General features: G+C 39.0%; 2 protein-coding genes and 2 pseudogenes across 5 annotated transcripts; 1 reads left to right on the top strand and 3 right to left on the bottom strand.

Annotated features, from left to right (window-relative positions):
* Positions 1–18549: 18549 nt before the first annotated feature.
* Positions 18550–19371, top strand: LOC105716282 (prohibitin 1-like; annotated as a pseudogene).
* A 5933-nt stretch (positions 19372–25304) lies between these two features.
* Positions 25305–32834, bottom strand: LOC135270551 (tigger transposable element-derived protein 1-like; annotated as a pseudogene).
* Positions 32835–120432: 87598 nt separating this feature from the next.
* SNCAIP (synuclein alpha interacting protein) lies at positions 120433–269398 on the bottom strand. Of its 4 annotated transcripts, none has more exons than XM_021664922.2 (12): positions 269304–269398; positions 194945–195047; positions 181897–181969; positions 160076–160947; positions 158277–158456; positions 152231–152344; positions 143517–143642; positions 139582–139751; positions 134730–134822; positions 133064–134135; positions 131688–131758; positions 120433–120997 (listed from the first exon to the last, which is right to left on the bottom strand). In XM_021664922.2, exons 2-12 carry the CDS (start codon positions 194999–195001, stop codon positions 120913–120915), a joined length of 2913 nt encoding a protein of 970 aa, XP_021520597.2. In that variant the 5' UTR covers positions 195002–195047; positions 269304–269398; the 3' UTR covers positions 120433–120912. The 4 variants fall into 4 exon arrangements, with proteins under 4 accessions (XP_021520597.2, XP_021520599.2, XP_021520598.2 ...); XM_064366220.1 differs by lacking the exon at positions 131688–131758 and adding an exon at positions 131940–132026 and having other exon boundaries at positions 120942–120997; XM_021664924.2 differs by lacking the exon at positions 131688–131758.
* On the bottom strand, positions 205249–206220 carry LOC135270556 (uncharacterized). Its single transcript, XM_064366111.1, has one exon. The coding sequence runs from the start codon at positions 206218–206220 to the stop codon at positions 205249–205251; it is 972 nt and encodes a 323-aa protein (XP_064222181.1).
* Positions 269399–288358: the final 18960 nt, after the last annotated feature.

Genomic DNA, 288358 nt, shown 5'->3' with positions numbered 1-288358 from the left:
AACAAGGGGGATTTGCAGTTTTTGCCTCTATCCTCCAGACCTAAGCCCTTCATAATAGAGAATATTATTAAAAAGCCTTTCTCTCATGGCATCCTACTTTTCAAAGAGCCAGAGATTTTATTTATGTAATTGCATGCATGTCTAATTAACTGAAGCAGGAGAGGCAGGTGTACAAAGAGGAATTAAGGCTCACTTGCCAAGGTCAGGTGTCAGTAGCACAATTTTCTCTAAATTTTCTGACTTCCAAATTGGTCCCTTTCTGTTATGCATTAAAAAAGAAAAGACAAATAGTTTTCTTAAATCTTATAAAGCTTTAAATGGCACAAATAAGATTAAAAACTTCAGTTTGTCTTCAGCCTCCGGAGACTCAATGCATGTACCCTTCTGTCTGTGAACTCCTTTCCTTTCCTTTTTCTTTCCCTTTCCCTTTCCTTTCCTTCCTGTCTTAGAAAGTCTTGCTCTGTTGCTCATGCTGGAGTGCAGTGGTATGATCTTAGCTCACTGCAACCTCCGCCTCCTGGGTTCAAGTGATTCTTGTGTCTCAGCCTCCCAAGAAGCTGGGATTACAGGCATGCACCACCAATCCCAGATTATTTTTGTATTTTTAGTAGAGATGGGGTTTCGCCATGTTGCCCAGGCTGATCTTGAACTCCTGGCTTCAAGTGATCCATCCACCTTGACCTCCTAAAGTGTTGGGATTACATTGACCTCCTAAAGTGCTGGGATTACAGGCATGAGGCACTGTCTTCTTTCAAGCAGATTGTCAAGACGCAAAAAAAAAAAAAAAAATCACAGCAAAAAGCTGTGAATTTCCTTACATAATATAAGAAGATCGAAATGAAAGGCTTGGTTCCTTGAACGTCTGATGAGAATGGAAGGCAAGCTTCTTTTGGAAACTGATATTGTTTTTTGTTTTTTGTTTTTTTTTTTCTTTGGAAGTAAAGCCTGCATTAGCTACAGAGGAAAGAAACATTGTATAATTTTATTATTAGATTGTAATAGCTTCGTTTGAACTTTATACCATCTTTAAGTATAAGGCCATGCCTCTTTTTCAAACAAGTTCATAAACGAAGCAAATCATAACTCCACCAACTCTCCTTATTCATTGTTTTAATAAATCTTTACTGTCACTTGATAATTATTTACAGTAAAGCACAGCAAAAGTGAAACAGATGTTTGAAATCTACAGATGACCTCTACCTCCAATTCAGGTGATCCTTTCCAATTCATCTTTCCCCCGAACTATTAACTGGCAGTGAAATTACTTTGTTTCAGTATCATCCACTGTTTCTCTTGTGGGGATCAGTGCAGGCAGAAGGCAGGAGATTGAAGAGGTTTTTATTTATCTTTTCCTTTTCTTAATCCTCTGTTAAAAATTTCTCTGTGTCTGATTTCTTCTTACCGTCTTTAGCTGAGTTCTTTGGCGGCTGACCATGTTTTTGCCAAGTGGGAGCACAAAGGCCAATTCTTTTTCTTTTTTTAGGCTGCCAGGAATAATCTCATGTTTCTGGGCAACTTTCATATTTTCAAATACATTATTTCCAAAACTCTTATTCTTATATCTACTTTAAGAAATTCCACTCTTGGCCATGAGAGTGATCTGTCAGCGGACTGGTCAGGGTGCCTTTTCACTGCTACGGTTTCATCCTGGCATAATGAAATAAAGAAGACAGTTTTTGGGCACCGTGGTAGGAAAGGAAAATGGGAGTTTTATTATTCCCTACCCACAACTAAAACTCGTTCAACAATTATGTTTGACATTAGAATGTTAACTCTGTAAAGAACATGATATGCGTTGCATAGAAAGGTACAGTTTTAGGTCATTTTCTTCTTTTCCGACAAAAAATTAGTCCTTCCTCAGTCCTGCAGGTGATGAGAACACTGTATGGGACACACATATCAACAGCTGGTCGACGACGCAGGACTCCAGAGTGGATGTGGCATTCTGCCTTCATATTATTCTCAGTGTATGTGTGATTTATTTCATAGACTATACACACTGAAATAAGAAATGAGCAAGGTTTGAAAGTAGAATTTCGGGTCTACAGTACTCTCCAGATGTACAGTGACATGCCACATGTGTTATCCATGTCTCCACGCTCACCTGCTCTGCCACCTTGCATTCTTTGATACAGAAAGAACTATATTCTTTGAAAAGGAATTAAGATTTTTCTATTGAGATAAAGTAGGTTTCCTCAGCCTGAGCATCACTGACATTTTAAGCCAGATAATTTCTTAATTCTTTGTGGTGATGGGCTGTCCCATGCATTGTAAGGCATTTAGCAGCATATCTGACAGCTACTCTCTAGATGCCAGCAGTACCCCTCCCCCAAACCTCCCCCAGCCACCCCCCTGCCAGAGGTGACAATTGTAAATGTGAAGACATTGCCAAATATCACCTGGGGGCAAAATTGACTTCTGATTTTTGATTGAGAACCAATGAGGTAAAGTAATACATAACTTTCACTTTAAGTTTCTCTCTTTACAGCAGACTGGTGTTTGAGTCACTTACAAAGAAGTTCGGAAGCCACTGTCCCTGCCACAGAGGTGCCCCGCTCAGCTCTCCCTCCAGGCAGAAGCTGCTGGGAGGAGCTCCAGCTACTGGAGCTAACGCTGAGGCCATGCCTTCCCCAGGCTGCTTCCAGCCTGTGACTCAGCACAGCGGGGGGCCTGGAACTGGGATATTTTGCCAACATGGGACCCATGGAATGGCGCTCCTCTTTGGCTTGGCTAAAACATTCTCAGAACTGCACTGTCCTCTGAAGCTCTTTGTACCCATTCCTCCTTCCTAAGCCCTCTTTTTTTCCCCAGGTGTCAGACTTGCATCATGGTCTGGGGATCTCACAGCCTTCGCCTGCTTGGTCTCCTCTCTATGTTTCACAGACATTTCCCCAATAAATCTCATAAATCTCTTGCATTTCTAATTTTGTCTTGGATCGGCTTCCTGGATTACCTGACCTGCTGCAGTTGCCATTGTGCTATTTTCTCTCCTTCTCCCCAGCCTCAATTCCGTAATGTACAGTTTCATAAAAAGAAATAGCCTATGCTGGGCATGAGATGTGGGTTAAGGGTGGCAAGTGAAGAGGTTCCTGGCTCTGTCTTCAAGGCTTTCACTTAGTCTTGTGTGGATGATGCAGAACTTGCAGGACTCAGAGGTGCCCCGCTGTTTGTGATCATCAGCAAGGGAGGGAAGGAAAGTGGAGAAGATCTCACAGTAAAACGTACAAAATGGTCAGGTGAGGATCTCTTTGATGTGATACACTTATAATATTTAGTTTTGTATTATCTAGGTTTTGTCAAATTGGCACATGGATTAAGGCAAAAATTTCTCTACATAATTTCCTGCATTCTAATGTTCAGTTTTCTACCTGGAAAAGCAACTTTACCTCTCAAGAGGACACTCTAAGCCAAATGATTTTTTTCCCATTGAAAGATCAAAGGAAGGATTAAATTAAAGGAGGATTAGGAAAGCAGAAGAGAAGGAGGAAGAGAAAAGAGGGAAGGTCAAACTCTTTGGTTCCTTTTCCCCAAGGTGTGAATTATTCCCCCCAGATCCCATATTAGAGAAGAAGGAGGATTTTAGATATGATAACTAGAAAACCTATTTATGCAATAATCAGTCAATCAATCAATCATTCCTTCTTCACTGCCTCAATTCTATAATGTATCAGAGAAACAGGATGATTGCAGATATAATAACTGGAAAGCCTATTTATGTAACCATCAATCTTTTTTTTTTGGAAAAAGAATGAACTATTTTGTGTGGGCATTACGTTCTTAGTCTAAATATTTAACAAACATTTGAGAGCCATCTATGTGCAAAATTCTGCTAACTGTTGGTGATAGATGGAAACAAATGGGGTGTGCCCTTATGGAACTTGAAGTCTAATGGGAAATAAAAACAAATAAAAAGAAAACTATAATTCAGTTTGATACTCGATCTTAAAGGAAGCTATGTGGAAACAGAGGAGGTACTAACTGTAGACAGGTGGGATCCAGGAAACACGTCCTTAGAGGTCTTGGATCTGAAGAATGGATAGTTGCAGGGGTGGAGCAGTAGAAGGAAGAGATTTTCAAGCAGAGGAAACATCATGTACAAACGCCCACAGGTGGGAGTTCACATTCATGAAAGTGCAAATAATTATCGTGGCTGGAGTATGCATGGTGGAGTAAGATGTTCACGGGAAAGACCTGGAAAAGCTGTATTAAAATTTGTACTGGTCTGTAATTGAAGCACTTTGGGAGGCCAAGGTGAGAGAGTTGCTTGAGCCCAGGAGTTGGAGACCAGCTTGGGCAGCATAATGAGACCCCGTCTCTACAAAAAATAAAGAATAAAAAATATAGCTGGGAGTGGTGGCCCATGCCAGCTACTCGGAAGGCTGAGGTGGAAGGATTGCTCGAGTGGGGGAGGTTGGGCTGCACTGAGTTGTGATTGTGCCACAGCACTCCAGCCCCGGCAACAGAGTGAGACCCCGCCTTAAAAACAAGCAAAACAAAAAACCGATTGTACTTTATTCTGAGGGCAATGAAGAACTAAGGAAGCCTCTGGGTTTCAAAAAACCACTGTATTTGTGAAGAGGGAAAAAACTGAATAGGGCAATCATGGAGACAGAATGGTCTGGTGTGGACTGTTGCCGTGATCCAGGTAAGAGAGGATGGTCAGATATGTCTGTAACTGGGGATACAAGTTTCAGTACTGAGTGGTAGTGTTGACAATTTTGGTTATAAGAGACTAAGAGAAGAGGGAATATGAGTTTCAGGTTTGGCAAATGAGACGGAAAACACAAGAAGAGGCACAATTTTGGGAAAATATAGTGAGCTCAGTTTGTGATTGGTTGGGATTTAGGGGCTTATGGGACAATTGAGCAAATCTGGAGCCCAGTAGAGAGATATAGCAGATTTAAATTTGTGAGACATCAAAATGTAGTTGGAGATGGAAGGTGTGTGTGGTGTGTGTGGTGTGTGTGCGTGTGTGTTGGGTGGTGCAGAGTGTGGAGATAAGCGACTCTGGGACAGTGTGTAGAACATAGAAGGATCAGGCAGAAGTGGACCTTACCCAAGAGACCAAAGCGAGAAGCCAGAGGAGTGTGAGGAAGTCACAAGGATTCTGGAGGGAGGTCAGGTAAGAAGGGGTGAAGAGGCGCAGTTAACTAAGCAGCTGCAGCACCCAGAGGCTTCCATGACAACTGGGTGGATGGCAAGCATGGGATTCCGAGGGCAGTGGCTGAGGAGGTGGGAAGACAGTAAGGGAGGCTGTGCAAGAAAAAGGAAAGAGAGAGCCTGGCAGAGGAGAGGATGATGTCAGGGAAGTGTTTGCTTACGAGGTGGGAGTGAACTGAGTATAGTTAGAGATGGAAATGAGTCAGGACAGAGAGGTTGAAGGCATGGGGAGAGAAAGCACTTTGAAGTGAGTGATCTTCTGAAAATCCAAATCAAATCGTGTCACTTTTCAAAGTAAAACAAAACAAAACAAAACAAAACAAAACATCCTCCAATAGCTTTCATTTGCATGTAATATGAATCCAGACTCCTTTCCCTAGCTTGTAAGACCTGTCCCCTGCCTGCCCCTCTCCTCTCATTTCCTACCACACTCTCTCCCTTGCTCATAGTGATTTTGCAAACCCTGGCTTTCATGCTGTTCCGCAAACACTCTGAAATACTATCCACAGTAGTGCCTTTGCAAGGAGTGGTTTCTACTTTGTGAGGTGGGCTTTTCACAGCTCTGCATAGCTGGCTCTGTCCTTCAGGTCTCAGATTACCTGTTACGTCCTGAGTGAAGTCTTTGCTGACACACGACCTAAAAGAGCCTCTCGTCAGTGCCCATTACATCATCCAGTTTGATTTTCATCATAGCATGTTTTGTCGATTTTTTGAGTGGATCTGTTTCCCTCCTTCAGAATAAGCTTCTGATGTGTAGGGACCAATGTCTTGTTGAACATTGCATTGCCACTGTCAACAACAGTGCCTGAAAAAAATGGGTGGAAATTGGACTCCCAGCCTCTGGGAGCCAGAGCTGACAAGGAAACAGCAGAAATGCCAGGCAGTCTAAGACCTGGTTAGGAGTGGAAACATTAGAAATAAAGAGAAACCATTCTTTGTTGCTGTGTGATTTTCACCTGTCTGGTCAGTGGCCTGAGGAGGTACCAACAAAGCTGTTCTTAAGTAGATACAATGTCTGTGGTTTTCTAGAACAAGGAATAGGACAAAAATAGGGTTAGGGGGTTGATGCTATCACCAAGAGTGTTGGTGATATAATCCCAGCACTTTGGGAGGTAGAGGAAGGTGGATCACTTGAGGTCAGGAGTTTGAGACCAGGCTGGACCAACATGGTGAAACCTTGTCTCTATTAAAAATACAAAAATAGCTGGGTGTGGTGGCAGGCACCTGTAATCCCAGCTATCAGGAGACTAAGGCAGGAGAATTGCTTGAACCCAGGAGGCAGAGGTTACAGTGAGCCGAGATTGGCCCACTGCACTCCAGCTTGGGTGACAGAGTGAGACTATCTCAAAAAAAAAAAAAAAAAAAGCAGAAGTTCAGTAGGCTAGAGTTGAAGAATGGGTGGTGTAGGAGCAACGGATGAGAGAACTGGTAGAAAAGGAGATTGGGATCAGAAATAAGTGTGTGAATGTTTGATTTCAGAGGTGGAGATGTTCTGAGTGATGATACATTCTAGGTTGTGGTTAGGGAAGCAGATGGCAGAACACACTGGCCCACATGGGAAGTAAGGTCATTGGAGATGAGGAAGTGAAGTAGCCCCAAAGCCAAGAGGTAGGATGGTCTTTCTTCATGGATACTAACGTTACCTAGAGTGGTGGCTGAGCTTGGACTGGGGAGAGAGAGGCTAAGCCAGACACCAAAATCTACAGCACATGAGACAAGTGACTGATAGGTTAGTATGGAACAGCAGTTAGAAGGGAGGTATAACCACATTGCAATGTCAAAGATGCAGGGGTTTTATACAGAGAGGAAATAATCCTGAGAAATGAGGAGGATGCTCTCCCACCTCCTGACCCTGAGATGCACGGAATGAGGAAATACGTGTCCTTTCCTTGGAGCCATGAGTTTAGAAGAAAGCCAGGCTTTTTCTCAGATCAGCCAGGAACAGGACAGTGAGGGAAGTGACTGAAGGTATAGGAGCTCTTTGTTAACCATGGGATGGAGATTTCTAGGCTCATTAGAAAAACTGGATCAGTGAACGTGGGAAGGTCAAAAGAAAAGCAGCGTGGAGCAGCAGTGGGGTGAGGGTATAGAAAATAACCGGAGCAATCTATGTCTTGGGTAGTAACAAAGATACTAGAGATGTGCAGCACTGTGGCTTATCTGAGCATGCTGATTTATCTGGGAAAATAGAAGTCAGTTGAAACCCAGAAGTCAGTTGAAATCTGGTTGCATTGCCTTTCTGTAGGAGCATTTCTTTTGTGCTCAGGAAAACTCTCATCTTTCTGGAAAAAGCATATTTTGGCTGGATTAATGATATGAGCTCTGGAAAAAGACTCCTTACCCCAGACTCTTGGAGCCAAGTTCCTGTGTCCCAAGGCTGGCTCAGCCAGAAAGCCCCGTGATCAGAGGGCTGGTCTCTGGGAGATCAGAGTTGGACTAGCCTACTCTTGTTTTACAAGTCCATCTGGAGCCAATCCCCTCCTGGGGTGAGGCCCCCTGGTGTCTTATTGGGTGATGTGCAGCTTTGACCAGCAGGGTGATATGAGGTGATTCTTATGAGAATTAGCCCTTTCTTCTACAAAATTTGTCGTGCAATATTGACTTCCAACTAGCTGGTCTTCCCTGGCTTGGAGGAGATTTCTACTCTGTTTCTTTACCAAAAATTTATGTTTGGTTGTAAATGAATCACATAGTTTTTGGTAATTCAAACTATTTCACAGAATTGGACAAAGCAATATATAAAACACATTTTCTGCCAGAACATACACAGAAATTACGCAGCAAAACCTCAAAGAAACAGCAAGAAGGCAATTTTAGCCATGGTGCTGGAAAGAGGGACAATGGAGAGGGATGTTTGAAGGACGAAGAGGAAGTACGCATCAAGTAAAGAATGGATTGCTGCTGAGGAGACAGCTTCTGGGAAGCTCCCAGCCGAGAAATATTTTTTTCTTTGTTACAAGACAGGGTATGGCCTACAAACCTTTGCTTCCAGCTGGTGAGGAAATCAGATAAGTGGATGGTTTTTGCATGTGCAGGGAACTGGGGCAGGCATAGGTACTGAACCTGAGAGGAACCATGCTTCTGTTTTCTTTTGTTTTTGCATCAGCACAGATTTTTATGGCAGTAGTGAGAAGCTGTCATAGCTAATTAGTTGAAGAACTCATGACAGAGACTACACTTTGATTAATTATAAACAGAAAGATGTAAAATTCCCAGCCATTACAAGGAAGTGACCGCTTTGATGTGGCTTGATATAAATCTGCATGTCATGGACTAGCCTGAACCGTAAAAATAGATGGTAAATTTTATGACTCAAGAGGCATTTAAAAAGAAGATGGTAGATGATCTGGACAAAGATTAGTGACAGAAGGGGGCACAGCCTTTCCCTCAACTGTATGTAGGGGAAGTTTGGAATTGATGTAACTACTCTGTTGGTATGTCTATTTATTGTTCATGTCCATTTTGTGTACGTATGTGTGTATGTACACGGCCAATAGAATGTTATAAAGTGACATGTCTAACTTTAGTCTAGGCCTCAAGAGGCCTTGTTCCCTCAGCACCCCTGCTTCCACCATGTGAACAAGCCCAGCAGCCCTGATAGAGGCTGAGAGCCCACAGGAACCAGAGTCCAGTCAGCCAGTTGTCCCAAGCAAGAACACAGAGATGCAAGAGAGCCCAGCCAACATCACTGTCTGTTTTCCTAACCCACAGCTGACTCTTATGAATCCAGCTGATACCAACCAAATCTGGTGCAGATCAGCAGAATCACACACCTGACCTGTAGACTTGTGCAATGTTAAATGGTGGTTATTTAAGCTATCATTTTTTTTAAAATGCAGCAATAGATAATTAAGCACTATTCGTGTGTGCTCCTTGTTAACCTCACAGTTATGGTAGATCATATGAACACACAAAAATATAATTCTGACCAGAAAGAAGAAAACAATTAGAGGGGGCTGGTGTAGTAAAAGGATACACAAAGGAGAGAAGGCTTTGGGGTGGGTCTGAATGGCCATGCAGACTCTAACTAACTTGGGTCTGGATCGGGACTCCTTTTCTGTAACATAACTAGGCGGGAGGTTGTGTGGGAGTGTGGAAGCCATTCCAGGCAGAGGAATAATACCTATAAATGTGCAGAAGGAAATGAGAGCACAGTGAGGGAGTGGACGGTGACAAGATAGGATTCCCTGGAATGGGTGACTAGGAGAATACCCTAGTGGCATGCAAGGTACGGGGTGTGTGTGTGTGTGTGTGTGTGTGTGTGAAGTGGCACAGCCTTGCCTAATCATATATAAAATAATGTGACTTCTTGCCAAAAGTATCAATAGATGTAATCTCTGTTGACAGTGTTTTCTGAGAATTGCATCTCCTGAAATGTTTTATCAAGAGCACTTGTGAATGGTCAGTTCTGTATTTCCCAGTTGGCTGTATTTTCCTAGTGTTGTATCAGAGCCCAGGCCCAAAGCAGCATCTCTTATTCTTCAAAATAGCCATTGCTCTGTGTGCCAGAAGCATCTCTACCAGGAAGACTATTCATGCTCATTTTTTTTCCAGGAACTAATTGTAAGTCACAGATGACATTCATAATTTTCCATTTTGATTTCCCCTAAGAATTCAAAGACGGAGGTGGGCAAAGAACTGCTGGTGCTAACAAGCAGCTTCTCTACAAGGTTTTGAGACTTCCTACTACATCTGTTCTGCCTCTCTGTCACTGCTGTTGCCATGGCCAAGGTGCCAGCAATCAGTTATGGCCAAGGATTGTTCCTCTGTTAACGGATCTTCTCTAGTAGCATCTTGGTAGCAAGGATCCTGGAAAAGTGTAACTCCTTACATTACTTTCAAACACAAAAAGTGTTTTGCTGTCTAATGGTATTAAGAACACAATCCAAGATGGCTCTTTATCACTGCCATATCATTCCATCACTCTGACAGATTTCTTCATTGTCTAACCTGGATCTTTTTTTGAATCAACATTAATGTAAGGAGTCAACATTTTCCAATAGTAAGGATTCAATTTGCTCTAAATGTTAGGGTGAGTTGATAGAATTGCAATCTAGGATTCTTCTAGCCAGAAACGGCCTACACCATTCCTTTCTCCCTGTTTTTCTTGCTCTGCCTCTTTTGTTGTTGTTTTTTTAAATAAATTTTTTTGAGACAGGGTCTCACTCTGTTGCCCAGGCTGGAGTGCAGTGGGGTGGTCACAACCCACTGCAGCCTCAACCTCTTGTGTTCCAGTGATCCTCCTGCCTAAGCCTCCAGAGTAGCTGGAACTATAGACGTATGCCACCATGACTGGCTAATTTTTATTTTTTGTAGATATGGGAGTCCCACTATCTTGCCCCAGCTGCCCTCAAAGTCCTGGGCTCAAGTGATCCTCCCACCTTGGCCTCCCAAAGTGCTGGAATTATGGGCATGAGCCACTGATCTCAGCCCTTGATCTGCCTCTTGCTATAGCAAGTGTTTTTTAAGGAACCAGTGGGAAAGGCAGCTTCCAGACTTTTTCCATTATTTTAATAACCTATTACCACTACTCTGAAATCTCAAAAACAAAAATAGCAAAGGGTTAATAAGGATGTGAGTTTTGTGGAGGACGACAAGATACCTATATGGTGTCTGTATTGTAAAACTATCTGTCCCAGTTTGGTCTAACCTCTGTCTACTCCACCTGTAGCTCAGCTCTTATCACACTCCCAGTTACTGTTTGTGTTTCAACCACCTTGCTTATTTGAATTCCTGGAACTGCAGTAGTCCCTCTTGCATATGTGTATGACTGGAATATTCTCCCTTCTTTCTCCATGCTTCCTACATTTCACATGTAAGTAACTCTTCTTTTTTTTTTTTTTCCAGGTCTTAGCTTAGTTATTACTTCTTTAGTTAAGCCTCCCTTGAATGCTCAGTTAGGGGTAAAATTTCCCAATGATTAGCTCTTATGGTAGCAGTTACCTCTCATTTGGAACACTTACCCTATTTTCAACTTTTAATCTATTTGGGTTTATGATCTGATTAATGCCTCTCTTTCATATTAGACTGAATGAAGTCTTTTTTTTTTGTTGTTGTTCCTTGTTACATCCACAGTGCCTGGCACAGAGCAGGTGGTCAATAAATAGATGTTGAATGAATGAATGAGTGAATCCTAGGATTTTTCTTTGAGAAAGGACATGAAATACCCACTGTGGGTGGGTCTTCAGAGATTTCTCCTGTAAACAGTACTTTTCATGACTGTCTACTGATGCCTACAAAATTAAAAGGGTATCTGGATTTATGGAAATTTGTAGATTCCATTTTTTTTGCTCAGCAGGTTTTGTGGAAATTCCTATGTGATGAGGTTTATCAAATGCTTTCTTGAAATATTTATGGAACAAAATTACAGTTTGGGCTTTTATCTTCCTTAAACTGTGCACTTAACTACTGATTTTTCTCTTGAAGATCTGGATAATGGAAATTTTCCTTTCATTTTTTTTCTAGCCCTCCCCCTAAATTTCATAATAATAAATGACGCACCTCAAAATCTAAATGCCAAACAATAGAAATTACAGAAAGTACTTGATATTAGAAAGAGAAAGAATGAAACTCCATAAACAAACATTGTTTTAGTTAGAAGAGTTTTTCTAGTGTGATTGAAAACACATTTGCACTGCGAATTTACGATGTTAAGTTCAGATATTGCAAAGTGATTTAAGCACCAGAGATGATCCAAGAAAGACTACAGTTGATTTTGCATGACTCCAGGTAACTCAAATGAACCACAGATTATATTTTGGCAACCTTCAGGAAGACTTCTGCAGACAAAAATGGACTCTTTACTCTGTCTCCTCTCATTTTAAGTATTCAAGGTCTTCTTTGAATAGATCTACAGTGAATAGTCAAAGTCATTTCAGCCCTGGCACTGTCTTGTTAAGCCATGTGGCCTACTGTAACGCATCATTGCCACTGTCACTGACTCTGAAAAATGAGCATCCTAAAACCTATAGCTCCCTTAGCCTGAATAATTTGGCAGTTCTAGTCCCAGGGTGCTCCAAGGCCGGTAGGTTTTCCTCAGTTTTCTGCTTCGGCAATTAAATACTTAGGACTTTATGAGAACTCTTAGAATCATTTGTTGCTGTCAGTAAATGATTAAAAAACGGGGACAGAACCTCCTCAAGGACCACAGTTCAAGGAGAGTCAATGTTAAGTTCAAAGTCAGGAGCTTGTCTTTGACTAATGGCCCATCCCCAGCACTGCCTTGGCACCCTGGCACAGAAAACCTAATCTCTTCCTCCATCAGGTGCAGAGTGCAGGTAACCTGCCTCCTTCTTTCCTCTCCTTTTGTTCTATCTGGGTTGCTGGTCTCTCCTTGCACAAACAAGTGCTCATGCTAATAGCAAGATATAGCCCAACCTTAAAAAGGGTGTAGTGATCAGTATCCATCATCTTTCCAAGTGCCTTGTCACTACATCAATTAATACAATTGAGCAAAAAATGTCACGGGCCGGTGGAAAAACCTTTTCGCAGCCTTTCAGGGGGAAGTTTACTTCCAGCTTTTTCCCTTGCATTAGCTCCCGTCATCTACAAAACAACAGAACCCAGGGGTGTCAATTATATTTGATTGACTGAGTAAAGCACACACACAAATAAGCGAAAACAATGGACACAAAAATCTATATATGACTCCCCTTGTCAGAGAGAATGCTTGTCTTCTCCATTTTCATGCGGCACGGTGTCCTGCTGCTCCTGGCTTAAATGTTTCCTTCAGCCCCCAAACTATCACCAATTAAGTTAGCAGGGTCTTCAAAGGTGTCAAACGACTCCCTAGGCAATCGGCTCTAACTGCTGTTCAATAAATGAGGTCTAATTTATCAGTTTAACTTCACTTCTAAAAACCTAACGCTTCACAGTGCTGGGCTCCATTTACCTACGGTGTGAGGTGCTGCGGCAGACAGCATGGAGGCTGAAAGTTATGGCGCATCTCCTAACAGCACACTTTGTTGGGTGCATTTCCCCCCACCCCGATTTCAACGTGCACTTGCCAGTTTTGTACTTACCTTGTACGCGTATGTACTCAACATCCCCATGGACCAACGGAAAGCTCAGTCAGGACTCCCCTTGGGCCCACAGTTTTAACCACAGTCTGGGAGAAGCACAACCCTTCTCTCTTTGTCATGTTGTGCCTTTGTATTGTCACTGTGTGGAGATTCACATTTTAAAAAACTGGGAGGCTAACATTGGCAGCAGAACAGGAGTTAATATGTGCTCAGATTCCTAACGTAGACATGAATGTATAGGCTCTTATTTCTAAATAGATTAAACAGGTACTGATTTGGCAAAAGGATCAGTTAAGTAGAAAGTCTTACAAATAAATGGACCAGAAATTTTAATGGGCAGTTTATGAGCGAAAGTTATTCAAATCCATCAATGAGACATAAAAAGCTATTTTAAAGCTCAAACTTGCTAACCACATTATAATTGCTCATAATTAATACATCTTAATATTAAATAAAGACAATGAGTAAGATAGATAAAATATTTTTGATAAATTTAGACAGAGTTAGATGGAGACTTAATGAGAAACAAAAACCAAACCAAAAAAAAAAATCATCAAACAAAAAGCCATTGTAAGAATATTGGTTTATATGCAGAATAAGACTGTATGTGAAATTGAGGCTAAGGTGACTGGGCAGTGTTATGTCTTAAGTAAGATAGCTGCAGGGTGCCTGAGTGTATTGTGACTGTGGAGATGTTTTCATAGTAACGCGAAGACATGCCATTTGCAAATATTTCTAAATTTTCTCTCTATTTCAGCCAAGGGGTAACTAGAATTTGAATAAAAATCACATTTGTAAGTAACTTTATGTCATTCATTCTGGAGTCTCCACATTTTTCCATAGCCTTGAAATATTTCTTAGAGATACCCACACATAATATATATTGAGGATAATATTTTATTGTTAATTTGCTTTCCCTGTTGTTTCTGTGAGCACATTAACTTTGCCCTAATTCACCTGAGGAATCCATCTGCCTAGAGAAAAATTAGGATTTGGTTACAGAAAGAATGCTAGTAGAAACTATTCTTCAGCTCCTGACATGCACAATAGAATTTTACAGCAGGAAGAATAATCAAATAAACAAGACTTGGGATGGTATTTTACAGATTCTGTTGTTTCCCCTTCAGCATATCAACAATCAGGAGAATCGGCTCACGAAGTTCTCTCATGTTTAGAGAAAATCTACCTCCCATGATAGCTAGAAATGTTCTCTGGTCATATTCTCCTCATAGGCGAAGACAAGGAAACACTCTTCTTTGTCTTTCTGTCTCTCATTAGAGAAACTGTTGGAAAAAGGGAAAATTTGAAAAGAGAGTAGAGTTTCACTTTCCATGCTTTGGCCAGGAGAGGGGGAGGCTCGTGAGATAAGAGAGTATAATGGTGAGGGAAGATGGAGCAAATATGCAAATTCAACTGGGAGGGGCAGGATGGTCAACTGGAGGATTTAGCTGACTTGACATTTAGCTTCATTGAGCTGTTCTCACTTTCCAACTTCCGTCCCACACCTGCCGTTTAAACCTTCCTGGTTGTTCCAAATTGTACAGAGTCCCACCACCACCCACCACCTCCATCTCCTCTTTCTCCCATAGTCAATGTGGATAGTGTGGTGCTTGGCTACTTTCCGTTAGTTTTTTCAGTGATAGTCCTGAATCTCCAGTGGTTTGCAATTTATTGACTTCAGGGATCATATTTTATACTTTCATGTGAAAGCACAGACTATAGAGTCAAACATATATCTCTTTGACTCCATACTCCGCTACTTGTTAGTTGTGAAACGTTCAACTGATTACCTCATCTGAAAATTGGGATAATAGTTATCCTATGGATTTTTTGAGATTCAAGTGAATTAATTTATGTAATGGCTTTAATCCAGGAACTAAACTTTTCCTTTTAAAAAAATTTGATGATTTCCCATTCACTCATGGAAAAGAAATCCAAAAATATTATGTTTAATCTAGCTCCTGCCTACCTTTCCAGTGCCATCTGCCTCTCCTCACAAAATGAAACCCTAAGCATGCTAAACTTCCACAGATCTGTGAATTTGACATGCTGTTTCATGCCTCCATTCTTTTCTGGTTATTCTTCCTCTGCATGGAAAAACCTGTAAGTATCACCTCTATGCAGCTGCAGCCTTCCTAAGACAGAACCGATCCTCCTCCTTGGGAGCATTCCTGTAGCCTATGTCCTTTTTATTTGCATATCTCGCTCTTCCAGGTTGCAAACTCTTTGAGGGCACAGGCAATGTCTTACCCATCTTTGTATATTGAGTACACAATATCTAGCACATAGGAGGTTTTCACCAAACACTGAGTGAAAAATGGGGATGGCTCTAGCACCCAGAATATAGTAAATTCTCAGTTAATATTTGATTGACAGGCAGATAATACTTTTTGTTAAACTTGGAACTGAGCTAACAGTGTAATCACAGAAACGTACAACTGATAACTTTTAACATGCCAAGTTTCAATTTCTTTATATTTGAAAAAATATAAAGAAAACTTTTAAATTTTGAAAAAATATAAAGAAACTCTCTGCCAGTATTCCAAGTATTTCAAGGATCTGTGCTCACTTTTTCATAGATTATTAGGTCATATTATTTGAGTAATTTCTCACAGAAACCTGCTGATAAATCAAACATGTTATTCATTTGGAATTTTGATTTAGTGTCAACATTAATAATTTTTGATACTACATTTCTCTGTGTCCTATCTCTATGGGTAGACTGGCTATTGGTTAACATTGGATGATAAGCTGTGAAGGACAATAATAAAGTTGTCAATTTTCATGCTTTTCTTGAATGACTTGAGATCATGTCTTCCATTTCATAAAGGGGAGAATAGCTAACAATTTTAGAGAAATTGCTGTTCTCAGAAATCTTCTGCAAATATAATAATAGCATGTTCCTGCTGCAAGGCCAACAAAACCCAACTGGAAATTATCTCATTGGAGACAAAATTTGGAGGAGGCCCATGTTGGTATTAAAGATTTTTGTAGGCATGAAGCAGGATCCAACAGCTCAGCTTTAGGGCCAAGCCTTCACTCTTTCTCTGGTGGAAGAATTGGGTAGGACCTGATGCTGGAAAGATTCAGGAACTGGACAGATTTTCAGGCCAAGACTATCTGGCACAGAGGAACATGGCTAGGATTGACTTGTAAACATCAAATTGGAGGCTGTTAAAGATGGTGAGATGGAGCAGAGCTCTTCAGACTTTAATGTGCATACAAATATTGTGGGAATCTTGTTAAAATGCAGATTCTGATTCAGTAGAAGGTAGGGCCCAAGATTTTCTATTCCTAACAAGCTACCAGTGATGCTGGTGATGTCAGGGCTCTTTTGAGGAGCAAGAAGTTAGAGAACACTGAGGACTCACAGTAATCCTTCTCTGACCTTCTAGTACTCACTTTGGATTGTGAATTGAATAAAATGGGTTTCCCCAACCTGCAGCATGGATTCTACCTTCTTGCCTTTTTTTTTTTTTTTTTTTTTTTTTTTTTTTGAGATGGAGTCTTGCTTTCTCACCAGGCTGGAGTGCAATGGCACCATCTCTTTCGCTGCAACCTCCATCTCCCTGGTTCAAGAGATTCTCCTGCCCCAGCCTCCCAAGTAGCTAGGATTACAGGCACATGCCACTACCTCCAGCTAATTTTTGTATTTTTAGTACAGATGGGGTTTCACCATGTTAGTCAGGCTGGTCTCGAACTCCTTAACTCAAGTAATCCACCTGTCTCTACCTCTCAAAGTGCTGGGATTACAGATGTGAGCCACCATGCCTGGCCCTTCTTGCCTTTTTTTGATTTAGAGAGTAGGGGTCAGTGGAAGAGAGAACTTGTTGCAGGTTTGTTTTGTTTTTCTGTATTTTGCTGGCAAGGTGAACTATATGTGGAGTTTTCACAAGTATATATTTTCCTAGACAAAGATCAGAATCAGCAGGGATTAATACTAATATTTATATAATTGAATGAGGACATTTGAATGAGGACAGTTGGAGGTGATACTGTACCAGAAAAGAAGTGTGGAGGCAAGAAAGTGAGGAGGAGCTTGGTGTTTTAGTGTTTATTTTGTAACTTTATGCCTACTGCCATTTAATGTTTGCAAAACAATTATTGTAAAATGTGGATTTGACTGGGTTTTAAGAGTGAATTTTGCTTATCTTAGTTTCCTTTAGCCCTTATATGGTGTGTGTGCACACCATAACCTCACTTATGTCTCATTTCCAGTCCTAGCAAAAAGATACTGGAAGCCTCTGATTTATAACTTAAGTGAACATTCTGAAAATTTAAAACTTACCTCACCAAAACTCTTTAAAGAAGACATAAGTGATTTAGAGAAGCCCAAGGCAAAAGCATGATGTGTCTTGTTTGTTTATTACCTGCTACTTGCTCCCATTTAGTCTGGAGACTGATTTCTTGGAACATAATTGAGGCCTAATTGAATAAAAATAAGCCCTTTACTCTGTGGGAGAAGGTTATGTGCACTGAAGATAAGTTGGAATCCAGGAGTTGTTTTCTCAGGACTTCTTATGAAGCTATTACTCAATTTTTCACATTAAAAGACATCCCCTAGACAGAATCAGCAGAGACAGGAAAAGACAAAGAAAAATGACACCATAGTTCTTGAAGAAAACAAAACCCAATTCTAAATGCTGCCCATCAGCTCAAGCCATTCATCGTCTCTGTACTTTCATGTCATCTTATTTTATTCCTATCAAAAATCCACCAGGCGGGGATATGCCTTCTGAGGGATCTGGGTAGCACCATGGATCCAACTGCTGATCAGTAATTCTAAGTACTGAGAATCTTAATAAAACTGAAGAAAAGAGAAGATCCGAAGAACGACTAGAATTAGGAGATTTGTCACCAGATGATTATCGGAGAAAATAGAAGCAGGAGTCAGGGCAAGAAGAAGTAGCTAGAAGTTACTTTACTTTTTGAATTGTTAGATGGGCAGGATATTTATTTATTTGAGATGGAGTCTTGCTCTGTCGCCCAGGTTGGAATGCAGTGGCGTGATTTTGACTCACTGCAACCACTGCTTCCAAGATTCAAGCAATTCTCCTGCCTCAGCCTCCCGAGTAGCTGGGACTACAGGCATGTGGCACCATGCCTGGCTAATTTTTGTATTTTTAGTAGAGATGGGGTTTCACCATGTTGGCCAGGCTGGTTTCAAATTCCTGATAGATGGTCAGGATATTTATATTTTTATTCAAAGATGTGATGTGTTTCAGATATTAAATTTTAGTTCTTCAGTTGGAATTCAGGTGAAAACTACTGAGAAAACACTGGATTTGTAAAATCGATATTTGCCAAACAAATCAATCGAAGAAAACCTTGCTGTTTTATCTCATTTTAAAAATGAGAACTCCAGAGTGGAAGCAGGTGTGAGAGGGTCCAGCAGAAGAAAACATGGCTGCCAAAGTGTTTGGGTCCATTGGCAAGTTTGGCCTGGCCTTAGCTGTTGCAGGACGTGTGGTGAACTCTGCCTTACATAATGTGGTTGCTGGGCACAGAGCTGTCATCTTTGACTGATTCTGACTCACTTTCTCATCCCATGGATACAGAAACCAATTATCTTTGACTGCCATTCTCGGCCACGTAATGTGCCGGTCATCACTGGTAGCAAAGATTTACAGAATGTCAACATCACACTGCGCATCCTCTTCCCACCTGTCGCTAGCCAGCGTCCTGGAATCTTCACCAGCATCAAAGAGGACTATGATGAGTGTGTGCTGCCGCCCATCACGACTGGGATCTGAAGTCAGTGGTGCCTTGCTTTGATGCTGGAGAACTAATCACTCAGAGAGAGCTGGTCTCCAGGCAGGTGAGCGATGACCTTACAGAGCGATCAGCCACCTTTGGGCTCATCCTGGACAACGTGTCCTTGACACATCTGACCTTTGGGAAGGAGTTCACAGAAGAGGTGGAAGCCAAACAGGTGGCTCAGCAGGAAGCAGAGAGGGCCAGATTTGTGGTGGAACAGGCTGAGCAGCAGAAACAGCCCACTATCATCTCTGCTGAGGGCGACTCCAAGGCAGCTGAGCTGATTGCCAACTCACTGGCCACGGCAGGGGACGGCCTGACTGAGCTGGGCAAGCTGAAAGCCGTGGAGGACATCGCATACCAGCTCTCAGCCTCTCAGAACATCACCTACCTGCCGGTGGCGCTGTCCCTTCTCCTCCAGCTGCCCCAGTGAGGGCGCCCCCTGCCTGCACCTCTGCAGGCTCACTGGGCCACAGCCCGGATGATTCTTGACACCGCCTTCCTTCTGCCCCCACCCCAGAAATCACTGTGAAATTTCATGATTGGCTTAAAGTGAAGGAAATAAAGCTAATATCACTCAGATCTCTAAAAAAAAGTAAAAAAAAGAGAACTCCAAGGATATCAATGGTAGTTTTAATGATAAAACCAGAATGGTTCCTGGCTCATAGTAGGTACTTGGTAATTGTTAGCTATGATCAGAGCTATTTAGAAAAATTACTTCAACACACAAAAATAGCAAAATATTAAGTTAAATTGTGAAATTTCTCAGTAATGAACGTATTGCTATTTAAAAATATTCTTTCATTGTTAGGAGGTAGGGAACTAAATTGTAAATTTATTGTTGTAAATTCATACTTCATTCAGCTCATAATTTGAGTACATGTTATTTCATGTAGTTCCTGCTCAAAAGTTTATTGTGTTCACCTCATATAATGCCCTAGAAGTGAGACAGGTTAGTAAACTAAGACTAAATATATTGTGGGATAAAAGCAAAGATTGAGGTGTGTGTAACAAGATATGGCACTAGCGAGACGGGACATCTTACTGAAATATTTCTTGGAGGAGATAAAGTTTAAACCCAGTAAAGTCTTGACAGGAAGAAAACTTACAGGTTGAAGAATCAGCATGTGGAAAACCTAGAAGCAAGAAATTCACGATGCATTCCAGGAAGCTGAGTAATTGAGCACGTGAAGGAAAGGCTGCACGTTGGGGTGAAACTGGAGAAAGAGGGAGCAGCGTGATCTTCAAGCAGTGGGATTCCTGACCCGGGCTAACGGGCTTGACATCTTTAAATTACAAAACTGACACATTCAGATTTGCATTTTGGTAACTTCCCCTTGGCGGAGGTTGGGTTGGTGATGTTGATCTCTGGTACAGAAACGAACAATTATATAGCTATGAGTTGCTGTACATTTGCATGGTGGCTCAATATAATATAATCAGAGTGAATGTTTCCAAGTTCATTCTACACCAATGTGCCTGAAGACATCCAGATAATCTGTCTGAATTCAGCTGTAAGGCAAGCACATAGTGTTTGGGTGAGAGTTTGAATAAATTCTTACCTAATGCCTCTATTTTCTGAGATGTAGTTGGCAAAGTCATTTATTAAGAGTGAGGCAGTGGAGTTTGTGCTTTTATTTAAGGGTTTTAAAATATGACTAGGTCACTGAACTAGTCACACCAGGAAAGTGTTTTGTCATTCATGGTAGCAGAATTATTGAGGACTTCAGTGACCATTATGTCAGGGTTATCCTTGGATCCTCTGAGGACAGCCTGACCCCTAAAGCCTTTAGGAGCACCCCAGGGGTTCCCGAAACACAAAGTATTTACTGTGAAACTACAAAAATGCAAACTGCCCAAGGAACCTATTTGTTACTTCAATATTGAGTCATGTGAATGCCAATTTTGACAGATTTTTAACTTCAAAGATGGCAATTTTCTATGATTCAACCTAACTCCATTTTATGTATATTGACAGCCTCACATATTTTGAAGAATGAATTTGAAGGCAAATTCATACTGAGAGATAGCTACAGACAATCTCCTCAGCTGGAGGAGGCAGGGATTTTCATGTTTCCAGTGTTTCTGCATTCTGAGACGGCAAAGGATGGTTCTGCTAGCCATGGAGAAAGGCAAACCGGCCTGACCAAGAGCTGTGGCAGATTCCACGTCCTCCCTCTGGTGAGAATCACATGGCTTCTAATTAATTGTTTCCTACTGTTAACTAATTACCCTTCTCACTGTGGCACTTAAAACCAGCCTGGGTTAATATGCCTCTCTCTTGCCCCTAGCTGGACACTCTCAGGCCTAAAAATGTTCCCCATAGCATGAGGACCTAATCCATTCCGCTTCGGATCCTTATTCCCACAGCTGACTGCAAGCCTCTCATGTCATCTGTCATTTCCCAAGTTCTCATCCCCTCTCATCCCTGCCCTTCCTCTCCATCAGTCCATACCCCCTTCTCCCATCTCTTCTAACCCCTTCCACGGTGCTCTTGGGAACCCCCTCTCAGATCAGCCTCCTTTGCAGGTGGTTGAGCAAGTCAGTTCAAATCAGAGTGTATAGCGTTTGAAGCAACCTCACTGTGGCTGTAGATCCAGGCCTCGTTTCCCAATCCAGCTTTATCAGAAATTTTTCTGATGTTTGAGGTCTATTTCTGAGTCTGGTACCCCTGTGAGACTCCAACAAAAACAGCCAGTCTGTTGACATCCCTCTCCCCTCCTGCCATGTTCCTGCTATCCTAAAACCCCTTCAGACTTTCCTTCCCTTCTGGTTCTACTTGAAGACCACGGTATATCATTATATTCCTTGCATGAAAATACTCTTAAAAATACCATGACCCTTGCATTAAAAATATAACTTGATTGAAATGATAAATCTGTTATTATCCAGCTAAGGAAAGATTAAATCTAGGGATCCAGTTTCTCCCTCATTTTGAGAAAAAGAGAAATAGGCACACAAACAATTGGAGACACAGATGGTAGCTGAAGAGTAACTCATTCTTTCAGTCTAGTATTTTTAGATAATATTCTCCATCTTTACACCATCTACCAAATGACGGGTGGTTTCACAATTTCCTGAAGTATTGCCTTTCAGTTAAATACCAAGCCCAGCAGCCAAGCCTTACTTTCTCCTTTCCCAGTGGTTTCTCTACTTTCAAAGTAGTTTGCGGCTAAGTCAGGGATCACCTTCCAGAATGATGAAAAAAGTAAGAGTACAACTTACATTGGTTTTGGGCCCAAAGGCCCCAGTGTCTAGAGTTCCTAAAACTCTCTGTGGTTGCAAATCTTGCTCACTACAAATCATTGCCAAGGTGTATAAGGGTTTTCAAATAGAACATTCTAGGAAGCAGATGTTTTCAGGGTACTGTATAGGTTACAGGGAATGGATCTGTCATATTCTGGCCAAAGATTTTTCTCCAGTGCTATCACCATGCCAGTATGCCTTCAACTGATCCCTTCTACTAATTAGAAGCATTAGACATAAAGGATAGGCTACTGAAAAGTAACTCTTGGCCCCTTGTTCATACTTTGTCAGCTTTGTGAGGAACTGGGGACATTGCTGAGCATCAGGCAGGGCAGGGTACCTGCAAATGGCAGGTGGGCCAATTCATAGCCGTTTTTCCTTCTGTCTGACTTCTACTCTGCTGCTGGTCCTGGTGTAGAATCTATATGACCAGAAATCTTATCTGTAGCAGAGAATGCAAACTTAATCAGAATTCACACTTTCTTTTCTTTTCTTTTCAGCTAGAACCTCTTTCCAAGATTTGTTTGGAGTTGGGTGTGGCTGAGTTTGCGTTCCAGCCAGCCACATTGGAGGGCACGCTGAGCTGTTTCTCATGGCTTAAGAAGAACCTATCCTCCTCCAGTCTTTCTCTCTTCTCACTGGATGAGACCAATGGTAAGTCCCGAGAGGAAGGCAGAATCACTGCATGCAGGGAAACCCCCACCAACCAGGAGAATCTGCTTACCTTCTTCCATGAGCAAGAAAGAAACTTCTACTATGTTTGTCCTTACACATTTTTGTTTCTTTGGCCTGTTTACCCTGAGTCACTCACTACATTGACAGATTCACTTAACTCCTTATAAAAGTTTTACCAGATTTTTTGTATTTACTTAAGAATCTTGTGTCCAGTTGAATAAAACACTGGCCCATCTGTGTGGGAGGACTTTTTAAGACTCCATTTCTTGCCATTTCAGTATTGCTATTCGCAGCACTGAACTTCGCTTCTGCACAACTGTGCTCACTTTAGAAGCTCAGATTACATGCTCAACCTTTGCTTCCTCATTTTGAATTTTTTCAGTGGTTTCAGTTGCTGAACCTGTTTAGGTTTGTGGTAATTCAGTCCTAAAAGGATAGACATTAATGTAACCATGGTGCATATTATCTTTTCTGGATATGGCCTCCTTAGCCAAACCCAGAGAGTGTCTATAGCCCTGATTCTTGTCACTTGCCTAATTATCATCGTTTACTTGATATGGTGAATTCTGAGGCATAAGAAAGGATAAACCTGAGAGTACAAACCTCAAATCAGAATCCCCTTTATTCAGTTGCAAAGGGTGTGGAAACTTCTTGTCATAACTTCATGATAGATGTAGACTTCCCTTTGCTTAGAACATGGGCTAGGCTAATGAAAGTTGCTAACAACAACTAAATTGGCAAAGCCCTTTATAGCTTATATGATTTTATTTTATCTTCAAAACAACCCTAGGAGACAGTGAGAAAGGTATTTTGATTCCAGGATTCTATTTGAAGAAACCGAGGTTTGGGGAAAATAAGAGGTGCTTAAGAAACTGGCGCTATGACATGGGTGGCCTGAGTCCAAATCCAGTGTTTTTTGCAATTAATGTTTATGCAGCACAGCGATTCTCACCTCCAAGTATACTGTTCACTTTTATGTCCTCTGGCATTATATTCCTCTAAGATGGGAGATCTGTATGAGCTGATTTCCAAGGTTCCTTCAATTTACATGCTTTATGACTATGTTCTGCTATCTGCTTTCATATTTAAACGTTTCTAGGCTTCCATGGTGCTGAAGAACTGGAAATTTTGTTTTCTGCTAATTCTGTCTTCACAATGAGGAAAATGATTCAAATTTTATTTACTGAGGTTCCCTTCTTTTTTCTTTACTCAGCATCGATTCCATGCTCTTAAATACATTATGTTTGAAGCTGTGATTTTTTTTTCCCCCTGGAATCAAGCCAGGAATGAAGTTAATCTCAGCCCATTACACTGCTAATGCTTATCTTCACCTCGGGATGCTTTCCAAAGTACTTAGAAGTCATTATCCCTTCTAGGACCTAGCACTTTACTGAGTTTCCACTTTGTTTAAAATTAGCATGACCACATAATACATTATTTTAATCAGGATATGTTTCATAGGAAAGGAGCCTCTATTAATAATTACGCTGGAACAACTGGCGTTAACTGGGACTGTCCCAATAAAACAAGCACATGTGTTCCTCTAGTTAAACGGCATCTTTTGTTGGGGAGCAGGGTGTGCTGTGGCTTTGCAGTCTAACACTGGTACTCCCCTGGTTATTTTTTTTCTACTTTAGCATCCAAGTATTCGTTCTCATGTTTATTATCCCAATGTAGAAGAAAACATTTACTTACAGACTTTTACTTTTAAAAAAATCTGGGCCGGGCGCGGTGGCTCTCACCTATAATCCCAGCAGTTTGGGAGGCCGAGGCGGGTGGATCACGAGGTCAAGAGATCAAGACCATCCTGGTCAACAAGGTGAAACCCCGTCTCTACTAAAAATACAAAAATTAGCTGGGCATGGTGGCGCACACCTGTAGTCCCAGCTACTCGGGAGGCTGAGGCAGGAGAATTGCCTGAACCCAGGAGGCGGAGGTTGCGGTGAGCCGAGATTGCGCCATAACACTCCAGCCTGGGTAACAAGAGCGAAACTCCGTCTCAAAAAAAAAAAAAAAAAAAAAAAAAAAAAAAAAAAAAAAATCTGTGTCCCTAACTAGAGTTTATTTCATGAAGCAGGATCAGTACAGACCTAGTACAGCATTTAACACAGGAGATGCTCAGTAAGTGACTGTTAGTTTAAGGGATAATAAACAAATCTGCTACCCAAAGGCATCTGGTCGATTATTTAACAACATCTCAAAATACATACAGTTTTTGCAAAAAAAATGAAAATGCCAGAGATTGTGCTACTTTGGTGAGTTTCAGGCCTACACATGCCCATTTTGTATTTTTGCTATCTGAAGTAAGTCCCACAATTTCCATCATCATAGCAGTAGATTTGGTGCTGAGAAACATTCAGTTGTAATGGTGTGATAAAATGTACTTAGTGAATCTAATAGTGAATGCAAAAGGTGTTACAAAGTTGTTTTTTTTTTTTTTTTCCTTCAAATGGAGTGGGGCCCAAGGTTGTTTGCTGGCTGCTCCTGGAACCCCACATAGAGCAGGGCTTTGGGTGCAGCATAAAGCTTCCAGGGCTGTTCATCACAATCAGCAAGAAAATTCTACCGAATTGCCAAATCAGAGAGGTTTAGACAGTAGACCCAAACAAAGCAAACTCAGAAGAGGCTAATTAGTGGACTGGAGTGCCACCTTTGTAATTTATACATAAACTTATGCTTATCATGCCAGAAGGCTCATGTCTATTGGTCAGCACAATCTCTCCTGTTGAGAAATGTGAACTAGTGCCAAAAGGCTGCTTAGGAATATAGACTGCAGGTACATAGTTATATGATCTTAATACTGTTAGAAGAAAGTTTTGAGAGTGTGGAGCATTCAGGTCTTCTACGGACGTAAATCACATCAGGTGCTTGGAAATTCACCTCACAGAAGTACTCATGTTTGCTCTTCAAAAACTCTTTTCCTCTGTACCGTGCTAGATAAGCAAAGATGTTTATACTTTTAATGAGTGATTTAAAATTATTTGTAATAATACATATAATAAACTGTGATGAGATATTGAAAAATTTAATTGAAAAACTGGGCTCCAAGAAGAAAAAAGGGGAACACAATTTGATGTTTGCATAGAAAATACAGGTCTGTGAGATCCTGTCTGTTTGACAGAGGTGGGTCATAAATTTGAGTCTGAGCTTTCTGGTAGCTGAGATGGAAAGAGAAACTGATCAATTTTTCTTCTCCAGTTCCCATTCATCATCTCCTCATGCCTGACATGTTACCAAATAACTGGGTAATTAAGTTATAACCTGGTTTCAGAGATTACATTGTATTGGAAAACAACCTAATTTTTCCACTAAAGATCTACATGTCATTTCCCAGGAATGGCACTTCTATATACGAATGAGTTAATCTTTACTTCAATTCAGAGTGTTTATTTCTTAGGATAACTTCCAAACTCTGTAAGGTGTGCCCTCCTTGGAAACTGTAGAGCCCTATGTACTGACTCCAAAAAATCACTTAATAATAATTACAAAGACATAGTGTATTCTTAGGTTTAGTACAATCAACTAAGCTTTCTAATATGCAAACCACAGGGTTTTTTTTTAAGGAAATTTTTTTTTTTCTGCCGTATATATTATTTTTCAATCCTAATTGAAGAAATATCCTGAATCATTTTCTTTTTTCTTTTTCTTTCTTTTTTTTGGCATAGTGATAGAGTGAATTTCTATCCATTATTAGCAAATACCTGAAGTTTCTTCTTAAAACTTACAGACTGCAGGAAAGTATCATTTTGCTACAAAGTAGTGATTCTCAACCACGATACCTCTTCTATTCTCTGTTTTCTTCTAGCCAGATGACAATTGCTGTTGTGATGATGAGCATATATCAAACCCCTCAGGTGTGTTGAGTTGCATTGAAAATCACTGCCATAAAGAATACTATTTAGGTACAGATTAAAAATTTTAATAATGAAATCACTTTAACTCAGCCATTGGCTGGAACTTGGTAATGTTTTAGTGAGTTCTTGGAACCATACTTATTTTATTGTGATCTAAACTATGTTTGAAAAGAGAATTACCAAAAATTAACATTTATTCAAACTTTAAAATATGGAGTTTTATAGCTGTATATTGAATATACAGACAGAGAACACAAGGAAAGTCCGCAGCAAGACAAAGAAAACTCTATGGCATAAGCAGATTTTTAAAACTTACTAATGTCATATAGGTGACATAATTGCTAACTTTTCCAGCCAAGGATGGATGACAATCTTAATAATGTTCAGGGATTGCATTCAATTAAGCATTTGATAATTTCTTCCCTCATTAGAGATAATCAGTGTCTAGAAACTAGATTGATAGATTTTTCTAAAATTTTGGCTAGAATTGTATAGAATAAATTATACTGGAATTGTAGAAAAATCATGAAGAAATTATTTAGTAAACACAACCAGCTTACAAGTAAAACGACCTCTTTTTTCTTCACTCTAGGATTAGGTCTTATTTATGAGGATTTTTTTTTTCTTTTTACTCCAAAAAATACTCTTACTGGGGGCAAAATGTAAACACTCTTATTTATAAAAAATGTAACCAACTCACAGGCCCAAAGAGTTTTCTATAAATTTAGTACCCTGATTTAGCAAGCGATAATATTAAAACTCGTCAAGGACAGAGCTTGAAATTTGAACCTCCAAAGCCCAAGCTCTGAGCTGTTTTGTTACATGACTGTGGTTAAGTACAGGAATGCACGTACGTGTGTGTGTGTGTGTGTGTGTGTGTGTGTGTATGTTTTCCTCGGTCTAGGGTTCTTGGCTTCCATCAGATTATCACAAGTGTTTGTAATTTTTGAAAGATTAGGTAAGATGTATTGTTTTACTGGCCAATTTAGAAATTTGTACATAGCCACAGGGTTGATGAGATAAGAATAAGACAAATATAATTAAAATTCACAGGCTTAGCTTAGAGGAAGATGTTTATTGTACAAAGAAGGAAGCACAGCACAGACCTAGAAAATAGAACTGAAAAGGAAGTCCTTGGTAACAATTTTGTTAAGCCAAAACATGAAATTAATGAGTGAGAATTAGTTGCAGAAATTTCAAGATTCAGAGTAAAGTATTGGAGAGATTAGTTGGTGATGGTGACTACAAATTGGCCACATACCAGGGTTTCTCATAGTTTGTTAAGTTCCAGTTCATGGCAATGTTTAGCATTACTCTTGTTTATATCAGAATTTGCATGCATCCTTATTGCATCTGGGTAGATGATATGGTTTGGCTCTGTGTCCCCATCCAAATCTCATCTTGAATTGTAATTCCCACAATTCCCATGTGTTGTGGGAGGAACCCTGTGGGAGGTGACTGAATTATGGGGCAGGTCTTTCCTGTGCTGTTCTTGTGATAGTGAATGAGTCTCGCAAGATCTGATGGCTATTTTAAAGGGGAGTTTTTCTGCATAAGCTCTCTTCTCTTGTCTGCCTCCATGTGAGATGTGCCTTTCACCATCCACCATGACTGTGAGGTGTTCCCAGCCACATGGAACTGTAAGTCCAATAAATCTCTATTTTGTGAATTGCCCAGTCTCAAGTATGTCTTTATTAGCAGCATGAAAATGGATTAATACAGTAGATATTAGGAAAATTAAGACTGAGAAACCTACCAAATTATTGTCTGTTTCAGAGTCTCATTTGAAATCATTTGGAACTCAAAAATCCTAAAGCTTACATTGGTCTGTAATTGATGTACCACATCCTAGGACTAATGTTTTCTCTAAGCAAAGAATCACTGTGTTTATATTGTTCTGCATTTGCAGCACTTTTTTTGCTGTTGGAATAAGAAATTTCCATGCTGTAAAAATTAGGCCTAGAATATGGATCAACTATGTCTTTGATCAACAGACTCAGATCCCCAACCTATGTTGATCTTAGATGTAGGAAGATTAATTAGATAGGAATAAGTGTGACTTGGGCAGTAAGTTTTGGTGATCTAATTACACCATAGGACAGAGAGAGAGTTGAAACCACAGTTCCACATCTTGGTCATTATACTGGTTACTCAAACTTGTGGTACCCATGTTCGTGCTCATGAGGGGTTCTAATGAGATTGATGCATTGCAGTTTGCAACAAAGAAAGGGAGAATGATGTGGTCATCTGATGGCTAATGATGTGGGGTCAATAGCCCCACAGCAATTTGTAGGGCATTTTGACACTATTAATTCAGCATCAAACCAGCTTTCCCAACCAAGATTTCTATTTCTAACTCATAGGAATCTCAAGTGTCCCACCTTGCCTTGCTTTATAGGGCTTCCTTTCTTAGGGAATGAAAAGTAGACCTTCTAGTAAAATGAAGAAGGGCTGAGACCTATCATGGAAAATGAGACTTAGAGAAAAGAAAGGGAAAAAAAATGTGTGTGTGTGTGTGTGTGTGTGTGTGTGTGTGTGTATGTAAATTGTATAGCTATGAAAATTATAAGTACAATAGATGAATTTATAACTTTCTAAATGATCATCTTTCATTAAAATTAAAGCCAATCTTTTGATTCTAGTTTTTACTGAAGATGTTTTCATTTTATCGTTTTAATCCTAGCATTTATGAGGTATTTGTTCATTATTTACCACAAAGATAAGGTTGAAACATGGTATTTAGCCAGACATTTGCTTCATTTATCAAGCTCATCTGACATATTTTTAACAAGCATATTCAGGAGCTATAGATGCTAAAGAAATGCAGAGCAATAAGCAAACTGATTTTTTTAATTTTTAAAATTTTAAACAAACAGTAGTAAAGAAAATAGCCAGGCATGGTGGCGTGTACCTGTAGTCCCAGCCACTTGGTAGGCTGAGGTGGGAGGATGGCTTGAGCACAGGAGTTTGAGGCTGCAGTGCACTGTGATCACACTTGTGCATAGTCACTCCACTCCAGCATGGGTGACAGAGCAAGATTCTGTCCCTAAACAAAACAAAAACAGAAGAAAAGAAAACCCTTTTCTCTTCAGCCTAATGTAATGTTGATGATACATTTGCTTCTGGCTTTAGTTATTCCTATTTATCCCTGGTAAGAGTTGGCCTGGTTTTTATTTCACAGAACTACACAGCAGGCTTTCAATATTTACATGTGAATAAAGAAGGTGCTGAGTATTGTTAAAGAAACAGGTTTTGTGCTATGTTTCAAAAATGGATTTATTTGAATCATGATATTTTGTGTGGTTTTTTAAGGAACTGTAATAAAAGATAAAGATAAAATGAATTTGTCCTGTTTACAGGCATACCTTGGGAATACTGCAGGTTCAGTTCCAGATCACTGAAATAAAGTAAATCACACAAATTTTTTGGTTTTCTGGTATATATAAACACTATGTTATAGTCTATTAAGTGTGCAATAGCATTATGTCTAAAAAATGTATATACTTTAATTTAAAAAATACTTTATTTCTAAAAAACACAATCATCTGGGATTTTAATGAGTTGTAATCATTTTGCTGATGAAGTGTCTTCTTTGATGTGGATGGATATCAACTGTTCAGGGTGGTGGTTGCTAAAGATTGGGGTGGCTGTGGTAATTTCTTAAAATAAAACAACAATAAAGTTTGCTGCATAGATGGACTCTTTTGTGAAAGATTTCTCCTTAGCATGCAATGCTCTTTGATAGCATTTTACCCATAGTAGAACTTCTTTCAAAATTGGAGTCAGTCTTTCCAAACCCTGCTGCTCCTTTATTAACTAAGTTTATATAATATTCTAAATCCTTTGTTGTCATTTCAGCAGTGTTCACAGCATCTTCACCGGGTCACTAGGAGTAGATTCCATCTTAAGAAGCCAGTTTCTTTGCTCATCCATAAGAAGTAACTCCTCATCTGTTAAAGTTTTAGTATGAGATTGCAGCAATTCAGTCACATGTTCAGGCTCCACTTCTAATTCTAGTTCTTTTGCTATTTCTATTACATCTGCAGTAACTTCCTCCACTGACGTCTCGAACCTCTTGAAGTCATCCATGAGGGTTGGAATCAACTTATCCAAACTCTTGTTAATGTTGATATTTTGACCTCCTCCCAGGAATCACTCGTGTTCTTAGTGGCATATAGAATGGTGAATCCTTCCCAGGTTTTCAATTTACTTTGCCAGATTCATCAGAAGAATCACTATCTATGGCAGCCTTAGAATGTATTTCTTAAGACATATATGAGGCCAAAAAACATATGAAAAAATGCTCATCATCACTGGTCATTAGAGAAATGCAAATCAAAAATACGTTGAGATAGCATCTTATGCCAGTTAGAATGGCGATCATTAAAAAATCTGGAGACAACAGATGCTGGAGAGGATGTGGAGAAATAGGAACACTTTTACACTGTTGGTGGGAGTGTAAATTAGTTCAATCATTGTGGAAGACAGTGTGACAATTCCTCAAAGATCTAGAAATAGAAATTCCATTTGACCCAGCAATCCCATTACTGGGTATATATCCAAAGGATTATAAATCGTTCTATTATAGATGCACACATGCACAAGAATGTTCATTGTAGCACTGTTTACAATATCAAAGACTTGGAACCAACCCAAATGCCCATCGATGATAGACTGGACAGGGAAAATGCGGCACATATACACCATGGAATACTATGCAGCCATAAAAAACGATGAGTTCGTGTCCTTTGTAGGGACATGGATGAACCTGGAAACCATCATTGTCAGCAAACTGACACAAGAACAGAAAACCAAACACCGCATATTCTCACTCGTAGGCATGTATTAAGCAATGAGAACACATAGACACAGGGAGGGGAGCATCACACACTGGGATCTGGCGGGGGGAGAACTAGGGGAGGGGCAGCAGGGGTGGGGAGTTGGGGAGTGATAACATGGGGAGAAATGCCAGATATAGGTGATGGGGAGGAAGGCAGCAAACCACATTGCCATGTATGTACTTATGCAACAATCTTGCATGTTCTTCACATGTACCCCAAAACCTAAAATGCAATAAAATATATATATATATGTATATATATATAAAGAATGTATCTTAAATAATAATACTTGAAAGTGGTAATTACTCCTTGATCCATAGGCCACAGCATTGATACTGTGTTAGCAGGTATGAAAAAAATTAATCTCCTTGTAGATCTCCATTAGAGCTCTTGGGTAAACCAGGTGCATTGTCAATGGGCAGTAATATTTTAAAAGGAATCTTTTTTGCTGAGTAGTAGGTCTCAATACTGGGCTTAAAATAGTCAGTGAATCATGCTGTAAACAGATATGCTGTTATCCAGGCTTTGTTTTTTCACTGATAGAACACAGGCTGAGTAGATTTAGCATAATTTTTAAGGGCCCTAGGATTTTCAGAATGGTAAATGAGCATTGGTTTCAACTGAAAGTCACTAGCTACATTAGCCCCTAACAAGAGAGTCAGCATATTCTTTTAAGCTTTTGAAGCCAGTTGTTGACTTCTCTATAGCTATGAAAGTTCTAGATGGTGTCTTCTTCCAATAGACCACCTTCATCAATGATCTTAGCTAGATCTTTTGAATAACTTGCTGCAACTTCTACATCAGTCAGCACTTGCTGCTTCATCTTTTACTTTTAGATTATGGAAACAGCTTCTTTCCTTAATCATAATAAACCAACCTCTGCCAGCTTCCAACTTTTCTGCAGCTTCCTTACCTCTTTCAGCCTTTAAAGAATTGAATAGAGTTATGGCCTTGCTCTGGATTAGGCTTCAGCTTAAGGAAATTTTGTGATTTGTTTCATCTTTTATGCAAACCTCTAAAACTTTCTCCATATCAGCAATAAGGATACTATTTTACCTTCTTACCTATCATTCATGTGTTCACTAGACTGGTACTTTAAATGTTCTCCAAGAACTTATCCTTTGTAGTCACAAGTTGACTAACTAGTGCAAGAGGCCTAGTTTTCAGCCTATCTGGGAGTTTGACATGCCTCTCTAACTAAACTTAATCATTTCTACTTTTTGATTAAGTAAGAGCATATGTGTGCTGCTCTTCCTTTCACTTGAGCATTTAGAGGTCATTGTAGGGTTATTAGTTGGCCTAATTTCAATATTGTTGTATCTCAGGGAATATCAAGGCCTGAGGAGAGGGAGAGATATGGGAGAACAGCTCATCAGTGGAGCAGTCAGAGCACACAACATGTCGATCCATTCACAGTCTTGAATGGTGCAGTTTGTGGTGCCTCAAAACAATTACAATAGTAACATCAAAAATCCTTGGTAAGAGGCTGGGTGCAGTGGCTCATGCCTGTAATCCCATCACTTTAGGAGGCTGAGGCAGACAGATCACTTGAGGCCAGGAGTTTGAGATGGGCCTGGTCAATATGGTGAAAACCCATCTCTAAGAAAAATACAAAAATAAGCTAGGCATGATGGTGTGTGCCATGCATGCCTGTAATCCCAGCTACTTTGTAGGCTGAGACATGAGAATTACTTCAACCCAGGAGGCAGAGATTGCAATGAGCTGAGATGGCACCACTGCACTCCAGCCTGGGTGTGACAGCAAGACTCTGTCTCAAAAAAAAAAAAAAAGAAAGAAAAGAAAAGAAAAGAAAATCATTGATAAGAGATCACAAATTATATAACAAATATAATAATAATGAAAATATTTGGAATGAGATCCAGATGAGATCCAAGATGGCTGAATAGAAACAGCACTGGAGTGCAGTTCCCAGCAAGAACAATGTAGAGGGTGAGTGATCATTGCATTTCCAAACAAGTTATTACTGCCCACAGATTAGGAGATTCCCAGGCTGAAAAGTGCCATGAGTTTCCAGCACGGCTGTTTCAGCTAGCGGAGCAGGTGTCTGCACAAAAACTCACACAAATCTGGGTGGCTGTTTCAACTGGTACCTGGAACGCCTAGGAGACAGAGTGACCCATTTAACCAAAAACAATGGGGCTGAAACAGGGAGCCAGGTGATCTGGCTAGTCGGGTCCTACCCCTACAAGGACCAGCAAGCACAGCTGGACCTGGGACGGTCCAGCTCTGTTGGGGGAAGGGTGTCCACCATTAGTGAGGCAGTCTGCCATTACTGAGGCAACCTGCCATTACTGAGGCAGACTGCCATTACCAAGGCAGTTCTAACTTTATCTCTATAAACAAAACTGCAAGGAAGTTCACACAGCAGCTGGGCAGAGCCCATGGCAGCTCAGCAATGCCTCTGCTGGCAGACTAGGCTACCTCCTTGCTGGGCAGGGCATCTCTGAAAAAAGGCAGCAGCATGTCAGGAACTTATAAATAAAGCCCTACCTTCCCAGGACAGAGCACCTGGGAAAAAAGGCAGTTATGAGTTCCACTGCAGCAGACTTAAACATACCTGCCAAGCAGTTCCGAACAGAACAACAGAGCTCACAGCTCAGCACTTGAGCTCCTATAAGGGACAGACCGTCTCCTCAAGCAACTCCCTGACCCTCATATATCCAAAGAATCACCTGATAAAGGAGAGCTCAGGCTGACATCTGGGGGGTATCCTTCTGGGACAAAGATAATGGAAGAAGAAACTGACAGCAACCCTTACTGTTCTGCAGCCACCACACATGATCCCCAGGCAAGCAGGGTCTGGAGTGGACCTGGAGCAGTCCTACAGCAGAGGGGCCTAACTGTTATAAAGAAAACTAAAAAACAGAAAGAAATAAATTCATCATCAATAAAAAGGATGTCCACTAAGAGACCCCATCCAAAGTCACCAACTACAAAGACCACAGGTAGATAAATCCACAATGATGGGAAGAAACCAGCACAAAAAGGATGAAAATACCCAAAACAGGAATGCCTCTCCTCCTCCAAGGGATCACAACTCATCATCAGCAAAGGAACAAAGCTGGGAGGAGAATGAGTCTGATGAATTGACAGAAACAGGTTGCAGAAGGTGGGTAATAACAAACTTCTCTGAGCTAAAAGAACATGTTCTAACCCAATGCAAAGAAACTAAGAACCTTGAAAAAAGATTTGATGAAATGCTAATGAGGATAAACAGTTTAGAGAAGAATATAAATGACTTAATGGAGCTGAAAAACACAACACGAGAACTTCACGAAGCATACACAAGTTTCAACAGCTGAATCAACCAAGCAGAAGAAAGGATATCAGAGATTGAAGATGAACTCAATGAAATAAAACAAGAAGGCAAGATTAGAGAAAAAAGAGTGAAAAGAAATGAACAAAGCCTCCAAGAAATATGGGATTATGTGAAATGACCTAATCCATATTTGATAGGTGTACCTGAATGTGATGGAGAGAATGAATCCAAGCTGGAAAAGACTCTTCAGGATATTATCCAGGAGAACTTCCTCAACCTAGAAAGGCAGGCCAACATTCAAGTCGAGGAAATACAGAAAACACCACAAATATGTTCCTCAAGAAGAGCACCCCCAAGGCACATAATTGTCAGATTCACCAGGGTTGAAATGAAGGAAAAAATGCTAAGGGCAGCCAGAGAGAAAGGTCAGGTTACCCACAAAGAGAAGCCCATCAGATCTCTCTGCAGAAACCCTATAAGCCAGAAGACAGTTGGGGCCAATATTTAACATCCTTAAAGAAAAAAACTTTCAACCTAGAATTTTATATCCAGCCAAACTAAGCCTCATAAGCAAAGGAGAAATAAAATCCTTTACAAACAAGCAATTGCTCAGAGATTTCATCACCACTAGGTCTGCCTTACAAGAGCTCCTGAAAGAAGCACTAAACATAGAAAGGAACAACCAGTATCAGCCACTCCAAAATTGTACCAAATGGTAAAAAGCATCAACACAATGAAGAAACTGCATCAACTAATGGACAAAACAACCAGCTAGCATCAAAATGGCAATATCAAATTCACACATAACAATATTAACCTTAAATGTAAATGGGCTAAATGCCCCAATCAAAAGACACAGACCAGCAAATTGGATAAAAAGTCAACACCCATTGGTGTGCTGTATCCAGGAAATCCATCTCACATGCAAGAATACACATAAGCTCAAAATAAAGGGATAGAGGAAGATTTACCAAGCAAATGGAGAGAAAAAAAAAAGGAAGCAGGAGTTGCAATTCTAGTCTCTGATAAAATAGACTTTAAACCAACAAAGATCGAAAGAGACAAAGAAGGGCATTACATAATGATAAAATGATCTATGCAACAAGAAGAGCTAACAATCCTAAATATATATGCACCCAATATGAGAGCACCCAGAGACATAAAGCAAGTTCTTAACAACCTCCAAAGAGACTTAGACTCCCACACAATAATAGTGGGAGACTTTAACACTCCACTGTCAGTATTACACAGATCAACGAGACAGAAAATTAACAAGGAGATACAGGACTAGAACTCAGATCTGGACCAAGCAAACCTAATAGACATCTACAGAACTCTCCACCCCAAATCCACAGAATATACATTCTTCTCAGCACCACATCACACCTATTCTAAAATTGACCATATAATTGGAAGTAAATCACTCCTCAGCAAATGCAAATGAACAGAAATCATAACAAACAGTCTCTCAGACCACAGTGCAATCAAATTAGAACTCAGGATTAAGAAACTAACTCAGAACCACACAACTTCATGGAAATCGAACAACTGGCTCTTGAATGTTGACTGTATAAATAATGAAATGAAGGCAGAAATAAAGATGTTCTTCAAAACCAATGAGAATGAAGACACAATGTACCAGAATCTCTGGGACACATTTAAAGCAGTGTCTAGAGGAGAATTTATAGCAATAAATGCCCACATGAGAAGCAAGGAAAGATCTAAAATTGACACCCTGTCATCAAAATTGAAAGAGCTAGAGGAGCAAGATTAAAAAAAACTCAAAAGCTAACAGAAACCAAGACACAACTAAATCAGAGCAGAACTGAAGGAGATAGAGACACAAAAAAACCCTTCAAAAAATCAATAAATCTAGGAGCTGGTTTTTTGAAAATATCAACAAAATAGAGAGACCACTGGCCAGACTAATAGAAAAGAGGGAAGAATTAAATAGATGCAATAAAAAATGATAAAGGAGATATCAACACCAATTCCACAGAAATACAAACTACCATCAGAGATTACTACAAACAACTCTATGCACACAAACCAGTAAACCTGAAAGAACTGGATAAATTCCTGGACACTTGCACCCTCCCAAGCCTAAACCAGAAGTCAAAACCCTGAATAGACCAATAACAAGGGCTGAAGTTGAGGCAGAAGTTAATAGCCTACCAACCAAAAAAAGACCTGGTCCAGATGGGTTCACAGCTGAATTCTACCAGACATACAAAGAGGAGCAGGTACCACTCCTTCTGAAACTATTCCAAACAATCCAAAAAGATGAATCCTTCCCAAATCATTTTATGGACCAACATCATCCTGATACTAAAACCCGGCAGAGACTTGACAAAAAAAGAAAACTTCAGGCCAATATCCATGATGAACATAGATGCAAAAGTCTTCAATAAAATACTGGCAGACCGATTGCAACAGCACATCAAAAAGCTTATCCATCATGATCAAGTAGGCTTCATCCTGGGGATGCAAGGCTGCTTCAACATACGGAAGTTTATAAACCTAATCCACCACATAAACAGAACCAAAGACAAAAACCACATGAGTATCTCAATAGATGCAGAGAAGGCCTTCGACAAAATTCAACAGCCTTTTATGCTAAAAACTCTCAATAAACTAGGTATTGATGGAACGTATCTCAAAATAATAAAAGCTATTTATGACAAAACCACAGCCAATATTATACCAAATGGGCAAAAACTGGAAGCATTGCCTTTGAAATCTGGCACTAGACAAGGACGCCCTCTCTCACCACTCCTATTCAATATAGTATTGGAAGTTCTAGCCAGAGAAATCAGGCAAGAAAAAGAAATAAAGGGTATTCGATTAGGAAAGGAGGAAGTCAAATTGTGTCTATTTGCAGATGACATGGTTGTATATTTAGAAGACCCCATCGTCTCAGCCCCAAATCTCCTTAAACTGATAAGCAACTTCAGCAAAATCTCAGGATACAAATCGGTGTATACAAATGCAGAAATCACAAGCATTTGTATACACCGATAACAGACTTAAAGAGAGCCAAATCAAGAATGAATTGCCATTTACAATTGCTGCAAAGAGAATGAAATACCTAGGAATACAACTAACAAAGGATGTAAAGGACCTCTTCAAGGAGAACTACAAACCACTGCTGAAGGAAATAAGAGAGGACACAAACAGATGGAAAAACATTCCATGCTTGTGGTTAGGAAGAATCAATATTGTGAAAATGGCCATACTGCCCAAAGTAATTTATAGATTCAATGCTATTCCCATCAAGTTACCTATGACCATCTTCACAGAATTGGAAAAAACCACCTTAAACTTCATATGGAATCAAAAGAGAGCCCACATAGCCAAGACAATTCTAAGCAAAAAGAGCAAAGCTAGAGGTATCATGCTACCTGACTTCAAACTATACTACAAGGCTACGGTAATCAAAACAGCATGGTACTGGTACCAAAACAGAGATATAGACCAATAGAACAGAACAGAGGCTTCATAGGCAATGCCACACATCTACAACCATCTGATCTTTGACAAACCTGACAAAAACAAGCAATGGGGAAAGGATTCCCTGTTTAATAAATGGTGTTGGGAAAACAGGGTAGCCATGGGCAGGAAGCAGAAACTGAATCCCTTTCTGACAACTTACACTAAAATTAACTCCAGATGGATTAAAGACTTAAACATAAGGCCTAACATCATAAAAACCCTAGAAGAAAACCTAGGCAAAACCATTCAGGACATAGGCATAGGCAAGGACTTCATGACCAAAACACCAAAAGCATTGGCAACAAAAGCCAAAATAGACAAATGGGATCTAATTAAACTCCAGAGCTTCTGTACAGCAAAAGAAACCATCATTAGAGCGAACTGGCAACCAACAGAATGGGAAAAATTTTTGCAATCTACCCATCTGACAAAGGGCTAATATCCAGAATCTACAAAGAACTAAAACAGATTTACAATAAAAAAACCAAACAAACCCATTCAAAAGTGGGCAAAGGACATGAACAGACACTTTTCAAAAGAAGACATATATAGGGCCAATAAACATATGAAGATATGCTCATCATCACTGGTCATTAGAGAAACACAAATCCAAGCCATATTGAGATAACATCTCACGCCAGTTAGAATGGCAATTATTAAAAAATCTGGAGACAACAGATGCTGGAGAGGATGTGGAGAAATAGGAACACTGTTACACTGTTGGTGGGAGTGTAAATTAGTTCAACCATTGTGGAAGACAGTGTGGCAAGTCCTCAAAGACCTAGAAATAGAAATTCCATTTGACCCAGCAATCCCATTACTGGGTATATATCCAAAGGATTATAAATTGTTCTATTAAAAAGACACATGCACATGAATGTTCATTGTGGCACTGTTTGCAATAGCAAAGACCTGGAACCAATCCAAATGCCCATCAAGGATAGACTGGACAAGGAAAATGTGGCACATATACACAATGGAATACTATGCAGCCACAAAAAGTGATGAGTTCGTGTCCTTTGTAGGGACATGGATGAATCTGGAAACTATAATTCTGAGAAAACTGACACAAGAACAGAGAAACAAACACCACATATTCTCGCTCATAGGTGGGTGTTGAACAATGAGAACACATGGACACAGGGAGGGGAGCATGACACACTGGGGTCTGTTGTCGGGGAATAGGGGAGGGACAGTAGAGGGTAGGAAGGTTGGGGAGGGATAACAGGGAGAAATGCCAGATATAGGTGACGGGGGGATGGAGGCAGCAAACCACATTGCCATATATGTACCTATGCAACAATCCTGCATGTTTTGCACATGTACCCCAGAACCTAAAGTGCAATTAAAAAAAATATATATATATACACATACATATATAAATATGAATGAGATCTGTCATTTGCAAAAACATGGATGGAACTGGAGGACATTATGTTAGGTGAAATAAGCCAGGCACAGAAGAAAAAAAAAGAAAATAAAATGTTTGAAATATTTTGAGAATTATCAAAATTATTAAACAAAGGCAAAAAGGAAGCACATGGTATTGGAAAAATTGTGCTGAAGCCTTGCGTCATGCAGATTAGATGCCACAGATCTTCAGTTTGTAAAAAACAAAACAAAACAAAACAAAAAACAACACTTTATCTGAAACAAACAATAAAGTGAAGCACAATAAAACAAGATGTGCCTGATTACAATAGTAGATTTATAGAAATAAAATTAGTAATAATTAGTGAAATACCAATCATGGTGGCTAATGGGTCTATTATAGATCAGATAACTAAACTCAATTGCCTATTAGAAGCATGTTAAAACGAATACAGTTTTCTACAAATCAAGTTGTACATAAATACAATTTCATGCCTCACAGGATAAAATAAGGTCAGAGTTTAATAATAGTTTTCATAGGAGACTAACTCTTTTTATTTTAAAAGGCAGAAAATACAAGATAGCTTGTCACCCTTTTCAGCAAACTAGTTAATTTAAGACGAAATTTGAGGTTCATTTGGTGATAAAATATAAAATATGTTTAGATCTAACCAGAAACAGAATCTTCTTTCCATCTGGCTAATGTTCTTTAATCTTTATGCTTTTAAATGATCACCAATATTTGATCTTATATTTGCAAAAAGGTTAATAACCAGCCCAGTGCTTTGACATAAAGTATGTAGCTCTCTCAAAGCTGTTCATTAAATACTGGGGTGGTTTGGGAATGTGGTTTTACACACAATTTTAACCCAGGTTGACTCAAAATATTTGGGGTTTATACTTCTTTTTTCATTTCTACCTATAGTTACCTCACAGACTGGGGATAAACAGTTAGGCGATACTAGCATTTTTAGTACAAAATCTATCATGGTAAGCCTGGTTAATTAGAAGTTCAAAGGTGCTCAGTAGGGATGAAGGAGTTCTATTCATTTTTTATTGCTATGGCAACAGATTACCATAAAATTGGTGGCTTAAAACAACACAATTTTATTATTTTACAATTCTGGAAGGCAGAGGTCCAAAATGGGGCTCACTTGGCCAACATTAAAGTGCAGGCAGGGTTGTTGTTCCCTCAGGATGCTTTAGGGTAAAATCTTGTTTCCTTGCCTTCCCCACCTTCTAGAAGACTCCTGGTTTCTTGGCTTGTGGCCCCTTCCTCCATCTTCAAAGACAGCAGCACAGCATCTTCACTTTTTTGACTCTGGTTCTCTTGCCTTCCTCTTTCACTTTTAAAGGTCCATGTGATTGCACTGAGCTCAGCTGGAAAATCCAGGGTACTCACTCCATCTCATTGTTCTTAATTTAATCACATCTACAAAGTCCCTTTTGCCAGGGTAGGTAACATTCATGGTTCCAGGAATTAGGACATGCACAGTTTTGGGGGCCATTATTCTGCCTACCACAGGAACGCTGACATTTTGTTATTTTTTAAATTCAAATAAATGTATCTTTAACTGTATAAGTAATATATAAATACATTCACTTACATAAAAGACTACACATAAATCTATTGTCCCTCTTTCACCCTCTCTCCCTTCCAGATTCCCAGAAGTAACTATTGTTGCTCATTTAGTTTATGACCTTTATGATTTTTTAATGTGCCTGTATATATTTATACATAGCTAAAGAGGTATAGTTTCCCTTCCCTCACTCCCTTCCTTCCTCCTTCCCTCTCTTTCTTTCTTTTTCCTTTCTTCTCTTCCTTCCTTTCTTTCTTTCCTTCTTTCTTTCCTTTCTGTCTCTCTCTTTCTCTTTGTTTTACAAATACTTTGATATTTTGATGTGATTACTTTGTTGGTTAAAGATGAGTTCCTTAGTGACATTAATACCTTTACAATAGTTAATCTGCCTATTCTGGAACATGGTTTTTGTTTTTACTTGACAAGTAAAAATTGTGTACAACATGATGTTTTGAAATATGAATACATTATGGAATGGCTTAACTGAGCTAATTAACATACACATTACTTTACATACTTACCATTTGTTCTGTGGTGAGAACATTTAAAATTTTACTCTCAGCTATTTTCAAAATACAATACTTTTTTTTTTTGTTTATTTTTTGAGATGAAGTCTCGCTCTGTCACCCAGGCTGGATTGCAATGGCATGATCTCAGCATGCTGCAAACTGCCTCCTGGATTCAAGTGATTCTCCCACTTCAGCCTCCCTAGTAGCTGGGACTACAAGTGCCCGCCACCATGCAAAATACAGTACACCGTTATTAACTATTGTCCTCATGTTGTAAAATAGATCTTTGGAACTTACTTCTCCAATCCAACTGAAACTTTATATCTTTTGACCAACATCACTCAAATTTACCTTCCCACCTTCTCTAGCTGTGGAATTACAATTCTCCTCTCTATTTCTGAGTTCCATACTTTTAGATTACATATATAAATGAGATTATGTGGTATTTGTCTTTCTGTGCCTGGCTTATTTCATTTAACATAACATCCTTAAATTATGGTTTATTATTCCATTTTTTAAGTCTTATTTTAAGGACTTCAGTGAAGTTTACTAGGTTTTTTGAGTTTTTTATGGATTTGCTATTAGGTATTTTATTTTTTGTTGTTGATATGGTGAGTGTAATTTCTTTTCTATTGAATTATCTAATGGATTATTACTGAGTTACAGGAAATTTTAAAAATATTATTCCTATATCTAGCCATCTTGATAAACTCTGTGGGTTCTAATTTTTATCAGTTTATTTTCTTAGGTGTTATACAAGTTAATAAATGTATTTGACAATGAGAGTTTTATCATTAATCATCTTCTACCAGTACTATATTCTTTAATTAATGCATTTAAGGCTATAAATTTACCACTGAGTGCTATATTAGCTGCATCTCACAGTTTTTTATATGTAGTACTTGATTATTGTTCAATTCTAATATTGCAATCTACTTTTAAAAAATTGTGGTAAGAACAAATAACATGAGATCTGTCTTTTTTGCTCTTTATTTATTTAAAAATTTTTGGGCCGGGCACGGTGGCTCATGCCTGTAATCCCAGCACTTTGGGAGGCCGAGACAGGCAGATCACGAGGTCAAGAGATCCAGCCCATCCTGGCCAACATGGTGAAATCCCGTCTCTACTAAAAAAATACAAAAATTAGCCGGGTGTGGTGGCACGTGCCAGTAGTCCCAGCTACTTGGGAGGCTGAGGCAGGAGAATCGCTTGAACCTGAGAGGCGGAGGTTGCAGTGAACCGAGATCGCGTCATTGCACTCCAGCCTGACGCCTGGTGACAGAGCAAGACTCTGTCTCAAAAAAAAAAAAAAAAAGGCCGGGCGCGGTGGCTCAAGCCTGTAATCCCAGCACTTTGGGAGGCCGAGGTGGGTGGATCATGAGGTCAAGAGATCCAGACCATCCTGGTCAACATGGTGAAACCCTGTCTCTACTAAAAATACAAAAAATTAGCTGGGCATGGTGGTGCGTGCCTGTAATCCCAGCTACTCAGGAGGCTGAGGCAGGAGAATTGCCTGAACCCAGGAGGCGGAGGTTGCAGTGCACTGAGATCACGCCATTGCACTCCAGCCTGGTTAACAAGAGCAAAACTCCGTCTCCAAAAAAAAAAAAAAAAAAAATTTATATTATTATTTTTTGTTTGTTTTTTTTGAGATCTACCTTCTTAAAATTTAAAGTGTATAGTATGGTATTATTATCTATAAACACAATTTTGTGCATTTTAATTCTATGAGTTTGACCATTTTGCATAATTCATATAACTCATATAGGTGGAATCATGTAGTATATGTACTTTTGTGATTGACTTATTTCACTTAGCATAATGTTCTCAAGGTTTTAATCCACATTGTCTCATAGGCAGCATTTCCTTTTTTATGGCTGCATAATATTCCATTGTATGTATATACCACATTTTCTTTATTCATTCATCTGTTAACAAACACCTAGGTTGTTTCCATATTTTGTCTATCGCGAATAATGCTGCAATGAACATGAGAATGCATGTATCTCTTCAAGATCTTGGTTTCATTTCTTTTGGATGAATACTCAGAAGTAGGATTGCTGGATCATATGGTAATTCCATTTTTTATTTTGTGAGAATCATCTATACTGTTTTCCATTTTGCATTCCTACCAACAATGTACAAGGATTCCAATTTTTCCACATCCTCTCCAACAGTCGTTACTTTATTTCATTTGAATAATAGTCATCTTAACAGATGTAAGAGGATACCTCATTGTGGTTTTGATTTGCACATTCCTGATGATTTGTGATATTGAGCATCCATTAATATACCTGTTGTCCATTTGTATGTCTTCTTTGCAGAAACATATATTCAAGTCCTTTGCTCATTTAAAAAATTGGGTTATTTGTTTTTTGCTATTGAATTGTTTGAGTTCTTTATATATCACTCCCTCCTCAAATGTATGGTCTAAAAATATTTTCCCCAATTCTGTAGGTTGCCTTTTCACTTTGTTGATTATTTCCTTTGCAGAGCAGAAGCTTTTTAGTTTGATATAGTCCCACTTGCCTATTTTTGCTTTTGTTGTAGTCTACTTTTGAATGGTATCTCTCTCTCTTTCCCTGTTAAATATTCCTCCCTATACTCATTAGATTTATGTTTGCTTATTCCTGGCTTTTTGGAGTTTAGAAATACATAGTATTTCAGGATTTCTTTTCTGTGGTAACATTGAAACTGTCAAAGATGTTGCCACTCATCCAGCAATTCCTGTTCCTTGGACTAGGTCTTCGTCATCCTGCCTTCATAATTACAGCTCCAGATGGGACATTTCAGTCCATTACCTCTTCAGGGAATCCCCATTATAACCCCTGATTTTAAGGGGGTAAACCAAGTGTTAATTACATGGAAAACCTTTAGTTCCTGGTGCCTCATAGAAGCTGTACTCTTAGCCATCTCTGTTTGATTTTAAATTTGGCTATCAGCAGACCTGCAATGTCAGTCCTGCTAAATGCTGTATTTCTGATCCATGGAGTTACTAATATTGTTTTTGAATCTAGCAGTGTGCTTATTTTTTTCTCTTTATGTTTATCTGTTCTTTGGAGCAGAGAGGTTACATTAAGGTAAAACCTTCCCCTCTGCTTTTCTAGGTCAGAGACTGCTCCTTCCAAATGCTGTAGTGGCTTTCCTGCTCTTTATGTCATCATTATTTTCTACCTTCAGAGGTCCTTGTTTTTTATTTTTTATTTTATTTTCAGAGGAAGAAGAGCTTTTACTTTGTAAGGCTTACTTTCTTCAGTTACTTCTAAATCTAGTTCTTCCTGTTGTTCTGGGATTTTGCTCTATCAATTATTCCTCCCACCCCATTTTTGAGTTTTCCTTTTCTGCTGCTTTCTATTCTGAATGAAGATATGCTAAAGACTCCATTCCGTAAGAGAAAACAAACACAGAGTCCTTTCCTTAACACTGCTACTCTCTTAAACGTTAACGGGTCGTTATTTCTCTTTAGTGTTAAACGTTTTGAAGAATATTGCATAGTAGGTAAATCTAATCTTTTCATCCCATCTCTTCATGCCGCTTGCAATCTGGCTTCTGTTCTCATTATTACAAGCAAACTTCCCCCTCAGAAATCATTAATAAATCCTTATAGACCAAATACGATGGTTATTTTTAGTTTTCATCCTCCTTATCTTCTTTGTAGTACACCAAGGTATTGGCTGGCCGTCCCTTCTTGCTTATGACTCATCCCTATTTTAATATGTCTTCCCCCAAGTTTTTTTTTACTTAACCTTTGGTGATTCTTCTCCTCCCTCTTCTCCTTCTCCTTCTCCTTTTCTCCTTCTCCTTTCTCCTTTCTTCTTCTCCTTTTTTTTGAGATAGAGTATCCCTCTGTTGTGCAGGCTGGAGTTCAGTGTTGCGATCTCAGCTCACTGTAACCTCCACTTCCCAGGTTCAAGCGATTCTTGTGCCTCAGCCACCTGAGTAGCAGGGATTAAAGACGTGCGGCACTACACCCAGCTAATTTTTGTATTTTTAGTAGAGACAAGGTTTTACCATCGTGACCAGGTTGGTCTTGAACTCCTAACTTTGAGTGATCTGCCCGCCTCAGCTTCCCAATGAGCTGGGATTACAGGCATGAGCCACCTCACCCAGCTGACATTTGGCAATTCTTTGCCTATACTTTCCCCTTAACATCTTCCTCGGATTCCATTTTCACTGTTTAATAGATGATCTAAAAAAATTTCTTTCTGTGCAACGATTTCATACCTTTCCAGAGGTAGCAAGTTGTCTTAGAAAGAGTTTGGATCCAGACAGACCCAGCATGTGCCATTGGGTAATTCTTTCACTATAAAATGTGGCCAATAATCAGTTGGTGGGTGGTTATTACAATTAAATAACATATGCAAAGTGTTCAGCAGGATGTAGGCACTGAATTGGAGCTTACAATATTCATTTCTTATTCTCTTTCTCTTTAAAGGAAGAAGTAGAACTTAAATAAACACAATAATTCAGTAACACAGATTCAATTCAGTGAACACACAAATGTCCAGCCTTATAGTTTATACACCGTCTTTCTATACAGTATTTGTTACTCTTAGCTGGACTACTTCTTACTCTCTGCTGATACTCTAATAACGCCTAAGTTCAATGTTCCAAAGTAAATTTATTATCCTCCCCTCAATTTTTCTGTTTATCTGAAGCTGTGTTTCTAGTAATTATGGCAGCATTCTTTTTATGTGTAATTTGGTCCTAATGAGATACTTACATGTGTCTTGCATTCATCTTCTATTATACTTTCTATAATTAGCATCCCAGTTTAGAACTTTATTTCCTTTTTCCAAGGCTACTGCAAATATATACCATCTACATTAATTTCAGGCCCAGTTGCTAAGAAGAATCTTCTTAAAGCACAGTTTGAAACTGTCACTTCTTCATTTAAAAATCTTCTGTTGCTTCCTGTGCTCTCCTAAATAAAGTTCAGAACTCCTTTTTAGGTTGGTATTCAAGGCTTTTAACAAGTGAAATTCAGCAGTGTTTTCAGAGTTAATATTCTCTAATATCTCACTCAGTGGTTAGCAAATGTGTGTGTGTGTGTGTGTGTGTTTGTGTGTGTGTGCGCGCCTGTGTTTTGTTTTTAAGCAGTGGTCCTACTTTTTCCAAGCTAAATATTATGGGGACACCTCTTACCCAAATATATAAAAGAATAAAAAGTAAATTTGAACGGGTTAGACTAGGGTTGGAATCCTCATCTAATCCCCACCAATCCTACTCTCATGCTCTTGGTAACTCCCAAGAGAGACAAATCCTTTGAGCCCTGACATAGTCAATGCCCCCTTCACTTCCCGGAAGTGTCTCAAACTTCTTACTCTCTGTGCCTTTACTTTTGTTGTTGCTTTTGCATTGAAAGAGCTGTTAGCACCTGTTGAAACCATACTCATTCTTTGAGACTCACCTTGGCTGCCAGTTCATGGGTAGTACCCTGTCTCCAGTTGCCTGTTAATAACTACCCCAAGGACACTTTAGATTCTGCCTTATACAGTCTGCTGTATATATAGTCATCTATTTATACCTCTTTTAATCCTATGTTATAATTTACCTTAGTACAGGAAGTTTTAAATTTTAAAACTGACTTGGCTGTTCCCTTTACACAAAGGGCTTTAAGGAGAGGATGCCCAATAAAACATTTTGTATAATACATTTTTGTGTATCACTTATAGCTTTGAGATCCCTTGAAAGACTAAAGAAAATTGTGATAATCATACTTCTAATAATTATTTTAATTTCATATTTATTATGTCTGGAAATATGTGTGTGTGTGTGTGACCTTCATATATTAATAAGTGGCTCCTTTTTGTTCAAGTAGCCAATTGGGCCATATATCCAAGGGCCTACTGATGGTTCTGCTGCTTTGGTAAGTCAGCAATGTTGCATTCTATATTCCAAGGGCATAGTTGCAGTCCTAATTTTCAAGGGTGTTGATGTTCCATAAAGAACTCTCAGACAATTTATGGCGTTCTGATTCTCTCTGGTCACCGAGGTTTCTTCAGAGAAGAAACTTAAAGCTTATTAACTACCACGTGAAAAATCACTTTCAGCAGTAGATTTGATTACATCTCTACCTTAGGAATTAAGTTTTGCTTTTTTTGAAAAAAAAAAATGCGATCGATGTTGAGTTGCTTTTAATGCACAACCCATAGTTATTTTAGCATAGTGCAATAAAAATAACTTGGCTTGCCACCAAAAATATTGTTTTTGAAGAACCCGAGGTACTTATCTTTAATTCTCGTTTCTTTTTTTTCCCAATATATAAATAAAAATAAGTTCAAAGTGGCTGCCTAAATCCCCAAAGTCTCTCAGAAAAAAAGAAATCTTCTTTTCCCAGACCACAGTGTAGTGAAATAAATTAGTATAATGATTTATGTTTACTCTTTTAGTCAATTCTGATAGAGATTATAGAGACAAAATGACAAACTGCCTTAGTGGTAAACTTAAATCATGTCAGCCAATCTTTAGTTTTTCCTTACCCTAATTGCTCCTCCTGTTCATTTATCTTCTCAGGCAATCTTTGGAAGAAATACTAGTTCAATCAGTGCATGTGCAAACCACCCGAGATAAAAAAGTTTAGTCTAATTTGTCTCACTAAATTGTAATGCCTCTAGTAAACAAATCTTGGTTTGAAAGGAGACTAAAGCGATCCGAATAATTATTTGTATAAAATGCTCTCTTTTTGCATTTCTAAAGATACCATTTATATTCAGGTTTCTTCTCTCTCCACTCTTACCTCTATATTTCTTTTCCTTATTGTCTTTGAAGATGTGTCCTATTTTCAAGTCAGCGCTCAGAATTGCATGAAATATTTTTATTCACACAGTTCAGGACCTGTTCAATACACAAGTGAATGATAAAGACTTTTTAAAGGAAAAAACCGAGCAGTGTTGTATACTGAAAAAGGGTATGTTGACAAATGGCTTTTATAAGGCTAATAGGAGTTAGTATTTTAAAATGGAAATAAAACCCCTAGCCACATACAGAAGACTTTGAAGCACACAAGCTTTTAGGTGATGAGAACAATGTTAAGAATGTGTTTTTTGACTCTACATCTAAACTTTTTAATGGGACTACTGTGTGCCAAAAACCGTGCTGAGTTCTGGGTATGTTGTTACTTTTCATTTAGGAGAGAGCAGGGAATTTAGGAAAGTTGGCTTTTATTAAGTTTCTTTGTGTTTTTATTGAAAAATCATAGAATATAATTTCCATGTTAGAAAATGTATTAAACCAAAGTGATTATAATTCATTAAAGTCTTTTTATTTTATTTTTTTGAGATGGAGTCTTGCTCTGTCACCCAGGCTGGAGTGCAGTGGGACAATCTGGGCTCACTGCAACCTCCACTTGCTGCAATCTCCGCCTTCCAGGTTTAAGAGATTCTCCTGCCTCAGCCTCCTGAGTAGTTGGGATTACAGGCATACACCACAACACCTGGCTTTTTTTTTTTTTATTTTCAGTAGAGACGGGGTTTCACCATGTTGGCCAGACTAGTCTCAAACTTCTGACCTCAAGTGATCCGCCCGCCTCAGCCTCCCAAAGTGCTGGGATTATAGGTGTGAGCCATCGCGCCCTACCATTAAAGTTTTTTAATTGTTTTCTTTCTCCAAACACAGAACAAGTTTGCTTTCTCTATGATTTCTCTCTGCAGCTACAGAGAGAAGATTCTGAATCTGAGCTATTATGTGATGCCAGAGACAAGCTGGGTGGCCTTGTCAACAACAGTGGGGTGAAAATTAGTAGATGCACAGCCTTTCTTACTCTTGCTTGCTTAAGAAGGGCCCTTGGCGGTCTGTGGAAATCACAGTCTTCACCGGCTGCCCACCACAGAAGTGTCTGATGTAATTTTCCAGGAGTTTCAGGTAAGGGCTCCTTCTCAAGCCAAGCTTAGCGACGTCCCTCAAAGGCATAAGACAGATTTTCATGCTTGTCAAAAAATGTTAGAATGAAGGGATCTTAGAAACCATCTCTAAAATATGAAACTTGGCTATAACAGAGACACCGTGTTTAGAAAGGATAAAGGATTTCTTAAGGCCATATGAGAAATGAGAACTGGAATGAAGGCTTGGGTTCTACAACTGTCTCTAGACTCTAGACCTACGTATACAAGGGAATAAAAATGACACAAACCAGAGAAACACATTCAAATAAAGAGAAAACTTAAAATGTTTTAGCAAATTTTATAGTTGGAAAAGTCACTTCTGTTCTTGGACTTGGGCACATAACACACTTGCTTTGAGTCTTCTCTTTTAGAGGAGTACTCAAGCAATTAATTAATCACTGTATACAAATCACTGTGATAGGAGCTTTGGGGGAACACAGAGATCTCGGCAGGACCTCTAGGAGCTTACAGTCTAGTGGCTGAGGTGGATGTGTGAATGACCAGTCACAGCGTCAAGTCAAATAAAACAGGGAATAACCCCATGGGGTCTAGGTAGAGTTAAAGAAATATTTGTGAGATAGATTATTTGGACATAAAATTTATCTTCATTAATGGATCTTAACTGTGAAGGCAAAAAAATTAACATATAAATATTGGGGAGTAACACATCTAGGCTGAGGTAATGCAATTCAAGTGACACAGTTAGTTGAGTTATATAAGTGTTTGCCTTTATTTTTCTAACTCGAAAGGAAAAAATGTGTAATTTGTACAGATGAGAAACAAATAGACTCATTGTTTTCTTATATGTTACAACATAAGCGGTCAACTTAATATACACATCATACCCTTAATATTTCTCCTTTGTGGGAATTTGTTGCAAGAAGATATATCTGCTAATACAGTGTTTATGCAGGGGGAAGAGGAATCTAACATTGATCAAATACTACTTATGTGCTAAGCATTGTCATGGATGTTTTTATTACAGGAAAGGGGTCCCGATCCAGACCCCAAGACAGGGTTCTTGGATCTCGAACAAGAAAGAATTCAGCGCAAGTCCATAGAATAAAGTGAAAGCAAATTTATTAGAAAAGTAAAGGAATAAAGAATGGCTTCTCCATAGACAGAGCAGCTCTGAGGGCTGCTGGTTGCCCATTTTTATGATTGTTTCTTGATGATATGCTAAACAAGGGGTGGATTATTCATGCCTCCCCTTTTTAGACTATATAGGGTAACTTCCTGACATCGTCACGGCATTTGTAAACTGTCATGACGCTGGTGTGAGTGTAGCAGTGAGGAAGACCAGAGGACACTCTCAACACCATCTTGGTTTTGGTGGGTTTTAGCTGGCTTCTTAATGCAACCTGTTTTATCAGCAAGGTCTTTATGACCTGTATCTTGTGCCGACCTCCTATCTCACTCTGTGACTTAGAATGCCTTAATCGTCTGGGAATGCAGCCCATTAGGTCTCAGCCTCGTTTACCCAGCTCCTATTCAAGATGGAGTTGCTCTGGTTCACATGCTTCTGATACTTTGATGAATTTTATCTGATGCAACCAGCATGGCAGTCCTCTAAAGAGTTTTTACTATCCTAATTTTACAGATGGTAGAATAGGACTTTAGAGAATAGGACCTCCACCTTCTGGGTCTAAGCAAGTCTCCTGCCTCAGCCGAAGGAGAATATGCCGAAGATCATATAGCTAATAAGTGACACATCCAGAATTTTAACTGGATCTGAAGACCCCAGTGTCCATAATCTCTATCATCCAACTGCTAGAGCATGATGCTACAGAGAACAGAGAAGGAAATGATTAATTTCAACCAAAAAGAAGGGACAACCTTTCATAAAAGAGAAGAAAGTATAAGTCAGCAGTCAGAAGAAGAAAGGAAGGAGGGAATGATGTATCACTCAGAGGCACTACGCTCCTATCTCTCATCATTCTCTGCTAAGGCCCCTTTGCCAGAGAAGCATTTGCTGTGAATAATGGTGAGTGAAGGTGGATTTGAACCCTTTCCTTTTGCAAGCTGGAGCAGGAGGCAAGGAGTCTGAGGGGTAGGTTTGTGTTAGAATCCACATTTGCATGCAAGCTGAGGACTTTGGCAGTGAGGCCAGAGGCAATGAACATTTTATGTGATAGGGCTGGGTTACAGGGAGAGGGAAGGGAGAAGCCTGGAATCTCTACATATGCAAAGTATATTACTGATGCTCAAGTTAGATGACAATTTTTGCTTGTTTTTGCTATTTCAGTAACAAAGTATTTCTATTAAAGGAAAACAACTTCAATATTTAATAAGGAATGTTATATTTTATTAAAAATGCTATCAACAAAAACAAAATGAACAAAATAACCAAAAAATCGTGAAAAAGAAAAAGCTCTTAGATCTTAGAGCAAGATATTTTGGTCTCAGGCAATAGTCACAAAATGTTTTGTGAACTCTCTCAATATAGGCAGAATTTTTTTTTTGTAATTAAGAAATTAAAGACTAAAGATAAGAGACTCTTCCCTTCTGTATGTGTGAAGACATAACTCATGCCAAACTCCTGAATTCTTATCACTTTCCCATTATACTCATTTATCATGGGAATCTATCTGCTTATCAGGCCTGTGCGAGGTAAAACATCAAAAAGCACAAGCAATCTTGAGCCCATAAAGAGACATGAATTTGGGCATGACCCTTCAAAACGCATCTTCATCAAACAGAAGCTATGTCAACTCGACTCTCTCATGTGACAAGGGGTTATAATGCCAAAGATTAGAGACTTTTACATTACAGAGGAAACAGAGTCTACATTAAAAAAAGAGAGAAATTTTCATTTTTTCACCATGCTCTTTTCATTGTTGTTGTCTGCAACCCATTTTATACAGAATTGTTTGGCAGCAGTTTTATGAAGAAAAAGCACTTAAGGGAAAAATATGTTGTTGAAAGTTTAAAGGATTATTTATCTGTGTTATGTTATCTGAGATCTCATAGCCTATCTGCCTAGCCACAACATTGAACTTCAAAAATACTAGAGTGACAAGGGGTTGGGGAATTGGTTAGAAGGAAAGGTGTGGACATAGGATTCAACACAGTATGACTGGACCCATCATAATATTTCAAAGCCTCAAACCAACCCAGCGTCAGTGCGTCTCACAAAGCCAATAAGATATTAGGTGCCATTCTCAGCTATACTTATAGAAAAGTACTTATAGAAAGTTATCTGTGTGCAATCCAGATGAACAGAGAGTAATTCAGCAGCCACATTTGAGCTCTTGCTACCAAGACAATGTTTTGCAGCATTATGCAGGAAGTGCAATGGTGTCACAGATCTGTCCCTAGCAAAGTTATAAATCTCTCTTCACCCTGGCCTGTGGAGGAAATGATACAGTGAGAGGTGGTGGGCACAGCCTTGCAGATGGGAAGGCTGGAGGCTGGCAGCAGCACAACTCAGCCACATTGGCAGTGCACGTTGGAAGGAATCTAGCCTTCTGTGTATAATCCGCGGAGGAGCTGAGATGATGTCTTAACTAAGCACACAGCAAGATGACGAGTAAGAGACAGAAAATAGGGAGACCAAACTTTGGAGGACCTATAGGAGAGATACAGGATGAACCAGACTAATCCAGAACTATCCACTTCATCACATTAGGTAAAAGTTAATCTGCAGGTTCTTTAGTGGGGAGAGATGGGAATCTGACAGCAGCACTTCTGTGTCTTTTTTAGAGCATGGGGTCCACCCTTGAGACTTGTGAACCATGGGATTTCTTGGATGACCTCAGGAGGACCAGGAATCTTTTGAAACTGTTTTAAAATTTCTTGGTGTTATTGTGTAAATGTGAATTTTTATGGGGAAAGGATTCTCAAGTGTGTCCAGAACCCCAAGAGAAGGTTGACTATTCCAACAGTCAATACATGCATAATACTTATGCACATATAGCTAAGTACATTGCTCTTATGCAGAATGGGTTAGTCAACGCAATAAGTCAATCTCAGCATATATTTTATCATCTGAACTTTCATAAAGTCTTGAGTTCAAAGATTCTTTTATGTTTTGCCATGTTGATACGTGAAATGAGGCAGATGCTGCCTTGTGATGGGCACCAACAGTTCGATTCTGTGTGTAGACAAAGCCAGGTAAGCCATCCTTTTCCTGAACCGACCTTATGAGGTTTGGTCCCATTTGGATATGCAGTAGATTGCAGCCAAAGGTTGTAAACTCACATGCCTATGGCGGCAAGGCAGATTACAGAAGTGAGTGAACAGATCAAATCATAACATGATAAAGTACAAATCAACACTCTTCTCTTTGGGGAGACTGAGGAACAGTGGAGCACCTCGCAGGGAGCAGCCATCACTTGGATCCAGTGGACAGTTGCCATGATGGAATACATATCCAGCATTGCCAGATCTTTTAGAGGATCTAGAGAAGCGAGAGATCTGAATTTCTACACAAAAATATGTCTTATGTTCAGAATATCCAGAAAAAGTACTACAAGATGTATGGATCTTTATCTACTTGAGGCATGACTGAGCCATAAATCTTTGTTTGAAATGACACGGACTAAATGCTTTTAAAAGTCTTCTAAAACTTAAGGTTTATAAAACTCTAAAATTATTTTAATTAAATGACATTATGTAAGAATACATAGGCAGTTAGAAACTCACTGTTCTTTGAAAATAGAGTTGGTTGTTTATCGCAGAACATAGAACGCCGCTAGGAAGGTACCCAAGGAGAGCATTCCTTCAGGTATTTGGGGAGATGGGAACTTTATCCATATTGTCTACATGGACAGGGAGAACCCGTGATATTACTAAACCTAGAGAGTAGCCGATATTTTTAGAAAGGAAATCTTACTGTCTGGGAAATGACACTATATAGAGCTTAAGTTGCAGGTCTGTTCCTTCCCTGAGATGGAAAGGGTAGGGAATGAACTATCAGAACCACGGCAGACAGAGGGCTGGCCACCTGGTGAGGAGGAAGGCATCAGATTCTCCTTTTGGCAGTAGAGGCATCTCTAGCAAACGTGACAGTTAGGTTTCCAGCTTGCCTGGGGACATATACCAAGCCTAGAGACTCAGATACTCCGAACCTGACCCAGCCACACCCAAGAGACACTTACACTCCCAAGCCCAGTAGCTAACGGGCGGTGGTGGACGAGAGGCCCAAGGGGTCATGGGGGTGTTGTACTGGGTTCTTACAGTAAGTCACTGCTTACAGAGGGGCTGTTTCACAGTGGCCCAACTTGTAGTCCCTTTGCCTTAGTTCTAACCAGAAGAGTCAATGAGTATTTAGTGTGTTCTGAAAGCTTATTTTTGTGGCAGGAATTATGGCATTATCTTACATTTATTAGGCCTCTGCTCCTAGGGCTGAGGATACCACCATGGTGTCTGTGGTGAGGGCCACACCTAACAGACAAATTTTTTTTTTTTTTTTTGAGATGGAGTCTAGCTTTTGTCACCCAGCCTGGAGTGCAGTGGGACGATCTTGGTTCACTGCAACCTCTGCCTCCTGGGTTCAAGCGATTCTCCTGCCTCAGCCTCCCAAGTAGCTGTGATTACAGGTGCCTGCTCCCACACGTGGCTAATTTTTGTATTTTTAGTACAGAAGGGGTTTTACCATGCTGGCCAGGCTGGTTCCGAACTCCTGACCTCGTGATCTGCCTGCCTCTGCCTCCCAAAGTGCTAGGATTACAGGCATGAGCCATCGCACATGGCCCAAAAGGATATTCTTTAAGACTACTGTGGACCACTGTGAAAACTGGTTACTTACTTTAAAAGCATGCCTTTTAAGATAAATATCTGTAAACAAAAGGTTAATCTTTAGTGATATCAGATTGCAATGTACTATAATTTAGATACGGAGTTACAGATTACACAATATTTAATATGTCTTTAATAAGACAGCATTTAATTCAAAATATGTTTATTTTTCTTATACTTGTTTTCAGAGATTCAAAATTGCTCCTTAATTAAGAGTCAAATTTTTAAACCACTACTAATTAAACCAATGTTGTTATTGAGAAAGATTGCAAATCCCGATGCATTGATTCACACAAAGTAATAGCCATTATTACACTGAATTCAAACCTTTTGGGAAAGCAGAACACAAGCCCTGAACTTAAATAAGATTCAGAGTTGTTCTAAAAATGGAATAAGTCAATATTTAATCAATCAGAACAAATCTGTTTTTGTATAAAAATTTAAACACATGAAATGTACACCTTGAGACACTTTTGGAATATATAAAGCAAAGAATTTCCAAATAAACATGGTCTTCGCTTGTGAGTAAAGTCCTCCGTTGTTGTGGGCTGCAGAATGGCAGTGTAGTATAGACAGAGCATGATAGGGCCATAGATCACAGTAATAACATTTGCAATAAACAATAACAGAACAAAGCAGACATCTATAAGAATCCCACGAGGAATTTATGTTATCCATAATTTTTCTTTACATTTGAGAAACTATGGCAGGAAAGACCATTACATTCAATGGCACCAATTAATTTCTGCAACTTTTAATGACATCTTTCTGAGTAAAAACCTCACATAATGCACTAAGCGTGTGATTGATGGCAGCTTATGTTTGATTTGTACTGGATTCCTGATTTTTTTCAGTATTTTTAAAGAGTCCCTCTGCAGCCAATCAAGCAATCAACGTGAAATACTCAGATTCGCTCTTGAAAAGTACAAGAAAACAGAAAAGACAATGTGGTTTCCTTTCCTGGCCAACAGACGACTGGTGATGCTATTTAAGTAGTTTTCTGGCTGATGGATTACGGAGATTTTTATTCCAAGAGAAAATGACAGTCAAGGAAAACCACTTAATTTTTCTTCTACTCAAGATATCAGAGTATAACGCTCCCTTAAATATGGATGTGTAATACACAATTTCCCTTATTGACTTTCCTAGACTTTAGCAAAAACTATTTCCTAGACTTTAGCAAAAAGCATATCCTAGAAAATGTCCTGAGTTTATAATATCAAATAAAGGATTTCGATTGAACAAGTAGGACCACACAAGAACTCACATGCGTTTTTAGTGGGCATGACCATGGGAAATGAATCCTTGATTAGCGTGGTGTTTGGTAGGAGCTTCTCTTTTATTTAACTGTAAAAGCTTCAGTCAAAAGTTGATTCAGTACTTTACAAAATAATTCTGCAAACTAAAATAGTGAGTATATTTAGTAGTATGCTGGTAAGCAAAAAATTCCTATCCTTAAGGTATTTACTATTAAGTAGGGTCTCCTGAATGGAAAACCAAGCAGCTTAGAAAAAAGCTGTATAACATTTGTGCAAGTGACACCCTGCAGAGCAAAAAATAACCCAGTGGGGACCAAATACTGCCCAGAATCATTTATCAGTGGTGACTATAAGGAGAATATGGTGTCTAGGAGAAACAAAACATTCATTCGTTCCATCAATATTTGTTGAGTATAATAGAATAGTCCAGATATTTTACTAAATTCTTGTTTCTGTGGAATTATAAACGAGAAGGGAACAAGCTTAGAAAGGCTAAATGGCTCTCCCAAGGGCACAAGCAGAAAGTAGAGTTGGGATAATTCAATTGACTCTGAAATTTCTAGTTAGTAAACAATATGTTTCAGGGTATCATGAAAACAACACAAACAAAAGGAGGCTGGTTTTTATGAGCTAGTGAATTAAGATGAAAATTGGTGAAATTTATCCTATTAATTGGTGGCTTAGATATTTGTGAACTGTTTAAACCTTAGATTTTAATCATATCAGAGGATATTAGTTCTTGTCTAAGGAGGCTTTTTTTAACTAATAGCAGTCTCATGTTCGGTTAAAGAAGAATCAGTGCCTAGATACTTGAGAAATTAAATAAACCCCTTCTTATAAATTCTCATAACTTTCCTATAATTACCCAGGGTTCCTGATATATTAATCAAGAATTCCAGATTACTCACCACTCACTCAAACCCCACAATGTCTGCTGACAAATAAGGTTTTGGATGACAGCGAGCTAGATTACAGATGATAAAATTCAGATTTTTCTGTGTCTGTCAATATTGTCACAAAATTGTCATGTGGTTTTATATGAGAGCAAGTCATAGGCTGTGTTCTGATGTGTTCAGTTTATGTGATCTCTCAATCCACATAACACTAAATGAAATGGAATAATTTTTTTGAGTGAACTCATCTATTTTTCCTCACTGCTTTTACTTACAAGATTGTTACCCAATTCTTCGCTTCTAAAGTGTTGTCCTTCTAGATAACTCCTGAAGATTATTGTATATTAAAGGGGATCCCAGAACTGGAGGTGCCCTCAGAGATAAAAACTCTAATGTTCTTACTGTAAAAATCCAGAAATTGAAGATTTGAATGTTAAATGACTTGCCAAGACCACTGAGAAACCATGTGATAATAGAACCTTAGTGATCCGACTCTTGGTAAAATGGTGATGGTCCCTGATCATTCTGTCTATAACCCCAAAATTAGGGCAAACAAGAAATAGGGCATTGTACTGGCTTCCTTAAAACATTCTGTGAGCCCTGCTGAAGACTGGAGTATTCTTTTTGCTTTCTCCTCTTAAGGAGACACAAATCAAACCTCGCCCAGAAAGATCAAGATCAAATCTAAAACTACTCCTGCAAGTATTATTCTGAACAATCAATGTTGGTCATTCTAATTTCCCTTAGCAGAGGCTGAGAGTCTTATTAACTGCTGTCTACTTTTTTTCCTCATAAAAGAAAATATACCCATTGTATTTAAAAGCTTGTTTCCTTATTTAACTAAAGCAAGCCAAAGAAATGGGAAAAGAGTGTTGAGAAGACCAAAGACCACTTTACACCCACTTTTGATAATGGCTGTTATTAAAAAAAGATAACAAGTACTGGCAAGGATGTGGAGAAATTGAAATTTTTTTGCACTGTTGGTGGGAATCGAAAATGATGCAGCCACTGCAGAAAACTGTATGGTGATTCTTCAAACAATTAAACATAGAATTACCTGATTATGTAGCAATTTCACTTCTGGGTATACACCAAAAGGAGATGAAATCAGGAACCAAACAAATATTTATACATCCATGATCATCGGAGCATTATTCACAAAGGCTGGAAGGTGGAGGCAACCCAAGTGTTCATTGGCAGAAGAATGAATGAACAAAATGTGACACATACATACAATGAAACGTTACTAAGTCATAAAAAGGAAGAAAATGCTGACACAAGCTCGTGTATGAATAAACCTTGAAGACATGATGCTAAGTGAAACAAACCAATGACAAAAAAGACACTATATTATTCCACACACTTATATAAGGAACCATAGAGTACTGCTTAGAGTAGACAGAAAGTGGAATTATACAGTAAAACTTTAGAGTAGACAGAAAGTAAAACGTGGGTTGCTAGAACTGAGGGGAGAAGAACTAAGATGTGTCTGCTTAGCGGGGACAGAGTTTCGAATGAGAAAGATAAATCTGGAGATGGATGGTGCTGACGGCTGCACAACAAAGTGAATGTACATATTGCCACATAACTGCACACTTAAAAATGGTTAAAATGGTAAATTTTATGTTATGTACATTTTACCACAATTAAAAGAAAAGAGTTCTGGGGGAAAGTTAGGAAATGCAAATGACCCTTATACTTTAGGATCTACTAAAACAAACAAACAACTCTCTGAAGTAATATTTATTATTCTTAGTAAGGATAATTATTTTAGTTTCCAAAACAAGCAAGCATTTTTCAAAAACAAGTGACTTACAGGTGATCCACTTTCTTTCCCCACTGCTAGTACTTAGTAGCTGGTAAACTAGTGCACGCTTACTAGCTTCAAAAGGCTATCAAGGATTTGAGAATTATACACTCTATGGAGTCAGGAGATCGTTTTCTTTGCACGGTACAATGTTTGCTTTGATTATTTCTATTTGAAAATAAATAGACATGTCTTTATTTTTGCAATACTCTTTCTGATCGATCCAAAGGCAGCAGGAATGAAATATTTGTTCTTTCTACTCCTTTACAGTTAGTTTTTCTTTAATTACAGGAAACTCTCATTATAAATATGCTCTGTGTTATCAGGAAGCATCAGCTATTGGATACTTAGCCTGGCTGCCAAGTTTATTTTAGTCTTTACAGCTTTTACCTTGCAAGGACATTCCAATTTCTCTGATATCATTTAGAGACTGGTTAATGTCCAAACTGCAAAGAATCATTATGTATTAAATGATAGACTATCTTCCCATGAGCATAGATGATATGAAGCAACTAATTTAAGATATTTAAAGTAATGCTTATTTTTATTGGTGAAATATACAGTATCTTGAGAGGATTTTTAGTCTGAATTTTAGTTTGCTTAGTTACCACTATGAGAGTATCATATAATTATTACTCTCAGAGATTTTAGGAAGCTGCTACTGTGTGCTAAATCATAAACTACACTGCTGTTACAAAGGGCCAACTAACATGATGCTGGCCCCAGAGGATCTTACTATTCTTAAAGGCCCTACATGGATAGATCTTGGCTAACTTGTTTTGCAGAATTTTGTGATTAGAATGGTTCAGGAGCACTTCTGCTCTTAATATTGCCAGAAAAATGTGTCTTTTTAATGTATCTCCATCTCTTGTGGTTTGAGAACCAAAGTCGTTTTTTTCCTACCACAGCTTGTTGTCTATATTAACAAGATGCTACTATTCCATCGCTTTCAATAGCATAACTTTACTATTTCAAGAGTCTCTTGTCCAGGTCAATAACTTGATTGTTTATGACATGAATTTCCATCAACTTTCAATAGAAAACATCAATAGGTAGTTCATATCCAAGATTCCTTGACTATGCCTCAAAATGCTTGCTGTTTCTACCAGTCTCAAACTATTATGTCATGATCCTTACCCAGTCCTACTCAAGTCTCCACTTTGAAAGACCAACCTTAAACCCAGACTTCACAATTTCAATATCCAGACCTTGCCCTTCCCTCAAGCATGTGTTATTTATAATGGCCAAAAGGTGAAAACAAACAGACAAACCTAAAAGCCCAAATAAACAAAATGTGGTTATCCATATAATGAAACACTATTCAGCCATAACAAAGGAACCAAATACTGATACATGTTATAAAATGGATAAACCTCAAAAACATGCTAAGTGAAAGAAACCAGCTATAACATGTCATACATTGTATAATTCCATGTATATGAAATATCCAGAGTAGGTAAAGCTATAGACAAAGAAAGCAGATTAGTGGTGGCCAGAGGTTTGGGTGGTGGTGATAGGAAAATTGGGAATGACTGCTTAATAGTTATGGGATTTCCTTTGGGGATGATGAAAATGCTTTGGAACTAGAATAGTGGTGATAGTCATATAAGATTATAAATGTACTAACTGCTGCTGAATTTTATACTTTAAAATAGTTTGATGTTACATGAGTCTCACCTCTATTTAGAAAAAAATTTTGAAAGTCTGTAGCCAGGCATGATGACTCATGCCTATGATCCTAACTACTCTGGAGGTTGAGGTGGAAGGATCACTTGAGGCCAGCAGTTCGACACCAGCCTGGGAAACATAGCAAGACCCTGTCTACTAAAAATAAAAATAAATTAGCCAAGCATGGTGGCAGCATCTGTTGTCCCAGATGCTTAGGAGGATGACACAGGAGGATTGCTTGAGCTGGGAGTTCGAGGCTACAGTGAGCTATAATCACACCAGTGCCCTCAAGCCTGGGTGACAGAGCAAGAACCTATCCCTAAAAAATAGTAATAATAACAATAAAGTCTGTGAAATTGATGTCCTCTTTTGATAAGCAATAAGCTCAGTTTTGTGACAGAGCAAGAACCCATCTCTAAAAAATTGTAATAATAACAATAAAGTCTGTGAAGTTGATGTTCTCTTTTGATAAGCAATAAGCTCAGTTTTGTTTTATTAACAGATTATTCTAGTTGTATTTGGGTAGCTAACATTCAACAAGTATAATTTAAGCCAGAGACTATAGTCTTATGAGTTTTAAAAATAGATCACAATCCCCTAGGTTGTGACTCTGGATGGCTTCCAAGACCAGACTTTAGTTTCTTGTTTTCTCCCACTGTGGGTAACTGATCCCCTTCTCCCCACCCTGTTCTATCCTCACACGTTTCATCGTCTTACACGTCGGCTGTAAGCTGATCTTTAAGCTGTTGTTGGTTTCGAGGCACTTATTCATACCTTTTAACCTCTCTTTGGCCAGCTCTGCATTTCTAGCTCATAGTCAGCTCTCTCACTGTGATGCAATGGTCCTTAAAAATATGGTAGTATTAAGCTATATCCAGATTTTGCTTTGTTGTTGCTTGTTTGCGACATTTTCTTTTTAAAGTTAGGTTCTTATATTGAAAGTACAGAGACCCTCTCAAGCCACCTTGAACAAAGAGCTCTATTGTGAGGACCTTTGTTCAGAGGAGCTGGAACAGTGCTGGGATGATGCTGGGCTGGGGCTAGTATCGCTGTTTTCCTAAGTGCAGGTATAAGAGGTCCGAGCAGGTCAAAATATAATTCCCTATTTCTGTTTAATTTATGCAAGCATCTTGTTTCTACTCAGATATCTTGTTCTGACTGACTCTTATTCCAATTTTTTCATGATATCTTCTCAATTTTATTAAAGCATAATATAGCCAGAAATGAGTTATTGGATCACGTATAGCGTGAAGATGCCCTGCACTTTGCCATTCTATGACCCATTCCTCCCCATGTTGCAAAATATACTCAGATCTAACAGTGTTCTAAGTCGTGGGTAATTGGTATAAGTATGTGTCTGCTTTGTTCAGAGACAACTATTTCATCCTAAAGCCCAATTCAGTAGATTTATCTTCAACAATTACGGAGCTTTGATCACCCTAGAATAGGTGGTGTCATGTGGTATGTAGCTGTCCTTTTCCAATGCACTTCCCTTATCAGGATACATGTCTGTTGATTTGTGGGAAGCTGGCTGTTTTTCGTTCCTGACAAACTCCAGTGATTAAAATGTAGTGGCTTGCTCTTGTTCCCCTGATAAAGGTGACAGCTGCAGAGTTTCCAGTGGTGGTGGATATCGTCCATGCAGATTGCTTTTTAATGAAAGCAATATATTATCTTACCTAGAGACCCTGAAGCCTTACCTTGTTAATGTATTCTAGCTTGGCACCACATTTATCTATAAATTAGTTGTATTAAACACACTCCTTACTATTTATCCAGCCTTTAAAGAGTTTTTCTAGTAAGAGGATTTTGCCCTCTTTCTTCACCTTAAATATTATTATAGTCAATGACAACTCCACCAATATTTTAAAGTATAGCTTTGTATAAAACATTCCTAGGCTGGAAGAATATTACTACAACTGGCTCTCTACTTAATAACTTGATAATCCTTTGCCACATGTAGACATTAAAATGAGAGCAAAAAGATGGAACTGATTAGGGCACTAGCCTTTCGTTGAGCCTCCTAAAAGTTTGCAATAATTCTGAAAGGAAACTTACTAAATACTGTGGTTAAATAAACAAAAAAGAAGAAATCAATTTAAAATTTAGGCTGTAAGGGTTTGAAATTTGCGATTATAGGAAATTTCCTATTCATATGCAGGAAAATAAAGAATAAAATCTGTCATTGTTTCAGACTCAAATATTTCCCCAACATGCAACTTTTTTCTATCTTCCTATGTTACATAGGATGTGTATAATAGTGTGAGGTCGACTGTGAGTGGCCACAATTCTGGGAGTGAATAACATGTATTGTATTCTTAAAGGAAAACTCCACAGTGAGGTGCAAACTTCATGCTGTGGCTCTGGAAATAACTACAACACAAGGCCTTGTAATGATCCATGAACTAAAATTGGAAACAAACAACTATTTTGCTGAATGTGTCCTCTCTGACCTAAACCCAATATTAAACTTTTTACAGAACTATAAATCAAATCCATTAAAAACAAAAAACCCAGTGAACCAGTCTGAACTAAATCCAAACCTACATATTTTCTAAAACAACTGAACTGTAACAAAACTAAAACATCAAAATATTCTCCAACCTGAATCGATATTTCATTTGGTTCAAGTCTCTGAACCGTATTTTCTATTTCAAGATAGGATTATTGTTAAGTGTTAACCAACACTTTAAAGAGGAAATATAGAAAGAAAGTTAATGCCATATTTAGTACTGAGTATAAATAAGAAAAGAAGCTAGTAAACTGTGTGAAACTATCCACTTTACAAATAATTTAAGTAAACATATAGTCATTCAAAGAAAAGCTAGAAAAAATTGTCAAAAAGAAGTAAATGCAATTATCAAATTTGTGAACAATTGAGAAGGCACAGGGGAACATGTTTCATGGTAGAGAAAACATGCAAGTGAATATATGTTAAACACTGTTAACAGCAGCTTACATTTTAGATTCCAGGGAATTGTATTTATCCTTGTTAGAAATTGCCTTTTTTTGCTGGTTATTTTTTGTTGATTATGAATGGTAGAGAATACATACAGAATAGAACGTAAGTTCAGGATGACTTTTGGTATGTATGAATAAGAAACTACAAATTCAAAAGTATGATATTTGAATTTTTAAGTAATTATAGGCAGATTAAATTTTTAAGTAATTTTTCAGAGAAATTTATATTTAAGGAAATGATTCTCTTACACCTAAAATTTTGTAGAAATGTGAATATATCTCTACAAATTACTGGCATGTATTTACACATTATATGCAACCATGCTCTGGTACATACACGTTTACTAAAAAAGTCTAGTGTCTCATCAATGTTGTATTATCAAGAAAATGATCACAGGGCATAAAGTCTGCCAATTCATGATTTTTTCCTACAGATTCAAGTAAACTAGGACTCCTGATAAGAATCCAAACATATTCAATCTATCTCTTAAGGTTGTGATGAGAAGTTAGAAATCTGATATATGTTCAACATGTTTGTAAAATTATTCTTCATTTCTGGAAATTTCTCTTAAAGATATAATCACGAATATGGGACGATTTACCTGCAAGGATTATGTACAACCAATATGTAGCAGAAATGGTTAGCTAACCAGCAAGCCTGTTTCCTCATCTTCCAGGACACACAGCTAACATATATGTCATAGCCTTCCTTGCAGTTAGAGATGGCCATCTGATTAAGCTCTATCCAGTGGAATGTGAGCAGAAGTGATATGTGACATTTGCCACTTGCAGTGTTATTGAGGAGTGTTTATACTCTTCCCTTTTCCATGGTGACCTTGGAAGCCACGAGTTAAAAATGGCGGAACCATGATATGAAAGGATCCTGCATCCCTGGATCATCATTTGGAAGACAGTGACCTGATGCTCAGAAACACTGGTTGGCATGGTAGACGGCCAATAGATAAAGTTCTAAAATTCTACTGTGCTAACCTGTTGAGATTTAAGAGGTTTATCTGTTACAGTGCAATTTTTTTGGTTGTTGTTTGTTTTTTGAGACAGGGTCTTGCTCTGTTGTCTGGGCTGGAGTGCAGTGGTGTGATCATGGCTCACTGCAGCTTTGAACTCCTGGGCATAAGCAATCCTCCCATCTGAGCCTTCTGAGTAGCTGGGACTACAGGTGTGCACTACCACACCTAGCTAGTTTTGTTTTTTTATTCTTTGTAGAGACAGAGTCTTGCTATGCTGCCTAGGTTGCTTTTGAACTCCTGGCCTCAAGTAATCCCCCTATCTTGACCTCCCAAAGTGGAATTACAGGTGTGAGCCACTGCACCTGGCCTACAGTTCTATCCTAATATACAAGTTTAAAAAAGATAATAGCAAAAAAAATTGGAAACAACCTAAACACCCAGTAAAGTTGTAGTGACTATTCTGTAACGGTGAAGATCATTGATAATTTCCTTCCTTGTATTGTTCTGGATAGTCCTCATTTTCTACCACACATACCTATAACATTTGTAATTAATACAGAAAAATGAATAATTCTGATTTTATAAAAATTAAATTGAACATATATAATTTGATGGCATACAGTGTTGATGGCATCCAGAAATGAATACTTTTTTTTTCTTTCTTTTTTTTTTGAGACAGAGTTTCGCTCGTTACCCAGGCTGGAGTGCAGTGGCGCGATCTCGGCTCACCGCAACCTCTGCCTCCTGGGTTCAGGCAATTCTCCTGCCTCAGCCTCCTGAGCAGCTGGGATTACAGGCATGCACCACCATGCCCAGCTAATTTTTTGTATTAGTAGAGACAGGGTTTCACCATGTTGACCAGGATGGTCTCGATCTCTTGACCTCATGATCCACCCGCCTCGGCCTCCCAAAGTGCTGGGATCACAGGCTTGAGCCACCGTGCCCGGCCCAGAAATGAATACTTGAAATAGGAGAAAAATATTATGCTCATAACATGTACTAAGTAGTTGAATAGAAGAAACTATGCCTTTTCATTTTCCTCACGGTTTAATTTGATTATATCCAATGGAAAACAGATGATTTTATGTGGAAGGAATGTTACAGGGTGACTCTTGCTTATATTCTCTTAAAAGTCTTTATTTTTGTTTGTGCATTGTGACATCTAATAGGAATCAAATTTAGACTTGACCAAGCAAATTACTATGGCATGGTGGGATTGTTAACACTCCTAAAAATCCTATTAAAGGTTGCCTAATTGTTCTGGAAAATACTAAGAATCAACCATTTTTAGGGAACTAATCTAAGGATAGAAGAACATATCTAATTTTCTTCTATATTCATAAATTTTTATTTTGGGACCAACTATATGGTTATTACCTCTTTTCATGATGGTCATTATTTATATGATATATCAGCTTCAACTCATTCACTTTTATTAACATGAGATAGGTATTGCCCTCTATTTTTATAGTATCTGCTGTCTAAACTGATTGTACATATTCGTATTAATCAGCGTAAACCTGCTTTGACTATTACGGCACTGCAAGCAGCAAGGGCATCAGCATATTTGCATCAGTTTCTGTTGCTTCTAAGTCTCACCAGGGCAATGCTATGGGCACCATGGATGCTCCAAATGCATTTAGTTTATCTTGCAGATGAGTAACATTGTACCTAGGGAATTTTTCTCTTTTATAGCAAGCAGTAAGCAAGTCTACCCTTTGTCTGGCAGACATTATCTCCTCTCTCGAAGTTGCTGCATGAACAACTCTGAGAAATGGCCTGAATGAAAGAGCAGTGAGGGGTTTGCAGTCTTGGCACAACATGTTGTTTTAAAAAGTTGCCCCAAATTGCAACATAAAGTATGAAAGATGGCAAAATATCTCATACAAATCTAGATGGATCTTGCATTAAGATTACATCACAAGTTCTCAAAGTTCTCACTGTGTTTTAAAGAAATTGGAAATAGAAATGACAGATGATGCATTCTGGGTCTGGGGTGTGAAAGTCAACAAAGAATTGCAATTAGTACATACACAGTGCAAATGAATAGTGTTAAATGAAAAAATGCACAAATGCATATATCTACGTCATAAGTTAAACAATATTTAAAGAACATATGTATAAGTGTTTTTCACTCAGTGCTTTAACTCACTTTTTCAATTAATTGTAGTTTCAAAAATTCTACTTTTCTTCCTTTTCAAGATCTGCTTATCACTAAGTGGCAATATTGAGGCTACTGATAGACTTACTAGTGGTATAGAACTAGATTCTCTGTGTATTTTCCATAGCATGCTTCAGCAAAGAGTTACATAGGTATATGATGTCCAGAGTCACCTACCTCACTATTTAAAGAATTTCCTTTCATAGACCATTTTTCCTTTCTCTCAGATAAAAAACACCTTTTCAAGTAGTTGCAGGTGTTAACAAACCTAGCTACCTTAAAAGCTAGTTTCCAGGTTACGAATCACTCATGAGAAGACTTTTATTGTTAACATGACAATTTCCAGATAGAAAGTCCACTACAAATTTAAAAGAGTCTTGGTAGCTATAGAATGTATCATAATGCAGTTATTTATGGGACGTTTTCCCAGACTTTTTCATGAAGCACCAGCAATAGGCTGCTGCTTTTTCTTTGGACAGTTGATATTGACGTTCGCATTTATGCTTGAGTGTAGCATGAAGCCTAGAATTGGTGAAAGGGGATATGGATGGCCTGATGTGAAGAGTTCCAAACCACAGCCACCCGTACTAATGCATTTATGAGCACCTCAACTGTGGCAAAGCATACTTTCATTTTATAAGCCTAGAGGTTCTCATAACAGGGCTGTAAGCTCATAAACACAGTGACACATTTACTTGAATCAAAGATTTAAAAACGTATCTAACATACCACATGGATGCAACTTAGAAATAGCTTGTTCTCAATTCCTATTGAAAACAAATTGTGTTAAATATGCTGCAACCCAATCCAAGCTTGGCAAACTAGTGCTTTGACCTGAATTAATATTTTATTAAGAAATATTAGGAAATCAAAGGACTTTGAGAGAAAAAAATAAATTTGGTCATGAATTTTCCACAATTACAGAGTTCCACAGAACACATGCAAACAAACCCCAGAAAGCCCTGACCAGCACATTTATCCTGTGCCTCTACACCAGTTCTGCTTTGTAAACTCCTAACCTGCTGGGACTCTCCTTTCTGCACCTTGTTTTTTTTTTCAGGCTCAGTTCCTGGTGCATCCAGATAATTTGATTGACAAAAATGACCTCTCAAGGGCAAAAAAAGTGAATGTTTCCAGGTTTAGATTACCCTGGAAAAGAAGAAGATTATCAAAGATCTAAATAATGCAACCAATAGCAAAACATCCTAGTAAATCATACTAACCCAGCTAAATTAGATAGCACTGTCCATACACAATTATACTGTTTGGCTCCCATGACAGCCTTTAAATGTGACATGTTATTTGACATGTTTGCAATTAGGGCTTAGAAAAAAATCAATTTTTTTCTATTCCACTTAAAATAAAAAATGTACTGTTCTCCAATGAAATGCACCTTTTTTAAAATTCAAGACAGACAAAAAAGTAATACCAGAACAAATATATCACAGCTGCATTATGAATATAGACATTTAAAGTGCAATTTTCTTAGATTTTATGAAAGGACAGATTTTAGAAGTAATTACCAGCATGTTGTATTTACTTTCACATCATTATCCTTATTCACTTTGCCCCCAGACTTTGAACATTCAGTGAGGTAGGTAGGAATTTGGAGAGTGTGGGTGAGCTTTTGAAGAAAGTCTGTGGGAATTACATCTGTCCCTCATCACACAGAGGGCGGGTTCCTCTCTCCATCAGCTTGAGACCCACTAGTGGACTAGAAAAAGACAGTGTTAATCTCTCTGTCCTCTGCTTTGCTTCAGCACTGGTTACAAACTGCTCTGAACAATCCATGTACACTGGATATGGATAAATACTCCAAAGTAGTAAGATTATTAACTGAATAAAATGCCTCCAACTTATTGCCATTCTTCCTTTCTCACAGGTCCTATTGCTTCTTGTACCCTTCCTAAATTTGGTAGTAAACATTTGATTTTTTTTCTCTTTCAGGAAGACATTTGGACTTTTACCATACTTTGCCCCATTATGTATAAGAGATATATAATTGTAATAACAGTAATAGCCATGATAATAATAATGATCAACTAGCATTATTTGTATAGTTTCTATGTGTCAGACACTGTTCTTAGTGATTTCTATTAATTGCCTCAGCTATCTTTACATGACCCTATAGTTGCCATAGATTAAGGAATCTCAACAATAATTCCCAAGTAAATCATTTTAATTCTTGTTAGTTATTTTAATGCAAATAGAGGGTTTATGATATATAAATAAACTGTGAAATGAATTTTGGATTAAATAAATCAAGTATTGTGGTAAACAGAATAATGACCCTTCCAAAGAAGTCCCCCAAACTGTCAGTATGTTACCTTACATGGCACAAAGGACTTTGCAGATGTGGTTCAGCTAAGAATCTTGAGAAGATTATCCTGGATTATCTGGATGGTCCCAGTGTAATAACAGGGGTCCTTATAAGTGGGCAGCAGGAGTGTCAGAATGGGAGGAAGATTTGAATGTATTGTGCTGCTGGCTTTGAATTATGGAAGAAGGGGCCACAAGCCAAAATATGCAGGCAACCTCTAGAAGCTGGAAAAGGCAAAGGGCAGATTCTCTATAGCTTCTAGAAGGAGCACAGCCCTACTCACACCTTGATTTTAGCCCAGTAAAACCCATTCTAGAATTCTGACCTGCAGAACTGTAATATAATAAACGTGTGCTGCTTTAAGCCACTAAGTGTGATGATAGGAAACTAATATAAGTATAAATCCTGAAATAAGTGTTATATGGTATGAAAATGTGTGGGTCCCAGAGGAGGGGCCTGGAAAAGTCAGGAGAGTCTCTTTAGGGGAGGCCACACTGTGAGAGTTGCACTGTGAAGTTGGAGGGAGCACAGTCTACACAAGGCTCCCTCACTTCTGACTCAAATTGCAAGTTCAGGGGGTCTTCAAAACCACTTTTAGGTTTGATAATTCCCTAGAAGGTCACAGAATTTATTGAAAGCTGCTACACTCACAGTTACAGTTTATTACAGAGAAAGGATACAGATTGAAATCAGGCAGGGAAAAAATTAGTACATAGAGTAGAGCCTGGGAAAGTACAGAACACAGAGATTCCATTGTCCTCTTCCTGCTCAGTCACAGACAGCCTCACTTTCTGGGCACTGATGTGTGACAACATCGATGCGTGCCATGAAGTATTGCCAACTAGGGAGCCTCAGTAGAGTTTTTATTGGGGCTCCATCACCACATAGGCATAATTAATTGATTGCCCATATAGTTGATCTCAGTTTCCAAGTCAACTGATACCATGTGGCTCAAAGCCTCCACCCTACCTTATATTGTTGGTCTTTGGTCAGTCCCCACTCTAAATATTATTTGGTATGGCCAGCCTATACACTAAACTCACACTGTCAGATGATTCTGCTTAACCCAAGGCCCAAGGCAAACAAAGATACTACTCCTACCAGGCATGACACACCAGGGTCCCAGAGGGCAAGGTTAAATTCCTTAACACACACACACACACCCCTAAATTTAAGAGATGAGTGGGATTTTTCTAACTGAAGCAAGTGAAAGGAAGAGCATGGCATCACAGACATAGACAATATTATGAAACAAAGCATACACTTTCATAGTATTTCTAAAGAAAAAGCTAGTATTTGGGTGCAATTTGAATATGAGGTACTGAGCACTGAGGGATGGGAGTAGCTGGAGATCATCCTGATTTTAAAGACCCTAATGCTATAGGAAGGAGTTCTGTATCAAAAGAAATGGGCATTTGGAAGATTTTTCAGAAAGGAGTGATTTGGACAAAGGATCCTTTTGAAATGTGAACAGTCGTATTCCACTTTATTTTTTATGAGTCCATGTTTTTGTCTATTGAGTTTATTTTTTAACAGGGTAATTTGTATTTATAAGGAAGGAGGAAATTCTCTTTCTCTACAAGGATGCTGACGACAGAGTCATACAATCTGCTCAGACCAGATCAGGCCAAGTCCCAGACAGAATCTCTGGTAGGGGTGCCCTACCAGGGTTGTGTCCCCCTACTTTTTCACATCCTCTGGATAATGCAGTGTAACTGGTAGATGCCTAGTGTTGGGTAGAAGTGGCCAGATTTTTGTACCACCTGGTTGCTCAGTCTTCTCCCAACTCCCACCCAAAGTAGCTTGGCCAGCCACTATGCCAAAAAAAAAAAAAAAAAAAAAAAAAATCTACATTAAAAAGTCATTGCTGGCTGGGTGTGATCGCTCATGCCTGTAATCCTAGTACTTTGGGAGGCTGAGGTGGGCAGACGGCTTGAGCTCAGGAGTTTCAGACCAGCCTGGGCAACACAGTGAAATCCTATCTCTATCAAAAATACGAAATAATTAGCTGGGTGTGGTGGCATGTACCTGTGGTCCCAGCTACTCAGAAGGCTGAGTTGGGAGAATTGCTTGAGTCTGAGAGGTGGAGGTTGGAGTGATCCGAGATTGTGCTATTACAATCTAGCCTGTGTGACAGAATAATACACTGTCTCGGGAAAAAAAAAAGCCGTTGCTGCCCATCTACATTTGACCAAACAGAGAATTGGTTAAATTCACTCTATTTTTGCATTGGCATATGGTTCAATTAAAATAATTTATTAAAAATTATTTTAAAATGGGTTAAAATTTGGGGTATAAAACAATATATAGAATATGAGGCTGGGCACAGTGGCTCACTCCTGTAATGTCAACACTTTGGGAGGCCGAGGCAGGTGGAGGTTGCAGTGAGCCGAGATTGAGGACTGCACTCTAGCCTGAGCGACTAGCGAAACTCCGTCTCAAAAAAAAAAAAAAAAAAAAAAATATATATATATGTATATATATAAATGAGCTTATTTTCTTAATACACATATTTTAGTCCATGTTTATATATACACAGCATACAAAACACATACACAAAGTGAAGGGAGGGAGAGAGAGAGAAACCATGGGATATCCACTGGAACATTAACAATATTTATCTCTGGGTGATGTGATTATTGGAGATTTTTTTCTATTGGTGTTAAACAATATTTTTAAAATTTTGTGAATTTAAATGGGTGAATGAGTGAATGAGTATTATATTTTTGAATTACCCAGTGTAAGTTATTATGATTTTTAAAAAGCCACTGTAATACTTTTTGGCCTTTACTTCCATTCTCATAAGATTTAAATATTTTTCTACATGTAGTATTTAAGCATAGCTGGAACTCGCTATAGGAAAAGTTGCCACTTTTTACTTCATTCTACTGGAGAGAGTGATCTAAGCAGTTTCCCGGGATTCTCTCTTTTAGAACACTATACATCATTATAGTGACAGCAGGCAAACCTGATAAATGCTGGTGGTCACAATAGAGATGATGTTGCCTTTTTCCTTTTCTAAAGAAGGTAGAAGAAGGAAGGAAATGAAGTGTCCTTGTTACTACCTTCTCTTTTCTATTTTTTTAACACTTAATCTCTTTTTCATTCTGGGAAACAAAAAGATCACTTTACTATTTCAACACGTTACCTTTGTCAAGAGAATTCTTAGATTAAAGAGCTAAATGTGGAATCTAAAAGTTGGTAAATGTTTTATTTGTTAGGAATGTGAATGGCTAGTTTATAAAATACGAAAACATCTACATTTAGTTTGAAGATGTGCTGTGGTTTTCTTGGTCCATATAAAACTCTGCCTTCAGTAACATTATAAGAAGGAATTAAATACTCTTGAGAAAGTAAGAGAGAAAACAAGATCTTACTTGGTTTGGATTTTTGGAGTAACTTTCTTATTACCGTAAATCCCGTGATTTTGTTTTCTAATTTTAGGAAGAAGGCTTAAAATTAGAAAAAATTAGGTGGATCTAAAAAGACTTGAGTTGTACATGAATGATGTCTTCACTGGAGAAATCAGTAAAAGGAAACTGAAGACCTTTTAAAAATGAGAAATCTCATTTTCAAAACGAGGTTCCTGTATCCCTGGGAGCGAGTACTATGTCTTCACAGGGGCCCAAAGGGAAAGTTCTCAACCTGCCTCCTTCTGATTAGGCAACTCAAACCAAGTTGACAATCACGTTATGGCTTCCAAAACCATAAGCTCTGAACTCTGCTATGAAATTTTGGACATCTATTCAATTAAACAACATACTGCACACCAGGCACTGAGATACTAAGGATACAGACTGTGAGATGCTTTCTTTAGAGGAGGAGTAAGGGTTAAGAGAGTCTGGTTATATGATTGCTGAGGTTCCTTTCAGCTTCTAAATTCTTTATAACATGACACCATCAGAGCAATCAGAATTGGAAGGTAGCCAAAATCAAAGAATGCTAATGGTTTAGCCAAATACGAAGAAAAAGTAAGCAAAGAATAAAGAGATACTATGAACATTTCCTGGGAGAGGAAATTACCTAGTTGAGTTCTTGCAGGACAAAGAGAAGACAGACAGAAAAAAGAGAGTGGAGAGAGCTCCATACAGAAGGGTTTTGCAGTAGTGTAAGGGTCCTCGGTGAGTCTGGGGGAATCCACAAATAGCTCCATATGGTTGGAGAGTAAGTGTGACTCTGTCAGAGAGTTCAGCGTGAGAATGGAGGTAGAGCAGGAGCTGATGTAGATGTCTTGCCATAGCAAATTAGGAAACTTGGGGAGCATTGACTGGTTTTCAGTAGAAAAGTTCACTTGATCATATTTGAATTTTTAAAAATGACTGACAGCGGCTCATGCAATGGGTTAGAGGCTGGAGGTTGGTGGAGAAGGGGAAGCTGGAAACAAGGACAAAGACGGTGCTGAATTTGATGGCCTGAACTAAAGCAACAGGGATAAAAGGAGGGGATGATGCTATGGATTGAGTGTGTTCCCAAAAAACCATGCATTGGACACTTAGTTCCCAACGCAACAGTGTTGAGAGGCAAGGGCTAATCAGTGGTGATTATGCCATGAAGGCAGAGTGAATGGATTGATGCCATTAGGGCATTATAAAAGGGGGAGTTCCACCCGCTTCAACTCTGACTCTCTCTTTCGCCCTCTCTTGTCCTTTTGCCATCTGCCATGGGATGATGCATCAAGAAGGCCCTTACCAGATGCCACTCTTGGACTTCCCAGCCTCCATAACTGTGAGAAATAAATTTTTGTTTGTTATAGCAGGACACAACAGGCTAAGACATATGGGTTTCAGATATATTTAGAAGGCAACATTAGAAGAACTGGGTAATAAATTAAGTGAGCTTGGAGGGGGTTTTGATGTGACTGGGTAGGGTGGAATTCTGTAATGACTCTAAGTTTCTGACTCAAGCGACTGAGGGATAATGGCATTATCTCTAATAATAAAAAAGACGAACATCTAAATAATAATGAGCATTATTCATTAAGGCAAAAAATAAGGAGAGGGCATACTGAGGAGGAAGGAAAGTTAACATTTTTTATTTTGAACACACTGCATTTCAGAAGTGTGGTGAATTGTATTTTCCAGAGATGGTTCAAATATTGTTTTGTATTCCACATGCTCTTCTTACAATGTGACTTTGACGTGTCCACCATGAGAGATGGGGTTCTACAGTCCTTTCTATTGAGCCTGTGTGGGCCTTTATGACTGTCTTGAACAATAGAATATGGTGGAATCAATGCTATGTGAGCTCCAAGGCAAGAGCATAAAAACTCTATGTACTTCCACCTTGTTCTTTTGGGAAGCTTACTCTCAGGACACAGCTGCCATATTGTTAGGAAGTCCAAACTAGCCCAGGGGGAGAGATTGCATGGAGGGGCCCTGTGCAGGTCTTCCAGCCAATATCCCAGCAGAAGTCCCAGCTAACAGGAACATCAACTCACCAGACATGCAAGAGAAGGTATATTCAGATGAGTTCCAGGTCTAAATTGACAAATTTGAACATTAAAATTTCTCAGCTGAGTTTCCAGGCATGGTGCATTACAGACCAGGCATCTCTGTTGTGTCCTCTTTGAAATCCTGACACACAGAATCTGTGAGCATAATAAAATGGTTATTTTTCATCGCTAAGCTTTGGGGGTAGTTTGCTGCATAGCAATAGTAGTTGGGACAGGATACACATAAGACAGTCATGTGAACATGTCCAGTCTAGATTTAGCTGTCTGAATTTAGAGTTCACAATAGAGGTTTGGGCTGGAAATCTTAAACTGGGAATTATCAGCACATGGATGATAACTGAAGCCACGGATATGAGATATCCCAAATGTCTTAAGTAAGAAGACAAGAAGGGTGGACCAGGGATCCAGCAGAAACTGATAGCTAAAGAGCATTCACAAGAAAAGAAACATGCAGAAGAGGTTAAGGACAATACTGGTCAATGTTCAGAAAGAAACTGGAAACAACTTGAAGGATTTCAAGCTGAGATTTAGGTGCTTACAAAATTATTGGAAAGGCTAGGCATCTGCTATCAGTTTTCAGGATCACTGCCATAGTTGTGGTACAGAGTCAGAGAGGTGCTGACTCTGAGGATACCAGAGGAACTGGATCTACAGAAAACTGGTCCCAAATTCACAGAACCTCTTCAGCATTGAGATGAGGAAGAGATCAGGAAGAGAGCAGCCCATGCCTCTGTGCAGCCCAAGCCTCTGTGCCAAGGCTGGGAGGAGGAGAATAGCTTCTACTTGCAAGTTGAATGAAATGCACCTCATTGCATCCAGAATGCAAATTTGATCCAGAACCCTGGAGCAAGGGATTATAAGGAAAAGTATTCCAGGCTTCTTTCAGGAGAAAGCATAAAAAAGGGGTGAGAATGAATGCTGGTTACAAAAACTCAGTCCAGTGATTTTCCAAAGAAATGGGGTTACTTAAGTCCACTTCTGAGGCCAAGCCATGAACTGAAATGGAGGGGTGGAAAGGCAGTGGGTTTTGGAGGCCAATAATCTTTATTGCAAATCCTTAATTCAGTTACTTACTTACAGGGCTCACCAAGCTTCTTTTTCCTCAACTGCCAACCAGGAATGACAGTACAAACATTGCGGGGCTGCTGAGAGAGTTGAAAACGATACATGTTGGGTGCTAAGTACGGTGATGGGAACGTGGAGGCACACATAAATGGTGGCTTTCATCCTTTCCAAGGTGGAGGTGGGAAGTAAGGTGTGACTCAATCCAGCAGTGGCATGTCCCCCCACCACTTGGGAGCTCCCATGCACCTCACTGGATGAAGAGCAAGAGTCTCAAATGCATTGGTGAAGCAGAGACTTTCTGAATGGAATTTTCAGACTTTATTCAACAGCCTTTGACTTAACTCTGCTCCTTTAGAGATCTTTAGATAAAAGGTGACTGATTATATCCACTTAGGGAATTAATTCAACAAATACTTTGAGGGGTGAACAAAAGTGAGCCAAAACAAGAAAAGGCTGCTGAGAGCTTGGTTTACAGCATTTTATTTCAAACTGCAAGTTTTAAAGCTGACTCTACTTACAGCTTGCTCTGACCCTAGTGATGTTTGCTTAGCTTAGAACATCTCATGAATGCCAATCTGTCTCCCCTTCCAACAGGATTATTTCCATTGCTAAATTATAGTCCAAAAAGATGGAACAGTTAAAACACAGTGTGTTGTATCTTTAAGAATGGTTACATGGAATACTATTCAGCCTTAAAAAGGAAGGAAATTCTGTCATTTGTGACAACATAGATAAACCTGCAGGACATTATGCTATGTGAGATAACCCAGGCATAGAAAGATAAATACCACATGATCTCACCTATATGTAGAATCTGAAACAGTCAAATTTATAGAAGTAGAGAGTGGCATGGTGGTTATCAGAGGCTAGGGGATGGGGTGAATGTGGGTGAATGGGGAGAGGGGAGATGTTGATCAATTGGCACTAAGCTTCCATTAGACAGGAGAAAGAAGCTTTAATGATCTAAAGTGCAGAATGATGACTTTAATAAAGAAAAATGCATTGCATATTTCAATAGTTTGAAAAAAGAATGTTTGGAAAGATTGCATCTGGATTGAAATCCAGATTATACTACTTTTGAGCTGGATCACCGTAAGTAAATTCTGAACCTCCCTGAGGTTCAGAATTTATACAACAGGAAAAGTGTACTAATTACCTTGCAAGATTGTTGTGAAGATGCAATGGTACTAGTAAATGACGATAGTTGCCAATATTGACATGTGTGTGCCAGCCGCTCTGCTGAGTGCTTTTACTTAGTTTAATCCTCAGAAGAATCCTGTGCAGATCTATTATGGCTAATCTGTAGGTAAGGAAACTGAGGTTTAAAAGATTAGTAACTTGCCCCCAAATCACATGGATGCTAAATGTGCTGCAGAGGTCGAATTTGAACTCCTGCTGCTGGAAGGACCTAGCACAAAGTTGGTATACGGGAAGTATTCAGGAAATGGAATGCCATTTTTTTACTAGGCCGGCCCTCCTCTGCCCCATTCAATACATTTAATAGACCCTAAAGTGATTCACCAAGAGTGACTTGCAAAGCTATGGAGCTGGGGTTAAAACCTAATCTCCTTACTCTGCGTGTAGTGCTTTCGACCTTGCCTTAAACTGTCTTCCCTGTATCAAATCCTTGCCTAGGATGACTGTAACTTGAGCTCAGACAGGCTGGAAGCAAATGAGCACATGTGCATGACAACACCGCTCTCTGCTGGCTTCTAAGAAAAGTGAGAGGGGCCATCTGGTTGTTGGCTCATTACTGAAGGTTTATTTACTATGACTTTCCTATTTCAGCAGCTTTTGATCCTAACCTACCTGCCCCCACCCCCTTTTAAATGGGAACTGTTGTGTTCTTAAGTCTTTTATCTGTATTTTACTAAAAAGCGATCCTTGTCCTTTGAAAATGCTGTGACTGCCCAGAGGGTGTTGGATTTCTCCTTTCCTCTAAGATTCTAGTATGCTTGTTCTCACCCCACCCTTATCAAGAGTCAATACCTCCATAAGTACTGTAGCGGATGCCTTTGGGTGTGCTGGTGAGTGAAAAGGAGGGTAAAAGGAGCTCAGTCGTACAGAGATTGCTGCATGGTAGAAGCCCCTGTTGTCTCTATGCTGCTGAAGTCACATGGGAGAAGCAATATGAGCATGCAACACTACATCTGACTCCAAAGTAGGCTTTGTGCTTGTGCATACACCAGTTAACTGGCAAAGCACATGCTCTTTCAGATGGAGTTGGAGTCACTATCCTCAGCTATGTGGCAGCAAAAACCCAAATTTAAATCCAAGTGCTCAAAACACAGTTTTAGAAAAGATTTTTAAAGGATTAGTTAAATCCTCATGAACAGTTTCAAAAAAACCTCACTATCCCTACACAGAAAAGTTTAAAGGAGTTTGTTCAAAATATATCCATGGGTAGAAAAATGTTTAACAATACATACTGTAGGGAAGAAACCCAGAATATCTTGGCATCTGATTCCAGAAGTCAAGCAGACTGATGTACAATGACCACTGCACATTCAGTTGCTAATATTTTGAGCAAACATTGGTGTTTCTAGATGGTGAATTGCATTGATACTTCAAATCCTTGCTCTTATTGAGGATAGGAGACAATGCCTGTAATGTGTGTTGCATGATGCCTGGCACACAGAAAATGATTAATAAAGAATTGCTAGAACAAAACAAAACAAAGCCTCTCCATTCCCAGGACCAGCACAAGCCCCCTAATCTTCTAAATTCCTTCTGCACCTTGGGCATTGGCGGGCTTTTGGAATGAGGATCTGCTTGCTGGGCATTCCATTCCCAGCACCAATCACCTGACCTGGCTAATGCTGGAACACGGTTCAGCCTTCTCCTGGCATGGGAAACTGACTTGTTATTTTAGGTATCCTCCTCTTCCATCTTCCTGTAATTACAAAGATAGTTTGTTTTTCTGCCTTTTATTTTCAAATTAGAGAACATTCTCCGAAAGTTTTCCTTGATAGCTCACTTCCTGAACAAGAGAGATGGCAGGACTCAGAGGAGGGAAGGAATTCAATTATAGCACTGACAGAATCTGCCAATACCAACTTGGAGGTGGTTTTCTATCTTATTTAGGTGGCATTTTCACCAGTAGGAGCTGGGCAGAGTCCCTGTGATGTATACAATTCGACAGAAATTTCCATTACTACCTCAAGGTTGACTGTATTTGTATGATCATTTAATTTAAGGAGGTTAATTGTTTAAGAGCTCAGAATAAGTCCTGGGCTCAAGATCCGTATCAGTTACTTACTCTCTAGGCAGTCTTGGATGATTTGTTAACTTCTTTGAGGTCTTCAGCCCTAAAATGGAGATAATGATAACAGGATCTTGCCTGGCAGCTCTTATGATGGTTGTAGAGCACAATGTGTGGAAATCACTGGCAACTGTACCTGGCACAGAGTAAGCATTTAACTCATTGATTTATTCAACAAAAATTGGTTGAGTACTTACTATGTGCAGGTACTGATGCATGTTCCGGGGATTCAGCATTGAATAAAAGAGCTGACTTCTCGGCTCTGAAAGCCTATAATCTAACTAAGGGAGGCTAATGATAAGCTTGTGAAATATAATATATCTGAAGCTATGTGCTATGAAGAAAAATAAAGCAGAGTATGGGATGGACAGTGACAGTAGTGCTATTTTTGACAGAGTGAAAACTTAAAAATTTTTTTTTTTTTTTTTTTGGTCAGAAAAGACTTCTCAAGGAAAATGGCATTTGGGAAAAGACCTGAGTGAGGTACAGGAGACAAGCCATGGGGCTATCTGCGGAAGGAGTGTTCCAGACAGAAAGATGAATAATGCCAGGCTCTGATGAGTGAAAGCCGGGTGCATGCTGGGACTTTGGAGCAGTGGCAGTAGGTTAACATGGCTGCAGTGAGGGGGTGAGACCCAGAAGTCAGAGATGCAGCTGAGAGCCAGCTTGTGTGCCTGGACCCCAGAGGCCGTGGGAAGGATCGTCAACGCGTGGTGAAGATGTGTAGGCCAAAGAACCATACAAAGCCACAGTAGCACTCCCTTTCCTTGGCTCCTTCTCATTTTCCCTCCTTTGCGCCTGGGGTAGTCATGGGCAGATGTCTGTATCCACTGTTAACCTTGGAAATTGTTCCATTTTACGATCATCTTTAAACCACTCTTTGATTCTGAGAGAACTTAAGGATTCATGAGAATTGGAACTTGGGACACCCAGTTGAGAGACGGCATGTGAATCAACCCCATCCCAGCACTCGCTTGCTCTGCCTTCTTGATTCAGTACTATTTCAAATATTATTGTTATTACTATGAAGTGCTTCTTAACAACAGACTGACTTTCTTTACTGCCCAGGAAGGTTTTATATTTGTACGTTTGGGAAACACCCTGATAAGCCTTCTGAAAACGAACCCAGGTTGCTTGCTTATTCAGCAAATATGAAGGTCACATTTACCTTTTCCAGGAACAAAAACTAAAGTTATTGATTGCCTGTTTCCTTCAGGACACAGAAGTAAATGGTTTATTTCCAAACTCCAGAAATGTCACAAAGTAGAAAATCTACTTGAAAATGTAAGCCTGTCTATCAAGAATGTGTTTGATTACATATAAAAGACTGATAAAACTACAAGAACCATCTTCTATTGTCAGAGGCAGAATCTTGTTTAGGAGCATGCTAAGCCGTGCCTGGATTCCTGACCCATGGGATCTGTGAGATAAGGTTTGTTGTTTTAAGTGACTAAACTTTGGAGATAATTCGTCATTCAGTAACTGAGACCTAATACATATACCAAAGATGAAATTTTTTCTTTTAGCCTTTCTTCAATGTCCTGGTACAAAGAAATACTTTATAAATATAATGTTTACTAAAGCACAAGGTCTACACTATAAGATCACATCAGAAAGGTAAGCTCAAAGACTGAAGATCTAGGTTCTCTTACTATAGAAATTGAAAAGCAAGTAAATAGTGGACATATATTGAACTAAGAGAATGAAATGAATGCTTTAGAATTCTTTCTGCTGTTATTCTCTGCTCTGATATATATTAAAATATACATTCCATCATGTACATATTGGTGTGTACACCATGTGCCAGCCATGGGGCTAGGTGCAGAGGGTGTGAGGTGATATCACATGGCCCTGCCTTCAGTAGCTTGCAGTCAGCTCACAGTTGTCACAACCACCTGTTTCTGTAGTGCTCACACCACCATCTCACAGGCCTGGCAAAGTTCCTGATTCCCTGTAGGAAGGTTCCTTCAGTTTGAAGAAAAACTTCATCTATTCTGATATTGGCATTTGCTCTTATAAAAATCGAGATTAAGCGGGATGATAGACCGTAAGTTGGGTCTGGAATATGGATATGAGATAAAACAAGGACTGATAGCTCATCCCTTCCATTTTCCTGAAAAATTCCCGCAGTTGCAAAGGAATTATAAATGTTGTTTAAGACTCCAGAGCTAAATAATTACATAGGACTATAGAGAATGGTTTCCTTGCCTGCTAATAAACAGCTTGAGGTAAAACAAAAAATATTCCCCTGAAACACTGAAATAGCAGCAAAGCAAATAACCCTGCTTATGGAGGGAAGATGGCCTCAGATAAACATATAAATGAACCAAAAATAACTGACATAATCATGCACACTTTTCACTTAAAGAGAACTGGGTTTCTGCAAACTATATTCGCTTAGCTAAAAGTGACTGCAATATAGCTAAGGCTTATCTGAATAGTCAGGAAGGAAATGAGAGTAGAATTAAACAGATACATAGGCTAGGATGGCTCTAAAACTTGCTCTCAGACTCATAAAAATCATTTGGAAACCAACGCTCATAATAAATATTTCTTTCTCTCTACTTTCAGCTCCTGTTCTGAGATATATGTGCACATGCGCTGTGTGTCGTCACAGCATTGTTCCTTAGGGGACCTCCACCACTGTCCTGAGCATTCACTACTCCACTTACGTCTTCCTTATTCTCTAAACTGCGAATGGCCCGAGAGCAGTTTAATTCATTTGTTGAATCCCCAACTACTACACTTCCTGGCACTAGGTAGATGATCAAAAACTGCTAATTGAATGAATAAATGATAAAGTGAGGGAGCTGGAAGGAGATCTTATGTGAAGCCCCAATGCCACAATCCTTCACCTAAGGTTGGTATCACTGGACCTTTACCACCCCTCAGAGACCCACCATTCTCGCTCTCTCTCTCTTTTTTTTTTTTTTTTTGAGACAGAGTCTTTCTCTGTCCCCAGGTGCCAGGCTGGAGTGCAGTGGTGTGATCTTGGCTCACTGCAACCTCCACCTCCTGGGTTCAAGCAATTCTCCTGCCTCAGCTTCCCAAGTAGCTGGGACTACTGGTGCATGCCACCATGCCCAGCTAATTTTTGTATTTTTAATAGAGACGGGGTTTCACCATGTTGGCCAGGATGGCCTCGATCTCTTGACCTTGTGATCCGCCCACCTTGGCCTCCCACAGTGTTGGGATTACAGGCGTGAGCCACCGCGCCCAGCCGAGACCCACCATTCTCAATGTGAACTGAGAAGTTCTTCCTTGCATGGGAACCCTTGCCCTCTGAATCCTATGAATAGACAAAAACATTATCATCATGAAGTCTTTAATAATAAACGCTAGGCTCTTGACTTAGAGAATATATGCAGAAATTATAAAAGACCAAAATTAAGAAATAAACATAAGAATCAACAAGTAATTTTTGAAATAATTGAAAAATATAGTTAAAGCTCTAGCAGTTTTATGAGAGAGAGCTTATCAAACATGTATTTTTAAAGTATTCCAGAGCAAAAAAAAAAAAAAAAAGAAAGAAAGAAAAGGAAACATTTCCACCTTATTTCCTGAAGCTAGAAAATTCCTGATACAGAACTAGAGAAGAGAGCAAAACAAATAAGCAAAAACAACAAAAGTAAAACCAACAGCGGAGTTCCTACAACTTTCATCCTCCACATTCCCGAGCACTCGGTTTGGCACTTCAGAGCACAGGGCAGTCGTAGACCTCACCACTGGAATGAGCCTGCTTTGGGATTTGGTGATCCATTTAGTGGGGCACCAGTGATGAAAGGGAAGGGGGATCAGAGCTCACCTGGCATCCCTGACCATCCTAGAAAATGTGTTATTTTAGTGGGGAAAGTTACCTCTGCCAGAAAAAGAATTCAGTTGCTGATAGACCGACCCTCCTCTCCCCAAAAAGAATTAGCTCAAGAGACAAGGTAAGTGTTTTATATTAGCAAGAAAACAGAGCTGCATTTACTTATATGAGGACATCTTCAGGCTAAAGAAGGCCTTGCCATTTTAGCAAGCTGACAACCAGAATATCGTATTAGCTTTGTGAATCAGAAGCAAGAAATGGAACCAGGAGGAGTCAGAAGGGTCAGTTCTGACTATATCCTAATTACATCTCTTACCAGCCTGCACAGCCTTGGGAAATCTTCTAACATCTGGGATCCTGTCTCTTCTTCTGTAAACAGGAGATGAGGTTACCTAAAGGCTAACCTCATGGGGTGTTGAAAATCAAATAGGACAACAGGAAAGGACTTTAAATTTGTAATATTATATTAAAGAGGACTGTTTATGTAGGGGAACCTTCAGAAGATGTTGATAAAACACACTCTAATTCTGTTATTTGTTAAACCACTCACTAACTTGTAACCTTGGGGATATTACTTAGCCTCTCTGGGCCTTAGCTTCCTTATCTGCTAAGTGGGGATAATATTACTACACATCTGATAGGGCTGTTGTGATGATTAAATTAGTGTTTTAAAAATGCTTACATGTGTAAATGTTTAAGTAAAATAAAATATTTATTAAATAAAACAAAAATCTTATGAAAAGCTGTTTTTCATAAGATTATGGCTTATTGGGTCAGAAATAAAAACAATGAAACAAGATTTTATGCAAATTATAGCTAGTCATTTTTTGATGATTGTGAGGCTACTTTGTTGCAGGCATTTTAATCTGTGGTAGTGCCCTACCTTTGAACTCAGCAATGAAAGACTTGCAAATGCCTATCTTAAAATAAATGAAATGTGGGCATAGATAACACACCACTGGGATAAGATCTGAGCCATCTGATGAATTTGGGCATAAATTAAGATGAATGAAAGCAGAAATTTGGCCCTTATTCTATTCCTGAATTTTTACCTGAGTCAAATATTTAGTAATCTAGGTCACTGTCATTGGATTTGTATGCATTTATGTTCACCAAATTAGGTGACAATGTTTTAGGACTCCTATGTGTTATCATTCTTTGGAGTTAATCATGGCATTTGTGCACAACCATGTAGAAGAAGTTTGAAGTGTGGAATCCCTTCAGCATCAGCCAAATACTGTCGCTTTGGACCTGAAGCCATCTTGTTGAACCACTGTCGAAGCTCCAATCTGTTTGGCTTCAACTATGCCTTTACCTTTAACCTCACGTAGCTTCTAATTATTGCTTTCTCACTCAGGACTCCCCATCACTCCAGAAGAAATGCACACGTTCTTAAATTGCAATTACATGATCACATATTCTGAATGCTGCAGAAATGAAATATGCACAAAAGATATATAGTCTCAGGTAACTTGAAACACGCCTCAAGATATTGTCAAGCATGTCCATATGCAATTATTTTCCCATGACAAAATTAATATCAACTAAACCACCTGTTGACAGGAAAGAAGTGTTGAGCTAGTTTTATAATTTTAAATACAGGGACTAAAATTACAGACACTTATAACTATTGAATCCCTTTCCTCAATGTTTTAATCTTATTCTATCAAGATTAATGAGATCAGAGTGAACCGTGGTACCCTTTAGGCCCATCACCCAGCAGCGTCTACCAAGGAGAGAGTCATTTACACAGGTGGCTGTCCCTAAGGGATAGGGCGGGCCTGTTAAGTGAATAATAGGGAAGTGACCTCAGTCCTCTGGCCACAGTTGTTTAGACTAGAAGTTAACACTTGACCCAACCTGGGCCAGGTTCTGAGTTTGAGGGAAAGGATTTGATACACAGTGACAGTGAGGACCTTGAGTTCAAAGGACAGGTAGGACTGCTTAGGACAGCCACTTTCTCCAACACAGACAGTGAGGCAGAGAGAGCTGATCTGCAGAGACGGAGAAGCAGATGTGGGGCAAGTGGGGAAGATAGGCTATTTGTCAAGGGGATGAGAGATGGCAGATGAAATTCACTTAACTCAGGAGTTTGAGCTCAGAAGTTTGAGACCAGCCTGGCCAGCATGGTGAAACCCCATCTCTACTAAAAATATATAAATTAGCCATTTGGTGGTGCAGGCCTGTAGTCTCAGGTACTCAGGAGGCTGAAGTATGAAAATCGCTTGAACCCAGGAAGCAGAGGTTGCAATGAACCACACACCACTGCACTCCAGGGTGGGTGATGGAGTGAGACTCCATCTCAAAAAGAAAAAAAAAATCAATAGAATTAACACAAAATTTGCTCTTGAGTCACAGATCTGATTTAAGAAGAGGTTTAGGCTACTAATACTGAGCTCCTTGAGAGAAAGAACTTGATTTTATTAACTTAGACATCTCTGAAGGCTCTCAGAGCATGTTATAGCATTAGTAAGATGCTCACTAAATATTTCTCAGATTGATTAATGAATGACAGATTTGTGATTACCTGGTTTCCTCAACACAAAACCCATGGCTACAAAGAAAGGCCAGTTCTTGTCGAACCAGCAGGTAGCCCACCGAAGAAGACAGGTGTGCAAGAGCAGGACCCAATCAAACACACTACCACAAAGAATCACAGTAGTAATTGGCCCATTAGTTCTTCCCCTCACTATTTTATGCCTAACAACTTGTCCTGGGCAGGAATTATTCCTTTAATAACAACAAAAGCCTACCCAACCTAGACTAAAGGGGAGGGCAGAGATGACGCTGGAAGGACTCAAGGATCTTGCATGGAATCAAGGGCTGGAAACATTATCCACCTTCTAGAGACGACCTGGGAGGAAGGACAGAAACACAGTAAGGAAGTTGAGCAACCTCGATCTGCCCCCTACCTCTCATCCCCTTGACAAATGCCCTGTCCGTTCCCCTCCCCCACATCTGCTTCTCCCTCTCTGCAGATCAGCTCTTTCTGCCTCACTGTCTGTGTTGGAGAAAGTGGCTGTCCTAAGCAGTCCTACCTGTCCTTTGAACTCAAGGTCCTCACTGTCACTGTGTACCAAATCCTTTCCCTCCAACTCAGAACCTGGCCCAGGTTGGGTCGAGTGATAACTTCTAGTCTAAACAGCTGTGGCCAGAGGACTGAGGTCACTTCCCTATTACTCACTGAGTAGGCCCACCCTATCCCTTAGGGACAGCCACCTGTGTAAATGACTCTCTCCTTGGTAGACGCTGGTGGGTGATGGGCCTAAAGGGTACCACGGTTCATTCCTTATCTGCCGGTCTTGGCCTCCCAAAGTGCTGGGATTACAGGCATGAGCCATCATGCTAGCCTAATTCTATTGATTTTTTTTTCTTTAACTTTTAAGTTCCAGAGTACAGGTATAGAATATGCTGGTTTGTTAGATAAGTAAATGGGTGCCATGGTGGTTTGCTGCACAGATCTACCCATTACCTAGGTATTAAGCCCAGCGTCCATTAGCCACTCCTCCTAGTGCTCTCCCTCCTACTTCTGCCCCCTCCTTTCTATCCCTCCCACCACAGGCCCCAATGTGTATTGTTCCCTCATTCCCCTGTGTCCATGTATTCTTATCGTTCAGCTCCCACTTGTAAGTGAGAATATGCAATGTTTGGTTTTCTGTTTTTCCATTCTTTCCCATTGTGTGGCAACTATTCTAATGAGAAGCTGTAAGAAAGTTAAAATCCAGAAACTGGATAATAAGTTCTTTAAAAATAGATGTCTGATTGCATTGAGTATAATTTCACATATACGTATAATTTTTGAATCTATTTCACATGTCCATTATTTATGTGGAACATTTTGATGTATAAAAATCCAACTGGAAATTCCATGGCAAAAATCATACAGATCAATTTCACATCAAATCCTCCTTTGCCTTGGCAATGTTCAATTTCTTTCCTTAACAAAAAATATAATCTAGTATTGCGTCTGTGTTTCTGCCAAGAACCCTGGGATCCAACACAGAAGTTCTGGGAACTCTGTTCATGAGTGTACTTTAACTCAGAAAGCAATGTGTTTTCCCAGACTTCAGGCTCTTCAAATTTACCTCGGAGTTTCTCCTTTGGATTGCACTCTCTGCTAAAACAGCTGCCGATGACTTAGAAACGGACATAGAAAAAGGAGTGGGGAAAAGGCAGTAGAGAAGAGGAAGAAGGAGAAAAGGAAGACAGAGGAGGAGAGGAATGAAAAGAGCAGTAGAAGAAATTACACCGAAACAAAGGATTCTGTCTGCAGTTGTTTTCCTCCAGGCTCTGTGTTTTGCCGAATCAGATACTGAAAAAGGAGGACCCGTGATGTCTCAAGCTCTGTCTCCCTCTGGTGACCAGTCTTACTATCACTAGACCGCGGCACAGGCTGTGGTCATCCCTGTTTTTCTTCTGAGCAGCAGAGGCAACACTGATTAAAACAAACAAAAATTTCTCAGTCTTTCCCTTTGAGGACGCTAAGGTTAACCTCAGCTGGGGTGGCAGAATATAACCCCACTCACAGCACATGTTCTGAATCCAACTGCCTGGGTTTGAGCGTCAGCTCCACTGTTTACTCTGAGGCATCCAGTTCATGATAGAAACTGTGCGTCTATTTCCTGATCTGTAAAATGAGGAGGAGAGTGCAAGTTCCTCAGAGGTTATTGTGAGGGATAAACAAGATACCCCATGTTGGCAGTTTGCACTGCGCCTGGCAGAGAGAAGGCACATTGCTGTCATATTGATTTGGGTCTTCCCAGGATTCAGCTCTGGAAGCAGAATCCATGAAGACACTTTTAAGCATTAGGGAGCACAGCTTTTCCAACAAGGCCAAAGCATCTGGAAATGAGGCATTAGCCGGGAAAGGAGGGGTGTGTCTGTTAGGAGTCAGTAGCCACATAAGAATTCATAGCTAATTTTTTCAAATCAGATCCTAGAAGGTAAAAACATAAGAAAAACGTACCATCTTTTTCAGACCCTAGTCACCAGAAGAATTCAGGAGTTTCTGTCTCAGGAAGATTCTAGAGTCTGACTCTTCAGGCCAAATTCTGATTCTACTACTTTTCAACTGTTTGACTTTGGGCAAATTACTTGGCTTTTTCTGAGCCTTAGTTTCTTTCTCTGTAAAATGGGAATCAGACTTGCTCCTCCCCTCACACAATGTTCCTAAGATGATAAACAAGACCATCTGCATGAAACACCTAGCAAATACTTGCTCAGAGGAAGCCCTCCATATATATGTTATGTATCAACTCCAATCCAAGCTGATCTTCTCACTCTCAGAGTAAATTTGAATCCAGTATCAAGGGAGAAAACTCGCTAACTGTAATTACTGAAGCAATGGGATTAGAAGGAATTCCATGTCCCTTTACAAAAGAGATTTTCAGAATTGCTGCAAATTGGAATTGCCTGGAGAGCTTTAAAAAATGTCAAAGCTGGGGCCCCACCCTCCAAGGGTCTGATGTAATTGATCTGGGGTGTGTCCTGGCATGGAGATTTATGGAAGTTCTCCAGATGATGATGATGTACAGCCAAGGTTGAGAACTACTGCCTTAAGAATACCTTTCTACACACTTGCATGCTGTTAGATATTTAGATTCCGCCCCCGCTTCACTTTCATGCAAAATTTGCTAAGCTATACAAGCTAAAAAGCAACGTTTAAGTACAGAGTAGACTTGGAATCGGGGCAGTTTGACTGGCTTTCAAGGATCAGAAAAACAATAGGTAAGGACATGCAAGCCGCAACAAGTATTTTTGCAAATGGTCATCCTCTTCAGAACTGTAAACCTGACCCCATTGTCTTTGAAATCCCTTTCATTTACACAGGGGGCTGAAGTCCTCTGCCATCCATCAGAAATCCCAAACCTAGGTCATCATACACACACATATACACATGATCTGAAGTCAACAGTCAACACTAAGGAAAGCCTTAAAAGGATTGTCTTTGTGAAAAGAGGTGAAGGCACTCATAGGAAAGGGCTGGGCTGGGCTGGGCTGGGGTCAGTGGGAAGAATCTGCCTCTACATCAATGGCAAGGGACTTAGAAGGAAGCCACCAGTGTTCTATTTGTCCAGGGTCCAGAGCCTTTCTGGGAATAACTTAAGGGTCAGGCAGTGGCTATGACTCAGCCCAAGAACTCAGTGACATTCTCGGGTGAGTGGGGATCTGAGGGGGGTGCTGGGGAAGTACAGTGAGTAAGGGCTCCCTTTCCAGCCAAGGAGGTAGGTGCAGGAAGAAGTCACCTTGAGGGGAGAGAGGTAGGGCATATCTAGTGAGTCTGGCGATCACATTAGCAATTAGAGGAGCGCTTTCAAGGACAGTCCTGCAGTGTCACTGCCTCATTTTCCCTCTGGAGTCAGACTACCTGGGTTTGAATCCCAGCTATGCCATAGTGTGACCCGGGCATGTCACTCAACCTCTCAATGCCTGGGTTTTCCCACTCGTAAAATGGGGATGGTAATAGCACTCACCTAACAGAGTTGTTGATGAAAGACTTAAACGTCAATTAATGCAATTAAATGTAATTAATGTCAAGTGCTTTAAATAGTGCTTAGGACATACTAAGGACCATGTTCAGTGTTAATAATTATTTCTGATCTAGTGCTGAAGAAATATGTTTAGTTCTTAAAGAAATGAAATCATGTTTTAAAACCTAAGTGTCTGCAACAAACGGGGCTGTACCAAAAACCAAAAACAAACAAATAAAAAAACCACGACAACCACAACAAAACCAACCAAACAAAAAAACAACTAAGAGCAAAATCCTTGGCTTGGGAGGATTCTCACACTTGTGCAGTAAGAACCTTTCCTTTAAGTTCAGCAGTGGAGGTGTCGGAAGGAGGCAATGGCTGAGATCAAGCCAGGAAAAGAATGCCAATGTCAGGCCAAAGCCAGCTGGTGTCCTCCAAAGGGACAGCAGGCGATGCTGCAGGAACAAATGCAGGCCGAGCTGTAGCCCTTCTGCCTCACAGGAAGATGTTATGTGCTTCACAGAGAATGCCGCTGCCCTGCATTTCTGGGATAGGATTTTGTTGTTAGCAATTTTATAATAGGGATGATTAAAACTAGTTCTCTCTGTTGCCAGGTCTTATTGCCTTTTGTTGTTGTTGTTGTGGACTCAGTTATGGAGCAGCTATCAAACCTGGAGGCAGGGTGCTCCCATCTTTGAGGGCAATTCTGCTCAAATTTTCAAGAGCAACTACAAGGGTCTTGGAAGCTTTTGGAATGTGAGATAAGGTGAAGCCCCTAAGGGGAGGCTGAGGCTCTCATCACTTCCTGTGACAAACTCACAGACTCTGTGACTTGTCTGACATTGCTCTGGGGAAAGCAGGGCTGGGACACTGTTGGTTCCCAGCCTCGGACAGGAGAGTTAGGGTGTTAGAGTAATCGATTCTAGGTCCAGCAAAACCATGATTTTGCCCATGAAATGTAAGCATTAGTAAATACCCAAAATAACTTCAGTCCTGAGAAGATTCCAGAAATGGTAAGAGTTAGATTCAAAGTGTAGCAGGATAAAAGGAAAAGCTATTTCAGGGTCTCTGCTAATGAGGACATCAAAGTTTTTCCAGAAAAGGCTTTTCAAATGGCTTCAAAGTTTTAAAAATTAATTAACATTTTACATTTAGCATCCCACGAATTTCACATCTGCCACTGATTTTCTTACTAATTAGAAATGCTGTTGGTGGAGGAATTGTTAGGAGATGTTTGCACAGCACAAATTAGGGCATAATTAGAAGGCAGAGTGTATGCTAATGAGCAGCAAGGCTGATCCATCAGTATTTACACCAGCAGAAGGCTCTTCCTCCTCATGGTTCTTTGAGCTAATTTCTATTAGAATCCTAGGTGAGTGTAGATATAAATCCTCTTTGATAGTTTGTTGGGAGTTGTTTGAAACTATACAATCTTCAAAGAGATGACTCACCTTCAGAAGTCTTTTAGCCTCAACATCCAATGGAGAATATTAGAGCCACCTAATACCTGTTCTCAGGTATAATCAGGTGAGATCTTGTACCACTTTCATAACTATCTGACAGATTTTAGAATGCCATAAGTAAACATCTGAAAGCATCTCTTCTCTTTGTGAAATCCCCAGCGAAACAGGTAGGTAGCCCCAGCTATCATGGAGAACAAAGCAGGGCCCCAGCTTATTATTCCAGCTTATTATACCAAACACACAGTAATTTGTCATAGACAGTAACAGTGAAATGCAAGGTGTTTCACCTGCCCACAAGAAAGTAACGATCTTATTGAAGAAATAAAATATACACTGAAAGCCAATGCCAGGCAGGCTATGAATAGTTGTTAAAATGAGGAAACTGTGAAGGTTTCTGACACCAGAGACCCGCCCCAGCCTCAGAAGATAGCCATGACATTGATAAAAATCTGTAGCCCTTGAAACAATGTAGACACAGTGAGATCCCTGTTGTCATGTGGTTCTGATTGCTTTGAATGCTTTCTGGAAGGAACGCCCCATGACATAGGTCATGTCAGAGGTCATGACTTACGGTTCCCAGATGAAACCAGTATGTAGTTAATACAAAAATTGCCATTGCCCACACTTGGCAAATCCCTGTCCACTGTCATCCAGATCATCCTGCAGCTGTCTGCAACCTCCGCAGACACTTCCTGATTACCCAAGCCTCTGAGTCTTCCCTTGGGCTTTGTGGGTTTGGCTAACTCATGACAAGTTTCTTTAGTCCAGGGTGTCAGGAAGTTCTCAACAATTTCAGCCTGCTTACCCCCATCAGGTATGCACCAATATTGTATATACCTGATCATTCCTTAGGCCAGGGGTTGTAAATCAAAGCTCACAAAGGCCAGGGAAGTGACAAATAATTGCAAAAATGCTGGCAAGCTAGAGGGCACAAGCTCCTTCTACAGAAATCAGCCATCACTTGGTTCTAGCCACATGGGATCATGGACCTAGCATTGCCAGATCTTTCTGATTTTTCAAGAGAAACCCAAACACTAGATCTGTACAGAATATTTACCAAGTTTGAAAATGTTAACAACAAATTCAAAACTTAAAAAATATGCAAGTCAAATAAAATGACACACATACACACACACACACATGCAAAACTCATGCCACATTTATTTTACATGTGGTCTAGATTGCTGCTGCTGTAGGTTGATGGTCCCAGTCTCAAGAGATGTAAATCGAAAATACCAACAGGATGTAGAGATGGGTGATTTTGGGCTCACGTGAGAGTCATAGGAGACTGAAAGAAGAAGCACCATGACAGCTGGGTGCGGTGGCTCATGCCTGTAATCCCAGCACTATGGGAGGCTGAGGTAGGCGGATCACCTGAAGTCAGGAGTTCAAGACCAGCCGGGCCAACATGGTGAAACCTCTTCACTAAAAATACAAAAAAATTAGCTGAGCGTGGTGCCAGGCACCTGTAATCCCAGCTACTTGAGAGGCTGAGGCAGGAGAATCACTTGAACCTGGGAGATGGTGGTTGTAGTGAGCTGAGATTTTGCCATTGCACTCCAGCCTGGGCCACAGAACAAGAGTCCATCTCAAAAAAAAAAAAAAAAAAAAAAGCACCATGACAATGTTTCTGCTTTGTATCAGACATGATATCTAGTGCCCTCTTTATTATTCATTTTTACTATTCAAAAATAGGAGGTTTAAAAGAATTATAAAATCCTTTCATGAATATATGAATATATTCTATTAATATAGTCCCATAGTAAGTCTTCATGTCTCTAGAAAGCTATTCCTGGCTAGTCCTGCATACATATGCAGGAAAAATGATGTAACATGTTGGGATAAATGTAAATAAATCCCTCAGGCAAAACAATTTTTAAAACTCAGGAATTCTAACACATATTTTTTTAAATCTAATAGAGTAATATTCTGCTAAAAGAACATTTACTCTCTGAAGACATATCTGCAGCAGAATGATGCCTTTAGGAACTAGAAGTGCCTCATTTTTTAACCAAGAGCTTGTATATAAAGTAAAATTACACTGGAATTCCAGAGATAGTTATTAAATGTTCCTTTTGGTACGATAGTGAGGAGATGTTTCTAAAATAAAATACATCATTTTGAAAAAACATTTTTAAGGGAGAAGGTTGCTTTTAAATTTTATAGTAATCACAATTATACCTCAGAAAAAAGGGATTTATTTTTTCTATTTTTTTTTGAGATGGAGTCTTGCTCTGTTACCCAGGCTGGAGTGCAGTGGTGCAATCTCAGCTCACTGCAACCTCTGCCTCCTGGGTTCAAGTGAGTCTCCCGCCTCAGGCTCCTGAGTAGCTGAGACTACAGGCACGTGCCACCACACCTGGCTAATTTTTGTATTTTTAATAGAGGTGGGGTTTCACCATATTGTTCAGGCTGGTCTTGAACTCCTGACCTCATGATCCTTCTGCCTCGGCCTCCCAAAGTGCTGGGATTACAGGCTTGAGCCACCATGCCTGGCCTTCTGGTAATTTAAAAATACTCTTTCACATTAAAAAAAAAATAAGCTAATTTATATACAGCAAAAGTTCACCCTGTTTAGTGTACAGTTTTGTGAGTTTTGATAAAACACATACCGTTGTATAACCTCTGGTGCCCTGTGTTGACATTGGAAGTAAAATATAAAGACAGTCTCAAACCTAGATTCATCAATTACTTCAGTTTATTCTTTTCACTTATTCAGCCATTTCATGTCCTATTAAGATACTAGGCATTGGTCCTAAACTCCTGGCCTCAAGCGATCCTCCCACCTCAGCCTCCCAAAGTGATGGGATTACAGGTGTGAGTCACCATGCCTGACCTATTAATGTTCTAGGAATTGGGAATGCAAAGGAACAGAAACATAACCCTGACAACAACGAGCTCTCTGTTTTGGAGATGAGCCAGACACCTACAAGTGAGAATGCCGTAAGATAACTCCTACAAGGGATTTCTGTACCGATATCACGCCCACTTATTTAACTTATCGAATCGAACCCATCCGTCAGTACTGGGCCTACTTTACATGTTGAGAGTGCAGCTGTGGACAAGAGAGCTCCTCAAACTCACAGCCTTGCTGCAGTGCCCTCTTTATTTGCAGAAACAAACAGGCGAACAACTAGAAACAGCACAGAGCATTCTCTGTTGGGGAAGGGCAGAGATTTGTGGAGTCACAAGGAAGGAGCACTCAACATCCACTCAGGGTGGGGGCCTGTGCAAAGCTGCATCTTCAGCTGAGAGTGGAGGGTAAGGCATGCTGAGAGAGGCATGAAGGCTCTTGTTGATTTCCCTTTGTGACTCCTCCAGCATAGCCCAATCCTGGAAGGGGTTGAGGAAAACTGCACAGGGTGGTAAAAGGGTTGCTTAGCAGATTGATTTATGACTAGTTAATGATGGAGAAAATGCGTGAGAGAGCATTTACACAAAACTACAATCCGAGGGAGCTTCTGTTTTTCATGCTCCAATCAGGCATAGAAAAATGGCTGTCTTGCCGACAGGGAGTCTGTGCTGCCACTGATCCGTGTGGTGGCAGCTCCAGGAAAGTCATTTATTAGTAGGGGGAGGACAGAGAGCAGGCCTGGGTGTCTGGTACCAGCCGCCCCACCCGGGCCCCACTGGCCCAGCTCCAGGTGCTGACAGCCAGAGGCTGAGCTTGTGATGAAGGAGACATTGGCGGGCCGGTTCCCAGCCAGCCCAGCCATGGGGTGCTGAGATAAGCTGGTCTAATGTGCTGCCTGGTTACCCGATCAATCTCCAGGCAGGCAGGCAGGCAATGGTCAGAAGGCAGCCAGAGCAAAAGGCCCCTGGACTGGAATGCTTGGTTTTGTCCAGCTCCATTGGCCTGGTCTGTATCCTTGATCATGCTGGCTGGTGTTCATGGGCTAACAAGGGGGAGGGTTAATATAAAGGATCGGAAATTTATTGGCTCGAAGGTTTATTCCCTGCTCCCTCCCACCCCGCTATTACAAATTAATGGAACTCTCCACCTCAAGCCAATGACTTGCCTTCAGTCCTCCTTTACCCCTGGCCACACCTTCACAGCCTCATCTGTTTTCCTGTACATCTAGATGCTGGAGGCTTTGTATGAAATCAGCCTTGGAATCAAATAGACCAGGGGCTCTCAGCCTCAGTGGCTCTATTGACATCTTGGCTTACAGAATTTCGTGTTGTGGCAACTGTTCTGTGAATTATAGGGTGTTTAGGAGCATTCTTAACCTCTACCCACTAGATGCCACTAGCACCCACTCTAGTTGTAGCAACCAAAAGTGTCAGGCCTTACAAATGTCCCCTAGGGGGCAAAAATGCATCTTGTAGAAATACTGTGCTAGACCTGGATGCTAATTCTGCTTCTGCCACTTGTCAAGTTACTTAGCCTCTCTGAGACCCAATTTCCTTGTCCATAATATATCTTCTATATTTGTTATAAAAATTAGAAAAATGAAAGTTGGTTAATTCCTGGCATATGGTATGCCTTCCAAGTGCAGCTGTTGGTACCATTTTAGTACTCTGAATTTTCCTAGATAATTTATTTGTGATTCCAGATTTTTAGTGACCGAAGAGTTCAAGGAGGATTGAAGAACTGAGAGAAATTTCTTGGCTCTGTAGCCTGCCACGTGAGGAAGCTTGGCTTGGGTTGCATCACCTAAGAGTATAGTTTAGGGTCTTTGCCTAGGAAAGCTGCTATTTTCAACATTCCTGCAAAATGGGATCCACGGTATCCTGGGCATAAAGAGACTTCTTTCTGGCCACTGCTGGCTCTGGACTTTGAACTGCCTCCTTCACTTCCCATGATGAGCATGTAGGTCACTGGTGGTTTCTGAAGCCGAGATTCGAATTTCCCAGCTATTGAGATTCAGGACTTGAATCCAACCAGATTTAGTAGTAGAGTATTAAATGGTTTGAAAGGAGAAAACGATTTCTTGGAATAAGTTGTAATTTTGGAAAAAAAATGTCCTTTTAGGGTTGCTGAGCACCATTCGAGGAATGTCTTGCCTCTACCTCCACCACCGCAATACATACATGCTTCTCTTTCTTATTCTGAAAATATGCACAATTTTGCATAAGCACGTTGAAAGTGTTCTTCAAGAAACCAATGTTCTTTTGGCTGGTTTGTAAGAAAATAAAAGCAGCAGCATAGAAGGGGAGACATACTTTACAGCTGATCAAAAGTATGAGGTGGCCAGGGGCAGTGGTTCACACCTGTAATCCCAGCACTTTGGGAGGCCAAGGCAGATGGATCACCTGAGGTCAGGAGTTTGAGACCAGCCTAGCCAACATGGTGAAACCTTCGTCTCTACTAGAAACACAAAAATTAGTTAGGTGTGGTGGCAGGTGCCGGTAATCCCAGCTACTTGGGTGGCTGAGGCAGGAGAATCGCTTGAACCCAAGGGGCGGAGGTTGCAGTAGTGAGCTGAGATCATGCTACTGCACTCCAGCCTGGGAGACAAAGCAAGACCGAGTCTCAAAAAAAGCACAAAAAACAAACAAACAAAAAAACAAATGAGGTGACAAGTCGCTCCTTCTTCTTCCTACCATCCTCTCTCTCATTTTTTCCCTTTAATTTATTTCTCTTTCCTTCCTTCCTTCCCTCCCTCCCTCCCTTCCTTCCTTCCTTCCTCCCTCCCTTCCTCCCTCTCTGTCTCTTTTCTTTCTTTGAAAATCCTCTGTTCTAGGACCTGCCATGCATGATGATAGTTGCAGAGCTAGGCCATAATAACTAAACTGAATAAGAATGGTACGATTAATTTTTCCATTATGCTGGAGTGAGCCACATGTGAAACACAAGTGTACACTTTAGTTGTGTACAAATTTTGGTGAAAGTTTTACTCTTTTGGAAGAATAAGCATGTCAGGTACCTAGGATCCAAAGAGGAGTAAGGTGGTCTTTACACCCAAGAAGTAGAAAATCTAACAGGAAGAGATCGGATCATAGATTTGTGAAGATTAAGTTAGAAAATTGACTGAAAAGAGACTACAATAGTGCTCCTACAGAGTCATCAACACATTTTAGGAGAAAGAGAAGAGGAAGCAGAAGAGAGGAAGGAAGGAGGAGAAAGGAAGAGAGAAAGGAAAGGGGGAGGAAAGAAGCAAGGAAGGAAGAAAGAAGTTAGAACCCTGTAGGATGGTATACATCAAATGAAAAATAAAGGGAACAGGCAATTCTTTAGGAATTCAGAGAAGGTTCCAGGGCATGGGTTAGTCAGAGAAAACTTCTTGAGGTAAACAGGGAGAGATGCGTGAAGTATCAAATAGTTGGGGAGAAACAGAGGCCTCACTTTAGCCAGTAACTTAAATATTTCTAAGAGATAAACATTCTATTAAACACAAATTTTTTTCAAATGGCTAGAATTCTCCTCTGAGTTCCTCAAAATATCAAGATGATGCAGGAAAAGAAAAACCATTGTCTCTTAGTGTCTTAAGCCACATTTTTTATAGAACGTGTGAGTGTGAGATTTGCCTATGTAGTAGATATCTCGTGTATCTGAGGGAGACCAAGTCACATCTAGGAAGGAGCACAGCTTCTTCCCCAGAGGAAACCAGAAAAAGCCAGAGATGTGTCCTTATTTACCTACTCTGAGCTGGTGGTCATGAATTTCTATCAATGTGGAGTTGTACGTTCTGCTATGTAAGTAGTGATTTCTTATATTATTCCTAAGTTTGCCTCTTTTGGACTCCTACATTTATATCTGAATCCCTAAAATATCATATTTCCTATATGAGGAAAAACATATTCAACTCCATGTCTTTCATTTACCTGTTGGCTAGCACTGTTGGTTCTTTCTCAGATATGAACTTAGGACCAACTGGGATCAAATCTTCATTTCCATTTAGGGCAAGAGCTTCCTGGATCTTGGCACATTTGAGAAAGTGAGATGACAATAGGACTGGACCCAGAAATATGAGGCTCCATGCAAGGTGAACAACTTGGTACCTCTTCAAACTGATAAATTATTTGTGTATTTGTTTAACATTTATTTAGCAGGGTCAAGGAGATACTGATTTTTTATTAATCAAGGTTGTACACTTTTCAATCCTCAAAGTTAAGGCATTATTACATGGAAAGTATGAATTCGCTTTTTCTTTTTCTTTTGTTGTAATTGTCTTGGAATTTCCATTTTATGGACTAATTAGTTGAACAACATGTTCAGGTATCCAAACATTAGATAATAAAATAATTCCATTTTCAGTAGATAGTGTTGTCCCATGCATTAATTAATTAATTAATCTATTTTTGAGACAAAGTCTTGCTCTGTTGCCCAGGCTAGAGTGCAGTGGCATGATCTTGGCTCACTGTACCATTTGCCTCCTGTCTCCTGGATTCAAGTAATTCTTGTGCCTCAGCCTCCCGAATAGCTGGGATTACAGGTATGTGCCACCATGACAGGCTAATTGTTATGTTTTTAGTTAAGACGGGGTTTCATTATGTTGGCCAGACTGGTCCCAAACTCCTGACCTCAAGTGATCTGCCCACCTCGGCCTCCCAAAGTGCTGGGATTACAGGCATGAACCACCGGGCCCAGCCCAATATTTTGATTTTAGAAAAATATTAACTAGCTGACTTCAAGATTTGCACTGGGAAGACAGCTTTTTTGGAGGAATGGTTTTTATAATTCCACTTGAGATATCTACTTTGTTGAAAGCAGTACCCATGTATTTTAGCAGTGTGATCTACAGTCTGGATAGTTACCCAAGTTGACAGATGTTTCTAATCCACTCTGCCCAGCTGGCCTGCCAATGGATCCTGCTCTGGATGGCAGACCTGGGCACTGGCTCTGCATATCCCAGTGCCTGTTACTTGAGGACTCTTCTCTGGCCATCCCTTGAGGACTCACTGTATGGGAATTGTTCATGAAAGATCAAGCTTCCAGAGGCTTCTCTTTACAGATCTGTAAATATCAAAGTGACTATACATTTATTGGAAATGCATATTTAGGAACAGGATAAAGGCAATTCCATTCGGATCCTATCACATTTTCCATGGTTTATAATTTCAGTTAAATCTCCCAATGTGTAGCTTTTTTTCCCCTCAAATTTTATTACTCATCTCATTCCTTTTGGGGTTTACTCATCCTTCTCTCATTCTGCTGTTACTCTATGGTCTACTTTATAACGGATGATAACTGGGACTATAAGATATAGGGACAGACTTTGACTTCAGAAACTTAAGGCGACCTTAGTTTCTAGGTTACTTTTAAAATCCTCTGAGGAGTATAGGGGAAGTGGGACAAATTATACCTCTGACCATAGAAAATTACTCAAAAATTTCCCTACAGTTCCTTTAGATTCTGAGATCCCCACATGATTTCTCCCCTGCTTGTTGCTGACCTCACCTTCTATCACTTGGCCTCATTCACTCCAATATTAACCATAGTAGATTTCTTGCTATTCCTGAAATATGACAAACTCATGCCCACCTCATGGTTTCTGCAATACTGTTTCCAGATCTCTACCTGATTTATTCTCTCACTTCATTTAGATATTGATTAAGGTATTATTTCCTCAGAAAGGCCTTTTTTGACCATTCATTTAAATAAGCCACCAGTCTCTAGCCCCTTACTTAACTTTTACTTTATTTCTTATCACTATCTGGTTTAGATATTTATCTTTGTCAATTATTTTATTCACTAGAATATAAGCTTACCTAGCCTAATTTTTACCTGTTTCATATACTACTAATATACTCTAATCTCTGCAGTCCAAAAGAGGTAAGTGTAGAAACAATATGAAGAGATACTGCTTACATAGTAGGTAGTGGCTTAAACAACTTACAACTCCACATTGAGAGAAATTTATGGCCACCAGCTTAGCATAGATAAACAAGGGATATTGTAATACTTGAGGGTAAATCTCTAGGTCTTTCTGATTCCTGTCTCAGAGGAGGGACTTAATAATACGTAGTTTTATATAAATGGTTAAATGCTTCAAAGTAAGAGTTGGGAATAGACAACTAGGGAAATTCTGTCAATATCACTGGCAAGAGAGAATATTTAGGTGAGTAATTGGCTTGTCTCTATCTTTTTCTTTTCAGTGGAGAGACATGAAAACAAATCAGAATTTTTACTAGTGGAAATTGTACCGAATCATGGCAGATGTACTTTACTCTGTTGGCAAAAATGTAGAGAAGTTTGAGTTAACAGCTGTCACCAGAGCCCCAGGCAAAGTTGCAGAGAAGGTCAAGCCTACATTCTGCATTCCACCACCCTCTTGTACTACATTTATTGTACTCCAGCTATTGAATTTTCTCATGCTGCCATCTGCTTTCTAAACCCTTTCATCTCTGACTGCTCTACTGATCTGCACAGACATTTATTTTGTTTCTTCTTCACTGAGCTGGAGATCCAATCCCCTAAATTCTCATCAATAGCCTGTATCCCAATTGATTAAAACATTTATATGAAAGGGTGAATGAGGCCTAAAGAAAATTCACAGTTTGAAATATGGTCCATTGTTTCATCTATTCTTCCAGGACCTGAGAGTCCAAAAATTAGGATTGCTGTCTCACACATATGCACTTCCAAGATTTTTTGGTGAAGTTAGCCAGGTAAGCTAGGGAGAGGTTAAAAAAAAAAAAAAAAAAGCCTTACTTAGGTGGACATCATAAGTGAATGATCATGGACCTCTACATGCTAAGAGTCTCATGTGCATCTGATATTCATGTACAATCTTTGATAGTTTTCAATCAGACCAAACAAGCAAAAAATGATTTTAAATAAAGGGATTTCCTAACCACCATAATTTTCACGTCTTATGGCATAGACTATAAAAAACAATCCTCTCTGTGATTTAACAAAACAGTTAAATCGTAGCAATTACTAGAAGTCACCTTGACCTGGAAGCAGAGCAGAGATGCTCCTCATTTTGCTATTTAAGGATTTTATCCATAATCTTGGATTTCAGGAGAAAGTCTGGGTTCCCACTTCCCTGACAAGCAGTGGTGATGAGTAGGACTGATTCCTGCATGTGTGTAACCTTCCCCGGAGGTTCCTGGGATTGCTAAGGGAAGAGAACCCTAGAAAAAGAATGGGCTTTCTGTTCATTTGCTCAGAGTCCTCATAATTTGGTGTATAAATGATAAGAGTGACATCATTTGTCTCCTGAGGCACTTAAATTTGAAAAAGGCAGTTCTTTAAACAGTGGGGTAAGTGTCCAATGGCAACCTCAGACACAAGGGAGAATTGAGTTTCAGCAAAGAGCCTTGCAGCATCGACTTTAAATATAGTGCAGTTGGATGTGAGCAATGAGCATAGGACATTGTGCCCTTTGCCTTGGATTTAAAGCAGACCTAGGCCGAGCACAGTGGCTCACACCTGTAATCCCAGCACCCTGGAAGGCCAACGTGGGTGGATCTCCTGAGGTCAGGAATTTGAAACTAGCCTGGCCAATATGATGAAACCTGCCTCTACCAAAAAATATAAAAATTAGCTGGGTGTGGTGGCACACACCTGTAGTCCCAGCTACTCGGGAGACTGAGGCATGAGAATTGCTTGAACATGGGAAGTGGAGGTTGCGGTGAGCCAAAATTGCACTGCTGCACTCCAGCCTGGGCAACAGAGCAAGACTCTGTCTCAAAAAATAAAATTAAAAATAAATAAATAAATGAAGTAGACCTAAGATCAAAATTTCTAGGGATAGGACCCAGGAATCTGTATTTTTAATGAACACCCCAGATGATTGTGATATGCAGTCAGATCTGAGATCACTGCCTGGAAGTTCTTCTCCTGGTGGAGCACATGGGCTGGGAGATGTGTGTGCTAATCCTCAGAATCAGACACGCTCTGCATGAGCTTTCATGTGGGGCTTACAGCATGCAGGAGGTCTTGCACAGTGTGAAGCAGCAGTGGGACAGTCTTTAGAAAATGTTTTAAAAAATCAACTTCATTAAGGTATAATTTATAAATCATCAATTTTACTGTACAGTTTGATGAGTTTTGAAAGTATGTACGTCTGTGTAACAATCATCCCAATCATGATACAGAATGTTTCCAACACATAAATGTTGTTGCATAGTACTTTGCAGTCAATCCTCCTACCACCCTGACCCACACACTAGACAACTACTATTCTTTTTTCTTTCAGTATAGATTAGTTTTACTTTTTTCTTGAAATTTATATAATGGAATCACAGTGTATATTCTTTTGTATCAGTCTCCTTTTGCTGAGTATGATGTTTTTGAGGATAATCTATGTTGCATGTATCAGAGACAGACAGAGAGAAAGAGAGAGAGAGAGAAATTGATTTATTTTAAGGAATTGGCTCACACAGTAAAATGGCTTGGTGAGTCATAAATCTGATGTGGTAGTCTGGCAGGCTAGAGAATCAGGGAAGAGTTGCAATTCAAGTCCAAAGGCAATCTACTAGTAGAATTTCTTCTTGCTCAGGGGAAGTCAACCTTTGTTCTATTAACTATTTATACTGATTAGATGAGGTCCACCCATATTATATAGGGCAATCTGCATTACTCAAAGTTCACCATTTTATGCTGGGATATCTGGCTAACCATGTGAAGAAGATTGAAACTGGACCTCTTTCTAACACCATATACAAAAATCAACTCAAGATGGATCAAAGATTTAAATGTAAAACCCAAAATGATAAAAACCCTGGAAGATAACCCAGGCAATACCATTCTAGACATAAGAACTGGCAATGATTTCATGACAAAGACGCCAAAAGCAATTGCAACAAAAGCAAAAATTGACAAATGGTATCTAAGTAAACTAAAGAGCTGAGCTTCTTCACAGTCAAAGAAACTATCAACAGTGTAAACAGACAACCTACGGAATGGGAGAAAAGATTTGCAAACTATGCATTTGACAAAGGTCTAATATTCAGCATCTATAAGAAGCTTAAATTCATAAGAAACAAACAACTCCATTAAAAGGTGGGCAAAGGACATGAACAAACACTTTTCAAAAGAAGACATACATGCGGCCAATAAGCATATGAAAAAAGCCCAGTATTACTGATCATTAGAGAAATGCAAATCAAAACCACAATGAGATACCATCTCACACCAATCGGAATGGCTATTACTAAAAAGTCAAAAAATAGCAAGTGCTGATGAGGTTGTGGAGAAAAGAAAACATACACTGTTGGTGGGAGTGTAAATTAGTTCAACCATTGTGGACAGCAGTGTGGTAATGCCTTAAATAGCTAAAAATAGAAATACCATTTGACCCTGCAGTCTCAATTCTGGGTAGGTACCCAAAGGAATATAAATAATTCTATCATAAAGACATGCATGTGTATGTTTATTGCAGCACTATTCACAATAACAAAGACATGGAATCAACCTAAATGCCTATCAGCAGTAGACTGGATAAAGAAAATGTGGTACATATACACTAAGGAATACCACACAGCCATAAAAAAGGAGATCATGTCCTTTGCAGGGACATGGATAGAGCTAAAGGCCATTATCCTTATCAAACATACCCAGGAACAGAAAACCAAATACCACATGTACTCACTTATAGGTGGGAGCTAAATGATGAGAACACATGGACACAAAGAGGGGAAAAATAGACAATAGGGCCTATCAAAGGGTGGAGAACGGGAGGAGTGAGAGGAGCAGAAAAAATAACTATTGGGTACCAGGCTTAGTACTTGGGTGATGAAATAATCTGCAATCAAACCCTCATCCACAAGTTTATCTATGTAACAAACCTGCACTTGTACCTCTGAACCTAAAATAAAAGTTAAAAAAAACCTAAGTTCCCCATTTTAAATGTTAATCTCATTCACTAACACCCTCACAGAAACATCTAGAATAATGACCAAATAACTGTGTACTTTGGCTCAGCCAAATTGACACATACAATTAATTATTATGCACACACATATGTCCAGTTGTTCTAGGGCCCCTTGTTAAAAAGGCTACACTCTCTTGCCCATTTGGAAAAATGTATTACCTTGGGTCCTTTGTCAAAAATCAATTTACCATATATGTCTGGGTAAATTTTTGCACTGTCTATTTCATTGATGTATATCTCTTTCCATATATCCATACAACTGCCTGATTTCTCTAGTTTTGCAGCAAATCTTAAGGGATGTAAATCTAACTTTGTTCTTTTCCAAAATTATTTTGGCTTTTTTCTGTCCTTTGCATTTCTATGCACATTTTAGAATTAGCATGCTGATTTCTCAAAAAATAAAATCCTGCCAAGCATTTGACTGGTATGTATTGAAGTTACAGATGAATTTAGGGACAATTTACATCATAACTATATTGAATTTTTCAATTCATATACATAGTTTATTTCTCTACTTTTCAGGTCATCTTCAACTGTTCTTAGTAATATTTCATAGTTTTCAGTGTATAAGTCTTACACATGTTTTGTTAAATTTGCTTCTAGATTGTTTGGCTTTTTAATGCAATTATAAAATTTTTCTAAAATTTTACTTTGTAATTATTTATTGCTAATATATAGAAAAGCAGTCTATTTTTACTAACCTTGTATACTGAGACCTTGCAAAATTTACAATTTGTTCTACTAGCTCATTTTGTAGATTCCTTAGGATTTTCTGTGTACACAATCATGCCATTTGTGAGTAAAGACAATTTTAATCTTATCAAAGGCAGTAATTCTTTTACTATTATATAGAATGTTAACTATAGGCTTTTCTTAGCTGCATTCTGTTATGTTAAGAATGTTACTTTTATTCCTAGTTGGCTGGAAGTTTTCATTCATAAATGCGTATTAAGTTTTATTGAATGCTTTTACATTATCTATTAATATATGACTTTCTCTTTTATTGACTCATTATGATTCAGTACATTGATTGTTTTACCAAATCAACCTTTTATTCCTGGAATAAACCCCACATGGCCATGATGTATTATAATCTATATGTATTGCTAGCTTTAGTTTGCTAGAATTTTATTAAAGACTTTTTTGCTTCTACTTTCACAAGGAATACTTATCTGTAATTTTCTTTTCTTTCAATGTATTTGGTTTTAATATCAAGGTAATTAGACAAAAAATATTCCTTGCTGTTCTATTTTCTGAGTTTGTGTGGGACCACCATTATTGGTATTATTTCTTCCTTAAATTTTTGACAGAGGGCATCCTTGTCTAGGGCCAGATTTCAAAGGTAATGCTTCCAGTTTTTGCCCATTCAGTATCATATTGGCTGTTGGTTTGTCATAAATAGCTTTTATTATTTTGAGATATGTTCCGTCAATACCTAGTTTATTGAGGGTTTTTAGCATAAAGCACTGTTGAATTTTGTCAAAGGCCTTCTCTGCATCAATTGAGATAATCATGTGGTTTTTGTCTTTGGTTCTGTTTATGTGGTGAATTACGTTTATAGACTTGCGTATGTTGAACCAGCCTTGCACACCTGTTTAATAAATGGTGTTGGGAAAACGGGCTAGCCATGTGCAGAAAGCAGAAACTGGACCCCTTCCTGACATCTTACACTAAAATTAACTCCAGATAGATTAAAGACTTAAACATAAGACCTAACACCATAAAAACCCTAGAAGAAAATCTAGGCAAAACCATTCAGGACATAGGCGTAGGCAAGGACTTCATGACCAAAACACCAAAAGCACTGGCAACAAAAGCCAAAATAGACAAATGGGACCTAATCAAACTCCACAGCTTCTGCACAGCAAAAGAAAAAGTCATTAGAGTGAATCGGCAACCAACAGAATGGGAAAAAATTTACCCAATTTACCCATCTGACAAGGGCTGATATCCAGAATTTACAAAGAACTAAAACAGATTTACAAGAAAAAACAAACAAGCCCATTCAAAAGTGGGCAAAGGATATGAATAGACACTTTACAAAAGAAGACATACACGAGGCCAACAAACATTTGAAAAAATGCTCATCATCACTGGTCATTAGAGAAATGCAAATCAAAACTACATTGAGATACCATCTCATACCAGTTAGAATGGTGATCATTAAAAAATCTGGAGACAACAGATGCTGGAGAGGATGTGGAGAAATAGGAACACTTTCACACTGTTGGTGGGAGTGTAAATTAGTTCAACCATTGTGGAAGACAGTGTGGCAATTCCTCAAGGACCTAGAAATAGAAATTCCATTTGACCCAGCAATCCCATTACTGGGTATATATCCAAAGGAGTATAAATCGTTCTACTATAAGGACACATGCACACGAATGTCCATTGCAGCACAGTTTACAATAGCAAAGACCTGGAACCAACCCAAATGCCCATTGATGATAGACTGGACAGGGAAAATGTGGCACATATACACCATGGAATATTATGCAGCCATCAGAAATGATGAGTTCATGTCCTTTATAGGGACATGGATGAACCTGGAAACCATCATTCTCAGCAAACTGACACAAGAACAGAAAATCAAACACTGCATGTTCTCACTAATAGGCGAGTGTTGAACAATGAGAACACACAGACACAGGGAGGGGAGGACTACACACTGGGGTCTGTTGGGGGGAAATAAGGGAGGGACAGCGGGGGGTGGGGAGGTGGGGAGAGATAGCATGGGGAGAAATGCCAGATATAGGTTAAGGGGAGGAAGGCAGTAAATCAAACTGCCACGTGTGTACCTATGCAACAATTTTGCGTGTTCTTCACATGTACCCCAAAACCTAAAATACAATAAAAAAATTTTAAAAAAATAAAACAAAAAAATAAAAAGGCACATATCTGTATTTCTTCAAAAAAATTTTTTTTGACAGAGTTCACCAATAAAGCCATCTTGACTGGAGATTTTCTTCAAAGCTTTTTTTTTCCTAAATCACACATCTATTTATGATGTAGTGCTGCTCTGCTATATATAGGATTTTTTTAAGATTTTTATTTCTTCTTGTGTCAATTTCAGTAATTTATGTTTTTATGCAATTTGTCTATTTCTTCTACATTGTCAAACTTATTATCATAGAATTGTTCATAATATTCTTATTATCTGTTAAAGTGGCCATAGAATTTACAGTAATATGACAATTTCATTCCTGATGTTGGTGTTTTATGGTCTTTCTTTTTCCTTTTTCATGGTCATCCTGGGGTTTACCAACTTTATAGAGCTTTTCAAATAACAAACTTTTGTTTTCATAAATTTTCTCTATTGTTGGTTTTATTTTTCATTAATTTCTGCTCCTATTTTTTACTACGTTTTTTATTCTACTTTGAGTTTAATTTGCTTTTCTTTTTATATAGCTTCTTAATGTGGAATATAATTATTTAAAATGCTTCTTCTTTTCTAGTGTAAGCATTAAAATATAAAAATTTACTACTTAGCACTGCTTTAGCTGCATCCCACAAGTTTTGTTACTTTGTTTTCACTGTCATTTATTCAAACTATTTTAAAATTTCCTTTGTAATTCCTCCTTTAACCCAGATATGTACACGAAGATATGAAGATGAAATCATATATTCTTTATATTTATAACCTGTATTTTTACTTAATAGTATCAAGAACATCTTTCCATTAAATAATTTTCTGCAGCATCATTTTTAATGAGTGTATAGTTTTACACATTATAGGTATATCATATGAAATTTATTTAATCCAAGCCCCTATTAACTTGGTAGTTTCTAATTTTTTAGTTACAAATTGTTGCAATAAATATCTTTATATATTAATCTTTATGCAATTAAATTTTTTGTGTGATTTTTAATAAGCAGAATTGTTGGGTAAGAGTATCCTTTTTCAAGATAGTTTCCTGTTTCATTCTGGTTTTTTCTTAGCTTGAGCTTACATTTTTTTACATGGCTAATTGAATTCATTTATGTGGTAAAGTTGTCACTTGTTTGATTTCTTCTAAGTCTTTTTAGTTGTTGGTGAATGATTTTTGCTGAAAATTCTTTCTATTGAGTATTCATATTGAATCAAATAAAAAGATTAAATATTTATATATTATATTTATTGCTTCTTGAAAGTCGATTATTGGCTAGGGGTGATGGCTCATGCCTGTAAGCACTTTGGGAGGCTGAGGCGGGCGGATCACCTGAGGTCGGGAGTCCAAGACCAGCTTGACTAACATGGAGAAGCACCATCTCTGCTAATACAAAAATTAGCCGAGTGTGGTGGCACATACCTGTAATCCCAGTTACTCAGAAGGCTGAGGCAGGAGAATTTCTTGAACCCGGGAGGCGGAGGTTGTGGTGAGTTGAGATTATGCCACTGCACTCCAGCCTGGGCAACAAAAGCGAAACTCTGACTCAAAAAAAAAAAAAGATAGTGATTGAAAAAATATATTAAACTGCCAATGTCTAAAATTTGAGGACTATCACACATAAAGCATTTGGATTTTCAGGCTATCTTGGAACATTGAGAATCTGGCAATAATAAGTCAGCACTTCTACATAAGAATTAGTAGGAATGGACAAATTACTCCTGCTTAGATAGGGCATGTTCTCTTATTTGGCATTGTTCTCAGTCAGTGTCACTCAATTAGGACACAGCCTGACTCTTCTAAGCATTTGGATTCACAATCTCCAATTTTGCAGGATAGAACTTATTAGAAGATGAATGCTAGTCATGCAGAGGCAATCCCTGATTTACCATTCCAAACTATGAGACAATGGTCCCTACATGCAGGCATGAACATTTCCCAGTGTCCATGACTGGCATTCTGTTATGGCTCCTGCCTCTTCATTCTTCAAGAAATTCTAGACCTCCATTTGTCACCTATTAGATTTATATTTCCAAAACAAAACTTGACTCTTTTGAGGTATAGAACAGAGATGTCCTTCTCTGTGCTTTAATAAACATGAATTCTTCTAGTCAAACATTCATTATCTCTAGAACTATGCAAGCAGTATGCATCCATGTAATGCCTCTCAGATATTTTAGGTCTCAGTTTTAGGGTACACTAAAGTTATAGCTCTTACCCTTCAGTAGTCTTTAATTCGTGATACAGTTAAATATATAAGTTGAGATCATATTCAAAATGTGGGTTGATTTCCATCTATTCCCCTACCCTACCGAGCCAAAGGGAATTCTCTAATTACCAGATCAATTTCCAGATTCTTTTTCTTCCTATAAGTAAGGATTCTTTTCTGCTAGGAGAGAGGTAAGGTCAGTCCCCATAATAAAGTGATATAGAAACGAGAGAGTGAAGACAGACAGAAAATAGAATAATGTGTTGAGATAAGTTATGGGATGTTGTGAATTTTAATGAGCTGGATTGGCAGGAAGTTTGCAGGGGAAGGGTAGAAAAATGAAGGGGTTTTAATAAATACTGCTATGGTCTTTGAGTGTGGATCCCCTTTATGATTCTTAAGAAACATCAGTGAAGGGTTTCAGTTGTTTTGAAATTACTTTTGGCTGTGGGAAACTTTCTTGACTTCAGACTTGCTCTGAGACTGAGCTGTGTCTGTCCCAGGTTTATACAAGTTACACAGACTTATGAATAGGTTTTCCTTGTTCATATCCTTCTTATTTTGTGCTATAATTATATTCATTTGCTGTTGATGATATTAAGTACTGGGCACCTGTTTAAACAGATTTAAAATTGCTTCTTCTGGCCTAGGGTTTTGGTGCGTATCCTCTTTAAAAAAATTAAAGATCTAGACAATTGAGATATACAATTCTGTTCTACTTTTCTGTTTATATTTCTCATTGTATGGCTTTTCTGAAGTGGGGAGTCCACATTAAAGGTTATACTGCTTCTGGCTCTAAGATTTGATTCCTTTAACACATCCCAGGTCAACTAGAGTGCTAGAGTTTATTACTTTTCAAAAACCAAACCCCTGCCAAGTGAAAGGAGAGAAGGGCATATTTAGATGAAAGTGCATGATGTTCAAATTCTGCAGTTTGTTGACATTTTATTGCTCAATGCAATTTCTCCTACCCTTCGGGGCATTTTGCTTAATGATTTCCCAAGAACAGTATGATGAGGCTTCAAAGCAAGCGGCAAGTTTTAGCAACAATGCTGTTATTCCAGTTTATATGAGTCACATGTCAAAAATCTTGTATAAATCTGAAGTTTTTCCCATAAACACTTATGCCCAGAAAATATGGTGAGCTATGTTAACAAGCCATATTAGATACCAAACATTAATATGGAACTAAACCAGGTAACTCCTGTGTAATTGATCTTTGTGGGGACTTGGAGGAGGGGGTGAACCTAAACTAGGTTTAGTGTGTGCAAAACTAAATTCATTCAAAGATATCTGTCACTTGAGATCTGATAGTGCTGGTTTTTAGATATGAATTTGTCATTAAGAACTGCCTATTTTAGTGTGATGCCTTAAACATTGACTTATTGCAAAGGTACCAGAAAGATAATGCATAACCCCAAGAAGTTTGTCCTTCATGGATATTTATTCCACAGGTCAAGGAGAATATGAACTCTTTATTAGCTTTAAAGTGGTTTCTACCTTATTGAACCACGTACATACCAATAAAACATGGCTTTATGAGGGATATATTTTAGTTCTTTTATGTTTAAAATATGAAGTGCCAATTCTTACACTAAAAGAGCTGTTCAGTCCCTCTCTTATAATTCTCTGCTTTTAGAATTGACTCTTTGCCCTTCTTTCTGTATTTGTACTGGATTGGGTGCTTGTCTTAGTCAAGTGACTGAGTTCAAATTGGAACATTTTTGTGCAGGTAGGCCCATAGAAATGGTCATGGCTGGAGAAAGACTGTTTGCATTAATGGTTGCACCAACTTAAAAATGTCATTAGGGATAGTGGAATCTCATTGTCTGCAGATTTAGTAAACAAGGTGCATCTAGAATCATGTGTATGTGCTACTTCTAGAAACACCTGGGAGGCAGCTGACCTCTCAGGTCTCTGCCCAGCATACCATACTTTCCCCTCATGTGTTTATTACTGAAAAGCAGAAGAGAAAACCCTCTTGACCATATAATAAAATAAGAGGCTATAATAGCAAGTAGCCACTTTACTGCTGATGGTTTCTAAGAGTGTACTCTTCCAGAAACGAATGTCAGCCAAACCTGCAACATGTAGGAGACTGGGGAACTCTGAACTTGTGTTTAGGAAAATGCTAATACTTATTTGAAACTTCATCTGAGAGTTCTCATTCTGCATTACTCATTGCACAATGGAGGAAATTTTCAGCCCTGGTTTTACATTTTCTTCTCTTTTGCGGGCTTGGGGACGGACCTCAATGTTATTTTAACTTAGTTTCCTCCAGGCAAGGAGATTTACTTAATTGGGTAGCCAATCAAGAAACACTGTTACTGCACATTTTGTATAGCACAGGCCGTGTGCTCCTTTGGTTTGTAGCATGTCTGGAAAACAAAATGAGCACAGGAGAAAGAGGAAGCTCAGCCTGTGAAACGTGTCTAGAAGGAGGCTGAAGGATATTTAAATAAAGTAATTATTTTCAAGTGTCCATTGGGCCTACGTAAGTCCCAGCGAAATGGCCCTAAAATTCAAGGTGTGATTTTTCTTGGTTGTTGGAGTTTAAGTCTGAAAAGCAACAATATCTAGGCATTCACTTGGAATGCAGCTATTGTACATACAAGCAGAAAGAAGGATTTTCCATTCTCTTCTTATTCCTCTAAAGCTTAATGATAAATTGCTTCCTGCTGGAGACAGTACAATCCAGCAGTTGTTGGGAATGTGACATCCTAGAGTTTTCTTGCAGATGTTTGTGCGAGTCCAGAGAGACGTGGAGGTCTGCAGCCAGGATGCCAGTAACCCAGTCAGACAAGCCAGATATAGGTGATGGTGAGGAAGGCAGCAAACCACACTGCCATGAATATACCTGTGCAACAATCTTGCATGTTCTTCACATGTACCCCAAAACCTAAAATACAATTGTATATATATAAAGAATGGTTCCCTTCTTGACGTCTCTACAGGTTTTGGAAATTGGCTATGACAATTAGTCCTGTATGTATGCTGAAAAGGCAACCACCAATATATTGACTAGTAATTTCTCAATCTAACTTAGTATTTACTCCCTCTACCTACTATTTGCTGTCTGTAACCAGTTTATTAAAATTTTAAGTATATTTATTTTTTAAAGTACATCTCTTTCCACATATATGAATATAAGAAAATCAATGCTATCAACAATGATAGAGAATAACTTCACTAATCTGCTGACTTGTTCCTTGTGCTAAGTTAATGTAAATATGGAGAATAATTATGTGAGAGAGAAACTTAAGGGGAGAGATGAGAAGTATGAGTTATTTGCCTGCAAACAGCAAAAATTTTTAAAGTAAGAGACAAGAAATGTGATAAGAAAAAATTTGCGGGGAGCTGAATGTAAAGTAGAAGTTCTCTTCTACCTCTTGTTAACCTTTTATTTATTGTTTTGAATGCAGATAACATATTTTAACTGTGCTGTAGGGTGAGTCTTCCTCAATCACATATCACCTGCCCCCACTTCACTAGCCACGCTCTTCCTCCCACCAAGCCAAAACTTGGTCCTTGAACCTGGAACTTAAGGGCATAAGCGAACAGAGGATGGCTCTTTGTAATATAACTCAAGCTGAGAAAGGAAATAGACTCTTAGCATAAATTACAGGAGACATAGCTATCAGCACTAAGTTAATATTTGTGGAGAGGCGAGAAGGCCTGCGCCGCTGCCCCCTCCACTTATAGGATCCTAAGTTCCATCCCACCCGACCTACCTCCCTACCCAGCAGGGGAGGGAGAGAGAGTGGCGAGAAAGGACAACCCAAGGTGAGTGCTTAACCCAGGAGGAGGCTGACCCTTGGAAGAGTAGAAGGATGACCCTGAGGAGGTGAGAAGGAGGGTCAGGGGAGTGTGTCAGTTCAGGTGATCTAAGAAGCAGCCCTCCAAATGGGACTACATGTGCAAGAGACTTATTAGGGACCTTGCCTCTTTAATAGGATTGAAGGATAATCCCATTAGATTGTCTCTGAAGGATAAAGGAGGAGGGCACGGGTATCGGCAGCAACATCCTTCTGATACTGTGAGAGTGGCTCGGAAGGAGGACTGGGTAGGTAGGAAGAGTCCTAGACTGTAACGCATTCAGAAAAACATTTAGGCAGGTCAAGGGGAGTCCCAGACCGCAGTTCGCCTTTGGAAGTGTCTCAGGGTGAGAGGATATACCCTGGCTCTCATCCCTTTGCTGTGCTCAGTCACTGGCCTTGGGGTGAGCACACAGCAGAACTGAAGGTGTCCCCACAACAGGCTGTCTTGAAGAGAGCTCTTAGCAGGGTAATTAAGGGCCCCCAGGAGGAGGGGTACATTGCGCTGACGCGGGGTGGTCCTAAGAGGGACTCTAAGGATCTAGGACTAAGGCCCTGAATCTGGGTCAGAGCAAGGAGACGAATTAAGCAGAGAACTCTCTTTTGAATCCCTGCCCACCTGTCTGTAGGTTGGAAAATATTAAGAGCTGTTTGACCCTTTTCCAAGATTCTCTGAGTTTGACAAGCTACCAGTAAGGCCATTTGGCTGTGAACATGTAGTACTATGTTCCTATCTGTGATTCTCATTTTGACACTTAATCACATTACATGCGGACATGGGCAGTCAATCACTGCATCTGAGTATGTATTTGTCAGCCTCTATTAAAAGCAAACCTCATAGGGCACCTGCCTGGCCTCAGCCAAACCCAAAGTGATTTCTCCCTCCTCTCAGCTGTACCGAGTCCCTCCACACATACTGCTTTTTGTCTTGCACTTTACACATGTGTGCATGTGATTTCTCGCAGCCTCCATAGACAGTATGCAACTTGAAGATAACAATTGTCTTACACTTTGAATCAGCATTGCCTTGCACACGCAATCGGTGTGGGCTTCGACTTCGGTTATTAGGTTGATGCAAACGTAATTGAAGTTTTTGCCATTAAAGGTAATGGCAATTATGTTTGCACAACCTAATAAATAAAAGAAATGGGCAGGATTGGGCAGGTAGAAAAACATGATGGAAACATTTTTTTCATCCTATTTATTCTCAGAAGGTCTGGGGTGGCTTAAAATAGAAAACATAGATGTGTTACAGCCATTGGAAAGCACAGAATGTAAGAACGAAGGAAGAGGGTGGAGTTGGAGAAAGATTGGTATACTAGAAGAAACTAGGCTAAGGATTGCTACTGAGATTAAATGCAAACTTTGCTTTTGACCTTTTCCTGGCAAGCAAGACAAAAAGGGAAAACACGAGTTATATAAGGTTCTTATTAGCTAATAAAAAGAAACATGCCAGTTTTTCCTATAGAAGCATTTTTTTTTTCTCTAGTACTAACTCTAAGAGGAATTTATTTTATGGCCCCTTATAGAGCCATTGAATTTTTAAATATATGATGGTTTCAATAAGAGTTTTATAAAAAATATACAGAAACTTTTTTTCTATGACCATTTCTTCTATTGATTTTTGATAAATGCCATAGTTTATAGATGACATTTCTATGGAGACTTAGGATGTAGTTTAACCATCAGCAGTGAAATGAATTTGAGCCCATAGCTTTTGGAAGGACCCTGGAAATGGTACATTTCAATAATAATGACCACAAAATTGTATCCAAATAGAATATAACTTTGGCTGCATTTCTTTGAAATTTGGCTAAATAGTTCTGTTCCGGCATATACGTTTTGCTTTAACATTGGGCTTTCATGATAGTTAGAATGTCTAAATTCCACATATGTGTAATGACCTAAAATTGATTCCAGCACATCCTAAACTAATATTAATAGAAATCACTCTGGGGGATGTGAAAAGTATTCTAAAAGACCCCTGGTTTATAAATCAGTTTAAGCACCAAACCCAATTAAACAAGTTTCTTTTGTACTCTGGGACTTCTTCAAGATATGAACATGCTAATATATCATCACAGATTGGATTCCCTGGTAAGTAGACTCTGACCTCGAGATTAATGTGCAGGAAGTTTATTACAGATGGCTCTTGGGATCAACATCTATGTTAAGGAAGAGAAAGAAGCTGTATCAGGCAGAGGAAGAAGTTGGGACAAACCCATGGGGGATGTCTGAAGCTGGGATGGCTTTCTGGAGTTGTCCCAAGTTATATTAGGGGCTGGGCCTATATACAACCACAATGACACCACTACTGGATATAGGCTGCCCAGGGAATGTTTGTACTCTTGGGCAAGGAGTCTCTTCAGCAAAGGGCAATTCCCAGGGAAGGTTAACACCTGAGAGCTCTGGGCCAGCAGTACCACCAGCAGCTTGAGGACTGTGCCCTTTGTTTCTGAAGGTGAGGCTTCACAGTGTATGTCAGGACTTTGTATGCACTGTTTACCAAACCAATTAGCAAAACATACATTAATCCTGGAGCACAGTCAAACATCCCCTAGTCCCAGTGATAAATAGAATATGATTTGTGAAATGCCGCTTTATTTCAGTGACCTGTGTGTATATATTCTTTATTCTGTCAACTGAGTACCTCGGTGAGGTTGTATATTTGGCTGCTCCTACCAGAAGACAGATATCAGTGATTTAGTCAATTAGGAGAGTTTTCTTACTCAATAAGCAATATGTACAATTCAGGGCTCATCTGCACAAGGAACTCAGTTCCTTCTCTTTCCTTTTTTCTTTTTCTTTTCTTTTCTTTTTTTTTTTTTAAGAATCTGACTTTTGTCCTTATAGCTAAAGAAGCAGTACTGTACTTCAAGGGCAAAAGATGAGTGCCAGGTAAGCTTTGTCCACTACAAGATTTTCTAAAGCCCCACTCTATGAATTCCACTTCCTTCTCATTGGCCAGACTGAGTCACATGGCCATTCCCAGTTTCAAGGGCATCTGGGAAGGTAATTTTACCTGGAAACGTTTAACTGTGTTCTCTTAATCAGAAAGAAAGGGAGAAAGGATACTGAGGAGATAACTAGCATTTTCTTTCACAAATAATAGAATCTAAATTCTTCCACCATTGTTCCTAATTGGCTGAACAATGGCAACAACAAATTCCACAGGAAAAATATACAGTTATAAAATATATATATGAGTATAACATCACAACAGAGCACTGTACTTCTCAGATTTATTCTGTTTAATTAAGACATTCCACATTTCATCAAAAATATTTCTTATAAATTTATTGCTAATTTACTTCCACCACTTGGGGCAGAGCTGTGTACGTGGTAGGCATTTAATGTGTGCGTGTGTGTGTGTGTTGTGTACAAAATAATATAGTTGACATATAACAGTGTCCTATGTCTTGCTGGCTTATCATTAAGAGCCCTCCAGTAGCAGCTGGGAAACGGTACTCAGAGATGGGGTTTGGTCTTTGCTTTGAGTGTGCTTTGTCTGGGTTATGCTACTGCATAATGAATAGTTTTCTGGTGATTTGACTTCTATAAACATGGATTTTAGGAAATTTAGAGAAATATTTCATAACAAGTGAAAACCTAGCTACATTATGATTAAACATAAAAGTGTAATGACCCTATCCTGGGTTGAAAAATTATTGTTCTGTCTTCTACCTCTCCCCTCCAGAAAAGAAGCTTCACTTTCTATAATTATAGGATTTACAAAAAATTTCTTACATGTGATTTACAACAAGGAACATTATTTTCAAATTGTATGCACATTACCCCCACTCCCTTAAAACACAAAATAGGTTCTCCACACTCTACCCCAGGTTTAGGAATATGCTACTCTTCCTTTCTCTTTGAGGGCAGGGTCCTTTTTTGCCCATTCTTCTCAAATATTTTCTCAATAGACAGTTCACACCATCATAAAATTAAAAGTGGAAGCCATGGTGAATGCCGGAGGATTCTGCATTTCTAACATGCTCCCAGCTGATGTCAATGCTGACGGGTTTTGACATTTTGAGTTAGCAAGGTGCTGGTTTTAAAACTTGGTTGCACAAAGAAGTGATAAATATTTGAGGTGATAGATATACTAAGTACCATGACCTGATCTCTTGTACATTATATGTTTCCAAACATCACTATGAACCCCATGAATATGTACAATTATTATTTGTTAACTTAAATTTGGTTGCATATGGAAATCCTAGTATTTTTTCTTCTCCTTCCTTCCTTACTCCTCCTCCTCTTGTTTTTTCTTCTTTTTCTTCTTCTTCATCTTCTTCCTTAAAAGTACTGACACCTGGATTCCACCACAGAAAGGAAATTTACTTGTTGAGGGTTTAGCTTGGGCATCCAATATTTAAAAGCTCCCCTAGGTGATATAATGTACAGCAAAATTTGGGAATCACTGCTATAAACCGGTTGGAATAGTTTTTTTTTGTCCACAAGTCTCTCCAAATGCGCAATTTGGTAGACTTCTCTATCTTGTTGCTCCTATGGCTGATACTAACTTCCAGGTCTTTTTTGTTCAGATGAAATGCTTAGCACAGGGTCTCATTTTTTGGCATGGGTTCACTCACAGTGTGTTGAGTATGTCAGTCTATGGGATGCTTGTTCCACTCACATGCTCTGGCAAGAAGGGAGAAGCAACTTGCTTTTCACTGTAGACCTGGTCCAGCACATGTCTACTTACTGCAATTTGTTTGCCAGGTTTCTTCCAAGGAAGATCCTATATATATAGGATTTAGTGATCTTGTAAACAGAAGGCAGAGAAGAGAGAGAGAAAAAAGGAGGGAAGATGACAGCAAAGAGGGAGGGGAGAGAGTGAGGGAGAGAAGGAAGGAGGAAGAAAGAGCAAAAAGGAGGACGAGGAGAGAATAGAAGACTGGGGAAGAAATGAAAAGAAAAACAGCTATAAGTTGTTAGTGGATACTAACCACCATCTTTGAGAGGTGATACCAAGATTCTGCTGAGATTAACAAATTTATGGTCTCATTAGGAGACAGGAATCAAGTGCTTGAAAAGTTATATAAAACTATGCAATAAAGAATAAGGGGAAATAATACTGAGACAACATGACATAATAACAACAGACCTATCAACCAATGACAGTTATGGTCTGTAGACAGCGTGAACTCCATTTTTTTTTTATGAGGGGCAATGGTACCAATGCTGTTGCAATAATTCCTTATGCTTACTTAGCTCTATTAACTTAATTCAACATTAAGCATATAGGTGGCTTCTGAAGAGAAAAACATTTAATTTGGTTTGTATCAGGGAGTCTTTCAGGGAGTTAAATATTTATAGTTATTTCCTCTAGCATCTACCATAATTTTGCTTATGATTATTCATTTTGAGAAAAATGATTCTCAAAGTCTTACTCGAAGATATCTTTTGAAAGCTTCATCCCACTCCCAACTCTGTGATGCATGTCTAAAACTTTCTTATTTGGTTTGAAGTCTCGATACTGTTTTACAAGAATAAATAATGGGAATTCAATCCATTGAAAGTGGTGACAGTTTGGTATCTTGTTATTTTTCTAAGAAACATTCTTAATTTACTGTGTTGAACTTTGGCAATAAAAGTCCCTTTAGTGACATTAAAGAAGCCCGTATTTAAAAGATGCTGACAGATGTGATTGTGTTTTACAATGGAGCTGAGTTTCCTACTCTGCTGCATGTAATTAGCATGCAGATAGAGTTCTACTCATTTTACTAGCCCAATGGGCTGCAGTTGGGACAGAGGCCTCAAAGCTCTGCTCACTAAAAGGAAACACACTTTCGCTTTGTTTAACCTGTTAATATGTCTCAACTTCTAGAAAAATATAAACGAGTTTTGTTTTCATTTAAAAAATGCTGCACAAAACTAAGTCTGTGGTAAAGAAAACAGCATTTGTACTAATTTCAAGTAACCATAATGTATCAATTTCATAAGGAACGTAGACAGCAAAGATAGATACATGTAAAATTTAAGGGCCATTATTTTTAGTATCCTAGCAACATCATTGAACAAAACACATTATCTTGTAGTCTGGCTGATCTGAATCTGCTCAACTTCCCAATGTTACCTCTTTTTATTCTTTGCTCTTCTGTACTCATACTGTGGAAGCTAAAATGTTAGTGTCACTGAACAACTGAATTGCCAGTGTTTTCTAAGTCAAAGTAACATCTCTTTCTTTCAAAGTCTTGAAATTTTCTTTGCTATATTTAATTGGGAACTCTATATGGCTTATGAAATCTCTGCAGAATGCCTAGCCCCTTCATCTTTCACATTTAAAAACATAGTTTTAAGAACAAAACTGGAACCTCTGGGAGACAGAGAGAGCACTTGCTGGGTCCTCTTTCTTTGAGGCTTCATTTTGGCCAAATCCCAAAGGTTGTCTGTGTGACCTCACCATCACCTCCTTTGCACCAAGCAGAAAGAAAACACAGGAATCTACATTTCACATGTGCTTGCCATAAATTCTCTATTAGAATCTCAAGCAATAGGACAAAGTAGTGAAATATGAGGAAGCAATCAAAGTGGGAGGATAAGGCCAAGGAGCCATAAATCAGAGCAAGGGCATCTCATTTGAGGAAAAGACCATGTGATAAATGAAGGTTCACACATGGCAGCAGGCTCTAACAGTAGCAACTCACAGGACCCAGACAAGGACACAGCACATGAACTGAAATTCATAGCTGTGTTGCTCTGTAAATTTGAAAGAAAACTTATTCTCCTCGATTTGCACATAGGCCCATCTTGCCCTTTCCAGATTTCTTGGGCAGGGCAATGTGCCTTGCCTGAGATCAAAGCATTGTTAGAAGAAGAGCCGACACTAGAACTCATGCTTCCTGTGTGCGAGTCCAGCAGTCAGTGCGCTAGAGAGACAGAACAGTGTAGGATCACTAGTGTAGTGGGGATAACAGGCAAATATGTACCAAAGCCTAGTTATGGGATTTATAGTAGTGCAACCCGGGACACAGGACTTAAGACATTCCAAACTTTTGTTTTCTAATCTACAAAATTTAAGTAGTAATATCACTGTATAATAGTGTCTGGTACATGAAAGGCACTCAGATATTATAAGCTCCTTCTATACCTAATTGCATCTCATCGAGGCCAAGTTTTTCAGATGACCTACATATGCAAGATTACCTCTTAATTCTGTAATTTTATGTGCTTTGTGCATCAGGATACAGGAATGGTTCACATTTGACTGATTTGGCTGCAGTAACACTGCTAGCAACTGTAATAGCATACAGTATTCCCTCCTACTGGTAAGAATACGTTCTGCTTTTAAACTAAAACTTGACAGGCCTCTTATAGGCCATGCCAACACTTTGAAAATAAAACGCTTGAAGTTTCAACAGAAATATATTTTTACATGATAGGAGGAAGCCTTCTGGAACTTACTGCTTACATGGAGTGAAAGTGCTGCATCAACAATGGGGCTGTTATGAACTCGGGCTCCACACTGTCTCCTACAGGGATTAGACAGGTCTCATAATGTGTCAGGGGAAGAAAAAAGTGACCCAAGAAGGGGCTAAATCCTTAGTTCTCCTTAGTATTTTCCCATGTCAACACTGAGATTTGAGAAGGCAGAAGGAACTGACTTACTTTATATACTTGTCTGATCCTTTAGTACTTAATGAAATATAGAATGTTTTATTTGACCCCTATGGGAAAACTGCTAAACTGAGCAGTTTGTTCCTGAAATCAAATATCAGCAATCAAAATACTTGCAATGTCCCTTAGAAATCAGAACATCACAGATTTGTTAGAAAGTAGGTGCCCCAAGCTTATAGGTGGCTGTTAACATTGTTTTATTTCCTTTATACAAAAAGTAGAAATGACAGAAAAAACACTCTTGACAGAAAACAATACCACCGACCTGATCTCATGAAGGAGCTGAGCCAAATCTGCCCACGTTATGGGGAAAAGGACATTCAACGAACATTAGCAAATACTCATGCAATTGATGAAATATGAAATGGCATCAGTGGCTTGGTGAATGTCCTGTGGCTAGGGTGAATCAATCTAATATTAAAAAAACATACATTTTCCCAATCATGCTTTTAAACAGCATCTCTTTAAAAAACAAGTTATATATACAGACATCACCCCAAAATGAATCTTTTACAGTCCACTACTATAAATTTAAGGCATCCTGATATTCTGTTCTTCTGCTGGTGAGGCATTGTTCTCATGGTTCTCTTTCCATTGAGGACAGTCCAGAAATTTCCAATAGTGTCCAAAGGGCATCAGTGAGGGAATTAAAAAAGTGATTTACAAAAACAGTTCTTTTGACTCTGGCTCAGCAATGTGCTTTATGCTGTAGGATTTCTTCATTTTTCTATTGATGTCATTATGCCTAAGCAGAAGAGAAACCACAGGCCAAAATTAGATAAAACTATGGTCAAGTTACAAGACAATACCACCAAACAGCTCACCAAAAATGGAAATTATCCTCACACAAACCACACTGAGGAACACTTCATTCCAATATGCAAATTATTCTTTTCATGTAAACTAGTCATTAAACAATGAAAGCAACAGTCATGTAATACACACTTACTAAACACTTTTTAACTCAGCTATGGAAATAATTTCTCAACCATACTTATTGAAATACAGGTATTTTACAATCAAGGGAATTTTATCAGAGTTAAACAAGATAGGAAGTATAGTACTGTTGGTTGAGTATAAATAAAATATTTTATTTAGATAGATTCACTGGTGACACTTTTATTTCCCAATAAGCTTGAGCCTTAAAAGTTTAAAGAAGAATGCTTTCTCTTTGGGTGTGTGATTACTGAGTAGTAGCATGTTGCAAGATCATAAGTAGATAAATCTATGGGAAAATGAAAAAGCTAAAGAACAATACGCTGCTTTCCCTTAACACTTGATACCTAGTCAGTCTGTGGAAAAAGAGTACAAACTCAAGCCATGGAACAGCTTTGCTTTTCAAATAAATTTTCCCCTGGGTAGGTGCAATCATTTTCATGAGGTATTAGTCCCATTCTGGGTATAAAATCTTTAGAGAGGAGCTATGTTCTAAGGGTGGACAAGGCCACATATTACTAAATTACTTCTTGTTGCTATACCAGACAAAAACACTTTCTGGTAATGATACTAGCTATTATGGGACCACATTTGGATGTAGTAGAACCCTAAGAGTGGCTCTATAGTCTCAAAATTGTGCTTGCCCACAAAGACCATGAAGCCTATTCTCAGTGTGCTAGAATATATTTGATCATCATCATCATTTGAAAGTTGTGATTTTTATTTTTAGTTTTCCTCTAACTGGAACTTTAGAGACCTGTCCATGCGCAAGACAGGAAAAGGGAAGAAGGTGAAAGAAAAATCTAATTGGCGAAAAGATGTGCTAGAAATTCCAATTAAAGATGGTATATTGAATACACACATTTGTCGTCCGCATCCTGCAAAACAAAACTGAAATAAAAGAAATAAGAAAGGTATAAATTTAGATGAATAAGTGAAATGGGAGAGGATACAACAGACAAATGTCAATGGCACTCCAGAAACAGAAAGATGGATGAACATTTAGAATTGATTTAGCAGAGCAGAAAAAGCAAAAATGCAAGCTTACAGTCAGGGAATCCAACTAACTGATTTGCACTGCCAGATGCAGGAATTAGAAGCACTGTGTAGATGATAGTAACTATGAAGATGATAGCAACTATGTTAAAGAATGAAGACGCTCTCTATATACTAACACATAAAGACCTCCAACATGTAAGGTGAAAAAGAGGAAGAAACAAAACTGTGTGCACAGTACACCTTTATTGTAAAAAGGAAGATAAAGATATACATTTGTGCTGGGCATGGTGGCTCACGCCTGTAATCCCAGCACTTTGGGAGTCGAGGTGGGCGGATCATGAGGTCAAGAGATCGAGACCATCCTGGCCAGCATGGGGAAACCCCGTCTCTACCAAAAATACAAAAATTAGCCGGGCATGGTGGCACTCACCTGTAGTCCCAGCTACTTGGGAGGCTGAGGCGGAAGGATCATTTGAACCGAGGAGGCGGAGGTTGCAGTGAGCCAAGACTGCACTACTGTGCTCCAGCCTGGTGACGGAGCAAGACTACGTCTCAAAAAAAAAAAAAAGATATACATTTGTATTTGACTGCAAAAATTTAAATAATTTTTGCACATAAAATGCTATAAAAGCCGGATGTGGTGGCTCATGCCTGTAATCCCAGCACTTTGGGAGGCCGAGGCAGACAGATCACTTGGGGTCAGCAGTTTGAGACAAGCCTGGCCAACATGTTGAAACCCCATCTCTACTAAAAATAAAAAAAATTAGCCAGGTGTGGTAGCGCATGCCTGTAGTCCCAGCTACAGAGGCTGAGGCATGAGAATCACTTGAACCCGGGAGGTGGAGGTTGCAGTGACTCACTGCACTCCAGCCTAAGCAACAGAGCAAGACTCTGTCTCAAAAAAAAAAAAAAGTTACAAAAAAGGAACCAAGAGAAAACCAGTAAAGTGATATTGGAAATTAACATTATTATAGCAGAAATAAAAAAATTCAATAGCAAAATTGAAAGGCAAATTTCAGTAATATGCTAGAGATTCAAACTAAAATAATTAAAGTATGGATAAATAGGGAAAAGTAATTCAAAAATCTGAGGATCAGTCCAGTATGTCTGACATTAGAATAAGAGGATTTTCAAAAGAGGGAACAGAGAAATTGGAGAAGAAAAAATTTTCGAAGAAACTGTACAAAACATTTCCCCGAACTGAGGTACTGAGAATTTCAGACTGAAAAAGATTGCTGAGTGCCCACAGCCCAAGAATGAAAACAGACCCATGTCATGGCAAAGCAGCAAAAACTCAAAATATCAGAGATAAAGAAGAAATCATAAAATCTTTCAAGGCATCAGCAGAGAACAATGGGGCTTCTCAACTGATGCATTAGAAGCAAAAGAAAATGAAATGATGTGTTCAAGATTCTGAAAGAAAATAATTTCCCACCTAGAATCCTATACTTAGCCAAACACTCAATCTGATAAATTGAAGATATTTTCAGACCGGCAAGGTCTCAAAAAAATTAGCACCTATTTACCTTCCTTGGGTGGGAAGATATATGACTGAAGCACAAGAATAAAACTAAAAAGAAAAGACAGGTTCAGGAAACAGAGTCTAAACAGGAGAGAAGCAAAAGGAATTCCCAGGATGACGTGCGTGGGAGACACTGGGATGATAGCTGTGTGGCAGTGCCAGGTGGCAGCAGTGGAGATGCGGGCAGGAGGAGGGGTCTCCATGAACAGAGAGAAACTGACAAGCACCTGAGCTGTCTGAAGGTGCCAAAAGATGATTTGGTCTTCAGCAGAGTGTTTAGAAATACATTGTAAACTAAGAAATCAAAATTATTTCCATGAAAAACATAAAATTGTATGAGAGAAAATGTAACACAGGACAACACATTGACTTGCTGTGATTAATATTTAAATAACCGCAATGATAATTAACACTGAATACTGATTTAACTCTTTAGGGCGATACAACTATATTCGTAGGGGTGGGAGGAAGAGGAAGTAGGGATGTGTGCACGTGTGTAGGTGTGTGTGTGAGAGAGAGAAGAGAGAAAGAGACAGGAAGAGAGACAGCAGGCATGGTGTTGGATGCTAAAGCAGAGCAAGACACATTTGGCTCATTGTTAAATATATGGATTTAGGAGCCACACTGACTGAGTTCAAATCCTGGCTCCACAATTTATTGCCATCATTACTATGTAACCTTGGGCAAGATAAGTAATCATTCTATGTCTCAGTTTCCAATATGCAAAATGAGAATAATAATAGTATCTTCTTGGCTGGGTGTGGTGGCACATGCTTGTAGTCCTAGCTGCTCAGGAAGCTGAAAAGGGAGGACCTCTTGAGCCCAGGAGTTAGAGGATGCTGTGAGCCAAGAACACACCACTGAGCTGCAGCCTGGGTGACCGAGAAAGATCCTGGCTCTTAAAAAATATATATATATCTGCCACATAGTATTATTGTGAAGATTAAAATAGTAAATATGTATAATGTACCTGAAATATTCTCTGGGATACTGTAAGTGCTTTATAAGTGTTTATAAGTGCATCATTTTATTTTCTTTAGTGGAATGCCAGTAGATTACAGGGATAATATTTGAAACTGAAAATCTCTAAGAGCATGTTACTTAGAAATAGAGAGTATTAGAGAAAACACTGAAGGAAAAGCTCATGGTTGATTCAAAAGAGTGACGCTAGGGAAGCGGGTGGGTTTGGCACAGGGCACATCTAGTCTTTATTATAATACTAGTATTACTCTTAAAAGCATCCATATCACTTTAACAATAAATTAAAATACAAAATTTAAAAGAAGTTTTTGGTCATAGTCTAAGGATAATATAGTTTAGATTTTCATGGGCATTTCTGCTTTAATATAGAAGGTGGTGTGGTCAAAAACACTAAAATGAGCACTGCTTCTGCAGGACAAAACCCCATATGATTAGAGCTGAGTCTATACCAAGTAAAATATTAACTTGAGGCATTTATCTGAAAAATATCAGGATAATTCAATCCTCCCTGAACCCTTCAATTATCTAGTCCCAAATTAACAGTATTCAAAGAACAAAAGTGTTTGGGTAATTCTGGCATGAATTATTCAGATAATTTGCTGCTCCTCTATTTCATTTTTGGATATGAAATTGCATTCTGAGTGACCAAAATTGGAAAGAAAAAGGCTTAAATTTAAATAACTGTTTTTCAAGTAATGTAATTTGCTGACTCATCTAGGCATGGATTGCATATTTCCACAGTCCATGATGATCAGACAGCAACTTACAGCATCAGCGTAGAAAGGTCCATGGCATCCACTACATTTCCACTGATAACCAAAACAGGAAAACCTTGCTATTTTCTGTGATCTCCCTCGGAGTTTAACTGAGAGCACATCTATAAATCTCATTTATTAAGAAATGGGATTCTGGTTCAAGGTATGAAAACTTGTATTTGAAGTCCTGAAATTGAAACTCACTGTGGGTAGGTGGTTTTGTGACCAGAAGGCCAACATTGATAAAGAACACACCATTTTCCCCACTGTAGGAAGACAGGCTCAGTCCTTTTTTTATTTATATATTTCTCTCTTCTTCCTCTTTTCCTCTCTCTAGCTTCACCTCTTTCCAAATATTTATGAAGTCTCTACCATGCACCAGGCACCAAAGGAGACATAGGGAGTACACGTGGGGTACAAAGGTGCTATTGGGGGTCACTATTTTCATGAAGCTCTTAGGCCTTTCACAGAACTTGCCACGTTTTACTTGAATCCTATTTTAATTCTCTCTTGATTATAATCTCCCTGAGTAAAGGAACCATGCCTTATCCTGGAAGAGCAAAATGTGTAGCTTAGAGCTGAAAATGGTGTTGCAAAGAGTGGCCTGGCCATCCAGGGATGTGGCATTAGGAAGGTTGTCCATCTGCACTGTCCTCAGCATGGGAATGAAGAGCACCGGTGACTGGCGGAGGAGGTATATTTGGTGAAGGCACTGGAAAGTGGCTGCGTAAAGTCTCTGTTTGGTATTTTTAAACTCAACCAATCTATTGCTTCTTTAAAACTCCAGCCTTAAGAGAGTTTATAGACAGACTCTGTTCTTTTGATGTACAAAGATGCCCCTAGTGGTGGCAGACATGTGGTGCAAATATGATATTAATAGTACATGTATCTGCTTTGAGGGCACACAATTCAAAAATGGATCTTTGGGGAATAAGGAAAGGAGTGTGGGGGTGGAAAAGTGAGTTGTCCTTAGATTTTCTGACGACCCTTAAATCAGAAGTGGCTTGCTAAAAGCAAGTGCTCTGGTGGGAAGATTTTGGTATCCAAGGCAGTTCTCTTCCTGGTACCTCCCCACTGTTGGTTCACGTGTGTTCACAAGTTCCACACATCCTGCCTCCCTGGGGCAGTGATTTAAGAGAGTACGAGGGTCTTCCCTGCTTTTTTTATGTCTCGACTCATCATACTTTGATACTAACTAAACTGTTTCACATCTTCCTGTGCTGCAATCTGCTTTCTCCTTTTCCCAGTGTAAGGGGCTTATGAAAAGACACCCCATTTGTGCCTCAGTCTTGGGAACTCTGCCAGCCCTTAGAAGGACTTTGCTAAATTGTGCTTAGACACTGGGAAGATACGATCATTCTGGCTTCTTATGACATGAACATTTTTTCTTTATATACAAGACTCTGTCTTATTAGCGACAGTTCCCTGTAATTCTACTGTGCAATGGTCAATGGAAACCCCAAACTCTGTCCCATTTGAAAGAAGGAATTGTCAATTCATGTAAAGAAATAGTTCAAGTTGAGAACCTCCTCCTCCTCTCCAAGTTACAGTATGAAATGAGGGTTTTCTTTCTGAAAATACTTTGAAACTCTAGGTGAGGCTGAGGTGGGTGTGAGCAGGACTGGAGTTGTACAGAGAACACAGAACACCTAAGGAAGGATGAAGAGGTAGGAAAGAGAGAGAGTGAGAAAGAAAGAGCTGGTGGTGGCAGGGGGTCGGGGGCAGATAGAGACAGGACACTTGGTGAAGCATTAGGGGAAGAAGTACCTGGGGTACATTACGGGGAGAGCACAGAGTACCCGGGAACTATGGGAGCTGGGAGGGTCAGCACTGCTCTAGGGGTGTCTGGAGCAGAGGCAATCACCTAACTTCAGGTACCTGGCTGTTGTCTTTCAACTTTTGCTTATTGGGCATGGAGCCTGGTGCCAGTAAGTTAGAAACGAAAACAGAAAATTATACTTCCATTCAGGGCTTAGAACATGAAACTACAGGCTGGACGCGGTGGCTTGCACCTGTAATCCCAGCATTTTGGGAGGCTGAGGTGCGTGGATTATCTGAGGTCAGGAGTTCAAGACCAGCTTGGCCAACATGGAAACCCCGTCTCTACTAAAAATACAAAAATTAGCCAGGTGTGGTGGCATGCACCTATAATCCCAGCTACTGGGGAGGCTGAGGCAAGAGAATCGCTTGAACCTGGGAGGCAGAGGTTGCAGTGCGCCAAGATCACGCTGCACTCCAGTTTGGGGTGTCAGAGTAAAACCCTGTCTTAAAAACAAAACAAAACAAAACAAAACACCTACAGTTTCTGAGCAAAAACTCAAATGTCTGTAGTGTTAGGCACTAACTACTTTACTAAATACCTTTTCAATAACAGCACTTTGAATAAACTTCTGTGAACTGTTGCATTGGTAAGATTTGTCTGTCTCTAGAAGGATGCACTCAACATATATTAGTTTTGTAACACACCTACATGGTTGAGTAATTTTATCATTATTCTTTCAAGAATCAAGCATATGGGTTAAAAATATGTTAACACTTTAAGGTCAAAAAATGAAGGCAAGATTAAAATATGGTTATTTGATCATATATACTGAAATGATAGCAAGGATACATTTGTTCAGCAGCATCAGGGTCTTGTTGCACTGGCTGCATCATCATTCTGGATATGCTTTTTAGTGGGGCTGGGGCTATGCTCTGGTTGGGAGCAGGTTTCAGCCACGGCCTCACCTTTACTTCCCAATGTCTTCCACATCTTTTTCTGTTTAGTGTGATGTCCTGGCAATAAGGAGAGAAATGTGTGTTTGTGTGTGTTAGGGGTGGGAGAATGATACCCTAAACTCTAACCCTCTAATGGGCACAGCGGATGACCATTACCATAGCAGACATCATCTCACTACTGGAGAAACAGACCAGTCTCTTTGAAGTGGCTGCTGAACAACCTTAAGAACTACGTAAAATATTTGATACCAGCTCTTGGCTCCTGATATACATTCCCAGTCTGGCTAATTCCTTGGCAGTAAAACCCACACTAATGGTGTTTATTGCTTTATGATTTTCAAGGTGTCCACGCTAATGCTGGTGCTAGGATTAGGCATTTCCTGATGTTAACCCCTCAGACAGCTGTGCCACTGTGGTCAAAATGGGTGTTACTGGTGGTGGCGGGTGTTACGCCCTTTATCCGTAACTGGAATCAATGCTCACTTTGTGAAGATTGCAGATGGACTTAAACTCTGGGAAATGAATGTTTCACTGCCATTTTAAGATAAGTAATTGCAACCATTTCCTTGGAATTATAACAACCTAAAAGCAACTTGTCCTTTGTAAGGTAAAGATAAATCTGCTTATTATAAACCAAGTGATCCCCTGCAGTTGAATCACACTGGGAAAGCTGCTCAAAGAAATAGAGTTGAATCTAATTTTAAAGGGCATTGAAAAGAAATTTAGATTCTTTGCTATCAAGCTGTGACCAATTTAGGAAAATAAATAGCAAATAGAACCCTCACAGAGCAGACTTTCTTTAAAATGTAATATTTATTGTCCTTATTTTTCCTTTATCAGAAAAAAATAATTTCTTAGGAACTAAAAAGGAATTCCAGTGTATTCCTGGAACTGGGATCCATTGCCTCACTCTTTCCCCCAGGGTTATGCTGATAGGGCAATGCAGAGGCAGTAACATTTGGCCCCAACTCCATCCCAATGACTGCCACTGGTTTCCAAAGTCGTATCACCCCGGGCATCCCTGCTACCTCAGAGGAGCCATTTGGTGGTCAAGCAAATTTGGGGGCCAAGGTTTGGAGTCATCGCTGAGAGATGAACACTTAGTTCCTTTCTTCTTGCAGTGGAGTCCCACAGGCAAAATGAGGCAGGTCTGGATATTTGTCAGGCCCACATTTTCACTCTAGTCTTAATTTATCAGAGGAATCTTTATTTGAGCCAGAGAGATCCGTTCTTGCTTTATCTAAGGAGTGAACCAGCTTAGTTCTCTCCGTATGTGATTATGAGTGAGTGAAACCTCTCCTTTCTAGCATGAAATAACTAAGGTCCCCAGTTTATATGGAAACACACGCCAAATTACAGCCATGATAAAGTATGGGTTAATTTACAGGATAATGAGGGGAAGGGGTCAAGATGTTTATTTAAATACATTGAATTATTTTGGAGTTTCTAAATATTTATTGCTAAAGTTAAACTCTGTTAATAAGTAAATCCAGTGAATCTAACAGGTTCTAAACTGAGCCTTTAGTAGGACTTTTCCTTAAGCTTAGAAAGGGAAAGTGTTAACCTAGTGTCAGATAACTGAGTAGCCCCATAAGCTCATTTTGTGCTCTGATTTTTGTAATCCTATTATAGCATATGTCTCAGCTTTGTTCCCTTGCTTATACAAAGACAGAATGAAATATTTCTGGCAGGAGAATCTACTGTGATACTAATTGTCTTGCTCCCTGTTGCTGTAGGAGCCTGGAAGAAATAAGAGGTATTCTTCCCTTTCCCAAGGAGTTTGCCAACTCTTTGTGCTTTCTTGCCTCAAGGGGTTGCTGGTAACTTCTGTTTAAGGACAAAAGCAGAATTTTCCAGGCACTAGAAAACATATTCCTCCCAAGATGTGGACAGAGAAGGGCATAGGGGTGGGAAACTCAGGTTAGGAGAGATGAAATAGAAGTGGGCTAATATCGAAGTCAAGGAAGGGAATGAGTATTTTTTTCTATTCCTTTTCCACCCCAGGCATTGGGGTCTCAGCACTGGCCAAGATTCCCTGCCCTGGTGTGGCTGGAAGCAGTTCAGATGCCTGGCTTCTGGCAACACGTGAGCCTGACCCAAGCAGACCACTGGTGACCAGTAAATATTGAAGCTCCAAGGTTCTTCCTTTAACACACTGAATTAATGAGCCCCCTAGGGGGATCCCCTAAAATGACTGAGATTTAATTTCCCTCCAGCCTGAACAAAGACCTAGAGCAGATTAAATTTGATTTAGAGGGGGAGAAAAGGAGAGTGATTTTCTTACAACTTAGTATTCTCAACTAAAATTCATACCCACAACACACAAATGCACCCACCCACACCCCCACCGATCCACCCATCCATCTACCCAGATACATTCATTGGAGGATTCTGGAAGAGTGCTGAATTGCATGTCATAATTTTTCAATTAGTTTAAATATTTTAAAAAATGATAGTCTTTTATGACTGGGTACGGTGGCTCACTCCTGTAATCCCAGCATTTTGGAAGGCTGAGGCAGGTGGGTCATTTGAGGCCAGGAGTCTGAGACTAGCCTGGGCAACATGGCAAAACTCCATTCTACCAAAATTACAAAAATTAGACAGATGTGGTGGCACAGGCCTGTGATCCCAGCTACTCAGGAGGCTGAAGCACAAGAATCGCTTGAACCCAGGAAGTAGAAGTTGCAGTAAGCCAAGATCACGCCATCACACTCCAGCCTGGGTGACAGAGCAAGACTGTCTCCAAAAAAAAAAAAAAGTGATAGTCTTTTAAAATGGGTTTAGAGATATAACTGTCTTGGAATAAAGCAATTAAGGCACACTGGTTTCATCCCACAGAGAGATGAAAGCTATGCTGCAGAAGGACTTTGCCCAAGGAGGTGGCCCAGTCGTTGGGGACTTGATTCTCTCCTTTCTGTGTGATGTAGTCTATGCATTTTGAATTGTAAACATTTTATTTGAGAAAGACTCTTGTTTTATTACTGGGCACTCATAAACCTGGCTCATGGACTGAAATTGTGTTCATAATGCTAACCTAGAGAAATTTTAGAAAGGCAAGCCCTTGCTTCTCCTGATATCAGCCGAATGAATGGTGATGAAAGGAGCTTTCGGTTTACAATCAGCACTAAAATAAAATTCAAGTTCTGTTTCAAAGTTCCGATTCTGATTGGAGGTTGACTATTTCTACCATGACAGGAATTTAATTTCAATACTTTCTTGGTACTTGACTCCATTAAAACAAAGATTGAAAGCCAAAGTCAACTAGGAAATACAGCAAAATTTTGTGAACTGAGAAGATTCTTGTGGCTGACACTGTAATAAAGCCCTCCAAAGGCTGACTAGCGACCTAAGACCTAGTTACCATTACATCTGTGCCTGCTTCTACTTGGGAAAATAGTTGCAATTTTCTTCTTCCTTGGTGTTATCCCTTGCTGAAAGGTGCTCCAAGTCCACGATTTAAAAGCTCATGCAATTCAAAGCAAAGCATGGCAGTGCTGCATAACACATCTCCTAGCACCACGTACCGTGCGTAGTTACACAGATGCTCTTCAATCAGCGTGTTAGAGGAAAGATTGATGCAGCTGCTGTACATTTCCTAGAGAGGTGCAATTAAAAATCATCTGAAAACATGCAACAAGCTCAGCACATGCACAAGTCCCAATAAACGTGAAGCATGCAGGAAGACAGAGGACAGTGGCTTAGTATGCACTTTAAGGAGCATGGGCAACTGAGATGATACTTCTTTTACTACTGAGCAGCAGAACTCAGTAAGTTACCTGGAAAAGTTTTATTTGAGTGACCTAAGTTTTGACACATTTAACCCAAAAGATCTGGTGTTTTGGGCACAAGTATGCCTTTTCCAGCTGAAACAAATACAGGATAACGTCTTCTATAACAAGGACAATTTACAGAGGAAATCGATATATAATTTAAAAATTGCTGTTCAATTAATTAGAGAAATACTCACTAAAACTTGATTTGGGTACTGCAAAAAGAATTCAGACAATTCTTAGACCTCACTGTAATGGGATTTTAACATTATAGCTAATGATAAATTACAAAGATTCTGCAGCTCCACTGGGTGGTTTATCTGGATCACATGGTGAATGATCTAGGTCATTCCATTCCACAGAGAGTTTTGCATTTTGGCAGCTATACCATTTTTTAACGGCATGGCAAGCACAAAGCTTGCAGGAAACATTGCCTAAAAAGATGTTCATATCTCTTATCCACTGGATATAAATCACAGATTATTGTGCATGGGTTTCCAATAAAGGCAATTATAAAATGTAGTTCATGGCACATTCTGCCATCCCCTGTGGGCTGGAAAGCACTTCGAGCTCCTACAGGCTCCAATCAACACTTAGGGGGTCTGTGTTGTAAAACACCTATGTGGAGGTCCCTGTGGTGTATTCATTTCAAAGGTCATCCTAAAGTTGTGTAGTTAAGTCTTTAGAAATAGAGTTTCCATTTATGTGCTTTTTAATTGGGCCTGAGAATAAACTATCCCATCACATGAAGAGAACAAACTCTTCCTTGGGACAGAATCAGTGCCAATGTAAGACTAAACTTGCACTGATTGGTGGTTTCATCTTCCAGAAATGCCTCCCAGTCTAGGATCCCTAACACCTAAAGATTATGCCATTTAGGGAAATTTAAGACCAGAATATAATCTCTTATGACTTTTTAAAACTTTCTCTCTTATTTTCCAAAAGAAGAGCAAGGGGTATGTATCTAACATGACATGTCTCATTAGACACGTGAATTTGGCTTTCCATGCATCGCTTTGGGTATTTTTCTGGGGATTCCCTCAAGGAAGCGTGGGCCCACAATCTGTGGTATTAGGAACAAAATAATCAATTCAAAGGAAGAAAAATAATATTCTCCAAATAGCACTTACTGCCTTATTCTTTCCTTTGTTAGCAGAGCTGGCAGGGTTTCCCTTGGCATCTGTTGTCTTCCTCCCAAGTGAGGTCAAGGGCAATGTAGAGGTCTTCAGCTGGTTGGCTGCCTGGTAGTTATTATTATTGTTCTGGTTGCCACTTAGTGTCTCCATGATAGATCGAAAGGCTCCAAAAGGCCTTTTCAGTTGATCCCCTGATTCATTACTTGTGGAGGTCCGCTGGAGAGTCCTGCCCTTGTCTTTGTCCTTTTCTCCATTCAGTTCAAGGCTAGGCTGCTCCATCTGCACCACAGGCTCCTCAAAGGTAACTCTCAGTTTCAAGTTCTGAGATGTCCTGCGTTTGGAAGATGGAGACTTGAGGGCACTCTTGGGACTTGTGGCAACTTTCTGGGCAGCAGTGCTGTCAGGGCTGGGCTGTGGAGGGTCACCAGAAGGCTGGTTTGGAGGAGTGCTCCCTGAGCCTGGATACTGGGATTCCAAGTCTGGTTCACTGCTCTCTGAGGTGGGAGATGGGCTATGGCCATCCAGGGATTTGGAGGCCTTGATGCTGAAAGGGAACCTGCGTCCCCCTGATGCCAAGGTATGTTTCTTGATCATCAGGTGCAGGCTTTCTGTGCTGTCCATACTCTCTACACTTTCTACAATGGGCTGTGGCCTTGGTCGGTCAGCCTTCCTCACTGGGGTGTTCTTGGGGTCCTCAGAGTTGTTGGAGTCTGTGTCAGACTCACTCAGTGACCTCTGCATCAGCTGTCTCAGCCTGGCTAACTTCAGTTCCCTCTTCTCCAGTGGGATCTTTTTAGAATTTCTAGAGGAAGCCTGAGCATCCTGGAATTCCAAGGACAGTTTTTCCTGGGTGCAGACATTCTCTGAGATTTCCTTTCCCAATAACTGGCGTAGGATTTTATCAGAATCTTCGTCTTTTGCTTTGGGTCTAGCCCGGCTAGAGGCTGAGAGGCTTCCAAGAACTTGAATCCCCTCTTGGACTCCTGGCTTGCTTTTGGCTACAGAATCATCATCTGCATCTGGAGATTTCCATTGGGACTTTCTGGAGGCAGGTGAGGATGGTGAACTAAAAAGAGAATGAAGGAGACATGAGATGATTTCCTACTGGGTTGAAATGACTTAGCCACAAGTCACTGCATGGCCTTTACTACCACTAACAATGTACAAGTAATTAAGAACAGAATGCAAATAAGTACTTAATGTCTTTTCAAAACAATGTGCAAATACTCCATAGTATCAGTCACAAGGTGCCTTATGCCTTTGGCTATAACTACTGTGACTACTAAATTTGTCTGTTTTACTGTTTATACATCAATTTTGCATAAATTTTCTCAGTTAATTCCATTGTCAACAAACATATCAAGCTATATATATTATTCCAATTTCACAGATGGAGAATTGAAAGATTCAATTCTTACAAAAGAGTGTATGACTTGTTTATAGTCATGGAATGAAGAAATAGCAGAATCAGAGAACAGACCAGGTCTTCGGACCCTAGGTCCAATGCCTTTTTCACTGTGATTTCTCATTTTTATTCCTCTTCGTAAGAAAAAAATGTTTTCTGTTATCATCCTCTTAAAATATATCAAAGGAAGTTCAGAAGAAGGCTTAACAATTTTGGATACTTAAGAACGCTAAACACCAATGTGCCTGGTATTACCTGGGTGAAGAAGGGAGTGACTTGCCCTCTGATTTCTGGGCTTCTAGAAATTGTTGGAGTTGGTTCTGCAGTGTGACACGTTCTACTGTTTGTCTGGAGAAACAACCAAAGCACATGAGCTCTCCGATACTGGCTACTGCTATAAATGGGGGGGTATAAATTTTTTCATAATAATTTCTAGTAAGTTGCCATAAATACAAAAGCCTTAAAAGTGTCCATAATCTTCATCCTTACAGTTCAGAAATTTTCCTGAGGAAACTATCAAAAGTACCCCAAAAAGATATTTATTATCAATATTAATGAAAAACTGTAAGTAACCGAAATGCTTATCAGTAAGTCTGAGTAAACAAATTATAATTATTTCCATAATGTTAGCTATTAAAATGATAAAATATTTGAGTATCTATGGACATAGAAGAAGTTTCTCCAATTATGTCTACATAAAGTATAAAGCATACTTACATATATATAAATACGTATATGTGAAGTCTACTTTACTTTCATTAAATAAAAAAGAAAATTACAAAATACTATGTGCAGTATACAGATGATCCCTGACTTACTATACTTCAACTTGTGATTTTTTGAATTTACAGTGGTGAGAAAGTGATAGGGATTCAGTAGAAACTGTACTTTAAGTATCCATACAACCATTTTTTCTCACTTTCAGTACAGTAGTCAATAAATTACATGACATATTCAATACTTTATCATAAAGTACAATTTATATTAGATGATTTTGCCCAACTGTAGGCTAATGTAAGTGGTCTGAGCATGCGTAAGGTAGGCTAGGCTAGGCTATGATGTTCTACAGGTTAGGTGTATTAAATCCATTTTCACCTTATGATATTTTCCATTTGTGATGTGTTTATTCGGATGTAAACCCATGAATTTTAGGAGCATCTGTAATCTCATTTTTAAGAAAACTAACTCTCCCTCTCTACTCATATATGTGTATATGTATATATATTCTATTTATTATGTATTATATATAATATATACATACTCTATTATACATAATAGATACATTATATCTATTATATGTTTATTATTGACATATATATGAGTAGGAGAGAGTTTTTTAATATATAAAATAATAGAAAATATGGAAGGATATACTTCAAAATGTTATATTTACTTTTCCTAAATTGTTTGACTTAAAAATTTTTTAATTTAAAAATTTTTTAGAGAGAGGGTCTTGCTATGCTGCTCAGGCTGGACTTGAAGCCCTTGCTCAAGTGATTTTCCTGCCTCAGCTTCCCAAGTAGCTGGGACTACAGATGTGTCCCACCTAGTTTGGCTTGACCCACAGAATTGTAAGATAAATTTGTGCTGTTTTAAGCCACTAGTCTTGTGGTAATTTGTTACAGAGCAACAGAAAACTATTATAATAATACAATTAGTAGAAAAAAATGACAGCAGCCTTCATGCACCAGGACATATAACTAAATAAATATATCATAGGTGTTCTTAAAATGACTGCTGAACTTTAGATATTGGCTTAAGGAAGTCCAATGTTCTCCTTGTTGAGTGTCACTGCGTATAATCAGCAACAATTAACTGCCTAAATCTAATTCTGTGAGATTGGATTCTGCTAATATCCTTCTATAAGCCCCAAGCACTTTGTTTTTCTCAGAAGATGTCAGTTTTAGTCCAAACATTTCATCACTAAGACCAGAGAAGTCTGTGATCTCATTTTATCTCACTTATTCTTCCAGACTCATCTACTGAAATGTAATTGCCTAACGTGGGAACAAACAAGCAAACGTTTTCTTAAAGAACCAAATAGTAAATATTTTAGGCTGTGAGCCATACAATTGTATCACAACTTCTCAACTTGCCTTTGCAGCAAGAAATGAGTCCTATGCAATAGACAAATGAATGTGTGTGGCTGTGTTCCAATAACATATTATTTATGAAAACAGCTGATGGACTGGATTTGGTCCACAGTCTCTAATTTGCTGATTCTGGTCTAATGAAAAAATAAAAACGAAAAATACATAAAAACATTCTATTTTTCTCATTTTGCTAGCTGTTATTGCATGGCACGTTTTCAAGAAAAATACGTATTGAGGGAATGAAACAGATGAAGAAAGATTAGAGTCTGCTTTTAAAGAGTTTATAATATGTCTTAAAGTGAATTATGACACAGTCAAGAAAAATATTTTGGGGTAATGGGATTGACTGACAACTTGAATCCCAGGTATGAATGAAGAATGAAGACTCTTCTCTGGATTCTATAGAAGCCCTCAGGAAGAACTCATCAGCTTTAATTGAAGAAAAGAAAATATGTGGGCATATGGCCTCTGTATTAGTTTGATAGGGCTGCTGTAACAAAGTACCACAAACTGGGTGGCTTAGAGAATAGAAGTTTAATTGTCGCACAGCTCTGGAGGCTGGAAGTCTGAGATTAAGGTGATGGCCAGGCTGACTCCCTCTGAAGGCTGTGAGAAGCTATTCCTTGCCTCTCTCCTAGCTTTCAGTGGTTTGCTGGCAGTCTTTGGCATTCCTTGGCTTGCAAATGCACCGTCCTGATCCCTGCCTTCCTGTGCACATGGTGTTCTCCCTGTGTGCATGTCTGTGTCTAAATGTTCTCCTATTATAAGGACACTAGTCAGAATAGGACGCACCCTAATGACCTCATTGTAACTTGATTACTTATGGAAAGATGCTGTCTCCAAATAAGGTCACATTCCAACATACTTTTTTGAGGGAGACACCCATAATACCTAGACTTGTTGATTAGCACTTCAGTAGAGCTGAAGGTTGCCATTTCTAAATAGTAACTATATTAAGTCTAAGGAGTTGCTGAAGGTTGGAAAAGGCACTCAATACTGTCTTCCCCCAGAATTTTGGACTAGGAAGACTAGTGTTTTCCATCCTCTCTCCTGTCCTTGTCAATGTTATTGCTGTCTGGAAGCCCGAAGGCACAGCGTACTGTGGCTGTACGAAGTTGATTTCTCTATTTATTTCTAGTTTTGCCAACTTCACTGAAATACAGTAAGTAAAAGACTAGGGTATGCAGTGTAACCTCTCTTAGTTCATCTTGTCATTGGCCCAACTATAGCTGTCCACAGCATTCCGCTCTGGAGACAACTGAAGGACTGTAGTCTACAGTATATATGTGTACTTATCCCAGGATCACCAACTGAGAGAGCAGCCAAGATTCTGACCTTGAGCAGTTCACCAATAAAACAGTGATTGCAGCTTGTGAAAGTTTTGTAGATTCTACGCTATGGAGAAGGAGAATGTTTGGTGATCTTTTCTCTGAGTATGAACCTTTAGAACAAACATTCCATTGGATTAAAGTTCCTCTTTAAAGATATGTCCGTATGTTACTAGAGGGAGTAGACATCAGTATAGCATTTTTGGAAAGATATTAGTTGACATCTATCCACATTTTAAATATGTATGCCTTTTGCTCTAGTAATTCCTTTTCTAAGAACTTGTTTTTAGAAATATCTACACATCTTTGTAAAGGCATTTGCACAAGTGTGTTCACTGTGGGAAGACAGCTTACTGAGTTATTAATTTGTGAGCATTTTCCCTGATTGCATTGAGACCTTTAGGTTTATCTAGCTCACCTAACCTGGGGAAGTTTTGTATAAATAGGCCAATGATACTTGGCAGTAACCCCTTCTTTTTAAGTTCCAAATTTTATTTTATTTTTTCTAGAAGTATAAACTCATTAAAGGAATTATTCTAGTATTAACAAACGGAGGGATGGGGGGCACAGAGACTTGTAGCTCAAAGTCAAAAGAGTGGGAGAAATGAGATAAGGGAGATTTTCCCAAGCTTAGAGAAGAGGCAGAGGGTTCAAGGCCTGGTCATACTGATGCATGGATTATAATTAATTGAGGTATTTCACCCAAACAAGGCTTTTTTCAAATGAGCTGTATTCAGAAAAAAAAAAGTATGTGTGTGTTTGTATATAAAACTTAAAGGTAAGATTATTTTCCCTCTAAAATTTAATTTTTAAGATTTACCCTCCTAATCTGTCAACATTACTTTGAATACTGACTCTGATTTTCAGGAATCCGTTCCCAATCTGGCAACAGTATGTAATGGGTTAGTTTTTCAATGGCTGACCTTGATTCCCCTCAGGCAGGTGTTAACTCCTTAGTCCTTCAACTTGCCAGAGACCTACCTGATGACCTTTCATCTGGGCCCTCTTTCTCTAACAAAGCATAACAATCTCCCAGAAATACTTCCTTGACATCCAGATATGCGCTGGGTACCAGTTTAATAATCTTATCAAGGAAAGAACTAACTATAGTTAGTCGTGGAGGGTTTTAAGTAACTTCATGCTGACAGAGCACTATTTTTTATTCTGAGGATTCATGAATCATCTGTTTAATATTTATAATAAATTTGCTGGTGATAGTCACCAAGTTATTTATCTGTAATTTCCCCCACACACTTTTATTTTTGAGAAAACTGATAAACTGGTCCATCTCTAGCTTTTTTCTTTCTCTCATGTTCTTTATGATTTCCTAAAATATTAAGGACAGAAGTGTAGAGATGATGCCTGTGAATGCGTCCAGTGCTCTGTAATCTGGCCCTGAGGTGTGAACACAGAGAGGCTCTCTTTCCTTGTCCACTGGCTTGAATTCCCTTCTTAGGTAGCTTGCTGTACACTTTGCTGTTTAAATATAATTTTGCCTCTGCAGAGATGGCATCTTCAGCATGAACACTGGCTATGAGGACTCTGGATGGAAGGAGAATGGAAGAGGAGAATGCTAGGAATTCCCTGTGCAATTAGAGAGGCGTGCTCACCACGGAACTGGGCTGAAGCCTAAGTACAACAATAATGAGTTAGACTTGGTTCGCATGGAACCAACAGGACACTTACTCCTTCAGCTGCTTGGTTAACTTCACAACCTGAGAGGCCAGCGACATGCAGGTCTCCACTACCACCAGGTACCTGGAGCACAGGGTGTGCCCCTGCCGCTCGGCGCTCTGGGAGGGCTTTTCCCCGGCGTGGTTCTGCATGGTGACATTTGCTCCATATTCAACCAAGGTCTGTTAGAAAATGAAGAGACATGTGTATCAGGAAATCCCTATACACATTATTTTTTAATGGCTGTAACAGAATGTTGCATAGGATAAAGAGAGCCTCTAGGGGCCTTTCAGCAGTCAGTATCACACACCTCCCTTCAGAGTCTATCATGACACAGCAGAGCCAATCCTACTGCTACCAATGCCCACCCGCAGCCCACAGAAGAAGAGGGCTGGGAAGGAGAGGAGGAGGCCGTCCATAGAGTGCTTTCCCTTATGAGATATGCAGCGCAGTCTTTGTGGTGAGTTCTGTCCCATGTCATGGTTGGGCTCCAAGAGAATCACTCATAAAGTCAGAGATGCCTGTAAGAGGGGAGACTGGAATCTTACCTGTTCTTATTTGCTTGGGCTTCAGTAACTGGATTTGGTCTCTGGTCATTGGTTTTGGAATAACACTTGTTTATTTGTTGCTGAGCCCATCTGACCAGGAATAAAAAGAACTGGAGAGAAATGACATGGCTGAGAGTGGGGAGGCTGTGAAGCAGCCCCCACATCCACATGATGTGCCATGGTAAGGGCATGTCTGTGAATTGAGCAGGCTTTCAGAAGAGAGCTTTGTGGGAGCTTCTTATCATCCCTTTAATGAGAGGGCTTTCCGGCAGTGATTAGCAATAGGGTGCCCCAGAGGTGGAGGAAACTGTGTGGGGGAGGAGGGGAAGGCTCCAGAGGGCCCTCTTAAGACCCTACCCACGGCACTCACTGGAGAGTCAGCATCTGAACGTTGCCACAGAGGGCATCAGTGACCACAGCCAGCTAAAGAAGCAGGGACAACATTCAGGGGGGTTCCATCCCTTTTCCAGTTAAGCAAAGAGACACTGGACTTTTTCTCTTCATACCTCCTCCCTGTCCTTGACACTGCAGCCCAGAAGAGCTTTGGGGATAGGACCTAAAGTAGTGTGTAAAAACCATGTCTCACTCCCATTCCAAATCCCTTGAATCTTGAGTCTAATCTGGGTGGGAAGGAGAATGCTCTGAATCAGAAGTAAGACTGAGACTTTAAAGTGGCTTGGAGTAAATTTTAATAGTCAAAAGAAAGGAGAAAGTTATGAAATCTGGTCAAGGTATCATTAGTGGTGGAGAGAGAGATTTGATGGAGCATGGTTGAAATTAATAATTAAAAAAACACCCAAACTGTTTTGTGTCCATACTGTGATATTATTAGATTCCACATGAACTTATTATATCAGTATTAATCATCCACTATAATATGATATATTCTTTGACAATATCATGATGAGATTGCAAACCTGGATGAATTTTGGTAGTAGACAGTATTGTCTCCTAACCAATAGTTGTAGTTTTTAAATATTTAGACTACTTAGACTCAGAAGTCAATAAGGAGCTTCATCTTCCTTTTGGTTTATGATCACTCACCATGAAAGGTCAACTCACCACAAAGCTGTTGCCACCTACCTCACAGGAGTGTCACAGAGACCATGTCAGTATTGAGCTCTGAGAGCTCTTGAAGAGATGCACTATAAACACACACTGTTATTACTCCTCCTTGATCTGAACTCTGCAGTTTTCTTTCCATTGTTTTTCTTACTCAGTCCCCCCCTCACCTCTTAAGGTCCCTTGCTCACTTTCAGTCTCTTATTTTTTTTTCTTTAAATTTCACACCCAGTGGACAGATCCCCTTCCAAGATTATCCAAGTTTCCACTTCCATGGTATCCAGTGCCAAAAATATCATCTGTGTGTAAGTGGAGAGATGAATGCTCTAAAACGACAGACCATCTCTCCTCACATATTAAAAACAAAAATAACTAAAATCTCAAACAGAAGTAGTGCTATCGGCTGGCTTTCTTTGGCTTTAGTCATTCATTAGCTGATTAAAAGTTTGTTTCAAGACTATTAAATATTAGAGTGTTTTCTTAAGTAGAAAAGCATAGTTTTCAGTGTTTATTCAATCATCTTTCCTTCATTCAAAAATGCTACTCCTTTAATATTTCTGCAGAACCTGGTAAGAATTTAAATTTCTCTTCTATACTTTCCAGTTTTGCAAACTATTTTTTAACACTTGGTACCTTAAATTAGAAGATGCATGCTTTGCCAACAATAATAGAAAAGCTTTCAGATATCTGGACTATTTCCTATCAAGTTAGTTCTTCAAACAGCAGTTTCATGTGAGTAGGCACTCTAGAGAGATTTCTGCTATTATCTCTGCTTTTTGTTTTCATAAATCTCTTGCCTTTTATATTTATAGTTTCCCCATATATTCTCTTGTCATTTCCCAAGTCTTCTCTACCTTCCCGAACAACTGGTCTTCACCTCCCCATTTTCTGTTTTGGGTACCATCTATCTTGCACCCAGGAGGGCCGCAGTAAGTACCTGTTGAATAACTGAACACACTGAGTTTGCAACAAAGGAAAATAACATACGTGTAAGCCAAAAAAAGAATGCTGAATGCTGCTTTCTTAAAGGCAGAAAATGCATTCTATGTTATATACACGTAACATATTTTGAACTGTGTGAACTTGATGAGGCAAAAGTCTTGTCTCTAATTGTGACCTTCAACCATATGTTGTCAATTTCCCTATCCCACTTATCAGGTAGATATGGGAACAAATCCATAGATGTTGGGTCACTTTCAATGATAATAATGGTATAACTAGTCTGATTCTGGTAATTATGTCTGTAAATGAAATTGTAGACCAAGTCTAAACGTGGACTTTGTTTCCAGCTCAAAGCCTTTCCTTTCCTCACATTGTCATGCCTCTTTTACCTGCTACTCCCCCTTCAGCTATCCTCCCTTTTTGCTCTGTCACTGAGGGCATTCAACATTTTCTAGGTGGAAAGGTCTATATACTTCACACTCCTGAAGATCCCCGTTGGGATCTCCTGCCATGCACTACTCGGATGGCAGCTCTGGGTATGGCCCAGCTTTGTGCAGCTCTGCATTCAGCTGAGGGATGAGATGCTGCCTCTTATTCCCATAGGAACCCCACACTCTCTAGGGAGCTTTCTTGGAGCACTCCTCACGTGGCTTGGGGCAGGGGGACGAACCTCCTTCCCCTCTCCTGTGGCTCTGCTCCCCAACTTTTTGACATCATTGCACACACTGGACATGACAATATTTGGAAGGCAAGTTAGGCTAAAACGATAAGGCTACTTGAGGCTGTTGGGTGCAGTGGTTGGCCAATCAAGGCCTTGGTTAGCATGCCCAAGGGCTGAGAGGATCAATATATAAATCCACCCTCAACCAATTCTGGACCTTTTGAATGCATTTGAGGAGTTCAGTCCTACACAGAGAAAGGGAGAACCACAACATTCTCTCTCTAGCCTGCAACTCCCTACCACAAAGAATTCTAATCCATTCCTGAAAAATCTGTTTTGTTCTTCATATACCTGGGAGAGTGAGATTTACTCGTGAGGGCAAGAGCAGCCTGCACTGGAGAGACAGAGGTGTCTGCCTGGTGGTGATTTCTCTGGTACTTTGAGAATATGGAGATATTTAATGTCTATTTTCCTCAGCACTGGGGCTTTAGAGCAGTGTTAAGGGAGCAGGAAAAGTCCCTTTCAACAGCCTGGGACACTCAAAGAGAAAATTTAGAGATATTTATGCCTACATTTGTGTGGATTTCTCGAAATACAAATAGAGTAACAATTCCTTATTGTCTATGACCATACAAAAGGTGAATTAGTTCAGACATTCTCCTAGTGAACAGAATTTCAATGTTTTAATACTTGATGCACTCATTTCTCTTTGCAAAATAGCAAGGCCTGTGTACCTGTATGCACCCAAGGTAGCCATGCTGTGAGGCTACGTGAACAGCACTGTTGCCATCCTGGTCTACTTCATCCAACGAGATGCCCTGTTCTTGCATAAACTGAAGAAGCCATAGAAGAATCTTTTCCTATAAACACAAAGACAGTTGGAATTCATGTAATATCTTGTAGAGAAGTCAGATAAAAATACAGAGGAAAACAATACTCTAATTTGTGAAGCTTAGGTAAAACCAAGCTTACCATAGCAAGAGAAAATTCTCATTCAGTATTAATTGAAAATCCTGAATTTCTGACTGAAATGAGTGAAAGAGGACAACATGGAGAATTTTAAGAGCAGGAAGCTTTTTTGGAAGTGCTCTTGTTTTACTTATTTATTCTACAGATGGGAAAACAGGTTTGCAGTAAGTTTGAGTGCCTTGTCAAAGGCACACAGCTAGACAGATCCAAGGTTGGAGCTAGAATCCATGTCTTTTGATTCCAAGGCTCCCAAGGCAATGTTCTTGCTGCTGTGTTATACTGCCTGGAGCCTTCAAGAATATTAGCATCAAACTTTGGACTATTAACAACTAGCTTCTATTTTTAAGTTTACAATTCTTCAACCATGCCTTTGTAATCCATACTTCCTGCAATCAACAGGTTTATAAAAACAGGTAATACCTTAAATTGCCAAGTGTAAGATAACCTGATTGAAGTAAAACCAGGACCCTTCCGATTTTTTCTGACCAAGTGTTGGTGGTGTTGCTGGTGTCTTAAGGTAAAGATTTCTCTTCTTTCATGTTAAAGGAAGGGAACCAAAAGCTTGGAACACAAACCTTTCAAAAGCAAAGACATAGAGCGGTCACAGTATGTGTTGTCATAATCTGTTTGCATTTTACCCGCTGAGTGTTTTGTGGTATTTTCATGTTATGCTTGGCCTTTGGAGAAAGCAGGGGGATGGGATTTCACTGTTTTAAAATAGAAGAATTAAATATAAAGTTAAAAAAATATGAGAGTGGTAAAAACAACAGCATGAAGTTTAGTGGGTGGAATTTGACATTTAAAAAGATGATCATGTGTTTGAAATAGCCTTGAACTTCTTTCTTCTTAGCCTTTTAAAGGATTTTTTTCCAGTTATTTGCTCAGACTGGTCATGAACTTTTATACTTTTCTGGATTAAATTTGCCTTCATCTTCTGAACATGCCAACTAATCTGCTAAAGGAATGTGGGATAAAAACAGCCAAATCCTTTAATGTTTCATCCCTTATGTGGGGGAACAAGGCGCTGTTTATGAAGGCATCTGTGACATCAGGGACAGACTGAGCATTCGCATCACTCTTTTTCTAAATGAGCACCAGGGAGTAAGACCCCTAAAGAGCACGGTGAGAACAATGTAATCTATGTTGGTGCAAAGCAGGGTGAGTGTTAACTGCAAAAGCAGACAGACCTTGTGGAAACTGAAACCCTCAAGGGTCCCTAGAGAATGAGGTAGAGGCAGAGCCTGGCGCTGTGGCTGGGAGTTAGAAGCTGGATAAGGATGCGCTGCTGTGCTTAGCCCTCTTTTTCAAAGGCAAATCTAGAGAAAATTGGAGCTGATGTTTGGACCAGAGCAGGTGATGTTTCATTTGCCTAAGATAAAAGCAGTTCCTTTGTTTTTTCTAATTAGGTAGGGGGAAGATACTGGCTTACTTTTAATTGGACATAGATGATTATACCATGTGATCTTAACTCCTTAAAAATCTGGATGAATGGAAGTATCTCAGGATAAAAGACATAACCAACTGGTTGAGGCTAATGGCTCAGACATGGAGCCTGCAAGGGGACAGGTTATGGTGCCTTTACCAGTGAAAAAGATGGCCCCATCATAGGCAGAACAAATCCTCTTCAACGGGTCATTCTCAAGCTTGTGGTGATTTGGTTTGCTTCATGATATTAAATCATGAACTGTTAAAAATGTGGAGGGGAGAGATTTCAAAGAATCACCCAATTCAAAAAGCCTTATTTTATAAGTCAGAAAACTGAGGGAGAGGATAATAATATACAGCAAGTCCTCATTTGATGCCAGGTTCAGGTTCTTGGAAACTGCAACTTTAAGCAAAATGAAGTCTAATGAAACTAATTTTACCATAGGTCAATTGACATAAACAAGAGTTTAGTTCCTATAACATACTTCTGGTCACAAAAACAGCACCAAACTTCTAAATAAAGACCAAATGCTTCTAAAGTGAAATACTGAGATAAATGTGAGCTATATATTTAAGAAAGACTAATAAAAACAAGATAATTATTTATCTGATCCTTCTAGTTCAGGGTTGTGGGTGGCTGGAGCCCATCCTGGCAGTTCAGAACACAAGGCAGGAACAATCCCTGGACAGGACACCATCCTAACAAAGGGTGCATTCACACCCACACACATTCACTCACGCTGGGACAATTGAGACACACCAATTCACCTAATGTGCACATCTTTGGGACGTGAAGAGAAACTGAAGTATCCAGAGAAAAACCCATGCAGAGACGTGGAGAATCAGCAAACTCCACGCAGACAGTGGCCCTGGCTGGGAACGTTTTTTTCTTCTTCTCACCAACATTATAGGAAAATGATGTTGAAAGAAACCAGGTTAATTCAAGGACCTGCCATATTCCCAGATATTTTAGCGACTTCTTTCTTTAGCAAGTAAAGCTCAGAGGAGTTCGAGATATTGAGAATTGTTTTACATGTATCTTCTTGTTAGAAGTAATTCCATATCTTCAGGCCCTAATATTATGGTGGGTTTGTCTATTCCACACATACAAAAAATGCTCTTTATTAAAATCACAGTGCTTTAGTTTTAGTAGTGGGGTTATTTATAGGCAATGGAATACTGCACTTCATAAGAGTAGGAATGTTTCCATTGTGGAAATCTTGGGGAGAGTCTGGGACCTTGGACTTTTCAGGGGCTTGATAATCTGGGACAATAAGACACACACATGGTCTGTGTGAGCCAATAGTTGCCTTGGCTCCTAAGGGCTCTCCAAGTCAGGTTCAACCTGTATTGTTGCAATAACCTGCCTTCCCTTCCTATGAAGGCATGGATAACTCTTCTTCCTTACAATTAAAGATTCTAGCCAATTCAGTATGCAAGACTTACATAAAGAAAGAACCATTATTTGATGGTTCAGAACAAGACAGGTTTTGCCTAGCACCTCAAATCCAGTCTTGTGTTCTATATTAAACAATTTAAGAGTAAGCATAAGAATTTAAAATAAGAAGTACAATTGGCTTGTCCACTGAGATATGATATGGAAACCAAAATCTCTCACTATACCATGCAGAGAAGTACTCCCCAAATTGACGGGTTCACTATATACCTGGTCTTCTAATAACAAACATTTAGGGGTTTTGAGGGGGATGTGGAGATGGCTAGAGTCCCTGGTTTTGGTAAAAACATATTTAGTATCTGCTCACAGATAAATCCTGCCCTGATTCTGGGGACCATGCCTGTGGAGATGCACAGTTCTACAATTCAAAGTGACTATCTGAAAATACCTCCTAAGAAGGACAAAACAAATATGGCTATTTCTTCCTGCTGAGAAGGCACTTGTTAATGTGAATGAGTATTAGATACATATGTAATGGTGTCCCTCTCCCCTCTTAGCCCTTTTGTATGTGTTCTCTCAGTGTGGGTGTCTAACACAGGAGATGTTAAAGGATGGATGTAACTTCAGACCTTCATTTTCCCCTAAGTATTGCTTTCAGAGAGTATCTAAGGAAGTCAAATGGATAAAGATTTCTGTATCATTTGTTTCACAAAATGCCTCTCCAACTTACATTTCATCATCTACCCAAATATCCATCTATCCACTCAACCTTCATCTATTGACTGAAAACTTCTCTCATGTAGTTTCCCTCAGCAGATTCCTCTTCTGGGGATTTCCTGCTGTTTTTGTAACCTGCTTTAATGTTGTGTTTTATGTGTTCCTAAGGGCCATGCAAGTTGTTTAAAAAGGCAATTATCTCATGTGATTTATGAGATTTGCTGGAAAAATTCTAATAAAAAATGTAACTGAGACGTATGTCACAGGTTTATGGCTGGTATCAATAAAATCTCTATATTGTGTGGCAATCCATGTTTTAAAGGAGTTAGCTCTGTGATCATAGATTATCAAATCTAATATGCCAACTATTACAAGATTTCTTCCAGTTTTTGAGATGTAAAAAGGTAAAAAATAAAGGTCAGCGATAATTTTATAATGTCATGTATTGTAAGATATATGTAGAATCAAAAGATGGTAAAAAGTGAAATAAAGTGCATCTAAGAATGGATTAAACAGATTATGGCCTTAATAATTCCGTGGCAAGATTCTCCTATACATTACTAATGGTAAAATAAGTAAACTGAATAATATTGAGAGAAATACAAATAATAAGCTGGAGGAGATTCAATAGTCATAACAGCCAACATTCATCCAGTGCCTACTATGTGTTGGGCAATGTGGCTTTTCCCACTTAGTCCTCAGATCAACACTGTGAGGAAGGTTCTATTATCTCCATTTTACAGATGAAGAAACTGAGGTCAAGGGAGACCTATTCTTTTATTTTCTCTATTTTTTTAAAAAAAAGAAAATTAAAATATCTAACCCATTGAACTAGTAAGTGGTAAGGTTAGAATGACAATGGAGACAGCTTGCCATATGAACCAATGTTCTTTGTGACTCTGTTTTCTGTCTTTTGAGTATGGATATCCCCAGTTGCTCATCCCCTCATGACCCCTGACTCTGTAAAGGACATGCTTCCTTTGTGCCCCTTGAGTCAAAGAAATCACAGTTAACTGCCTGTCAGTCTGTAGGTTTTGGGGCTCTGTGTCAGTTATGCTCTGTCAAGATCAGAACTTGGAGAACAGATGGATATGCGTGCTAATCAAAGACTTTTCTGTTTTGCTTTCATCTGCAATCGCAGCACTTTCAGTACTGTTGACTTACTTCCCTATGACAGTAAAACAAAAAAGGCAGGGGAATATTTTTCCTTTTTAAAGTAAATTGTGAAAAAACAACAATAACACAGCCTGTGGGAACACCCCCCTCACCAGCATGTCTACCACTGCTCATGACGACTTGCAAGAATTGCTGAGTCTTTTATTTTTTCAAAAAGTGTGCTTAAAAAAAAAAATCTGTATTAGGGCAAACATTTAAAGTGGAGAATAATAACTACAGTATAGGCAAAGGTGCTCTTAGTAAATGTTCCATGCCATGATGCAGGTTGTTTTTGTGGAAGAATCTCCTGACTAAAAGTCACATGAATGATTCAGAAACAAAAGGAATCACAGGTTTGATGTTGAAAGTAACATAGAGCCCACTGGACTAATGATCAATACAGAGCAGGAAAAGCCCACTGGACTAATGACCAATGCAGAACAGGCAGAGGCTTCCAAGCAGCAGAGGGCAGGAAGCTGTGCTGGGAGAGCCTGGACTAGACGAACTGAACCTTCATGTTTGAATAAAACAGCCCAAGTTACACAGGCAGTAGCTTTGAATTGAGATAATTCAATTTCAATTGTTTTGCCAGTGACATCTTTCTCAAGGGACAGTAAAGCAGGCTTATCCAAGGACACTCCCTGCTTATTCCTTGGGTGTCCCTGCTGAGGCTTCCACCTTCACATTCCCTGTGGCTAGTTCTGCTAGGTACAGTCAGGCAATGAAATAATTGCACCCTCTGAGACTTCATATGTCAAGATGAAGAAAATCAATTTCTATTACCCAGGGATCTATCACACCAGGAGACCACTAAAAACTGCTGGCTACCCTGCAGTACTAGAGTCTTTAAAGGTAATTTTTACAAGAAAAAGGACACAAATTGGGAGTCACATGGAGCCCATTCTTTAGGAATCTATATGAAGGGCAGAGAGCAACTAAAATAAACCAAGAGAGGAATTTTCCTCTGTACTATCCTTTCCAGAGGCATTTACCAAAGAAACAAAGCCAGGACACACTCAAATGCCTGCTGGATGTAGAAAAACTTGCATGTGCTGAATCCATTAGAAAACTGTTCAATAACAGTCTTCCTTGTGAAAATATTAGGCTTGTAATGGTTCCAAGTTCAGCATCTCCACAGGTTATCTGTTACATAAGTGGCCGTGGCGGATGTAGGATGGCTGGACAGAATTCGCAGTTCTAATGGGCTTCTATATTTTCCACTTGGGTAAAAATGATCTCCTAAGGGTGCTGCTGGACTGCCCCCCTCAGAGCTGTATTTTAGGTCATAAAAAATGCTTATCATCTTGAAATAACAACCTGAAGATTGATACTAGCATGAAGCAAACATTTGACACAGCTCTTCAAACAGGTCACGAATTTCCATATTTTCCTCTAGTCCCACCAAGTTACACTGTGACCCAACCAGTCCCAGAAAGAGGGCACTTTATTTTGTTCAGTCCCAATACCTTCAAAATTATGAGAAACCTGCTGTGAGAGCTGAATAAAGAAAGTGGCATATATAATCAACATTTCCCAAGACAAAGAATGCCGAATGCCCGATTATTTACTTAGAGTCTCAGAACAGCCCTGCAAACCTTTCCTACTTTCCTTTGGCAAGCTCCACCAAAAGTGTGGGCAGCCTTTCTACTGATACTTAAAATTCCTTTTTAGGCTTTAATATAAGCAAATGAAATCGGGGACATGAAATAACTATTCACACAATTGAACACAATTCTGTTTTAGACTGAAAATGATTAGGAAGATGAGCAGTGATCAAATTCTTCTGGTTATTTGACAATCCTATTCTCTCCTTTTTCAGTATAGATGTTCTTTGACTTACAATGGGTTATGGACAGATAAACCCATCCTAAGTTGAAAATACTGTTAAGTTGAAAATGCATTTAATACACTGTAGGGTATTGGTTGTTTAACCTAGTGATCAAGTGGCTGTTGGGAGCTGTGTCTGCCATGACTCAGCATTGCAAAAGAATATTGTACTGCATATCATTAGCCTGGGAAATGATCAAATTTCAAACTTGACATGTGGTTTCTACTGAATGCGTATCTCTCTCACAGCATTATAAAGTCAAAAAATAGTAAGTTGAACCACCGTAAGTTGGGGAGCGTCTGCATAAGCAAAACATTGCACCCTTATGTCATGCCTTATTAACTAGTATTCATCGTTTTCAGGACACCGTGGATGGGGACTAGTAAGTGCAATACAGAAAGAACACAGAGTAAGTATAAAATTTCAAAGACAGTGGCTTTTAAAAATTTTAATGTTGGGCCTGCTCCTTTCTCCATTTCGTAAACTTGGTACAGTTGCAAATTTCTTCAATGAGTTATGTGATGCACTCCAAATACCATAATGTATTGTTAGATGAAACTACAAAAAGTCTTCTTTAGCTATATCAGTGCCCCTATAAACAATTTCATACATATTCAGTACAAATGGGGACAAAACAGGATCTGGTCCTAAATGAAGTGAGAGCACTTGAGCTGAAGTCTACTTGGTGCTCTTACTAGCCATTAGATCATGTGCAAGTCATTTCACTCTCTTTCTTCAGTCTCCTCATCTATGGAATGGGGATAAAAACAACAAGGTCTCACAGGGTTGTTTTGAGGACTCAATCAGATAATGTACACAAAAATCCAATGGCATGGTGCCTGGCACGTATAGGAAACATTTTACATGTATATATAGTAATATAAAAACATGTTTTTATATAATACATATAATACACACACACACACACACACAAACAAACAAGTTACCATAGAGCAAAATAAACTATCCCTAAGCATGACTCCCACTAAAGAAAGACTGTAGTAATATTCTTGTCTACTTTTTGAACTTGAGATTGTCATAGTTGAAACAGCATAATCTCTTGTTGACGATACCACAGTTTACTTCTACTGGAGAGTTTATGAAGCTAAAGGGGATACAGTTAAATGCATGAGAAGCAATTTTCTTTGCCACAAATACAATTAAATCGATTTTAACACAGTACTATTATTTTTAAGACTGAGATTGATATTTTGTGGTTCCAATTTTTTAAAAAGATAATTTACAGTCACATTCTGCAAAAGGAGGTCGTAATTTTTAACTGCATACACTTGATTGTGATCTGTGTACACTAATTAATGTTGGGAATTCCTAATGTGGAAATTGATTGCAACTGAGAGCCATCTAGTTAATGTGCTTATTCATCTTTAATTGAATGAGACTGCCTTGATTAATGTCTTATAAAGATTTTCCTTTCAACTTTGGATTCAAGAAAATGTACTGTTGTTCCTTTTGATAAATATTAAATGTATTTATTGTAACAAATTTGGAAAATACTGAAAATTTTTAAAAATAGAAAACAGAAGCCACCTGTACTTCTACTCTGAGTGATAACTACTACACATATATTGTGACACAATCTTTTTTAGTACTATTTTCTATTTCTCTTTATCTCCAAAATGCAAATTTGGTGCTAAATTATAGGACCAGTTTTGTATCATACGTATTTATTTAGTACTACATAATGAACATTTTCTCATAAAATGCCATCAATGGATGTAGCCTAATTATTTATCCAATATCTGCCATGGAATATTTATTTAGGTTGTTGTAAACTTTTTTGATTATTTTAAAAAACAACAACAAATATAATTGTTTATATATCTTTGGATACATTTCTGATGATTTATTATGTTTGGATTTTGAAGGGATAATAAAAAAAACAGCAGTAAGATGATATGATACACAAAGGGAAGATACTTAAAAAAACATCTTCATACCTGGCCATAGCAACCTGCATAATGAATGAGGCTTGGAAAATCCTTAGAACAACTCAGTTCTGCAATGGCTTCTGTTTCACTCACCATCCAGCGTACACACTCCAACTGACCATTCTAGATTTTAAAAAAGAAAGAGAGACACAAATTCAAGGTAATTCAGGTTTGCAAAATACGTTAAAGATAGTAATTTTACCAAGGAAAGAAATCATACAAATTTTGGCATTTATATCTGGCTTAATTTATTTATGTTATAAAGATATAACCAATTATGTTATATTCCTGATCTGTGGATTTGGTTCTAAATCAATTGCAGAATTTTTATTTAAGTTCATTTTCATAATTGTAATCAGTTATTTTAAACTCACTTTAGTAAGGTATAATTTGCACACTACAAAATATAATCTTTTAAAGTATATGGTTTGATGTATTTTGACAAGTATGCATACTTCTGTTACTACAACTTCAATCAAGACAAAGAACATTTCCATTACCCCCAAAAGTATTCTAGTATTCTTTGGTTCTCACCTACATCACCTTTGTCCCAGACAACTACTGATAAGATTTCTGTTACAGGAGATTAGTGTATGTAGTCTTGTGTCTGGCTTCTTTTATACAGCAGGCCTTTGGGATTCATCCAAGCTACTGCTTGTATCAGTAATTTATTCCTTTTCTATTGTTGAGAAGTATTTCACTGTAGAATTATACCACAATTTATTTATCCAATAACTTATTGATAGACATGTGGATTGCTTCCACTTGAGGGATATTATAAATAAAGTTGCTATGATGAATATTTTTTGTGAATAAATGCTTTTCTTTCTCCTGGGTAAACACTGGAATTTCTGAGTTGCATGGTAGCTGTATATTTGACTTAATAAAAAGCCATCACACTAGTATCTAAAGTGAGTGTCCACTTTACATCACCACTAGCATCATCTGAGAATTTTAGTTGTTCCAAAACCAAGCCAACACATGGTACAGTCAATCAGTATTCTTCAATTAAACTTCATAAGATGTACAACTGTCTTCCAGTCCCCAAAGAATCATATTTGTTAAAGAAAAATCAGTAAACAAATATTTAAAATTAAAAATTTCAATAAGGGATCAGGTAAATAGTAAAATATTTAAAAATTTTAAAAAGGGAAATTATTATTTATTATACACAAATAATATAACTATGGATACAGAAAGTAAAATATCCTCATCTTTTACATTTTTAAGGAAACCAACCCTCATGATCTTTAGGACCAAGTAAAAGTAAGCAGGAAAAAGAGTAGGAATTTCTTACAGTCTTTTGTGAGGATTTTTAACTGTCATACTTTTTAAAATATTTCTCATAATTTTTGAGAATCTTAAACTTCTCTCAAAAAGCAATCAAGGCATGTAAATAGCTACAATATAGTCCATACATATCTGTAGAAAATGTTCCCTACCACTTATAGATATGGATATCGATGTCGATATAGATCTCTTAGTGATTAAAACCCAGATTCTGGCATGGATTTATATCTTAATCTGCCACTTAGTAACAAGATCACGGACAAGTTACTTTCTTTCTGATACTCAATTTTCTTATCTGTGAAATAGTGAAATACCAGGGATAATAGTAACTACCTCACAGAGTTACCATGAAGATTAAATGAGATAAATCATGTAAACTTACTAAGCACACAATACTTGTTACCTTCTGTTAGAAAGCTCTGTTAGTTTCTCACAATAACTCTGTCAGACAAATGGAACATTCAACCACCTTCCTAGTTTGCAGCTTGTGGGATCTTAGCCCAAGAGAAAAGAGGTATGGTTGGCAGGGAGCCAGAGGAGGCTTCACTGAGGGTAGCATTTAAATTAGTAGAATAGAACTATTTTCTCTTTATTTTAGAATTCTATCATTTAACTGCTCAAGGGTAAAAATCTATTCTGAAAGAAAGACAATGAGGTAATCTGTTCATTCTTCATTTTATTCCATTTGGATAATGGAACTCCCAACTATTTACATGCAGATTCTATTCTCTTGAGGTATTTTCCCTGGGAGGTTGGTCTGTATGAGTTGGCTCCCTGCCCCTCTGGCTGGATCTGGCTGATGGAGAGCAGTGGCAGATCAGGAAAGGAGAGTGTTTGAGGCCCCCTCTATGGGGTTGCCATTGGCCAGCTGGATCCCTTAAAAAGTTCAAAAGTAAGCCAGTCCTTTGTATTCAGCCTTCTCTATCTCTTATCTTATAACCACTCCTTTCCCTTTCCCACAGTTTCCCAAGGAGGTAACTGTGTCCTCATTGTTAGAGAACCCAGGATATTGCACTTTCCTTTACGAACTCCCTTGCCCTCAACCATCCTTTTATGTATAATCCCTTAATTACAGACTTTCCTTAAGTTTCACAATTTGAGCATGCCAAATATTTCCTACCAGGATTAAAAACAAAAAAAAAAAACACACTAATACAATATGCTTCATATCCTCTAAATGAAGAAAGAAATAGAAACCATACTGATCACTTACTAGGCAAGACAGTTTAAGTAAATTGGTATTTACACAGAACACAGAAATGTAAGGCAACATTCCTGATTTCTGATTTTAGTAATGTAAGTCTTCTCTCTACTGTTTTTTTTTTTTTTGGTCAGTTTACCTTAATTATACATTCATCAATTTTTTTAAATATTTTTCATAGAACCAAATGTTATTTTGTTGATTTTTCTCTATTATTTTTCTATTTTTAATTTTATTTCTTTTTACTCTAATTTTTATTATTTCCTTTCTTCTGTTTGTTTTGGATTTAGTTTGCTCTTCTTTTTCTAGTTTTCTAGGGTGGAAGATTAAGCTATTAATTTGAGGTCTTTCTCCTCCCCACTTCTCTCTCCTCCTCTTTTAATAGAGGCATTTATAGCTAACAGTCTCCCTCTAAGTGCTGCTTTAGTTGCATCTTGTAAGTGTTGGTATGTTACGTTTTCATTTTCATTCATCTACAAATTTGCCTTGTGATTTCTTAACACATTGATTTATTTTGACATTTAATTCTACATATTTATGAACATCCAAAATTTCCTTTTGTTATTGATTTCTAATTGCATTCTATTATGATTGAAGGATACAACTTTGTATTTCAATCCTTTAAAACTTATCGAGACTTATTTCATAGCCTAACATATGGTCTATCCTGAACAATGTTTCATGTGTACTTGACAAGAATACGTTTTCCGCTATTGTTGGGTAGTGTTCGATTAGATGTCTGTTAGGTCTAGTTATTCAAGGAGGCAACATTTAAAATAAATAAAATATTGTTAGAAAGGCAGAAGGAAATATTATATCACTACTGCAAGTTTGAAACAAGTATTACTCACCATAAATATACATACTAAGAAACAAACAAACAAACAATTCTAGTGGGAGATTTTTGCCTGCCAAAGTCTATGGGCCTGGTGCCACTCACTGTATGTTAAAAGGGAGTATAATGTTATGTATTTGAAGTCATGTTATTCCCAGACGGACACTTTGCTTCAAAGGACTGAATGAGAAATGAAAAGGGAATTAAGATTATTTCATTCCAAGACTGTTTAAGTCTTAAAATAATTTCTTCTGCTGTTCAATGTAAGAACACAGACAGCTCTCACCTTTTAGAAATATTTCTTTCCAATTACTTTGCTTAATCATTTCTAAAGAAAACTCAATAATACTCTGAACTCCCACAGTATCTACTCTTGGGCATCCCAGAAGTAGTCAATTCTGCTTGTAACTGGCAGAATTTATTATGTTCCATTCCAGGAGTTTAATAGAGAGGGAGAGATGTTCTTAAGCCCTGGTATGACTTCAAAGCCCCTGTTCTCAAGTAATCTTTCTGTTTGATACCTTATCCCTAACTCTGCTTCCTGTCAGCCAAGTCATATTATCTTAGCAACTTCTGCCCATTTGTATCAACTTGGTCTTTCATGACAGCAGGGCCCTCAGAACTGTGCTTAATGAGGTGAAACACCACTAGTTGGTTACTGGTGTTTTAGGACCTTCAAAACAAGGTCCTAAAACAAAATGACTCCTTAGAACTCTCTCAACGTCATCAATGTTCATCAAAATACACTGAATGGACTGAGACAAAAATATGTGTCAGGACAGATTTCTAAAGAGGGTAGCACTTGTTAAAAAATATTTGTATTTACTGCTTTTGTAAATTCTAGAATAAAGCAACAGAACAGTCAAATAACATTGTCCGGAAGTGAAGTATGAAAAGCCTGAGGCCTCAAATCTGTAAAAGCTTTTAAGTCTTATGGGTTTGAAATCTTTTTCATTAAAATGAAGAAAAACTGCTCTTTAAGTTTGTACACTGATTGTATGATGGCAATCTTAACTTGACTGCAGGAATATAAGAACGAATTGAAACTTATTATGGATATCATAGAAGGTGCTTATGCTGAAGATTGGTGTAATGTCCATGAAGTTTCTTATGTACCTTCTACTCAGAGATTTAAAAGAAGCCCTAAGGCATATAAATTAAGAAAAAATTGTTTTCATCTACCTATATAATTAGGAGGTATTCAATAATCTACCATTAAGAAGACTAATAAGAACTGTATTTTATAAACAAGAAAACAGCAAGACAAATCTCAGCACTCATTGACACTGCAAGAATATTTTTTTCATCACTGACACATACTCATTGATGTCTACAGGACTCTGTCACAGGACTATATCCCAAATTTGCCATCCTGTACTTGTGTTACTGATAACTTACCAGTCTCATCCACCAGCTATTAGTTCCTTAAAAGTAGACACTATGACTTATACAAATTTGTATTGTCAGCACTGAACACAGTACCTGGTAAACTTGGTACACTTCGTTAAGCTCAACTATATTAAATCTTGACTTTACATTTACTTATCTTTCTTCATGATAGCTGCCTGCAGTTTAGTTCTTAATTCATCATCTTATCATTTATAACCAAAGGCAAATGATACCCACTAGGGTCATAGATTTATTTTATTTAAAAAATTATTTTCTAAGATAGATTTGAAGTATATCTTATTAATTACTTTGCTTAACTGAGCAAAATTAAATAAAATAGAAATTATTTTTAATGTATAAAACTTGGCTGAATCATCAAAAACAAATCATGTCTGCATAAAAGATACATTAAGGTAGAACAGCAGTTGACTATTTTTTAAATGTAACATTCTTTAGTGAATTCACATGTAGGTTTCTCTAACAAATTTCCCTCATCAATTTCAACATAATTCAATTTACAAAAATTACAATTATTCAGCTTTTAGAAGACACAACTATTATGTAAAGCAAAGTACATACACAAAACCGCAAGATGTATTATATTTCCCTGAATGTCACTTCTGGCTTTTTAATAAATATGATTGAATTCTACATTTATTTGTTAAAGATCTTAAAAGTAATTTTAGTTGAATAGCTAATCTTCTAGTGATGTATTCTATTTTGCAGAGGCACTTGCTGCAGTGCTATAAAAGTCCATGTTTTCTTGTCTCACAGTTTCTAGTTTTTAACTCTATCCCAGTCAACAATAATTTGTGTAGTTTTTGACAGCATACGGTGCTCTGCAAGAGCTAAACTCAAACTTGGCACTGATATTCTAAAACATTCTTGATACTAAAGACACTAAAACTGCAGATGTGATCTGTTAAGAGCCCACTTTGTTATCTGAAACACTCCTGAGTTCTAGCATCCTTAAAACACACCTTCCCCCATTCGTCCTGCTCATTATTCTCATAATTGGAAGAAATGAGAGTCTCTGATAGATCCAGATGTGGTTAAGAAGCTAAACTGTGATCCCTACGAATAGCAGAAGTTCTTAGAACCACAACCTATCATTCTCCTTTCTCCTTAGCTGCAGATTGACAAAAACAGGGAATTTAGTCTCAAAATCTCAAGACAGTTAGTAACTGAAATGACTACTCTCTTAAATGCAATATGTTCATTTGCTCTCTGCTTGACAAAGCACTCTCTTCTCTCCCTTCCAACACTTTAACTCACATGGAATCTCAAAAACATAGAAATCTGACTTCTAGCTGTGGAGGTTCCAGCCCCCAACCAGTCACCTTGATGGCCAGGCCTGCTGGAGTCAACTTCTCAGTGTTACGCTCATTGAGGCAGTCTTCTCCCATCAAAGAAGTGAGGTGCTGCAGGCACTCTGCATGTCCCTGTGACGCCGCAATATGTAATAGATTGTTTCCATTTTCGTCGTGAATTTTGTCTAGATTGTCGGCAGCTAGGTGTGGCTGTATAAATAGTAAGATTAGAAAATCTGAGTCAATAAATCACAGCAAGACCCTGTGGGGTTTTTCTCTGGGCACTGGAAAGAAGAAATGTGTTTACAGAAGCTCTGGTGGCAGCCTTGAGGATCTAGTAAGTCAAAGTTTCTTGCTATTATTCTTTGTTGTAATATGCTTTGAACGTGAGTTCTCAAGAGACAGATCTTCATACAAGACATGGCAACAGGGCTAGGGCCAATGAGCTGTGGAGGCTTCAAGTTGGCTTTCTAAACAACTATAATGACATTAACAGTAATTGGTGGGTTCCCTGTCTGTCTCCCCAACTTGATTATGAAGTCCTTGAGGGCTGGGGCTGGGTTTTATTCCCTGTTTTAGGTTTGTTGAATGAATGAGCTACTTGTCTCCACCTGTTTATTTTGCCTTGAATTGCAGAGAACTGGCTTTGGCAAACTACATGATGACTGCTGCTACTAGTGCTCTCATAGGTACCTTTAGATGCCGTCATCAGACAAACTCCTGGGGGTATCTGGAGGCTACATGGCTTGGCTTTCTCACCTCTAGCGAAGTTTTGTCCCTTGACTATGAACTAGTTGATAGAAATTGTTGGGTGAACTGAGAGGTGGTGTTAGCATTTGGGAAACATGAAAACATGAGAAGGACAAAAGAAAAAAATGAACCAAAGAGAATTAGGGGGAAGAGCCAGGAAAATGGAAAAGGCATTTTCAGGAGAGAAAAAAAGTACTGCTTTATTTCATAAAATTATTCAATTCTACCACCCTATCACAACAGCATTTGTGATAATAGAGCAAGTATATTGTATTTATCTATGCATGGCTTTACACTAAGTAGAATCACATTGCCAAGATGTGATGATTTTCTTGAATGAGACTTTAATTAGCATCATAGCATGAGCTCAGGCTTGCTACTGTTTGATCCAAGTCTGGAAGCCAGAAAAGAACAATGTAGACAGATGGAGTGCTATTTCAGTTTAGCTCTCTCTGAGCCTAAGCAGAACAGACTTTTCTTACATCATGTTACTCTGTGTCTAGAGTCTTTGGAAAAGCTTCTTCATGCTCTCTAGACATGCAGGGCTGGCAGTAACTAAAAACTCCACCTGGGTCAGAGGGCAATGAAGCTCTTAGGTAAGCTTCTATCTACAAATATTCTTTTCAAACAACCTGGTCCAACTCTTCTGAATAATGATGAGGACAAAACAGAAGACCCTCTGTTCACGTATCTGGCAAGTCCACCATCAGCAAAGAACTGACATCCCCACAAATAACTGTGTGAGAGCATTGGGAACCATTTGAAAAGCAAAAAGAAAGGCATTAAGAATCAAGTTAAAGAAAGTGCCGGGCTCTGTTTGAGATTAAGAGTCTTTTCAGTTGAATTCATGCAAAGTTAAAATGAAATAACACTCGCTCTATAGACATTTGTTTTCCCTGTATTAACCTCATAACTTCTTATTTTAAAACTCAGAAGGTCACATCTCCCAACTAAAGCCACAAATAAGGATTAAGTAAAAACCAAAACAAATGCAGCATAGTTCTGTTACTAATGAATGCAGCTGATAAAAAAGGAGTCTCTAGTCTATTGACATGTATACTGAACTAGCTTATACTTACCAGGAGAGAGATTTGTCCTTCTTTAACAATGTTCAAGATGCTTTTTACTTTTTTCAGATACTCACTTCTTTCTTCTGGGCTTTGGGAGCTGGTCCAGTTCAGGCTACTGACCTGCTCTTCTTGTTTGGATTCTGCTGTTGAGGATTGCAAGTGGAAGGCCCTGAGCTGGCAGTCTGGTGTTGTCTTCTCAACTTTTCGACCATGAGAATCACTAAATGTCTTGTTTAGGAAGTCTTTACTCTGGTTTTCAGGCTCATATGCAGAGCCACATTTAACCAGAGGAGGTGAGATCTCGGGTTCTTCAGTGGACAGCTTGTGCTGATCACGGATGACAGCTGATGCTTTTCTCAAGTGAGGGCTTTTCATGGGAGAAAGAACACAAAATGGTGCCATGTTGGATGGTGAGTTCTCAGAACTTCCTGTAGAGCAGACTTTGCCAGAAAGGCCATTGATGGTTGTGCATAAGCCCAAAATTCTTTTTTCTGAAGTTACCTTGGTAAAAGAGGCAAGCTGCTGACTGGATTTAATATAAGGCACATCCAGAATCTCATCCATGTCGAGGTCGTAGTGCTCCAGTTCACCCAGCGATGTGCTGGGCTCAGAGCTCTTACCTGGTGGGCCGCCCACTCCATCTCCAGGGGTGAGATCCTCAGGCTGGGTGCCCGGGTCAGACTCACCCCCTTTCTGGTACTCAACCACTTTCTGGTTCTTTTGGTCATCACTTTCATTGTTTTCCAGAGTCTCTGGCTGATGTTTCAGTGGTGAAACACGCTTCACTGGGCGGAACTTACTGTACACATCAGCGATTCCTGTGGGCTTCTGTGTGTTTGTAATAAGAGTTGAGATGCCACAATTCCAGCTAGAGCTAGAAACTGTTTTTAAAAAATTAAAATAGGAGACTATTAATTTGGAATGCTGAACTCATCTTGGCTATTTAGGTATATGTGATTCATTCAAGTTATGTTCAAATTAAGGTTCTGTGTATGAGAATGACTTAGAGTGCATGTCAATAGAATAAAAAATTCATACTTACCACTGGAAAACAGTGAATGATAAAAGAAAGTTATAACATATTGACTCAAAATTAATTAAAGTAGCAATAATGGTAAAAGCAAACAGCCAGGGAAGCAAACCCAGATAGGTATTTAGGTTTATTCCCTGCATAGATCTACCTCCCTGGCAATATTTATATATTTGTCACCATCCTGAAAAACAAGATTAGCAAATAAGATCTTCAGTGTTAAATAAACTTCCAAACTAATTTAGGGAGAAAAGGGATGTGTGCACACATGCACACACATTAGCATGCATGTCCACATATACCCTTAATGCTTAAGAAGTTCCATGTAAAGAAGTGGCAAATTATTTAATATTGAGTAAATTCAAACTATGACCTCCTGAGTGACTCCCTAGGTGTACCATTAAGTGGATTACGGAAAGATTAGGAAGAAATGCAGTGGTCAGGAGTTGACGGACTGTGGGAGACAAGACATAGTTGAGTTAAGCCCACCTTGGTCACAGGATCCTAGTCAACTATCATGCAGCAGCATTTCATGGTGCTTTCTGACATATGACACAGTGACAGAATGTACTAAGACTTCACAACAGAACATGTTCTTTAAGATTCATACTGCCCTCCATTGTTGAGAAGGCTGGAAGTAAACAGGAGAAGAAAGTTGTGAAAAGAAGATGGGTTAGGCAGAGTGTTTTCTAATTTTTGTGCAAAGTTTAGAAAAAGATTGTGTGTTGGTTTGCATTTGGTAAGTGTCTGGTTGCGATAGAGTAGAAAGTGAAATAGCCAGAAACACCTGGAGGTGAAAGATAAGAAGAACTATCTCTCCTAGTAATCCCTGCATGAGAGGCTGCCTGGTGCCTCCTCTTGGGGCAAGCAGATGGAGCAACAACAGTCTCCTCAGCCATGATGATGTTGTTTCCTCCCTGGGACACTCCCCTGCTAGGTTAAAGATGACCCCATACCCTTGGAAAAGTGCAGGCCACTGATTGATGGGTTCCTAGTTCCTTGCCATGTAGTTCCTATCATCCCCCATCAGAGGATGAGATTTCAGGGCATGCCCTTCAACTAGGGACCTTCCATCTACCTCTTCTCTTCTGAAAAACAAGTGGGAAGGATTTATCCCAAAAGCATGTGTATGTGTGTGTTCTTCACTACCGGGCACAACCAAAGGAAAAAAGAACATGAGATGGGTGTATACTCATGTCTGTAACTTCTGCAATAGCCCCTGGCTTTGACTGATTCTTGGGGTAAGAGTGGAACATACATCATTAAAGTTCTCTAAATTTAAGCTACTGGCCATTCTTCTTCCTGTTGAGATATGTTCTAAAAGGATTCAGAGAAGTTCTGGAACCAAGCTAAGGGGATGACAGTGAGTGCTCTGAGCCTGAATGCTATATAACTATCAGTGACTTCTTTTCCTGAAATCAACCACAATTTTGCATGAGGTTTCAGAGGCTCTGCACTACGCAGTCCACTTCTCAGACCTTTCTGGCCCTGGCATTTTAGAATCTAAGAAGAGAATACTATGATAAGCTGTGGAAGGAGGGCTGGAGTCTCTCCAATAAGTAATGTGGAAGAGAATGTTCCAGAAGGGGAGGAAGGTATCTAGATGATCTTAGGCTGCTGCTTTTCTTCCCTTTTGTTGGCTCTAGTTCTTAGTTGTACACAGTGGTTGGCACAGATCAGACAATTAACAAATGCTAGTCTGTGAATTTGAATCTCACTTTGCACAACACATTAAATCTTCTAAAATGCACAAAGTGCATCCTTCTGAGGGATTTACAGTTTAATTTCACAGGGGACAAAATCCTGTTAATAAACTCAGCGGAGTGATAATCACCAGTAAGAGCTCAATTTGCTAAAGTTATTTATGAAATGTAAATATGCAAAGGCAAAGACTAATTCCAGTTGGTCTCTTATAAATTTAAAAGTTTTCTATCTCTTATATGACCTTTTCTCTCTAAAAATATAAAGTCATGAAAAATTAATGTCTGCCAGAAAATTCTGCCAAGTCTTTCTCTCTTCAAGAACACATGGTTACTTATTTAATTAAAACAGCAGGAGATAGTGGACATAGAGTTTATAAGATGTAAATATGCCTTTAATTTTATTCATCAACTTTCTGCATATCTTTAAATAAAATGGGAAAAAATTTATACTCATAGACATTTCTGAGATACACTCTTACTATTGGGTATATTTGCTAATATTTTGCCGATTACCTTGATTTCTCTGGAACCTCTAGAAAATGTGCATCTCAGAATGTAATAAAAAATTTTAAAGCCACATAACTTAGTAGGTCAATACAACGAATGCATTGTACCAATATATTTATGTATTATATAAGGTCGTAGGTTCAAAGGGCTACTCTTTTATGTTGGCTTTATTTACATGTGAAATTTTTTCCAAGTGATATAGGGAAATGGATACCATATGTTTCCCAGCTGTTTTGTTCTGACAGGAGCCATTAAAAACGCTCTATGGAAATGAATTCTGTCTGGTTCTTACGAAAACACGTCTTTTCACAGAAGAGTCCAGAAACTGAAGATGGAGCGTCAACATTTTGGCTTGTTGTCCCTCTCCTTCCTCAAACCTATGACTCTTTTTGAGGCTGTGAGTGAGATCTGTATTTTCTCATCTATGTCTTGATTGCCAAGAAAAGGAATCCCAGTAACAAAAAAACAGATATTTCACAGGTTTTCATTAAAAGGCTCCAATGTATTGCTATATTATATACTTGAATGGGAGGAAGGGCAACTTGATGCTATATAACAAAAGACAAAATTCAATCCTTTATTGCTGCTAAGCTGTGTAATCATGTATTTTACGAACAACACAGAAGAGGGGCTATTAATGACTAGTAAGATTTTTCACTTGCAATTATTTAAATCTATCAAAAATTTCACTCATACTTTTATTTTATTGCAATACAATAGTAAATTTCTTATCATATATGGAAACAAAGTTTAGACTTACTTTGGTTCCTAGAAAAATTTTGAGAATAAATTTGCTTTCTGAAAATCATGAATAAATTTTTTACATGTTAGAGAAATTTAAATCCCCCAAATTTTATCTATTTTAGATTCGTACAAGTTCTGTGACAGCAGAGTCTGTGTCTAATTTATCTCTCTATCCCTTAAAGAACCCAGAAAATTGCTTTACATAATTAGATTCATAATGACTTTTTGGTTGAATGGGCTCATTTTTAACATCTTATAGGAGTAAACATGCCTAATAAGCCTTAAACCTGTCTAGTTGATTACACCACAGATTCTCTAAAATGGTCAGTAAGTAAACAGACGTGTATTTGCTGCTGATACATAGGCCACAATTATCTCTTCGGATCTAGCTGGCACTTGGAATGCCACTGAGCTTTAGCAAAGTATTTGCCTGCTGACTCTCTATACCCATCTATTGATTGAACAAACATGTTATGCAGTCTTAGAATGTGCAAGGATTCCTGATAGGTGGCCTGTTCTGATCCAAGTGCCTCATCTTTCTCCACCCTTGCCCACTCCTTCTCCTTCCCTTCTTCCCCCAACACATCCAGATGTTGCTCCTCTTCCCAAAACATATTTCTTGTGATAGTGACCTACATGGTGACATGAACACTTATGCAGTCTCCCAAGCAATCTATCTCCAGTGCATCCTTGACCCTTCTCTTTCCTTGACCCTGGCCCTTCATCCCTCAGGTACCAAGTCCTGCTGTGTCCTTATTGTGATTATCCTCAATCCCTCTGAAATCTGGGCCCTCTTCTTCAGCATCACTAAACTGACTGGACCACATTGGGATCCTCTCCCACAGTCTCTGCAAGGTTTTCCTGGCTTCCCCTGCTCTCTTTTTTTCAGTCCTGAGTTATCCTTCTTCAATAAATCTTACTTTGTCACCCAGAATCCGCTCAAATATTTCAGGTAGCCCTGTACTAAACAATACTTCTCCATACGTGGGTACATACCCTGCAGTATCTAAGGGTCACACAGAAATCATGCTAAATACCCCTGATTTACAGAGTGAGAATGCTATTTACCTTCCAAATTCTCTTTCTTCTTACTAATTAATTTAAGGAGACTCACTTTGGTGCTAGAATGAATTTTACTCCCTTCAAAAAGTTACAATTCCCTATTTGAAAAATGAGACTGCAAGTCTCAGGCTCAGTGATGTTCATAAGCAAAGAATTAAAGGAATGTTTTATGTTCAATTTATCACATTCATTTTAACGATGACCTTGAATTCACTGCAAGTGACCATGGTTTTCTATTTATAAACAGAGTGACATGAAGTTTCTTTTAAAAATGAATATGTTTAAAAGTCAGGTGTTTTAGAAAAATAAATAAACAGTACAGGTGCAATACAGGTAAAGCAAAACTAACAGAGGTAGACTTGGGATACAATGTATATTGTGGAAATGATACTTAAATTACTAGGTTTGTGAAACCTTGGCTTCCGGGATAATAGCTAAGTTCTTCAGCATAATATGTAACAGTTCTTGTATTCCTTTTCTAATTTACCTTCTCATCTCAGCACGCATAATTCCCAAATCACTAATTTTTCCCTGCAGCTCCACTGCTAAATTCATCCTTTCTAGATATACCACACTCTCCCTGCATTTAGGTTTATTCTTACCTTCCTATAATGCCCTTGGCTGTCTTCCCTGCTTGAGACTCAGGCTCATCTCACAAGATTCTACTCAGGGTTTATCTCCTTTGTGCAGTTCCTGTGACTCTCCTAGAGAATAATTGCTCCTTGCTTCCCAGTGCCCTGATAATAACTGCACATACCTAGAGTTAGGCATTTTTGAAATTCTGTTACAGCTATTCACTCACGCACCTGTTTCACCTTTCCTCCTGAGAATCCCTCCAGGGCAAAGATAGCCTGAGAACCAACTTGTGTTTATAACCAGTCCTTTATCTAGCAGAGTACCCTGAAGATATTGGGGATCAATGGCTTCTCTTTCAATGTATGGATGAAAGAATAAAGGGAGAGGTGGGGAGGGAAGGAGGAAGGGGGAAGGGAGAAAGGAAGAAGAGAAGGAAGAAAGGAGGAAAGGAAGGAAGGAAGAGGGAGGGAAGGAAGATGCCAGAACCAAAGATGAAAAGTACAGCAACTAAATACGAGTTCTGCCACAATGAAGTCACCCTTGCCACATTTTGGGCACACTAACTGTGCCGAATATTTCAAAGACAGTGTTAGTAAGCTATTGAAAATGTTTAGACAAGATGTGCTGCGTCTTAATCTACTTTCATCTATTTCCTACAAAAAATTCCTCAGTTTCCTCATCTGTAAAATGAAGGGGTTAGACTATATGATTGCTAAAACCTGATCTACCCCCAAAATTTCTATGACTGTATGGAATGTCTACAAATAACAGAGCTCTTTATTCTGAATGACTCACTATGAAACACTATAATTTCTCTGGATCTATGTCTTTCACCAGATCCTCACAAATTTATAATTATGAGGCTAAGCTGATTGCTGACGCAGAGCCACTCTTTGGCTCCTGAGACTGATAAATTAGTATTTTCTTAGGAAGATAATGGACAGTTTGCTGTTGCAACAGTGGATCCAATTTTCAAGACTAAACGTCAGTGCTGGCTCCCAAAATGCCTATTTTACTTCTAAATAGAAAGTTATGTGTCCATATTAGAAAATTATCTTGAGACTTCAAGAAGAGAAAGAAAACGGGTATGATTTAGGGCAAAGTAGTGCTCCCCTACTGTTTTTCATTAAAAGTTAAATGGAGGCCGGGTGCAGTGGCTCAAGCCTGTAATCTCAGCACTTTGGGAGGCCGAGGCGGGCAGATCACGAGGTCAAGAGATCAAGACCATCCTGGCCAACATGGTGAAACCCCGTCTCTACTAAAAATACAAACATTAGCTGGGCATGGTGGCGTGAGCCTGTAGTCCCAGCTACTCGGGAGGCTGAGGCAGGAGAAGTGGTTGAACCCGGGAGGCGGAGGTTGCAGTGAGCCGAGATTGTGCCACTGCACTCCAGCTGGGTGCCTGGTGACAGAGTGAGACTCTGTCTCAAAAAAAAAAAAAAGTTAAATGGATTCTATTTTCCTTGAGGAACAAAGTGGTCAGCTTTAGCTATAATGGCCTTAAAGTGTACACAACAATATACCTCACATACGTAGCTACTGGAAACCTAGGCGCCTTCAAGGACAGACTTTTGAAATTCTCCAACATTCCAGTTCCTTCCATTTTCACACCAAAAGGAGGGGCATTATGAACAATTGAGAGTATTAATGCTGGAGTTGGGAGTTTGGTTAGTCCTATGTAAGCTAAAGTCTGTAGTCTTACTGCAGACACCTCAAGCTCTGCAAGAAGTGATGACAGGTGGCTTATCCCATGTTCTGACAGTAGGAAGAAGGCACAGAGTCCGAGTGGGGACAACTTGCTGGGTGCTCTGCTGTGCTGCCCTGAGAGATCAGATCATGACCTGATCAAAGTTAAAGCTGCATCAACTCTGGATTTGGAGAATTGTGTTGGGGCACTGTGTTAGGAAGAGCAAAAGTGTGTGTGAGGAATGAGCGTTTCTGGGATGTTCTCATCAGGCTGCTTGCTTATTCTTCTCATTGATGTTACAGACCCTCTAGTAAGGGTAATGTGAGGCTGACAAAGGAGGATAGAGGCTTGTTTATTACAGAAATGCCAGCCAATGATCTATCCACATTAGGGCATTAAAACACTGCGGGGAAAGCGTCACTGATTTGTGTTCTAAACTTTCTGTCTTTAAGTGGCTACTGATATCAAGCAGCTGTTGTTGAATATGTCAGATTCATGTTTTATTATTCCCAGCTCTGCCCACAACTGTCAGGACCTGCTCACGTAGCTTTGCATCCATTTCTTTGTTTTGTGACAACTCATTGAAATACGCAAGCCCTACTACCCTGGATAGAAAAGATACTTCACCAAAGAGGCATATTCCATCACAAAATCAGACTCAATATTTTGACAACTTTAAACCTTTGGGCTTCAAAAGTATGGTTTCCATAGAAAAGCAATTGGTGGGGTGGAGAAAGTTACATGGTCTTCGCATTATTGTGTCATCTATAAAGTATGCTGACCTTCACTTTGACACCAGCAAAACCTCGTGAGTGGATTAAGTTTTGTGTTCATTCCAGGCCCGTTTACCAGGTTTCCTTTCCTTCTTTCCCTCCCTCTCTGTGTGGAAATGTAGGGAGAGATACACGTTAAGGACAGTGAAAGGCTGAGCATTGGAGATGCTTGGGAAAAGGGCAGAGCTGTGAGCAGGCTCAGTGTGGCTTCTGGCCATGCAGCACACACACATTTTAACTGAAGGTGGCGATGTTTTACAGTGCTGGTCTACTGTTAAGGACAAAGGACTCCGAGTAACTGCTTCTCGGTCAGAGAGAACAGGAGGCTGACAGCACAGGCTGAAAAATCTCTACCCTCTTCTCCTGATTTCCAAATGACAACTCCCAAAATGCCTGCTGATTTTACTTCTAAATATGGACTATGTGCCCACATTAGAAAATTAGATTTAGACACCAAGACAACAAAGAAAACAGGGTATGTCTTTAGGGTATAAGAGTATTCCCTTCTTCATCACACACCAGGGCCTGTCGCGGGGGTGGGGGCCTGGGGGAGGGATAGCGTTAGGAGGTATACCTAATGTTGATGACGGGCTGATGAGTGCAGCAAACCGTCATGGCATGTGTGCACCTGTGCAACAAAACTGCACATTCTGCACATGTACCACAGAACTTAAAGTATAATAACGATAATAATGATAATGAGTGTTCCCTTCTTGTTTTATTTTTGCTAAAAGTTAAATGCATTCTATTTTCCATGAGAAACAAAGTGGTGAGCCTGTGAACACTGGTCTTGTTTTAAGAAGGACACACTTTAAGGGGAGAGAAATGAAAGACCCAGTGCTGGCCTGTAGCCTACCCTTTCTTTTGGCAGGTCTACGGGTCTGCCTGCACAAGCTCCTACTATGGCCTGATTTCCCAGCTACAAGACTGGAGAGAGAACAGGCAGGTGCAGTGGCGCTAAACAAAGTGGGAGGAAGAGCGGACAGTGGCTCTCTCCGGGATTAACGAATGGCAGAGCTGCTGTGCCTTCCTCTTCAGGTGCAGGTCACCGTACACTTCACAAGCATTACTATAAAGAGTGAAGAAAAGATTTAAATGTATTTTAAGAATTCCGCAAAGCAATATTTCTCAATTGGAATTTTCCTAAAATGTCTTCCATTTAAGACTTTAAAATTGCCAATACATTTGTGTAAGGCTTTTCACGTTTCTGAGTACAAGGAAAGTGTATAATTTCATTAGAGATTTCCACAACTCTGGAGGATGGACAGGCACTTCTTAAGTATTCTTACTTGGAAATAAATGAGAACTCAGAGAATTTTGAGTGTAATGTGAAAAATGGCATAGCATGCTGACTGCTCAACTAGGACCAAGGTTCCCTGACTTGAACTTTCTTTCTGTAACACCGGAAGGCTGCCTTATCGAAATTAAATTATTCACTAAAGATACAATTCACATTTTCTTGTTCCCTAAAGACACAATTCACAATTCCATATGCAATGGAATCCTAGAAATCAGTGGCAAAATAATTTCAGATTCACTCTAACCTAAATTTAACTATGCTCTCTGTCTAAATTTTGGTAACCATTTACTAGGAATGTTTTGCTGGGAGCAAAGCTAGAAAAATAATTTATGGTCGGGCAAGGTAGCTGATGCCTGTAATCCTAGCACTTTGGGAGGCTGAGGCAGCTGGATCACTTGAGGTCAGGAGTTTGTGACCAGCCTGGCCAACATGGTGAAACCCCATCGCTACTAAAAATACAAAAATTAGCCAGGAATTGTGGTGCATGCCTGTAATCCCAGCTACTCGGGAGGCTGAGGCAGGAGAATCGTTTGAACCCAGGAGACGGAGGTTACAGTGAGCCAAGATCATACCACTACACTCCAGTCTGGGTAACAGAGCAAGACTGTCTCAAAAAAGAAAAAAGAAAAATAATTTGTAATGACTTTTCCTGGCTGGGCTCACTGGCTCAGACCTGTAATCTCAGTGCTTTGGGAGGTTGAGGTGGGAAGATCGCCTGCCTGAAGCCAGAAATCTGAGACCAGCCTGGGTAACAGTGAGATCCTCATCTTTACAAAGAATTAAAAAATTAGCCAGGCATGGTGGCTTGCTCCCACAGTCTCAGCTACTAGGGAGGCTGAGGCAGGAGGACTGCTTAAGTCCAGGAGTTGGAGGCTGCAGTGAGCTATGATTGTATCACTGCACTTCAGTTGGAGTGACAGAGTGAGACCTTGTCAAAAAAAAAAAAAAATTCCCTTAACCTTTCTTAAAAACTGTTGAGTGGAAGGATTTCCTTCCTCTTTATTTTTAGCAGCATTAGCCTAAATTTAGAGTCATTTTGTCACTGAGAGTCTGTTCTTACAGCTGCTAATTCCTTCAACTGGCTAAGGGCGGTGATTTTTTTGTTATTGTTTTTTTTCAATGTAAGCAAGAAAAACAGGAATACAAAGCATGGTCAGAGTGTTAAAGCAATTGGTAATTGACAGAATCCTATAGCACTTTCTTACAGGGTTCGTTCATTCAATAAAGATATATTTAATGCCTTCTGTGTACATGTCTCTAGGGGTGCAGGGTGAATGAAATAGACATAATCCTGCTCAGACAATGCTGAAAGTATACAAATAAATAAAAAAATTACTAAATGCAAACTATTTTGAAGAAACAAGGAGGGTACTGGGATAGAAAACAGATGAGAACCTCATCAAAGAGGTAACATGTAAGACCTGGGGGATGCGAAGAAGCCAATTATTTGAAAAACTGGGAGATAATAAAAGAGAAAAAACAATTTTATGAAGATCTGAATAGAAGGAAGCATATCTGCAATAAATGTCTAAAGCAGAGAGAATCTGGCAGGTTCTGTAGCTGTTATGGCTAGCTCAGAGTGGGTGACAGTCAAAGAAAGTGAAGTTAAAGCTGGGGGAGGTTATCAGGGACCAACCCATTTGGGGGTTTTATTGGCCATAACAAAGAGTTTGTTTTTTATTTTAACTGAAATAGGGTATTTCTGAGGGATTTTACAAAGACGTGTGTGTTCACATAGCAGAAGAGGGAGAGGGAACTCTCAGTGGCTGCTTTGGTAAGACACTAATTCCATTTATGAGGGATCCATCCTCTTGACCTAATCATTTCTCCAAAGATCCGACCTCCAAATACCATCATCTTGAGAGTTAGTTATCAACACACAAATTCTGGAGCGACGCAAACATTTTGTTTATAGCATGAGGATATACTTTGAACACAGAAACTCAAGACCTGGTGACAAATTGATGTGGGACATGAGGGAAAGCAAGAAATCTGGCTTCAGCGACTGAGCAGATGTTTGAGTCAGTGGAGTGCAGTCCACTGAGGAGGGGGTCTGAGGAGGAACATACTGGGCAGGGGAATTCAAGAATTCCTCTTTGGAATTCCATGAGATGTCAAATGTAGACAGTGAATGGGCCATCACATAGGAGGCTGGAGTTTGGAGGGGATTCACAGAAGCATGTAGATGGTGTTTGAAGCTGTAAGCATGTATGAGAGACCAACTGGGAGGCTGAGAGGACCCAGGGAGGGTCCTATTAAATATTTAGTCCCATTTGATGATTGGAAGGTCAAGTTAAGAAGGAGGAGGAGTTGTGAAGGAAGTCTAAGAGTATATCGGAGTGTTAGGAGAAAAATGAGGAGAGAGGTAGTCTCACAAAGCCAAGAGACGAGACTGTTTCCAGAAATGAGGGGCCTATAGTCTCAACTAATGCTGACAGGCCAAGAAAGATGAGAGTAGCAAAGTGTCAGTGCATTTGGCAGCAGGGAAGTCATGACCTTCCCTAGAGAGATGGAAATCGTACCGGGGATGTTTAAGGTAAATAGGAAGTGGGGAACAGGGGAGGGAGTTTCCCATGCCTTTTTAAAGCAGACTGGCTCTAAATGGAGGGTTGGCAAGGAGGAGCAGAGAAACAGGATGGGAGCTTCTAGAGGTGGTTTGTTTGTTTTCTAAGATGGAAGGTAGAGAATGTTTGTACGATGAGGGTAATGGCCTCATAGAGAGGAAAAGATTAAGGTGCAGATGAAAGAGGAGATAAATGAAGAATCAGGGTGTCAAACCAAACAAAGAGAAGCAAAATATCAGCTGTCTCATACTTCAACCACGATATAAACGCAGAGGATTCCTTTCACGTCTTCACATTCATCTGTCCATCTACACCTCCAGTATACGATCAGCAGCAGCGTCCAGGCACTAGAGACACCATTGTGAACAAAATCGCCCAAATGAGTTTTTAATGTACTGATATTAAAGCCATGTCACATTAGTATACAGATACGTATAGGGTAGGGAAAGTACAGGGAGTTAGGAAATAATAGGAGTTGATGGGATGCACAATTTAGGAGCCACTAAAAACCTGTGGCTATTAAGCACTTAAAATGTGGCTAGTGGCACATGTCAAAATGATAATAATATTCACTTATTGGGTTAAATAAAATATATTTTAAAATTGACCTATCTGCTCATACCTTTTTAATGTAGATATTAGAAAAATTTTAAGTCACATATGTGGCATGTGGCTCACATTACATTTCTTTGTTGTTGTTTCCTCCAGTTATTTTTTTTTTTTGAGAGAGTCACACTCCGTCACCAGGCTGGAGTGCAGTGGTGCGACCTCGGCTCACTGCAACCTCTGCCTCCTGGGTTCAAGCAAATCTCCTGCCTCAGCCTCCCCAGTAGCTGGGACTACAGGCACGCACCATCACGCCAAGCTAACTTTTTTGGATTTTTAGTAGAGACGGGGTTTCACCATGTTGGCCAGGATGGTCTCGATCTCTTGACCTCGTGATCCGCCTGCCTCGGCCTCCCAAAGTGCTGGGATTACAAGTGTGAGTCACCACGCCCGGCCCCCTCCAGCTTTTTAAAAAATTTCTATACATTTAAGGGGTACAAGTGCAGTTTTGTTAGATGGATCTATTGCAGTGATGAAGTCTGGGCTTTGAGTGTAAACATCACCCGAATAACAAACATTGCACCCATTAAGTAATTTCTCATCCTGCACCCCTCTCCCACTCTTCTGAGTTTCTGGTGTCTATTATTCCACACTTTAAGTCCATCATATTATATTTCTATTGGACAGTGCTGGTCCGAGAGCCAAGTAAAGGGGCCCTAAGAAGGTGACTTTAGAGGTGGAGGGAGAAAAGGAGTAACATCCTATGTGAAGGAACACTGTATATTTGAAGAACTGAAGGAGGCTCCTTGATGTGACTGGCAAGCAGGAGGCATGTAAGGAAGCCTGCTGGTCCAGGAGAAGATCACTCTGGGCCTTGAAGGCCACATGAGAGAGTTTCCCATTGCATATCCTGAGAGCCATCCTGAGAAACCATTGCCTGGTTTTAAGCAGGGAGTGGTGCGACAAGACTTGCATTTTTGAAAAGATCACTGTGCCTCACTAAAAACAATAGGCTGGTATCTAGGTGGCCCTGGTCAGTGCTTCTCAAACTTGAATGTGCATAAATGAATACCCTGGGGATTGAGCTTGTTAAAACACAGATTCTGATTCAGGAATCTGGGGCGACTCTGAGAGTCTGCAATCCTCACAACTTCCCAGGTGATGCTGCCACCAAGGGTGCTGGGGTGGGTCCTGGACCATACCGTGAGATGCAAGGGCCTGAGCAAGCAAATGCCACAAAGCAGTTGGGACCTATGCCACAGGATCCTTCAACTATGAGATCCGAGGATTTCGTTAATATTACTTGTGTTTACTTTATGATTTTTTTTTTTTATGGAAGAGTCAGAACAAAGGAGATATGTGGATAAAAAGGAGATGATCTGAAATGGGAAGACAGAACCCATTTAATATAGAGAGACAAAAGAAGGGTATGCATTCAGCAAGAACTGGGGTGCTGTCAGAGATGCTCTGACAGAAGCTCCCAAACTAGAAATGTCCCTCAACATACACTCCTACTTTTGCCTTAAAAAAGCATGGGAAGATGGGACAGGGAAAACTGCTATTCCTGTGACAGGATGGGGACTTGTGAGAAGGAAGTCACTGCAAAGCCACACGAAGTCAAAGGCACTTGGCTGTGTATCTGTTTTTCCTCGTCCCTATGCGTCAGTTCTTTCCCTCCCTGCCTAAAGGTTGCCTCTCTCTGGACTTCCCATTTTTCATCCTTTCTTGCTGCGGATTTCCTTTAACTCATTTCTACCAACAGGTTTCTTTATTTACCAGTTTTGGGAGTGGAAAGTATGTTTCTTAGAGCCCAGTAAAAATAGACAAAAACACAGGAGAGAAGACTGAGTTTCTACCCCTAAGTTTTCTTTCCCTCAAGTACTGTCTCATTCCTAACTTTCTTAATTCCACAGCAGTGAACCCTGTAGAAAATCAGGTTGTTGTGCCACTTACATTTTTGGTTAAGCAAAGAAATGTTCCAGTCAAGAGAAGGGGCAAAGATATGATGTGTTTAAGCTCTGCTACATTCTGCCTCTTTTATTCTTTTCTTTTGAGATGCAGTCTTGCTCTGTCACCCAGGCTGGAGTATAGTGGCGCAATCTCAGCTCACTGAAACCTCTGCCTCCCAGGCTGAAGCAATTCTCCTACCTCAGTCTCCTGAGTACCTGAGATAACAGGGGTATGCCACTACCACCCAGCTAATATTTGTATTTTTAGTGGAGATGGGGTTTCACCATGTTGGCCAGGCTGGTCTTGAACTCCTGACCTCAAATGATCCACCTTCCTCAGCCTCCCAAAGTGCTGGGATTATAGGCGTGAGCCACCGTGCCCAGCCCCTTTTATTATTTTCAATACTACCAGAATTTTATTTTAACTTTTCTCTCACCCCTGCCCCCATCTTTATCTACATTGACCTACATGCTTCCTCTCAGAAGCATAAATGATGTGTTAATAGGTTAAAGGAAGAGATGATCTCTCCTTTTCCACAGAGAGGGCAGCTCTGCTTTCATGGGTAAGTTCTGTGGTCCATTCAAAATAATGGCTATGCACATTCTGGAGCAACAGAAAAAGCAGCAAAAACTGTCTTCATGTTGTGATTACAATGATATGTACAAATATAACTCAAGGGGAAAAATATTTGAAATGAGTGCAGTAGTTTTGTTTTGGTGGCAAGGTTAAGTTCTTTAAAAATAATGGATATCACCTTTATAATTGTTTTTTGTTAAACAATAAAATAATTGTTTTATTTGATAAACATTCTCATCTGGATGTCTTATCATTTGTAAATTTTTACTCTAGTTAAACATTTCTTTGTCATAAATGTTAGATTCTTGCTGGATTAGGTTGAAGTGTTGATTTTCTTGATTGAGATCTTAGAAAATGTGTTTCCCCACTTTTTGGAGTCCAGTTTACATTACATCCTGTGAAATGGATTAATCAAAAAGCTTTTCAATTTAAACTGCCATATCAACCTTCACTTTCATGCTTTTAGCATTAAACCTTAATAAATATTGAAAACAGGAGGTTTATATATTTAGCATTACCAACTATGTCATAACAGCATCTACAGGACAAATTTCATGTCAACTTATTGTTTTAGGTGTTGGCTTAAATCCCTTTAATCTTAGGACATCACATCTTTTATCTTTATAGGTTTAGGTTTGTCACAAAATTTACATGCACAAGGTTCAAAAATACAGCAAATTTGCAATGCTTTTAAATGTACAACCTACATGACTTTAATGCCAGAAACCAAGTTTAAAAAGTACTGTTTCCTTTACTCATTGTCATACAAATAACACTTTATATTATTTAGGTATAAAATTTTTTCAGGATCCATTTTCAGACACATTACAGGGTCATTTATTACTGTTATATAACTGAATTTTCTAACCTCAGCAGTTTTCAGATGTAAAGCAGCATTAATATTTATCTGCCTTCTTTCATAAGAAAATTATACAATGAGCTTAGCAGATATGGATTTTGAAAGAATCACATTTAAAGCACCATGAATTGAAACAAATGTATATTTGAATGTCCAATTAATTTTTAAAAACTCTAAGTCAATGAAACTGAATATGTTTTGATTTGAACACCATATGTCACCATAATGTATTTTTTGTCCACATTTGGAGAAAACCATAGAGAAGAGTTAACATTCACTGCCTTGTGCTGTCCTATTTTCCCACATGAGTAGCAGATATTAAGCAGAGAATTCGTGCAAACGTTCCACAATAACTTCCTTTTTTAGGTGCATTTTTTTTGACACATAATTTCCTTTGCTGCTAATCCTTGCCCCAAACTAGTTGCTACACATGGTTCTCTGGAATAAATTATTCCTCAATTGAGTTAGCTTACCCACAGGGGGTCTGGAGACTGTAAAGCAAGTTTCACATCCACTTGCTAGCTCTAGAACTTTGTGCAAATTATTTACCCTCTTGTAAGCCTCAGTTTTCTCATCAATAAAACAGGTACAGTAATGCTTCTCCCTCTGATAATTATTTTGAGGATAAATATGCTGCTTAGAGACCTGGCACAATGCCTGGTTCACTGATGGCTTATGAGACAACTCAGAAACCTCAACTGCACCTGTGCATCTCCACGCACAGGCAGTTCATTCTCAGGCTGCCCACTTCTAGTTTTTTGCTTCCTTCCCACCTGTGGCATCTCCATTTCCCTAATATTTCCTTTCTTTCTAAACCACTTTTCTCGCAAAAATTTGAAACAGTCCTAGTGCAGTATAATTGATGGAGAACAGTTTAAAATGTTATTCCTGTTAGGGGAAAACATAGACTTCAACAGGAATCAAAGCTTTTGGCTAAAGAAAGGGTACCCTCAGAGGCCTGGGTGCAGTGGCTCACACTGTAATCCCAGCATTTTGGGAGGCCAAGGCAGGTGGATCACCATGTCAGGAGTTCATGACCAGCCTGACCAAGATTGTGAAACCCCGTCTCTACTAAAAATACAAAAATTAGCCAGGTGCAGTGGCAGATGCCTCTGATCCCAGCTGCTTGGGAGGCTGAGGCAGGAGAATCGCTTGAACTTGGGTGGCAGAGGTTGCGGTGAGCTGAGATCGAGCCACTGCACACTGCAGCCTGGATGACAGAGTGAGACTGTCTCAAAAAAAAAAAAAAAAAGATAAAAAGAAAGGGCACTCCTAAGGCGGATTTGTGGGTATTGGTGAGTCAGTGGAAGGTGCAGGGAGACAACTTCCAGGCCTCTGACAACACTGCCATTATCCATTCTTGGAGCCCATCACTAGAGCCGCAGGGATGAAGTGAGGTGAGACCCAGGGTGTATGTCTTACACAGGGGCTTTCAAAGGGCTTAAACAGAGCTCGTTTTACTCTCCAGCTCCTCTGAGGACGCTTAGAAAGCAGGCAGAATGGACAGCCGTACTTGGGAAAGTAAAAAAGATATGTGGGAAACCCTGGGGACCGTTCTGTGGGGCTGACAGGTTTCCAAGCAGACCACTTGGGGAGGAACCTCAGGTTCGGTTCTGGTTCTGGGCGCTCCACTTTAAGAGCAATGCTAGTAACTGCACTGTATCCACAGGAGAGTGAAAAGAATGAGCAGCCCACACTCAGAACTGCAGAAGGAAATGTTCACCTGCAGAAGACAGGGCCAAGAGTGACTGCTGTCTCCACACACGCAGTGGTACTCTTGTCCAGGAGGGACTGTCCTTTTCTGTGGTTCCAAGGGAAAAGTCAGGATCAATGAGTGGAAATTCAAGGGACACTGACTTTGGCCAAGCAAAAGCATTAACCTTTATGGATGGGCTGCCTCCTGAGATTGTGCGCTCCCTGTTGCTAAATTGATGAAGTGTAGGCTGGATGACCCTGCCGCTGGGATAAGAAGGATTACCTTCAAAGATCCGATTGACTTTGGACTACCTGATTTTTTTTCTTTTTTGTGTTTTAGAAAACTTTTAATTTGTAAATAACTCTTATATTTTCACTTGTAGATAAACGTATACAACAGTTGCAAAAATGAAAACAGTACAAAGAATAGCTGTAGACCTTTAATCCACATTCATCAGTTGTCAACATTTTACCCATTTGCTTTATTATTTGCACTTTCTCACTTGCCCTTTCTCGCAGACTAGATAATTTTGAAAGTCCCTTCTCTTAGTGGGAGCTATGATTCTACATGCTGAGGCTTCTTTCCAGGTCATAGGATTTTAGAAAAATTGGAATCCTGCTGGCATTGCTCTTCACTGCACTTAGCATAAAATCTGAACTCCCCAAGCAGTCTGACCCTGATCATCTCTCTGCCTTCATCCCTTACTGCTCCTCATTTGGATCACCATGCTGCAGTTACATTGGTTTTCTTTTTCTTCCTCATACTTGCTAAGCTCATTCCTGGCTCAGGCACTTTGCAGTTATTAGTTCCTCCGCCTTCAACACACTTTGCTGGTTTTCCCATGGCTGGGGCCTTCTAACATTCCCTCATGCCCTAAGACCTCCCTCCCATCCCAACTCCTACAAATTACGACAGTCCCTCACGGTGCCTCTTCTCACTATCTATGGTGATCTTGTTTATCTGTTTGCTTGTCTTTTGGCTGTCACTCCCAGTAGAATGTAAGCTTCATGAGCACAGAGGTCTTGTCTGTCTTATTCTTTACCATGTCCTCAGTACCTGGGTCAGAGACACTCAACACATATTTGTTGAATAAATAAATACGAGAGCAGATGAGAACATCTGGTCAAAGACATAATACATATAAGGATAGATGTTAACATTTGACAACCTATACAAAACAGCAAGTGTGCAACTATTCTATAAAGGTAAAGAGAAACGTCTTTGTCTTGTGGGGTATTGTATTAGTCCATTCTTGCACTGCTATAAAGAAATATCCAAGATTGGGTAATTTATAAAGAAAAGACGTTTAATTGGCTCATGATTCTGCAGGCCGTACAGGAAGTACAGCAGCTTCGGCTTCTGCAGCAGCCTCAGGAAGCTTCCAATTATGGCAGAAGGCAGAGGGGGAATGAGGCATCTCACATGGCAGGAGCAGGAGCAAGACGCAGAGTGGGGGAGGTACTACACATGTTTAAACAACCAAATCTCATGATAACTTACTCACTACCACAAGGATAGTACCAAGGAGATGGTATTAAACCATTCGTGAGAAATCCCCCATCATGATCCAGTCACGTCCCACCAGGCCCCGCCTCCAACAGTAGGGATTGCCATTCAACATGAGATTTGGTGGGAACACAGATCCAAACCATATCATGTATACTGTAACTGACAGAGTTTGAGGAAGTTGCCCCCGAGAGTGCCCCATCCCAAAGAAGATGTGGACTTTTCTCAGAAGACAAAGTGCATTCTGTTGCATCTGTTTGAAAAGATGGAAATCTGCTAGCTTTCCTGGTGCAAACTCCTTATGTGGTTGATACAAGAAAGACAGGGTGGGGAGGGTTATTTCTACATCTGTATGCCTATGAAACTGATTGAGAATGCCTCAGTTATTTAGGAAACTAGCTTCGAAAACTTAACCACATTGAGATTTCTTTCAGAGGAGCCCATGGATAATTCTATAGTGATGCTGTGGGCAGACACGTTTTTCCATGGGTTCCTTTCTCTAGGGTCACTCTCGATCTATCAGAATGCAGTTTCCTAGCCTCCAAATGGTCTATCAGATTGGAAATGTACATGCAATTCCATTAAGAAGCCTGAGTCTTTCCCTCATAATCCATTTCCTGTCAGGTCTAATTATTGCTGATTACCTTGAGCACTGTCTTTGTTCTGGGTAAAGTTCAAAAGCTTCTAAGTTTGAAACTGGCCTCCTCCTCAACCACAGGAGAAAAGTCTACCATCATTTATTGTAGAGATGACTAGAAATTATAAAACCTGGAGAAAATGTAATGAACAAGCTCTTTGGTTGGAATGGAAATGAACTGGAAAAATGGTTGCTAAAAGTTTCTGTTTATTCACTTAACTTGGTAAGAGTCACCATTTAACAGAGAAAAAATAGTTTACTACTTAATCAGGGAAAATGCTGACTTGTAAAGATTTAAAGGATAATATCTTAAAAATAAATTATTGCCATTACGTCAAACTATCAGGAACGGTAGTATATGTAAGGGATAAGATAACAGAATCTGGAAGTAGATTTCCTGGGGTTTGAATCCCAGCTCTATAACTTAATTGCTGTGTGACTCTGGGTAAGATATTTAACTTCTCATCTCTGTTCCTCAGTTTGCCCATCTATAATATAAACATCCTAACAGTACTTAGCTCACAACTATTTTAGGATTAATGGGATTAATGTAATTAGAGTACTTACAATAGTACCCAGCACATTAAGCACTAATGAAGCATTTGCTATTATTTCTTATCTCTTATTCCCTAGTCCAAATAAAGAAAAAAGAAAGTCTTGTATCTGCAAAGTACCCTTTTGATACGTCACTTAATTTTGATCCTAAGAACAGCTGGGCAACATTGGTACAGGTTTCTTCTCTATTTTATAGATAACTAGTCACAGATTCAAGGTCATTTAGCTGCTAAGTGCCTGAACTCTAACTCAAACCCAGGCCTGGTGACTCTGATGTTGGCAGCCTCTCCACTGCAGTGTGGTACCTATGTTATTGATCACAGTCATTGGTTCAAGTTTGAAATGGGCACTGCCTTTTAAGCAGACACATCCTTATTAGATTTATAGCCAAGAGCCTCAATTAAATCTTACATGAACTTGATTGTTTGTGAAATAAAAAATAAGTGTAGGTAAGTAAAAGCTTTTATTTGAACTGGAAACTATCTTCTCTGATGTATCTGACTCAAACATGGAAGCATTACTTTCATTTACACACACACACACGAACACCGAGATAAACAAACCTAGAAAGACTAATTATTTTTCCCATCTCTTCTAAGCAAAATGTCAAAAGAAAACAAACAGTCCAGGGGAAAAGTAAATTAGCTTTGTAAAAATCCTTTTCATTAGAAAGGCCTAGAATTCTAGTAGCTGTATAGGTAAGGCACATCTGTTTATTTTTAAACACAATACACATAATTTGAGGATTATCTGGTTCTCAGGATTCTAGTGACTATCAGGGGAGGTCCAGCTTTGGCAAGGTTAGTGATGATGCCATAGAGCAATTAATTAGAAAAAATAATAAACAGTTTCATACCATGGTATAATGACCATCAATATCCTTTTTTATTTTCATTTTTGCCCATCATCGAAGGAAAAGCAGAGAAGCTTAATTTGATTTACAGAGGGAAAACAACTCTGAATATACTTTTTTTTTGTTGGGGGTGGGGGTGTAAGGAGAAAGGGTTGACCGGCTGGTTTTCATCTATATGCCATAATTCTCTGTTTAGTTTACACTATTAAACTCCAAAGCCTTTGCTTTAATCTTAACTGTTACAGTATGCCTTATTGCAGATTCTATCATGTCGCATCTCTGATAGGGTTTCTGACTTTGGCAAAGCACCATCCCTCAAGCTGGTCCTTGCCATATGGGTAGTAAATGCATCCAACATTTTTTCATTGGCGCCTATATCATTATGTTTTGTCACCAATGGTTTCTCGGGTTTTCAGTAAATTGCTTCATATACTGTGGTTTGGAGATGCCGAGATGATCTCTGACATTTATTTATCTGTATACAGCTGAGTCTTCATTAGGGCCTTCCTGTCCCGCTATCCTTTTTCAGATGACCTAACATCTGTTTGTTGAAGGAAGGGCATGAGGTGAGGGGTGGTGTGAGTGGAGAAGTCATAAAGGGAAAAGAAAACAAAAAGCAGGAGGAGACCAATGTGAGGGAAAACAGCTTTCCAGGAGCCCTTAACACTAAGGCAGGAAAGGAGGAGAGGGGAGGAGCAAAACCTACCTGATCTGTCTTCGTTTTGCGTATCACATCTTCGGCACAGCTCTGGGATCGTCTTGAGTGATGTGACTGAATACTGAATGGGAAGCCAGAAAAGAGAGGGCATAAAATCACAATGTAAAATGCAAGCATTCACTCAAATTGGCCGGAAAAACAAAACACAAGAAGTGATACTTGGGTACAACATGGATATTCAGAAAATTTATCTCATTTTACCCTAAATGAGCTGTGTGGTGATCCAGCAGCATCCTAAGATCTACCTGCAAGCATCTAACCATATGTAGTTTAAAAAGAGGGCTGGGCAGACCTTCTTTAACAAAAATCGGTGGGCATAGCCTGCAGACACTCTCTTCCTCTTATCACTTCTGCTACCTGTGGAAGATGGAAGAACTGTGTGACCCTGAGAGTTTCAAGAAGATGGCCTTGATAATTGCATTCTGAATCCTAAGGGTGAGCTTGTGTGTGAAAAGCCAAGTACAGGAGCTTCCTGCAGCATCGGGGGCAGTCAGGAGACATGTCTGGGCCGATGCTGACTGTACTATGCAAAAGTCCCTAATGTTGCCACTTGCCACAGATTTTAGCACATGGCATCCATTATCTCTATGGGAAATACCAGGGTAATGTCATAGATAGTTAAGAGGGGTATGGTTCTGCGTTTGAAAGCTCATCTCTTTCACATACGGATTAGTTTGAGTGGAAAGAAACCACCCTCTGGTCTCAGTTTCAGCACCCACTTAAAGGCTGGTTTTTGGGATAACAAATTATGACACAAGGAGGCATATGATTGGAAGAGCTAAAACAAATGTAAAATCAGTAGCTATGATTTATGGGGATGACATGTGATGCCAATCAATCTTTCTTTAGAGGAGGGTGTTTTAAAACAAAATAAATAAAATGAACTTGTTCTCTAATAAAAGACCAAGTCAGGGATTATCTTCAATCACACTCATACTTTAATTCATAAAATGCAGCTTCCTAAAACTACTTTGCTTTTCACCTCTAGGAACAATGTTCTTAATGTAAATGAGTTTGTATTATAAATTATTTCACCACTGCAAAATTTGGGGGGATTGAGAGAAAGCATTTAATCTAAAAGAAAAATGATCACAGGAAACTCATTAGGATTACTCTAGCATTACAAGTGAGGAATGTGTAATTAGGACACATTTATCAATAAGAAGGTACTTTAGTTAGCTTGATGTCGATAGATGAAGCAAAGCGTCTGCATTGAGATGTCCTTGTGCTTTCCCCAGGCTACCAGGACAGCAAGACATAGGGTGGAACTATTGTGGATATTGTCAGTTTGCCAACTGCATGTCACAAGCAAATTAAATTTCCAGTATTTGCAAGTGAAAAATGAAATCTCAAATGACTAATTAGAGAAATTACCCTTACCTGTCTGATGCAATAACATCCTGTTTATATTGGCCATACCTCAGAGACTACAGGTGCTTTAGCAAACCCACACATGTGCTCAGAGGGAGGGATGACTGCCTCTTAAACACAAAATTAACCTATAAGCATTTTTTTTTTCATGTTATGTTCTTTGGGGGTCTGGGGTAACACGGGTACAGAAGGCATTTTTCCTGGTACTAATAAGGTACCTTATGTTTCTGGCCAAGTACAAGCTCTCTAAGGAATCTGGTAGCTTCTTGAGACCAGCTGGTACAGGTTAAATAATGACACAGCCTATAATTCAATTAAAATTGGGCCTTTTGTTTTGGTTGCCATGTGTCCCATGAAACACCCTTTGGCAAAGTCTCACTCTTTTTTTTTCTTTTCTTTTCATCCAAGGCAAGATTTTAGAAAGAGAGAATCTAAGATGAATTGTGTTTAAATATAGTTAATTAAAAATTCAGTAAGATTTGTTCACTGGACTTAATGATAGATATCTGATTAAAATGGGTGAGCTGCTATCTGTATTTCGAGGCACATGCCTCCTAACTGCCATCTCCCACCCCAAAGTCAGACATATCAGAATCTCTGAAGTATTCGCTGTAGCTTCAGCTCTTCTTATTTGCCCTCAAAGGCCCATAGTGTGCAGTAAGTTTTAACTTAATGAGGTTTAAATTTGAGCAGCACCTGGCTGGTATGGGGACCGAGTCACAGGGAGACACTAGCCTAGCTAAGTCACTGCCACTGCCTCAAACTAAACCACTTGTGGCACTTTGCCCCTCCACCCAGAGTCACATAGGAAGTCACTCTGGTGAAGGCATATATTTTAATTCTCTGGTAACAATGACTAGAGAAAATATCATTTGCTACTCCTGGGACTAGAAATAAAAAGTACAGCAATCTAAACAGGACGATAGGTTATCCAGAAAATCAAAGTTTTGATAAATTTTAAAGGTATATGGAACATCAAATTTGGCAGTGACTCCAATCTATATTGTGAACAAATCCATCATTTTTTATAAAGACACAAAACAAAATCAATTTGTGGATGTTTCAGTAAGTATAAACACTACTCTTTGGATGGAAGAGAAGGCTTAAGGGAGTGCTGTGAAGATTGTTAAGCTGTGATGTGAAGAAATGCACAGGAAACACATAACTCACAAAACCAACATCCAAAAATGTTTCCACATTTGCAAATTTGGGAATGAGCGAATGATCCAAGAAGTCTCCCTTGCAAGTATGCATTGTGCTACCATCTGGAGCTGGAATGGAAGGCTTCCCAGGCCTTCATCCCAGTTCACAAGACAGATGGCCTTTTATAAGGAACTGTCAGATTGCCAACATACCTCATTCTCAGGTCAATAGCAAGCTCCCAGGGCAGCAACTACTGTCAGTTTGGCCCTATGGGAACCAAAGCCCAGTGCATCTTCCCTGCCTGTGTCCTCCAATCCAAGCTTTTGTAGCCTGTTCCCTTGACTCCTATTGTCCTTGGGTGAGAAGAGTGAAGAGGGGACTTGCAGTTAGTTGAGAAGTATTACATCTTCTATCTCTATAATTTATTCCTGTTCTAGAATTCTTCCAGAGGTTATTCCTAGTGAAAATAGGCTTTTTGATCTAAATTTGTTTTCCAGACCTCTTTTCCACTTCTTTACCATGACTCAGGAAGAGCTCTGTCAAAGGTTGACCAGCTGCCTCTGCCTCTTCAATGTCCCTGTGCTTCCAAAGTTTTGTTTGCCTTCTGTTTCTTACTCAGGGGTCCCCCTTTCCTACAGTGCCCTCCTCCAGCCATGCAAATGCCACCATCCCACAAGGCAAGGCCAGCTGTGCTCTGCTTCTCCATGAAGCCCTGGCTGATTGCTTTAGCCCTTATTGACTTTTCTCTTTTCTCCTCTTGGTAAGTTTCTGCCTTGTCTTGTGCTGTGGCGTTTCTTATCTGTAGGTGTTGGCTTCCATAAGCACTTGGGGGAAAAATGATATTTTTGATTTGTATATGTGCATGGCACACAGGGACTGATTAACTGTTTAACTGAAATACCAAGATGTGTACATATTGACTAATCCCTGGGCATAATATTACAGACATTCAAAGGAGCTCTTTCATGTTTAGGTAGTAAGTGGGACTTTCCTCCAGGCCTTTATACTAACACTAGAATTAATCAGCTTCCTGAAATAAAAATTTGACTAACGCTCTGCACAGCCTATAGGACAAAGACCATACGCCTTAGCATGGCACCTAAAGCTTTCCATGAGCTCAGCCTCATCTCGCATTGTCTACTTCTTTTGATTGTGGCAATAACAAATTCTTGGTGGTTGCCCTACCTATTGTTTTGCCTGTCTATAGCTGTACATATGCTATTCCATCTACCTGAAATGCCATTCTGCCCATTTCCTAAGCAAATGCCTTTTAATTCTTCAGGCTTTGCCTGGGTATCACTTCTGCAAAATCTTTTCTGACCCCTGACCCATAAGGAAGTAATGCCAGCTTCCAAAGTGTGGTCTCTGGACCAGTGGTATCAACACAACCTAGGATTTGTTAGAAATTCACATTCTTGGGCTCCAACCCAGACTTACTGAATCAGGAACTCCAATGGTGGGGCCCAGTGATCTGTTTCTTCATAAGCCACATAGGTGCTTCTGAGACATAATGAAGTTTGAGAACCATTGTTCTGTATTATTTCCTTATGTTAGGCATATGTCCATTACAAACTCATCACATGATGGTTCTTCTATATGTTTACATAACTGCTTTCTCTGCTTCCCAAAGGTGTGGACAATATTTTATTTACCCAAGATACTAGGCAATTATTAAACTGAATTAAATAAATTCCTCTAGATATGAGAACTAATGAGGCAGGAATATAGTTCAGTCCATAATTTTGGTGGCAGTAGTAATAATAATGTCAGTAGCTAATATTTACATAGCACTAATCTTAGAAAAACCCATAATTACAAGCCTAGCAATAAATCATTTTATATTTTAAAAAATTCTTAATATATTAATAGCATAAATACTAGCTGATGGCTTAACATTTTGTATAAAGGACAATGAATTTGGAGCCATAAGATCTGGATTGAAGTCCTAGTTCTGACACTTATTAACTCTATGGTTCTGGACAAATAATTCATTTAATATCTCTGGGGCTCAGTTTCCTTATGTGTAAAACACAGATAATTATATGAGATAATGTAGATGCAATCATTTTACAAACTGTAGAGCCCTAGTAAATGTCTGCCTCTTCTCTTTATCCTGTTTTCTATGTTTGCTTTCAGAGCTTCCCTCCTCATCTTTATTTCTGCCATGATTTTAAGCTCAGTAAATGAAGATATGAGAACTAATGAGGCAGGAAGAGAGAGGTAGAGCTGGGACTAGAAAGGAAAGGAAATATAGCTCAGCCTATTTCGGTACGTTATTTGGCTTCTCTTTGTTCTTTCCTCACTCAAGAGAGTCTGTAGCCCAGGGCTGACACTGAAAGTCAGCTTCAGCCACTTCACAGAGTTGATATGGTGCAAGATCATCCTATACATCCCAGCCTACGCCAGTCAGTTTTGTCACCATGCCATGCAAAACAGTCGGAACATGCATGAGATTCATAATGACAATGTGTGATTTCTACATTGGGCTGTGGGGATCTCTGACCACCCTAGATACTGTTCAGGGCTGAAAAGCCTTGGCTCTTATTCCTGAAAACTGGAGCTAACTGAGCGAACGAGCAGACATTACTCAAATAGTAATGAGTCACAGAAAATGAAAGAACTAACATCCCAAGCACCTTTGCAAGCTGGAGACTGTTAAACTACTAAAGCCCCATAAAAGTTTCCAAAAGAAACAATTAAGCCAGCCATCCAAACAACCATGGTGAAATTCATGATTTCTCACACGGTTTTCCAAAATTCAGGCAGGTATCTCAACAGCTCACAATAAAAACAATGGCAATAATGTGTACAAGCAAAGCTGGGAGTGACAGCAGAGACATGTAGCTGAAGAGAGATTTTCAGAACATAGTATTTTTCTAAAATTTTGGCCTTCCCTCCAAAGGCCTGTGCTTCCAGTTCAGGAAGACTTCATGCCCTCCATTACAAACTGCGTTCCACTGCCCTTTCTCTTGCGACATGGCACTAACAGTCTGCTCCTCCACTGCCAGCCCTTTGCTGGGGCTCAGGTTTCCTCTTCTCCCATCTCTTCAGGACTCCTGCCTGCCACCATTCTTTCCTCCCTCCTTCTCCTCAGCCCACTCCCAGCGTTGGCTTTTTCCTCTGGTCCTATAAAGATAAGCAAGGGCCCCTACCACCTCAAGATACCCTGCCTCCTTGACTGAGCATGGGCCTTTCTGCTCTTGCATTCATCAGCCATCTCTTTTGAAAGAATTGTCTCTGTTCTTGTTTCTATTATCTCATCTCTGCACTTACTCCTCCAGCCCTCACGATAGGGCTCTGCTCATCACCCAGTAGACACCGTGCTTATTAGGGCCACCAAGGGGTCTTCCAGAGGGCACTTTTCAACTCTCATCTCTATAATGACCTATTTGCCACTATCAACTATTGTTTTAAACTCCTTAAATTCCACCCTTCTTGCCTTTTTAGCTCCCTTAGTTTTCATTTTTTTTTAATCTCTGAAAACTTATTTCCAGTTCTTTTGTAGAAACCTCTTTTTCCAGACCCTACCACATAGGATATACTTCTGCACAATTCAATTTTTGGAATATTCTTCTCTTTCCACATTCCACGTTTTCAGAGATGACCTTAACTATACCCCCGGTTACAACCACTACCTCTACATGGTACAGACACTGGTGACCCACACTTTCATGCTTCTATCCCACTCTATTTTAAATTCATTTCTTCCCATCATTTGAGTTACATTAATGAAAATTATTATAACTAATCCTGTTTTCAAATGAATTTGAATTTTGCTTTGGTACCTTATTTTTATCATATCTTCCTTCCAAGAGGTTTTTTTTAAAAAAACTTTTATGTTAAGACATTGTTTGTGGTTAGTATCTGAGAAAACTCAGTAACTCTTTTGATCATTTTAAGAGTACATCAGGAACTACTCTGTTGCAATGCTAATTTAATTAATATTATGTGTAGTCAGGCAAGAGATGAAGATCCACTTGATAAATGTAGTGAGAACACAGTATTGAATGACCTCCTTCTTTTGTATAATGAGAAGTGGACATGGATGAAGAAGAGACCTACCTGAACTGGGCAAACCAGAGGTGACCATGGGGCCCAGCAGAAGTAATTGTCAATGCAGTGATTACACACATGGATTCTAGAATCAGACTACCTGCATTATATCTTCATTTCACCATTTTCTAGCCAATTAATCTTAGTTAACCTCTGTATATCAGTTTCTTCATTGGTAAAAACAGGGGTCTGACTGTACCTTCATTACGGTATGTCCAGGAGGGTTATGAACTAATAATATAAAACCTGAGAAGAGTGTCTGATGCACAGTAAGTGTTCAATAAATGTTAGCAATTATATTATTATTTATATTTAAAAGTACCAAAATGAGCATTTTAAAATGAAGCCAAAAATAATCACAATTATAGAAGCAAAAATTGTGAATGACAAAAGAATTACAAGAAAAATGTATGTTGTAGTAGGGCAGATGGCCAGTCATAAACCTTGTTCAATTTCAATGATAGTCTATTTTTAATTGTGAGCCAATAATCAATCACTGTCAAAATACAAGGACTCATTGCCAAGAATGGAGTTTAGTATTATAATCAAATGTGACCTACCATGAAGTTAACCTAACATTTCATAATGTACTTAATTTTTTTTTTTTTGAGACTGAGTCTCGCTCTATCGCCAGGCTGGAGTGCAATGGTGTGATCCCGGCTCACTGTAACTTCCGTTTTCCGGTTGCAAGCAAGTTTTCCGCCTCCCAAGTAGTGGGACTCAGGCATGCACTACCACGCCTGGCTAATTTTTTTGTATTTTTAGTGGAGACAGGGCTTCACCATGTTGGCCAGGATGGTCTCGATCTCTTGACCTCATGATCCACCCAGCTCAGCCTCCCAAAGTGTTTGGATTACAGGTGTAAGCCACTGCGCCCAGCCAATGTGCTTAATTATTAACATAGCATACTATACACACTTTGAGAGCATTGCAAGTCTGTGTCATTCACCCCAAGCCTAGAACCAAGCCTGGTACTCTATTAATGTTTAGTAAATACTTGTTGACTAGATTGGCATAAAAGCTAATTGTGATGAAAAGGTAAACAGTTTCTGTCAATAATCTGTATAGTCAATCTAATAATTTCTATTGACTATCAGGCAAGATAAGAACTTTCAGGACTATCTGCAGAGTAACAAAGAAAATTTTAAAAAATCCAGTGGTTGCTCATTCTTCTTAGAAATCACTCTATTTGTAGAGTTATGCTCTACCTTCTCTGGCAGAGGTGTCCAGTCCAAGATTTGGAGTTTGGGAACCTGGATTCTAGTCCTGGGATCTAACACTAACAATAGAATATCAAAAGGTAACTCATCTTTTTCTGGATTAAATGATTCCTAATTCATTTCCTGGCAGGTGTTAAGAAAAACAAGATAACACATATGGCATATGATGTTAGAACAAGGTGTGAGATTTCTGATGATGCTGAGCTGGAAAAGGGAAGAATGAGAGGCAATTTAGACTCGAATGCAGGATATTACAAAAAAAAACTGCATAAAGCTGAAGTATTCTGGACAGTTGCTGAAACTAGATCACACTGAGAAGCACTAAACAAAGTTTCCATATGGATAAGAACAGGGTGACTGCTACGAAGGGCAGGGCTTATAGACAGAGACAGTGAAGAAGGGATTGAGCCACTCAGAGGTAACATGAAAGTGTTGGTCACCTTCTGGAAGGTACAGAAGAAAGTACAAGAGGGTCCATCTTAGTAGATTCCTTGCTAGAGAGAAAGTCAAGCCACGTTCTTTGTACCTTGAATACCTTTATACTCTTTTTCACACCTAAGCTGTATTCTTTTCCCATGCCAGCACATTGCCTGAGTCTACTTGAAATGAGTCTTTCTCAAAATGTAACAAAATCTGGGGAAGCATCAGGGGATTGAATTGAGTAAAAGGAATGCACACAAAACAGAAGGGGGTAGGCGTTTTTAGTAAAAATGCTACACAGTCTGTGTGATAGAAAAATATAAAAACTCATTGAAAATGAGATTAGTTTACCATAAGAATTAATTTTTCTATCAGACAGTGGTTCAAGCACCTTAGGAAAATGAACCCACATAATTTTGTGCTATTACTCTAGGTTGCAAAGGCTTTGACCAAAGAGGACTGAAAAGTGGAAGGATAAGTATTATCTTGATCTCATTTGACCTGTACAAAAAAATTATTTATGCAATTGCCCAAAAAGTCAACTTCCATCAAAGTTGCAGTAAGAGTAACACAGAAAGGCAACAGAATATTTATCTTACTTCTATTTGTATGTGTATCTATGTATACGCATGTGTAAATATTTACATGTATGTATATATATGTAGCTATGTACCTGTATGAGTCCATGTATATACTTATGTGTACATATGTGTTTATGTATATGTGTATGTTTACACGATCAATACATATATATAAATTGTCATGTTTTCTTCATAAAATCCAGGGTCATAAGTTGAGATATTGTCATTTAAAAGATGGGAATGTGAGGTACAGTAAAATTAAAGGATTTGCTTAAATTCTCATTCACTGGTTTCATTTTACTCATTTATAATGTCTATCAATTCCTTTACTTCCAGAAAACAATTTGTAATTGCTGCAGTGCTCATCAGGGATAGTGATGGGTGAGATGACTGGTCTAGAGAAACTTCTACTAAGCTACGTTGCTTAGATGGGGAGGAGTAAGGTGGCCACATAGTTCTGATTTAAGTCCTGGCTCTAAAACCTTGTGAATGTCAGACAGGCTCTCTAAGCCCCAATTTTCTCATCTGCCAAAAGGAATAAAAACAGAGCTTGTCTCGCAAAGCTGATGTATGAGGCCTGAACAAGATAACTTACTTTAAGAGTTTATCTCAGTGTGTGGCACAGTCAATGGGTAGATGGTGGCTGAGTGAGCTCTTCAGGAAGTCCAGAGTTCAGTGTCTGCTTTATTTAGTGCTGTGTGTGAAACTATTTTTAAGAGCACCATACTGGCCTCTATTAATAAAACAAAGACATCATGGCTCCAAAGAATCCCTGAGGGTTTTCGTTTTTAAGATACAGCTATCTGGCTTCCATAGGAATAGAGAGAAATCTGTGAACCCATTCACAGTGACAGAAAAACCCTGCTTTCAACCTTTGTGCTTATGTGTCATCATCTCTCCCTTGCAGACCTGCAGCTATTGCAGAATGTTCTGCCCTTTTAGATGGCAAGATTACAAGCATGCATAGTTTAAACTTTGTGTTTTGCGAAGGATGTGCATTATTTTCTAGTCTGGGAAATTTCAAAAATAAATTAGTTGCTGTGTTTTCTCTCATTAAATAAGGGCAAAAAAAGTTCTAGTTGTTTTTTCTACCAATATACATCTTGAGTTTTAATTAAAAAAAGAACCAGGCTCATGACCAGAGGGAAAAACCATGGAACAGAAAGCCTAGACTACGTAATAGGGCTATAGCTGGAGAGTAAGGAGAAGAGCTTTAAACTCGAGCATCTTTTTCATAAACATCTTTTTCAGATGTAATGTGCAGTTTCCTCCCGCTCCTGCCACTTAACAAGGAAAGAGGCTTAAGGGCTGTCAGAGATGGAGGTTTATAGAATCCAAAAAAAAGCATGTTCACGGGAAACTACATTTCTTTTTATGCCAGTGAATTAGTATGTTAAACACATCTTCACTTTTCAATTTTAGCATTTGAATAATCTCCATTTAGGTCTTAAAGAAACTGTAACACTCATTGTTCCTAGTTTACCTAAATAGCCTGAGAACAATTATTTCAGTACTTAAGAGGTTATCTCCAGTTCTTTTCCCACATAATCATTAAGTAAGAACAATATGATTCTGGCTTCGTTAAGGTATGAAGTCTGGATCATACTAAATTATGATAAAATAATCTATGTTGTAGAGGTTTTCAAAGTAGAGCTTCTTCAGTTTCAAGTGGATTTAAATAGACTAAGATTTCTTATCCTCAGTACTACTGACATTTTGGGCTAGACAATTCTTATTGCAGGGGATTGTGCTGTGCACTGCAGGATGTTTAGAAGCCTCTCTGGTCTCTACCCACTAGATGCTAGGAGTATCTCCCCAGTATGACAACAAAATATGTCTCCTGGTATTATTAAATGTTTCTGGGGTAGGGATGGGGCAGGTAAAATTGCCCCTGATGTGAACCATAAACTACATTCATCCTTGAGAAGCAGTAAAATGTTGTGGCTAAAAGTAAATACTCTGGACACAGAGTACTCCTAACCAGCTGGGTGACCCTGGACGAATTGTATCAAATCTTCATGCTGCAATTTCCTCATCTGTAAATTGAAGACAGTAACAGTAACCTTAGAAAATTGCTGTGAGGATTAACCAAAATAAGGCATGCCCCATGGTAAATGTTCAATAAATGTTCACTATTATTATTATTGTTTCATCAATTCTGTGAAATTTCACAGAATTTCAATTCTATGCAGTTTCAAAATCTGATATAATTTTAAATGCAGGTTAAAGAACCAAACAATAGAAACATGTTTAGGAGGGAAATTTTGGGAGCAGTTACACAATTACAGATGGATATCTTTGTTTATGTTTTAGAATGGTCAAGTTATAGACACTCAACTATTGCATAATCCTGTAGCCTAGTTTGCTAAATGGTTTCAGTTATTGCTTAATGTATTTTATTATCTTTCAAGTAAAGATTCCTAATTCATCAAAATTATGGGCTGCTGCCAGATGATTCTTCTGTAAATACAACTGCTCTGTTGTATTAAAAAAAAATCTTGACTTTATGCCTAGTCTTTTCCCTTGAGTTCTTTCTTCGCCATTGGTCATATAAATATTATTGTATTATTCATTGAAATAATAACAAAAGCTACCATTTTTAAGAGCAACTTACTGTGTGCCAAGCTAAGTGTTTCACATATATTATTATTTTACTTAATCTTCAAAACAACCTTAAGTGTATCTCAGAAAGGTGAAGTTAATGTGCTATTCAGCCAGTAAAGGTCAGAACAAGGTAGGAGCCCCAGCTGGCTGCTTTCAAACCCTTTGCTTTTAAAACACAACATTATTATCAAAGCTCAGAGAGCTACCACCCAACTCCCAATCATAACACAGTTTCCCTTTCTATAACACCTTTCATCCTACCTACACACACCCATGCTATCATTTGCATTCCTTGCTTCTTCCCACAATGCTCAAATACTTTGAGGGGAGTTATCATAAAAGAACCTTGCTTTGAATACTTCCTAGTCAAGCACAGTGACTTAGAAAGAGAGAAAGACGGGGAGAGAGGAGGAGGGGAGGAGAGAGAGAGAGAGAGACAAAAATATACCATGGGATGGAAGAAGCTCACTTCACATCACTTCACCTTGGTCTTAATGAGGACTAATAAAGATTATCTTGAAGCTGAAACAGGCAAATGTTGAATTCAAATTTCTCTGGTACAAAAAAAAGACTCATCCAAGGTTATACTTATCAACCTTGGTGACTTATCAAACTCATTCCAGTAATCCAATTCTTGTGTACATTATGCATATTTTACTTCAAGGTAAGGAGTAAAGTAGATGAATATACCACTACTAGAGGCATGATAAAGTATGTTCATCATTTTGAGACAATTTTAAAGTGGTGATTTTGAGTGGTGACCCAAAGATCCAGGCCCTCAGAGATCCATGGAAAATAAGGTTAGAAGTTGTGAACCTGAAGGTCCTGGAAAGAAAAATTACATGGCTAGCTCAGAAACAGCAACTTTCTCATCACATACTGTAAGAGTTAGCCAATTTTGCTGGGGCACTTGAGGCCAACATGTTTGCTGGTGTAGCAGAATTGATTATGTGGTCCTGGATAAGGCACAAGCAGCTCAAAGCAAGATGCACATAGACAATTCATTCCAAGCAGCCCTGAGTTAAGCAGCAGGAAGTCTGTGGCTGTTATGGGAACGAAGAGACTCATCAGCCCACAGCATTACAGGATTAAGCAGGACCTCAAAGATCAGCTAGTACAATTCTTATCAATGCATGAATTTTCCTTAATATTCCAAACAAGCTTACAATCTGTGCTTTGGTACCTACGGCGATTGAAAGGACTTCTTTTATTGTTCATCAATTAATAAATTCCAACTTGGCTTTCTTTAGTCAGTGTCCCTGTGAACTCTAGAAAATTCTGGCTGTGGAACAGCCAGCCACATAAGAGAATTTGGAATTAACTTTATGAAAAGTGTCTACTATATGCAGACATTTTATAAGTATACTCAATCAATAATTTTGACAACATTGGAGCACATTAGGAATGAAAGGCTCAGTGAAGTTAAATGCCTTGTCTTCCAAAACTCACACACTCAGGTGAGATTCACTTCTTGGTCTAAGAGATCCTCCGAAACCACACCGAGTCTGCCACACAGGATTTCTGCTGTCAATTTCTAAATGTAGTCAGAAGAGTAGAGGATACATAGACCAAAATGGAGAAAGTAGACTATGAAGTTGAAGGCAGAGTATCTTGAAAGCATTTCTTGTATACAGGAATACTTACAGATATGTCATCACTAAAGTCAATTTCATCCAAATCAAGGTATTCAGGGGCTTCCATTATTCTTCCTTGCACATTTTGAGTACAGTCAAACGCTTATAAATTCCTGAATGAGACAGAAGCAGAAAAGAAAGGCAAAAAGAGTTAGCTGTTTTACAACCAAAAATAATGTTTATATTTAAACAAATAAAATAAGGGATAGTGGGTGCTAGCATTGCCTTGGAGTACATTTCCACCGTTCAACTGTCTGTAGCCTGGCTTTCCAGAAGCAGCAAGCACAGCATCTCCATGGTCCCCAGGGTGGCTCCCCTGTGGGCACCCAAAGTCCTTCGCTTTGCTTGGTTTGTGCCTGTCTTCGCCAGAGCAGTAACTCGGGTCAGAATCTCCCCCTAGAATCAACATTAGAATTCACACTGACTCTTATCATAGCCAGGGTGAAAGGCCACTCTTTGGGAAATGGGGAGCCAGCCTGGAAATTTTAGGAAAGCCATTTTCAAATGTTTCCTGTGGGCATATCCTTGGGCGTTGTACATGGAGCAATGAATACTGGATCTCCACAGGAGAATAACACAAGACAGATAACACTAACCAAGAGTAATGGATATTTTAGAATTTGTAGCACAACCTCCAGTTCACCTCATACACACAAAAAAGGAAGAAAGAAAGAGGATCTAAGTGCAGATTTAAACCTCAGAGTTATTGCATTGCCCTCTGCCTCAAATAGCTTTGCCTGACTGTGCCAGAGTGACCTGATGCAGGCCCCAGAATATCTTCAGTCAGCTCTTGCCTCAAGGCTGCCTGGGGCAATCCTTTAAATCTGTCACGGTGAGATACATCACCTCCCACTTCATTTTCCCATCACTTATCATCGCCCCCATCGGCAGTGGCAGCGGCACCTACAGATGTCAAGAGCAGAAATATAGATCTCCTGACGGCGCCTTGGTGTGCAGTTATCTTCTGCAGAGCCAACTCTCAGAGAGCAAAATGAGCTTCTGTTTCCTGCAACTTGTCTTTCCTATTGTATAAATTACCTTATGTACCCAGATTTGAGTATCTGAAATAATTCATTTTGCCCTCTTTGATTCTCTAATCAAGGTGTACCTTGCTGAACAGCAAGGAGTACATTACTGGAAAGTGAAAATACATTTAGGCTGACAAAAATAGGCTTCCCAATGTAAGACTGAAAGTGTAAAATGATCTACTTTTCAAAAGAAAATGTGTTCTGAGGCTTTTTTTTTTCCATTTTGAGCCATTCTTTTTTTTTAAGCTCTACAAATGATATAATTATGATAAACAGAAAAAAAACAAACTTGCCATCCCTTACCTCAAACCCATCACCTGATTTAATTTTCCTGTTTCCACTCCTTTTTTTCCCCATATGTATATAACATTTTTACAGTCTTAATTACAGTAGATACAGAGTCTATCCAAGGAAGGATTAAGATGTTACTTCCATGTTTAAATGAGATTATCCATTTAGCAAATGTTAAAAATTCTTCTGAAATCACAGTAAGGCATACAATAAAAAGAAAACTATTTGTAAAAAAAAAAATTAACATCAGAAATCATATTATTTGTAGAAATTTAAAAATAGGTTATCAAGCAAATTGCTTGGTATAAAAACATCACTATTCTTCTAATTCACAAAGCTTTTCAGAGGAAAATATACGTACTCTGCTAAAAAATTACTCAAAACAACTTTCTCTTCCACTGTGATGGATTCTGAGACAATCCAGACTCTTTGGATTCTAGCGTGTTCACTAGGAGACTTTCTTCCAAACCAGTTTCTTTTCACTAAATGTGTACTCCGTGATGAACTAATGATTTACAGACTCTGTTCCCATGGCCTTGATGAACAACACAAAGATCATGTTGGGTGTCAGGATATGGTACAAACACAGCATCAGCAGGAACATGGAAAGAGGGGAAGATGAAGCAGAAAAACATGCATTGGAGCTGGGAACCAAATGGAGCTTTAAATAAATGAAACTATAAAACGTAGGTGAATATGTCTTAATTAAGCAAATTAACAAATAACCACTGCACCTCTGTTTGAGATGCTTCGACAATATAGAGAGCAGTATCCAGTTGAGTGCAACCATTCCAATAGAACATAGCCAGCAGATAATAACTCATGACATTAAAGCAGAAATATTTCTATTTGCACTTGCAGGATGGTAGTGAGGTTCTTGATTCTATAGGCGAGAACACAAGACTTACAACAGGGGAAGCTCATTATAGGAAGTCTTGGGCCACTGCTCATGTTTATTTCTGTAGGTTGGATGATCCCACCTTAGACTAAGGCTCCCAGACATTTGGAGTTTGCCTCTATTTCCCAGCAGGCCTCCACATACTATCTCCTTTAAGATGTCTCATTCTGTTTACGACCCAATTTCTTTTGTCTGGTTCCAATGCTTGTCTTTTTCAGGGTGCCACTTTGAGAGTATTTACATTCTCAATTACAATGTGCAGAAATCCCCGTGGTTTTCCAATCCTGGCTACATCCCCAACATTAACTGCTTTACAGGTAAGAGTGAGTCTGCAGTTGTCCCAGTGGCCAATACAGTGCCTCCTCTTCTTTCATCTGCCCTTCCACCAAGCCCCTGACACTCTCAGGCACTCTTTTCTAAGAAATTGGGGAGAAGATGGGAGGCAATAAGGTCAGGTTAGAGTAGCTGCTGCAAATAACCAAACATGATAAGGACACTGAAGTGAACTGTGGTCGCTTTTCTCATCCTGCTCTTCCGACACCTCCCACTCCACACGCCAGTCCACTATGGAAATCAATAACCCTCCTTTCAGACCCATGACAAACATGCTTTAACGGAAAGCACAGCTACGGAGGGCATGCGTTGGAGCCCTGAGAGCTGAATCTGGCCAACAGATGTGATTTGTTTGACCCCAGCAGTGTTAAAAAAAAAAAAAAATTGAATCAGTTGCCAACTTGCAGACCTTGGGTGATTTCACATAAAATTCTGGATTTCTGGCTTTGTTTTAAATACCTGAAGCTCTGGCAACAGGAGTCTGCAGTCCCCATAGCAACAAACAACTGGCTAGGGCTGAGCCGCAGCTGCTCCTACCTGCCCATGGGGCCTGTGCTCCCCAGTTCCCTGGAGCCCCTCCAAGGGGACTCTACTCATCGACGTGCCTTGGGGACATTTGAGTGTTTGGCCCTTCAAAGGAATTCAGCATTAAACAATAAGTACCACCATTACCCCCAATTTTGTATTGGTGTCTCCTGCCAAAAATGTTGACTTCATTTGTATTCTAAAATTGTTTTAAATTCTCATAACACAACAGTAACAAAATAAAATTTCTTACAAATAAACTACTGGCACATCACAATTTGTGCTTTCATGGAACGTCCACTTTATCTCTTAGTATCAGGAAAAAAAACCTTCACAAACATAATAAAATGTTACGAGGTGGGGATTATGTTTCCTTTACTTTACAACTGGAGGAAGGAAGGGTTCTTCTTTGTTGTGATTAGTGTGGATTTACATGGTGACACTTCTCTGCTGTGACTCCAAAGAAACGAGGGGAAGCCGTGCCAAGCGCAAACCCAGAAAAAGTCCTGAAGCCATCCTCTGTCTGGCCCAGACCGGCACACCTTGGAGGCAAGAGAGCCAACCCAACTCAGACCGACAAGAGTGGGTTTATACCTAAGCAAAATATATTTTTTAGGCTTTCCAGAAAGGACAGGCAAGCTTAAAATCCTTTATGTAGGATTTTTATTACTATGCTTATAGTTGGCATTAGGCCCCTTTTAGATCTCAAGACTTAGTCATTTGTGAATCTGAACTTCTCCCCTGTGCCATCCACCCTGACTCTACAAGCTACAATCACTTGTTCCCAGGTTTTCTAAGGTCTCCGGGGGGCTTTCTTCTGCATGTAAGCCCCTCTTCCCACAGTACACTTCTTTCAAGATCTATCCACCATAAGTATTGTCCACTGATTAAAATCATCCCATTTCTTTTAAACAATTTTTAATTTGTTATTTATTTAGGCAGGTGTGTTATGTGTTTAATTGTTTTTTTGAAGTGGGGAGAGGTGAGATGCAGGGGAGGGTGAGTAGAGAAAGGTGAAGGAAACATTTTTCAATGGTCTAGCTCTCCCAATTTGGGTAGGAAAATTGATAGAGAGGGAAAGAAGAAACAGATTAGAATGTGGGGACACAGGGCCAGGCTGCTGAGAACTATATGCTATGCAGAAGCTGCTGATGACAGCTTGGCTCTCTTCTTTGGATGTGCCCATGGCACTGGGAGAAACTTTACTCAAATTCCAAACTGATGCCCAGCTTTCAGAGATAAAGAACAAAACAAACAACATCAATGATACACAATGTTTGTAGGACTTTTCCTTCTCTCACAGAGTTTTGATAAACTGCCAAGAACAGAAGCCCCTCTAGTGCCTATTAAAGTGTGTGTGAGGGGCTTAGGCCCATAATGGGTCTATCAACACCATGTCACCCTCTCATGAGTGACCTCAGTGATGGCCCAACTGCTTCCTTCCATGGAAGTTTCCTTTTGGGAGAGAGCTCAAAGTAACTGAGAACCAAATTGCATAATACAAAAATAGACAAGTAATTTAAAAAATAGCCTCCTTGCCACCCTAGTATTACGATACTCAGGTGGTATTTTTAATTTTTTTGTTGTGACTCGAAAACTGACTTTGAAAATAATTCCAAATGAAGACTTCCAAAAATCTGTTACATAATGGCAGCATCACTGGAAAAAGCTTACAGGGGCCAACAAAATTTCCTTGAGAAACTACACTCATTTTAGTGTACGCATTCTGGTGTGCTTGGCTCATAAAGGCTCATTGATTTGTGACTACAGTCACATATCACATAAATTGCTCTACTGAAAAATTTTAAAAAATGTATTGCCTCACTCCATTTTACAAGGAGTCAGCTTGGACTCATTCTGAAGGCTCATGTTACACAGATTTCTCCCTTTCTGCCAAAGTCACTATTGCTCCATTTACCAGTATACTAGGAGGCCTGCTAATTAAAAATAAGTTGGACTTGTCAAAATAAATGAGCATAGTACATTTGGTGATGAGGTAACTTCAATGGGTTTGCATTACAACTTATTTCTTTACTCTTTAATCTATCAGCACTTGGGAAAACACAGCCGCTCCCTGCAACACTACGCGCGCGCGCGCGCACACACACACACACACACACGCCTGCCAAATTTGTACTGAGAAAAATTTTCAATTTGAAAGCCTGGACACTGATACACTGATATTGTGCTTACTTTCTTCAATATAAAAACTCAAAATAATCACAAAGTAAGTACTGAAAGGTCTCGGTAGAAATGTTGTCCCCAGTTGGCTCTGTAGCTTGGCTGGCAAGAAAGCAACTCATTCCAAATGTTGGATTAGGTTTCTTTCACTCCTTGATTCAACAGTGGCCAGAAGCATGGCAGTCAGTAAATGCCTCATCTTGAAGCAGAAAAATGATAGAGGCAAGAAATTTCTACTGGAAACAGGCAACTGAAGGACAGCCAAGAAATACACACGAAGAACAAAGAAAAAGCACAAGCGCTGTGGACTTTATTCACTTCTTCATTTATGGAATATTCTGGATGCATGTGGTGGATAAGACCTATACTACTCTCCTGGGGTATATGGTACCGGGGAGACAAACAAGAAGGCACGCTATTACAATATCATGTGGTGCTGGCCAAGACAAATAAAACACAGCAGGCGGAGGCACCCAATCTAGATAGACCCTGGAGATGAGGGAAGTCAGCATGGCAAAGCTGAAAGCCAAAGGATGAAGGTATAAGTGGGGAGGGAGTTTTTGGGGCAGGAGGAAGTGTTCCAGTTGTCTGTGCTTTTAGTATGGGAATAGGCCTAGTAGTGAGAATTATGGAGCAGAATGTCCAGAAAGATGCATTACATTGATTTAGTATCACTTGCTGTATTTTTGCTTCTACAAAGGGGTCTTGAAGGGTGAGGGTGAGGGTGAGGTGGAGTGATAAATAGGGATTGTCATGGGAATATTTCCAAAGCCAGAGTGTGCACAGAGCACATCTTGAAATATCAAATTTCTGGCATGTTTGTAAAAATACAAGAGAATGTTTGATATCAAACAAGGGACTAATGTAATATATTGAGCCTGCTCTATCTCCTAGAGGAGAGCCTGCATTTCTTCCTCACTGTCCTGAAGGAAACACCCACAAAAAAATTTGTGAAGAAAACTATATCAAGATTTAGGACTGGGTGCTATTACATACACTTGCTTACTTTTTCTCACACAGATGCTGGGAGACAAACATCTTTATACTTTCCTTTGTGGAGATAAGGCAACCCAAGCTCAGAGAGGTTCTGTAATTGCCTCAAATTCACACAGCTAGGGCTTCTGATTTTAAGGCTAGTATTTTTCTCTCTTACTTCAACTTGCCAAAACTACAATGGTAAAGGAACACTGCCTCTGTGTCAAACATTTTACTTTTAAAAATCATCTTCAATATTTTTTAGCTGAATTTATTTATTGCAACCTGTGATGGAGGCAGAGGGCATGCATCATAATTTGTAATTTGCAATCATATCTTTTATATTTTACAGATGGTAAACCTCAGAAATAGTCCATCCAAGGTTCTGCACTACTGCTGCTGACTTCCCTTAGCTCCAGGGTCCATCTAGATTGGGTGCTCAGCCTGCTGTGTATTTATTTGTCTTGGCCAGCACCACATGATATTGTAATAGCGTGCCTTCTTGTTTGTCTCCCTGGTACCATATACCCTGGAGAGTCATGTAGGTCTTCAGAAATAGTCCATCCAAGGTTCTGCACTACTAAGTAGAGGCAAAGCCAGCTAAGCAAATCATTTCCTGCTAACCAGTCTAGCACTCTTCTGACTTGCCCTGGACTGCTCTGAATCAAGGGTATTCTTTGAACCATCTAGGTCAGAAATCCATAGACATCCTTAGCCCTGAATTGTATTGCTTGAATGTTCATGAACCTAACTCCAAACGAATTACTCTTCTTTCCAGTAGAGTTTAAACAGAAATGGCAGATATCATCAACATCATTAATGAAAAGTATATAGATCTTTGTGTATCTAACATACCTTACCCACAGGCATCCCTCAACTAGTCTATAACACAACATATTCCATAGCTAGTTGGTTTGAATCTTCAACTTCATCTTCAATGAAAATTAGATTATGACCATCCTTTTTTTAATGTCTTATTAAAAAGGCAAGGAAGATGGCACTGTTTTAGAAACTTGATTCCAGAGATCAGGATTTCTCTGAAAAATCCCTGTAAGTGTTGGTCTTTTTGTAGTTTTGCCCTTTAATTTATATATTAAAATTCTTGTAAGCGATTTGGGGGTTATTTCATGATTTCTGAAATCCAAATACTGGGAAGGAACTAACATATACCTGAACTTGAGAGTTTGGAGAGACCTTAGTTTTTAAGCCTAGGGTAGATACACATATTTATCTACTTTTAAATCTGATATATCTCTCTCTTTCTCTCTCTGTCTCCTCCCTACCCCTCTCTGTGTGTGTGATTTAAAATGAGTTGAACATTTAAAATTCTTTTTGGAAGAATGAAAGAATCCATGCTCACAGGAGCTGTGCAAGAGAATATAAAATAATGTATAATAGAAAAAAAATACATGCAAACACACATGCATACACATACACAAAGAAAAAAATATATTGTCTTCAGTCTGGGTGCTGCTTCTTTAAAAAGCCACAGGTTATCTGGAACATGCAGAGCAGGGAAGCCAAGAGAGCCAGTGGTTGGGAAACTGTCTTATGAAAAACAGTTAAGGAAATATCTAACTTGGTGAAGAGAAAAAAAGCTCTCCTCTAAGAATCTAAAGATCCAGCAGGTAAAAGGAGGGTTTAACTTCAAGGGTAAATCTTGGAGGAAATGTCAGGGATGTCAGTCTCAGCAAAGACTCTGTAATTATGGTATTTCAAATGGGCTTTAATGGAATGGGCTGCTTTGTGAAATCACACCCACCCCAGCAAGAAATTGTTCAAATAGAAGTCCTCTGAGAGAAGATCAGAATACTGCATTGTGAACGAAGAATAGACGGCCCCCCCAACTCAAAAGAGAACTGTAATATTGTTCATTCAGTGAACATAGGATTTATTCTCTGTTGTAAACGAAAACTTACCAATTCCACAATTGTTTAGATATTGTGTTTTTAGCAAGGATAAAACTATGACCTAATGAGGTCCAAACAAGAAGAAAATATCTGGGAAGAAAAATAACACAGTTCTAGCACTGGAAAGTTAAGCATGGGCTTAAGCCAACCAACCATGTCTTGCACTGGCTTCTGGAAAGGAACTATGTAATAATCTGGGAACTGGATCCCTTACTCAGTTATGTACAGGAAACTATCCAAATCCAAGTTCCAAATTTTTGGCACACCTGAAATGGTTATGCTTTATTTTTGATTTTGCAAAGATTACTTAATTTCTACAGTGGATGTGTTTGGAAATTATTATTGAGTTTATATATGGAACACAGATCACAATCCTGATTGCCATTTTAGAGAGAAGCAGACACAACAGCAGCATGTATGGGATCACTGAAGACTACATCTTCAGTCAGTTATCTTGGCTTCATTCTGATTGTCATGAGGATTAAACTTTGAAGCAATCCTACATGAGTTATTCTCAAACTTTAGAGTGCATGAGAGTCACCCAGATGGCTTATTAAAACAGACTGCTGGGTCCAAATCCCAGACTTTCTGATTCAGTAGGTCGAGGTGGTGCCCAATAATTTGCATTTGTAGTAAGTTCCCAGGTGATGCTGATTCTGTTGGTCCCAGAATCACATTTTAGAACCACTACCTAAGCTTAATGGCTAACCTCAGCTTTGGCTACATCTGCACTTAATTAAAACATGGTGACCTCTTCCTCACAATGCCCCATCTCTCCAGATGTTAACTTCATTATACAGGATTCATGCCTAGTGCCCTTTTGATTAAACTGCCTCAGTGGACTCAGCTAAGCATTTCCCATGAAGACCACCCAGCAATCTCGGAGGGTCTTAAGTCTTTTTTTTTTTTTTAATTTGCTGTGCTATACAAAAGACAGACATTGGCACACACAACTCTAAACAATTTTGGCCTTGGTTACTTTAAAATTTCCTTTATAACACTTCATGGCTACAAGATGTTCTTAGTATCTCCTGTTAATGAGGTCTAGTTTTATAATTTTCAATGCAGCCTTTTAGAACTGGGATCTCAATTTGGGGACATCCATTCACTAGAACGACAGTATAATAAATCCCAGGTCTATTAACACAGAAGAAAAATGAAAAAAAAAAAAAGCAAAAATCTAGTAAGAATTTGCTTAAAAATCAATGCTTACACAAATGTATGTGAAGATATTGAAAATAATTACTCACTGTATTGGAAGCAGTCCAAAGAGCAAAACCAGCTAACTGGTAAAAAGAAAAACCCAGCCATATATTTTTAATGAGAATTATAATGTGCTTATTTTTATTGACTCAAAATCCAGAGATCAAATTATTATGAAGGTTTTATAAATTCTTCCATTCTGTAAATGTACCAATTTGATAACCAAAAGGAGACAAATTTCCTATAAAATAAATGTCCCTTTTTTCTGAAGAAAACAGTATAGTTTAACATATATTTAGATGATTAAACAAGGATAGTGAGTTAAATGTCTGAACAACCAAATATTTGCACATCTATACATACACAAAGAGTATGACTTAGCAAGTACTAATTCCTTAATCCAATGTGTTCATCTAGTCCTAATTTACTGAAGACACTTAGGGTAAAGACAATGAACAAAATTTGCTTCCATCATAGATGAGGTACTATTACTAAAAGTGCAAAAACTGAACACTGTACACCTACCTAATACACTTCTAATATGTGTGAAAGCATTTCAAGAAAAACACAATATTATTTATGTGTACCTTTAAAATTCAGCCAGGAATTATTATCTTCAGTTTCATCAATATGTTGTTTTTTTAAACACAATATCTCGTATAGAGTAAATAATATATCGTTTACATGAGTTCATTTTCAGACTGAAAACTGTTGAGTTACTTTAGAATTTTTACATTAGAACTTTTGGTATTGTCTTAAATAACTAATGTTGTGATGACTTTTTTTTCAACTTATAATAGCTTAATGTTCATATATTTTCTTGCACAGTTTTCTCTGAAGTCTATTTTTGAAGAAGAGTCAGTTTTCTAGAGGTCCTTTCAGAAACTGTTGATGAGAGCTATGAAAACTTTAGCTGTACTCTCCAATGACAGGGTCTGTTTTCCAACAATTAAACTTGAATTCTTTGCCATTAAGCATATAGAGAAAGAATAACATTTGTAGGCTGTGGTGTCGGTTTTTCCTCCTTGGCACCACAGAAGCACACCAACTTCATTTTGTAATTAACCAACATAAGCAAGAAAGGACTGATAGCAGAGAAGCTTGAAGAGAGGGCTGTGAGAACAGCTGGAATAAAGATGCATGCTGCCAAGTCTTTCAAGAAATAGACTAAGATAAAGTGAGAAATCCAAAGTGGAGTGATCAGTAACATTAATAAAACACTGAACTTGGCCCCTCTAAGGATTTCAATTTCTGAATCATCATCTCCAATCCAGATGTCACCATATGTCATCTTCTTTCTCTCCGAAAGGAGGAAAGACATCCAGAAACAGACAAAGACTAAAATAGCTAAAGGAAGAGTATCAATCAGAACCAAAACAATTTTCCCATAGAAAAACTCTACCTGCTTATTTTGAAAGACAACTGGGCAATCCATGTACATCCTGTTAGTAGACAAAGGATCTGTATCATTTCCCGCATTCAAGAATTCTGATTTTCCAGTATGAATTAAAACTGGGATGTATACCACCACACCAGCCATCCAAAGTACAGAAATCACCTTCAAGGAATGCTTCTGTTGGTCCAGGCTTGGATTCTCACTCAAGGGGTGGGCAATTTGGTAAAGCTTCCAGTGGTAAAGCAATGAAAAATATAACATGAACCAGATGGTCAGTGAAGTTGTTAGGGCCGACGTGAAGAGCAGAACTTTGCAGCCAGCTGAATCCAACATGATACCAGAAGAGTAAACAATTTTCATTACATTCACCACCAAGTTTTTAATAAGGTGGACAAATATAAGATTGAAAACTAGAAGAAAGGATGTCTGTAAATGCCCAGTGATACATCTTCTTGTAGAATAAAACAGACAAGTGTTTCCAACGATGCTCACAAAGATTAGGATGGTACAAGTGATGATCTCGAGCACGTCTGCAGAGGGCTTCATGGCAGATGCCGAATTGGTTATCTCAAATGTCTTTTTCTCTTTTGTTTGTCATTAGGCTTTTGTAAAAATTTTAAGAGGTCTTTAGTGAGAAAATCTGGATTTTAAAATAAATCCACTATGTTGACAAAATCATCAACTGATATCACCCTAACAGTTCAAAGTCTGTAACAGAATTCTGCTTGCTCCAGTGATGAGATGTTGAAAACAGAACCGCTTCCCAAAAGGATTCTGTTTTGTCATCTCCAGGGACTTAACTATGATGAGAAAGTGCTAGGTATTATCACTTAATTAAAAGTTCTCAGAAATGTATTTACAATACTGTAATACAACTTCCTAGATAAAGTATAATACAGTTTTCAAAAACTGTGAGGGAGAGAATAAAATTAAATTTACGACACAAAAGAAAAGTAGTCAGGTTGAAAGTACACCACTCCACTCATGGAAGAAAAAGTAAGGGATGTCTGAATAACAATGAAGATTTCAAAATAACAAAATGACAAATTAAAAATGAAAGTAATACATGGTAGAGATTTATATAATTAGAATGATTTTCTAGTTTCTCTACCATTTTTGCAAAGCAGAAGTACTCTTACCTGTTCTGATGATCTTGTAGGGATGTTAGGAATACAAAAGATGGTAGAAAATACTTCTGAAGGAAGTAAGGATGGTTATAAAGAAGGAAGGAAGAAGAGAGGGAGAGGAGAAGGGAAAGAGGAGGGAGAAAAGGAGGACGTTTTTATAAACATGGGGATTATGTCCACGAGCAAATATCTAAACTATCAGTTAAGGAAACATTCAAACAATTGAGAAGTGATTAGGGAGACTTTCCTTCCTATAGACCAAGAGGCTAGGGAAAGATTTATCTTCTAAGTATAACTGGAGAGTACAGAATAAGGACAGAAAGACAGCACTGAAATACTTTGCTCGAGTAATCTGGCATTAACTCACTTTCTGGGTGAATCATGTTTGTCAAGTATATTACAGTGATCCACTATAGGACAAACTACTTTTCCTCTATTGCATTGGCTTGTAGGTTTTGCTGTTGTCAATTATCCTGTCCTACACTATCAAAACATAAGGCTTAGCATGCCCCAGTGGTGTAATGGAGTGGCAACAACTTGAACAACTGTGCACATCTCTTCCAAACTCTGTGTTCAGTGACTTTATGTTGAGAGCTTACAATTCGTCATGCTGGGAGTATTTACACCATGGAAATTGCCAAATGCTACAAATCATGATTTTTTTTTTTGGAGGAGAGCTGTTTTAGAAATACAACATTGACCTGACCAAAAAATACAGATTAGAATAAGAAATTAGCTGATGTTTTATTTACATAAAGATATGATCAGTATTTGATATTGGTAAGCCCTTTCAGTAAGGGTATGAGAAACTCCTAGAGCTGCATGTTGGATAAGAGGTTCATGGCTGTGAAAGTAGACAGAAAAACTGGGCCACACAACCCTACTGTGGGGAGGTGGCGACTGGGGGCTGGCTGTTTCTATTAACCCCCTTTCACCTAATTGGCTACTATGATAGTCAACTCAGAGTCCTCATACAGTTTTCTTCTTTAAGAAACATCCATTATCGGTCAAATAGGAACCCCTTTGGTTCTCATAGTAAAAATAACGCAATAATAATGCTGGCTATTATTTATTTAACACCATCTTGAGCCAGGCACTGTGTTGGTGTTTTGCTTTACAATTTTAATCTGATTTAATCCTTAATATTACCCTCATTTCATGGATGAGGAAACAGAAGACCAGACAGTAAAGTGGATTGCTCAAAGCTACTAATGGTGACAGGAATCAAAGCCAGGTAGGACCGATTCCAAAACCACTGGTTCTCAGTCACTGCCTTTCCACATATGTCAGATTGCAGATTTCTGTTGACTCTTCTCAGTCTCCCTTTAATGATTTATAATTGGTACACCCAACAAATAACACAATGAGAAGAATTTCTTTGTGTTTATAATACACAAGTCATGCAGGTTTTTGAATGGCAATTTGTCTTCTCCCTTCTCTTTCAAAGACAGTAACAAATATGGTTATTTATATCTCTATACTTCATAAAGATCTCCAAGCATTCTGTACACCAGCTCAAGACAACTTGCTTGAAATGGAAAAAGGCTGTTTCCAGCAGTAGTGAGCCCCTGTAACTGGCAGTGTGTAAGCAGAGGTACCATGACCATCTGAAGTAATTTTTTTTTTTGGAGATAAGGTCTTGGTCTGTTACCAAGTTTGGATAACAGAAATCTGATCAGAGTTGACAGCAATCCTGAACTCCTGGGTTCAAGTGATCCTCTCGTTTCAGCCTCCCAAGTCACTGGGACTACAGGAGCATGTCATCATGTTCAGCCAATTTTTAATTTTTTTTTTTGTAGAGACAGGGTTTCACTATGTTGCTCAGGCTGGTCTCAAACTTCCAGTCTCAGGTGATCCTCCTGCCTCAGCCTCCCAAGGCACAAGGATTATAGGAATAAGCCACCAGGCCCAGCCCCAAGCCTGAAGTAACTCTGTAGAGCAGTGAAGAAAAACTCTAAACAACACGTAGCATATAGCCCACTTTAGTTTGAGATTCAATTTTGGCATGATAAACTAAGAAACTGTATAAGTGATACTATTTTTCAAATTTATGTCAATAGTAACAATTTATGCCAAATAATGCTGACTTTCTATATGCATGATATGAGGACTAATTACAAAAACATGTTTTGCAAAACCAAAAAAAGCTGATATAAACTTTTTTTTGCAAACAATTAGCAAACATATAATATGTTCCTTTGAATTAGGATGAAAAAGGCAAAAAATAAGTGCCATTTTTTCCTTCAGGTTTATATCTAGACTAGAGAAACAGCACATATGAGGGGAATAAAGTTAATTTTTTTGCATGTTTGCTTGATTGATGAATAATACTTTCTGTCGATAATTATGATACAGAAGGATAAAGAGGTACCTTCATAAGAGTGCATTCAATTAGTTGTGTATTAAGAAGCAGTTGTGTGCTCAGCATGGCCTGGACTCTAAGAATGGTGCACAGGGCGCAAGCCATTGTCCCAGCCTTCTAGAGGCAGTACAATATATGTCACATATAGTATATTATATTACATACATACATATATAATACAATGAATATAAAATATATTTATATTTTAATAAACATTAATATCAATAAAAATAAATAATGCAATGTAATGAACTGCAAGCTATGAGTACAAGAGCAAAATGTTCAGAGAAATGTGGGATCCATGTGGGCCATACTATTTTTTTGAGGATACAGATTTTTTTGTTGATATATAACAGTTGTACATATTTTGGGGGACATATAATATTTTGATACCTGTGTACTATGTGTAATGATCAATTCAGGGTAACTGGGCTATCCATCAACTCAAACATTTAATTTTTCTTAGTGTTGGGAACATTACAATTTTTCTCTTTTAGCTGTTTTGAAATATACCATTCTAATTTTAATCTCCAATTCACAGAAAAGGAAAGTGAAGCTTGGAAAAGTGAAGCTACTGGCGGGAAGAGGTAGCATTGAACACAGGGCTCTTGCATTCAATAGCTCTTTTGGAAAGAGAAAAGGAAAAGTGCAGCTGACTGAACTGTGAAGCAAAGGAGCTAAGAAGCCTGGATGCCAACCCCAAGGGTCCTGAGGAGTCCCCTGAGAAGCTCCTTACAGCAGAAAGCCCATTTCTCAGAGGCACATACATGGTTCAGAGCCAAGAAGGTCCAGGAAGCAAGACTGCATCCTTCACCAAGGAAGGTGACTGTGATGTGGACACTTCAAGGGGGAACAAAAAGAAAATCTTCCTTTGAAAACCTAACGTTGGCTCTGCCAATCTAACTTCACCACAGTCCTTTGAGAACTGAGTTCAAAGGTTCCCTACAGCTTCCATTTACTTTGGCATAAGATTTAACAGAAAAAGAATTAAGGGAGAATTTATATAGGCCAGGCTGTTTTCCAAATCTCAAACTGCTAAAAGTTATTTAGAATTTGCTTTAACTCACAATCATATGTAAAGCGGTTCAGATGTAAATGCTTTCCGTGTGGCCTAAGGCAATCTAGGTTTCCTCAAATGCACATGTGCCCTTCGAATATTAAAGATTTTGATTGGAAATCTCAAAGTACACTGGGTTCCTCTTGATTAGAGGCTGCTGTTATTTTATGTGACGTTGGGTCAGAGGAGGAGAAATAAAACACACTGCCTTCATTTGGGCATTATATTCTCACAGTAGCTCTAAGATAAACAAACTTTGCAGGCTGAGGGAAGGGCATTTGCTCCTTTAAATTGAGTATGTAATATAAATAAATGTCTTCTAAGAAAGGATGCTTGAAACTTGATTCTGAGTCTGAATCTATACAAGGGCACTAATTTATTTTAATGAAGATCAGTGTGAGCATCTGAAGGAGTGCTTGCCTTCTTGAGACCAGAGCTGGTGTGACCAAAAAGGAACCTTCACTGACTCTCAAAAAAACGCCACTTGAAACTGATTAGTTCACTGGCCAGGAGCAAACTGATATATACATTTTTATATAGAACAAAATGGAAGGAATTACCAAATCTTTTATTGTGTAATCAATGGCTGCCTACAGCTATTTTCAATTCTCTCCAAGGCAATGATTTTGTGGACTACCCAGGGTAGGATTTAAAAATCTTAATCCCAAATTAGAAGCAAATGGAGAGAAACTTCAGCCTGGCTGGGGCCAGAGCAATTAAACGGTAATTGCCTTTTAGATATACTAATGTTGCTAATTATATTACTGTGCTAAGTGCTGGGAAATGTGGTTAAGAGCTCCAGGCCACTCTGATGGGAGAAGGGAGCTAAGATTTATTAAGCCTGGCACTGAGCGGGATCTTTCAAATAAGTTATCTCCTGAAATCCTCACAATAACTCAGCAAGGTATCATTAGGTTTACTAAGGCTGAGTCACTTGCTCAGTTAGTTCCAGCTGGTACATGACAGAGTCAGGAGCCCCACCAGGTTTGTGTGGCATGGGCTTGAGTAGAAATGGGGAGAAATGTGTGATTTCTGGATATATTAGGTTCAAACACTGGAAATCTAGTAGCAGAGAAGGATGACAGAATTTGAGAATGGGGCCATGATGAAAAGTTCTGCAAATATGAGGGTTCTGGAGGCACCTTTTCTTGGGTGTGGAAAGGAAGAGACCCAGATAGGAAAGTTTTGTGGGCAGAATATGGGAAGCCTTGTGCCAGAATATAGGAGGCTGGGATGGGAAGAGCTGCCATCATAGGAAAACTGACTCTGTGGTACTCAACAAAACCACTTACGACCTGGAACCCTAGGGGATCCAAGGGAGGGGCCCCCAAACTGTCTGAGGCTAAAAGGCCTAGGGAACCAGGAAGTAAAGTGAAGGGGACAGTGCCTATATACTTGCCATTCTCCAGGCCAATCTATCAGAATGACAAAATCTGTTAAAGATGGCCCTATGACTCCAGAGCCATGGATTAAATCATGCATGGGTTAAACCTGGGTTAAATCATGTATGAATTATGAAAGGTTTGGCAAGTCCTATTTGCTGTGTGTCTCAGGTTCCTAACAAGGAGTTTCTCAGAGACAATAAAATATATGTAGACCTATGTGTGCATGTATACAATTTTATTTATATGTGTGTGTGTTTGTGTATGTGTGCATATATATGTATATATATATATAGTTTATGTACACACAGCTATGAGACAATCATGGGATTCAAATGAAGCTCTGAGCCCAGTCTGAAGGAGGCAGAGTGCTATACAACTGCTAGTTTTTGCTACTGTTTATCTCCTAAAATCACACACATAGTAATAGAGGTGCTTTCTGCTTCAAACCAAAAAGTGCTACCTGGGTTCTTCGCCGAGTCTGGAATTCTAAATGCACTGTCTCTGCAGCATAAGTGCAGTTCCTTGGCAAACAGTTGTGGGAAACTCCCCCAAGTGTCTCCAGGCCTGACTCCAGCCTGAACCTCTTGGTCTCTACCTCTCCTCTATCCTCTAAAGACTAAACTCATCTCTGGTTTTTTGAACCTGGCCACATACATCCTCAAGTCTTACCAACCCTGCAAATGAAACCCATCCCAACTTTGGATTTCATTCCATCTTTTATCTCATCTTATCCAAACTCTCAAAAGACACATCTACATTTACCACTGCTACTTTCTTGTCTTCCTTTAACTTCCTAACCCAGCACAATTTAGTTTCTACTACTTCTTCCTCTGAAAATGATCTAGAACAAGATCATCTTCTACCACTAAATCCAGTCATAACTGGACCTGCCTGATATTCTCTTTTTCTTTTAAGGCTTTACATTTTTGTTGCTCCTTATGGTCAAGTCTTGGTCCCCTTCTCTTCTCATTCACCCACTAATACCTGTGTACAGATTCCATCCACCTCTGGATGACTCTGCTTGATGTCCCATAGGCTCTCAACTCAAACTTAACCTTACTTAGCAAAACCACCATCCTCAGTTGAGGTGAGAGACTTGGGTATCATCCCTAGATCCTCCCTCTCTCTCACCTGCACATCCAGTCATCCTGTCAATTACATTTTATGCTTTCCAACCTTCTTCATTTCTTACTGCTGCTTCTCATTGTTTCTTGCTTGAATGAATTTGAGAAGGACAAGGCAAAGGGAAATAAATTAGATTTTTTTTTTGCTTTTATTTTTAAAATCATTATTTTGTTTATTTTTATTGCATTTTAGGTTTTGGGGTACATGTGAAGAACATGCAAGATTGTTGCATAGGTACACACGTGGCAGTGTGATTTGCTGCCTTCCTCCCCTTCACCTATATCTGGCATTTCTCCCCATGCTATCTCTCCCCAACTCCCCACCCCTTGCTGTCCCTCCCCTTTTTCCCCCCAACAGACCCCAGTGTGTGGTGCTCCCCTCCTATAGATTTTTGCTTCTTCAAAATCATGCTGGGAGTCTACACAACTGTCAAAGTGACCTAAAATACAAATATGGGCTTGCGACTTCCCTGTTGAAAACCTTTCAGGATTTTCCCACTGCCTATAAGGAAAATGGTCAGCAACTCTGTTAAGTCACACGAAGCTTCTCATGTTGGGTGCCTGCCTACATTCAGCTCCTATCAATCTCTGACTCATACTGGAAACTTTGTGACACTGACTGAGATTCTGTGCATATCTCATGCTGTTTCTTGTCCTGGTGCTTTGGCTTATGCTGATACCTCTATATACATCCTCTTTCTCTCACAACCACACCAAGCCATCTTGACACCCTTTGGCTTTTTATTTGCCAATGAATGGTGTGAACATTTGCTTATTTACTCTCAGATATATTCTTCAGGAAATGATATTTCCTTGGCTCCTTTGCCAACTGACTGGCTTCCAGGTAAATCTGGCCAATGATAGACTCAATCAGAAGACTGGAGGTCTTGGAGAAGGGACTTAGTCTTTCTCTCTCTTTCTCACATACACATACATATTTGCTCTGCCACAGGCAATGTCTTCTATTTTATCAGTTCCTCTAACTGTTCAGGAGCTGAACATAATTCCAGCTTTGCTAGTGGCCCTAACTTGTGGGTGGTAATAGACTTTTCCCTTTGTCCTCTCAGCCCTAGGGGAGCTGGTGGCTTCCCTGCTTTTGCTAGTCTCAGGATTGACTTCTCTTGCTTGGTTTGGTGCCTCAGTTCTTTTAGCATTGGAGTAACTAATTCTCTATTTTAATTTTCCTCTGTGTAAAATATTTAAATTGTTTCTGTTTATGTTGACTTGACCCTGACTAATTCATTTGTTTGCCCTTTAAACTTATTTTTCAAAAACTCAGCTTAGAGGTTACTTAAGAAGTAACTAAGGAAGCTTTTAAGTTTATACCTGACTTCAAGTCTGGGTTATCTACCTGCCTCTTCCTCTGTGAAAAATTCCCCATCTAATGACACAAGATACACTTACCATGACTTCCCATTATTATCTGTCCATGCATCTGCATCCCTCCGATGAGATCCTCTAACTTGTTCACTACAACCCACAGTGCTCAGCACAGAGTTTGGCATAAAGAAGACACTCAAGAATGTTTTGAATGAATGGAAAAATATTAATGATTGAAACCATGAGACTACACAGGGATCTTTCTTTCTTTCTTTTTTTTTAATTTGAGACAGGGTCTCACTCTGTTGCCCAGACTGGAGTGCAGTGGCATGATCTTGGCTCACTGCAACCTCCATCTCCCAGGCTCAAGAGATTCTCCTGCCTCAGTCTCCCAAATAGCTGGGATTACAGACGTGCACAAGCACACCGAGCTAATTTTTATATTTTTAGTAGAGATAGAGCTTTACCATGTTGGCCAAGTTGGTCTTGGAACTCCTGACCTCAAATGATCCACCTGTCTTGGCCTCCCAAAGAACTGGGATTACAGGCATAAGCCACTGCCTCCAGGAACAGGAATCTTTCCATAAGACGCCAAATTTGGCATAGCCACAGAAGGTATCTGACATTTTTTGTACCAGTACTTTGGAAAAAGTCTTACCCCCAAATGAACCATGGCTTAATTATTTAAAAACAAATATAAGACATACTGAATTTGAGTGAAAGGCATGTGTCATAAAATCGGTCATAATTCTAAAAAAAATTAATAAGGTTTGATGGGGTGCGGTGGCTCAAGCCTGTAATCCCAGCACTTTGGGAGGCTGAGGTGGGCGGATAATGAGGTCAAGAGATGGAGACCATCCTGGCCAATGTGGTGAAACCCTGTCTCTACTAAAAATACAAAAATTAGCTGGGTGTGGTGGCGCACTGCTGTAGTCTCAGCTATTTGGGAGGTTGAGGCAGGAGAATCGCTTGAATCTGGGAGGCGGAGGTTGCAGTGAGCTGAGATTGAGCCACGGCACTCCAGCCTGGCAACAGAGCAAGACTCCACCTCAAGAAAAAAAAAAAATTAACAAGTTCATGGTTCCAAAGAGTCCAGACAGGGAACTAGGAAAATTAAAAAGAAGATGGACATTTCACAAGAGTAAATGAACCACATGAGATTAAACAGGAGTCAGGGGCAAGGGGGCAACAAAGTAGGCAGGAAGACAAGGGGAAGAGAGACCATCAATACAGATGGCAGATTCTTTTGAGATCCATTTTATGTTCAAACTCTATAGTCTTACGCAAATGTCTTATATGTATCTCTTTTTGCAATTATTCTTTTGTATGTTTCCTTTTACTGGAAAAAGGCACTGAATACTATATTAAAAAAAATAAGGATTATCTCTCACAATTATATCAATCTACAAATGAGGAGAAAAGAGATCTAGGTCCCAGTGACTTGCCTATGGTCACAAGCTTTCTAATGGCACTGGTGGGGAGAGAACAGGTCTCCTGAGTTGTTCTGTCCACTACACTTTAAAAATTTATTAAAATATAAATAAATAATAGTAATAAAGAAAATGAAATCAACAAAAATTTGTTTTAAATTAAAGCAACTTGGCCTCAAAGTGGCTATTGACTGAACCTTTGTATCAAAGCACTTAGTGCAAATGACTTCATTAGCACGACACTCATAAACACTGAGTGTTTCATTTTCATTATAAGCAGGTAAAGGATGTGGTAGTACAAATAACACATATGTCTTGAATATAGTTTTTGAATATCCAGCTAGAGTCCTCCATCTATGTCAAATATCTGAACAATGAAATGTTGAAAATTGGTTGGGTGCAGTGGCTCACACCTAAAATCCTATTAACAGGGAGAGGGTTCCTGGATCTTGTGAAAGAAAGAATTCAGGGCGAATCCATAAAGGGAAAGCAAGGAGGGGAGCATCACATACTATGGTCAGTTGTGGGGGACTAGGTGAGGGACAGCGGCGAGTACGGAGGGTGGGAGTGGTGGGGAGGGATAACGAGGGGAGAAATACCAGATATAGGTGATGAGGGGGATAAAGGCAGCAAACCACCTTGCCATGTATGTACCTATGCAACAATCCTGCATGAACTGCACATGTACCCCAGAACTTAAAGTACAATAAAAAAAAAAAAAAAGAAAGAAAGTAAAGGAATAAAGAATGGCTACTCCATAGACAGAGCAGCCCTGAGGGCTGCTGGTTGCCCATTTTTATGGTTATCTCCTGATGATATGCTAAATAAAGGGTGGATTATTCATGCCTCCCCTTTTTAGACCATATAGAGTAACTTCCTGATGTTGTCTTGGCATTTGCAAACTGTCAAGGCGCTGGTAGGAGTGTAGCAGTGAGGACGACAAGAGGTTACTCTCATCACCATCTTGGTTTTGGTGGTTCTTGGCTGGCTTCTTTAATGCAACCTGTTTTATTAGCAAGGACTTTATGATTTGTATCTTGTGCCGACCTCCTATCTCATCCTGTGACTAAGAATGCCTTAACCTCCAGGAAATGCAGCCCAGCAGGTCTCAGCCTCATTTTATTTAGCCCCTATTCAAGATGGAGTTGCTCTGGTTCAAATGCCCCTTGACAATCCCAGCACTTTGGGAAGCTGAGGCGAGGATCGCTTCAGGCCAAGAGTTCATGGCCAGTCTGGGAAACATAGGGAGACCCCATCTTCACAAACAATTATTATTTTTTTAATTAGCCAGGTGTGGTGGAGGGCACCTGTAGTCTCAGCTACTTAGGAGGCTGAGGCAGGAGGATTGCTTGAACCCAGGGGTTTGAGGCTGTAGTGACCTATGATTGCACAACCACACTCCAGCCTGGGTGACAGAGCAAGATCCTGTCTCTAAAAATAAATAAATAAATAATTAATTAAATCGTTGAAAATACATGCTTATTTTTTCAGATGCATTAAATGTAGTGTGTTACAAAATCAAACACCGCATGTTCTCACTCATAGGCAGGTGTTGAACAATGAGAACACATGGACACAGGGAGGGGAGCACTATACACTGGGGTCTGTTGGGGGGAAATAGGGGAGGGACAGCGGGGGGTGGGGAGTTGGGGAGAGATAGCATGGGGAGAAATGTCACATATAGGTAAAGGGGAGGAAGGCAGCAAATTACACTGCCACGTGTGCAACTATGCAACAATCTTGCATGTTCTTCACATGTACCCCAAAACCTAAAATGCAATAAAAAAAAAGAAAAAAAATGTAGTGTGTTAAAAAAAATTCCCATTTTCAAACTATTAAATCAACCAAGAGAGGTTTTTTAACTCCTGGCCAGTATCTAGCACTGTTCTAGGTGCTGTGGAAAATGGATATTTAGTTTTCTTACTTTATCCTCAATATGTAAATCATGTTGGATCCTCAAATTAAACATACTTGTGTTTACATCTATTCTGCATCCATTTTCCCTTCTCCTAGGCCTCACTTTCCCAGGTAAGGTATGGCAAGGTGAGCCAATATCAATCATCAGAGTCGTGGTCTATCCCAGAGACCTTACACAAGGCCTTAGGAGAACGAGTTCTTCTAGTCATAGACCAAATCCCACCCAGAGAGCAATGCTAACTGGTAGAACAGGCAAGAAGGACAACATGGATATGTGACCACTAAAATTACTGGCACTAAATGCAACAAAGTCAGTGAGAAAAATAGAAGCTATGAAATCTGGAAACTCAATCTAATGTTTTAAAAATAGATTATTTCCCTCTTGGCTATATATTTTGTCTGGGGCTTAAGCCTCTATGGAACTTTTCAAAGTCCATCCCCCAAGGAGAGGTTAGCTAGACCACATGTTGCTGCACTATTTAATTCATTTGCTTATATTTATTATCATTATGTATCACTGCCAAGGTCACTGAATGTAGTTCATGCTTAGTTCAGCCTCAGTTGTACCCTCTGCTTCATTCTGTCAAACTCCAACTGAGTTCTTGGCTCACTCCACTTTGATTATCTGGTGAAGTGTAGATATTCTCCAGCTCCCTCCTCCTCCAGCTAATCTGATTCTGCACTTGGTAACTAGCATTCCTATGAGTTATCTGACTTCAAACATTCCATTTCTACTGATAAGTCTTAAATTTTCCTTGTTCTTATCCACTACGATTCTCTTCAAGTCAATACCATAGAGTTCCTCTAGATAGCTCTGGTTTAACAGAGGAAAAAATGTGGTTCTCCACTGTTATTCTTTCAATTTGCTCCATTCCTGGGGTCAGAAAATACTCAGATTCTTCAGTCTCCAATGCTCCCTCTATGGTGAACCATACCAATAATCTTTTTCTTTGTATCTATCTCAATAGGCAACAATATCCATATTCGTCTCACAGTCTTATGAGATTTCTACTGCATCACCTATTGCTCATAGACATTTAAGAGATGGGGACTCTGGCCTTATCTATAAAATAGGCACATGTTAATTTGAGGGTACTCTGTGGTTAAATAATACATGCAAATCCTTAGAACACTGACTGGAACAAAGTAAGTGCTCAACAGAGGGTTAGTTGTTATTGCTTTTATTACTATTCTCATTACAGAAGGACTACATTATTTCAGTTAATTAGATAAGCAAAATTGCTTGATGCAGACAAGTCAGTGATTAGGAAATTAGGATTCTACAACTGGAATTTAAAACACTCACATGTAGGCTGGGTGCGGTGGCTCACGCCTGTAATCCTAGCACTTTGGGAGGCCAAGGCAGGTGGATCAAGAGCTCAGGAGTTCAAGACCAGCCTGACCAACATGGTAAAACCCTATCTCTACTAAAAATAAAAAAATTAGCCAGGCATGGTGGTGCGCGCCCATAATCCCAGCTACTCAGGAGGCTGAGGCAGGAGAATCGCTTGAACCCGGGAGACAGAGGTTGTAGTGAGCCAAGATCACGCCACTGTACTCCAGCCTGGGCCACAGAGCAAGACTCTGTCTCAAAGAAAACAAAACAGAAACAAAAACAAAAACAAAAAATACTTACATATACTTCTTTCTGTTTTCTTGTCCCCAACTGAATCTATCCCCTAGAAGTAGAAAATTGGTCATTCTTTCATAATCATTACTGGCCAATTTTATAGATAACTAAAAGTTAATTGTACTGATAAATAGTATGAAAGATTTTCCCTCCTTTTTCTATGTCTAGTTTGTCATTAGGAACTGATGATATGGAAGCAGAGGATCAAAAAATGTGGATGGAAAGGCTGTTCTGGAAAATCTGGGGGATGGCGTCAGCAAACATGCTACAAATGATCATGCTGGGACCTTTAAAGCATTGATGGAGCTCTTCATCAGAGGATGACCCTAATTCCATACAGCAAGGCCTGATTCTCCAGCCTCCCACAGGTTCAAGGTTGCATGGGGATATAAAAGTCATCATGACATAAAAATACTCATGAATTGGCTGTTTTTTAAAAAACAACTTCTTCAAACATCCCTGCTTACAAGTATCATCTCTTTGTATTCATTAAATCAACATGTTTGGAACCTTGCTGGTTGTGGGAGGTTTTAAACCATCCTTTGATGTAACACAAACACAATGCAAGTAGGTTGGAAGTGAAATTGCAAAGCTTGTGAGAGATGCAGGATTCACAAGGTCAGAGAAAGTGATGCTAAGTAAAACACATACCAGGCCACTAGAAAATTTGGAGCAGTAAATAACTTCAGAAAGATGTCAACAAAGATGGAGGTGTGACAGATACTTCATAAGAATATGATCTGATTATCAAACCATCAAGACAGGACTTTGGGTAAGCCGATAAAGACCAAAGACTTCTTTTTTTTTTTTTCAAAAATGACTATCTTTCATTATATACTGTAAAGTCAAACTTAACTATGTAATGTAATACGAATGTATAATTTTGTTGAAAGAATTGCCAATTCATTTTAAAAAACTAACAAGTTTTGTAGAATATAGGTATTAATAGGCTTATTTTCATAATTCATTTAGTTTTTCCAGACAAATTTCAATTAGGTGATTGGTTTTCACTATTTACCAGGAAACATGGTTCCAGTTTTTTGTGGCTTCACTTTCTAAGTGTTTTCTTCCCCCTATCTCCTGATTATTCAGCTAATGAGGACTTCTGTTATAAAACGATATTTTTTCTTATGTAGTATGCTAGAGACATTTCATGGAGAAATTACAAAATAAAATTTAGGTGCTAAGTGAATGTAATCCAAAAAACTCAGAGTTCTCCTCTTCTACAAGTAGAGTTCCAGCTAATGAATTTCATGATGCTAAAGAGACAGTACTACTTTCTTCAGCAACTACCCTGTGCCAGGTGGTTTTTACATGCCTAACGCTTAAAACTTAACAATTCTGCAAAGCAGGTATAATTGCACCCATTTCAGAGAGAAAAAAATAGAGACAGGTTAAGTAACATTAATTAATTAACAGAGGAAGAACTGGTGAAGAAAAGATTATGATTCACATTGAACCCTAAGCCTAAAATCATTCCACCTTAAGCTGATGAGGCTATGTGGGGCTGGATGTTAGAGTAGGTCAGAATCAGCGGCTTTCAGTTCAGCTGCTAATACAACCCTATTCATCACCAGCATTCACAAGAAAGAAACTGAAATGTAGTTTCTGGGGCAGGCTGAGTAGTCAGTCAGGAAGGCAGAAGATCCCCAGCTCCAATATGCCCATCAGGCATTCTACTCCATTGGTACCGCTACAGACAACCAAAGCACTTGCAAACATTCTTACGTATTTGCTTGTTGTGGGATAATCTTTAGAGCAGAAAGGCTGGCCATGTTCCTAAACATTTAAGAACACTTAGAGACAATGAGCCAAAAGCAATTCTGACATCAAAATGCTAACAAAATCCAAAAAAGAATGCTGGAAAAGTGGTTTCAGGTGCTCCCTGGAACAAGTTTTTTCTGCATGAAAGAGCCCTACCACAAATGCAGATAATCAACTCTGATTGCATAAAGAGGTTCTTAAACAGGTTCTCTGGTATTGCATGTTTCATGTACAGGAATCCTTGCAGCATGAGATTCTCTCTGGAGAGGCTGAAGGCATTATTATTTGTGGCTAGCAATACATGTTAGAGAAGAAGATCTTTATCTTTAAGCCTAGAATCATGGGCTGCCTATCATTCAGCTTCTGAAGACATATTATGCTTTACCTTTTCCAATAAAAATAAAATTAATACAACTTTCCACTAATAGCTATTATATTTTTTCTCACAATGTCTTATTAAATAAAACTGTTCACTAATTCATAAGCTTTCTGGAGTGAGACACTGGATCTGAAAATTATATTCGCTTTATTCAAGGTTTAAAAATCTTATGTTGTAGCCAGGTGCAGTGGCTCATGCCTGTAATCCTAGCACTTTAGGTGGCCAAGGTGGGCAGATTGCTTGAGCTCAGGAGTTTGGGACCAGCCTGGGTGACACGGTGAAATGCTATCTCTACTAAAAATACAAAAAATTTGTCTGGCTTGGTGGCGTGTGCCTGTAGTCCCAGCTACTCAGGAGGCTGAGGCACAAGAATCCTTTGAACCCAGGAGGCAGAGATTACAGTGAGCTGATATCATGCCACTGAACTCCAGCCTGGGCAACAGAGCAAGACTCTGTCTCTAAATAAATAAATAACTCATGTTTTTACTCAGGACAATAAAACATTAGATATAAAACTTACTTAAAAATGTAAATGCTTTGACATTATTTTCATTGTTTGAATCTAATACATTTCTAGAATCTAGACTTCAGAACATGATTTAGTATATTATTTTGGACTTAAGTGATTTATCTGTCTTAAAATAAAAATGACAAATTACTTTTGACAGCATTCTTATTTAAAGGTGGTTTTCAAATCTGCTTTATGAAATTTCTTATCTAGACGATTGTATATGAAGAATTGTTCTTTGAAAACTTTATGTAAAGTATATTTAAAGGCTCCAAATTTTAATTTAAAACATTAGATTTAAAAAACCTTAAAAAAGCTAAGAATCAAACTTATTTTTTAATCTATGTGATTTGTTTCAGGGAAGACACAAATTCTCAGCCCTGGATTACCTTACTTCTTATTACATGTATTCAGAAGTTTCTCTGAGTTCAAAAGTTCATAGCAACAATTTATAAGGGTATTAGCTCTGAAGCAAGCTGGAGGGAAAGTGCTGCTTTTAATCAACACTCAGCTACAATCCTTACACAGCAGCAGACCTTGCCAATCCAGTATGATATAGGGTGCTACAAGTTCAGACACTGTCAAGACACTTTCAAAAACTATGGTTTTTCACAAGGAAAATTCATGAAAATAGCAAAAATAACAACACAGCCACAGGCATAACATATTTCGAACTTTTGGTAACTGTAAGCTTTGGTGAGTGTTAGCAAAAATCTTGTGCATACACAGTGGAGATAGAGGGAGGAAAAGGGCTTATCATGGTAAAAATAGACCAGGAAAAATGTGCCTTTCTCCTGGAAGTCAGATAAGAATTTTATTTGAAGGATGGAGTCTCCAGAGTGAGGCTGTAAGGACACAAGGTGAACAATGGCAAATTCAAGGGCATTAGAAGGCAACCCATTACAATGATTAAATATTCCAAGTCTCCTCTTACATAATTAAGAAACAAAGTTTTATTTGTTTGATCCTGAAAATTAAGTCTATTTAGGGGTATGGAAGGTTTAAAGATGAATATTAAAGCGATGAGGGCAACTCTTCCTGAAAAATATAAGACTCTTGTTCATTCATTCATTCATTCATATTCTTATTTATTGAACACCATAGATCAGGCATGGCCTCTGGACATTCAGCAGTGAATGAGCCAAACAGGCTGTCTGCCCTCAGGGAACTCATATTTTAATACAGTATTGTCCAGCAGAACTTTCTAGCTTATGGAAATGTTTTGTGTCTGTGCTGTCCAATATAGTAGCAAGTAGCCACATGTAGCTATTGAGCACTTGAAATGTGGCTAGTACAATCGAAGAACTGAATTTTAGACCTTATTTCATCATTTAAATTTAAATTTCAATAGCCACATGTGGCTGTGGCTATCCTACTGAACAGCACAGTTCTAATGGATTAATCAGACCATAAACATGTAAATAAGTACAAAAAATCCTTTTAGGCAGAGATAGGTACAACAAAGGAAAAAAAAAAGAAGGCTTGTCAGAAGGAATGGGAGATGGTAGATCAGGAAAGACCTTCAAGAGGTGATATTAGGGCAGACATGCAATTGACAAAATAAATCAAGTCATGCAAAAATGTAGAGGAAGAAGATGACAGGTAGCGGCCACTGCAAAGGCAAAAGCCTTAAGGTGGGAGTGAGCTTATCAGAGAAATGGCAGGATGGCCAGCAGGCAGGAGACTGCAAAAGTATCAGGAGGCAGGCAGAGAGGCAGGCAGAGATACAAATATCCAGGGCTTTATGGCCCATGGAAGAGTTTGGAATTTACTCTCATGCACAGTGAAGCCCTGGTTTCAAGTAGAAGCGTATGGAGCTACCTTACATTTAATAAGATCAGACAGGAGCTAGGTAGAGACCAAACTGGGAGAGGAAAACAGCAGCCAGTTAGGAGGGTGCTGCATTGGTCCAGGCCTGGTGCTTCAGTGGCTTGTTTAGAGCAAGACCAGCAGGCAGACTCAGGATGTATTATGAGGGTAGAGCCAACAGGCTTTGGTGACAGAGGACATGTGGTAAGTACATATGTGTATGTGAGGAAGGAAAAGGAGGTATTGAGGAAGAGCCCAAGGTTAGTTGTAGAGCTTATTACAACAACAATGCCAGCAGGCACTGGGAAGGGACTGACCCTGAAACCAAGAGAAAGAAGTAACTCAAATTCCCAGAGGCAGTCAAACCAGGAAAGCTCTTATGTTAGGAAGCATGGAGGTACATGTGTGTACATGTGTGAATGTATATAAATAAAATTTTAAGTAAAATGCAACCAATTAGTTCAGTCTCATCAAAAATAATTTAACTTTATATAAACTGAGTAACGATCCTTTAAAAAGGAGGCTAACGGCCAGGTGTCATGGTTCATGCCTATAATCCCAACACTTTGGGAGGCCAGGGCAGAAGGACTGCTTAAGCCTGGGAATTCAAGACCAGCCTGAGCAATATAGGGAGATCCTGTCTCTACAAGAAATATAAAAATCCAGGTGTGGTGGCAGGCACCTGTGGTCCCAGCTGCTTGGGAGGCAGGAGGTGGAGACTGCAGTGAGCTATGATCATGCATGCCACTGTACTCTAGCCTGGGTGATAAGAGTGAGACCCCATCTCCAAAAAGAAGGAGGCTAACTCTTGCAACATCATATTATTGTCAAACTACACTTCAGTCAGTTATTAAACACAGTCTACATCTATTTAAACATGTCTAAGTGGTACCTTCCGAAAAAGTTATTTGGAGCCATAATAAAATGGTATCTAAAGCTGGGGTACAGACCACCTAATTCCCTCACTATAATGTTGTTTTCAAGTGTTTAACCTCAGAGTTGACAACGTATTTCTTGACATGTCTGTTGGTGTGGTATGTGCAGAAAAGCCCAATAGGGGCTTCACAGATACAGTGTTGTCACTGCATGTATGCATTTAACCTAAATTCAACTATAACGAGACAGGAAGGAAAAAAGGAAAACAACTGGCATAGTGTAGGAAATTCTACTCCATTCCCCTCTGTGAGCTGAGGCCTGACAATGACCATGGGAGGAGAGATTCCATGGTATGAGGATTTTACCATGGCAGGCACTTTTCTGGTGTTAAAGAAACATACTTTTTCCTACGATATAGCCCTACCTCATCTGATGTTCAAAGACAATGCGAGGAAACACTGGCAGTGTTGAGTTTATGGGGAGGTGGATTTTATGGGCAATTTTATAGGTTTTTAAGGTCCTTCTGACTAGACACAATTTTTGCCTCATATCCTGAGTTTATAACCTAATTGCCTTATCAGGTGGGGGTTCACAGTGTATCATTATTGGCATAGGGTTGCTTCAACTTTACTGAAAAGGAAAATGATGATCTTAGATTACTATATTTTAGTTTGAAAGAACTTGAAAATCAAACTCTCTCATTAGATATTTTGGGGAAGTCATATTATATATGAAGGATATTAAGACAAAAGAGAATATGCAAATTTCAAGGGATCTTAACTATTAAATTTATGCCCTCTGAAACACTGTTTTACACGTAGTTGAATTTGTTACATATTTGTTTATATGACCTGTGGACATGCAATAGGAAAGTCTTTGCATGACATTTGCTTACCTGTCTAGAAATGTTTATGGTATGAGGCTAAACTTTGAACAAAGAACACATGCACCCTCTCATACACAAACTTCTCTCTACTAAAGATTATATGATCTCAAAACCTAAACATTCTTTTGGAACATAAAACCAGACTTTATGTCCTGGCACTTGCAGATTTGGGAGCAATGCCTAGAAAAACAAACATATTTTCTTTAATTAGTCCTAAAGGAAAAGAAATACAACTGGAAATTAATATTGTTGGTTTAAAAATATAATACAAAATATGGTTCGTATACTCTGAAGGAAATCTGAATTTGTGCTATGCTTTAAACTGAATAAAAAGTATAAAAATGAATAAAAGTCCAGTTGATCGTCTTTAAAAGGGATGTTGGATTTACTGTTTTTGATTAGTTTGTGTTTTTGCTCATGTTTAAACTCCTACTAGGCTGATCATTGAAAATATCATATAACCCAAGTCACATAATATTAACATGATTACTTCACTATATATCTGCTCCAAGACAATCATTTCAGTCAGGGCAACTTTCCTTTCAATTGACTTTGCTGAAAAGATGCATAAACATCCCAGGCCAGTTAATTCTTTCCAAGGGCTCTAAGCCTCATTGACATGCAGATGAGAGCCTGATCAAATGACAAGCCTGGGAGCCTAGTGATGTGAATGAGTCTACCCGCACAGAACTGATGGGCACTCTAGCCTGCAAGCCTAGAGGAGCACTTGCAAGAAATCTCTCTGCTCTCATCACAGCCTCTCTGGAAGACGAGCTTACACTCAATTCTCAAAACATTTTTCCTTGAATACAATGAAACATGCAACAAGTAAAAGTAGGAAGGCAAGTACAGTCTGTGCCTTAACAAAATGAAGTATCCGGTATTCTGAAATAGGAAGATTAATGTGAATCAAGGAAGTGTTAACTCAAATGTCTACTGAGTCCAGACAGGTCACGTAAATGTGTCAGCTGGAAGACTTGAATTCTAAACTCTGTGAGGTGAGAGTCCGACTGGGTTGGTCTGGTTTCTAACTATATTCTGACATCTGCTCCATGTCTGAGACATGGCACACGTTCAATATATACGTATAAAATAAGTTAATAAATGTTATCAACAAGTAGCTGTATAATTTGGGGCAATTCACAGTCTCTGAAGGAGCTCTCCTTTCTTCAGCTCTAACATGTGGTGGTTTGGTTAAACCTGTGGTTTTCATACTGGCTCACCCCCACCTCATCCTCATCTTGGGCCCTTTCTACAATCCCTACTGTATTAGTTTATTTCATGCTGCTGATGATAAAGGCATACCCGAGACTGGGAAGAAAAATAGGTTTAATGGACTTACAGTTCCACATAGCTAGGGAGACCTCACGATCACGGCGGAAGGCAGGAGGAGAAAGTCATGTCTTACATGGACAGCAGCAAGCAAAGAGAGAGAGCTTGTACAGGGGAACTCCTCTTTTTAATACCATCAGATCTTGTGAGACTTATTCACTATCATAGGAATAGCACAAGAAAGACCCACCCCTATGATTCAATTGCCTCCCACTGGATCCCTCCCATCACATGTGGAAATTGTGGGAGTTACAATTCAAAATGAGATTTGGGTGGGGACACAGCCAAACACTGTATCACCTGCTTTAACTACAGCAGCTGTCTTTTTTGCCTAATTATGCCATAACTCTTATTATGAAGCTTTTTATGAAAATATATGAATCATAATCATATAACTTAATGAACTTTTCACAGATAAAAGCCATTTTCCTTCTGCCCATGTCAGTCACTGTCATCCTACCCAACATAGGTAACCACTATGCTGAATCCCAACACAATAGATTGACTTGCCTTGTGGATTTTATAGAAATGGAATCACATGGTATATACACTTCTGTTGCCCACCCCCTTTTTTGCTTAACATAAAATTTGGAAGACTCATCCACACTGTTGTAATTGTTAATTCCTTCCAGCTCTAAAATTCTGCTGATGCCAAGTACTAACTCAACCAATAAGAAAAAGTACTTTTGAAAGTACCCAAGGCAACGTAGTTAATCAAGTACTAGACAGAACCATAAGCAAGCAGAGCCTAGGCAATGTCATCTTTGTATATATGTGTATCGGAGGATTTCTCAGCTAGATGGGTTTTGTATTCACTGGTAATGAATAACTGAAAGCTGGTGGTGATTCCAGAACTGTTCTAGATAAAGTTCACAAGAGTTCATGCTGCTTCTCTTTATTACGCAAGATTTTCTGTAGCGTTGAGGGTCTTACTGTGCTGCCTAGGTTGGTCTTGAATTCCTGCCCTCAAGCAATCCTCCTGCCTCAGTTTTCCAAATTACTGGGATCACAGGTGTGAGCCACCCCACCTGGCCATCCACAGTTTTAATGAATTGTTTGGTTTAGAGCCATGGTATATTGACTATGGACAATTAAAAATTTACCTGTAAAACAAGATGATTTCAATTGCCTGTAACTCATTTGCATGGAGATAACAAAAATACATATTTGTTGAATGAATGGGCTAATCCAAGTAACCCAAAATTGTCTTCTGATATTGTATCATTTGTCCATAATTGATGAGTCTTTTTCTTGGCTTGTAATAGAGGATTAAGAAGGCTGATTATTTTCAAAAGGTTCATACTAAGCAAGATAAATCTAAAATTTTAAAGAGTTTCAAAAAAACCAACCAAACAAAAATCTTCCAAGAACTCTTCTCGTAGTGGGGAACTATTTTCCCATCTCTATATAAAACCATAAAAAAAGATTTCTAATAAAGATTTATGATACAACAGAACCATGCAAATTAGAAAACATTACTGGAATCCCATATTTGCAATATATCCTTCAGTAAAAGAAGTAAAAAACTCAGTAAATCAGAGAAGATAACTTAGCTAAAGGAATGAATTTTAACCCTATTAATTAGAGCCCAATAGAAACTCCAATAATATAAAAGAAGATGTTAAACCTCTAGACATTTCTTAAAACAAGGCTTAATGAAAACATATTGTTTTAATAATCACTGGAAACTTTGTAACAAATGACCTTTGAGACTTTTACACAAGCAGCGGTGTCATCTTTTTTGATGACAATGTAGAACTGATAACACAGAACTCATGTTTCTGGGAGAGTCTGGGTGAAAGATAAGAGAAGCAGAAACAAAAAGATAAGTAACTTTCACCAAAAATACCTGATTTACCAATTTAATACATTTGTGATAACACAATTAACAAACAGTGAACATTCAAGATTTTGAAAATTGCTCTTTGCTGATCATTCATAAGCCTTGTTGCTTTAAACAGCATACTTAGATGAACCAGATGTGGCCTGCCTCCTAGAGGATATCAGTGGGTGAGATCAGAGCATCCTGCTTTTTTGGAAGACAAGAGGTCATCATTGCTAACAAACCCCTCCTTCTGAGCAAGGTCATCATCTGGTCTTCTGACATAAAGCTGAAATACTGTATATAAACTCATTTGGTTTGGGTTAGAGTTGGCCAAACTTGCTAAGCAGCCAGCCTTCCCTGATGAGGTCAGCACAAACATCTAAGTTACAGCTGGTCCAAATACAGACAGAAGATGCTGCACGCTGCTAACCAGGGTTCTTTGTTCAGGCTTGTCTGGGTCCTAATGACATTAAATGCAAAATAAAAAAAGCTGCTCATTGACTATGCTATGTATACAACCACTACAGAAAGAATAACATGTCCTTTAATTTTTTTTTTTGAGACAGAGTCTCACTCTGTTGCCCAGGCTGGAGTGCAGTGGTATGATGTCGGTGGACTGCAACCTCTGCCTCCTGAGTTCAAATAATTCTTTTGCCTCAGCCTCCCAAGTAGCTTGGATTACAGGCACACGCACCATGCCTGGCTAATTTTTGTATTTTCAGTAGAGATCAGTTTTCGCCATATTGGCCAGGCTGGTCTCAAACCCCTGACCACGCCACCATGCCTGGCTAATTTTTGTATTTTAGTAGATATGGGGTTTTGTCATGCTGGCCAGCCTGGTCTCAAACACCAGACTTCAAGTGATCCATCTGCCTCAGCCTCCCAAAGTGCTAGGTAGGATTACAGGCATATGCCACTGTGCCTGACCAGTTCACATTTTAAATTTTCCTCTGCAGTCAAATAAGCACATCTATTAATGAGGGAAAGGAGATGTAAAATAAAAAGAGAAGATATCACAAAGCAGAATTTAGACAAGGTAGAAAAAGTATGAAAAAAGGGTAACACTTTTATATTCAAGAGAACATAAACTAAATATGCTGAATCAATAGAAAACGTTGGAGGCATAGTAGAATAACATGAGATATGGGTTACAGTAATTGATGTGCTAGACACATATTTAATGTTTCTAACAATGATCTTTAGGATTAAAGAAAGTCAAGAGCACTCAACAATATCAGCAAGAATGCACTGAATGTCTTAGCTTTTACATGGTCTTTGGTGTTTCAGCTTCTGCTAAGCCTCCTTCTAAAGAAATCCTATATTATCACTCCTGTCTATTCTCATTTCTTCATGAACACTCGGATCCCTCCGTACCTTTCTTTCATTCCATCTTCCCACTTGAGACCCAACTTTGGTCAGGCTTTGCTGCAAAGCAGCCTGCAGGCAGTTTCAAGATCTGTCTCATGATCCTACTACACACGTTCTGTGACCTCCAGGCTTTGTTACCATATACGCACAACAAAGAAAAATAAGATGATTGTTGCACCAAAACACTTGCAAGTAAGGTTGGTCAGTAATGAGTTATGAGTCAGAGTCTGAGCTAAAAAACAGGAAAGCAATTTATAAGACCTTCCTAGTAATCAACATTGATTTAAAAACAAAACAAAACCCTTACTCCTTATAAATCCGTTGTAAGGGTTTGTGTACAAAAAGAATGCACAAATCAGAACTATACTATTTATTTAGTATAGACTAAAATATACTATTTTTTACTGAAATAAAATAAAGATAATACTAAAAAATTATGTTGTCTTAATATTAAAATAGTCCATTACTGGAATCTAATTCTGGAAAACTGAATTAAGAAAGAATAAATTATCTTCTTATATTTGGATGGTACTTAATCACCTCTAATGTTTCTTTCCTCTGAACATAAAGATCAGCAAACTTATTCATGTATTTACAAATCTTTTCAGCTGGGATGGACCCTTGAATTCAGCGATTACCATGCTTAATATTTTCCAAATGTAGAAATGGGAGAAGACTAAGAAAATGCAATTCTTGAAATAATTCTGCATAAACTTTTATTACAGTTAAATGAAACTCTGAGATTCTTCCCAGCATTATGTCCCTTTCCATCATTCTCTAACTTATTAAGAACTTGCTGAGTGTCTACCCAATATGAGCAAATCATGATAGGGAAGAATACAACACAGCTGCTTATTACAAACGACATTCAGCTGACGGGGGAGCAAAGGGCTGTGGAAGTCCAGAGGTGGTCTTCAGACTTGCCAGGAGAGACTGTGATAGAGATGAGCAGGGCAGCCATGGGCAGAGAAGAGCCCCATCAAAAGCATCATGGCCCGATGAAGCACCACAGGATAGGAAATAAAGACTCTATTTTTGTGTCTAGAGTAGGATGCACAATGGGATGGGACAGCAGAGGAATCAGAAAGCATGAGGTGTCATGACTTTGCTGAGATTCTGCCTCAACCTCTCAGAAACACAAACACTCTGATGATTACTCCAAAGACAGGAAATAGAAGAAAAAACAAATTGAAGAAGTACCCAGTGTGGAGTATAGAAATTAGTTATCTCAAGAATTTCCTCTTTCTTGTCAATAAAGATCTAATTTTCTGTCATTTTTAAATTGATTTATACAAGGAAAATCCTTGAAAGTTTCTATGTATTAAAACAGTGTGGGCAGGAAGCAAATCATATCTATATTCATTTCTTTAGTTGCAAAGCTTGCTGGAAGTTTTAATATCCTTTAGAGGTATTATCAGTGGTAGTCATTAGAGTCTTGTGGGAAGCTTTAAACAATAGCATTTCAAGCTCTACCTCCCACCTCTCTGCAGCCCTGGGGTTTTGATTTAATTGTTAAGGGGTGGGACCTGGGCATCAGTATTTTAAAACACTCCTCAGGTAATTTTAATGTGTAATCAGAGTTGAGTATCACCGTGCTTAAAAAATATTCTGAAAAAAGGTAAATAAATAATTTGGGGTTTAAACAAAGGAATCAACTGAGGCCTATCCTATTCACAATTAATTGTGATAGAAAATTCAGAGTGGTGTCTTTATTCCAGAGGCTTTCATTATCAGAGAATAATTGGTAACAGAAAAGGGTCAATCCACTTTTTCATAGAAATAGTGACAAAGATCACACTAGAATATTACCTTAAATGACTTTCATTAAAAATTGTATCACAAAGAACAAAGTTTAAACTATAATTTAAGCTATTAACTGGAATAAAGACCAAATCAAGTGTTGATTTTCCAGGACTTTTTTTTTGTACAACACTATACAACAGTGCAGCTTAAACTAGACCTATTATTGCAGAAATACTAAAAAATGTCATCAATTTTCCCAATATTTCTTCATTTTATGATTCTGAAATAGTTCTCGCATGAAACATCTTATATCTTCATCCATTTTGTTCTCTAATTTTCAATGTTCATTGGTCTGACTCTGCTGGTTCCTCATTTGTCAATGGGTTTATATGTAATTCAGGCAATATTTCAACATCAATTTCTTTGCATGAAGAATTCTTACAATCAATTTGCTTTGTTATATAGGCTGTATGTACACTATATTTTTAGCATAGTATTTTTGTTGCATTAAATTGTTATAAGCATCTTATAGTCAGCCCCAAACTGATGAGTAGAAACATTAATTTGATAGGGTTTTAGAAGACTACTTTTATAACCAGTCATTTCATTAGTGAATATATTCCTCTTCTGACAACTCACATTGGAACTGATCTGTGGGTACTCAGACGATGAGGGCAGGGACATGTTACCACCCCACTATTCAAAAACACGAAGGTAATAAGCATTATTGATTATACCATAATATTCCAGATAGTGAAATCTATTTTATATGTCTTTTTTTCCTTTAATAAGTAAAGATACCTTAATAAATAAGAAAGTATAAACTTTATTTTTAGGTTTCCCATTCCTTTAACTAATTATAAAAAATACTTAGGAATTGAACATTTTCAAGTTGCATCCCAATTGTTATGAAAATTTGAATGAAGGGCATATGTCCTTTGAAATCTGAAATAATGGATGGGAGAATCCCAATAATTTGAGGAAAACTGAAATATATTCAGTATTATCAATATTTATATCATTTTTAAAAAAACCCTTACTGACTTAAGAGGTACAACAAATTATCTATACCTTGGCTTGCTCATAACATGCTTGGTAATGTTGGATATTCAAAGGCCAAGAAAAAATGGGAAATAAAAAGGGAAACACTTTAAACTTTTTTTTTAAATCAAAATTGTTATCAGAGGAAAAATCAGAATGAATGTTTCCCATATTCAACTTCGCCTTCCTTTGAAGAACTTCACAGTCCTATGTTAGGTGAGAAAAGACACTTCTTTTTATAATTTCTATAAATAAGATACAAACAGAGCTGTTTGAATAAAGTGTCCATTATACCAAGGTGTCATGTCACATGCATCATTTTAGTTAAAAATGTAAAGATTTTCTAGAAACTGAAAACTTAATTTGAAGGGAGACAAAGGAAGATCAATATATATAAATATATCTTGAAATGAGGGTATCTACTCACAGGTGGAAGTGCCAATGCCTTTCAAATCATCTGAAGAAAGAGAACCACTGTTGCAAGGCTATGCTTATGATTTTAGCATGCTGTACACATGTGCCCACATGAATACACACACACAAACACTCATGCACCATTGTTATCTTTGCAGTCTGGCTTCAAGCACAGAAGCCTGTCAAGAGAAGGAAAAAAAAAAAAGAGAAATCACTCCCTAAAGCACTCCTACAACCAGTCAAAAAAAGCAGAGCTGGTAAACAGATGTTCTTTGTGGTAAAGATGTTATGACTGTCACTTTATCCTAGCAAGCTTTAAAAAGTGTTTCTCACATAGACCTTCCCAAAAGCTGTAATACATTATAGATGATAAAGAATTCATAGTCTACCCTTTCAAATAATTTGTGAGTAAAATAAAATCAGGCAAATAACACTGGATTCTTGAAGGTTCTACTGAATCACATGTTTTTTGTTCCTGTTGTATTAAAACATTGAGTTATCTTTAATACAATGATAAAAATTAGCTCACTCACATCTGGGAATCACTCTTAGAAAGCTTGCTTCAAACTCTGTTTTAATTATTTGTTAATATAATTAACGTGATTGGAAAAATTCCTAAACAATCTATTGACAACTGCTTTTATTATATCTATAATTGCATCCATATCATTAGTCTCTCTTAGAACCTCACAGTTCAAATATCTCAGTAGTCAAAATTATTACTTTTATGTGGCTATAAAAAGGTTTAAAAATAGACTTTTTGGCCGGGCGCGGTGGTTCAAGCCTGTAATCCCAGCACTTTGGGAGGCCGAGGCGGGTGGATCACGAGGTCAATAGATCGAGACCATCCTGGTCAACATGGTGAAACCCCGTCTCTACTAATACAAAAAATTAGCTGGGCATGGTGGCGCGTGCCTGTAATCCCAGCTACTCAGGAGGCTGAGGTAGGAGAATTGCCTGAACCCAGGAGGCGGAGGTTGCGGTGAGCCGAGATCGCGCCATTGCACTCCAGCCTGGGTAACAAGAGCGAAACGCCATCTCAAAAAAAAAAAAAAAAAAAAATAGACTTTTTGGCTTAATACTACTATGACCTGGAAATGTCAAAAGACTTGCAAATAGATCATTTCAACCCTACTTTCATTTACCCAAATTCCAATAAATCATTAGAAATGAATTGAAGAGTCCTATTATTCAATGAATAGAAGGAAGATATATACTGTGTCTACTGATTCAACTGTCTAGCTTATCCCTAATTTTACCAGAGTTTTATACTAATAAACCAGAGTCTATACTAATAAAACTCTGTTAGTCTACAAATCTATTCTTTGCAATAGACAGGATCTAACTGGATTTATTGGTAAAACTGTCTTCTACTTGAATAAAGAGAAAAGAGGAAGTTTTATTTCAACTTTGCAAAAAGCATCAGCTATTTGAGACAAGCTCTACTCCCTCACTGCTAACATTGGAATCCTACTTTTAACTTCATTTAGTGATGTTAATGTACTTAGAAAATATAGAGCCACATAGAGCAAATCACAGGATAAAGGAAATACATTTTTGAGTTAAGAAACAAAGTCCCCGAGAGAAAGAATTCTAAGGAATAATAAAAATGCTATTAGCTGAACCATGTAGGGTAAGTCATTCTGCTGGGTCTCCATGAACATAATTTATTTGAATTGCTAACACTTCCAGGAAGATCTGTGGCTATGGGCTGGCTGCACTGGACCTTTTCAAGCAAGAAAATCATTAGAAGGTATGCTTCCCTAGAATGCAGGGCCGAGTTATACTTATCTTTGTATCCCTCCATATCACCTATCATATGTTTTGCACTTACTAGAAAATTAGTATGTCTATTAATCGAACAAAGTGTTCTTCCACCAGATAGAGTTTCCATAAGTGGCAGCCCTCTCTCCCCTGTTTCTTTGTTCGCTGTCACCTTCACTTATCCTATCATCATTATAAAACTATACCAAAAAACCCTGATGGCTGGGCATGGTGGCTCACACCTGTAATCCCAACACTTTGGGAAGTTAAGGTAGAAGGATTGCTTAAAGCCAGGTGTTCAAGACCAGCCCGAACAGCAAAGTGAGATTCTATCTCTTTAAAAACAAAAAAAGCCAGGAATGGTGGTACACACCTGTAGAACTAGGCACTTGGGAGATTAAGGCAGGAGGATCACTTGAGCCCACAAGTTAAAGGCTGCAGTGAGCCATGATTGTGTTGTCTCTAAAACAACAACAACGAATCCCCTGACTCCAGATGTTGAGGAATGTTGCAGCCCAGGAGGGATAAAATATGGCCAAACTATACCATAGATGGAAGATGGGAATAATACTGTACAGAGATCATGGAGTTAGGCATTCAGGCAGGGGATCTATCACTAATACACTGAGACTGGGGGGAGTCAACTCCTCTCCAAGCCACAGCCAATAAAGAACTGGGATAGAATATTCACTTTAGTTCTTCCATTTCTATAGTTAATCTGTAATAAACAGGTGCCCAAACCATAGCCCTAGGATTGCTCTAGCCTCTTTAGGACTTTTCATATACCCCAGGAAGTAGGTATGAGGAAAGGAAAAACAAAAACAAATCCATTATTCTTACTATTTTGACTCTGTTTAAAAGTAAGAAATAGGTTCTTTGAAAGAGCTAAATAGGCATTATCATTAAGAAACACATGAGGACATTCCAATAAACCAATAGCAAAATATTTGATATTAACATTAAAAAAATAAGTAGTTATAGCCCTTTTGTTGACAGTACTAGTGAATCCTGGCATCTGTCCATGACCAGGTGGTGATTCTTGTCATATAAAATTTCACTGGTGGTCAGTACACAGCCCGAAGAGGCTGCATTCTCTACGTTGCCAGGACACATGTCCTTAATTTTTCAAGATCAGAACACATTTGGTAGAATGTGTACCTTTACTATTTGCTCAGCTTACAGCATGTTAGCCCAAATATTTCTGGACTTATAACTAAGAATTTTGTGTTCCATTTTTATGATGAAATGCGTATTTCCTATTAAAGGCAACTACTTCAATTCAAATTATTGAGGATAATGGTACTTAAATATGTATAACTGGTTAAATTTGGGGAGCTGAAAAAATAAGTATAAATCAAGAAAGATTTGAAAATACACAATACAAAATTTAAACCCCAAATGGATAAATTGTTACTTACTTGAAATTCAAAACTCTCAGTTGTTAGCTCTGAAACTCAAAACAGCATTCAAAGGAATATTGTGCTTGTCCCTCTGTACCTTCCGGGAAACTACCCAACAATAGACTTTTGCTTATTGATGTATTTTCAGTGATTAACTGTAAAGAAATGGTATTTCCTACTGTTTTTTCACTTCATGCCTCATCTGAGCTTTCTCTACTCATGTCCTTGTAGCTCAAAGCCTTCTCCTCTCTGAAGGCATTGTTTGCTTGCCATGAAAAATAGACCAGCAAAACTAATTATATAAAGTGAGGGAAAAACCTAAATCTCAATTATGGATTAATTAATTATAAAACCATTAAGTAGAATAATCATACTTTAAGCTGTCCTTCTTCAATAAAAAATTCTCTCAATTTATTTTCAGCTATGTTTGTGATCTTTAATATCCTCAATCTTTTTTTACAACAAGTGTCTCTAAATAATTGACTCATTTAGTCAACACTTACTCATGGATTCAAATTATGTGGCAGGCATTGATCTATGCTCTAGGGTAATAGTACTAAAGAAAAAATATCCTGCTTTCATGAAGCTTACATTTTAGCGGAAGAGGAAGACAATAAACAATTAAATATAAATTTCAGGTGGAGATGGGGGCTGGGAGGACAAATTGAGTAAAGTGGGTGAGGGAGACAGTCACAGGGTTGTAATATTTTTGAATACAGTAGCCATGGAAGGCCTGGTACACTTGGGCAGAAGTATCCAAAGAAAAGAAAAAAAAATCCAACTTGGCCTTAGACCTTAGCCATTTTCTCCACTTCAACTTGGCCATTAACAGAGCTAATATTTTGATGTCTAACTAGTTTCTCATCTGATTAAGACAAGCACTGGTTCTCAGCCAGGGATGACTGTGTCCCTAAGAGACAACGGATGACTGTGTCCCTAAGAGACAATGGGCACTGTCTGAAGACATTTTTAATGATGACAACTGAGTAAGAAGTTGCTACTCACATCTACTGTGTAGAGGCCAGAGACACTGAAAAGTATTCTGCAGTGCACAGAGACAGCCCTCGCTCCCCAACATCAACAAATGACCCGATCCAAAGGGCCAGTAGGACGGAAGTTGAGAAACCCTGCCATAGTGATTGAGGTATATAACTAGCTTTTCTAAAAGCCTCAGAGAAAACATAACAACAGAGTGTCATCCTTTGAGCATCTATGCATAGCACTGATGATTTATTTATAAAACATTCTTGGCCGGGCGCGGTGGCTCAAGCCTGTAATCCCAGCACTTTGGGAGGCCGAGGCGGGTGGATCACGAGGTCAAGAGATCGAGACCATCCTGGTCAACATGGTGAAACCCCGTCTCTACTAATACAAAAAAATTAGCTGGGCACGGTGGCGCGTGCCTGTAATCCCAGCTACTCAGGAGGCTGAGGCAGGAGAATTGCCTGAACCCAGGAGGCGGAGATTGCGGTGAGCCGAGATCGCGCCATTGCGCTCCAGCCTGGGTATCGAGAGCGAAACTCCGTCTCAAAAAAAAAAAAAAAAAAAAAAAAAACATTCTTGGTGATCCATGAAAGCAAGATATAATTATTACATTTCATTATTTCAGTTTTAAGAAAAACTGCTTACACAAAAAAGGCATAGTGATGTTGTTTCAAATATCCTATAATTAAAATAAGAACAAATCTGAACAATCTCCAGTTCAAATTATTACATTTTTCAAAATGAGATACAACTCAAATGATGTGTTGTTATTTGAATAAAAGATTTCAGGCAGTAGCAACTGTTAGGAAAGATGGGACGTGAGGGGGAAACCTAAGAAAAATGACTTAACGGGCAACAGTTCAGCTCCACAAACAAATATGTAGCTATTCACAACTAAGGAGTAAGCAGAAAAGAGGTAGTTGATTTAGTTTGAGAACTAAATACCTAAGTAGGTTTCAACATTAAGATGTTCAGTTTGTATTGTGTCATTGGAAAATCTGTTGGTAAGAGGACTTCTATGATTTTAACTTATGAACATATTTGCTAAAACCGTTTTAAGGTGCTGTCTACTCTGGCACTTCTTCCAAAACAAGTGCAATAACATGTTTAAGAGGAAAGGAATACAAAGACATTCTATTTTGTTTCTTATGTAAGGCAAATATGAAGATAGCATTTCATATATCAATTGCGGATATCTTTTACAAATCGTCTATAAGATAAGAATAATATATCCTAAATATTCTGCCACTGGGAAAAAAGAGTAATGCCTTCTTATCACACTGTCACCATGAAAACGAGTGACAAGAAAGGGAGCTAAGGTTATGGAATGCATCTTACATACTGGTGAGTGAAGCAGAGAGCTGGGGGAGGGGGACACAGGGCTGTGTTAAGGATATGGGCTTTGGGGCCAGACTCAGCCCTTTCCCCACCAGTTACCTGAATAATAACCATAGGCAAGTCTTCATCTGTCAGCTGAGGATAATGGTCATTACAAGTACCCTAGAACTTCCCTGAAGCCTAAATGAGTCACTGTCTGAAAGCACTCTCACTTCACCATAGGACTCAACCATGGCTGACAGCTATTAAATGGCATGTGGATAGAAATGGTCTGTGTTTTCTTTACTTTACAAATCCAGATCCAGTGATCTGAATCATGGTGAAGAGATGCCAGATCTCTGCTTGCAGGAGGCCCCGGGAAGCCTGCAGTGGTAATTCCTGTGGACATTCCCTGAGGACCTGTGCGCTGGGAGCAGTGACTCCACGGGATAAATGTAGTTGCTGGTTCCACTCTTCCATTCCCCAAACTGCTCAGCTCAGTTCTCCTGTTTCTACGCTTTGACCTAAGTACTTGAGTGACAAGACAACAGTAGATAGGCCATTGAGAAGAAGAGTAGAAGAGGAAGAAGAGAGAAACCAAAACATTGCAATTTGGGATGTATTAATGTTGATGATGATAATCTGATCAGTGGGAGAATGGGGAGGTGATGGGCAAACAGCTAAAATCGAAAACATCCTTGTGTGTCGTCATTCACAGAAGTGTTAGTTCCACCCTCCTAGAGAGGATGCGGCTTGAAGAAAGCAAGCATATTTTATGTAAATTTGTTGGCAGAAACTGTCTTTATTTTATATTCCTTTAACTTCATTCAGATTCCATGACATAATCAAGAAGTGGATTTGTGAGAGACAAAGGATTTTGGAAGCATCTAAATTCAGGATGGAGTATTGTTTTTTTAAGTAGTAGCTACTCCCACCACACCCCAAGAATCTCCTCCTATCCATGGTACTAAGGGTGGATTTTACATGGTTGGAGCCTGCCCAAAACAATGGAGTTCCCTACAGATCCCTGAGAGACAAAGGCTTTTACTGCTCTTTTGAGGAGGCACTGAAGGGGCCAGTGACAGGAGGCATGGAAAATTATACTGTTTTCCAAATAAAAGGGCAAAATAAACTGGAAGTTCACTGTGCTTGTCTGCATTTAGGCAGAGTTCATTTAAAACCTGGGATTGGATTAATTTTCAAAGGATTAAACCTGAATCTTTAAATGGTTTTGCCTTTTTAATACCTTTAAAACAGATGAAAGTCTTATCAAACTGGGAAATATATTGTTGCCTTTGGTGAACCTAACACAAAAGTATAAAAAATGAATATTGCCATGAATAATGTTGGTTTTTATATTTCAGAGTGTGCATTTCTGATTTTTATGTATTTGTTAGAAATTCCAGTGACTAAAGTAGCTGATTCATTTAACTGACCACAAGGCTTTACCCTGACATCTGAAAACAACTTAAGTTTCAAAATCTTTGCTGAGGCCAGGGAATTGAGACTGTTCAACCTATAAGCGCGGTATACTTCTCTTTCAACACTTTAAAAATGTACCCTGTCAATTTTAAGAGAGACAAGGTGCTGATTATCCTTGCTGGTTAGCCAAGACATAAAGTAGAAATTTCTGGCACTAGAGATTCTAACTTTAAATATGTCCTTCCTCACGGCAAAGTAGGCTCTTGGGGTTGAAAAGAAAGGGAGGGGTAGTGGGCCAGAAGAAATGCATTAAAAAACATTTTTCTTCCCTCTTAGTCCATGATCACTTGATTCAATTTATGAACGCTTAACCCCTGTTTAAGCTTACATTTTAAGATACTAAAGCTAATTTATGAAAGTTTTCATGAAAGTAGCCTGAAAATCAGCTTAATAAACAGGTATTACTCACCATCAGTAAGTGCCTAATAAATTTGTCTAGATACAGGTGATGAAATAGTAAAATTTACTCTAAAATTTCCAAGGTATTGACATAGGATCATGTGCTTTTGAATAACTGAATATAAATGTTCACATATTTTAACAAAAGGGGTCATTGAAATGATTGCTCATGCACGTAGGACAAAGTAATGAGAAATAGTGAGGATAGTACATTGAACGGTCAATGCTGATTACTTCAGTTCAATGTTCTAAGTTATTTTCATGGCTGCTGTAAATATTTTGAAAAATATTTGTTTGCTTCAAGGTATCGGCACTTCTCAATGGTCTTTTACCTAGAGATTCTTACTACTGTTGATGAAATAGGAACTGAAGCTTTCCTGGTGAAGGAACAGAGAAGTTTGTATTGGAAGAAATTGGACTATTTTTTCACTCTCTTCTACTTATTCCCATACCTATCTACCACGTAATAATTCTTACCAGGCAACTTAGCATAAATGAAGGGGAAAATATGATGGTTCTCTGTGTTCACATATACAATGAGAGAACAGTACTACATAGTACTATTTACATTTGGCTCCTCAGTATTTAAAATAATTCAACTGCATCTTGACCCTCCTCATCCATCACATGTATAAGAAGCGTAGCAGAATTCCCATGTTCTCCACTGAATATCCAAAAGGAAACTCAACACATGGAAAAAATACCTCAGGTGCAACAGGGAAAAAAGAATCTCCCTACAGTTTCCAATTCTAAGTAGGTTTTGTACAGTGTCTTTTTCTAAACAGCTTGTAATAGCAATTTATGAGTGCCTGATGACTATAACATATTGTGCTCTTGAAAAGAAAAAGGTAATAGGAGTTTGGCTTCTTGCTGCAATTCCATTTTTTACAGACTATATTGTCTTCAAGCTGAGTTGAGTCTGAAATTAATATAATTAACCCCCTGCTCAGCTACACTCCTCTATTTTCCATTCCCATTCATCTTTTCTCTATGCCCCTGAAGACAGACTTGGAAAGGAAGGAAACTTGTATTCAGTCGTTTAACATTCCATGTTAGTTTCCAGACTTCTGTTCTAGGAGCCAGTATTAGTTAAACATGAAAACAACTTGAGAAATCACAAGAGACCTTTCCTAGCTGACTAGCTTACATTCCATAAATAGCACTTACATTTTCTGTTAAAAAGGTTATAAAAACATATGAAGGATGTCAGACAGATAAATGACCAGATAAAAACTGACCACAAAAGTTTGAAACAATACAGGAAATCTCATACTGAGATAGATGAATGGGAATGAGGAAATGTGGGGTCCAATTTTACACCAATCAATAAAAAAAGACAGTATGCCAAATGAAATAGAATTCCAACTGCCCCTGCCCCTTTGGCTAAAAAGTATACACACATTGGCTTAAACTAAAAAACTGGAGGGTTACTATATTTTTGACACTAGTAGAAGAAAACTTAAATGTATCCAAAGTTGGTTTTGATTCTATTTTGAAGATTCTGTTAGGATGATTAGTTTCCTACTCAAAATTGATTGGCATTCCATGTGTGTAAAATGGAAGATGATCAAGACTTCAGTCTCTCTTTGACTTAGATGGGAATGTGAACACTGCTGCATATCTGCAGGCTACATGCAGCCTACATAAGGGGTTTATCTGGCCCACTCAGTGTTCTAAAAATCAGAACAAAACATCCATATTTTTATCTTATCTTGAAAGTCAGAAGATGTGAAGAAACTGGCATTACATTCCCAAATGATCACAAACTCAGCCTTCTCCAGGCCTACACCATTCAATCTGCCAGTACCTACTACTCCCACTGTATAATACTCAAGTGCCCCTCTTGGTACCCAAGGACGTTTCTGCCTCTGTACATGTAACTTTGGAATCCCTGGCCTAGAAGCAGGGGTACATGTGAATCTTGCTATAAACTCTTATGTTTAGACCACAAAGAATGTTAGGAAATGAGCATTCTCTTAAAGATTTGAGCAAACAGACATGAATAACACAAAACTACTTCCAATACTATGCGGCTATAAAGCAACAATGAAACTTGAAAGTTTAATAATCACTGTACACTATATGTGAATTCTCTAGATATTATAATCCTATTTAATTTCTGATTTCATATAGTCAGTAAAAGAGAACTCCAAGGCATCCTTTAATTTGAATCTCATTCACAAATCTTTATAAATGGTCAGTATCACCATAACTTTATATATGTGTGCATATGAAATGGTGTAATTGTAGTTTTGTGATAATTTTAATATCCAGGACAATAAAAAAGTAATAAATTATGAGTTGGTTTTTACTGTAGCACTAGCAGTGATAATCCAATTTGTGGACCTTTAGATTAATGCTGATAAACTGTGAGCATGAATTTTTAAGCTGACTGACTTGTGGTTGTTAATGAACACACATGCATGAGTAAACGTTCATGATGTATTAAAATCTCTTTATCTGCATATATCTATATCCCTCTTTCTGTATTTCAAAAGGCAAATATATCATCTGTTTTTAATACTAAAATGCCAAATAATTTATAATTCGGAGTTATACAATTTATAGGGGACACTGCATTAATCATGCAGAAGTATCCATTCTATTTAACTGTTTGTGAAATCGTCCATGAAATTAAGATTTGAGTGGAAGCAAAGATATGAATAAAGTAATAGTTGCTTGAGAAAAGACTTAAAATACTTCAGACTGAGATTACTTACTTCATTATATCAAAGAATATATGTGACTGAAAATATTAAAATGACTCTCCTTATTCCTTTTTATGTTATGGAAGATAAAATATTACATAAATATCTGACAAATGTCTTAAAGTCCTCTTGAATTTTCTGACATAAGCAGTACCCTATTAAAATAAATCAGGTAACAAGAGAACCTTTTCTATTTCAGTTGTGCTGTCAAAAATAAATCAGAGGAGGCCGGGCATGAGGGCTCACGCTGGTAATCTTAGCACTTTGGAAGGCCGAGGGGGGCAGATCACCTGAGGTCAGGAGTTCGAGACCAACGTGGCCAACATGGTGAAACCCCATCTCTACTAAAAATGCAAAAATTAGCTGTGCATGGTGGCGGCATGCCTATAGTCCCAGCTACTTGGGAGGCTGAGGCAGGACAAACACTTGAACCCAGGAGGCAGGCGTTGCAGTAAGCCAAGATTGCGAGATTGTGCCACTGCACTCCAACCTGGGCAACAGAGTGAGACTCTCCCTCAAAAACAAACAAACAAACAAAAGAAAAAACAGGAAACACACTGTTTCAGAGCAATAAAGCTATATCACTTGTCATGTGATTCAACTGTGGGAAATCAGGCAGCCATTTCTTTTAGTAAAAGAGACACATCATTCAGGACTTCTAATCAAGAAGCCCTTAGGAAGTTATTCTAATTTAAAGGGAGTTTAAAATCATTTCAAAATTTAAGTCACATTCTCAAAAGTGTATATGCTAATATTTTTCCTAATGCCCACTCAAATGATTTCTTTCTACTGATTCCACAATCTCCTCATCATAAAAGATTATTATGTAGGATCATTGAACAGTTGATATTGTTTTGCATCCACAATATATATGCAGTATACCTACAATATATCCATATTTTTCCTTTTCCTGTGTTAATCCCATTGGAGGGGGAATCAAACATGGGATTTGGAATCAGTAGACCCAAGTTCACCTCTGACTCCTGCCACATTTTGCATCATTTCTTTTACCTGTTAATTCATCTACTAAATGAGGGCAGAAGTACAGGGCAGAAGCCATCCTGGAATCACACACACACACATATATTCTCTTGATAATCAGTATTAGCTAAATATATGAATCCTATGCAAAACAGGCTTATTTAAATAATTTATTTTGGTCTCATTTTGTCTGTAGAAGGCCTTTCTCTGTGATAACACTATATAAGTTAAGTCTTAATAATAAAATGTAGATATTATTCTTGATTATTTCCTTTTCTGTCTTAAAATTTCAAAATGTCTCAGTCCTGTTTTCATAAGATGCTAGGCCACTGTCATCACCACTACATTCCTGCTAAAGTGCAGATAAACATACTTGCCTTGGCTAGTGCGGTGCCTTACACCTGTAATCCCAGAATTTTAGGAGGCTGAGATGGGCAGACGGCTTGGCCTAGGAGTTCGAGACCAGCCTGGGCAACAGGGTGAAACTCAGTCTCTACAAAAATACAAAAAATTAGCTGGGTGTTGTGGCATGCACCCGGGGTTGCAGTTGCTTGGGAGGCTGAGGTGGAAGGATCACTGGAACCCAGAAGGTTGAGGCTGTAGAGAGCCATAACTGCACCATGGCACTCTAGTCTGGGTGACAGAGCAAGACCCTGTCTCAGAAACAACAACAACAAAAGAAAAATACTTCGCCTTTTTACCAGCCAAGGCTGTGACAGGAGCCAAAGCAGATAAACACTTAGCTTAGAGGACACATTTCTGAGGTCTGGGAGGACAAAAATCTATCCATTGAAATAGAAAACCTCTAAGGTCCAAGAACTAGAACAATGAAGGACAGGACCAAGAAGAAGAGCTTTAATATGGGCAGATGTAGCTTAGAGTCATGACTATACTAGTAACTAGCTGTATGATCTCGGACAATTCCTCATCCCCTTTGATTCTATTTATCAGCAGAATTGGACAATAGTACCTTCCAAACAAGAGAGTTGTAAACATTGAATGACAGGAATATGTTATGGTCCTAATACAGTACATAAGACTAAAAGTGGCTCATTCTGTGTATCTAATACACACACACACATACACTATCACACACACACACACACACACACACACACATTCTCTTGATAACCAGTTTTAGCTAAATATATTACTTCTATGCAAAATAGGCTTATTTAAATGATTTCTTTGGGTCTTATTTTATCTGTAGAAGAATGCCTCCCTCTGTGATAACACTATATATCTTAACAATAAAATGTAGATATTATTCTTGATTGTTTCCTTTTCTGTCTTAAAATTTCAAAATATCTCAGTCAGCTACTAGAAAGGGCATTGTCATGAATCACCCAGATTCTTTTTCAGGACTTAAGGACATATTGTCCCAGCTGCTGGAAAAGATGTTGCCTGATAGCCCTCAGCTTTCAGTTTTCTATAGGAATTGCCTGGGCTAGAAATAGCCTCCTTCCTGAGGCAGCCTGTATTCAATAACTGGATGGCATGGAGTTATCCATGCCAGGTGCCCTTGCTCCAACTCAGTACAATGCCAAAGAACCCTCCTAGCTTCTGAGCTCTCCATGAGTTGGCTGGAGCTTTAAGTGAGAATATGTCAGAGCCCAACTTCTCCGTCTGCCCTCTCTGACTCCTTTCTTCCACAGGTGTCTAATCCAACAGCAATCCCTAATAAACTTCCTACACAGATTCTGTTTCCCGGAGAACCTGATGTACAACAGTTAAAGTGCAGAGAAACCCTCTGCCAAACTTTGGTGTGCTTTAACAGTTATGGGAGTCAGGCTTTCTTTACACCATCATAACTGGAACACCTTTTACTTTTCATAAGAGCTGGTATATCTGCTTGCTCTACAACTACAAATAGATACTTTTGATTAAGAAAATTAAGCAAAAATAAAAGCAGTTTAATTTAGCCCAATGATTATTTTGACTTATTTGTGAATCAAGTGGTTTAACAGAATTGAACAGTTATTTTGTGTCAAGACAGATCCTTAGATGTATCTCTCACACACAAAAAGCCTATCTTTTGAGTCCTTGGCAATTGTTCATCTCAAACTTCTCTATATAACTGTTTTTCCTTCTAACAACAATTTCCACCAAAGATAAATGCTAAAATGTTAAATTTTGTTTTTCTTTAAAATAAGATTATATGATACTTTAGCCATCAAGAAAAAGAGGGAAAAAATCCGTAAAAATGTGTATTTAAGTTGCCTATAAGCTTTCCTTCCACCTTTTCAACTGTGTTAGTTATTGAAAGTAAAAGTGATTTGTCACTTGCATTTTAGAATATCTTCCGGCCAAACCTACAGATTTAGTAATATCTCTGGCAATTTAATAACATTTCCTGAAAACTGAGGTCACCAAATCCATACCTATAGGGTCAATATAACTTTTGCCCAAGAGGCCTAGTTTGAAGGAATAATACACGACTTGGTGGACACTTATCCAAAATCAGTGGTTTATTTATATGTATAAAGGCGACAATGAAATACTTTACATTCTATTTAGTTTAGGCCTATTGCAAAGTTGCAAAATATTAACCCATTTTCTAATAAGACATTTTTCAATTGCAGAACGGACTTTTAAAAGAAATCATTTTTCTCCTGTGGATATAAATCCACAGTTCCCAGCCTAGGCTTTGGTGTTAAAATGTTTTCTGTAATCCACCCTGTTCTGCCTCCCTCAATATTACCAGCTGATGTCCACTGACAAGAGCCTGTACTTGTCACACAGCATATCATCTCTCTGCTGTAACTCTCTCAAGTATTAGTCAAGAGTTGACCTTAAACATAGGTCAGCTGGACTGCCAGATCATTTTTTCATATAATGAAAAGTTAAACTCTTAAAAACCATCTATTTTATTGTCACCCATATATGAGAGAAGCGATATGGTATAAGCCTCCAAGTATGAACTTGAATCTGAGGTTCCCAAGGTTCAAATCTCAGCTGGGCTTCTTGCTGGCTGTGTGACTTGGGAACGTCACTTGAAAACTATGCTTCATTTTATTTTCATCTGTATGAGAGAGATGTGAAATCATTCTGAACTCACAGGGCTATTGTTTACATTAATTAACATAAATAAAGCATTTAAAACAGTGCCTGTACCTGGTATATGCCTATGTAAGTGCCAGTTATTATTAGTTTGCCATTCCATTTTCATTTCTTTGAGTTCCTCTTCTTATAACCTCTTAGGAGAAATGAAGCCCATTGTACCATCCTCTCATGTTGTTGCTTGACTCATCCTCTTGATTCACTTCTTTCCTCTTCACAAAGCTCAGTCTTCCATGCTGATCTCTTCTTTCTTGTAGCCTCCATCTCTCCCATCTTTACCACAGTATATATTCCATTTCCCCACAAATTTCTAGCTTCTTATTGTCATCCATCTGCAAACATTTCAGTCCACTGTGGCCTAATCATGTTAACATGTAAAATGTAATTTACTAGCATGGATAGTCGATTGCAATTAGTATTCTTTAAGGCACACAACCCATGCCCCCACTCAGGACTATTGCTGTTATGCAGCCTGGTGCTGGTTCTTTAATAGGTCATATAGCAAGCTCTGTCTTGACTTAATTTGGTAGAGAGATACCATGATTATTTAAGTGCTCAAGGGAAACAGTAGAACAATCAGAATATAAGATGTAGTTTCAAATTAAATATGAATTTGAATTTTAAAGAGACCACTGCTTTTCTGGAAATGAGACATGGTCTCTGCCAGCAAAGTGCCTCCATTCTTATTTCATCTAGTGGCATCAGTCACAATATCAGCTCTGGTATAAAGAGTTCCTGAGCTGTGTGAGGTACAAAGGACTAGATCTCGCTTTTACAATAGCTACTGTGCATTGGCTATGCAAGGCAGGCAGTAGTAAAACCTAGTGGGAGTCAATAAACTGAGGAGATAGCACTCAGAAAATATCTAACCAACAAATAGGTTCTGTAATAATGTGACATTTTTATAGTCACATTTTTTAACCATAACAGCACTTGAATGGTACGCATTATAGTATTTCAATTTAGTCATTTATCTAAAAATGAGTTTTATCTTTGCTCATAAATAAGCAGTGACATTCTAGCAATTTGAAAAGCTCAGCTTCACCTTTTGCTGGGAAGCTCATTTCACAATTACAGAAACACATGCCCTTTTGTGCCATGTTGCTTAATCTTTGATTTATGGCTTCCATTTCTGTAAACTACACAAAGTTTGTACAAGCTCTGCTATTTCATTCTTATTTCTAATTTTAATGGGTTACTTTCTCCATAGTGGCCATGTCTCTCAACCAAATAGGTTTGGAAGAAAGTATTCACCCTTTCACTTCACCAAATAATATTTAGCGTCTTAGTGTGTTCTCATAGTCTGAAATAAGTAATGCATTTTCCTTAAAGCCTGGCCAGCTCTTTCAGAAAGCCTTTCTTTTCTGCCCCCTGCTTCTCTCATTGCTTGTTCTAATGTGCCTCACAGCAAAACCCTTAAGCACAATTGCTGCCTGCTCTCCCTCCTTTCCCCACTTCCCTTTCACCAGGTTCCCTCAGCCAGCAGGCTAGGGAAAGGAAAATTAAAATGGCAAAAGAATGGTTTTCCTTCCACTGCCACTGCCTGCCTTTCAGTGGTGATACTCGGACGTTTGCAGAGTCGCTATCGACTTCTCCCACAGCTTAGCTACAGCTCTGGATCTTGTGATACAATTCAGGGAACATTAGAGATGTCTTTTATGGAAGTACACTTAATTCAAGGGGAATTATGTTTTGCTCTAGGTCCAAGGAAATAAGTATAAGCTTATGCCTTCCTTCACCTGTATCCAAACATTACAGATTTCGCAGGTATGCTTCAAGGTATATGCTCTGGGGTTGCTGCCAGGGACTTGTTTCATTACAGATGGAGTTTCTTCTCCCCACCCCCAACTCATTTCTGTTATTTAGTGAGATGAAGAGAAATATACCTTTACTCCACCATGTGTAAATAGAAGTCTTTATAAAAATTTTTGTAAAAATATAAGAAGATGCTGATGGTTGACTGCTAAGTGAGAAAATGCAACATACAACATAATATATCCAGGATGACACATCGTATGATATCAAATGCCTAAAGAAAGAAAACACACAAAAATGTTGTATCATTGTCCAGAGTTGGAGAATGATTTTAAATTTTTCTATTGATGCACCTTTGCATCTTCCAAGTTTTGTTATGTGTTTTCAGTCAACAAGTCTCACAATCTAATCAGCCAACACTGTTTACAAAAACACATTCATGTGGCAGTACTCCCTATTTAGGATTGTCTACTAAGTGTAGGCTTGTATCTGTACACTTACTCATCCAACAAATATTTAACTGAATTTCTGCTATGGGCCAGGCACTGTGCTAGGTTTGATGTATGTAGCAGTAAATAAAGTTTTGCATGTATCATCTAATACTTTGGTAGGCGAGATAGACAACAGGCAAACAAATAAACATGATATATTAAGTTAGGGTAAGTGCTATGATGGAAAAATAATGCAAAGTCAAGTCACAGAGAATGATATGGGATTAAGAGGAGACATTAAATGTGCTGAATCTGACTTGCCCTTTCTACCATGTGAGGACACAGAAGAAGGCAGCAGCTATGAACCGGGAAGCGGGACCTCACCTGACATCAGATCTGCTGGTGCCTTGATCTTGGACTTTCCAGCCTCAAACAACTGTAAGAAATAACTTTCTGTTATTTATAAGCTACTCAGTTTATGGTATTTTGTTATAGTGGCCTGAAAAAACTAGGATGGTCACTAAATCAATGAATATTTTTTTCATCTCTAAGTGATTCTCCATAAGGACATAAAACTTGTACCTTGAAAATATGTAGAGACTAATTATATCTTCTGAACTTCTGGGAAACAGTCTATTTTAAGGAGTCTTCCTGTTAAGGTGGTTGACTAAGTAGCTAAAATAGTGAATAGTAAAAGGGATTGCTTAATGAAAATTTAAAACCAATGAACTTGAGATTTCACAATACACAGGAATTAACTAGGGACAATATTGTAATAAATTGTGTGCATTAAATCAGGGGTCCCCAATCCCTGGACCATGATACTGGTCCATGTCCTGTTAGGAACCAGGCTGCACAGCAAAAGGTGAGCGGCAGTGAGCAAGCAAAGCTTCCCCTGTGTTTACAGCTGTTCCCCACTGCTGGTATTAACTGCCTGAGCTCCTCCTCCTGTCAGATCAGCAGTGGCATTAGATTCTCTTAGGAGCATGAACATTATTGTGAACTACACATGCAAGAGATCTAGGTTGTGTGCTCCTTATGAAAATCTAATGCCTGATGATCTGTCACTGTCTCCTATCACCCCCCTCCCCACTCACCACTGATGGGATCATCTAGTTGCAGGAAAACAAGCTCAGGGCTTCCACTGATTCTACATTATGATGACTTGTATAATTATTTAATTATATATTACAATGTGATAATAATAGAAATTAAGTACACAATAAATGTAATGCATTTGAATCATCCAAAACTATCCCCTCCCCCATCTATAAAAAAATTGTCTTCCACGTGACCAGTCCCTGGTGCCAAAAATGTTAGGGTCTGATGAATTAAATGATGATTTACTAACATCTGTTCATTTCAGTAAATTTTTTCATGAATTATGTGGGGAAACCAAAGGCACTTAGACTATATTCTAACAACAGAAAGTTCCTTTAAGTAAATTTTAGTATGCAAAATTGTGTTTTTCATATAAAACTAGGCAAATTTTCCATTATAACACACAAGACATGAAAGCCAGGTGAAAATACAAGTTGAAGTACAAATGCCATAACTGCTAACCTTCTCACTATTGCTAAGAAACGAAGTTGTACATGGAGGCAAGCCCAAACTTCATGGAGTGCTTGCTATATTCCATGCTGTTACAGTGGCACATGCTTTTCTTTTTTCATGTAATTCTTAAAACAAAGAAGGGTCCTCCATTTTGGAGGTTAAGCAATTTGCCCTCATCTTATAGCTAGTAAATGGCAGAGCTAGAATTCAATTCAGGTGCTCTACACTTTTAACCCAGGGTCCACACTTAGCCATTAGTCTCCACTGACAACTCCTAAGCTTACGATGACTCCACTTGAAGTTCCATTTTGATTAGAGTAATTTTAAAATACATAATTCCATACTTACTTGAAAACTGCTTTTGAATCTAACTTAATAATTTGTATGTACCTTTATAATTTTAAATATCTATTTTTAAAAGCCATGCCATTTTACTATTTCATGATATATCTGCTTTTGGCCACATAAGCTATTTCTGCTCCTCTAATCCTAGTAAGCTTTTTGCACAAAGTCATTCAGATTTGTACGTTAAAGTAAGTTCCTCAGTGAGTTCTAACAAACACATGCCGGGTTGTCTTTTCATTTATCTATCTATCCATTCAATACCTTTAGGAATTACTATAATAAATTTTCTCCACTTGATTTTTGGTTCCCCTACCATACTGGAAATAGGGATAGAAAGGAGACAATAAAGTTGAGAACAATTTAGCAACCAAATAAGGCAAGACTTGTTGAGTGTTTAGATATTGGGAGACAATGGGAGGTTCAAGAGAAGGGAGTATTATGGTTAATTAACCCCTTTTAAATTCTCACTTGTTTTCCTGAAATAATCCTGATTGAACTCCCTGTAATAAATCTTGTACCCAATTGTGGTGTTTTTTTTTTTTTTTTTTTTTTTTTTGCCACATTATCTTTCCAAAGCATAGATTGATTTCTTCTCCTTTAAAGGAGATAATGTATGTAAAAAAAAGAGCAACTTGTCTGGTATATAATAAGTGTTTAGCAAACATTATTATTTTTGCTATAATTATATGGCAGACATGAAGCTAAGCATAGAAAACGTAGCAGACATGAATGAAACACGGTGTCTGGCATTGAGGAGCCTGCAGTCTAGTAGAGATAGAGAATAGTAAATAATTTATATCATACAGTTGTGTAAACACTTTACCCCAACTTGAGTAGGGGCAGAGGTTAAGGGAAATGAGTTGACAAGGTAAGAAGCCTAGGAACAGGAACAAAAAAGTACCCAGAAGACTAACAGACTTTGGAAATTTTAGGACTCTTCAAGTTACTCAATAAGGCTAGAAAAGCATAAAGGATTGGTCACTGGGTCCAATGAAGCTGGACAAGTGTGTAGTGCTCAAATCATAAGGGCTTAAATGCCATGCTAAATGTTTTAAGATTTAATACTAAAACCAGTGAGGAGTTATTAAAAATTTACTAGCAAAATCACTGATGCGATCGATTTCAGAAAGATCAATGTGTTAATGGTGCAAGAACTAATCAGAAAGGTGTAGAATTCAGTTAAGAGGTTGCTGTAGTAATTGAAAGAGAAAATAATGACAATTTGAAAAAAAGATACTACTAGAAATGGGGATGGAAAGGAGACAATAATATTCGGAACAATTTACAAGTAAGCCAAGAATTGCTTAGTATTTAGATACTGGAAAATATTGAGGGGGTTCAAGAGAAGGGCGTATTTATGGATAATTTCTTGAAAGCTGGGGCCATTCACCAAACTAGAAAATTTGGACAGAGCAAAGATTTTGAAGGAAAGATAATGAATTTACTTTGAGAGTGCAGACTTTGCAAGAGCTGATAAACATCAAAATGTAGATGGCCAGAAGACAAAGAGGATCTCTAGCCCAGGACTAGAAATACAAATTTGGAAGTCACCAACACAGGTGATAGTATAAACCTTGAGAATGGGTGACATAATCTATGTAGGATTATTTACTAATCACATTCATTGAAAAAGATATGTAAGCTTTCTTTTACTACAGTGTGAAACAGATCAAAACTTGGCTCCAAATATCTTTTTAACATTATCTCTTGATATTCTGTACCATACATCTTACTGTGAAGTCATATCAAAATACTTATATTTAATTTTCCAAGTTCTGTCTAATCCCAACACTGTTCTCTAAATTTTCTGCCTAGTAAATACCCACTTGGCCCTTCACTCTAAATCAAATGAGACTTTTCCTGTGAAACCTTTGGCAATCTGACCAACTTCCTCCCCATTCCACATAGAGATCATAGTTCCCTCCCTCCTTATGACTAAAGCACTAGGCACATGCCTCTATTACTGATACACAAATGTTTCTTCTCCACCAGATAGAAATTTCCTAGAAGGAAAAAGACTGCATCCACACAAATAAATGTACCTGTATAAGTCTGTTTTCACATTGCTATAAGAACTATCTGAGACCGGGTAATTTATAAAGGAAAGAGGTTTAATTGACTCACAGTACCACATGGCTGAGGAGGCCTCAGAAAACTTGCAGTCATGGTGGAAGGCAAAGGGGAAGGAAGCACCTTCTTCACAAGGCAGGAGGAGAGAGAAAGAGCTCAAGGACAACTGCCACTTTTAAACCGCCAGATCTTGTGTAGACTCCCTCACTATTATGAGAACAACATGGAGGAAGCTACCCCATGATCCAATCAACTCCTACCAGGCCCCTCCCTCAACATGTAGGGATTACAATTCTACATGAGATTTGGGTGGGGACACACAGCCAAACCATATCATTACCAAAGCATGTTTATAGAATGACTGCCTGAAATCAAGTGTCCTCCATCTGCAAACACCATCAATTACTCTAAAGAACCCATGCCTACTTTCGTTTGGCAAGCAGCAAAGGAAGGTTCTTGGGTATAATGTGATATTTGCAGTATGATCCATTAGGAACTTTATTACCACATTACTGGTATTCATGTCAACACAACTGATGTGGTGAAAACAGTACAATCATTTAGAATAACACTGACTATGCATACACTAGTTCCTCTCAATAAAAAGTGGACTGTATTTCACTTGAGGCAAAAAATAAAAAGAGATGAAACACAAACAGAGGTAGAGGTCGGAACGAACAAAAGGAGGTTTCACTTGGATCAACTGGGAGATGATTATGGTACTTTGATATAGTATCTCCTCCAGAAAGGATAATTCAAAGATAATAAATAAATAAGTAAATAGTTGAGAAATTTTATATTTGTTAAGTGTCTAATCTATGAAAGTATTTTCTTTATAAAGACAGAAGGCAGGACTCCTACCTAGAGTTAGCCTTAAATAAAATGCTTTAAAAAAGAGAGAAAGAGACCCAAATGTTTAAATGAAAATAATTCCTTCTAGAAGCATGAGCTCTTCCGGCAGCAAGATATTTGTTTTTGTCTACACAGCTCCTTACACAGAAGGGACAATCTATAAATCCTTATTTAGGCTGACATCGAAAGACCTCACAAATTGCTATACCTCCCTTGACTCTGCTTAACTGCAAAAAAAAAAAAAAAAAAAAAAGAGAGAGATATTTCTGTTAGAGAATACTTGAACAATTTTTCCAAGACAGTGAAAAATACGCTCATATGGTCTGAAATTTCAATAACTATCACAAATTTATTACCAAATGGAAAGAAGTTGTAGTAGTATGTTTTGTTTTCCCAGATGACCACTACTTATTTAGGGAATTTGCTAGTTTTCATTCTTGAAAAACAGGTTAATGAGTGTACTATAAGTTATAGATGAGATGACTCTAAATATCACAGAGTGACCTACTTTATGTGGCTTAAAATGAGAGCTCTAAGAAGTAAGAAAAATGTTTATGAGTAGAAAAACCTACTACACAAGCATTAGAATGCTGGTCTCCTACTCAGTGTTGATTATAAACAGATCTACCCTCCAGAGCCTACAAGAAATTCATTCCCAAGGATCATCTGCCTTGAAACTACCGAGAAGATAGAAAATGCTTAGCCCCAGCCCCAGTAATTAAGTTGAAGATGCTGAGTCATCAATATTTCACCCTAATTATTTAGTGGTCACAAATAGAGCTTATTAGTTTAAGCATACCCAATTAACCCAGTTAGATTATGTTTTAATTCATTTAACTTTGAAGTTGCAACTTTCTCTTCCAGACGTGTTGTGACTGTGTACCCTGTGCAAAGAAACAAGGTTGGAAACTCTTACTTCACTTTTTAGTTCTGCCACTGAAGCACTGTGTGACCTTAGCCCTTGACTTCTGTTTCATTCTTCCCCATTTTTAACATTTGAAAGGTAATAGATTTCTTCTCACTTAAAAAAATTTAAACAATGCAAAAATATTGCAAACTTAATACTTTGTAAACATGAAAAAACTAATGATGACAATAAAATCCTTTACTGAATGCATAGTATGAGCTAATAGTTATACTAAATTCCTGATAAATCATGCCATTCTTACAGTGTCCTCTGAGATGGGTAATCACTGTGTCAGTCAGGCTCCTAAAAGAAAATAGGTGACATGCTCAGATGCAATTTGAGAGTTGTTAAGTAAAAAGGGCACTTGCAAAGCTGTGGCCAAGGTTTAGAGAAACTACAAGCAATGGGGTTTAGAGAAACTACAAGCAATGGTGTAGTACTGTGCGCTAGTAAGACTAAAAGGAAGCGGTTATCAGCTTGAAGTGGCTGGGGGAGGGCACAGTAACCAGGACCCAGAGAGCAGCCATAGGGAGACAGCTGCCTGCCAGCACCTGTGCCTTATAGTATGGAGGGGTGATCTGGTGAGGAGGGAGCCCAGGGAATAAATTATCCAAACTTTTCTCTCCCCACCTGTTTGCTAATCTTTTGCTGATCCGTCCCATTGGCCAAACCCAATTGGAAGCCAGAGAACAAGGGAGTCTGCTGATTGATTCCATAAGGCTGGCCAGCCATCTTATCACACAGAGCAGGTGGAGAAAGAATGGATCTGATATCCACTATTCTCATTTTATCCCACGTGCCCCAAACTTGCCTTGAATAAATGAGGTAATCAATAGGTATTTGTTGATTAAAAAAAAATGGAAGAAACCGTATAAAAATACTGAGGGGTTCAATAAGCTGTTCCAAATCACACACAGTAAGCCGCTGAGTCAGGCCTTGCTCTGAGGTTCAAGTCCATGCTCACAATCAGTTATTATGTTATTCTGCCTCCTTTCCAGCACCTTGATCCCGTGTCATTTATGTGCTGTTGGGTGTTTTGGGAGATAGTGGGAATGACTAGAATTAATACCCTTAAGAAACTTGTAATCCGTGTGCCAGTTTTATCTTACTTTTCCATCTCATTATTGTCAAAGCTCCAAATTCCCTTCTAGAATCAAATGTTCTGTAAAGGCAGGTCTTAAACATCTTACAATTTCATCACCTATTACTACTAGTGGCTGAGCAGTGAAACCTTCCATCACATGGCATTTTGCCTACTTGTTTGACAGCACCATACCTCAGATGGATGTTCTGAGTGTAAATAACAGGTAACATGATATCTTTTGTGAAACAAGCCCCTAACCTCTATTAGCTACAATGGAATAAGCCTTAAGGCTTATATTAGGAACACATTTACTTGTTACACATGTTGAAGGATTCATTTATTCCAAAGACATATATTGATTCTACAGTACCTACCAGACACTGTGATAGATACTTGTACACATGGAGAAAACAATTCATACCAAAACCAACAACTGGCTTTCCACAGGAATGAATCAATAATCATCCATAGGGCGAGCAAAAGTGTACTGATGACTGAGAGGTCATGAACACACATGCTGGAGTAGAGTTGTGATCCTCGTCCCCAGCAGGACTCATCTCTAATTCTATCCAGGTTGTTCTAAACTTGGGTGTAGGCTATAATCCCACAAAAAGCACATGTCATCCTACTCCTGATTTCGTCCCTTGAGACAATGAAGTATTCTGCTATTTTTCCTTCTCATAGGAAGGATCCTGCTTTGAAATACCAGTCCCTTGTGCAAGGGCCTGCCTCAAATAGATCAAATAGAAATTTTTCCCTGTGTTTTTTTCCTAGTCCCGTTTTTGAGCTCAGGGAGGCCATACTTTCATGCCTGGTCCTGACTGAAATAGCACATAGCAATCTTTTGTCTTTTTCAGGGACAACGCAAGTGAACTGGCATGTAGCTATTCCCTTTCACACTGTGTAAGAATCATCTTTGCATTTTTAATAACTATTGTATGATGTGTCATGCAACAAGGTTTGCCAAAGTAGGGAGGGGGTGGTGGGGGAGAAAGAAAAGTAAAGCAGGGTTGGTTTCCTACATGCACATTTTAATAATTTTGGAAAACCATCAACCTGGATCAAATTTCTGTACTAATTTGACAGCTTCCCACTAATGGCAAGAATGTAAAGCCATCAATTAGCCTCACGACAGTTAGATTTTAAAGAACACTCATTTCCTTGGTAACTCTAACAAACAGAAGACTTCATTTCACTAAAAACTCAAATACTCACACTTCATAATGCTTATTTTGTCCAGGAGCTCTAGGTAAGACTGCTTTATCAAATATCCTCTGAATGTTGACTTAGGTGCACACACCTGTGCTTCCACTGCCAACAAAAGCCTTGAATGCACAGGACCTCCACTGCACAAAATGTATTTACATACATTACATAAGAGAGAAGCACTGAACAAGTCTGTTACTGGGAGAGGCTCACATCCTTCTCACCAAATCAATCTGTAACTTTCAAATAGCTCTGCTATATTTCCTAGCAACAGGAGTAAACACTGTACTACATCCAGTGCCCAAGATTTGTAACCATGTTAATCTGTGAGTACTCAACTTAATTAAAGATTAGACTTTTAAATTGTATTTCTAGTGCACAACAGCACTACTAAATTATGATTATCAGCGGCTAAATGTGCTTATGTCTGCAGAACGTGGGGAATGAAAATAAATCACTTATTTTCATCTGGATATGACTGCTCTTCTCCGAGGCGCTGTTGCCCGAGTTCACGGGCCTTGGAGTTCATTGGAATTCTATGATTAAAACGCAGCTTGGAGACCTCATTTAAGAAAATTCTTTTAAACCTTTCACCACTTCGACAAATCCAGTCCAAGTTCACTAAGCCAATTCAAAAGTAGCTCTCAGCCTTTTTATAGGTTTTCAATTACACCAACACAGCACACCAGAGCCATCATCTTTGAAGAAATATATTTTAGTTGCAAAGAGGCACAAATTCTTTTTTAAGAATCCAAATGAAAGCAGCATTCCCAAAACTGTAGCCAACAGATGCAAAACTCTATCTTGAACTGTCCTTGTCTTACTAAAGACGAGATCATCAAATTACTTAAACATGGCTAATATTCAGTTATCTGCTATAGGATGTATGCTATTATTTTTAAGATTTTACTTTGTGGAAATATTGGCAAGCTACCTCACCCTCAAACTGTTCCAAATATTTTTTTTGAGGAATTGTTTAAAACATTTTCTAGACTTCATTCATCCTCCCAAAACACAGTATGTAACAGCAGGATTTATTTTTACTGTACGCACTCAGAAACAAAAACCCAAAGCAGGTCAATGAGCTCTCCAGGTTGAAACTGGTAATCAATGGTAAACTGAGGTTAGACTTTATTCAACTTTCCATTCCAATGTACTCTTTAAGTGGGCCTGAGGTAACTGTACTGTTTACTGAGATAAAAATCCCTTTTAAAAATGTTTATATGACTTAACAGATCAAACATATTTTCCTCCATTTTCAAACTTTAAATTTATTTGCATACATGGTTAGTGTGGTTTTGTGGAAGCACCAATCTTAGATTGGGTTATATGAATTATTTTAAGAGACACTTATCTTTGGGGGTAAAGTAGACAAGCTAACATGCACATTAGTTGGTTAGAACCACTTGCAAAATTTAAATGCTGTACGTGCAAGGCAAATTGACTTAGGATATAAATCTCCATTTCTCTCAGAGGGAGTAGTGATGACTCTAAAACCACTGGAAACAGAAAGTTCATCGTGATGACTCTAACAGCTCCCTGATGCAAGCTAGCCTTCTCTTTTATATTTAATGTTCTATATGTCAGCTGGCCTTGTTTGCAATCTCAATATGAGGCTTGTTCACTGGATGAGTTTTTTTTGGTTTTTGGTCTGTCCTATTTTCTGTTTTTTTTTTTCCATGCTGTTAAATCAGACTTAATGATTTCACATACTAGACTGCTTATAAGTTCTTCTAGTATTTGATGTTAAAGAGGTGAGACAAAAACTAAACAAGATGTATATAGTCTCAATACAATTCTTGGTTAGAAGCCTGGATGTATGACTAGAGACGCCTCTTGTCCATTCAGTCTGACTCTAGTGTGGTTCTGTGGCACTGGACAAAGCTGGGAGATTGAAACAGGAGCCCCTGTGATGGGGGAATAGAGCCAGGGAGCAGGCGTTGGACAGGCGAGCCTCCATATACCAAGCGCTTCAACTCCCAGAGTTATAGATATACCTCCTTTGTTCATTAATGATTCATCATGTCCCCAGTGCCAATGGTGGGCCTACCAAACACTGCACTCTACACCAGGGATAGAAAGATGACAAATTCCCTTCCTTCAAGAGCCCAGGTTTGAGAATACAACCTTGTGAACCTTCTATTGGAGGAGCAATAAATATCTGAGCTAAGGGTTGAGGGAGGCTGAGGGGATGTCACTGAGTCTGTCTTAGGCATCCCAGGGTCTCCTTGGAGCCCAAGCCTGTAGTCCACTGCAGGGGTCGCCAGCCACCTGTGGCCACTGAGCATTGGAATGCGGCCATTCTGAGGTAGGAAAAAAACATACACCAAATTTCAAAGATGTAATATGGGGAAAAAAAGAATATAAGGTATCTGGTTTGATTTTTTATATAGATTACATGTAGAAATGCTAATATTTTGGCTATATTGGGTAAGATTATTAAAATTGATGTCACCTGTTCCCTATTACTTTTTTAAGTGTGCCTGCTAGAAAATGTGAAATTACCTGCGTAGCTCCCATTCATGGATCCTATTACATTTCTATCTGCCAGTGCAGGTTGGTGCAGTCACAAGGCAATGCTTCAGGGAGAAAACCTGGGGAGGTGGCCTTAGGGCAAGTGGGTGACAGTGGGAAGTGCCTATGGAATGAGAAAGAGACAACTGGGAGACTCATCAGGGGCTATGAAGAGGGTGCAGAAACTGGCAGTGTATTTGCTTTCTTCATTGTGCTCGCCTGCAGGAGTCATTTGCAGCAAGAGACACCAGAACATAAAGGCTACAACAATAACATCTCGAATAAATTAGAAGCAGCCTGTGGTTTATAGTGAGCAATGCTCTACTGGGGACCAGATCAACTAGTTATCCCTGTCTTCACCCCATCTGAGGTTAAGTCATTTGATCACTGCTGCTTTCTCATCTGCAAAAGAGGGACTGGGATTAACTTCTTGGCCTGTGTGTCCCCCTGACATCGTCAACTAAGTTTTCGGAAACCTGAAGCGCTCTAAACATCCTGGGGGAAGAAAGGGCTGGAGAAGTACACAGTGTTTTGTGACCAGAGTTTTGAAGCTGAAAAGAATGAAGAAACTGAAATAGAATAAATCCTTCATACTTCCTTTTTCATAAAACTTACTATGCTTTATTTAAATTATTTATTAGCCCCCTTCCTGGCAAGATATAAGCTTGCTATAAATACCATGAGCTCAGGATCCACATCTGTCTGCTCACTGCTGTGACTGCAGCTTGGAGGACAGAGCCCAGAATACAGCAGGCCTCAATAAATATCTGTGGAAGGGGGGTCACATGGAGAATTTGCAGTCATTTTTGCTGTTGAGCGTCTGTTAAAGTTTCCAAGTGTGCAAACTGTACGCAGGAGTGAGTAAGAGGTAGGAACTTACCCAGAGATGATTAAACCAGTAGTGCTGTCACTCTAGTATGTTATCTGTCCTACTGTGAACAAGCTGTCACAGGTGAAGGAGACTGAGCTGAGACCTTCCCAGCCCTCGACTGCTCCTGCACTGGACACATTCCAGGAAGCTCTTACAGCAGAAGCAGCCACTTAACTTACTTTCAACAAGAGAAGCTGATGGCTGAGGGAAGTCAGGATCAACAGAGAATCCAAATTTCAGAGGCACAGGTCTTATGCCTCACTTGGTTGCATGAATGAGTGTGGAAGCAGCATGAAGTAGCAGTGATACAGACCTGGGTTCTGTGTTTAATTCTGTTCTCAGTACTCGCCCAGTGGGAGACTCTAAGTTCCCTCTCTGAATCTAATTCTCCTCCATAGCTTAAAATGACTCATAATGCATGGCTTAGCTATAATGTACCTTTCAAAAAGGGCTGGCATCTGGTAAACACTGAATAAATGGTTATATGTCAAACACAGTAAACACTCAACAATGGCTATTATCATCCTTCTGCATCAGTTTTTAAAACAGATTTTTTTAAACCTGGAGTCCATGGAGTCCCAGGAAATCCACAGATGAGATTCAATAGATCATTGAAATCCCTAAAATTAAATACAAAGTGGGGTATATGCGCACATCTTTTCTCTACAAGGAAAGAATCCATAGCTTTCATCTGATGCTCTTAAGGCTTTCAGACTGAAAACAGGTTAAGAACTACTGAGCATCTGTGGCTTCCAAGTGTTTAGCAACTTTTATTTATCTATGGAATCGCTCTGTGAATGACTCTCAAAACCAGGCTTTTCTGTGCCTCCTCAAGAGGCCTGCATTTTATACGCAGCAGAACAACTTCCATAAGAGGCTTTTATTTTCTGGTAGTATTAGTATCTCTGGAAGATAATTGAAATTTATAAGTCAAAAATTGGTCTTAATTTCAACTATAGTACTGGAGCCCTTACTTCTTTAAATATCTGTTTCCATAGTTTTTTTTTTTTTTTTTTTTTTGGACAGGATTGATGACCAAAGAAGGCAGTGATAATGTTTTATTTTCAAGATGATGTACTTCATCTTAGAAGAACAACAACAAAAAATCATAACAAATGAATGGGAAGAGCCCAATCAAAGCTTTGTTTCATTCAACAACCCAGGTGAGTGTCTGGCACCTGGCAGCTGCCAGGAAGAAGGAGCTTAGTGGCAGATAAGCTGCTTCAAATCTCTAAATCTTTGTTTCCTCATCTGTTAAAAAAAAAAAAAAAAAGGATGATAACAGTAATGCCTCCTTCCTAGGGCTGCTGTGAGAACTAAATAAGAAAGGCATCTGGTACATACTCAAAACAAACTATTAACTTAAATATTGTCTTTGATGATAGGGGAAAATGATTCCTCATCTGGTCTCTGACCCGTAGATTTTAGCCTAGAGATTTACTCTGGGCCATTAGATATTTTCCAGCCTCTCAAGTTTGTTATTAGTAACAAAGTAACAAATAAGCAAATAAATCATTGGGAAAACTGTTGAAAAAGTGAGCAGCAGCTTCAAAGAGAACCTGTCTTCATGTCCAGTATCCTAACAGCCACATGTGAAAATCAAGTTAAAGGAAATAGAATATAACTAAAGATTATAACTAAAAAAATGAAAGATGAATGATTTAGCATACTTTTTTTTCCATTTATTTAAAAATTATTGAGATACATGGTGGGCAAGGCACTGTACTGAGCACAGGCTGTACAAAGACAAGGACGTACAGTCCAGCTCTCAAGACATTTAGTCTACAGAGGGAGCCAGACATGTACATCCAAGGTCGTACAGGATAAAGCGTGATGTGGGGAAAGGCTGGGAGGAGATGTTCAGCAAAGGCTTCTTGAAAAAGCAACACTTGAGATGAGTTTGGAAGGATAAGTAAATGTTTAATAGTTCACAGTTTGAGAAAGAAGAAACCATATTCCACAGAGACAACAGCCCATGTAAAAGCACATGCAATGAAGCATTTAAGGATTTTGAAGTTACATGTGTCAGCCCAGCATGGGGAAAATATGGGCAGCTAGAAGAAGGCTTTGCTGAACATACCAGCATCTACCCATCCTTTGCAACCACAGAAGGAGATAAGACTCACCTCACAGAGAATCTTGGAATTCACGGTAGGAGCTTGGACTTTTCTTCAGGGCTATGACAAGGTTTGGAATGGTTCTTAGCAGGGGGTTATATAATTCAATTTTATCTATTCTTTAGAAAGAGCAAGCAGGCAACGGTGAGGAGGATGGATTGGAAGCGGGAGACTGAAGGCAGCATTTGTGGAGGTGATTTGGGAAGAGTGAAACATGAAAAGAAGTGGAGCAGGAGGTCTTGGTGACTGACTAGGTGGAGGAAGAAAGGGAGAAGGTCAGATCAAGATCATTCCCAGGTCTCTAACTTAGGGGTATAGTGAGAGGATGCTATGTCTGTCAGGGAAAACAGGTGTAATAGTATTTAGTAGGTATCTTCTGTTTCTGCATACATAGCATCTCTTATCTCTTCTCAGTATTTTTTTCCCAGCTACTCGGGAGGCTGAGGCAGGAGAATTGCCTGAACCTGGGAGGCGGAGGTTGCAGTGAGCCAAGATCGTGCCACTGCACTCCAGCCTGGGTGACAGAGTAAGACTTCATCTCAAAAACAAATAAACAACAACAACAACAACAACAACAAAAACCACCCCTTCCCTGCTTTCAGGTTATATGGTTTAGAAGAGCTTTGCTGACCAGTCTCCCATGTACCTCTTTCACTCCCATACACTCCTCCCTACCTGCCTTCACACATACCATTCTTCCCTTCCAAAAGCCTCCAGGACTGGGCTCATAATCAAAGCTGAGTCAAGTGGCATGGTCCAAATCTTTGGCCATAGAGTCTGGTTCAAGAATATGCATGTGATCAAAGTGGTCTAATTAAAGTTAATCCTGAATTCTCTTTTTCTCAGGGGTTAAGCCTAAAGCTGCAGATGAAAATGTTGCTACCATGAAGAAAAGAGGAAATCAGAATTGGATCCTTTCTGAACTTTTCCTTTACAGGAGCCAGTATATGCCCTTTCCTACTTGAGCAAGTATAAACAAGGTTTCTGTGATTTGCAACCAAGTATCCTGAAAAACACAAGGATTAAAGACAACTGTGTTTCAATAAAGAAAAGAAAATAGTTTATTTTTATGAGTGGTGGATTTAAAAAACCTATATTACTGTGACAAGAGTACCTTAAAACATTTAAGTCTACGAAAGGCACTTATGGACTTTATGGCAAACTCTACACTTAATAATGAAAAGCCAGACCAGACCGTTTTAAAAAACGTTACTGCACCAGATAATGGCACATCCACTCATTCAATTAACATTTATTGAGTATCTTCAGGGTTTTTAGATGTGTGCAATAAAAATGATAAAAGCGTATTCTTCGGTTTGAGCTGGTTCATCCAAGTTCATTCCATAAAGAGCAGCTGTGTGTGCTGTTCAGACTAATTGTGTGAAGTTGGAGAGGCCAGGTGTTTCTGTCTGGCCCAACAGCTGCAATTGGTGGTAAGGGCACCACCTGAATTTCAGTCTGGCCATAAAATGAGGCTGATGAAACAGCACCTTGCATGAGCTTTTAGGTGAAAGACAGAACAGAACATGTTTAGAATTCTTCTCCCTTGTAATAAAACATCCATTAACGTTTATGAAGGAGTCTGGATGAGGCATTGTGCCAGACCCTCTTTTCTTTCTTTACTTTCCACGAGAAAACTTCACCAATAGCATGTGTTCAACTGTTATTCATGCACCTATACTCTATGAAAATATGCCAAAATTGTCACCTCCTGCCTTGTTACCTCTTGATTCCCCATGGCTAGGCCTAAATAAATCTTTAAGTGTTTATCTGTGGTGAGCATTTGTTGGTCTTGCCACCCTGTGTCCATCTCCACTTCTGATAGCAGTGCTCCAGTGTCCTTTGAGGGTGAACCTGCCCACTCCGCATTGTGTGCTGCCCTGGCGTGGCTGTCAGTTAGTGCTACTGGCTCAGGAGTGTGCATATCACTCAAACTAAGTCAAAGGTATTCTCTTGCCTGGTATGCTCATTTTAAGGGCAGAGCGTTCTAAGGGCCGACTTCCAGCTGTGCCTTGGAGAAAGAATATCAGTTCTACTCTCTAGGTAAGTTCTGTTTCCATTCTGAGAGAAGTGATTCTGACTTCCCTTTGACATCTTAGGGAATCTCTGATGTTGTATTTTGTTTTCTGTCACTGTATACCTAAAGAAACTTAACTATATACAATGGTGCAGTGTGGTTTAAACACTAAACAATAGCTAACATTCATAGCCTACTCTGCAGCTTATAAAGTGCTTTCACCTTCAATTTATCTCTTTTAATCAACCTTTCTGGAATTGAATTTTTCTCCTCCCCCCAAATAAATCACTTATTGATTTTCTATTTATCACAAAAGCACATTCTGTCACTTAAGCTTTTTTAAATCTCAGAATGACTTTGACTTTTTGCTTTTACTAACCCTCTATAATCAGTCACCTCATCCTAAATATGGGATCTCCCAGACTGATCCCTTTCCATTTTTCCTGCCTCCATTTTTTGTCAAACCCATCAACTTTCAACAATGCTCAGCTCACTCTGCCACCAGCCTTCTGTCTCCAAACCATAACACCACTGCTGGAAGGATATGGCCAAAATTCTTTTATCATTGTGTCACACTTCCTTACCTGGGGTTTACAGAACAAAAATCTACTGGACAACTCCTTAACCTAAATCCTGGGCTATTGCTAAGCAGGCTCCAATACTCTCTTCTAACATATTATTTTCAGCAGAAAACATCTGCTAGACACAAGTATCCTCAAACATGTAGCATATCTTAAAAAACTGGCTCAAATTTTTTGCACATCCCTCTAATCATAACCGGACTCTTTCTATACCCCTTGAATCTGGGGTAACCTCCTGATTTGATATGGCGAATGAGAGAGCAGCTAATGTGATTCAAGCTGAGGCTTTAAGGTTGCTTTTGCATTGTAGGTTGTTCTTTTGCTGCTCTTACAACACTGTTTGATTTGCTATGTAAAGAAGCTCAGGTGAGTATGCTGGAGAATGGGCGGTACATAGCCCAGCCACTGATTATGTTACCCTGGCCAACAGTCTGATAACTGCCAGACATATGAGTAAAGCCATTCAAAATTATACCACCAGCAGACTGAAAATGTCTGAGTTCACCTAACTAAGAATAGCAGAAAACCACCTCACTGAGCCCAGCTAAAATTGCTGACCACCAGAATCATGAGCTAAGTAGCAATTTTAAAGTAACTGCATTTTGTGGGGATTTGTTATCCAACGATGAATAACTGATATAACATCTAAGCTGATTTTGTCACTCTTTCCTCAGAATTCCTTTTCACTTACTATTTAGTGTCTTGGGCACTCAATTATGAAATGTGTTCTTCCATGTTTTATGTCATTTAATTTTTCATGGGTCCTATTTCCCATGAACATGTTCCTTGTGAAAAGACTATACATTTTATGTTGCTATATGACACATAGGCACAAAGTAAATGCACAATAACTATTTAGGAATCAATTAGTACTTTCCCAGGGCCCAGCTATCAGTCATACCAATTAAAAAATATTTTAATCATTAATCATATTTTGATCATTAATTTTTAAAACGTAAAAAAGAGCTGAAAAGATTCAAACCATAAAATACAAAATCTAGTTACCTAATGTATAAAGTGCAAAATCATGCATAGTATATATCATATTAGAAAACAAGTTATTGATTCATTTTGCATAAATAACTTCCTGCAAGTGAATCTGCATAGAAATCAAAAGAGCACAAGGAATTAAGTATGTAAGGGTAAATGTTTCACAGAAGCAACTATTTTATTTTCACCAGAATATCATTTTTCTCCCAAGACACATATTTCTCCTATGTGGTTTGCAACTGTAACCTGACAAACTGCCAAAGACAAAGCTTCTATTCTAAGAGTGTTACTGATTCTCCTGTTGCTATTCAATCAGATTTTGCATTTAAAAGAGAAATTCCCTTGTGTTTCTTATAATGATGCACCTGCTCCTTGGGAGATTTCCTCTTTTGACAAGAAATGCCTTAAATCTGGCAAGAAAAATAGCTCCAGGCTTTTTGTGATAATATCAAAGATCATTTGTTTGTATTAGATGTTTGTGTGGGTTTCCCTTAAGAGCAGTAAAGAACTGCTACAATTTCTTCCAAAATAATAGCACACACAAAGTTTCTTGGCTTGCACTTCCACTGTACACCTGCACCAGAACAACTGTCTGGAATTAGCAAAGTTGTGACAGAGTAGACAGAGAAATGCATTTGCTTTAGTCACTTCCTTTTGAATGTCAACAAATGGTAACCGTCAAATTAATGAATGCAGCATCGTTTCAAATTTACAATCTGTAACCTTTCTTCATGAAATGCTTGGTATGGAGAAAATGAAATTTATATTCAAACTTTGCCACTTCTTTTCAAAATCCCATGCTATATTTTATTTTTAACTGACATGACCAAACACGATCCTTAAGAGAAGCATCATCTTTTACTTTTTGATTCCAGACCTGTTAATGCATACATATTTAGTTATGGGTAATCCTCAATTAATACTCCCTTTCCAGAGAGACTTCCGTGATCAGTACCAAAACACTGCACCTTTCAAATAGTCTTAAGAACTCCTTAAAGGTGTCTCCTTGTACTCTAACCATGCTGAATGTAATTTAACATTGAGATGCATCAGAATCAGCCAATATACTTTCTCTCCCAGATGTGTGCACATTAGCATACTGCTTTCCTACACCTTGTTCTTTGCCTTTTAAATTTTCAATATGTACAAATGAAATACAGATTTCAACCCACTCCCAGCTGGGATGTCTGCTCCATAAAAGAAAAATAGGGGTTTCCCTTCCTGCAGATTCAGCAACGAAAGTAGTGCTTGAAAATTACGTGTTTAGAGTGACACCTTGGAGAATTGACATACTCTGCACACATGTAATCCTCATAAACCTCCCCAGACAGCCCTTATTTCATTTTGCAAACTGCACCCTGGCCAGGCTCCACCGCACGTGGTGTGTGGCGAGACTGTCCTGCAGCAGTTCTCCCATCCACCGGGCTCTTTGATGGGCACTTGTCAGTAACAGCCAAGAGGAATGGGACCCTGCCTCCAGCAAGTGAAAAGGAGCACCGGCAGTAACGCTTCCTTAATTAACTTTCCCAAGGAAAGCAACGTTCCCACAGGAAAAAAACAACACGGTTCCCCCCTCCTAGCGGTCCATTGAAAATGAGCAACAATGCTGTTGCCTTTTTGTTTCCTAAGACTTTCTTCGCTGCAAGCAGTAGCGTGTTCCTCAAAGAATGCTAGTATTTCCTGTGGAAACTGTATGGCTGCCAGTAATGGCTCATAATTTTCCCTCTTTTTTTCGTAAAAATGAAATAAACAAAACGTGGCCTTTGACAACAGCCAAAATTGGGTTCACCCCACTTACCACCTGCAGATGAAAGTCATCGCCAAGAAAGAAGGCCAAGAGAGTAACATTCCCTGCTGAAATTGAAGCGGACCAGCCTGGGACGCAGGACAGCAGTGGAGGGAGGCTGGTGGAGCCCGGGCTGCACGGGGCAGCCGGGGTGCCGGTGCCGATGGGCGAGCGGCTCCCCTTGGGCGGCAGCAACACCACACGTCCCTCTCCTGCAGCTATTATTACCGTTGTTAGTACCGTCGCTATTACTATTACCTCGCCCCTCCTTACCTCAGCTCTTCTGAGCCGTGGCACTGCCCATCCCTGCCTGTGATACGATCCCGGGTGGCAGCAAGAATAAGAACCACATGAAGCGGGCAAATGAAAAGAACAATCCTTTGGAAACCGAGGCGGGGGTTGTTTCCCCCCTTTCCCCAGTAAAGCAGCCGCTGCCGCCACCACTGTTACTATAGAGACCTCCCCTCAAACCCTTTCTGCAGAGGCGCCTCTGCTGCCCGGAGCAGCAAAGACTCGCGGCACAAAGGGGGCCCAGGGCTTGGGGAGCTGGGGCGACACCCGCCGGGGTCGCCTAGTGCAAACTTGGAAAGGCTGAGCCGCCCGCCTCCCGCCCCCACCCCCCGCCTCCCCGCAGCGTCCGCTCGGGACCTGGACTCACCCGGGGCGCCCGGCGCGCCGGCGGCTCCGGAGCGCGAAGGGACTGACGGACCGACGGACGGACCGCGGCGGCGGGAGCAGAGCAGCCTCGCAAGGAACTGGCGGGCGCGGAGGCGCTGCCGCGGCCCCGCTACGTCACAATGCGGCCCGGCCGCGGGCGCCGCTCCCCGGGCCCCCCAACGGGCGCGCGCGGGCGGGGACAGCCTGGGCGGCCGCGGCCCGAAGCCGGCGCTGGGGAACGCGAAACGCAGCGCGGGCGCCCGGCCGGGGACGGGGGCGCGGCCACCACTGTCGCTGCCGAGGCTGCCGTGGCCGCCGCGCCCACAAGCTGCGCTGCGCTGCGCCCCTGCGGCCGCCCCCCGGCCAGCGAGCCCCGCTCGGCCTGACTGACAGCGACCCTCCCCGCGGCGCCCCGGCCCGGCCCGGCCCACGCCCCTCCCCCGCCGCTTCCTCACCAGGGATTCCCCCGCCCGCCCGCCCGCCAGCTCTTGTCCACGAACCTGCTCTTTCTTCACCTTTGGCTCTTTCACCTCGACTGCCGTTGCTTTTCCCCAACTGGGGCTCTCCTCTCCTCCCCGCCTACTTTTTGCCCCCGCTTCCCACTTTTCTCCTCCTGTCCCCCTCCCTTGCTTCGCGGCCTCTCCCCCTGGAAATCGCCCCCTCACCGTGTCCAAGCGTCAACCGCTGCCACCTCATTGGTCCCCAGACCATTCCAGGGTTCCAGCTTAAACCGGGGAAAGAGACTCGGGGAGGCGGGAACGGAAGGTGGGCATGGCCCTGGGAAACTCGTGTCTGAGAAGCCTTTTGGCAGAGCGTTTTGCGTTGGCACGGAGTCTCCAACCCCCAGCCCTCCCCCCGAAGCTCGCCCACCCTTGAGGACGTGGCCAAGGAGAGAAGGGCAAGGGTGGCTTTGCCTGCCTGGAATGTTCTGTGCTCAAGTGTGGGTGGATCGAGATGTTGGGCTGAAATAAAGACTTTTTAATTCAACGACGTGTCAATGTACCAATGGCACTACAGTAACATTAACTTTTATTGTTTCTTAATTGTGGAGGGATTGGGGTGGGAGGCTGCTGGATGAGGCGTCAGCAACGCCTGCAGTGGTGACTGCTTCTTTCCTTATTTCCGAAATGAAATCAGGAGGAGTGGAAGCATTTATGGTAACCTTGGCTCACGACTGTCTCGCTGTTGCCCTCTGGAAAGCTTTAAATGGTCTTTGAGAAATCTCTTTCCCAGGCGAGATGACTCGGAGAAGTTCACTCAGCAACGCCATTGAGGACCACACTCTTGTTCCAGGGTATGGCTGCTTACCTGACGCTGCCCCAGAGAAAAGGGTGAGGAAGTAAGTCTTGGTCAGTTTAGAGGCACCCTCGTTCCCTTGCCAGTTCTAGAGGACAAGAACGGCGCCAAGATCCTAGGACACCTGGCACTATCTGGGTACTGGCAAGGAGGTTGTGTGATCTTGTTACAATAAAAAAAGGAAGGATCTGGTTGTTTACAGCTGGGGTTTCCTGGGTAACTAGCCTAGGACTGCCCACAGTCTTTGTGGCGTCCACAGGCTACTCTGTACTAGGAGGGCATAGCCGGAGTCACGCTTGCCCTGGACCTGGACCTGGACCTGTTCAGACCAGGACCTTCACTGAAATGAGGACTACCTTGAATGCCAGCAGAAGACATTTCACATGTGTCTAATTCCATTTCCTACTGCAAACCTAAATTTCTTTCTCGGCTTTTGACATAAACAGCCAAGAGCATGTCCTGCGGGGTTGTAATTTGTTTATTGTAATTTATCGTGTGTAAGACTTAAGTACATACATGGAAAGTGGCTTCACAATTTTAAAAATACACATTATCCCCCAGTAGAAAATATAAAATTGGATGACATCATGTGGCACTAAAAATACTTGAAAATATTGGGTTTAATTTGTTCGCATCTGGTTAAAATAAAACTGCCTGTTTTTTTCCTAGTGTAAACTTTGAGAAAAGCACATCTTGCTTTCATCCAGTAGATATAGATGGGATTGGTGTCACCCTTGACATGATCTACAGAGAACATACTTCATTTCCATTCTCTTAAATATTTTGACACCCTGTTTTTTGAAAATCAGATTTTAATCATTTATTGAAGAATTGTAAATAGCCATCTCCTTCCAACTGTCCTAAATATTCATTAGCTCTGACAACAAGCCAGGTGTTAATTCGTATAAATAATTCAACTAGAAGGGGCCTGATCGTGCTGTAGGTACAGAAAGTGGGTTGTCCTGGGAAATGAAGTTTCCCATTTTTGCATTGCCAAGGGAATAGCATGCCACAATGTAAAAGAGCAATCTTTTGAGTTGTTGTTTCGGATATTTTCCTCTATTTTTTATAGTTCTTTTGTTATGTTTCTTCTGTTTCTAACATGTTTTTGATTACATATTTAGCATTGTTTCCATGTGATTGTTTTTACTGTGTGATTTAAATCTTGCTTATATACACTTTCCCACATAGGCTGTGTGTTTGCTTTCCTTTGGACTGTTTATTGGTTTGCTTCTCCTGTGCATACCCTTGCCAAATCCAGACTACAAATTGATACACCAAAGTGTGGAAGTGGTCCTCCTGTTGCTTCTTACTGACAACCAGTTCCTGCATTCAGTTTTCTAATCAAGCAGCTGCCTCTATGGGCTAGTGATTCCCAAGACGTGGCTTAGCAGCACAACCACTGGGCCATTTACCCATTTTTAGGATACCCCACCCACGCTTGCCACAGCGTAGGGTATACTTTTCTTAAAGCACTTAGCACACTTCTGCTTCTTTGTCTGTTTCTTATCCCCTTCTATTCAATCGTCAGTTCCCATCATGATGACAGGGAGTACGCATTACTCATATTTGGATCCTTAACACTGAACACATTTTTATACTCAAGAGTTAGCTACTGAAAATAATTAGTACAAAAATGCATTTCACTGTATATCATCTGCCAAAGAGCTGCCAGTAATTTGTTCATTTAATTGTTACAATTAAACATCTGCCTCCTCTATCCTTTTACCCAATTTCTATAAATATATCTTTATTGTGCTACAAAAATTGGATAAAACTACCATAGCACTATTGATGATCAAATAGAAAAAAAGTTCCTTATTTTTTCTATTTTTAGTGTAGATTTGACTTAACCATCCAAATCTGTGGTAAAAGCTCAGATTTTTAAATTCTCATTGATGAGTCTGAGTCATTCAGATTCTAGCTGGGAACTACAATTGGTCAAGTCAGGCTGCCCTTTTATTCTGGAGCCGAGTTTGTTTTATTTGCTTGGCTCTCACTGTATAATATAATTATAAGTTATTTATATCAAGAATCAGAATAAGTATTTATGCATATTTGATGTTATCAGTCAGGATAGGTTAGGTCGTGCTGCCGTAACAAACAATCCCACAACAACAACCCCAAACATCCATAGATTAATAAAAATGTATTCCTTGCTCTCACTGTATGACAGTTGCACATGGGCTGCATCTTTGCTTCATGTCTTTCTCACTTTAAGACTCCAGCCCAAGCCAGGTATAGTGGCCTGCAGTCTCAACACTTTGGGAGACCAAGGCAGGAGGATACTTTGAGGCCAGGAATTTGGGGTTACAGTGAACTATGATTGCACTACTGTACTCCAGCTTATGAGACAGGGTGACACCTCATCCACTCACCCCCCGCCCCAAGAAAAAGACTGCAGCCCAATAGGGGAGCCACTAACAACAATATTGCTGGCAATTCTAGTTAGGAAAATACATCTCTAGAGTATTTTTGCTAGGAATTAAATGCTTTGGCTCCAAAGTTACACAAATCACTTCTGCTCACAACTCATCGGCCAGAACCAATTGTGTGACTCCACCAAATCACTAGAGGGCAAAGAAGTGCAATTCTTACAATATTAGAATAATCCTAGAATATTTGGTAATAATTAGCATATTTGGTAAATAATCCTTCGAGTATTTGGTAAATAATAATATAAGGAAGTATGAACATATTACACTTCACTGTAGATATTATAATACATGAGAAAATTCCCTGGGTATTTTACATAAAAGCCAGAGAGCTTAAGTATAAAAATGGATGCTGAAGAGAAGTATGAATTTTACAGCAGTTTTAATTTCTGAAATAACTGCAGAGAAAAGGGAGTAAAGAACTGTGGACTTTGATGAAGAATGATTAGGAACCCAGTTTTTGAACATTTTTGAGTTTTACAAAGAAAGAAATCATTATAGAAAACCATGGAGTTACCTAATTTTCTAGCAGGTTTTAGTACATGCTCACATTTTCTCCCCACCTCCTTTTCCCTGAACGTACCTCCCTTCTCTTCTTCTTTAGGCCAGGGTTCATCTTTGTTGCCATGTGCGTTTTTGTGTGCTCAAGCTGGGTGTGACTAACAATTTGACATTCCTTACCTGATCTGTTTTTTGTGATTGCTTTTCACTTTTGAAAAGTCATTTTTTCCCTTCAGTATTTCTTTTTTTCTCTCTTCTTGGGTCAAGTGTTAGTATTTTGCATCTTCTTAGCAACTCTGATAGTTACAATGGCAGAGGGAGATGAAATCCAAATCTGGAAGTTTAGCTGCTTATAATATAGCAGCTTTAATAAAAGATTTAGTGTAGAAGAAATCTGAGGTATTGTTAATCTGATTCCTTGAGATTATCCTGAGATTCCTATTAATCCTATTACTCTGTTTTACCCATTCCTACACATCATTCATCAGCAGCTTTGTTGTTGGTATTTTAAATAGAAACTATTAGACATGTGCAAAAACACAATCAGATAAATGAGTGTCTTGCCATGTGGTATGAGGCATTTTGGGGCAAAAATATAGAGAGACTATCCATAAGGGACTAAAGCATTTTCTGAGAATCGTATGATTTGCCCCTGTGTTTATCTTCCATAATGTGTTACCATCAGTGGGCACAATCAATCTGTATAGCTGCTGGAATATAGGCAGAAACTATGAATTCCAAACTCCATTCAGGCAGGCAACGTATAGGCTTCATGACTGGATTTAACTACTCTTACTTTAACCCAACAGCTGGAATTTGGCAGGTTAGCACTGAGGCTGACTTGGGCTTACTCTTCACCTAGGCCCTGAGACACTCTTTGCCTGTCCTCACTCAGCTTCATCTGTAAACCTTCAATTTTGATTTAAAAGTGGTATTTCTACAGCTACCTGAGCCCCAGTGGACTGGTGGCTTTTCTCAGGGATTCTACCCACATTGTCTTCAACAGGTCGCTTTTTCCTGGGTATTTTTCCTGGAAAGCCTTTGCCCTCCCAAGGTGGCTTGTAGTTTTCAGGTGTATTTGAATGACTCCTCTTGGGTCACACCACATCTCCCTATCTGTCCACTGTTGCCTCCAGTCTGAATCAGGTTTCCAGTGACTATGGTAAAATCTACCTGAGCCTGGTGCTTCCAGAAAACAGTGATGATTGAGAAATCCCTCAGCCTTTTTGTGTTCCAGGAAATGGCTCACCCCAAAGAGCCACCCTTGCCCATGAGACCTAAATAAAACTCTCAGCTCACTCTTTCTCACGACCCTCATAAGATTCAGAGATGACTCTCTTGTTTACCTAGGACAGTCCAAACACAGACTTTCCCATTTTTGCCTGGATGTGCTGATAAGACCAGACACAGACGCTTCAACTTCCCATTCTCTATCTTATGAATGATTAGCTGAGATTAAAACTGTTTGTCCCTCTGAAACTTGCTAGACACAGAGATAAACATTTCCTCTTCAGCTAACTGACCTAGACTTTTCGTGATTGCAAAACGACCCAAACAATAAATCATCTCCCACCTGTAACTTGTCTATTCTTCCCTATAAAAATCTAAGGGAAAATTAACCTGCAGAAACATTCTGATATTCAAATTTAGGGTGTTCTTCTATTACAAGAGCATGAATAAAATTAATGTTCTCTGGTTCTTTTCTTTGACACCATCCTTTCCCCCTTTGTATTCTACTATTTCTTTTTTTCATCTTCATTAATATCTACTTTAGTAACTGACGTAAATTAATATGACGGATCTGTTATCCAACCGAAAAGTGATTATTTTAATAACTGAGGAGTGTTTAAAACCCTTAAAACTGTACAGACTTATTGAATTTTTTTTAGGTTTGTTTTCTCTACTGGTGAAGTAAATAGCACTCCTACATCAGAGTATTCATCTTGACGATAAATGACTATGCCATACCCTTGCTGAATAGGCACCACATTCATTTTCATAACATGACATATGTGTAGAGCAATATCTTAGTTATTCAATACGCAGGCAGGTCCTCTAGTGGATGCTACAGCATAGAATTAATAAACACAGGCTTCCAAATAGTAATTTGCCTACTGGGTTATACTACTTTTCAAATTGGGCAATAGAGAAGAGAAATATTTTCTAAGATGCAGGCCTAGAATAGGTGCTTTCAACAACTGGTATATCGCACAGATCAAAGACCATGTAAGGGGAGGGGGAGAAGGGGATGAGAGAGATCCCTAGGGAAGGGCACCTATAGTTTCCCTACCAGAATGATTCCCTGATTATAGGCCAACATGCATAAAACCAAACATCATATGAGGCAGTCTGACCCTGACTGGGGATTTCCATTTTCAGGGAAAAAAAAAAAGAGAAAGTTCATTTAAAACAGAAAAACTGGGAAGTCTTATGAAATTCATATTCTGTAAATATGGAGTACTCTTAGGCAAGGGCACATTTAAACGCTATAGATTTCACACGTGTGCATAAACAGATCAAATCTCTAACTGAAGGTTTTGGTATTTGAAATAAATCTGATTAGGTTGTTTAAAAAGGAATGCAGCTCAGCCGAGTGTGGTTAAATGATCTGAAGAGAAATGCAGGTCAACTTCCAAACACTATGCCCCATGCATGTGGACCTGCCATGATTGCAGACTGTGAAACCAACGAAAATGCATTCCATTGATTATTTATCAATTGTAACAGCATTATAGTTTTAATTGCTTCTGATCCTAGAGGTAACTATTAAGTCTCCTTTCTTCATCTGATAATAATTTTACTATAGCATATAATCTGTGCTTTGATATTACCCTGATTTAATCCACTGATATAGTTAGATTCAGAGTTTCTGTTGTCTTTATAATACAAGTAATTTATCTCTTTACTCACCTATTCTAATGTGAGAGCAAGGACATGCATTTGGAAATAATTAGATCGGTTTATGGATGATGCACATGGCTATGAAATGGAAAAGGGGGATTTAGATCCAATGGGGATTAAAGCTATAACTGACTTTAGTCTCTGGCTTTATCTTTAAGCAGCTTTTAGTGAGTTAATAGAACAGAAACTTGTTCCCTTTGGATAAGCCCCACAAAGACATTAGAATCGTTACCTCTAAGTAGCAGCAGAAAGCTGTCAGTGAATGGCATGCTTAAGTAATTATAATCACCACTGTTCTAAACCAGAATAAATCCTAATTCCAAACAACTTTTGGGAAGAAAGACTAGCTCTGAAAATGAAGTAAGGTTTTCAGTCTTCTTAAATATGACTATCTTGTGAATTTCACTTTCTTCCTCAAATCTGTAGCTTCCAGTACCCAATTTCCTGGACTTGGGACATATGGTCGTCTTCAGAAAAAAACAAGGAGAAAAATGCTAACTACATATTGTACTAGATTAAAAAAAAATAGCTGACAGCTGATTTTTTAAAAGTTCCTTGTAAATCATGGGGAGGTTTTTAAAGGTGGTTTGTAGGAATAGAAAAGGAAGTAATTATTGATGGAATAAATGCTTTTAAATTCAAAGTCCAATCTACCCCTACAGTGTAGAGGAGTTAAGCATATTAACCCAAAGGTCACATCCAAGCTTTACTTCTTATTTTGGATTCAAACTCTAGATTTACTTTTTATTTTATCTTCAAAGTTATTTATTTATTTTTTCATTCATTTATTGAGAACGTCTCACTCTATTGTCCTGGCTGGAGTGCAGAAGCATGATCTCGGCTCACTGCAACCTCTGCCTCCTGGGTTCAAGTGATTCTTGTCTCTCAGTCTCCTAAGCAGTTGAGATTACAGGCGCACACCACCATGCCCAGCTAATTTTTATATTTTTAGTAGAGACAGGGTTTCGCTATGTTGGCCAGGCTGGTCTCGAACTCCTGGCCTCAACTGATCTGCCTGCCTCAGCCTCCCAAAGTTCTGGGATTACAGAGATGAGCCACCACACCAGGCCCTACTTTATCTTTAATGTTATTAAATGTGACCAGGCCTTAGTTCCCTCAGCTACAAAATGGGATGCTAATAGTCTCTACTTCAAAAGACTGTGAGACTTAAATAAGCTAATATTTTTAAAAATCACAATTAAATGTATTAAAAGAATTACTGTTAAGTAAGTAAACTCTGTAATGCCTATGGAGTATGGGTGAATCCACTGGAAATATGGACCCTGAAGCTGAGTGCTGGCTAGCTGGCTATAAATATCTTTATTTCCCCACTTGTATCATGGCATTAAATAGAACTTGAATTATTTGCCACTTAAGCCATAATAATAGAACATCTTATATTCTTATATGGTAAGTGTATAGTTTTCCACAACCCTACTTTTATTATAGTCACAGTATGTGAAATGTTATTTGGAAAACCTTTTAGTTCATGTTTAAGTATTGCCATTGGTTCTCTGGCAATTTAAGGCATTTTAATATTTAGATCTTTTCGTTTGATAATAAACTTTGGTTTGTAAACAGCATTAACATTCTACCCAGACCTCCAAAGATGATTTGACTCATAACTCAAGAACAGACATTGAAGAAGAATTTTTGAAAATGAAACATCTGTAATGAGAGGGGCATCATTAGTATTTTAAAGTCTGGACCGATTTTAATATGATTTTGAAATGTTTGTCATTAATTTGTTATCAGTGGAAAAACACAGTTCTTGAAAAAATACAAAGTAGTTTGTCATGCATTTATACAGCAAATATTCTTGGGCACCTGCTATGTACTGGGCACTGTGATAATTGTTTAGGATCTGTTGAGGTGAACAGAACAGACACAACAGACTGCCCTTATGAACAGTCAATAAACATGTATATTTCAGTGTTGCCAAGTGGATGAAGACAAAAACCAGATAGCTGAGGCAGAAAATAAAGAGAGCCTCTAATACAGTGTTGGGCAGTTAGGGAAGACTTCTGAGTTTTGAGGAACCAGAAGAAGTTAATGATGTGAATAGTGAATAGAGGAATGTTCCAGGTAGAGGAAGCAGCTTGTACTGCTGAGTGTCCATCCAACAACCGCCCAGAAGCCAAAAATGTGTGCAGAGTGATTCCCAAATAATTAAATGATTAAGGAGGCTTTAAAGAGGCTCATGTGCAATGTACCCCTTGGACTGGCACACACACATACAAAAACAAAAACAGTTGTCACTATCACCACCATTAACCATAGATGCAGAAGACACAAGTAGAAATGTTGACATATTAAAGTGCTTATAAAGCCTTGGTATGATCAATGTCACCACATACTACTCATCCCCAGAAAGTAGGTCTTAAGAGAAAGTAGAAGTTCCTAGGGCATCCTCTCTGGTGAAAGGATCAATCACTGCTATTAGAAATGTGTAGCCAAGGTAAAAAGGAGATTAATTGTTCCAAAGCCTTGGAGAATTGAGACTAGAACATAAAATAAATGTAAGAGCAAGTCAGGTGTAGCAGAAATCATGAAGGTGATAAAAAGTCTACGAGAATCACAAATAACCAGGTAGATACTTAAAAAAAAGTCATTATCTAATACAGAAGTTAACTTAAGAATTATAAGCTGTAAATTTTGGGCACTTCTCCTCACCTCTCACTTTCCATGTTTTCTAAAACCTGTCATGACTTTGGAAATGGCTTTAGCAGCTAGATTGACTAGGGGAAAAGAACTTGGAATCTTGGTACAAATTTGAGGAAACAAGGATTTTTGAAAGAAAACAATTTTATGTTCACAGTATCCTAAACTACTCAGAACTATGTAGTGTTACATAAAAGGATCATATGTCCACAATGGATAATTTAAGGATAGGCTATGGAGTCCTTCTAGGGCTGCACTGTTTAACACAGTAGCCACATGTAGTCATAGAACATTTGGAAGATCGCTAGTCCAAATAAAGACGTGTTATGTAGGTAACAGATATACTGGATTTCAAAGTCTTACTACAAAAAAAAGAATGTTAAAGCTCTCACTAATAATCGTATAATATTTGGATATATTGAATTAAATAAAATGTTTCAAAGTAAAAATTCACCAGTTATTTTTAATTTTTAAAAATTCAGCTACTAGGAACCTTAAAATTACATATTTCAGTCATATAGTATTTCTATTGGACAGTTCTGTTCTTGGGAATATGAAAAATCACCCACATCATACCTGCTCCCTAAACATCCATCCCAAACCATTCCATCAAAACAGATGGCAGTATTGTTGAAAAAGGGGAAAACAGGTGGCTAACTAGCTATAGGTTTACGTGAATGGTAACAGATGAACATGACAGTTACGCAGAATGGGGAAAATTGATGTTTGGTAGAAAACACATCAATAAATGCTAGAAGGAAATTACTGATGTGCTCTGTAGATGTTCCAAAAGAAGGAAACTGGGAATATTAAAAAACAAAACAAAACACTATTTTATCCTTTGCTCAGTGACTGAGGGGCTGCAAAATATATTGCCCTTCAAGTCTGTTGTGCTTCTTCAAACAGAAGGAGAGCCTGCATGATTCTCTAACTCTATACCTAACATCTCTTTTTCTTTCTCTCTCTGAAACAACTTAATAATCAGGAAATAAGCCTTTACAGTGTGTTAAGAATCCAGTGTGCATTCTGCAAACTTCATAAAAACAGTCTCACTCCAAGTAGACTATGCAACAGATGTTGATGATACTTATAATGAGCTGAAGACAGAGAAAAACTATTGTATCTTTATTCTTGGCTGGAAGAAAAATCTTTTCCCTTTAAAAGATCTACATAAATGTATGCCCTTAGCAAACTAGCTAATATGTCAGGCTTCAAAGTGACTAGACTGTACGCTTACTGTTTTACTAATCCTCTGGCTTTCCCTGTTATGAGATGGTTACAGAAAAGTCGATTTTGGAATATTTCCCCTTGGCTTTAACACTTGGCAGAGGAGTCCACTGTCCTCTGCTCTTCCTCGCATTAGTTATAAAGCTGTTTGTCATCTCCAGTATCCGGAACACCTGCTTTTTAAAGGACTGCTGGCTCAGGAAAAAGAACATAAGTTATTTTTATGCAATAACTCACCAGCTCAAGACTTTCAAAAACCCTATCTGAAACACTGTATTTTCTTCCCTCATAATCAAATAAGGTGTTTTAAAAATCAAAATTTTTCATTTTACCAGAATTTCCTTTTAAGATAAATCATCAAAAGGCAAATGACAGGCCAATTGGGCAAACCAGAGAAATAGAGCAGACTTTCTGCTCATAACAGGATATACAGGAAAGAAAAACAAAAGCAACTATGTCTTCTAATCCAGTGAGAAATATTTAGAAAAAATTACAGAAATCTTAAGCAGGAAAACTTTCAAACATTTAGGAAGTCCAGGAAAATGAAGGTGGCTTTGTTACTTCTATGAAACATGACACTTAAAATCCCATGTTTAGTGTACATCTGTTGTTTTGTCTATTTAGCAGACTTTCTCCTTTCCTGTAAGAGCTGTTATCTTTTTCTTCTGAGAGCTCTTCTTTACCCCCAGCAATAGATTGGTTGAACACTTGACCTGCCTCCCTCACTATAGGGATGGGCACATGACCACAACTAGCCAGTCAGGGTCTCACATCCTCTTGGCCATAAAGATTGCACAGGGACAGAGCGTTGTTTAGACCTATTGAAAAAGAGGCAGTCTTTCTTGTTCTCTTAGTTTTTTTGTTAGCTTAGAGGGTGATGTAAGCCTAGGGCAGCCATGGTTGCCATCTTTGCTACTCTGAAGGAACACCCTGGTTGAGAATGAAAGCAATACAGACAAAAGCAGCAATAAGAGATAGAAAAAAAAAGAAAAGAAAGAAAATCTTCATGAAAAAATTTAACCCAGCTTCCCTTTTATGCCATAAGCTTGTTTGAGCTGGGTTTCTTTTTCTTGTAAGCAAAAGATTCATGACTAATACACAGCTTTAGTACAAATAAAAATTGTGTAATAAAAGATAAAGAAATGAAGGAAGAAAAAAAGAATAAAAAGGGCCTCCCCAAATGGAGAACAAAAATAAGAAAAGTAGAAATAATTCAATATTTTCTCTTTCTTTCTCTCAGCATGCTATCAGAAACCACACACACGCCAGACACACACATTGGCATTCTAAAGAGAAAATATAGATCTTATGTTATCCAATAGAATCAAACACAAACTAAGCAATTACAATAAAATTAATTACCCCTAGCAATTTAAGTGGTCAGCCCACAAAAATACAGTGGGCTGTTAAAAAACATATCTCTCAGATCTTTTCATACTGCTTTTTTCCTATTTTATCATTTTCCCCTTTTTAAATAAGAAATTAATTGGCTATTTTTAAAAATTAATAGTGTATGCCCATTTCAAAAAATATAAGTAGCAAAGAAGTATATTCAGTAAGAAATAAAATCCAAATCTTACTCTTTTCAAACCTCTTCCTCAAGTGCATCCTCCAGTGTACTCTTTCAAATTCTTTTCCTCTCAGATATCAAAAAAAAATTTTTTTTAATAAAAAATGGAATAAAAATACATATTTTGTTCTCAATTTAATTCTTTTTGAGACAGAGTCTCACTCTGTTGCCCAGACTGGAGTGTAGTGGTATGCTCATGGCTCATTGCAGCCTCAACCTTCCTGGGTTCAGGTGATCCTCACACCTCAGCCTCCCAAGTTGCTGGGTTTACTGGTGTGTGCCACCATGGCCAGCTAATTTTTTTCGATTTTTTTGTAGAAATAGGGTTTCACCACGTTGTCCAGGCTGGTCTCGAACTCCTGAACTCAAGTCAACTGCCTGTTTTGGCCTCCCAAAGTAGTGGGATCATAAGCATGAGCCACTGAACTTGGACAAATTCTTTTTATTTGTAGTGATTTAAGGCATTTTACGGACATCTTTTCATCCAAAAATTTATAGATCTATCTCATTTTGCTTAGTGGCTAATTAATATTTCAGTGTATTGATGGGCATTTAGTTTGTCTCTAGCTTTTGAGGGTTTTTTTTGTTTTTGCTATTAGTTCCAATGATATATTAATAATTATAATATACAACTTTGAATATATTTTTAAACTCTTTTCTTTTTAAAAATTATGATTACTTGTATTATTGTTGAAGTAGTTCTCTAATTGCAAACTACAAACTAATGATCTAAGGACAAGGGCCAGTGAAAACCTTCACCCTGCACATATCCTTGTGTACACTAGGTCTGATGAAATTACAGCAGCCAGTGAGGCCATGATTTGACATGTGACATGAGAAGAAGCATCAATATAAATTATCTGACCCAGGATTGGTGCATTCTATACCCACAGTCACATATGCACAGCCTTCCCTGGTGCTCTTATATAACATTCAAATCATGCTCCAGGCTTACAGGTCTTGGTAGATGACTGACCTCTTAACCTACCTCTCTACCGTTTTCATTGTCAGCTTCTGTCAATTACCACACAAGACAGTTAGTAAAACTGTTCTTCACCTTCAGGCAGATGTCTATTGTCCATTTGTCTAAATCAAGAGCGTTACAAGTACCTCTAATTCTAAATTCTGAGGTGCCATTTGAGTCCTGGCAGGATTGACAATACAATTGCTGCCCTTTAATCAGCCGAGTGGACAGGATTCATTTATTTTACCTTCTTTGAATTCCTTCCCAAGGAAACTTCATGAGTTTTCAAACAGTTCAGTTTTTCCTTTTTTGCTTTTGTACCATTATTAAACCTGCAGGCTATTTAGGGGGTTGTGTTGCAGTGGGTGGTATATGACAGTTAAGTTACTGAAGCTTGACCCAATTACCTTTAATATTTTTCGTTACCTTCTTCAGGCAAGAAAATTTGGAAAAACAATCTTTTCTTGTGGTGGTTTGTCACCTGGCTTAATTTTCTTTACGCTGGCAGTTTTATGGCTGAAAGCAGTGAGATAGAATGTGCTGACTGATATGTAGCACTGCTGTCTCTCCCTGTTTGTCCAGATAACCTGACTGGTACAGGATGTGCAGGTGACTGGCCTGTGACCCCAGAGAGACAGCAGAGTACACGTTCATTTCTGGTTTATTGTTTTCTTCAGTTCTACTGAAAGTAAGAAAATAACATGAGAACTCTGTAGTGGAATCTCCAAATGTGGCATATTATTAGCTCAAAAATCAGTGGCCAATTAAAACAAGCAGCCTTGCTTCTTTGTTAACAAAGAAGATAAATTCCTGATGGCAGATCCCTGTTCAACACTGACATTCAGAAGAGAGTCAGAAACCCGTCAGCCACACTTCTGTGACTTCTCCTAGTTTACTTCGTTTGATAATCACATATGACTCATAAATGGCTCCCACCAAAGGTGTTCCCCTCCTTACTCAAAGTCAGGACTCAACTGCAAAATTGTGGGGTAGGCAAAGTTTATGTTGGGTACTAACCATCTGACTTTGCTTTTCAATGGCCTTCTATTTCTCAAATAGACCCTTAGCTTCATTGCCTCTAGAAACCCATTATTCTCACCCTGGGATGATGTGCATTTATTTTTAATCTGGGATGTTTACTGCATCTCAGACTTCTCTGTCTTCACCCTACGTTTGCCACCTAAATGTGCTTGTCTCGGGGTCCACTCCCTCTGGATCCTAATAGGATGTGCAATGAAGCTGAGAAACCTATACAGTTCAGGTCACTTGTGGGTACACCTCTTGGGTAAACTATGTGTCATTAAGAAGGTCTTCATGAGTCTGGTTAGGATCTCCTTAATGTAAAAGGAATGAATATTATGATGGGATTTTCAAGCACTTTCTTATGGGAGGTATTTGGTGACAAATGCTTTTAGAAACTCCTCAAAGCACATTGGAGGCAACTCTCTACCACTAACTTAGGCCTGGCTTTCTGCCATTTTTCAGGAAACTTCTTGGGATATCCTAACAGAGCTGCAACTGTAGCTCAGCAGTCCTTAGCTCTCTTTCCCACAGCAGGGGGAGGGAGCTCTGCCAGAAAACATTCTCCAACATGAGGCAGCCTCTTTATGCTCCACAAAAGAGGTAGTAAAAGACCTTGTTTGAAATGTGCGAACTTTAGTGATTACTTTTCTCATGCTTATATCTCATTTTCTTCATGGCTAACCTGCCCTTGTCTGTTATAGGGCACACGGTGTGCTAACTGCTTCTATAGAACCTAATTTAAATGCCCACCACATGTTGTTCAACTAGAGAGCTCAAGGGAGACACACATTGGGTCAAGGGATGAAGAAGACAGCATTATTCCAACTGATTCAACTATTACCTTTGTCTCTTGTCTTTTCAACTCCGTCCTATCTTTTCTGATACTTTTGAATTCCCTATTTCTATCATGACTGTTTTTTCTTTAAACCATACACATCCTATGTAATCAATCATATATTCTAAGCAGCTACTGAAATTGAAGTATGTGATGTAATTTTTGATTACAATAATACAGAAGAGAAGTTAAGGTTCTAATGAAGAAGATTGTCTATTTCTCTATATTTCTTAAATATATGTAAAAATTCATTTCACAGACAGCAATAAATAAAATCCTCTACATATGTCCCTATATTCAATTGATAATTAGTTCTCTGGCCAATCTCTCTAGTTTCATCTGTGTCCTTTTATGAGATAGTCTGGACTAGCCAACTATCCTATTACCAAGAATATATTTGCCTGGCTACTGAGCTATTTTGGACATCATTCTACTTTAATAGAATGATGCTTTCTATTTTTTTTATAAGTGATGATATCCATTCAATTTACTTAGCTTTAGTACAACATCAAGAAAATATTATAAGTATGACATCAGTTCCTTTTGTATTCAGTGAAGTAGCTACTTGAAGGATTAGAGAATAATTAAAGACTGATTTGGATAGCATAAAACTCTCATAAATCAGTTTTAAATGGAAAGTGTATTTACTTTTTACTCAAATATGTATTTACCAATCATGTTCAGGAGAGAGGAATTACACAGTAGGGGGAGATTTTACTTCTCAAGAAATATAATAAAATATAATAAAAACGAGACTGTAGTTAACAAATTTTTAATCAGAGGATCTTAATCTTGGTGACAGGATATTAGGAATAACCTAATTGGCAATCTAAGAAAGACAGAGTAGGAAGGAAATTTTCAAATCAATGAAGTAAACAATTGGCTGACATTGGATAGATAAGAGAAACTTGTTTCTGAAAGCTGTATTTTCCTCTTGCTCTCTGTTTGGGAAAGGCTATAGAGTGAAGTGGCAAACAGAAATGAATCCAGAGATTTTAGGTTTTCAGCTTGGGGCTTTGCCATAGTCCTAAATCATCCATATGATCTCATCTCATCCTTCCCTCCTTCTACCTTAAACCATCTGTAAAGGCAATAAAAATACCTATCATCTTGGCATTTTGAGACAAAAGGGCAAAGGTTTAAGAATAAGGTGAAATTCTTTCTGGGAGTTTTTCCTTTTTCAACAAAATACCCCAATGATCTGGGACTGTTTGGTTATGAAAATTGAACCCCTCCCCTCTCTCTACTTAGCCTAAAAACATTCTCTACTCTGTAATGCAATTAACTCCCTATTAGCCATACTGCCTTCTCTAGACTTCTATCACACATATGAGTTTTCAGTTGTAGTATTTTAGCAAATGAAAAAAGAATTTTTTGTTATTTAAAAAAATTTTTTTGGCAGTCACTATGTTGCTCAGCTCCAGGGACATCATTTACCCCTATATGATTTACCCCTATATGATAAAATAAGTCTTCTCCCCTTTCATTACTTTTAGCATACTTTTAGCTCAGCTCCAGGGACATCATTTACCCCATATGTGCTTCAGAAGACGTCATTCACATAAACTACAAAGTTAGTGGTGCACCCTAGAGCTGTGCAATGATGAGATCATATGATGGAAAAGCAGATAGCCCGATTAGGCCCAGGAATTCAGAGAAAGAGATGTGCTGGTCAAGGATGTGAAAGATCTTTACAAGGAAAACTACAAAGCACTGCTGAAAGAAATCATAGACAATACAAACACATGAAGAAACATTCCATGCTCAGGGATAGGAAGAATCACTAAAATGTCCATACTGCCCAAAGCAATCTACAGATTCAATGCTATTACTATTAAAGTTCCAATGTCGTTTTTCACAGAATTAGAAAAAATTATACCAAAATTCATATGAAACCAAAATGAGCTCAAATAGCCAAAGCAATTATAAGCAAAAAGAACAAAGCCAGAAGCATCACATTGCCTGACTACAAACTATACTACAGGGCTACAATAACCAAAACAGCATGGTACTGGTACAAAAATAGACACAAAGACCAATGGAACAGAATAGAGGATCCAGAAATAAACCTTTATTCCTACAACCAGCTAATCTTTGACAAAGTTGATAAAAATAAGCAATGGGGAAATAACTTTCAATAAATGGTTCTAGGAAAATTGCCTAACCATATACAGAAAAATAAAACTGGACCCCTACCTATCACCATACAAAAAAATCAACCTGAGATGGATTAAAGACTTGAATGTAAGACCTCAAAGTACAAAAGTCCTAGAAGAAAACTTAGGAAATACCCCTCTGGACGTTGACCTTCAAAATAATTTATGACCAAGTCCTTAAAAGCAATTGAAACAAAACCAAAAATTGACAAGTGGGACCTCATTAAACTAAAAACTTCTGCCCAGCAAAAGATACTATCAATGGAGTAAACAGACAATCTAAAGAAGGTAAGAAAATAATAGCAAACTATGCATCTGACAAAGGGCTAATATCCAGAATCTATAAGGACGTTAAACAGATCAACAAGTAAAAAAAAAAATAACCCCATTAAAAAGTGAGAAAAGACATGAATAAACACTTCTCAAAAGAAAACATAAAGTGGTAGATAAACATGAAAAAAATGCTCAACATCACTAATCATCAGAGAAATGCAAATCAAAACCACAATAAGATACTGTCTCACATCAGCCAGATACGGCTATTATTAAAAGTAAAAAAATAACAGATGTTGGCGAGGTTACAGTGAAAAGGAACATTTATACACTGTTGGTGGGATGTAAATTAGTTCAGCCACTGTGGAAAGCAGTTTGGAGATTTCTCAAAGAATTAAAAATAGAACTACCATTCAGGCCAGCCATCTCATTACTGGATATATAACCAAAGGAAAATAAATTGTTCTACCAAAAAGACACATGTACTTGCATGTTTTTGGCAGCACTATTCACAATAGCAAAGACATGGAATCAACCCAGGTGCCCCTCAGTGGTGGATTAGATAAAGAAAATGTGGCTTATATACATCATGGAATGCCATACTGCCATAAAAAGAATGAAATTATGACCTTTGCAGCAACATGGATTATCCTAAGTGAATTAATACAAAAACAGAAAATCAAATATCACATTCTCACTTATATCTGGGAGCTAAATCTTTGGTACACATGGATGTAAGTACATGAATAATAGACACTAGGAAATCCAAGAAGGCAGAAAGAGAGGGAAAGGTTGGAAAATTTCTTGTTAGGTATTACGTTCACTACTTGGGTGATGGAGTAATCAGAAGCCCAAACTTCAGCATCATGCAATATACTCTTGTCACAAACCTGCATATGTACCCCCTGAATCTAAAATAAAAATGAAAAATTTTTAAAAAGCTATGCTGGTTAACAAATCTCTCTGGGAAATCTGTAAAAATATAAGGAAGGGCACTGGGACTGGAGTATTGATCCAGTTTACTTAGATAGTAAAGAAAAGGCAGTTCCGGAAGCCTGGCAACTTGGGGTAACTCCAGGGCAAACATTTTAAATATCCCTTCATACATACACATTCTGTCAAAATGGGTCACAGATCTGTGATTCTCAGAAAGCCTACTCCTAGAAGAGCCCATCCAGAATGAAGGGGACTTGGCTTTTCTGAGCACAAGAGGGAAATCCAGAGATAGTCCAAGAGTAGTGCCTCATCTGTTGTCCTTAGGTTCTTCCTCGCTTTCATTACTTTTAGCATAAAAAGCTAGAGAGTTGGTCCTGCTACTCAGGATCAAGAGTCTGAGGATTAAACACAGTACAGAGTTAATTCAGATATGTATGTAATAAATATCAGCTAAATATTTACACTCTTAGAAAAGGATTGAGGAATTAGTTGGAAAATCAATTTAAGATATTTGGGTTTCAACTTTATATAGGCCATTGTTTTTTCTTTCTTGCATAATTTTTCAAAAACACTTTAGTCCTTTGTTTCTTACATGTAAAACTGCTTAGACTCTGAAAACAAGATAATCAGAAAGAAAACTCACTGAACAATAGAGGTGATGAACTTGGTATCAAACTGAGATTAAATATTTTGACCCTTTTTGCCCTACAGGGAACCCCTCCCTGTTTCAATAAAAGAAAACAAGTCTTTCTTATTTTAGCTTAAAAGATTGGAATT

Source organism: Aotus nancymaae, unplaced genomic scaffold (assembly GCF_030222135.1).
Source record: "Aotus nancymaae isolate 86718 unplaced genomic scaffold, 86718_ANA_hifiasm-v0.15.2.pri h1tg000064l_0, whole genome shotgun sequence".
NCBI classification, from domain to species: domain Eukaryota; kingdom Metazoa; phylum Chordata; class Mammalia; order Primates; family Aotidae; genus Aotus; species Aotus nancymaae.
This window is presented reverse-complemented; position numbering and strand designations above follow the sequence as displayed.

Bases quoted from the DNA above. Each gene is read 5' to 3' on its own strand.
- SNCAIP (XM_021664922.2), bottom strand. From the start codon at position 195,001: ATGGAAGCCCCTGAATACCTTGATTTGGATGAAATTGACTTTAGTGAT. The intron at 158,457-160,075 runs GTAAGTATAAGC...CTATTTATACAG, and splicing joins AAGGACAAATCTCTCTCCTG to CCACACCTAGCTGCCGACAA. The intron at 134,136-134,729 runs GTAATACCAGGC...TTCTCTTTTTAG, and splicing joins TCACTCCCTTCTTCACCCAG to TTCACCATCCTCACCTGCCT.
- LOC135270556 (XM_064366111.1), bottom strand. From the start codon at position 206,220: ATGAAGCCCTCTGCAGACGTGCTCGAGATCATCACTTGTACCATCCTA.